Genomic DNA, 232,500 nt, shown 5'->3' with positions numbered 1-232,500 from the left:
CTCTCTCTCTCTCTCTCTCTCTCTCTCTCTCTCTCTCTCTCTCTCTCTCTCTCACACACACACACACACACACACACACAAACACTTACTCACTCATTAATATTTTTATTGAAAATTTCAATATAAAATGAAGTGAAATAAATTAAATACACATATATATGTATATATAAATACTTGTATATTAAATAACATATATAACATTTTTTTGTTGTATATATATATATATATTTCTATAATATTATTACTAGTAATACTACTGTTGCTGATGTGATGTGATGTGTGTGTGTGTGTGTGTGTGTGTGTGTGTGTGTGTGTGTATGTTGTGATACTACTACTACTACTATTACATTAGATGTTTACGTAATAACAATGCGAATAAAGGGCAACACCTACCACACGTGTTGAACAACTAACAACACTCTCTATCAAAATAAAAACTACATACTAGTGCACACACACACACACACACACACACACATACATACAGTACATACACATAGATACATAGACATACATACATATACAGGCATACATAGACATACATACATACGTACATATACATACATACACATACATACATACATACATACACATGCATACATACAAACACATGCATACAATGTGTGTATATATATATATTTTAATACAAAAATAGTGATAACAATTAAAAACTATTATAAACTATTTAGTTTTTTTTATTATTATTAATATTATTAAATATAAAAAAATTAATGGTACACTGATCTCACTGTAGTTTGTTTTTTGATAAAATAAAATAAACAATTATTGCTTACCTTTTTAAATTATTATTATATTATATATTATTTTTTGTTGTTTAAAATAACTATATAATTAACATAAATATGAATTAATTTTTTTACTTAAAAAAATAAAGTATACTATGTTATTGTTTTTTTTGAAATTATATTTAAATAAATACTAATAATACAAATATCTATTGAACTTATTATTAAATCTACAATTATTTAATATATTAAATAAATTTAATTTTTATATTTTTAATTAAATCAATTTGTTTTAAACTAAATTTGTTTTCCATATTTTTTATTAAATTTTTATTCTCATAATAAATGCATTTTATTAATATTATTTTTTTTAATAATTTATATATAAATATATTTCTAAAACAAATATATTCATATAATATATATATATAATTATGTACACAAAAAAACAATTTGAAATCAAATTAATAGTTAAATTAATTAAATTAATTAATTAAATAATTATATATATATATATATTCTCGATATAATGTCATATTATATAAATATAATAATAATAATAATAATTTCAATAATTATATTTTCAATTGTCGACAAACAAACAAAAAATAATTCATAAATTTTTTTTTAATCAACAATTTTAGTGGCCATTAGAGGACAGACACCACACACACACACACACCACCATCAGAGAGACAACTGTCCTTCAAAAATATATCTATTTTTTCTTAAATTTACAAATGTTTTCCCCGTTGGTGTTGGTGTTGTTGCTGATGGTGTTGGTGTCTCATCAATGGTGTCGATGATGACTGTATTTGACAGTGAAGTAGTGATTGTTGTTGACTGTGATGATGGTGTTGTTGGTGTTGTTGTTGTTGTGGTAATTGATTTTTATATATAAATTTTATCGGTTCCGATGACTTATGATCGCAATGGACAGTAACCTCGGCACTGATAACCGATTGATACTTGCCGTCCGGGCCATCGTAACCGGGTATCGGACAGACCAGATGCGTAGCATTCAGAAACTCTTTCATCGGTTGTACGACTTTACGCCAACAACCGGTTGTTTGTGCCGAACCACCCGAACCCCCCGAACCACCCGAAGTACCCGTAAATACCACTTTTGAATCTTTGTGAAAATTTTTGCCAATAATAAACAGGTCGTTACCGCCTTTGATGTCCGACTCGCTGGTCGACATCTTATAGATTTCGGGCGACCCGAGCGGTTGTGTACACAGAATCGGTTCGCTGATGGACTGTAGGATTTCGCCCGTATCGGGCAATTGGCACCGGAATACTAGTCGACAGTGTGTCGATCGGGCCTTATTTGTCGACCGTATGACTTTCGCTTCTTCCGATGCAGTCGTCATCAGCCGATTACTACCGCCGGCGGCGCCGATCCGTCGGCGCGATCTGAGAACCTTTCGCTCGACATCAACGTTCCGTTCCTTTAGTATACCCATACAGTCGAGGACCGACAGGTATTGATGTTTACCCGACAGTTCCAATTCGATGACATTGAAACCGTCAACTTTGGTCATCTTATACGGTGTTTTACCGCTGACTTCGCAGGCCTGATAAAACAGGTGCGGCTGACCGAGATTGGTGTCGTGACCGATAAAACATTGCATCTTAACCGCCGGCGGTGGCCCCGGCTTCGCATAGCCGAACAACTGGACGGCCGGATACGATCGACCCGTACGGTCTTTGATAGTACCGCGCGATCCTTCCGTCATATACCGGGCCCTGTGATGCGCTTCGGGTTGTTTAACAATACGTAGTTCGCGGGAACCGTCCGCTGATTTTGATGGATAATCGGAAAATAATTTAATTTCTTTGGCAGCAAACGATAGGCCGCCGCCGCCGCCACCAGTCGGTAGTATAGCATCCAGACTCCAGTTGGCCGAAGTGGCCACTCCTTGAAAACTCAATGGCGTATAATCGTCAAATGGCGAACCGTTGGCCGTACTGTCCATACGGGTATAGCTAGAGTTGCTTATCGGCGACAACTGTGGCGACGATTGCGCCGAATAGCATGTATTGAAACCGCTGTCCTCGCACTCGTTTACCACCAATCGGTCCTCAAGTTTTAATTGGTTTACCACCGCCGACGCCGTCAGTACCGGTGCCGTCTCCGTAGGGTTGGATGTATGCGTAAACCAATGGCTAAAACACTGGTCAATGTTGTCCGGATTGGTGTTAGTTGTGGACGACGACGACGAGTAGGTATTGTTGGCTGCGGTGTTGGTGTTGGCGGTAGTCGTCACGACATTTAATGGCAATTGATTTGCTGTCGAGTTGTTGTTGTTGTTGTTATCGGTTATATTGTGCGGTAAATTAGTGGTCAACAACTTTCTGGTCAACATTTGTTGCTGCAGTTGTTGTTGGTGCTGTTGTTGTAATTGTTGTCCCATTTTTGTTGTCGGCGTCGAAAAGTTTACCGAAAAGTTTTGCGGAAACAACATGTTATTTGCGGTATTAATCATTTTATTTTTTTTTTGAAAACTTTTAGTTTTTACACTTAATTTAATTTATATATTAATTATTTGGTTGCAAATAATATACACGTTTTTTTTTTGATCACAAAATTTTTTTTTTGTTGAATAAAATAGTTATTATAATATATAAATTATTTTATTTAGTTTTCAAATCAATTCAATGCACACCAAAAAAAAAAATTATATCCCAATTAAAAAAAATATCATTTGGTTTTTATACCAATTGTTTAGACAAAAGTGATTCAAATTTTTTTTTATTATTTAGCAAATTGTGAGATCAGATCACAATAATAGTACAGTCATTCAGACAGACACACTGTTTGATTGATATATAGATTGATAGACACATATAATAATAATAATAATAATAATAATAATAATAACTAACTATTACTTTAAACTCAAGTTTTATATATATAACTTAAAAATATAACTTTTAGAAAAGTTTAAAAATTTTATTGATGACTGTCTTATATATATATGTAATACTCAATGTATATGATATATACAGCGCATATACACTTATAATGTACTCTCTCTCTCTCTCTCTCTCTCTCTCTCTCTCTCTCTCTTTTACTTTTATATTTATATGTCTCACTATTTCAAATTTTCAATAGACATACAGTCACTCACACACATACACACACATGTGATACCTGAGCGCAAGTGGGATGAACTGAGAGTCTCTGTTAATACACTGAATATAAATGTAGTATAAATTAGCTCTGAAACAGAGCACATATATGTAGAGAGAGAAAGAAAGAGAGAGAGAGAGAGAGAGAGAGAGAGAGAGAGAGAGAGAGAGAGAGAGAGAGAGAGAGAATGTTATGAAAAGTCAGCCAACAATCCTCTCTCTCTCTCTCTCTTTCTCTCTCTCTCTCTCTCTCTCTCTCTCTCTCTCACACACACACACATACATACATACATACATACATACACACACATACATACACATACATACACTCAGTCACATAAAAATACGATTAGTTAGCTATAGTTATAGTTATCATTGAAAATATATAATGTATATACATGTATACTGTGTGTAGAAGTAGTACTAGATTTGTTGATAACAGTTAAATATACTGTAATAATAATAATTATTATTTTTTTTAATAACAAAAAATTTATATATACAGTATATATTGATAGTATATATACAGTATATATTGATARTATATATACAGTATATATTGATAGTATATGTATATTTAATAATAATAATGAGATAAATATCTATCTAATGAATAACAAATATTATATGACCAACAAAAATAAATAATCATCATATTTACTACTGTATAATAATAATAATAATAATAATAATAATAATAATAATAATAATAATAACTAATAATCTCATAAATAAATTATTAAATTTTTTTCATATACATTGAGAAAACAAAACTTTTTTTTTAAAAAAAAGTTTTATCAACTAAAATGAAAATCAACTAAAATAATAATAATAATTGTTGTTAACTATGCTATATATTGCTATACTGTATAATATACAGTGTATATCACAATAACCCTGATTAATTTCTATATAAATATATATATATATATATATCAGTAAGTGTACTAGATACAAAAACAACAACAAAAATAATAATAATAATTTTCCATAAAAATATTTATATATTAGTAAAAACTTTTTTTTATATATATATAAATAGTTTAATTTTGTTTTGTTTTATTTATTTTCAAATAATTTAATATCAGTATAATAAGTAAATCAATTGTAATAATAATACTATTAGTAATATATCTACTAATTACAAAATAATAGGATATCATATATATATTTGTTTATTGATAATTATAACTCAATTATTTTTTTAAAATTTATAACATCATATGAATCAATATTTTTTTGTTAGAATGATATATAATTATATTATATTTTATTTTTTTTAATAAAAAACAATGTATTGTAAATATATTGAATAATTCAATCAATAATTGAAACTAACAAACAAAACAACAACAAAAAATAAATAAAATAATTATATACTAAACAAGTTTAATGTCAATGACGGTATTGACGCTAATTTATAAAAATATAGATACAACTACAGTGTGTGTGTGTGTGTGTGTGTGTGTGTGTGTGTGTGTGTGTGTGTGTGTGTGTGTGTGTGTGTGTGTGTGTGTGTGTGTATGTATATATGTGTGTATGTGTGTAAATATGTAAGTTTGTTTGGGGGTAAACGTGTGTGTGTGTGTGTGTGTCTAGGTGTATGTGTATTTTATTGTCAAATTAACCTTGATCAATCACATAATCATCATCAACAACATCATCATCAACAACAACAACAACAAAATTATATTGCGTCCTCTCTATACCTGGGGGGCCCCCAAATCATCACTTAATAATATATTATTATTTATTTATATATTGAAAATAAATTATATAATTTATAAATGTTTATATCTATACAAAAAAAATTATACATATTTTGTCAAAACATTGTCAATAGTCTACAGTACTAATAATAGTATAATGATTTTTGTTGTTTGTTTAGTATTTTATTTTTTAAAAATAATTTTTTTCATATTTTTATTTAGTTTTATTTAATTAATTATCAATAACTTTCAGTTTATTCAAAAATATGTTGCTATGTAATAAAATTGTATATATATATAATAAATAGTTATTATTTAAATCTATAATTAATTAATAAAATTTATATATATATATAAAATTATATATATATATATATATATATTCATATACAGTATACTATAAATTGCTAATCAATAAATATATTAATAAATTTTTAAATATTTTCTATGTAGTAATTACATCAAAAAAAAACATTATAAATCACATTTTTTATTTTATTTTTTATTTAATTGAAATATATTTAAAATCAAAACATATTGTCGTAATCACATAACATAGCATAACATACCTTATATATKATAATAAAATTTTTATATATCATATATAAATAAATATAATTTATTTATTACTSTACTATYTATTAGTCTATGTTTTTTTTATTTAGTTTTAGTGTTTACAAACCCTACACGTGTCTATGGTTTTCCTTACCCTCCCATTTAAATGACCGCCCCTTTTATATATTCAAACATGTGTGTAGTTTATTGTACACAACCTGATAGAGAGAGAAAGAGAGAGAGAGAGAGAGAGAGAGAGAGAGAGAGAGAGAGAGAGAGAGAGAGAGAGAGAGAGAGAGAGAGAGAGAGCACTTGTAGTGTAGATGCTCTCTATATATATAATATATATACTGTATATCACTAATACCTATCCATGTGCTGAACATACTGTACTTTATTGAGTAATATAATAATAATATCATTGGGAGCTAAATGTCCTAGTTGATTTATAATTATTATTATAAATTGATAATTTATCTATAAAAAAAAATAATTTAGCTATGATAATTTTTATCATAATGATGATTATGATAACTTATTTGCTAAATTTTTTTTAACTTTAATAATTTAATTAATAAATAAAATATTAATATAAATGTTTTTTTAATTATAATTTCTTTATTTAATACAAATATATATATATATATTAATTAAAATTTTTTAATATATTTATATTTATAGAATAATAATATATTGATAAATATAAAAATATTTTTCAATTAATAAATTGTATAAATTATTACATATATGTTTAATTAATACTGTTTTTTAAAAATAATAATAATTTAACAAAAATTCCTATTTTAATAATTGAATAAAAAAAACAAATTGTATTTTTTTCTTTAAAAAAAGTAATTKAAWTAATTAATAAAAAAYAAATATAAAATAAATTAATTGAAAAAAATAATAATCAAATATTTGGCAGACAGGCTTAAAAAAATATGACTGTCCTAACACACACACACACACATACCGTATTCAAAGGGTTTGGAACGATTAGAGACGTCCAAATACAAGGGGGGGGGTGGTAAAACTTATGGAAAATGTGGAATATGGAAAACAGGGGGTGGGGGTTTTACATTTAAAACGGTACGGTATTTGCCAAATATTTTTGTCAATAAAAAAAATTGTATAAAAATAATTTTTTAAAAAAAATAAATAAATATTTTTAGCAAAAAGCCTATTAAGATATGATTTAAAAATTTAAAAAAAAAAAAATCTTATACTACGGTGTTTTAGCACTACATTTCGCAGGCCTGATAAAACCTGATGGGTATCACCCAGTTTGGTGTCGTGTCCTATAAAACATTGCATCCTAACCGGTCCCKGGGGTATGGAGTAGACGAACAACTGGACGGTTTGCGCGCATACAATCGACCCGTACGGTCGGTTTGATAGTACCGCGCGATCCTTCCGTCATATACCGGGCCCTATGATGCGCTTCGGGTTGTTTAACAATACGTAGTTCGCGGGAACCGTCCGACGGATTTTGACGGATAATCCGAAAAAACAATTTGATTTCTTTGGCAGCAAACGATAGGCCGCCGCCGCCGCCACCAGTCGGTAGTATAGCATCCAGACTCAGAAACCGTCAACTTTGGTCATCTTATGACTACATCTTCCGAGGCAGTAGTCATCAGCCGACTGTTTCCGCCGACGGCGGCGCCGATCCGTCGGCGCGATCTGAGAACCTTTTCGTTCGACATCAACGTTCCTCTCCTTCAGTATACCCATACAGTCGAGGACCGACAGGTATTGATGTTTAACCGACAGTTCCAATTCAATGACATTGAAACCGTCAACTTTGGTCATCTTATACGGTGTTTTACCGCTGACTTCGCAGGCCTGATAAAACAGGTGCGGCTGACCATAGATTGGTGTCGTGACCGATAAAACATTGCATCTTAACCGCCGGCGGTGGCCCCGGCTTCGCATAGCCGAACAACTGGACGGCCGGATACGATCGACCCGTACGGTCGGTTTGATAGTACCGCGCGATCCTTCCGTCATATACCGGGTCCTGTGATGCGCTTCGGGTTGTTTAACAATACGTAGTTCGCGGGAACCGTCCGCTGATTTTGATGGATAATCGGAAAATAATTTGATTTCTTTGGCAGCAAACGACAGGCCGCCACCACCGCCACCACTACCAGTCGGTAGTATAGCATCCAGACTCCAGTTGGCCGAAGTGGCCACTCCTTGAAAACTCAATGGCGTATAATATCGTCAAACGGTTCGAACCGTTGGCCGTACTGTCCATTCGGGTATAGCTAGAGTAGCTTATCGGCGACAACTATGGCGACGATTGCGTCGAATAGCATGTATTTTCGGCAAACTAGTGGTCAACAACTTTCTGGACATTTGTTTTGTTTTTTGTTAATTAATTATTAATTTTAAAACTCGTATTTGGATTATATCTATGGTATTGATTGACTGAATGAGTTAATACATTGTCTAGAATTGTGTCGATACTATTAAAAAAAAAATTATAAAATTATAAATAATAAATAAATAAATAATAAAAATTTATAATAAATATATATATCTTTATATAGTACTTTATAATCTAACTTATTTATAGAAAAAATAAAAAAAAATTTTAAACTTACCCTGATAGATCTATGTGTCTATTTTGTTGTTGAAATAAACGTAAATTAACTTGAAAAATTAAAACACAATTCAAAAATTTTTTCGATAACTTATTTTTTCCATTAATCGATGAAAGTATGCTTAAATAATTTGTTGATATAGTATTTGACAATTCTATTAGACTTTTCAATTGAGATAATATTCTATTTTAAAATAAATAAAAAATATTTTTTTGATAACATAATTTTTTTTCAATTTTATGAAAATTATTATTTTAAATAATTTTTGTTAAATGTTATTGAGTTTTTTTTATTTATGAATAGTGTCTTGATTTCCAACTAAAAAAATTATTTTGTCGGTTCAACGCTTATAACTGGGACTTAGTATGTCCACCGAAGTTGACCAGTGGACGCTATTTCCGATATTTTATTATAACTATAAATAACTATTTGTTGGGTTAGAAACTATAAAAACTTATAAATAATTATTTCATTGATTTTGAAAAATATAAGCATTAAATTGTAAAATATTGCACAATTATATGTAAAAACAAAAAGTAATAGTTATATAAATTATATAAAATATGTAAACTGTTATTAACTCATATTACTTTTTTAACAATAGAAATAATTAGTTCATTTATATAAATCATTTTTGTAAATATGCTGAAAACAAGTGAATTATATATATCAGTTGCAAATATTTATAAGAAAATAAATAACTATTTCAATAACTATTTGGCTTTTTTGGCAACTATATTCAACTATTTAATACAGTTTAAATAACTATTTTAACAACTATTTGACTTTTTTTAGCAACTATTATAACAACTATTTAATAGAGTATAAAAAATTATTAATCAATACACTATTTATGAATGTCATTATTAATTAAAAATAAGTAAAATAGTTAAAATCACATTAAAATTAATCTACTGTATATATATATATATATATATACTGTATATATATATATATATATACTGTATATATATATATACAGTAGATTAATTTTAATGTGATTTTAACTATTTTACTTATTTTTAACTACCCCTGTTACTTTCCCTGTTATTTTATACACTGACCCCCCCACCCATCATATACCACTAGATTAGCACCCTAGACACCCCCACCCACACCCTTAACATACAAAACATTGTTTAGCCATAATATAATTTTTTTTAAATTATTATTTTTTTTTTTTTTAAAACTCACTGTACTGTATGAAGATTTTGATTGAAATGATTGGCCAATGCTTGAGTTAAATCAGTACATCTAATATAAATTGGATCATTCATACTATAATAATAATAATTAATTAATTAATTTTTTTTAAAAAAAATCAAATTAAAATAATTCTTTTTTTAAAAAAATCAAATTAAAATAATTCTTTTTTTTTAAAAAAAAAATTACCCATTATTTTCATTGACGATACCATTGACACAATCATCAAACTGTTTGATATTATACTCAATTTTTATGTTATTATTATTATTATTAATTGATTGGTTATTCATTTTTTTTGTAAAAAAATTAATATTTACTAATAAAAAAAAAGTTTGAGTAATATATTAAAAATTTAGACAACAAAAACATACACATGTACATTTATATATTACAAAATGTGTTGCCAATGGTAACCCCCCAACAAGTAAACACAAACAATTTTGTTTGTATTATAATCATACATCAAACATATAAGCACCGATAGATTTCCCCTAACTTATACATGCAAATTGACTTTATATGTATAATAGTTGCAGCGCCTATTGCTATGACTTTACTGTATAACATTGCTAACTTCCACAGTGTTCGCCGAAGTGGCCACTCCTTGAAAACTCAATGGCGTATAATATCGTCAAACGGGTCGAACCATTGGCCGTACTGTCCATACGGGTTGATAGCTAGAGTTGCTTATCGGCGACAACTATGGCGACGATTGCGTCGAATAGCATGTATTTTCGGCAAACTAGTGGTCAACAACTTTCTGGACATTTGTGTCTTTTTTTTTGTTAATTAATTATTAATTTTAAAACTCGTATTTGGATTATATCTATGGTATTGATTGACTGAATGAGTTAATACATTGTCTAGAATTGTGTCGATACTATTAAAAAAAAATTATAAAATTATAAATAATAAATAAATAATAATAAAAATTTATAATAAATATATATCTTTATATAGTACTTTATAATCTAACTTATTTATAGAAAAAATAAAAAAAAATTTAAACTTACCCTGATAGATCTATGTGTCTATTTTGTTGTTGAAATAAACGTAAATTAACTTGAAAAATTAAAACACAATTCAAAAATTTTTTAGATAACTTATTTTTTCCATTAATCGATGAAAGTATGCTTAAATAATTTGTTGATATAGTATTTGACAATTCTATTAGACTTTTCAATTGAGATAATATCCTATTTTAAAATAAATAAAAAATATTTTTAATAACATAATTTTTTTCAATTTTATGAAAATTATTATTTTAAATAATTTTTGTTAAATGTTATTGAGTTATAATTTATATGAAATTAATTTGTTGATTGTATTCACCAACAAAAAAAATTTAAAAAGAGAGACAGAGAGAGAGAGAGAGAGAGAGAGAGARAAAAAGAGAGACAATAAAGAGTGAGTGAGAGAAAGAGAGACAGAGAGAGAGAGAGAGAGAGAGAGAGAGAAAAAGAGAGACAATAAAGAGTAGAGTGAGAGAGAGAGAGAGAGAGAGAGAGAGAGAGAGAGAGAGAGAGAGAGAGAGAGAGAGAGAGAGAGAGAGAGAGAGAGAGAGAGAGAGAGAGAGAGAGAGAGAGAGAGAGAGAGAGAGAGAGAGAGAGAGAGAGAGAGAGACAGAGATAAAATATATATCATATAAACTATTATCATATTATACTATAATAATAATAATAATTTGCAGTCGAAAAAAATGTGGGCCAAAAAATAAATAATTTAAATTAATCATGATATTTTTTTTATTTAAAAAAATATTATTATTATTATTATTTTACACTTACTCAGCATTTAGATCGATAGGATGGCTATCATTTGACGGCAATAATTCAATTAATAGACCGATAATAGACCGACAGTTACCGTACATTACATCACCCGTAGTAGTAGTAGTAGTAGTAGTTGAAGGACTGAAAAAACCAAACAAAAAAAATTTTTTTTTAAAAGTTATTTTAAATATTAAAAAAAATTATTTTAATTAAAAATATTAAATAATAATATACTTGTCATTGATATTCAATTCATTAATTTCTTGTTTAATATTAGTTAACGATTGATGTGAATATGTAGTCATATTTAGCGATAATATACTGTATATTGTGTTTTAATAAAAAATAATTAAAAAAAAAATATTTTTTTTATTTAAAAAAACAACTAAATAATTAAAATTAAATTTTTATATAAAAAAATTATTGATATTTTAATTATAAATTATATATTAATTATAAAATTAAAAACCAAAAAAAATATAAGTAAATGTCTTTTTTAAAAAAAATATTTATACAGTATTTAAATTGTTTTTGTCTATTGGTTGCCAATGGAAACCAATGTCAACAAAATAATATGTTATTATTATTATTTATTTATTATAGACTGATCAGCACTACAGGTGTCACCTGTATTTAATTTAATACATATATATATACCGGTATATAACAATAATAATAAGTATTTTTTTTAATACTATAATTATTTTAATAGAGAGATAATAATTAGTCTATTATTTAATATATTTTTTTAAAAAATAAAGATTTATATATATATATAGTAAAAAATATTATTTTTTTTATTTATTTATTTTAAAATATATTTAAAACACATTTTTAGTTAATTAGTAAATAAATAATTTTATTTTTAAATATAAAAAAATACAATTAAGTTTGTTTTTATTTTATTTTTGTTACATATATTACGATATTATTTTTAGTGTAAATAATGTTAAATAAAATATATATATAATTAAGAATTTTTTTTAACTATTTATTTTTGTATACATAAGCTATTAAGGCTTAAATCTATATTATAGACAGCCAGCAAAAAAAGTATTGTTTTTATGCAGTTATACATACATATTGTATATAAAATGTTTGTTTTATTACTTAATTATCATTTAGTTAGGTTAGTTTGGGGTGGGTGTGAGGTTAGGAAGTGGTTGGATGGGTGGGGGTGGGTTTGGGTCAAATAAATTTCTACTGGCTGTCTATAATATAGATTTGTTCCGCTATTAATTTATATTTATAACTAATTTTTTAATATTTATTTATTTTTACAGATAACCTAAACTAAAAATCGCATCTTAAAAAAAACTAAACGATACTCTAGTTTGGTGATAACATACACACACAAAAAAAACCCAACCCATCCCGTATACGTGTAAGATTGGCCGAGGCTTAGACAGATCGCCGGACACGGAGTCAACGGTATCGGTACACATACACACACATACACACACATACACACACATACACACACATACACACACATACACACACATACACACACATACACACACATACACACACATACACACACATACACACACATACACACACATACACACACATACACACACATACACACACATACACACACATACACACACATACACACACATACACACACATACACACACATACACACACATACACACACATACACACACATACACACACATACACACACATACACACACATACACACACATACACACACATACACACACATACACACACATACACACACATACACACACATACACACACATACACACACATACACACACATACACACACACACACACACACACATACACACACATACACACACATACACACACATACACACACATACACACACATACACACACATACACACACATACACACACATACACACACATACACACACATACACACACATACACACACATACACACACATACACACACATACACACACATACACACACATACACACACATACACACACATACACACACATACACACACATACACACACATACACACACATACACACACATACACACACATACACACACATACACACACATACACACACATACACACACATACACACACATACACACACATACACACACATACACACACATACACACACATACACACACATACACACACATACACACACATACACACACATACACACACATACACACACACACACACATACACACACATACACACACATACACACACATACACACACATACACACACATACACACACATACACACACATACACACACATACACACACATACACACACATACACACACATACACACACATACACACACATACACACACATACACACACATACACACACATACACACACATACACACACATACACACACATACACACACATACACACACATACACACACATACACACACATACACACACATACACACACATACACACACATACACACACATACACACACATACACACACATACACACACATACACACACATACACACACATACACACACATACACACACATACACACACATACACACACATACACACACATACACACACATACACACACATACACACACATACACACACATACACACACATACACACACATACACACACATGAGTTAACTATGAATACCACCATTTTTTATAGACTTGTTGACCTACTCCTCCTCCTCCTCCTCCACCTCCGGAGCCGACGACAATAGCAGTTCGTAAAGCACCCACTGGTTTACCGCGGATACCGATTCCTTCTCGACTACCGCTACCGGCGGCGGCGGCGGAACTGCTGGCAGTAGTAGTAGTTGTTGTGACCACAGTTTCGGCACCCAATTTCCAGTTCTAACTGTTTGTCCAAAAATCGCGTGATTGTTGGTATGAGTACTGCTGTTGCCGTCAAAATTATCCAATTTGGTGACCAATCGACTGGTTATCACTATTAGTATAGCGTTTTTTTTTGTATTTTGGCGGCCACTGCACTGATACGCACTGACAAATCGGTCAACATCGGGACATTAGGTCCGGGTTTGGCCCAACACACGGAGTAGTAGCCGCTGTGTCAAAATCTAGTGTCAAATAGTAGATTTGGACACACCGTTGGACATTAGATTTGGACACACCGTTGGACACACCGTTGGACACACCGTTGGACACACCGTTGGACATTAGATTTGGACACACCGTTGGACACACCGTTGGACACACCGTTGGACATTAGATTTGGACACACCGTTGTCTAGTGTCCAACGGTGTGTCCAAATCTAGTGTCCACTGTACTGATCCGCTCATATCGGTAAACATCGGTTAACTCACACCCGATGTCCTATGTGTTGCGGTTCCCATAATAATACATAAGTAGTAACTTTAGATATATATGACTAAAATTAGTGTTTTATTGAATGAAATATTTGCTTAAAAACATGAAAATATGTGATTATATTTACTTAAAATAGTAAAAATATGTGATTATATTTAATAACAATTTATAAATTAATATTTGTTTTTTCTTATTTATATTTAAATACATAAATTAAAATTATACAACTTTTATACTGTTAGTAGAAATTAAAATCTTTAACAAATAAATTTTTAAATCCTATTGTCTTTTAGTAGACATTAGAAATTAGTAGAATTTTAAAAAACATAAATATTATGTTACAGTATTTGTCTAAAATTAACAAATAGTAATAATCTATAATACATTGCATAAACATAAAATGCTTGTTATTTATTTTAAAATATTGAAAACAATAATACATATACTAGAAAAACATAAGAAAAAAATGTAATTTAGCTATTATTTTCCATTAAATTATATTTATATGTTAAATATGTGCTTATATTTGATAATATGTGACTATATTTCAAAATATGTTGTTATATGTGTTTATGTGACTAAAACTTTTGCTATAATTATTAGTTTTCAATCAATTGTTTATATATCTAATTATTTTGTTAATATCTTTAATCACTAAAAATATAAGTTATATGTGAAATAAATGCTCTATACATAAGTGATAACTATTGGCACTCTATTATAGCAACAACAAAAAAATAGATAACTTTTAAATATAAAATATATATTTATTAAAAAAAAATTTTTGATTAAAATAAATATTTTTTTTTATTAAATAAATTGATGTGAATTTTTTAAATTAAACATAACAATAAGTTAATAAAAAAATAAAATAATTTTATTGTTGAAATATAAAATATTTATTAAAAAAAAAGTTTCTATATTTACTTTGGCTTTTTTTTAACATATAAAACATACTTTTTTATTATTGTATTTAAAATGTTTAATAAAATAAACAAATTGATAATTTTAATTAAAAATTTTTATTATCAATGGTAACAATAATTTATATAACATTTATTATTAAAAAAATAATATTAAACAAAATACATATATAAGTTAAATACTTTTTATTAAAAATTACTATTAAACATATTTCATGTTTAATATCTAATAAAATAAATACATTACAGTTATAACATAATATTTTTTTTAATTAAATTGTTTTAAAACATTTATACTAGATATATATAGAAATTATAAAATATCTATTAATTATTTTATTAATTAAAAATTATTTTTTTAAAAACAATCAAAATTTAAATATGATTTATGAAAAGTTAATACTTAATAAGTTAATATCAATTATACCGTTTTATCCCATTACGACAAACAAACTAATTATATGTGACAATAGTTGTATAATTAAAGAAAATTTAACAATTTTAGTTAATACCGTAAGTACAGTTAAAACTTATATTTAAAATTTAATTAAAAATTAATTTTAATTATTATTTTTTTATTAAATAAAAAATAAATAGCCAATAATTATTGGATATGATTTACTAATCATTAGACACTTAGTATGCAATTTGTGTTTTTCGGTTAAATTGAACAAAGCCTATGATAATGTTAAACTAATTACAGTAATATAAAACATTTTTTTTTAAATTTTAATTACATTATAATTAAATTGTTATAAATATTTTATTTTTTATATAGAATAATACAATAGATTTACGTCCATCTACACAATCATTAGACAATTATAATAAGTATATTAATTATCCCATTGACGATATGTATGAGATTACTATAATAACTGGTATGCAATTAGTATACGATAACTCGTATTTATATTTTAGACATCTATTTGATATAAGTGTATGTATTTTTATAATAGTTGTTTTACTAAATACTAACAATATTTTTTTTATATAATAATTATTAAATATTTAATTTCTATTGTCTGTAATTTATCTATTATAATATTATAGATTTGGTTAACACTATTAACATGTTTTTTATTAAGCATTATATTTATAAAGTATTCTAATAATATTAATAATAATAATAATAATAATAATTTAAAATGGAAATTAATTAGGATGCTATTAAATCAAAGTTACATAACTAATGATGAAATCATAAAAGGAAAACATTATTATTATTATATAATTTTAATTATATGGATAATGGCATCATTTATTATAACTAAAGCTTTAACTTGTATTATATTAAATTCATATTTCAGGATACATCTAATCCCATCGTTTGAAACTATTGACGACATTAAAAAATCATCAAGTTATATTTTTATAGACAATTTTCAATTAAAACAATTATATAAATCAAATTTAATAGATAAAAATAATTTTGAAAATTTTTTATATAAAAAATCTAAATTTGATTCAAAAAATTTTACATTTAATTCAAAATTAAGTTCATTAATAAATAGTGAATCGGTTTGGATAACAGATTCAGATGATGCAAATGATTTTTATAATCTATATATAAATTATACACAAAATTTATTCACAATATCACCAATGACATATTTACCTAATATTTTAACATATTCACTAAATAAACATTTAAATAAATTCAAAAAAATAAAAATTATGTAAGTTATTATTTTTTTTGTAAACATTTATATTTAAATTTTTTAAATTATAATAAATGATTATATAAACTAACTTTTTTTTAATTATTTAATAGATATAAATTTGGATTGCAAAGTGGTTTATATTTACATGATAAACAGCTTAAAAATATTTTTTACAAAAAGCAAAAAATTCACATAGACACTTTTAACCATTTTAATAATTTAAATAAAATTAGTAATATAATTGATAATAAAAATATTAATATTGATGAATTTTATCGGAACAATATTATAGCTATTTTTTATGGTTTATTTTTTTCAGTTTTATGTTTAATTTGTGAGTTATTAACTGTATTTATTAAATTTATTAAATTGAATTACTTTTAAATATATTTTTTTTATTATATAAATGTATTAAATTATATGATAATTTTAAAGTTTTTTATTACTGAGAAATACATGTATATGTTTTTAATATATTTATAACAATAAAATTATTTTTTTTAAATTAAAAAATTATTATTATTATATATATATTTAATTAATACTGTTTTTAAAATAATCTAAATTTAACAAAAAAAAATACTGACTCTCTCTCTCTCTCTCTCTCTCTCTCTCTCTCTCTCTCTCTCTCTCTCTCTCTCTCTCTCTCTCTCTCTCTCTCTCTCTCTCTCTCTCTCTCTCTCTCTTATATTATATAAATGAAATAAATTTTTTTTCGGGAACCGTACGACAATTATTTGTGTTGTTTCCGGTTAACAGTCCGATCGGGTGGTAGTATAGCGTCAGCAGTTAGACTCGGCATCGGTCGGCCAATCATATGGCCAGTCGTTTAAAAACTCGTCGTCATCGGCGGTTGGTATTGTTGTGCTGAGAAACCTGTAGCCGAACCAAAAAATTGTTGGCCGTCGTTGTTGTCTTTGTACTGTTTATACTTACGGTGAGGGGGAGTGGGGTAGAGATCAGCACTGATGGATGTTACTAATGATCATCGGCCGCGACGACAGCTACCGACGGCGGGGGCGGAACTGCTGACAGCAGTAGTAGTAGTTGTGACCACAGTTTCGGCACCCAATTCCAGTTCTAACGGTGTGTCCAAATCGCGCGGTTGGTATGAGTACTGCTGTTGCCGTCAAAATTATCCAATTTGGTGACCAATCGACTGGTTATCCCAATTAGTACAGCGCTTTTTTTTTGGCGGCCACTGCACTGATACGCCCATATCGGTCAACATATCGGGACATTAGGTCCGGGTTTGGCCCAACACGCGGAGTAGTAGCCGCTTCAGCAGCGGTAGTGGTAGTAGTAGTACTTGTAATCATGTTATTAGGTGTATGTGTCCACCCGTAAATCCAACAGTGGTGGTAGTGGGTGGGGAAAGGGGGTTAGAGTTAGACTATATGTGCTTTTAATAAATGATGTTCCCATACATATACGGGGTGTAGGGGGTGGGGGGGCTTTAGATAATGTTTTTTTAGATTGCACCTGCTCTAAAAAAATATAACATATATTATAATATTTTTTTTTAAATAAATCAAGTTTTTTATTAAAAGTTTTTATTTTTTTTTATAAAAAAATTAGAAAACCAGGTATAATACACATAAGTATTTTAATATAAATATATATATATATATATATATATAGAGATAGAGAGAAAAAAAATCTTAATTATAATGAAATGTTTTGTTTCGGTTTTATTTATTTATTTTTTGGTAATAATTTGATGAATCGGCGGCTTTGACCAGCAATTGGTTCACACGTGTTCGGTAACACTCACCAAACAAACAAAAATATGAGATCCTATGTATTCTGTTTGGACGCGCGAAACACGTGTTTATTGTTGTCTTCTTCTCTGACAATAATCGTGTAGTTGACTGCACTCTCTTCTAATAGCATTAAACAAGTGATTAATCCTAAATATATTGATTGAAAAATTATTAACTAAAACAAAATATTAAAATTTAATAAATTAAATATTATTCAATATAACTAATATATTATATAATAAAAAAAATTGTAAAAAGTTGCATTATATGTATAAAAGTTAAGTAATTAATTAACTAAAAACTAAATCATTAACAAATCATCACTAAATATATATATATATATAAATGTGACCATAAATTAAATATATACAGTATTGCATGTATGGGTATATATCATGGTATTATAGAGTATGAAAAATAAGAGCAATCAAACTATATTATATTTAGAGTATAAAAAATTTTATATAAAATATTTAGAATAAATATAAATTTATCAATTATATAATATAAATTAAAATAATCATTAATATTAAAAAACCAAAAATTATTAAAAATAATATTAAAAAAAACTAATTTCCTAATTTTTTTTATATTTGTTGGGAACTATAGTTTTTTCACGAACTCCTGAAAGGAGTCCGTATATGAATTCTGTCGGTCTGTCTGTCCCACATAGGTCAGTGGTTCGAATCCAGGCTCTGCTACAAATTTTTTTTAAATTTTTTTCTTTTTTAAGTTAAGGAGTTCGTATGGAAATGCTTTTGAAGCATTCTCAACTGGTTTTCAATCTTAAACTGGTTTATTGAGCAAACAGTGATAGACCCGTATGTGTATTAAATGACTCTCACTGTACCTACAATTTTATCACTTACACTATTGGTGAAGACCAGTATCTATACCCAAACTATACAATACTGAATATAAATTTTAAAAAAAACAATAATGTGTTGCCAATGGAAACCTAATGTTAACAACAACATGTTAGTGTTTAAATAGACTGATCATCACTACAGATGCCGCCTGTATAATACATTTACAGTTAATATAATTAACTAAAATAATAATACAAATCATAAATTAATATTATATTTAATAAAAAAAAATTAAAACTTGGAAAAAATATTTAATGTAAAATATTTAAAAATAGTTACACTTTTTATTATATTTTTTAGAATATACATTATATGAAATAATTTATAATAAAAAATAAACCGTTTAATCGTTTTATGTAAATAAAAAAATTCGTATGCAACTTTTCGATTGAAATAATTTCAGCTAAAATTATATATATATTTTTGAAATATTAGTTAATTAAATTAAAAATTTTAATTACGTAAATTGTTTAAAATAGTGTAATTTTTATAAGTTTTACCTATATTAGATTTCACACCCGTACATACACACACGCACATACATACCCATACCCATACATACCCATACATACCCATACCCATACATACCCATACATACACATACAAACACATACATACATATAATTACATACATTTTGAATTTTCAAACAACTATTTAATGTAATGTAACATAAAATAAATGTCTATATTTTATTGTAGAGTTTAAAAAAAAATTGTAATTATAATATATTATAAAAGTTTATAAGTTTATTATAAAAACTAAAAGGTATTATAAGATAATTTTTATTATATTATTATAATTATTATTATTAAACATTATAATTAAGCTAATAATAATAATAATAATTACTGATTAATTGTTTTATTTATCATCATCAACAACAACAAAAATTAGGTTACAACAACATAATGATGATGAAGTTGATGGTGGCTATACTAGTGATGTTAACATCACTAATGTTGTTGTTGTTGTTGTCGTTATCATCTATATCACTGGCAAATGCTTATATAAGAGACGGTAATCATAATGGTTTTATAATGAGAGAGATAAATAATTGAAAGATCATGATGACTAACGAGTTTTTGTACCTAGTTCAAATTATTTTTAGTTATATATATATATATATATATATACAGTATATCGACCACTAAAATTGATTTATTTGTTGTAAAACTTATTATTATTAAACTTTTTTCTGTTTTAAAACTAATTATATTCAGATTATTAAGAAAAAAAATTTATATAAAATATCTTCTGATAACTATTTTGTAATAATAACTTAAAAATAATAAAGTTAAATTTATTTAAACTGTATTTAATTATTACAATTAATTAGTTTAATAAGTGTGCTATTATTATTATTATTATTATTATTTAAATTTAATGAAAATAATTAAAAAAAATAATATTATTAAAAAGTTTTAAGCACAATTTAATTGTTTTTAAATGGCGATTATATAATAGATTAAATTTAAATTAATTTGCTTTTTAAACGACATTATAAGTTCACAATATCAATATATATATATAATATTATAACCAGGGTTGCTAAAGGGGGGGTAGGGTAGGGTAAGAGCTCTTACCCCCCCTGAGATGGAGAAATTTTGGCTTTTACCCCCCTGGCCTGAAGCCAAAAAGTTAGGGGGCCCCCTACCAATTTTCGGCGCCGAAAATTTTTTTCAACTATGTAAAATTTTATATTAAACAAAAAAACAAATATTAAATTAGTTTTAATATAAATTTATAGCTTATGTATAGATAATAAATAGATAACAATACTTAATTACATCAATTTAACATTATTTACATTAGTAGGGGCACTCCACAAGCTAAAAAATAAATTCCCAACCAATTTTCAAAAAAATTAATGATAATATTTTATTTATTTTTTTAGCTGTTTATAAAGGATAATATATATTTTATTTCTTATTAATAGTCGAAAACTAAAATTTTTAGCATAAATTTTAAAATAATTATATTTTAATATTTTAAAACTTTATATTAAAATGTGTTAGTTATATGCTTTAAAAATAATAATTATGATATTAACTAAATATTACACAAATAGAGTTGGAGCATTCCACAAGGGAAAAAAGCTTCCTAATAAATTCCCATCATTTTTAGCATAAATTTTAAAATTATTATATTTTAATATTTTTAAACTTTATATTAAAATGTGTTAGTTATGGTTCAATATGATATACTATATGCAGATATATTTAGTGGGAATTTAGTGGGAATTTAGTGGGAATTTAGTGGGAATTTAGTGGGAATTTAATGGGAATTTAGTGGGAATTTAATGGGAATTTATTGGGAATTTACTCAAATTTGGCAAAAATTGTCGTTTAAAAATGCAATAAAAAATGTTCACCCCACCCTATACCCCCCTAGCTTTTTCGAGATTTTTGCCATTTTACCCTACCCTATACCCCCCCCTGAAATCGAAAACCTTTAGCAACCCTGATTATAACTATAGTATAACTTACACTAATTTTTATTTTTTTATTATAAATTATTAATAGACAAATTAATTTTATACATTATAATCCTATATAACTATATAAGTAAAATAAAATATTAAAAAACCATATTTTTCTAATTATTAAATTAAACAGAAATTTTTATACAATTAAAAAAAATGCTTACAAAACATATTTACAAATATTTATAATATCCGTTGAATAGTTATGTAATAATAACTATATTTTAATATATATTTTTTTTAAAAAAAACTACGTCAATAATAACTAATTGATTCAATTAAATACTACAATAATTATACTGAAAATATATAATTAATTATTTTATAAGAAATTTATATAAAAAAATTTATTTATTTCTAAATATTATATTTTAATTAAAAATCATTAATAATATAAATATTTTACTTCATTCAATACAATTTTGTTATTCATATAACAATTAAAAATTAATCATAATTAAATTATTATTAATTAATTATTAATAATTAAATTTATAATAAATACAATAATAAACATATAATAAATAATTTAATTTCTAAATAATCTATTCTCTCTCTCTCTCTTTCTTTATATTAAAAAAAATTAAAAAAAAACAATTGTTTATTTATTTTGATTAATAGATTTTTATAATTTTTTAAAATTTAATTAATTTTTTTTATTAAATAAATAATTAATTAAAATTAATTGATTGTTCCGTTTGTCGTCAATTGTTGGCCAATAATCGGTCGGACAATCGTTATGTTAAATGTCTGCTCTTTACTAATAAATAAATTAATAAAAATAAACTATAATTTTGATAAACAGCTCTCTCTCTCTCTCTCTCACACACACACACACACACACACACACACACACATCACTCAGTCATTAACTATGAATCCCATTTTTGTTGACCTCTTGACCTCCGGAGCGGCGACGACAGTCCGTAAATGGCGTGTCGGCAGTGGACAGAGCGCCTACTGATTCACACCTCGGATACCGATTCCTTCTCGACTTCCGCTACTGACGGCGGGGGCGGAACTGCTGACAGCAGTAGTAGTAGTTGTGACCACAGTTTCGGCACCCGATTCCAGTTCTAACGGTGTGTCCAAAAATCGCGCGATTGGTATGAGTACTGCTGTTGCCGTCAAAATTATCCAATTTGGTGACCAATCGACTGGTTATCCCTATTAGTACAGCGCTTTTTTTTGGCGGCCACTGCACTGATACGCCCATATCGGTCAACATATCGGGACATTAGGTCCGGGTTTGGCCCAACACACGGAGTAGTAGCCGCTGTAGTAGTAGTAGTAGTACTTGTAGTCATGTTATTGGGTGTGTGTGTGTGTGTGTGTCCACCGTAAGTCCAACAATGGTGGTAGTGGGTGGGGGGAAGGGGGGTTAGAGTTAGACTATATGTGCTTTTATTAAATGGTGTTCCCACATACACACGTGTAGGGGGTAGGGGTGGCTTTAGATAATGTTTTTTAGATTGCACCTGCTCTAAAAAAATATAACATATATTTTTTAAAAAATAAATCAAGTTTTTTATTAAAAGTTTTTATTTATTTTTTTAATAAAATAAGAAAACCTGTTTAATACATGATAACAGCTATAAGTATTTAAATATATATATATATAATTATTTTTATTTAGAGAGAGAGAGAGAGAGAGAGAGAGAGAGAGAGAGAGAGAYAGATAGAGAGAGAGAGAGAGAGAGAGAGAGAGAGAGAGAGAGAGAGAGAGAGAGAGAGAGAGAGAGAGAGAGAGAGAGAGAGAGAGAGAGAGAGATCAATAAGAATTTTAATCTAAATTATAATTATTTATTATTATTAACTATACAGACGACTAATCAACCAATTGTTGATCAAATCTATAACTTATGTATTGATATAAGAGATACATTAGAGAGAGAGAGAGAGAGAGAGAGAGAGAGAGAGAGAGAGAGAGAGAGAGAGAGAGAGAGATCATGTATTCTGTTGGACGCGCGGAACACGTGTTTGTTGTCTTCTCTGACAATAATCGTATAGTTGACTGCACTCTCTTCTAATAGCATTATACAAGTGATTAATCCTAAATATATTGACAAAAAATTTTTATTAAATTAAAATAAAAAATATAAAAAAATTTATACATATATTTTTTATATATATAATAAAAAACAAACCAATTTAACTCTTGTTCGGTAAAATCATTGGCCATTTTGGCAATATTTTCGGGTAATTTAATCAGCCATTCGTTTCGGAACTTATTGGCCGATGATCTCATCAATCGTTGGTCATTAGGATTATGTTTGGCTGAAAATATTGTCCAAAAATATTCGAGTGTTTTGCAAGCAATTATCATCAATTGTCCGATACTTGATTGGCGTCTAAACATAATATAATAGTTTATAACAAATATATATTTATATCAATAATTTATAAAATGTATAGAACTCTCTCTCTCTCTCTCTCTCTCTCTCTCTCTCTCTCTCTCTCTCTCTCTCTCTCTCTCTCTCTCTCTCTCTCTCTCTCTCTCTCTCTCTCTCTCTCTCTCTCTCTCTCTCTCTCTCTCTCTCTCTCTCTCTCTCTCTCTCTCTCTCTCTCTCTCTCTCTCTCTCTCTCTCTCTCTCTCTCTCTCTCTCTCTCTTTCTCTCTAATATCACATTTATAATACACTTACTTAGCATATAAATCATCGCCAACTGGTATTTTGACATTTATTGGATGCATCAAACTTGTGATGTAACCAATCAATTGGTTTATACCATGAATAATGATTTTGCCATTGATTTCCATTGATATATCATCGCTATTATAACAACAACAACAACAACAACAACAACATAATTAATTAATTAAATTAAAAATTAAATTATTATATTATTTATATATATATATATTATAATTACTTACTTAATAATATCAGTTGTATTGTCAATCAACTGATTACCAGTCAATGCAATACAACTACTATTTGATTGACTATTGATATCTAAATCACAAATTTCTTGTTTTATTTCACACAATGACTGTGAATATGAAGCCATAATATTTAGATTCAATGAAAAACAAACAAAAAAACTTATTTTATTTTAAATTGTATTATATATATAAAAGTTTAGTTAATTAATTAATTTACAAAAATTAAATCATTAAATATATATATATATATATATATATATAATAATAACAATAATGTATTGCCAAATGAAAACCTAATACCATTAAAAAAAAACATTAATAACAATAACAATGTTTTATATAAATAGACTGATCATCATTACAGGTGCCGCCTGTATAATACATATACAGTTATAATTTTTTTTACAAAAAAAAATACAATTAATAAATTTTTAAAACTTTTGAATAATTTATTAATACCGGTATATAATAATAATTAAAATAATTGCACTTTTTATTATATATATATATATATATATAAATTTAGTTTTTTTAATAAATTATTTGGTTTTTTTTTTTGATGGTCACTCTACTCTGTTTAATCAGTTAGAGTCTACTATCTTTACACATAATATACTGCACACTAGAGGTCGGAATCGGGCAATATTTAAGGAACCGAACCGAAACCGTAGTTACGTTACATAGTTTTTTTTTAAAAAATATCTAAATTTTATATTTTCACCGAAATAAAAAATATTCAGTCAATTAATTAGAATAACTATAAATTAATTTAGTAATAGTTTAAAAAAATTATTTTATTATAATATGTTTATATTATGTTTTTTTTTTAATAATTATAACCGAAATTTAAGAACCGAACCGAAACCGTTTAATAGGAACCGAAATATATATATATATAATATGTATAATAAAAGTAATAATAGAAATGATTTTTAAACTAATTTTATTTTAATTTTAATAATTTATAATCAATAATCAATAATAATAATAATTTTTAATAATTAATTTTAATATTAATTATTTTTTCATTATTTAATACAAAAATATATTTATATAATAATAATAATAATACTGTAATAATATAGTAATAAATAATTAATAATTTTAATTAATAATGTATAAAAAAAAGTAATTGAAATATTAGAAAATATATGAATATGTATATAATATATAAATATATAAATAGAAAAAATTTGGCAACAATTTAAATTTATGACTGTCCACTCACCCACACCCACACACACACACATGTAGTTTAATATTTTAATAAAAATTTAAATAATTTATATAGATTGAGATTTTTAAATAAATAATATCAATTAATAGGTAAATATATATATATATATATATATACAGTATAATAGTTAAGAGAAAAAAAAATTTGTAAATTTGTCGGTCATTTCGATACCCCTGTGTTTGCACTTATCGGGGATCCAAAAGCATACCGAAAGCACTGGTACCCATTTTGGCCAACTGTACCCCACAATAATACATTCGGATACACCTTTCAAATGGTCAACTTCGGCGGCTCGGATCAGTAGATCCGACATCCGTTGGAATAGTTAGGAGAAGTGGGTAAATATGATGGACTCGTCGGCGAATACGATGGACTTGTCGGACTGTATGTGGGACTGGACGGACCCACTCCGGGACACATCGGTGCATAGGCCGGTGACGACGGCGAATAGGATGGCGATAGCGGGCCGTGCGGTGACGGTATGTATGGCGATGATGGAGAGCCAGGCGAACCGGGCTGAGGTGACCAACCGGGCGAATAGCCGGGCGAAAAACCGCTTGCATCGGATGCGGCAGACGGCGAAAAACCGGCCGCATTGGGCGTCATTCCTAAACCGAGTCCCGGCGACCATGCCTGGCCGTAAGCTGGAGTGGCTCCCTGTCCCCATGGAATCATCTGGGGTGTCATACCGGCCATAGATGGCGAATCGGCACTACCGAAAAATATGCCGGCACCTGTTAAAATAGTTAAAATATAATAATTAATCGGTAAATATATAGTTACGGTAAAACAACATTAGACTACTACTAACCCATAGTTCCCATTCCGGGCAAATTTGTAGGTATTTCGATACCCTGTTTGCACTTATCGGGGATCCAAAAGCATACCGAACGGCACCGGTACCCATTTTGGCCAACTGACCAACAATAATACATTCGGATACACCTTTTAAATGGTCATCTTCGGCGTGTTTTGTGGCATCGATCAGTACAGTCGACTGTCTCCTCGAACGAACAGCGCATCAAACAGCCGACATCCTGTCTGTTGATACCGTGTCGACCGTAATGGCCATCTGAATGACCTTTAGCCGCGTCATTACGTCGCACAGTAAGGCCAAGTGTCGATAGTTGACATACGAACCATCGAAACTGATTACGTGATTCATCTCTTTTTCGACCGCTTTCAGGGACGGCTTCGATACTCAAAGTGGCAAATATTTCGCAAATATCATTAGAATAGGTGTTCGGCGCCAGAATCTCGACATCCCGTTCCGAAATCACCCGCATTATTGATCAGGCATTTCGTAGTAAACGTTAACAAACTCTTGGTCTTCGATAATGACACTGTTCAGTGGATCGGTATCGTAATAGATGGCCGTATTGGCGGTCACCTTACGTAGGGTTGTATGCTCGAGACGGCACAATCTTTGGCTTTTTCGGCATCCCTGGCGGCCGCACCCTTCAAGAAAACCGTCAGCGACGGTGTTTTCGGTTTCTTCGATATGTTAATAATTTCCTTAAGTCTGGGAACACCTAAGGTTACGTTTTTTTGCGGACACACCGGCGTAATGGAAAGTATTCAGTGTCATCTGAGTGGCCGGTTCGCCGAGCGATTGGGCGGCCAGCGCTTCGATCATTTCGCAAATATCAATTGAATAGGTGTCATACCGGCCATAGATGGCGAATCGGCACTACCGAAAAATATGCCGGCACCTGTTAAAATAGTTTAATATAAGATAATTAATCGGTAAATATATAGTTAAGACAACAATAGACTACTACTACTACTAACCCATAGTTCCCATTCCGGGCAAAGTTGTAGATATTTCGATACCTGTTTGCACTTATCAGGATCCAAAAGCATACCGAAAGCACTGGTACCCATTTTGGCCAACTGTCCAACAATAATACATTCGGATACACCTTTCAAACGGTCAACTTCGGCGTGTTTTGTGGCATCAATCAGTACATCGACAGTCTCCTCGAACGAACAGCGCATAAAACAGCCGACATCCTGTCTGTTGATACCGTGTCGAGTATTGGCCATCAGATCTATATCCCGTTCCGACAGTACACGCATCAGTGATGTACCATCAGTTTCCAGTAGCCATTCGGCAATGGCCTTATAGTCGCCGGTTTCGGTAACCATAATCTTCTTTTTATTATCAGTTGTCGGTAAATGCATATAAACTTTGGCAATGCTTGCGATTCCCTTTTTTTGAAAAAAATTAAAACAAATTATTAGTTTTAAAAAAAACTTACCGTAAGATAATTGTTGACCCAATTCGGTGATCACACACTAACATACCTGTAGTGTAATATCCGACAACATTGACGACTCAATACACCGGAGGAATACGTCGTCTTCCATTTTGTCCACTTATTCTTCTTCTTCTTCCATTATTTCGTCGCTATTCATAATACGTATACGAAGTATAAGTTTATCGTTGAATATACAGTTGAGATCGTCGCCAAAACCGGCACTAATTTTTTCGGCAATCGCTTCCATCGTTCAGCTTCTTGTCGGTCATAGGTTTGCGATCTAATTCTATACGCAAAAACCACAGACTGATGAGTGGAGACATCGAAATCAGGCATTTCGTAGTAAACATTAACAAACTCTTGATCTTCGGTGATAACACTGTTGAGTGGATCGGTATCGTAATAGATGGCCGTATTGGCGGTCACCTTACGTAGGGTTGTATGCTCGAGACGGCACAATACATCTTTGGCTTTTTCGGCATCTCTGGCGGCCGCACCCTTCAAGAAGACGGTCAGTGACGGTGTTTTCGGTTTTTTCGATATATTAATAATTTCTTTCAGTCGCGGAACACCTAGGGTTACGTTTTTGGCCGAAACACCGGCGTAATGGAAAGTATTCAGTGTCATCTGAGTGGCCGGTTCGCCGAGCGATTGGGCGGCCAACGCACCGACCATTTCGCCCGGCTGTACCTGCGATTGTTGAAATCGGGTTTAGATTTCGCCGATCAACCAGTCGAACGCTTCGGACGACAACCGATCGGATTCGGTAATCTTTTTCGAACAAAGTGTCGATCGGAGCAGTGCCCGAAACAGTAGGGTTGCATTTTTATTGGCCTGTACCGATAGGCGATCTTCGCCGGGTACTATTGTCAATCGGCTGACCAGTGCTTCGACACCGTCGATGACTTTCAGCGGCGACAGATCAGTTTGGCCGCGAAGATTTACGTGAAATATTTTCTGCGCATTCCATATCATACGATTCAGATTGCATGGCATCACTACCTTGGAGTCGCCGGTCGGAAATATGTCGCGCAATGTGTCCCGATCGGTACGTATGCGATCCCATTCCTGTTCGAGTTCCGACAGTGAGGACGAATTGCCGAGCAGTTCGCGGACAACGTCTTCGGTAAATATTCTGCCGATAAACAAAACAAACACAATAAATAAAAACCAAAACTAATAATTTGAATGAAAAAAAAAATCGCTTACTTTCGTAGATAGCGTTCGTTAGAGGCGTCAAACTTGAACTTATCTTTCAGTGCCTTATTGTTTGGCTTAAGTGTCGGTAAATTTTGAAACTCAACGGCACCGCCATCGAGGCCGTCCTCACCGTAACGCAACTGAATTACTTGGCCATTGGAATTACGTACGGTTCCGTCGTAGGTAACCATTACCGATTCCATAGCTTTGATCAGCCGTCGTTGAATATAACCGGTTTCGGCCGTTTTGACGGCGGTATCGATTTTTCGCCGCTATTCATAATACGTATACGAAGTATTAGTTTCTCGTCGTTGTTGTCGTTGAATATACAGTTCAGATCGTCGCCAAAATCGGCGCTAATTTTTTCGGCAATCGCTTCCATCGTTCAGCTTCTTGTCGGTCATAGGTTTGCGATCTAATTCTATACAACAAAAGCCACGGACTGATGAGTGGAGACATCGAAATCAGGCATTTCGTAGTAAACATTAACAAAATCTTGATCTCCGATCATAACACTGATCAGTGTATCGGTATCGTAATAGATGGCCGTATTAGCGGTCACCTTAAGTAGGGTTTCGGTTTAAATATGGTCGGCATCGGCATCTTTCCGTTCAAAATCGGCAAAAACATCAACAAAGTTATCATCTGTTCCTTATCGAGGAATACGTCACGTTTGGTCATTTTGCGTACGGCCGTCAGTGTGTCCTGGACGATACCCATTACGGGTTTATTACTTTGCGGGGTAATGATGTTACGCGGGACCATGGCCAGCTGTTCGATTTCGGCTTTAGTTTCCAGCGACTGGGGTACATGCATATTCATTTCGTCGCCATCGAAATCGGCATTGTAGGGCGTGGTTACCGATAGGTTCATCCGGAATGTTGACCACGGCAACACCCGTATCCTGTGGCCCATCATAGACATCTTATGTAGGGTTGGCTGCCGTTTGAAAACGATAACATCTCCGTTCCGAATGTGTCGTTCAACTTTGTAGCCGTACTGTAGATGCAAATCACTTGGTTTCGGATGAAATCGCAGATCAATACGTTCGCCATTGTCCCGAATGATGTATTTGGCTCCGGGATACTGGTTATGACCTATGCGTACCAGTTCGTACATCTGTTCGATGTTAAACGGTGTAACAATTTCCGGGAATGTCAGATTCTGGGCTATACTACGGGGTACACCGATTTCGTCGATACGCAAATTAGGATCGGGCGTAATGACCGTACGGGCGCTAAAGTCGACACGTTTGCCCATAAGATTACCGCGAATTCGACCTTCTTTCGACTTTAGTCGCTGTTTGATTGATTTCAGTGGTCGACCAGATTATTGTTGAGCTTTCGGTATACCGAGTATATCGTTGTCGACCAGTGTGTGTCCGCATAATACTGAAGCATTTTGACATTTTCGGCAATAATATGTGTGGCCGCACCCTACTAGTACTTCCTCGTCGGTAATGTGTTTGAATATTTCGTGCACTCGTTCGGCGGTCAAAAAGATTTTCTTCTCCTGAGAATCTTTGTTAAGGTGTTTCCATTCGGCGGTCAATTCGAGTCCTACTCGCCTAATACTAGACTGATATCGACCGCAACCTCCGTGACTGTTCAACTTTTTCATCTGATCGCCATTATTGTCATCGTTGCCGTCGTTTTTGTTGATATCCATGTCTTCGCCACCTAAATAACAACACAATAACAACAAAAATCAATTAGTTTTCGATACAGTGGTCATCGATGGTAACCCTCTATCTCTCTCATCTCTACATACCTTCGCAAATGTTTTTTCCTTTACAAAGATCGTAGACGTGAGCCAACCGTTTCCTGGGATTGCCTTTTGTTTCGTTGATAATCTCTTTGATCTTCGGATTGGTGGGCGATATCAACATTTTTGAACAATAAAAACAAACACAACGAAGTGTTTTGATAATCTTTGTCAAAAAGCCGATATGAAACACGGGTTTGGCCAGTTCGAGGTGACCAATGTGTGTGTGTGTGTGTGTGTGAGTGAGTGAATGGATGAATGTGAGTGAGAGAGAGAGAGAGAGAGAGAGAGAGAGAGAGAGAGAGAGAGAGAGAGAGAGAGAGAGAGAGAGAGAGAGAGAGAGAGAGAGAGAGAGAGAGAGAGAGAGAGAGAGAGAGAGAGAGAGAGAGAGAGAGAGAGAGAGAGAGAGAGAGAGAGAGAGAGAGAGTGATATTAAGCGATGTGATGTCGATAAAGATCAATGTATATTTGACGAATCCAATAGTCATATTGATTTATAAGATAAGTCAACCTATAATATAAATATATATTTTATAATTATAGTTATATATATAGTTATCTAGCATTCTCAACTGGTTATCAATTAATAAAAAAAAATAATTATAAAATACATACTCTTGAATTTCCTGTTGACTGAAATTTTGGACCAACTCATCAAAAGTTACATACATTTCTGCCATCAAAATGGTCACTAATTTTGTGGCACCTAATCTCTGGCGCCGATAGTTATTACCGTTTGTGTAAATAACCCAATATTGTTCATAGGATTTCCAAGCAGTTAACGTAAGCTTTCCAATAGCCAATTGTCTGCTAAATATATTAATAATAATAATAATAATAATAATAATAATAATAATAATAATTATATCAATTGTCTATTAAAAAAATAAAATAAAATTATTTATCAACTATTTTAGAGGCCATTAATTATTTAATTAGCCCGAACCCGAAGTACCCGTAAATACCACTTTTGAATCTTTGTGAAAATTTTTGCCAATAATAAACAAATCGTTACCGCCTTTGATGTCCGACTCGCTTCAGTATACACATACAGTCGAGAACCGTTAGGTATTGATGTTTACCCATCAGTTTCAACTCAATAACATTGAAACCGTCAACTTTGGTCATCTTATACGGTGTTTTACCGCTGACTTCGCAGGCCTGATAAAACAGGTGCGGCTGACCATAGATTGGTGTCGTGTCCGATAAAACATTGCATCTTACTTGGCCCGTCCTTGGCCGAGTAGCCAAACAACTGGACGGCCGGATACGATAGACCCGTACGGTCTTTGATAGTACCGCGCGATCCCTCCGTCATATACCGGGCCCTGTGATGACAATCGGGTTGCTTAACAATACGTAGTTCACGGAAACCGTCCGCTGATTTTGACGGATAATCCGAAAACAATTTGATTTCTTTGGCAGCAAACGACAGGCCATCACCAGTCGGTAGTATAGCATCCAGACTCCAGTTGGCCGAAGTGGCCACTCCTTGAAAACTCAATGGCGTATAATATCGTCAAATGGCGAACCGTTGGCCGTACTGTCCATTCGGGTATAGCTAGAGTGTTGCTTATCGGCGACAACTGTGGCGACGATTGCGTCGAATAGCATGTATTAAAACCGCTGTCCTTCGCCAGTCGTTAGACTACCAATCGGTTTGTTTGTGTTTGGACTGGCAGTGTCCACGGTATCGGCCAATTGGTAACCCCAGAAATTAAAAATATATATATATTAATTAACTTACCTTTTGTACTCCTGGCAATTCATATCACCATAGTGATTGATCAATCCAGAAAGATACTGGATCAATTTAATGATGCCATAGTATCCCTGATCAGCTACCGTTGGGTCCATTTCTCGCCAAATAGTACTACTACTACATCAACAAAAAAAAACAATTTAAATCAATATAAACTTTTTGTTTGTCAAACATTTTCGCAATTTTTTTTTCCATTCAATGAACTGATGGTCGGTTTAATTGCAAACACTATTAATGTTAGAAAACACTGAATTGATTTCAATTGCATTGCAATTCAAATTTTAAATGTTTTTATAAAATATTTATATATTTTTTTTTGTTTGTTTGATAACCGATTTTCGGGGACTTTTTTTTCGGTAAACTTTTTGTTGTTTGTCTATTATTATTACAAATTGTTTTTTTTAAACACAACAATTTATATGATATAATAATATTTAAGTTATATATATATATATATATATATACTGAGTGTATGGTATGTTATATCACAGTAAATACAGTTTTTTAAAAACAATTTTTGTGTTTTTTTTTACAAATGTATTGTAAATTGTATTAAAACTTTTAAAGTATTATAAATTTATGTAATAATAAATAATGTGTTTTTTATATAAATTATAATCAATATGTACTGTACCTGTATATAAAAGACACTACAAATTCTCACTAAATACAAGTAAACTGTTTTTGAAATTATATTTAAATATATATAAAAAAAAATATATTATTATTATTAATATATATTTAATAGACAACACACACCATAAACTAAATGATTGTACAGAAAAAAAATGTAATTATATTTTATAATAAGTATATATCATATATACTACTAATAATTATTATAATAATAATATGTATACAAATATATATATATATATATATTAAAAATTTTATTTAATAATATACTTACTTATGAATCAATTTTAAATCGATAAAATTATTATTATTATTATTATTATTATTATTATTATTATTATTATTTGATTCACTATTGATATTTAATTCAATAATTTCTTGTTTAACAACACTTAATGTGTGTGAATATGAACTGATATATTGTTTATCAGTCATATTGTGTGTTTGAATCAAAAAATTTTCAAAAAAAATTGTATTAAAGTTTAATATATATATATAAATAATAATAATTTAAAACTAATTAATTTTAAAAAATATTATTATTACTAAATGTTTATAAAAATTTTTAAAAATATATGACTAAAACATCTACAAAAAGTAAATACTAGTTGTCAATGGAAACCACTGTCAACAACAACAACAACAATATGTTATAACAACTAGTATTTATAATAGACTGATCAACAGTACAGGTGTTACCCTATAAATTTAATACATTTTAAAAAAATAATACAAATAATTAATTAATTAATATATTTTCAACAACAAAAAAATTAAATTTATAAATTATATAATAAATAAAAAACAAATTGTTAAATTTATTTATTTGTTTAGTAAATTATTCTATCAATATGTACTGTATATGTATATAAAAAAAATTAGTTTTTTTATTTTGTTTTTTGGTCACTCTATATATATATATATATACAGTCGATGACAAAATAGATGAACGAGGTTTTTTGTGTATATCTTTAGAATGGAAAAGAACTAGAATAAAAAAAAATTTTTGCTACTATTATTTATTGGGACGGTCAGTTTGGTATTGTCACTTTTTTTGTAATTGGGCACAGGTATGCAAGGACAGGGATGGTCAATATCTCGAAAACTATAATAGATATTAAAGTTTTATAAATTGATAATTATACTAAATTATAAAATATTAGACACGTGTTTTGACATTTTTAATTTTATTGCAAAGTATTCGAACAAAATTAATTTGTTTGTTGCAAAAATCAAAATTTAGGAGGTTATATCTTTTAAACGCATCGATTTATCATGATTTAGTAAATTGATTTAAATTCTATATTTTAGTACTTACAATTCATCTATACATTAAATTTAGTTAGCTTGTTTAGTTTTTAAAATATTTGTAAATTAATTTTTTTCTATTATAATTTTTTATAGATTTTGTTATCAATGTTATGTAATAGAAGACAATAATTAGTACTTAATTACAATAGAAAAAAGTTAATTTACAAATATTTTAAAAACTAAACAAGCTAACTAAATTTAATGTATAGATGAATTGTAAGTACTAAAATATAGAATTTAAATCAATTTACTAAATCATGATAAATCGATGCTTTTAAAAGATATGACCTCCTAAATTTTGATTTTTGCAACAAACAAATTAATTTTGTTCGAATACTTTGCAATAAAATTAAAAATGCCAAAACACGTGTCCAATATTTTTTGATTTAGTATAATTAGCAATTTATAAAACTTTAATATCTATTATAGTTTTCGAGATATTGACCATCCCTGTCCTTGCATACCTGTGCTCAATTACAAAAAAGTGACAATACCAAACTGACCGTCCCAGTAAATAATAGTAGCAAAAATTTTTTTTTGCTCTAGTTCCTTTCCATTCTCAAGATATATATATATATATATATATATACCAGTGATTAACATTAAGTGTTATAATGATAACTTTGTGATACATATATAACATAACTAATTTAACAGATATTTAATAGTAATTTTCATAATTTATAACAAACAATGAGTAAGTTAAACAAACACTTACTCATTTAATATGTACTAGCTTATTTGTACAATTTTGTTTTATAAAGTTTAATGTTAATCACTGATATATATACTGTACATATAATGTACATCCCATTCCTGTATATATTATTGTGTATAGTATTACTACAACTACTGTACTATTAATATACAGTACAGTATATTAATAGTTATGGCGCACACAATACCATTCAATAATAGCCATTAGTGTTGTGTTAGTGTTAGTGTATAGTAAGCGCATTGACTGCTATTATATATATATACGACACTATAACCACATTATTAACTGAATTTAATTGAATTTTTTGATTATTTATTATTTAGTTAATTGTAATTCAAAAACAACAACAATAACAACAATCAATCAATCAATCAGTCAATTGATTGATTGATTGGATTCAAACATCAAGTGTTTAAAGTATATATACCTATCAATAGTGTCCTAACAAACAGTCCTATTATAACCACAACAACATCGGGAGATAATAATAATAACACCAATTGGCCAGTAATCGGATCAAACACACATACACAACAACAACAACAATCGGGAGATAACAACACACCAATTGGCCAGTAATCGGATCAAACACACACACACACAACAACAACAACAATCGGGAGATAACAACACACCAATTGGCCAGTAATCGGATCAAACACACACACAACAACAACAATCGGGAGATAATAACACCAATTGGCCAGTAATCGGATCAAACACACACACACAACAACAACAATCGGGAGATAATAACACCAATTGGCCAGTAATCGGATCAAACACACACACAACAACAACAATCGGGAGATAACAACACACCAATTGGCCAGTAATCGGATCAAACACACACACACACACAACAACAATCGGGTGGTAAGCGGGTGTCCACCACTTTGGTTTGTCAAATATCAATCGGGTCAGCAGTACTACTACTACTACTACTAGTGGCCTACGATGTCCGGCATAATAACCAACGACTCTAAAGCGCCGGTACGCGACCCGCGACGTGTCCAGTTCGGTATACTTGGTCCGGACGAGATTCGCCGAATGTCCGTAACCGACGGCGGTGTCCAGTTTCCCGAGATATACGAAAATGGACGGCCAAAGTTGGGCGGCCTAATGGATCCGCGTCAGGGCGTAATCGATCGGATATCCCGATGTCAGACTTGCGCCGGCAATATGACCGAATGTTCCGGTCATTTTGGTCACCTCGAACTGGCCAAACCCGTGTTTCATATCGGCTTTTTGACAAAGATTATCAAAACACTTCGTTGCGTTTGTTTTTATTGTTCAAAAATGTTGATATCACCCACCAATCCGAAGATCAAAGAGATTATCAACGAAACGAAAGGCAATCCCAGGAAACGGTTGGCTCACGTCTACGATCTTTGTAAAGGAAAAAACATTTGCGAAGGTATGTAGGGATGAGAGAGATAGAGGGTTACCATCGATGACCACTGTATCGAAAACTAATTGATTTTTTTTGTTATTTAGGCGGCGAAGACATGGATATCAACAAAAACGACGGCAACGATGACAATAATGGCGATCAGATGAAAAAGTTGAACAGTCACGGAGGTTGCGGTCGATATCAGCCTAGTATTAGGCGAGTAGGACTCGAATTGACCGCCGAATGGAAACATCTCAATGAAGATTCTCAGGAGAAGAAAATCTTTTTGACCGCCGAACGAGTGCACGAAATATTCAAACACATTACCGACGAGGAAGTACTGGTGCTCGGTATGGATCCGAAGTATGCCCGACCCGACTGGATGTGCATTACAGTACTGCCGGTACCGCCGCTGTGCGTACGACCGGCAGTCGTAATGTTTGGTTCGGCTCGCAATCAGGACGATCTGACCCATAAGATATCCGATATTGTCAAATGCAATAACGAACTCATACGTAACGAACAGTCGGGTGCGGCCACACATATTATTGCCGAAAATGTCAAAATGCTTCAGTATCATGCGGCCACACTGGTCGACAACGATATACCCGGTATACCGAAAGCTCAACAAAAATCTGGTCGACCACTGAAATCAATCAAACAGCGACTAAAGTCGAAAGAGGGTCGTATTCGCGGTAATCTTATGGGCAAACGTGTCGACTTTAGCGCCCGTACGGTCATTACGCCCGATCCTAATTTACGTATCGACGAAATCGGTGTACCCCGTAGTATAGCCCAGAATCTTACATTTCCCGAAATTGTTACACCATTTAACATCGAACAGATGCACGAACTGGTACGCAAAGGTCATAACCAGTATCCCGGAGCCAAATACATCATTCGGGACAATGGCGAACGTATTGATCTGCGATTTCATCCGAAACCATCCGATCTGCATCTACAGTACGGCTACAAAGTTGAACGACACATACGTAATGGCGATGTTATCGTATTCAATCGGCAGCCAACCCTACACAAAATGTCTATGATGGGCCACAGGATACGGGTGTTGCCGTGGTCAACATTCCGGATGAACCTATCGGTAACCACGCCCTACAATGCCGATTTCGATGGCGACGAAATGAATATGCATGTACCCCAGTCGCTGGAAACTAAAGCCGAAATCGAACAGCTGGCCATGGTCCCGCGTAACATCATTACCCCGCAAAGTAATAAACCCGTAATGGGTATCGTCCAGGACACCTTGACGGCCGTACGCAAAATGACCAAACGTGACGTATTCCTCGATAAGGAACAGATGATGACTTTGTTGATGTTTTTGCCGATTTGGAACGGAAAGATGCCGATGCCGGCCATATTGAAACCGAAACCATTGTGGACAGGCAAGCAGCTGTTTTCGTTGATCATACCGGGACCCGTATCGCTGATTCGTACACATTCGACACATCCAGACGATGAAGATGACGGTCCCTATAAGTGGATATCGCCCGGCGATACCCGTATACTCATAGAACACGGCGAACTAATATCGGGTATTGTTTGTTCGAAAACTGTCGGTAAAGCGGCCGGCAGTCTATTGCATGTCGTATTCAACGAAATGGGACACGAAATTTGTGGTCTATTCTACGGTCACATTCAAACAGTTGTCAACAATTGGCTACTACTCGAAGGCCACAGTATCGGTATTGGCGATACGTTTGCCGATCCGCAGACCTATACGGAAATTCAGGAAACAATCAAAAAAGCCAAACAGGATGTGATCGAAGTGATCGAAAAGGCGCACAACGATGAACTGGATCCGACACCGGGTAATACACTGAGACAAACGTTTGAAAATCAAGTCAATCGTATACTGAACGACGCTCGCGACAAAACTGGTGCTTCGGCTCAGAAATCTCTGTCCGAAAACAACAATTTCAAATCGATGGTCGTTTCGGGTGCCAAAGGCTCGAAGATTAACATATCGCAGGTTATCGCTTGTGTCGGCCAACAGAACGTCGAAGGCAAACGAATACCGTTCGGGTTTCGTAAGCGAACTCTACCGCACTTTATTAAGGACGACTACGGACCCGAATCGCGCGGTTTTGTCGAAAACTCTTATCTGGCCGGTCTGACACCGTCCGAGTTTTTCTTTCATTCGATGGGCGGTCGCGAAGGTCTCATCGATACCGCCGTCAAAACGGCTGAAACCGGTTATATTCAACGACGGCTGATCAAAGCTATGGAATCGGTAATGGTTACCTACGACGGAACCGTACGAAATTCCAATGGCCAAGTAATTCAGTTGCGTTACGGTGAGGACGGACTCGATGGCGGTGCCGTTGAGTTTCAAAATTTACCGACACTTAAGCCAAACAATAAGGCACTGAAAGATAAGTTCAAGTTTGACGCCTCTAACGAACGATATCTACGAAAGTAAGCGATTTTTTTTTTCATTCAAATTATTAGTTTTGGTTTTTATTTATTGTGTTTTGTTTTACCGGCAGAATATTTACCGAAGACGTTGTCCGCGAACTGCTCGGCAATTCGTCCTCACTGTCGGAACTCGAACAGGAATGGGATCGCATACGTACCGATCGGGACACTTTGCGCGACATATTTCCGACCGGCGACTCCAAGGTAGTGATGCCATGCAATCTGAATCGTATGATATGGAATGCGCAGAAAATATTTCACGTAAATCTTCGCGGCCAAACTGATCTGTCGCCGCTGAAAGTCATCGACGGTGTCGAAGCACTGGTCAGCCGATTGACAATAGTACCCGGCGAAGATCGCCTATCGGTACAGGCCAATAAAAATGCAACCCTACTGTTTCGGGCACTGCTCCGATCGACACTTTGTTCGAAAAAGATTACCGAATCCGATCGGTTGTCGTCCGAAGCGTTCGACTGGTTGATCGGCGAAATCGAAACCCGATTTCAACAATCGCAGGTACAGCCGGGCGAAATGGTCGGTGCGTTGGCCGCCCAATCGCTCGGCGAACCGGCCACTCAGATGACACTGAATACTTTCCATTACGCCGGCGTATCGGCCAAAAACGTAACCCTAGGTGTTCCGCGGCTGAAAGAAATTATTAATATATCGAAAAAACCGAAAACACCGTCACTGACGGTCTTCTTGAAGGGTGCGGCCGCCAGGGATGCCGAAAAAGCCAAAGACGTATTGTGCCGTCTCGAGCATACAACCCTACGTAAGGTGACCGCCAATACGGCCATCTATTACGATCCCGATCCGCTAAACAGTGTCATCATCGAAGACCAAGAGTTTGTTAACGTTTACTACGAAATGCCTGATTTCGACGTTTCCCGTATCAGTCCGTGGCTTTTGCGTATCGAATTGGATCGCAAACGTATGACCGACAAGAAGCTAACGATGGAAGCGATTGCCGAAAAAATTAGTGCCGGTTTTGGCGACGATCTTAACTGTATATTCAACGACGACAACGCCGAGAAACTAATACTTCGTATTCGGATTATGAATAGCGACGAAAAAATGGAAGAAGAAGAACAAGTGGACAAAATGGAAGACGACGTATTCCTCCGGTGTATCGAGTCGTCAATGTTGTCTGATATTACACTACAGGTATGTTAGTGTGTGATCACCGAATCTGGTCAACAATTATCTTAAGTTTTTTTTAAAAAAAAAAACTAATAATTTGTTTTTTAAAAGGGAATCGAAAGCATTGCCAAAGTCTATATGCATTTACCGACAACTGATAATAAAAAGAAAATAATGGTTACCGAAACCGGCGACTATAAGGCCATTGCCGAATGGCTACTGGAAACTGATGGTACATCACTGATGCGTGTACTGTCGGAACGTGATGTAGATCCTGCTCGAACCTATTCCAATGATATTTGCGAAATATTTGCCACATTGGGTATCGAAGCCGTCCGGAAAGCGGTCGAAAAAGAGATGAATCACGTAATCAGTTTCGACGGTTCGTATGTCAACTATCGACACTTGGCCTTACTGTGCGACGTAATGACGGCCAAAGGTCATCTGATGGCCATTACTCGACACGGTATCAACAGACAGGATGTCGGCTGTTTGATGCGCTGTTCTTTCGAGGAGACTGTCGATGTGCTGATCGATGCCGCACAACACGCCGAAGTTGACCATTTGAAAGGTGTATCCGAATGTATTATTGTCGGACAGTTGGCCAAAATGGGTACCGGTGCGTTCGGTATGCTCTTGGATCCCGATAAGTGTAAACAGGGTATCGAAATACCTACAAATTTGCCCGGAATGGGAACTATGGGTTAGTAGTAGTAGTAGTAGTCTAATGTTGTTTTACCGTAACTATATATTTACCGATTAATTATTTTATATTAAACTATTTTAACAGGTGCCGGCATATTTTTCGGTAGTGCCGATTCGCCATCAATGGCGGGTATGACACCCCAGATGACTCCATGGGGACAGGGAGCCACTCCAGCTTACGGCCAGGCATGGTCGCCGGGACTCGGTTTAGGAATGACGCCCAATGCGGCCGGTTTTTCGCCGTCTGCCGCATCCGATGCCAGCGGCTTCTCGCCCGGCTATTCACCCGGTTGGTCACCGCAACCCGGTTCGCCTGGCTCTCCATCATCGCCATACATACCGTCACCGCACGGCCCGCTATCGCCATCCTATTCGCCGTCGTCACCGGCCTATGCACCGATGTCTCCCGGAGTGGGTCCGTCCAGTCCCACATACAGTCCGACAAGTCCATCGTATTCGCCGACGAGCCCATCATATTCACCCACTTCTCCAAACTATTCGCCAACCAGTCCCAACTACTCACCTACCAGTCCGTCATATTCGCCAACCAGTCCCTCATACTCGCCGACCTCACCATCCTATTCGCCAACATCGCCGTCATATTCACCTACTAGTCCTTCGTAAGTATATTTTTTTTATTATAAATATAATACAAAATTAATTATTTATTTTTATTTTATCAGTTACTCACCAACCAGTCCGTCATACTCTCCAACATCGCCCTCATATTCACCTACCAGTCCCTCCTATTCGCCAACCAGTCCGTCATATTCGCCAACAAGTCCATCATATTCTCCAACCAGTCCGTCATATTCGCCAACAAGTCCTTCATATTCTCCAACCAGTCCGTCATACTCTCCCAGCAGCCCCTCCTACGCACCCACCAGTCCATCCTATTCTCCAACATCGCCATCATATTCCCCTACATCGCCGTCCTATTCGCCGACTTCGCCATCATATAGCCCGTCGTCGCCGTCTTATTCACCCACCAGTCCATCCTATTCTCCCGGCTCACCCACCTATAGCCCGTCGTCGCCGAAATACTCGCCGGCCAGCCCGTCATATTCGCCGACGAGCCCATCGTATAGTCCGTCATCACCGCGCTATACGCCGGCGTCACCGAAATATTCGCCGACATCGCCGCGCTATTCCCCGACCAGTCCCTCGTATTCGCCTACCAGTCCCAACTATAGCGGTGCCAGTCCCGGCTATTCCCCTACATCGCCCAACTATTCGCCGTCGTCACCGAAATACACGCCGACCAGTCCATCGTATAGTCCGTCGTCGCCGAAATATTCGCCAACATCGCCCACATATTCGCCTACATCGCCGAACTATACGCCAACCAGTCCGACATATTCGCCGACCAGTCCGCGGGGCGGCTCTCAGTACTCGCCAACGAGTCCTACATACTCGCCGACCAGTCCGACCTATTCGCCTACCAGTCCTAACGATGACGACGATCAGCAATAATAACAACATTGCTATTGTTTTTAAAAAAATTAATTATTATTATTATTATTATTGTCATTAAATATAATGGGGTTTTTTATATATATATTTGAAAATATTAGTTAAATTTTAGTTATTATTATTATAATTATTATATATTTTTTAATTAATCATTATAATTACTATTAAATAATTAAAAAAAATAATTAATAATTATCGTAACGTTTTATAAAAAAACGTGTTTTTTTTAATTTGTTTGTTTGTTTTTTTTCTTAAAATTTATTATTATATATTTTTAAGCTAATAATCATATATATATATATACTGTATATTTAATTAATAATAATTGATATTATAGTTATTAGTTAAATGTTATATTATAATAATTATTTTAAAAAAATAATAATGGTTTATATTTATAAAAAAAAATCAATATATAATTACTGAAATAATAATAAATAAATATAAATACTATAATTAAAATATAAATGTAAAATCATAAATATGAAAAAAATATGCAAAAAAATTTGTGTTTAAATGCTTTATATGTAGAAACAATTGATTGTTATTTTTATTAAAAAATCAAACAAACATTTTTATAGCAATTTAGTTAAATTCAATTAAAATTAGCATTAATTATATATTTTAAAAAAAATCATTTTTTACTTATCTTGCTTTTCAATGTTATATCAATATATACTGTATATGCTTACAAAAAAATATATAATTGTAAAAATTAAATATTTTTTTATGTATAATCATCAATAAATATCATTAATAAATTTTTTGAAAAAATCAATAAAAAAAAATTTTAAAAATCATTTTAAAATTAACGACTAAAATTAATTTATACTAAATTTTTATTATAGAAAATAATTTTATAATCAATTCAATTATTTTGTTATAATAAATAATTTGTTATAAATTTGATTATAAATAAATTGATGACTATTAATGATTTAAAACATTTAATTAAGCTATATATTAATTTACCTGGCTTAAATTAAAAAAAAAAAATTTTAAAATAGATATAACGTTAATTGAATTTATTTTTTTGTTACTTAATATTCAATATATAGTTAATTATGAATTTATCAATTGTTTGCTTTATTAAAAAAATATATTAAATAAATATCTATCAATAAAATGATTATTTTTTTTATATTTATATATTAAAATCAAAAAATGTCATTTAAAAAAACGTGTGATCAGACATACCGGTGCCCATACATGTGTGTATGCGATGAGGAATGACAGTCCAAAAGTCATATTTTTTATATCTCTGGTAATGAGACTACTGGCCAATGATATCTAATTATTAGCTAAACATATCTAATAAAAAAAAATATTTTATATTAAATATTTTGTTTTATTAATTTCCAATTAGTTTTTTTTTAATTATATATATATATATATATATATCAATATATAACAATCTATTTCATTGAGAGAGTAATAAAAAAAACAAATATCATAAAAAAAATAAAACTGTTGAATATATTGTTGAATATATTGATTAATCAAATATTTAATCAATTTGTTTAAATGATAACATTTTGTTGTTTATCACTAATTTTATTTTATATATACTGTATATGTATAACCAATAATCAAAAAATATAAAAAAATAAAATTTGTTTTTCAATATCTATAGATGACATATACATACAGTTTAAATATATCAAATACATAACTTTCCGATTGAAACCCAATCGAAGGCCACTAATTAATTAATTAATAAGGGGGGGACAGTTAGCTCACACACACATACATACCAGTGCTAGCTAATCGACAAAATTTTTATTTTTTTATTAAATGATCATTAAATCATCAGATGATTATTAGTATTTTTTTTCATAGACTACTTTATCAATTTATACTTAATATATATTATTAGTTTAGTTTGTTTTACATACACATTAAACATAAAATTTAGTTAAATATTTTTTGTTTGTTTGTTTTTTTTGAATTGATTTAGTAATTGAATTGCACTCAAAAAAGTTTGAGGAAAATTAATTTTGTTGTTAGTTTTCAATTTTTTTTWWAAATTGTTGGTTTAGTTTTATATATATATATATMATTTAAATAATTAATTAACTAAAATATGTCACAAAATAACTATCGGCCGGTTAGTCATGTCATCTTTGATTTGGACGGTTTGCTAATCAACAGTGAGATTGTTTTTGCCAAATCAATAGCCATACTATTGAAACGATACGGTAATTATGGATTTAAATTGTAATTGTATTAATAAATGAACCGGTATTTACCAACAAAAAACTATAATACCCCTCAAAAAACAAAAAAAATAATTAATTACCTAAAATAACGGTTCAATTATTTTAATATAAGTTTTTTTACTAAAAAAACAAAACTAGTGTTTATGCAAAACAACTAAATATATAATTAATTTTTTTTAAAAATWTATTTTMTAAAAAAAATTTATTAGCAATTAAACTTTAAAAAAAATTATTATAATCTCTCTCTCTCTCTCTCTCTCTCTCTCTCTCTCTCTCTCTCTCTCTCTCTCTATTGTGTGTGTGTTTGTTTGTTGGGGTTTAAAGGTGTCAATGACTATAGCCGTGAACTACAGGAACGGGTGTTGGGTATGGAAGTTGAAAAAGGCATACAAGTAATCATCGATGAAACAGGTATACCGATAACCGTACAGGAGTTTAGACTATTGGAGAAAGACATCTACGAAGATGAGATGCGTCGGGTAGAGCTGATGCCGGGCGCCGAACGACTGGTCAAACATTTGCATCGACATCGGATACCGATGGCCATCGCTACGGGCAGTACGGTTATGTCGTTCGAGATAAAAACGGCCAGATATCGGGATTTTTTTCGTGTCGGCCATAACTTTCATCATATAGTCATGAGTCGGGACGATCCGGAAGTCGAACGGCCGAAACCGCACCCGGATATCTATTTGGCTGCGGCCCGACGTTTCCGACCGACTCCGGCCCAACCCGACGGTTGTCTGGTGTTCGAAGATTCGGGACTGGGTGTGGACGGCGCCCGTGCGGCCGGCATGCAGTGTGTTATGGTACCCGACTCGCGCTGGCCATGTCGCCAGCAAAACGCTACCCAAATATTGGCCACTTTGTTGGACTTTAGGCCCGAACTGTATGGTTTGCCGCCGTTTGACGATTAATATCACTAATTAATTAATTAAAATTAATTTTTAATAAATAAATTTATTATAAAATAATAAATAATTTTTTTACCACTATTTTTAATGAAACTTATAGTACAGTATATATAGTAATAAAATTATATAATATATTATTTTTTAATTGAATTAATTTTTTTTAATATACAATTTAATTATAAAACAAATAAATAAAATTAATTATTTTTTTTTGATTAATATAATAAATAATTAATATTATATTCTAATTAATTATTTTATTAAAAATAATAAATAATTTACAAACAACTTGTTATTGTTATTAATTATCAATTAAAATAACAAACTTAATAATAATCTATTTGTTTGTTTTATTAAATCTTAATTGATAATTGAATTATTTGACATTAAATTATTAATCAATTAAACAAAAAATTTATTAATATTTTATAAATTATCAATAATACTGTAGTTATGATAATAATTATGATAAAATACTGTACTTGTTTATATTAAAAAAAATTTTAAAAACTAAAGTTTAAATCAGTTAATATAATTTTTTAAAAAAAAAATAATATTTATTTAATAATCTAATAATATTTTTATATATTTACATTTATTTTTTGTATGTTTAATATGCGGTATAAATTTATTTTTATTTTTTTTAATTTCTAATATTTATAGTTATGCTAAAATATAATTTTTAAAAAACAACTAATTTGAATATTTTTTTGTTATTTAAAAAAACATGAATTATTTTTTACTAGTTATTTATTTTAATAAAATGCATATTTTATATACAGTATAAGTTTGCTATTGACTAATAAGTTATAAATAGTGTATCAAATATATATAAATATAAGCTAGGTAAAATTGATAAAAGTTTAAAACTTTAAGACACACACACACACGCATACATACATACATACATACATACATACATACATGCATAATCATATACATACACACACACACACACACACACACACACACACACACACACACACACACACACACACACACACACACACACATACATATACAGACACACACATACACACACACACACATACACACACACCACACACACATACACACACACACACATACATACACACACATACATACACACACATACATACACACACATACATACACACACATACATACATACATACATACATACACACACATACATACATACATACACACACACACACATACATACACACACACACACATACATACACACACACACACTAAGTTAGTGTTACTAACCACTATAAAATACAGTCACAAAATAACATATAATTTTTTTCAGTCAATATTAAACTTATTTAAAATTTTTATTTTTTTCAGTTTCAAAAAAACATGATTAGGTTTTGACTAAACCATTGATCCGATCCAATAGAGTGCTCCTCATATACAGTACTGTATATATATCGTAATATTTATAAAGTATAGTTAAAAATCCCATTGTATTGATGCGCCTAAAATACAAAGTGTTTGTATTGTGAACACCGACACCACCGCCACTGTGTATCTGCCACCGCCTGTCCTCTCTCTCTCTCTCACATACCATACCATACAAACATAAAGTGTATATCTAAAGGAAAACTGTTGGGCATTAAACTTTCCGATGCACTCCCAAAATCAATGAATTAAAACCTATTACTACTTTGAGTGTGTATGTGTGTGTGTGTGTATGTATGTAAGTGTGTGTATGTATGTATGTAAGTGTGTGTATGTATGTATGTAAGTGTGTGTATGTGTGTGTATGTATGTAAGTGTGTGTATGTGTATGTGTATGTGTATGTGTATGTGTATGTATGTATGTAATTGTATGTATGTAAGTGTGTGTATGTATGTGTCTATGTGTGTGTGTGTGTGTGTTTGATGAGGAGGGGAACTGGAGTTCACAGCGCTCAGTTATGTCGAGTGAGTGAGTGAGTGAGTGAGTGAGTGAGAGAGAGAGAGAAAGAAAGAGAGAGAGAGAGAGCTTTTAGATACGGCTCTGCACTGAATCCAGAGGTGTGGTGTTAGTAGTAGTAGTTGTTGTAGTAGTAGTGGTAGTGTCACTCACGCGAGTCAATAGCACTCTGGTGTTTGTTGGTTGGTGTTTGTGTTGTTGTGTCCGAATAGCATAGCACTGGTAGTACAGTATATAACCCCGGTGTCTATGTCTATGGTGTATATTATATATACAGTGTTACAGTGTCTCTCAAAGTGTCTGTGCTATGAAACAGATGTTGAATTGGATTTTTCTCTGTATGTGAGAGACATATACTATATATCATATATATATAAAACCTCTCTCTCTCTCTCTCTCTCTCTCTCTCTCTCTCTCTCTCTCTCTCTCTCTCTCTCTCTCTCTCTCTCATATATATATATATATATCTGATATATAAATACCGACAACTCCTGAGTGACTGTATCTCAAAGTCCAAGTGCTGTGTGTGTGTGAGGTTCGGTACTGTAAATACAAAATATATATATATATTTTTGTTGGTGTTATTGTTGTTGGATTCACACCATCATACCTGAGCTGCTGCTACTGCTCTCATATACTGTATATTTGTGGGGCCACTGACACACAACTATATAATATCCAAACCAACAAAAATAAAATTAAAAATAAAGTTTACTATTTTCTCACATAAATGTAAGTTTAGTTTTTTTGTGTTGAATTTTATGTTATTATTATTATTATTATTATTGTTATTATATGATAGATATTAATATCTATATATAATTTTCAATCTATTTATTATATAAGTATTAGTTGTTATATATATATATATATATATATATATATTTAAAACTTTTTTTCCTTGTATTTATTTATATATTTATTTTTTGTCAATTTTTTATTTTATTAGTTATAATATTGTTTTTTTTGTCAATTGTGTTTGAATTTCAATGTCAATTATTTATCATATTTTTATAGTTGTTAAAAATATGATAAAATTAGTTTTTTTATCACTTAATTATATTTATATATATAAAAAAGTTAACTTTAATGCTGTATATAATTTAATTTTTTAAATAATTTTATCTTAATTTTTTTATTTTAGTTAATTTACTATTTTGATTATCAATTTTTTATTTAATTTTAAATTATATTTTTTCTCAAATAGTTTTCAAAATAAAAACTTTAATTAATATTATTTATTATTAGTGTTTTATTATTATTATTATTATTGTTTATTTTTAATGTAAAATCATTTCATATTTTTCTTCCATATCATGCAATAAACAAATTAAATGTCAAAAAAAACAATTAAATATTTATTTATTTATATATTTTTAATACCATTTTTTTTAATGTCAAGTATACTGTAGTCAAGTTAGTAAATTGTAATTATTATTTTTAGTTTAAAATAATATAAAATTTAAAGTTTTTTTTAACAATTGATATGTTAGATACCCATTAAATATATATATATATATGACTATCCATTTTGAAGGGTCTATCCTATTGTTGTTGTTGTCTATTAAGAAGTTGGACAACATTTTTGTTGGTTAATATATATATATTTTTTTATTGTTATATTATTATATATATATATATTTTTTTATATACCGTATATAACTCCCCCTTTTTTTTGTATGAAATAAAACACTGGTTTTTTTTCTCATGTATTTTTATATTTTGGTGGTTAGGTTATAGCAAATTGTTATTTTGTATATACAGTATATGCCTATCAAATGTTGTTGTTGTTGAGATACCAGTGCCTGAAAAAAATGTATATTTTGAAACAAATAAAATAAAATTTTTAGTTCAAAATAATTTTGACATTTCTATATATATATATATATATATAGTATATATATTTATTTGTTAAACAATTTATATATAGTATTGTGTATATATATAAATAATATAAAAATCTTTAATTTTATTTTTCAAGGCTAACTAAATTGAGGCACTGGTAGGTCAAACAACTTGAGGGCTGTCATCCGCTAATTATATTATACTCACTGTATATATATATATACAGTACTATTCATATCTGACTTTATGCCAGATCTCTCTCTCTCTCTCTCTCTCTCTCTCTCTCTCTCTCTCTCTCTCTCTCTCTCTCTCTCTCTCTCTCTCTTTATTTTTATTCATTTTCATTGACATAACTTTCAAGTGAATGTCGGTTAAGATATATATATATATTTATAATAATTATTATATATTTGTTTTTTTAGCTAAAAATAATTGACACATAATAATCATAATCATAATAATAATGAAAGACTTAAGTCAATCATCGACATCAAGATATCATCAATTATCGGCTGACGGCTCATCATCAGCATCGGGCCAGACGGCCGCCGAATTGTGGCCAATCGGCGTCAAACTTGGTATCGTACGATTAGGACGGGTAGCCGGAAAGGTTGGTTATAATATGTTTTATTAATATTTTTTTATATATATATATATAAATAAAATCATATATTGTTTTGTTACTGTTGTATATAAGTTATATACCGTATATATATATATACTGTATATAAGTTATATACCGTATATATACTGTATATAAGTTATATACCTTATATATATATATACTGTATATAAGTTATATACCGTATATATACTGTCAAAAAAATACAGGTTCTATGTATTGGTAATGTAAAAATTAAATTATTTATTTTTATTATTATTATTATAATAAATTAAATTTGTTTGTAAAATTTAATTTATATGTATTGTACTATGTACTATGTAGTAAATTTTCTAAAATGATCATGCTCAATTTCATTATAACCCATCGACTTTCTCTCTCTCTCTCTCTCTCTCTCTCTCTCTCTCTCTCTCTCTCTCTCTCTCTCTCTCTCTCTMTGTCTCTCTCTCTYTATCTCCCTTTCCCTTTGCCTACCGTATCCTTGATATCGACTTCTACTATATAGTCGTGTCTGATGATGAGGTCATTCCTCCTCAATGACTGTATATATATATATATATATATATATATATACAGTATATGCTCTTGAAGTGTACGCCGCTCTCTCTCTCTCTCTCTCTCGGCTGATGATAGTAGGACTGACTGACTGACTGTACATTTTGTTAATATACAGTACATTATATAAGTACTGTATTTAGTATATAATTTAATGTATTTTTTATTAACTTATTTAACAACAACAACAATATCTGGTACTCTTAGGTTATAATGTATATTATACGGTATATATATTTTTTTGTTGGTTATATCATAGTTACTGTACATATATAATGGTCACTGACTTAACAGAAAATCATTGTTGAAACAATTGTTGTTGTTTTTTTATTATAACTTCAAATATCCAAATGATTTATTATATGCATTATTATTAATTACACACACASAGAGAGAGAGAGAGAGAGAGAGAGAGAGAGAGAGAGAGAGAGAGAGAGAGAGAGAGAGAGAGATTTGTTACTATTATTTTAAGTTATATTAAAAATTAGTTTATATCAATATATACAGTATATATATATATATATATATATATATATATATATATATATATATATGTATATATATATATATATGTATATGTATCTATGTGTATGTATGTGTATGTATGTGTATGTATGTGTGTGTATGTGTGTGTATGTGTGTGTGTATATGTGTGTGCATGTGTTTATGACAATTAATTAGTTTCAATGACAATTAAAATATCTAATATATTTTCTACATATATATATATATATAATAATCTAATAATTTATATATACTATAAATAAAAATTTAATATCGTTTTATTAAACTTTTATATTAATATTATAATAGAATATATATATATATATATATATTAATATATATGATAGTACAGTATAGTACAGTGTTATACTATATATATATATATATTTATACAGTAATATAAAAATTTTATATAATAAAAATGGTTTACAAAAATCAATTGCAGACAAAAAGTTTTTTGCCCTTTCGTTGATAATATATATATATATATGTTTTGAGAGACCAGACATCCAAATTGATCCATACATTTGGTGTCTCACTGTTTTGTTTGATAACCCAATATATATACTGTATATATATATATATATATATATATATATATATATATATATATTTATTTATTTATATGTTTTTAATGGTATTTTATTTCTATTTTATCAATGATTTTTTGATTTGATATTTTTTTGTTTTGCCTTTAAAATTTTTTTAAAAAAAAAATTTTTAAAGTTGATACCAATAAAATAAAATTTTTTGTAAAAAAATTTTTAATTCAAATAATTCAATACTATAAATATTAAAAATTTATTATCTATCAATTTGATATTACCGTATTATATATGATATTATTATTATTATGTTAATATAAATACATGATTATTTTCAATATATATATATATATATATATAAAAGTATACATAAAAAATTCAATATCATATAGTATTTGAATTTACTAAATACAAAATTATTATAAATGATAATTTTTAACTTTTAATATTTTAGCTAGTATAGTTAATACTAACAATAATAATAATAAATAATAATAGTTAATAATAATAATAATATAATTTAATCAACTATTGGTTTTTTTGGCATATATATATTGTATACTAGAATATATTGCTAACAAATAATATCCACACACAAAAAAAAACTAATTTATATTAATTTATTATAATAATAAAAATGAATTATTATTATTATTACTATAAAATAATAATATTCTGTGTATGTGTATCTACTATTGTATATATATGATTATAATAAATACTATACTAATAATAATATATTGATTGTATTGTATGTCTAAATAATTACTATTACATATATTCGAGATTATATAAGATTATTATTATATAAGACTTATTGGTATTTATTGATATTTTTTTTATATCTGATATTATTATTATTATTATTATATGGAAAGCAAATTAATGTCAATATTACAGTTGTTTGAGAGCTCTAATATACAGTATATTTATTATATATATATATATAAATATAAATAAATTTATATACAGTTTTATATCTCTTATGAATATTTATCATAATCACGATATACTATAATATAATATCTTTTGATATATATATATATATATATATATATATATCTCAATTGCTAATCGACTTTAAGGCTTCATCATTATTATTATTATTATTATTATCATTAGATGCCTTAATGTATGACCAAAAAAAATAACAAACTTTGAGAGCATATATATACTGTATATATAGCCATCACTTCAATAGATTAATATATATTATACAAGGGTTTGGTTTTTATATATAGCAAATAGAGTACAGATTATTCAATGATGGGATTCATCCATACATTTATTTATTTATTACTGGGTTTTTGCACATCCATTGCATGTCATATATATTATAGATATTTATGTGTTATATATATATATATACTGTATGTATATATATATGTGGCAAAAATATATATAGTGTATCTCTAGATTTTTTTCTAAGTTTATTTCCCATTATTTTTTTTATTATTATTATTTCAATGTATAAACCGTTAGTTTTTTACTTACTTTCACTATAAATATATGTATGATTGTATAGTGTAGTTACGGTACAAAAAATAATAATAATATACAGTATATATCGCAAAATTTAACCTAACATTAGATGGATTTTTTTTATGAGGAGGGGTATGAAAAAAGGCACTGTAATATACGGTATGCTATCTACTATTACTACTACTATATTATGTATTTGTTGGCACTGGTAGGTAGTCTTGGTGTTTGGGAAGAAACCCTAAACACTGGCAAATAATAATGTCTTATTGATCCAAAAAAAAAAATAAACGGTCGGATCAATTGCCATACCATTACATAGACATACACTTCAAATGCTAACCCATTTGTCATATGTTTTGAAGGCATCTCTCTCTCTCTCTCTCTCTCTCTCTCTCTCTCATCAAACGAGTGAGTGAGTGATTGAGAGAGAGTGAGAGAGARAGAGAGAGAGAGAGARAGAGAGARAGAGAGAGAGAGAGAGAGAGAGAGAGAGAGAGAGAGAGAGAGAGAGAGAGAGAGAGAGAGAGAGAGAGAGAGAGAAGAGAGARAAGAGAGAAAGAGAGAAAGAGAGAAAGAGAGAAAGAGAGAAAGAGAGAAAGAGAGAAAGAGAGAAGAGAGAGAGAGAGAGAGAGAAGAGAGAAAGAGAGAGAAGAGAGAAAGAGAGAAAGAGAGAGAGCTATTGATTAACTTATAAACACTAAACAAACATTAATATATTAGTACTGTTTATGATAATAATAATAATAATAATATATACAATATTATACAACAACAACAACAACAAAAAATTTTTTATTATTGATTATTTGATAGAAATTAAAATCCCGTTTTCAGATTTATATTTGGTGTTTATATATATTATATATATATATTTAAAAAATAATAATTAAAGATAAATAAATTAAATTAATAATAGAATAATTTTTTTTAATTTATTTTTCTCATATTGTTTATGAATTTTATGTTAAAAAAATTATTTTTATTAAATACGATATATTATTATTATTATTATTACTGTACTTTACATTAAGATAATTAAGTTATTTATATTGAATATATATACATAATTGTATAATTGAATGTATATAATTTATTTAATTACATTTAATAATAGTAATATTTATTTTTTTAATAAAAAATAATTAACATAAATTGATTTATCATAAAAATATTAATTATTATTTTAACTATTTTTTAGCTCAAATATACGCTATTAGATGAACGAGACATTGTGTTGGCCCGAGAGTATAGTTTTGAAGTAAGTTTTTATTTATTTATTTATTTTTAAAAAACATATATTATATATATATACATAAAATAATATTTATCAAAAAAAATGATTATATTTGTAGAAATAAATAATAAATAAAAAAATTTTGTTTGCATTATAATAAATTGTAGATTTTTTGTTGTTTACTATCATTGATTTGTTTTAATTTATATACATTTTTTTCAAATAATAGTAGAAAATAATAATAGATTTCTATTATATGGTATTATAATTATTGTTGTTGTATTAAATCGATTAACAATTTATTTAATATATATATATATAAATAAATATAATTCTAGGAATATATTTTGATTCATGCAATTATTGCCAAAACAATTAACTATTATTATTATTATTTATAAAATAAAATGCAAAATATAGGAAATAAAAATTTAATTTTACTATTATTAATAATATATCTAAATGTCATATTTTTGACATTAAATTTATATAAAAAAAATATTATTATTATTATATATAAAATATATAATTATTCAATCATATAAATTGAAATAATATTTATTTTTTTTAAATAAATTTTTCTAATATTTTATATTAAGAAAAAAATCAATTAATTTATTATTTATTTCAACAAATTTTCTAAATATCATTTTTAAAAATAAAATTAATTATCTAATTATCTTAAATATCATAATAATTAAGGCTCGCTTGGAGATCGACCGCAATGGTAACGGTGCCGTCATATATGCCGTAGCCTTTACCACCACCGCCGCCAATGGCCAACAGCGTCGGGGAGGCCGCCAATCGACGACTGCACGCTATCTCCAGGACCTGATCTGGGAGTCACACTACGGACCGATACCCCATCGGACACGTGTCGTCCATCGTAACTGTATATCGATGGACAACCGTCTGGACAATCTGTGTGTCGTTCCCATCGGCGACGGCTCTCATCTCTGGTATAACTGTCTATTGAGACAACACAACCACCACCACCAACAACAACAGTTAAACCATCAGCAGGAGAACCAACACCATCAACAACAACAACCACAACAACAATCAAATCCGCAAAACAAGTCATCACCAAATAATCATCAAATGACACTATACTGGGCAGCCATTCAACAGTTGCCGCCCGAACACATCCATACAGAGGTACGGGTAGTAGTAGTAGTAGTAATAGTCATACCCGGGTAGTAGTAATAGTAGTAATAGTCATACCCGGGTAGTAGTAATAGTAGTAATAGTCATACCCGGGTAGTAGTAATAGTAGTAATAGTCATACCCGGGTAGTAGTAGTAGTAATAGTCATACCCGGGTAGTAGTAGTAGTAATAGTCATACCCGGGTAGTAGTAATAGTAGTAATAGTCATACCCGGGTAGTAGTAGTAGTAATAGTCATACCGTACCATAAGCCTACCCCTCCTCCCCCTCCCCACCAATACATTATCACTTCAAACAATTTTTGTTTGTTATCAATTAATTATTTTTATTTTTTATATTAATTAATTAATAGTTACAATTAGACAACAGTACTATCAAATCAATGGATGTTAATGGAGATGTCATCGTTGAGGACGGTATGTATGAATGACTTACCGTTTAAAATTGTGTTTTCTCTATATCCATATGGAAATATGGAAAAGTCATGGGAAATAATGCGAGTTTTTTTCCCATAAGAAAAATATAGTTTTTTGAATAATAATTTCCCCTCCCCTCGTTTTTTATATATATTTTTTAATTTAGATATTTAATAACCCCGGTAATTAGTTATAACAATGTTTATTGTTAGAACATTGTTATTATAACTAATTACCGGGGTTATCTAAATATCTAAATATACCAGTAATTAATAGATCATACTGTTAAATAGATTGGTCATTACAGTTCCCTATATTAACCCCCGCTCCCCCCACCAAATTTTGCTTTTCCCCACATACTAGTTTAATTTACCAGGGAGGGGGAGGGAGGTAAAAAATGCGAGTTTTTTTGTTAAATTCCATATGGGAAATAAAACACGATTTTACGGTACCGATAGTTTTTTGGTAGTATTTTACTTAATTTTTTTTCCTAATCAGACGATATGGCCTATTATGAGTGTCATTACGGTCCGTGTTGTCGGCTTGAGAGTGAACCGAAACAATTTTCGATATGTGGCCGCTGCCAACTGACCCGATATTGCGGTACACAGTGTCAGCAGCGGGACTGGCCATCGCATAAACGATACTGTCGTGAAAAACCCAATAATAATAATCGGCAACAAAGAGTTGGACAACAATTATCATCGCAACAAACACTACAACAACAGCAGCCGATAATTGACCAAAATTTGGCCACAAATTCATTTATCATCGATAGATAAAAATAAAAAACGGATAATAAGTTTTTTTTTTAAATTAATTTCATTTAATTATGTTGTTATATATCTGTCGATAAGTTTTTTTTAAATATATATATAATAAAAATTTTCATAATTTATTATAAATATTAGAAATCATTGATTATTATTATTATTATTATTAATTGTAAACAATTGTGTGAATTGTGTTTAAATTATTATTATTTGTTAATTTATATGATATAATTGTTGTATCAAAAAAATAATAGTAAAAATAAATATCTTACTATTAAAATAAAATAATAAAATATTAATAAACGTTTTTTTAAACAAAAAAAAATTAATTAATATTGGTTAATTAAAAAATTGATTTAGTAGATAAAAATAACTTGATTAAATTAGTTTAAATTAATACAATACTGTATATATATTAATATTAACCAACAATAAAAATGTTGACAAAAATATATATTAAAGCAAATAAATGCTAAAATAAGTTATAATTATTTAAGCCAGGTAAGTGCTCAAAAATATTTAGTTAATTTAAATAAAACAATAGAAAATTTTAAATAAAATCAAATCAAAATTTATTATAAATTATATATATATATATATATATATATTGCAATCATATTTAGGATTTTTAAAAAATATAATAATTTAGAATTGAGTTAATTATCATTACATAAATTAAAAAGTTTAGATTTTCTAATTAATTAATTAATTAACGAAAATAATAATTATAATAATAATAGTATGATTTATTTTCATTTATTATAAGACTTTTTTTTAAATATATTTATATAATAATAATAATAATTGTAATTGAAATTTGAATTGAATTAAAAATTATTTTGTTGTTGTTTTGTTGTATCATTAAATCCTAATTATAATTTTTGTGAAATGTTTTGTTTAATAATAATAATAATAAATGAAAGAAAACAAATAATAATATCAATAATATAATTGTAATTTTATGAATGAAAATTAATTAAATAGTTTATTAATTAATTTTTGTTTGTTTTAATTAATTAATTTTTGTTTGTTTTAATTAATTAATTAATTAATTTAGTCGTCAATATAGGTATAGTTGTTGTCAAATGATGTAATCAATTGATTGATTAATTAATTTCCCGATTAAGAGACCAACAAAAAAAATTATCGGTAATTATAACCCATTGGCCGGACGGGCGTATTGTGTATCAAATGTATTGAAGTTAATGGAGATGTCATCGATGAGGAACGGTATGTATGACTTGAATTACTTGTAATGACTTTTTTAATGTAATATTTTAATTAATTTAAACGTCTTGATAGACTCGGGGGGTCGGTTCCGATTTGAACCCCCCTAACGGGTGGGTCCCTGAGTCGACGAACCTGCCGGGGCCTGAAAAGGAAATGCTTGGGCCTGAATAGGCGCACCATCGAGGGCCACATTTGCCGCTTGTGCCCCGGCCTGGGGGTGTGGGGGCGGGACTTGCCGGAAGGGTGGTCTTGGGGTGTGGGGGCGGGACTTGCCGGAAGGGTGGTCTTGGGGTGTGGGGGCGGGACTTGCCGGAAGGGTGGTCTTTTATTAATAAGACAGTACATTCTGTTTACACATTGATTTATGTGATGGATATGATAGTTAATACTAAAAAAAAAAAATGTTTATTATTTATGATTTTAAAAAAATTTAAAATTATTATTATTCAGTCAGTCCTATCAATATCCCGGTGAGCCGTACACTACAAGAGCGTACAGTTATTTTGAGGAGGAATGACCTCATCATCAGACACGACGACTATATAGTAGAAGTCGATATCAAGGATACGGTAGGCAAAGGGAAAGGGAGATAAAGAGAGAGACATAGAGAGAGAGAGAGAGAGAGAGAGAGAGAGAGAGAGAGAGAGACATAGAGAGAGACATAGAGAGAGACATAGAGAGAGACAGAGAGAGAGAGAGAGAGAGAGAGAGAGAGAGACATAGAGAGAGAGAGAGAGAGAGAGACAGAGAGAGAGAGAGAGAGAGAGAGAGAGAGAGAGAGAGACATAGAGAGAGAGAGAGAGAGACATAGAGAGAGAGAGAGAGAGAGAGAGAGAGAGAGAGAGAGAGAGAGAGAGAGAGAGAGAGAGAGAGAGAGAGAGAGAGAGAGAGAGAGAGAGAGAGAGAGAGAGAGAGAGAGAGAGAGAGAGAGAGAGAGAGAGAGAGAGAGAGAGAGAGAGAGAGAGACATAGAGAGAGAGAGAGAGAGAGACATAGAGAGAGAGAGAGAGAGACATAGAGAGAGAGAGAGAGAGACATAGAGAGAGAGAGAGAGACATAGAGAGAGAGAGAGACATAGAGAGAGAGAGAGAGAGAGAGAGAGAGAGAGAGAGAGAGAGAGAGAGAGAGAGAGAGAGACAGAGAGAGAGAGAGAGAGAGAGAGAGAGAGAGAGAGAGAGAGAGAGAGAGAGAGAGAGATAGAGAGAGAGAGAGAGAGAGAGAGAGACAGAGAGAGAGAGAGAGAGAGACAGAGAGAGAGAGAGAGAGACATAGAGAGAGAGAGAGAGAGACATAGAGAGAGAGAGAGAGAGAGAGAGAGAGAGAGAGAGAGAGAGAGAGAGAGAGAGAGAGAGACATAGAGAGAGAGAGAGACATAGAGAGAGAGAGAGAGACATAGAGAGAGAGAGAGAGAGAGACATAGAGAGAGAGAGAGAGAGAGAGAGAGAGAGAGAGAGAGAGAGAGAGAGAGAGAGAGAGAGAGAGACATAGAGAGAGAGAGAGAGAGAGAGAGAGAGAGAGAGAGAGAGAGAGAGAGAGAGAGAGAGAGAGAGAGAGAGAGAGAGAGAGAGAGAGAGAGAGAGAGAGAGAGAGAGAGAGAGAGAGAGAGAGAGAGAGAGAGAGACATAGAGAGAGAGAGAGAGAGAGAGAGAGAGAGAGAGAGAGAGAGAGAGAGAGAGAGAGAGAGAGAGAGAGACAKAGAGAGAGAGAGAGAGAGAGAGAGAGACATAGAGAGAGAGAGAGAGAGCACATACCGTTCATAATCTGTGTCGTTGGTCATTATGTTTTGAAAGTTTCCCCAATAAGTTGCTGAAAACTTAGTAAACATTCGTTTCAATTCTCCGGAAACTTTCTTAAGCCGATTATCATCATCGGTGGCCATTAAGTGCAAATATTTTGACCACAATTTTGTCAAATCAGTAATAATCAGCGAAACCTGATATCTCTGTCTATTAAAAAAAATAATGGGAAATAAATTTAGAAAAAAATAAATCTATATATATATATATATAATATAAAAAACTCTTATATAACACACACATAAATATCTATAATATATATATAAGACATGCAATGGATGTGCAAAAACCTAGTAATAAATAAATGAATGAATGTATGAATGTATGGATGAATCCCATCATTGAATACTCTGTACTCTATTTGCTATTATAAAAACCAAACCCTTGTATACTATTAATCTATTGAAGTGATGGCTATATATAATAAATATACTATATATTAGGTCTCAAAAAACTGTATATTGATGTTAATTTGCTTTCCATATAATAATAATAATAATAATAATAATATCAGATAAAAATAATATCAAACATATATATCAATAAATACCAATAAGTCTTATATAATAATATCTTATATAATCTCGAATGTATGTAATAGTAATTATTTAGATATACAATATAATCACTATATTATTATAATGATATATACAATAGTAGATACACACAGAATATTATTATTATTATTATTATAATATAGTAATAGTTATAATAATAATAATAGTTAATTAAATGGTTTACATACTTATGGCTATTGTATGGCAATCCGTTAAATATGTGCCACAATTCACGAAACAAACCGTCAATGTTGGTCACCATAGTGTTGACCAAATCTTGTGACAATAGGCCACTTGTCGACTGCGGCGGCCGATTCAATATATTAGTTTGGCTTTTAATTAAATAATAATAAATATTTTTATTACTTAACTAATTTTAATTAGAAAATTATATATATATATATATATATATATATATATGACTTACTATTGTGTATTATAATCATTAGATAGTGACAAATCATTGAATTCACTTTTAATACAACTTAATGTTAGATTAATATCAATTGAATTATTATTATTTGTCATATTTATTAAATATTTTTTTTTTGAAATTTAGTAATATTTATTAAAAAAATTTCAAAAATATTTATCATGCACAAAATATTTGTTATCAATAAGCTATTGTGTTTACTATATTATATTATACAGTCGATGACAAAATTGATGAACGAGGTTTTTTGTGTATATCTTTAGAATGGAAATGAACTAGAACAAAAAAAATTTTTTGCTACTATTATTTATTGGGACGGTCAGTTTGGTATTGCCACTTTTTTTGTAATTGGGCACAGGTATGCAAGGACAGGGATGGTCAATATCTCGAAAACTATAATAGATATTAAAGTTTTATAAATTGCTAATTATACTAAATCTGATAATATTGGACACGTGTTTTGGCATTTTTAATTTTATTGCAAAGTATTCAAACAAAATTAATTTTTTTGTTGCAAAAATCAAAATTTAAGAGACCATATCTTTTAAACGCATCATTATATCATGATTTAGTTAATTGATTTAAATTCTATATTTTAGTACTAACAATTCATCTATACATTAAATTTAGTTAGCTTGTTTAGTTTTTTAAATATTTGTAAATTAATTTTTTTCTATTGTAATTAAGTACTAATTATTGTCTTCTATTACATAACATTGATAACAAAATCTATAAATAATTACAATAGAAAAAAATTAATTTACAAATATTTAAAAAACTAAACAAGCTAACTAAATTTAATGTATAGATGAATTGTTAGTACTAAAATATAGAATTTAAATCAATTAACTAAATCATGATATAATGATGCGTTTAAAAGATATGGTCTCTTAAATTTTGATTTTTGCAACAAAAAAATTAATTTTGTTTGAATACTTTGCAATAAAATTAAAAATGCCAAAACACGTGTCCAATATTATCAGATTTAGTATAATTAGCAATTTATAAAACTTTAATATCTATTATAGTTTTCGAGATATTGACCATCCCTGTCCTTGCATACCTGTGCCCAATTACAAAAAAAGTGGCAATACCAAACTGACCGTCCCAATAAATAATAGTAGCAAAAATTTTTTTTTGTTCTAGTTCATTTCCATTCTAAAGATATACACAAAAAACCTCGTTCATCAATTTTGTCATCGACTGTATATATATATATACCGTAATTTGTTTTTTGAATTTGTTTTGTATTATATAATATATTTTATCATTTTTATATTTTATTAAAATTATATTAATCCTAAATTGTAATTAAATTAATATATATATATTCTACTGTATATATATATATTTAAAAATATAAATATTTAAAAATAAATATAATTTCAAATATATATATATATGCACATGTAAGATATGTATGGCAATTGATGGTACAAAATAAATTTTCCCCAACAATACTGACTGAAATTATTAATTAACTTTTAGTATGTAAATTAAAACTTGACCTGGCTATCTAATATTAGTAAAAAAAATAACCTTGAATAATTTTACAACTATTTAAATATATAATAATAACTAATCAAATATAATATACTAATATATAACAAAATTTTTGACCCTGTATAATTTCATAATTGATTAATTAATTGAGTAATAAAATCTATTAATATATTATAAACTTATTTAATATTTTGAAATTTTTTATTTAAATTTATTTATTTATTTTTAAGAAAGTTTTATAATTTAGAATTAAGTTTATTATCATTACATAAATTAAAAGTTTAGATTTTCTAATTAATTAACGAAAATAATAATAATAATAATAATAATAGTAACAAATGAATGATTTTATTTTCTCATTTATTATAAGACCTTTTTTTTAATATATTTATATAATATATAGATTATATAATTGATAATATACTGTATATATATATATATATATAACTATAAATTATTATTTTTTATTAGTGATATTTATATAATAATAATAGTAATAATAATTGTAATGGAAATGTGAATTGAATTAAAAATTATTTTTTTTTGTTTTTGTTTTGTTGTATCACTAAATCCTAATTATAATTTGTTTTTGTTGTGAAATGTTTTTAGTTTTAATAATAATAATAAATCAAATCAAAAAAAATTAAATCAAATAATAATAATATCAATAATATAAGAGTAATTTTTTTTATAATTGAAATTAATTAATGGTTTATTTATTTATTTATTTTTTTTGTTTGTTTTAATTAATTAATTTAGTCGTCAATATAGGTATAGTCTGTATAGTTGTCGTCAAATGATATAATCAATTGATTGGTTGATTGATTGATTAATTTCCCGATAAGAGACCAACAAAACAACAACAAAATTATCGGTAAGTGTTGTTTTTTTTTGATGGTTTAGTTTCGTTTGCCATTATTATAGCCCAGTGGCCGGACGGGCGTCTTGAACGAGTTGGCCGCCTGTTGTTGCAGTTGATAGGCCAGCGGATGAACCTTAAAGCCGTAGAGACGCGGATAGAATTGATTGACCGGACGTTTCGGCCGATATTCCGGATGAACCATAAACAACATATGGGGAAAACCGCTACCAAAATAGGCGCCGTCGGTATGATGATGGCGCGAACTTTTCGGATTATATATGTCCATACATTTTGGACAATATAGTTTGACCATTGCTTCGCCGGGTAAATCGGATAGTCCTATCGGTAGCATCGGTTGATTTTCGCAATACACACGGGGACAGTAACCAAAATCGCCGTTCTGATACTTGTCAATCATGGCGGCAATACCGCGATTGGTCAGTATGAATCGGGCGTGTATTAGGCCGTACAACATTTCGGCCGCCTGTTCAATGAGTTCCGACTGTTTCGGGGGAGACAAACAATTAATAATTAGTATTACTATTACATAATTTTTTTTTTGATAGACTATTGGCCGCCAATTTGACCGATCAAACTGTGTGTTTAAAAAAAACAATACCGACCGCTAATTACAGATATACGGTAGTGATTGTTGGACAACAAATTTTGTCGGTAAACTAATTAGAATCGGTATTTGACCCGCTATTTGCTATTTAGCTAATCAATTGGGTGACAATCAATTGGGTGACAATCAATTGGGTGACAATCAATTGGGTGACAATCAATTGGGTGACAATCAATTGGGTGACAATCAATAGGTGACGGCACCGATCAAAACACACACAGACACACAGTTTGTTCGGCCATTTGATGGCCATTTTTAATCAATCAATCAATCAATCAATCAGACAATCAATAACCTGATTGGGATTTTCCTCGAGTTCTTCATCCGGTTCTAAATCCAAAATCATGTCCAACGCCTGACGATAGTGCGGTACAGACTCCGATAGACCGGTCAGATTGAACTTGTCGTGTATGTAGTCTTCGTCGACTTCGCAATAGTATTCATTGCCACGGAGTCCGCAAAACCAGGAAATCCATGAAACCTCTTCCGATGACGACATCTCTTCAGAGGCCACTACTAGTGCTGCTGTCGCTGTCGTCGCCGCCGCCGCCGAGCTTAACGCCAGTACTCTATCTATGTGTGGACACGAGAGATAAGTAAACAACATATTAGTGGTCAGTGAAAGAAATATCGGGTGAGAAGTGGTCAGTAAAACGGGTGTTGAGACTATACATACCCTTAATATTTAGCGACACTTACAGGTGCTCTCTCTCTCTCTCTCAACACTCCTAACACACACCTAATCTCTGGCCAACAATCGGGTGTCCAATCAATACATATACAAAACACACAGTTTTTTCGCGGTGGGAGAGAAACACGTGTTTTAATTGATTGATTGATATGTTATTATAATTGAATTTAAATACAATTTTTTTATATTATTATTGTTGACAACAAACACACAAACAATTTGTGACACAATTAACTGGTATTTAGTACTACTGTCTGTCTATGTGTTTGGTTGAGCTATATATGTATGTATGAGTGGTATATAATATATACTATATATATATATGTATTGAGTGCCGATTGAGAGTCTCTATCTCTATGTGTGTGTTGACTCAAATGTATGCCTAACTACTAGAGCTGTCATATTTGTTAGGTTGGATAGAGAGAGAGAGAGAGAGGGGGGACTGGTATGTAATAACATGTAAGCATATACAGTACACACACACACACATACATATACACACACACTATAACATACATACTCACACACTCACACACACACACACACACACACACAAACACACACATACATACATACATACATACACACACACATACACACACACATACATACATACATACATACATACACACACACATACATACATACACACATACATACATACATACATACATACACACACACATACATACATACACACACACATACATACATACATACATACATACATACACACACACACACATACATACATACACACACATACATAAATACATACATACACACATACATACATACACACACACATACATAAATACATACATACACACATACATACATACACACACACATACATAAATACATACACTTACACACACTATCCCTATCCTAAAATACTAGACTTACCAAAAAAATATATAATAAATTATTTATTTATTTTTATACTAGGAATATTTTTTTAATTTTTTAAAATTTTTTTGTATTAAACTTTTTTTTCTAGTAATTTTAATTTTATTTAATTAATTTTTTCTAGTTTATTGAATTGATCTATTTACTAATAATTTTTAATAATATTTCTAATATTTTTTTAAGTCATAAAATTAAAGCAAATTATTTTTAGACATTTAAGACAGTTAACAAAAAAAAAAAAAATACAGTTATTTTATTTATAAAATGTTTATACAATATTTGTACACGTATATAAATATTATATTATATAGACATTGTCAATAATTTAAATTTCCTAAAAGTATAGGTATTTATTAAAATTAAAAAAAAAAATATTGATATTTGTTTGATAAAATACAATGGACAAAACAAATAAATGTCCAGGTACAATAATATATATATAAATAAAAATTAATTTGTTTGGTCATCATCACTCTCACAGTCTACAATTAGAGTACAATCCCTTATGTTATTTAATTTTTAAATGTACATTGTATATAGTATATATTGGAAAAAATAGCGTATATTATAATTATTATACAGTGTACTACTACTACTATGTATGTATTATTAATTTTATATTTGTGTATCATGCTTATAATTTATATATAAATTTTTTTTATTAATTTATTAATTTTAATAATTGTTAAAAATTTAATTGAAATAATTATTAATTAATTAATAGTTTATATCAGTTATTACTGCCAATTGATTTTGTATAATAAACACGCGCTATACTCCCCCGCATATACGGTCAGCACCCGGCGCCGGGTTATTACACATACACACCACACACACACACACACTAAAAGTTACCGATTATAGTCTACGGGGTGTCCACCACTTGCCACACACACACACACACACACACACACAGGTGCTATTGGTTACTACCCGCACGTGTCCATCACCACCACTACTACTACTACTACTAATACTATCTACTAAATGGCAGCCGCTATGATAGCATTAGCACCGACGGCAGCAGCGGCCGCGGCATCGGCTGCTGCGGCGGACATGTCGTCATCGGAAGAGGAGGTTTCGTGGATTGCCTGGTTTTGCGGACTTCGTGGCAACGAATACTATTGCGAAGTCGACGAAGACTATATTAACGATAAGTTCAACCTAACCGGCCTATCGGATGCCGTTCCCCACTATCGACAGGCGCTCGACATTATCTTAGACCTGGAACCGGATGAAGAACACGAAGACGATGTCAATCAGGTTTGTGCCGCCAATTGATTGATTGATTGATTCCCATATATATATGAGATAACTGACCCCAAAACTACCTGTTTTGGCCTAAACTTTATTATGATCTAAAAAAAATTAGTATTTTTCAAAAAAATTATATTGATTTTTAGATTTAATTATAATTTTTATAATAAATATTTAATATAACATTTAATTAGATTTAAAAAAAATATTATTTCTATTATTGTTACTTATAAGTAATATGAAAGTTAAAATTATATAATAATAATAATAATACAAATAATATTATTTTTTTTAAACTAATTAAATATAGTTATATTAAATATTTAATAAAATATTTATTATTATAACATATAGTTTTAAAATAATTTATTTTTTAAGCAATTATTTAATTATAAATTTTCATTTATTGATTTATTTTTGTTGTTGTAATTAGTAAATCCATATATATTTTGTTAATTTTTAATTATTATTTATAATAAATTATTTTTAATTTTTTAAAAACACACACAGAATCTAATCGAGTCGTCCGCCGAAATGCTTTACGGCCTAATACACGCCCGATTCATACTAACCAATCGGGGCATCGATGCTATGGCCGCCAAATACCAGAACGGCGATTTCGGTTACTGTCCCCGTGTTTACTGCGAAAATCAACCGATGCTACCCATAGGACTATCCGATCTATCCGGCGAATCAATGGTCAAACTATTTTGTCCGAAATGTATGGACATCTATAACCCGCAAAGTTCACGACACTATCGTACCGACGGTGCCCACTTTGGTACCGGTTTTCCGCATATGTTGTTTATGGTTCATCCAGAATATCGGCCACCGCAGCCAAAATCGGAGTTTCATCCGCGACTCTATGGCTTCAAAATACATCCCAAGGCTTATTAGTTATGCACTTATTATTAGTTTAATTGATTTTTTGATTATTATTATTATTATTATTATTATTATGTATTAATATATATATATATATACACACAAATTATGTATTAATTTATATAAGTAATTAATAATTATTTTATTATTATTTATTATTATATAAATCATTGATATTATATACAGTATATATATATATATATCAATATATTTTATCATTTGTATTACACACACACGATATAATAATAATTATTATTATGATTATAAAAATTATTATTAATTTAGTTATTTTATTATTATTATTGATTATATTATTTTTTTAAAAATGTTACTAAAAAAATAATATTGAACTGAAAAAGTCCTATTTTATTGTTGCTGTTGTTGTTGTTATTTAGTTAACAATAATTACAATTTTATTTTATTATTATTATTATTATTAAAGTGCTATTTATTATAGTTATGTAATGATACAAATTGATACAAATATTTATATATATAAAAAATAATAATTTCATTCATTCATTCAAAAAAAAAAAATTTATTCGTGTAATTAAATTGTGTGAAAACATATTAGAGTTTAAAAAACTTTATTTTTAAAAAATAATATTATTATTTTCAATGCATTTACTAAATATTTTATTTTTTAAAAATAGCTATTTTCATGAATTAAATTTTAAATTAATAATAAGTTTGATTAACAAACAAACAAACAAAATTGAACATGATCATTTTGTTTGGTCAATCTAATTGTACGGTTTAAACATCAAATCAAACATTTTGTTTAAAGTTTTTTTTTTTAAATTATAAAATAATATACAATAATATTTAAATATTGTTTTTTTTTAAACATATCATCAAAAAAATTTTACTAATATTAAACGACTATTTTATTTTTTTTACTATAATATATACTGTATATAACTATTATGATTATAAAATTTTATTATATTTTCAGTATATTTTTCAAAATATAATTTAATTTGATTGCCACTCATTGAAAAAGTTTTGCCACAATTTTTTTTAATAGACTATTGAATAGTATATAATAAATACATTATAAAATTTTTTTATTTATATATATATATATACAGCATATATATAGTTATGTTGAAAATAAATTTCAATACTCTCTATAAGTTTTTATTTATTTAGTTTTTTTTTCAAACATAAAGTTTGCGGAATAACTTAATAGCCAAACAAATGGATAGATTATTATCTAAATTTTATTTGACTCTCTCTCTCTCTCTCTCTCTCTCTCTCTCTCTCTCTCTCTCTCTCTCTCTCTCTCTAGACTTTAAAATATTTTTACTCTACTTATAGTAAAAAAAAATCTCTACTTAATAATAATAATCGTAAAACTTTTTTTTACGCCAATTTCAATGTTGTTCATAAAGTATTTTTATTTGATTTTAATTGAAACTACAAAATAAAAAGTTTATATTAAAAAAAAATACTATTCAGACTATAGTAAAGTATTTTATTTTCATTAGTCAATGAAATTTTTATTTATGTTTTTATTTTTGGTTAGTGTCTACTTTGTATAGACAATATATACAGTATATTTGACAAATAAATAACTATTATATATATATATATACTGTATATATTTGAAAAAAACATAGTCAGCTCATTATACTGTATATAATATATACTATATATATAAACGGATCTGAATTTTTTGGTTTGTATTTTAAGATTTTTATATTACGGATATTTCTCATTCATTTAAATTGGTATTATTTTTATTTTGTTTGTTAAAAACTAATAATATTAAATAAAATTTAATTGCATTAAACTTATATACTGTGTATTATTAATACTACAATATATATATATATGTATATAGTATTGTCATTATTAGTATTATTGAAATTTTTTTTTCAAAAATTTATAATTCAAAAATCTTTATTATTATTTATTTATTTAGTTAGATATTCATTTCATAAAAATTTATATCTATTTTTTTTGCACAGTGTGTATATACAGTACAAAATAAATTAAAATAAAAATATAATTACATTTTATCTTAGCTATTAGATTAAAAAATATATAAAATGAAATCAAGAATAATTTTATTATTATTATTATTATTATTTATTTTAAATAAAGTTTATAATGTTTTTAATATTAGTGAAAATATTATTATATATTTTAATAATACAATAAAATTGAAGTGTTTGACACACCTTTCAAAAATATACAGTATATATATATATATTATTCAATAATAAAATTATATTAAATTTTTTTGTGTGGTTTTTATGATTTTCTCTCTCTCTCTCTCTCTCTCTCTCTCTCTCTCTCTCTCTCTCTCTCTCTCTCTCTCTCTCTCTGAACCAACAATTTGTTTGTATATATTATTATTTTTTTTGTTTTGTTTTGTTTGTCATAAAATAATTATATTATTATGACTTTAAGTATATATATATAATAAAAAACAAACCGTCCTTTTTTTCCTTTAAATAAATAAATAAAATTTATTATATTTTTTTCAAGAAAAAAAAAACTAAAAATAAATAGATATTAAAATCGATATAAAAATCGGTAATTATAATCACATACACAATAATATTAAGCACTGATTACAACAAACAAACAAATAAACAAATAGTTTTATTTTACACCAAATTCATTATAAATGTATCTATTAGTTGAATCATACAAAAAAAATATTTTTTTTATTATAATTAAATTATTACTTATTACTGGGTATTACTATATAGTATATTACCTGCACCCACCTATTAGATGCCAACCAACCTATTATTGGCTTTCATATACTGTATATTATTATTATATATAGTGTTGGTAATTTTTTGCAATTCAATTTTCGATTGCCGCAATTGCTGAAAATTGCTTGAAATTGCTTGAAATTGCGCGCATGAGGGAATGTATAAAAATTAACTTTGACAACGTTAAAAATTTGATTTACTATAGATTAAGATAATTTACTAATTTATTATTATTTTTAACATGGTTTTAGATGGCAACATTTTATGATAAAATGATTAAAATTTATATAATTAATTTATGTTTTTATTCATATTGCTTTACCATTTAAATTTTGTTAATTTTTAAAAAATTATAAATTGTTCTATGTTACAATTGCGATTTTCGCAATCGAGCTTTTTGCAATTGCGGCAATTTCACGCAATTTCCGACCAATGCAATTGCGCATTTTGCAATCGGTACATCACTAATTATATATGATATAAAATTTTTAAAACTTTTATTTTTAAGTACTATACCTGTACTATACATTGCTATAGACAATATATATATGACTAAATATTTTTGTTTGTCTATAAAATGCTTATATACCGGTACTGTATATAACTATATATATTGATATTATTATTTTTTTTTTAAGGTGACACCTTAATGTCAATGATGGACAGCCCTAACTATCATATACTGTAAGATCATAGGACCAAATAATTATTTAAAAAAAAAGTTTTTATCAATCAAAAAAACAATACCTATTTTTTAAAAGCAAAAATAAATTTATATGCATTTATAGGTGTATAGGTATACCTGTATATAAAATCATAATTTTTAGGTAAAAAAGATTTAAACCATATATTTATATTTAGCAAATAACTAGTAATTGTTTTAAAAAACAATTTTTGCAACTTTTTTTTCCACCAAAAGTAATATACTAATGATTTTTTGGAGACAATTGCCAAAATATAGATATATATATACAAAAAATTTAAATAATTTATTGATTAGTTTATATATTAGTTTATCAATTTTAGTTTATATTATAATAATCATTATATATATAATTAATATCTAAATATTTTTTTTTTATAAAAAAAAACTACTGTTTTAAAGATAATCTTATATAATATATATATTATATAAGATCTATATATATATAAGTTTATCATCACTTAATTATTTGGGCAATCAATTTGATAATCAATTGATAAGTTTCAAGATTTTAAATAATAATAATACTAATAATAATTTTTTTGAGGACAATGAATAAAATGGAAATATCATTATCACCCGAACCATCATTTGGTCCACAGATACCGCTAACTATTGTCCATCAATCGCCACCACCACCACCACCATCAGCCATCACTCCAGTATCATTGCAGCAAACAATTAACGCCAGTCATCATCATCATCAGCATCAGCACCATCACCAGCACCAACACATAAACCATTCATCATCATCGATGGTGGTATCGTTAGGCCAGACATCGACAACCATTGCAGCCCATACTGGCTTCACCACCAGCGACAGCGACAGCATTGAACACCGCGAGTGCTATAACTGTCGGACCACTTGTACGCCATTGTGGCGCCGATTCGGTGTCGACCAGTTTCTGTGCAACGCCTGCGGACTCTATCAGCGCGTTAACGGTGCCCATCGGCCACTGGTACGCAACGTCCGACGGCTGTCCAGTACGTCCCGACGGGTCGGGCTGACCTGTGCCAATTGCGGTACAAAGACGACGTCGATGTGGCGCCGAAACGCTGTCGGCGATTCCGTGTGCAACGCCTGCGGTCTCTACTATCGGCTGAACGGTGTCAATAGGCCGGCGGCTATGCGTAAAGAGTCGATACGGACACGTCGTCGTCGGACTATTAAACTGATGGCACCGATGATGATGACAACGACTGGAGCGGCGGCGGTCACCGGGTTTAGCCACCATCACCACCACTACAGTAGTCAATCGGCATCAAATGGCATTGCCGTTGGCCATCATCACCAGCTAATGATCGGCGACTCAATGGATGACCACACTGTTGTCGGCAACGGTGACCATTGCGGTGGTGGTAGTGGCGGTGGCGGCGGCGGTGCCCGAAGTGTTTCACCGAATCAACGATCACTTATCCCATATCAGTCTACTTATCCAACACTATCTGCCGGTATGTCAACCGATTTGTTTTGAGTTATAATTATAATTAGTTTTTATTTATTTTATTTTATTTTGTTTTTAATTATAATTTTAATTAGAAATAATTTATGTATTTATTTAATCTGATATTTAGATTTTTAGTTAATTAACTTTATTGTTAGTAATTTATAATTATTTTTTAGTATAACAATAGTTAGTAATAATAATAATAATAATGAGATTTAAAAAATATTTTTATATACTTATATAACATATATTCAATAATTGTAAAAAAATTTATTACATTTAAAATAATTATTTTCAAAAAAATAGTTTATTTATTAATCAATAATAATAATAATAACTTAATAAATATCAAAACAATTTATTTAATCATAAATATTTTACTGTAAATAATATGATTAAATAATTATGATATATATATATATATTTAGATTTTTTAAAAAATTAAATACCAATAAAAAAATACTAAACAGTATACTATTAATATAACTAAATATTAATATTACAGGATATAATGTATAATAAATAGAAACAAAACAAAAATTACAAATAAAATGTGGTTAAAAAATATTGAATATGATATTTCAACAAAACAAACAAAATCATAAAATCTATAAACTTATATATTTTTATAGGTATTATATATCTATAATATATAGAATCTATATATTATAGATTATAATTTAGTAGTTTTAAAGAAATAAATAAATTAATAATTTAATAAATTTGATTTTATAATTGTTATATTAATATATTATTATTTTGTTTTAATTAAAAGTTTTAATGATTAGATTTTGTAGAAAATTATTATTTATTATACAATAATCAATTAAATCATTATATTTATTTGTATATTATTATTATAATATTTTACAAAAAATTATTAATATTATTATATTTTAGATTATCCTAGAATAGGAAATTGAATATATTTTGAATATTTATTTTAAAAATAATATTTAAATGTAATAATATATATATATATAAACGTTTCAAACAAATCATTGTTTGTATAGTAGATCATAATATTGAATTATATCTCATATTTAAATTAATATATACTATACATTAATTTTTTTTCATTTAAATATTAATTGCTATTTGTTATATTTAAATATTAAATATACAATATATTATGTTTTATAACATGCATATATATTAAAAATTTATCTATAATATTAGTATAAACTTATTTAATTTTTGCTAATTATTGTTACTTTTAATCAATTATTTAGACAATTTTTTTTAGCTCAACTATAACTTATCAAACAATTATCATACATTTAATTTAAATTTACTTTACTAATATTGAATAACATTAGTTAGAAAAATATTAATTAATAATAATGTATTATGTATGTATGTATCTAAAATAACCCTGACGAAACTATTTAGTTTAAATAATTAATTAATCAAAAAAAAATTATGATATCAATATCAATATCTATCATCGATAAATTTTTATCTCAATGTAAATTAGTATGTTTTAAAATTATTACATTAAGTGTGATTACATTAATCATTATTATTTGATTAATAATAATAAATTTACTATAAAATGATAATAAAACTATACTATAAGTTATAATCATGTATTTGATATATTTAAATACAAGATTATGAATTAATTTATTTATACAATAATTATCATACAAATAACATATGATTAAAACTATTTATTAAAATAATAGTTTATTTCAAAATTTACTAAATTATTTTTTAAAACAATATAGTAATTAAGCATTTAATCTAAAAATATCAATTTTCATTGATATTTTTTTAAATATATATTTAATTAATATTTTCAATAATTTTTTGTTTGTTTGTGCAAAATCAACTAAATTTTATATTACACATATTTATTAACTAATATAACTTATTAAAATATTTATTATCAATTAAAAATAAAGATTAATTTTTTTTTGCTAAAAACTTACTTATTTTTTTGTCTATAACTAAAAATAATAATTTTTTAGACTATTTATGCATTGCACACAAAAAAAACTTATAATTCAATTGATAAACTATATTATTGAATTTATCAATGAATAATTAGTAATCAAATTAGTAATCAAATTAGTAATCAAATTATTATCAAATAATGTATTTTTTGCTAAAATTTAAAATAACTATAAAAAAAATAAATTATCACTAAATAACTAGTAGACAATTTTTTTTCAATTTGCTTATTTATTTATATGATATGTGTGAATTAGTTAGATTTTTTTTTAATGATAATCAATAAATTATTTGTCAATTTAGTTTTTGACATTTAGTTGATTTTGCACAAACAAACAAACAAAAAAATTATGAAAATATTAATTAAATATATTTATAAATATCAATGAAAATTGATATTTTTTAGATTAAATGCTTAATTAGTAAAATATTATGTTGTCTTAAAATAATTTTTAATTTTTAAATAAACTTAATTTAATAAATAGTTTTAATCATATGTTATTAATATGATAATTATTGTATAAATAATTGACAATCAATATATTTTACTACTAACTAATCAATATTATAGATAGATATAGATATATATATATAAGAAAAAACAGTTTACTTTTGCTCCTATAGTCTATAGCCTTGCCCTTTGAACGAACCGGATATTATGCCGGGTATGCTATGAAAAAAACATATACAGTATATACGGTATATACTGTATATATATATATATATAAAAACAAAATTTATTTTAATGATAAAATAAAATTTAATCATCATATTTAACTGTTAAACTATATATATTATTTTGATTAAAATTTTTTTGTTTCAAGTAATATGATAATAATAATAATAATAATAATAATAATAATAATAATTACAATTAATATTGTATTTATACTGCAATAATTCAATATTGATTTTCAACAGTATTGCTAATAATAATAATATTTATAAAGAAAATTATTATTAATAATATTATTATTATAAATTGATTTTTTTGAAAAATATGATATATTGAAATATTATCAATATTTGTAATTTTAATAAAAATTATTAAATTAATTATATCAATATATATATTTATATTGAAATATTATATTACTATTACTTATATTAAATATTATATACAAATACTGTATTATTCAACATATAATAATAATAGATTAAATTCAGATATATTACACTTTAATTATTTATTTTATTTTTTTTAAAAAATAATTTAATCCCAGAGTTTGCCGCCTATCGCCACCACCATCACCACCACCATCACAATCATCGGCGACCAGCGGTAGTATCGGCACCCGAACCGCAAGAATACGCCACCACCACCAGTCCGTACCCACAGTTAGTATCGCCGCATCAATATTTACCGCCGGAATACCCGTTCCAGTATTGGACACCCCAACAGGTAATCCCACACCCATCCACACACACACACCCCTCCCCACCCCCAAAAAACTTAATTAAACTTTTTTTTTAAAAAAAATAGCAACAACAGCTCTACCATCATCAACAACAACAACAACTACACGGCCAACATATGGGCCAACAATTGTCGGCAGCGGCAGCAGCAGCGGCGGCCGCGGCCACTGCCGCAGCCGCACAGTACGGACAACAGCCTACTAATCATTATCAACATATTAATCAATAGGTGTCTCTCTCTCTCTCTCTCTTACTTTCTCTCTCTCTCTCTCTCTCTCTCTTTATATAAAAAAATAAAATAATTATTAATAATTAAAAACTTATTTTTTATATATATATATATATATATMTATATATATACAGTAAAGTATATTTCTCATTGTACTGTACTGTAGTATACTGTATACAGTGTACAGTAATTATTATTATTATTATTTTATTGTTTTAATTAATTAATTGTAATAATAATAATAATCATCAATGTCATACGATCTAGCTCAATTACATTGCAATTTTATTTTAATATATATATATTGTCATTAATACTGTGTACTAAAGTATACGATAGGTATACAAAAAAAGTATATAAAAAACTACATAAAAAATGATTTGTTGTAAAAGTTTTTTTAATATTTAAAATAATAATAATTAATAATAACTTATTAATAAAAACAACAACAAACTATTTATATTGTAGAATATATATATATATATATCAATAATTTATGATAATTTTATGGTGATTTATAGACAACATTAATAATAATAATAATTTATTTTATTTTTTTTGGTAGATTAGAAAATTATTACGTATTATTAATCAATTATTTTTTATATATATATAACTGTATCAACAACAACATCAACAACAACAAAATTAACAGATAATTTTAACGTAATAGTTATTTTTTTTAATAAAAAAAATATTTTTTAAAAATCTACCCTTGAATATTTAATATTAAAAATATTATATATATTATATATATATAAGTTAAAATTTATTATTCAATTATATGATTGCGAAATTTATTTTTATAATAAAAAAACTTAACTATTTTTTAATAAATTTTATAAATTTTTTTTATTACACACACACACTTTATACTGAAAAATCATTAATAAAAATTATATTTGAATAAACAATTTTTATTTATTTTATTTTCAAAACAAAATATCAATAATAAAAAATCATGTGATTGTATACTAATTTATATATAATTAGATAATAATTAGATTTTAAATAACAAAATATTTTTTTTGTTGGTTATATTAATCGATTTACTGCTATATAATCACACAAAAAAACTAATTTATAATAAAATAATTGTTAATTAATTGTTTAAATAATTTATTATTATTATTTTTTTGTGTGTTTTATTGGCGCCGACTTAACCATTATAATAGACGTCAATTGAAGGGTTTAATTAAATTATTATTATTATTAATAATATATTGTATAATACCGTATGTTATATACCTTTACTTAACAATTATTATTATAATATAAATAATTGTATTATTTTAAAAAAATAAAATACTATACAGTAATAATATAGATATGTTTTTGTAATATATTTATAATATATATTCAATGACATCCTCATCACCTGAAAAATAATGTTTGTTTAGTCTACTACTACTACTGTACTACCAGTGCTTACCATTTAATATAGTTATATACTATACTATTATATAAATATTAATAGTTTAGGTCTTTCCCCGAAAACACACCATACATGTGACGATAATTTTAATTTAAAAAAAATAAATATAATATATATATATATAAATATAATAGACATCTAATTATTATTATTAGTAGTATTTAAATATTATTCAAGTATTTCTTAATACAATTAAAATAAATTTTTTTAAAAAAATTTAATACATCAGAAAACAGTAAACAATAATTAATTTTTTATTATAATTATATTTTAAATTACAATTTATATATGTTTTTGAAAAAAATGTTTACTTATTTTTTTTGGTGGATATATAGAAAACTTTTGTAAAATTTAAAAACAAATATATTTATTGAGTAATTTAATATTATTTTTTTAAAAAATATAATAATAATAATTATAGTATTAAATTAATTGATAAACAATAATAATAATAAGCAAGCTGCTAAATTTATAAAATAAAAATCAAATTTAATTATTTATTAATTTTAATTGTACACCCCTTCCCCGACCCCCGTCCACCCACCCCATCACCCGTACTAAAAATCAAATACATTGTAACGTTATATATGAATGGCGGGTGATTTTAAATTTTAAATTTTACTCTCAATTTTATTTTATTTTTTTTTTGGTTAAAAAAAATCAGATGACGTTTACATTTGTTTTTTAAGATATACTGTAGTATTAAACAGTATTAAGAAAGAGAGAGAGAGAGAGAGAGAGAGAAAGAGAGAGAGAGAGAGAGAGAGAGAGAGAGAGAGAGAGAGAGAGAGAGAGAGAGAGAGAGAGAGAGAGAGAGAGAGAGAGAGAGAGAGAGAGAGAAAGAGAGAGAGAAAGAGAGAGAGAAAGAGAGAGAGAAAGAGAGAGAGAAAGAGAGAGAGTAAACTACTGTACAGTATATGTTGTAAAAAAATGTGTGTATTTTTTCACATTACTAGTAGTGGGTATTACTAGTAAACAGTGTAATCGCTCTCTCTCTCTCTCTTTAAGATACCCTATGTTTGTGTGTGTGTGTGTAGTGCATTGCACAGGTAGCTAATAATTTATGGGGTGTTCCCAGTTCCTACCCCCTCTCCCTCCCTCCCTATCCAACTTGTATAGACTTTAATATAGTAGTGTACTATTAGATGTACGACTAGTGACTTAAAAGTGCAACAGTCATACATAAACACCGTTTGATTTGTATAGTTAGTGCTAACGTGTAGTTTAGTATATCTGTCTGTTTGGCAATACATGTAATGGTGTGACGTATGACTTACCAGATATATACTGTATATGTGGTGTGATTCTGGTTTTACTTATCTATTATTACTGTTTATATATATATATATCGTATGAGTTGTTTGTTTGTAATATGTATGCAATAATCTATAGTTAACAGATGTCCACTATTATCAATCATAGGACACACACATTATATATATATATGTATAACTTTTATTTTTCTATCAAAAATAATACATAAAATAATACATAAAACAAATGAAAAAATTATTGAATAAAATTAGAAAACTTTTTACTTTTATTAAAACAACACAACATTAATAAAAAAAAAAAAAGATTATTCCCTAAAAAAAACAATAATACATAAAACAAAACAAAAATCAAAAAAAAACTATTGCATAAAATTTTTACTATTATAATATATTTTTTTAAAAATATATATTTCTAAATTAGAATCATATTTTTTTTTTTAAAATTTTAACAACAAAATTATTCCTTTAAAAAAACAAAAAATTGTTTATTTAAAAATATCCTTCAAAAAAATCTTTATTTTTTTAAATCTGGCAACTCCTATATAGTATGAGTAATCAAACATGTTATATTTAAAAAAAAAAAATCGTACGCATGCGTACAAAATGGCCAAAAACTGCACATCGTACGATCAATTGAATGGACCAATCAAATAGCCTAACAAATATGCTATGATTTTTTTTTCAATGTTTTTAATACACAGTAGAAAAAAAAACTGTACACTCATACTATAAATTATTATTATTATTATTATTATTATTATTATTACTACATTATTGCTATACTCATACACACACATTGATAACTCATTTTTTTTATATATATAAAAATTTTTTTATTTTTTAATTTTAGTATTTTATACATATATTTATATTGATTATATGTATGTATAAGTGCCGCACACAGTTAACATCATATCAGCAATGATTTTAAATTGTTGTTTATTTATTTAATATATATATTTAGTGTGTGTTTGTTAACTATCATCTAATCGCAAGACACAAACATATGAACTTCAAATAGCGGCTAAAATTTTTAAAAAAATTTTTTTACATTTTTTTCGGGTGTCAAATTAATATTATTAATAATTAATTATTATTAGTGTGAATACAGTTTTGTATTGAATTGTTTTGGTGGTTATCCTAATTTTATTGTATAATCGATTAATATTCTATCGATTGATTTGGATTTACTATTATTACTACTACTGCTAATAGTGTGGCCAACAATGCGGTCCTAACCGGGAATTGAATTGCCATCAAAAAAAAAATGTTGTTAAGGACTTTTTTGATGTTAATAAATACACGTACATAAAAAATAATTTTTTTTTATTAACTATTATTAACTAAATTATTAATTGTTAATATACATATTTTATATTATATATATATATATTTGTATACATATTATAATAATTATTAGTAGTATATATATATCCTTATTATATAAAATATAATTACATTTTTTTTTCTGTACAATCATTTAGTTTATGGTGTGTTTGTCTATTGAATATATTAATAATAATAATATATATTTTTTATATATATATTTAAATATCATTTAAAACATTTTAGTATATAAAACAATTTTATATAAAAAATTTAATCATATATTTTTTTGATAATATAATAATTAGTGAAAATTTGTATTGTTTTTTTATATACATATTTAATATTACATATTGTTGATTATAATTTATAATCAAAAAAAAACACATTATTTATTAACTACATATATTTATAATACTTTAAAAAAGTTTTAATACAATTTACAATACATTTAAAAAACACAAAAATTTTGTTTTTAAAAAAAACTGTATTTATTGTGATATAACATACCATACACTCAGTATATATATATATATAACTTAAATATTAATTATTATTGTTGTTGTGTTTTATATAAAAAAAAAAACAATTTGTAATAATAATAGACAAACAAAACAACATCAAAAAAAAAAAGTTTACCGAAAAAAAAGTCCCCGAAAATCGGTTATCAAACAAAACAAATATTTTTTTATAAACAGTTAAAATTGAATTGCAATGCAATTGAAGTCAATTCAGTGTTTTCTAACATTAATAGTGTTTGCAATGAAACCGACCATCAGTTCATTGAATGGAAAAAAATTGCGAAAATGTTTGACAAACAAAAAGTTTATAACCGGCGCCGTCGGCCTAACACTACTCATACTGTCCATTGCCTTACATTTATCGTTCAGACCGCTACTCAAGACACTGATCCAGTCGAAGATGAATTTGCACGAGTCGTCGGAATTTTTCCGTTTTTGGGTCAACCCGTCGGTGCCGACCGAAGTCGGTATCTATTTTTTTCATATACTCAACCCCTACGATGTACAAAACGGTGGTAAGACCATCAAAGTCAAAGAAATGGGCAAATATATGTTCAAGTATGTAGTAGTCATGTTTTTTTTTTTTAGCTAACTGTCCTCTAAATTGTAAAAATTGTTTTATTAATTTGTTTGTTTGAAACTTTTTTTAGACAACATTACGAGCGTCAAGTAATCGGCTTCTCCGACAATTTGGAAACAGTTACGTTTTACGAGCGCCGGTACTATGTATTCGACGATGAATTGACTACCGGTTCACTCGACGATAATATTACTGTTGTTAACGCACCGTTTGCTGTAAGCTATACTACTATACCATCCCTTGAATGATTGATATACTAATTAGATTGTTTCCCTCCCCCCTAGGCTTTGGGCTCGATAGTACCGAAAGTGATCGACGGTCTACCCATACCTCCCATATTCTCGTCACTGCCATACCGGGCCGTCAACTCATTCCTCGACAGCCACCAACAAACATTGTTCATCAATACGACTGTCCGCGACCTATTGTTCGGCTATAAACTGGATATTCTGGACACTGCCGAAGGTTTTGCCAATACACTGTCCAGATTCGGTGTAAGCGACTTTATGCCCAAAGAGTTTTTCCCGAATAACTCGTTCGGTGTACTCAATGGCCGCAACGGTACACTTGACGGCCCGTTCGAGGTCTACACTGGTCTGTCGGATACCGAAGATATGTTCGGCTATTTCAAGTCATGGAAAAGTCAAACAAAACTCGACTATTGGAAAGCCGACAGTTGTAATCAAATCAATGGTACCGACGGTACTATTTGGCCGCCGTTTGTCGATAAGACTAAACGATTGTATTTCTATGTGCCCGATGTTTGCCGGTATGTATTAGTTATATCTATCTGTCTGTCTGTTACCCATAGCTACCGATTTTCGCTATCTATACGGTATAAGCTATAGTTGTAAATAACTTATTAAATTATTTATTATATATATCCCTAATTATTAGCTCACTTTACGTAACATTTCAAGAGGAGGCCATTCACAAGGGTATCAAAACGTACATATATTCGGCACCCGACGATGTGATGGCCGGTAAGGATACGAATCCGGAAAACGAGTGTTTCTGTATGAACGACAACAACGACTATCACTGTCGACTGGACGGCGTCTACGATATGAGCCAATGCCAGCACGATATACCCATTATTGTCAGTTTGCCGCACTTTATTGGCGGCGATCGACGAATTACTGACCGTATCGAAGGTCTGAAACCCGATCCTAAACTGCATCGGCCAGTCATACACGTGGAGCCGGTAAGTGTCTATCTAATCTAATCATTTGATCGGTTACTTTATATACCGGTAATCGCTTAGCAATAGATTAATTAGTTAATAAAAAATTTTATTGTTATTATTATTAATTGCTTTTATATTAATCTTATCTCTCTTTCTTTGAAATTATTTTTTGTTTTTCATAGACGTTGGGTGCCGTCATTCACGGCGATAGTAAACTACAAATGTCTATACGTGTGCCTAAAAATGATTATATTAGGTATTGAATTTGGACTTAAAAAAAAATTATTAATATATTATTATTATATATAATTAAGAAATTATTTATTTTTATTTTTTTAATTGTTATTAATAATAGGGGTTTTGAAAATCTCGCTGACGATCTCTATGTACCACTGTTTTGGGGTTATAAGGTATATGTCTATAATATGTTTTTATGTTTTTAATAATTATTTTTAATTATACCGTAATATTTTCGTAACACATATATGTCTATAATTTTTTTTATTAATTTTTTTATTTATTTATTTATTTATTTTATTGTTTGTTTGGCCAGAAATTGGGTATTTCAGATGACTTTGCATCAGAGCTCAAGTCAAGACTATTCACACCGATAATTGTTGTCAAATACATAATCATTATGGGAATGATAACCGGGTTTTCTATGCTATTCATCGCACTATTGTTGGCCTTTTTATGCCAAACTCAGGTATGTTTGTGTATTGCGACAAACAAAATGTGTGATTTTATTTTAGTAATTAGTATTTCATTCATAAATATTTTTATTTTTTTTAAATAATCTAAATATCTGTCTGTCTATGTGGGAGTGGGTTGACTGAGTTTAGTTAGTTAGTTAGTTAGTTTGGGTAAGCCTTGAATTTATTAATAAAGTTATGCATTTATTTTATGGGTAGGAGGACAGTACCCCCCCCCCTGACAGCTATGTTATGGTAGGGGTGGGTGGGTGGGGGGTCTAGTTATGAAATAGTATAGTCGTATCTATCTATCAATGTATGTATCAATTAGTGATGAACCAACCGATACATTGACCTACTATTCCGACACCTATTTATAGAGATAACACTGTTTTCAATAAGTTAATGATACGCCTATAATATATTATTATAGTTAAAAAGTTTTATAAACTTATAAGGGGGTGTACTGTACTTTTAAATAAAAAAATAAAAATTAAATCTAAATTAAAACTAACAATAAAATATAAAACAACAACAAAAATTGTTTGGTTTAATAATAAATTAAACGCTTGAAGGATATTGTCCTTAACTTTTTGTATGCGTGTGTGTGTGTGTATGTATATATATATATATGTATGTATGTATGTATGTATGTGTATGTATGTGTATGTATGTGTATGTATGTGTATGTATGTGTATGTATGTATGTATGTATGTGTGTGTGTGTGTGTGTGTGTGTGTATGTATGTATGTGTGTGTGCATGAAATACATTGTTTTATTATACTGTAGTTTAGTAAACGGGAAAACAATTTGATTAAATTAAAACAAAAACAAAAAGATTAAATGATATTTGCCTAACAATTATTAATAGGTATCTACTGTACAATAATTGAATTCAATGCTAATTTTTTTGTGTGTTTTATCTATAATTTTTTAGTAATTTTCCTTTTAATTTTAACTTTAATTGTTTTTTTATTTAACATTTTTTTGTCGCTCTCACCTCCCAATAGGTATTGTCTATATCGTTGATCGACGACGAGTTTAGTCGGGTGCCGACCGGCGACTATTCATCATCGGACGGCACCACTACCGACACCATCGACACGCATAAGCTGTGCTCCAATAGGTCTTCATATCAGGAGTTGGAACTACTGATGAAGACTAGTCCCGAAACTATAATTTAGTGATTATTTTAATTTAATTAAATTAATTTTGATTTTATGAAAATAGATATAATTAATTAGTCTGTTGTATATATTTATATATAAGAAATAATTTAATTGATTATTAATTTTTTTTTAGTTGTTATTTGTCTCTGAAAAAAACATAAGATTTAATTTTAATGTAATTATTATATCGCCAAATGTCTAGTTTTTTTTGAGACATACTTATATTTTATATATATATATACAGTATATATATATACCTTAGGTTTCAAATTGTTTTATAGTTTTTTTTATAAATATATAATTTAAGCTAATTATTCACTAATTGCTGTAATTAATATCATATAATATGTCTATTAGTTTTTATTATTATTATTATTATTTATCAATTGGTTTAGTTTTTTTCCCAATTGTTTCCCTAATTTATTGTAATATAGTCTCCAGAAAAAAAACAAACACTTATATAATATAACAGATTTTTTTTTTAGTGTAAATCCATTATAAATGGTCCATAAAATCATTAATTGATTGTTTGATTGATTGATTGATAGATTGAAAAGAAAAAGTCTATAAAAATGCTAATAATAGCTATAAAAATGTTTTTTATATTTGTTTTTCTATTTGCTATTTAAAAAAAACATTTGAGTTTATAATTGAAAAAACAAAACCAAACATGAAATCAAATGTTTAGTTTATTTTTATATATTTTTTCAATTGTTGTTTCAATTGTATATACAGTATATAACTTATATATATATTTTTATATTACTACTATATTTGTATGGCTTTTTTGTATCAATTTTTTTATTATATATATATATAATATCATCAATCAAAACAAAAATCATTAATTGTGTCAATCATTTATATATATATATACAGTATTATACATATATGTGTATACTATACCACATTGCATAACACATATACTGTAATACTTTATGTATAATAACTTATATATACACACAGTTTAAACACTTGGAGTTTAAATGTGAGGCCAAACACGTGTAATATGTATATTAAAAAACACATGTATTTCCACACATGTGTGGACAGTAAAGCCCAGGGAGGTGTCGGGTGTCTACCGATAACCACTGGACGCCTCCTCCCATGTGTTTAGAGATAGTTATATACATTTGAATCTCATTTTTATTATAATTTGTAGGAATATTGTATAAAAAATAGGTAATAATAATAATAAAGTTTTTTTTATAAATATTTATAAAAATATCTTTGAATGTCATTAATTATATGACAATTAAGTAAAAAAAATCACTTTTTTTAATATTAATATATTTTGTCAGTTGATTATAAAAATTATTATTAATTAATTAAAATATATTTTTTCAATTTTATTATTATTATTATTATTATAGTAATGTAATATTTAAGTAGTACTTTGTAATGTAAATAATTTCATACATAAAACTTTTCAAACAAATAAAATAATAATAAAAAATAATAAAAAATTGTTTAATGCAATGAAATTTTGTTGAATTTATTAGAATTTAAAAAAAATGTTAATCAATGGTATGTATTGTTTTAATTAAATAAAAATTAGACAAATTATGGTTAGTTTGGAAGGGGTAGGTTGGGTGGGGGTGTGGAGGGGGTAATGTTTTTCGGTGAATAGCCACCCAAACCAAACCAACCCAACCTAAACATGTATACAATCCTAAAGTATGTATGAATTTTTCGTGTCTCCAGAATAGCGGTAAAAATTATTATTAGTCAATAGTATTCCTCATCATCGGTGGTCACTAGACTCGGTGGTGGCGGCGACGGCAATGTCAAAGACAACGGATCGCTTCCAGACGAGACGTCTGCTTCGTAATCATCCTCTTTAGGGCTTTGCCGACGACTCGGCCGCTGTCCAGGACTCGGTTGCTGTCCAGGACTCGGTTGCTGTCCAGGACTCGGTTGCTGTCCAGGACTCGGTTGCTGTCCAGGACTCGGTTGCTGTCCAGGACTCGGTTGCTGTCCAGGACTCGGTTGCTGTCCAGGACTCGGTTGCTGTCCAGGACTCGGTTGCTGTCCAGGAAAGTGTCGGCCACACACTTGACGCTAACCTCAACAGTACGGCCATATAGTTTCAGCCCATCAGTTTGAGCACTGGTTAAAAAGCATCGATTGTTTCGGTAAGTGTCTGGAAACCGACAAATGCGGTAATCATTTGGTCACGAATTCTTAGCTCTAATCCGATAGTTTTGGCAAATTTTTTGACGGCCGAGCCTACAGTCGATTGTATGGAAAATATATTGTAGTCGTCGTCGGGTACTATGCCATCAATTTTCAATATATTACGCATATTTACCGATAAAACCTTATTTTTATATAAAAAAAACAAAAATAAAATATAGATAAATAATAAATTTTAATAAAAAATTAGTATTTATTTTCAATTTTGTTTCTTTTTATTAATTAAATTAATTACATAATTACTATTTGTATGGCTTTTATTCAGGACTTTTTTTAAGCAAATTGGTCGCAACTTTTTTCCTCCTCCGAGTCCTTGGAGATAACTGTTCAGACATTGTTATGATAATACTATTTATATATTATTAATCAACACGTGTTTGTGTTAGTCTATAATAATAACAACTAATGGTTGTCTTACTATTGTTATTAACAAGTTATAAATAGAGCATTTATTTCACATATAACTTATATTTTTAGTGATTAAAGATATTAACAAAATAATTAGATATATATACAATTGATTGAAAACTAATAATTATGGCAAAAGTTTTAGTCACATAAACACATATAACAACATATTTTGAAATGTAGTCACATATTATCAAATATAAGCACATATTTTGCATATAACTATAATATAATGGAAAATAATAGTTAAAATACATTTTTCTTATGTTTATTTAGTATATGTATTATTGTTTTCAATATTTTAAAATAAATAAGCATTTTATGTTTATGCGATGTATTATACATTATTACTATTTCATAATTTCAGACAAATACTGTATCATAATATTTATGTTTTATAAAATTCTACTAATTTCTAATGTCTACAAAAAGACAATAAGATTTAAAGATTTATTTGTATTGATTTTAATTTATACTAAGAGTTTAAAAGTTGTATAATTTTAATTTATGAGAATTTAAGTATTGATAAGAAAAAAAATATTAATTTATCATTAATTGTAACTCAATTTTTAAATTGTTATTAAATATAACCACATATTTTGACTATTTTAACAAAATATAATCACATATTTTCGTGCTTTTAAGCAAATATTTCATTCAATAAAACACTAATTTTAGTCACATATATCTAAAGTTACTAGTTATAAATAATCATTAACTATATATATATATATATAGGAATTTTTTGTTTAGTTAGTTAAAAATTTATTAAAAAAAAGTACCAAGATAAAACTAAATCACACATTATAGTCTAGTATAAAATTAAATAAATTGTTAAAATCTTAGTCATAGTTTAATATTTATTGTAATGTATTTTTTTAAAAACTATTAAACTAACAATAAAAATTATTATGTTATCTAATGAATAATTATTCATATATATATATATATAATAATTTTCAACATCAATAATGTTATAATATTTATCCCCATAAAAAAAAGTTATCATGATCAATTCATCAACTTATATTTAACTTGATAAGTTTAAGTAAATTAATAAAGTTAATACATTGTATTATAAATTGTTAATTACTGGCTAACTTTATAAACATTTATTTTTTAAAAAAAATAAATTATATAAAATTTAAACTACATTATTATCTAATATTAAAAATATAGCTAAATATATATATATATATAGATATATAGTTTATTAATAATTAAAAAAAATTGTCACTAGCTTTCACTTTTATCATTAATTTTTTTTATATATAAATAATTTTTATTTTAGACAATAGATAATAAAAAATAACAAAAACAAACAAATCAATTGATACAATTAAAATGAAAGTATCACTTATAGTTAGTTAACTATTTTACTATAAATATATTTTTTATATTTAATTTTTATTTTTATTTATAAATAACTTTTTAAAAAAAAAACAATTATGATATTTAATGGTTATAGACAATAATTTTTTTTTAATTTTTCAACTATAACAAAAAAAAACTATAAATATTAGGTTCAAAACTAAATTATTATTATTTTTTAAAGTTTATTTGATGGGATAGGTTTAGACATTTTTTTTGTTGTTGAGAGCACCTGTATGTGTGACCAAATGGTTTACTAGTGTTTTATTACAGTATATATATATATATATATAATACCCAGGAGTTAAAAAAAATATTATATTATCTATTTATTGTAAAATTATTTTTTTTTTTAAAATAAAAAAATAATTATTATTATGAAAAGTTTTTTGGCAATTGTGGTAACGGTATCCGTACTAACAGTGCTTACTGATGCCGGCGGCGGTGGACTATTAAAAAAAATGTTCAAGGTAATTAATAATATAATAATTATAATAGCAATAATAGTAGAAAAAAAAATCTGTTAATATTTTTTTAAATAATTTATTATTATTGTTTTTTAGTTATATATATATATGTATATATAACTATAAATATTAGCATTAATATTAGAAATTTAATAATAATAATAATAATAATTAAGTTATAATTATATATAAAACTAACTAACTTTATCTATTGCTATTAAAATTGAATTTTATCTAGGTTATTTTTGTCAAAAAAATATTATTGTTATATTTATATTTATTACTATAGCTATTTATATTAGTATATATTTTAGAAATTTAATAATAATATTAATAACAAAGTTATAATTATATATAAAACTAACTAACTTTATCTATTGCTATTGAATTTTATCTAGGTTATTTTTATCCAAAAAAATAAATAAATAATTTTTAGTTATCATAATCTTTTTATTTGTTTTTTTTTATTTTTGAACAAAATTATATTTAAATTATTTTTTTTAATTTCTATTTTCTTCTAAATTAATTAATTATGAATTATCCCAAAACTAATATTTATGTTAAAACTATGTTTAAAAAATTATTTAATTAAAAAAAAATTTGTGGTGCGTATAGAAAGGTGGTCTATTGATGTTAGGCCATCGGGTACTACCGATGCCGCTACCGTTCCCGTTGCCAATGCCTATGGTCCGTGATGAACATCATCACGTTCCCTGTCCAACAGCACCCCCACCACAACTGTAAGTAATAAACTATATATAATATTAGATATAATTATAATAATATAATTAAAATTAGGGGGAAAATAATATATATATATATATATTATAAATTATTAATTGATAATAAAATTATTACTAATCAACGTAATAAAGTTATTATATTAAAAGTTAAATAAATTATTTTTTTAATGTACATTTTATTACGTAGATTACTTAAGTTATAAAATTTTTTTATTAATTATTTTATTATTATTATTTTTACATTTTAACAGCACATATAGTCATAGTTTTGCTGACGGTTCACATGATAGTTGGCGGCGCCGATGATTATTATTCAACATTTAGTTTATTAATTATTATTATTAATTTTATTTAATTATATATATATATATATATATATATATATATATAATATTATATTTAGTTTATATAGATTATAAAAATTGTTTTAACTTATAATAATAATAATTTAATTTTAAAATTCTAGCTAGTTAATTGAAATATTTTTTGTAAAATTAAAATGTAATTGTCTATCATTGACACTATTTTATTTTTATTTTTTAAAATTTAGCTGATTAATTTTACTTATTGAAAATTTTAGATATTTTCTATAATAAATTTATCATTTATTATTTATATATATGTTTTTATATTTAAAATGTTTTCAACTTAAAATTAATATATAATTATTAGGCTAAAAAAATTATACAGTTTTTAATACTTAGCTATTTTTAAATAAAATAAAACAATATTAACTATCAATTTATAAAATAAAATTTACCAAAATATACAAATATTTAATACAATTAATAGATTATAATTAGAAATAAATAAACAATTTTTTTTTATAAATCTATAAAAACTATTTTTAATATTATTTTGTTTGTTTGTTTGTTTAATTGTATTATTCAATCAGTTAATTGTTTTTTTTTTAATTATTTTTTATGTGTGTATATATTATATAATTGATTTTGATTGATATGTTTGTAAAAAAAAAAAAAAAATTTTGTTTACAATAATTTAAAAAATCTCAACAAATTTATGGATACAATAATAAATTAATTATAATATTAATTTTCTAATTATTTAATTTGTATTTTTTTTAATTATATATTATAATAGTTATATAATAATAATAATAATAATAATAATTGTTAATATTAAATTAATTAAATAATCAATAATCAAGCTAACAGTAATAATAATAATTTAATGTAATATCATTTTTTTTATAATTAATTAATTGAAATAATTTGTTTTTATGTACTGTAATAAAAAATATAATTAATAATAATAATAATAAATTTACTAAAAATGTCACTAGTACAGTCAACTAATATATATATATATAAATAAATAAATTAATTATAACACGTTTTAATTATGGAATTTTTTATCAAGGTTATTATTTTGAATTTTTTTCTCAACATTGTTAAGTAATTGTACTAGGATATATGAATTACGATTTTTTTTTTTAAATAAGAAAAACGTACCAATGTACAATTGTATTATTTTTCAAAATATGATTTGTACGTCTATGATTGGCTAAATAATTCAGTATACAGTAAACACACATTATGCTGTACTAGTATAGTTTGGTACTTGTTTAAAATTTGGGTATTGCTAAAATGCTAAGGGATGATTCACATATTAAGTTCGCACTTGAAGGGGAAGGGGGGTCGGTCTAAGCGAATTTTTGCAAACGAGGGGTAAAGAAAGGGTAGAGATCTTAAGGACGTTTCCATTTAGATATTTTATTTTGTAGTGGTGGTGGACGGGGGGGGGGGTTAGCGGTTAGGGATATGTGAACGTAATTTTTTTTTAAAAAATGACTACATTCAAACATAGGAGGAGGGAAGGGATCTAGATTTCTTAAAATGTACGAACGTATTATGTGAACAACACCACCCCCTCCCCTAATGTATTAGTCATAGAGGCTATACTGTAATAATACACTGTATAGTATGACGCAGTGCTTATGCTCTCTCTCTTTAAATACAGTATAATATCAGTTGTGTAGTAATGTATGGCTCACTAGTAATATAAATCACTATTTAAAAAAAAAAAAAAATGTTTGCATCACTCGATAGTATTGGACTTGTATTATACTAACAGTAATTATATGGTAAACACTTTAGTATTACTGTATTTAAAAAAGCTATTGGCCTTCAAAATAAATGTTTGCCTAAAAACGTTTCAATCAGTTTATATGTATGTATTAATCAATTAGTGATTATTATTCAATATATAACTGTTATTATGATTATTAGCAGTGATTCATATAAAACACTAAACGTGTAAATAATTTTTTTTCCCAATAATTTAATGTTTTATTTTATTTTTATTTTTTAAATAAATAAAAGTAAATAACATTACAATCGATACATACGTTTAGTTGAAATATAATAATAATAATTATTTTTTAAAAATATTTAAATGTTGTTTACATTTATTGATTTGATTTGAAGTAATCGTTAGTTTTATTGACTGATTGGGTATTTTTGTTGTGATTTTTGTTGTTGTTTTGGCCACTAATTCAATGACTGACTTCGGCCGCCAATTGTTTGTCATTAGTAGTAATAATAATAATAATAATAATAATAATTGTTTCGGCGATGACTACAAAAAACAATTATTTGTGGTCAACGCATAACTTGCGGACACTATTAGTAGTACTATTGTTGGTTACCGTCGGTGTTGTTACCGATTGTCAACAACAACAATGGACATCGGCATCGGTGGACACCATCAGCAGCAACAACAACAATGTCAATGATAGCGGCGGTGATGGCCAACAACAACAGTCATCATCGACAGTAACAGCGGAAACATTACCGCCGATAGACTCGACAACGTCCAACACTGGCGGCGGCGGTGTCGATGACAACACAAACACGACCACTAACACCGATAACGATGGCAAAAGTGATGTTCAAAAATTAGCCGCCGATAATAATACCGCGGCGGCGTCGGCGACCAACGAGTCGACAATCAACCGAACATTATATGTGGAACCGTTGGTCATCATCCAGGACGACGATCTGCCGTCGGTGCCGACTCCGGCCACGCCAAACGAAATGCTGTCATTCGAGGAGTGGCGCAAAAAGATTGCCGAAAAGGCTGTCCAACAACAACAACAACAAAGTGGACAACAAATGAGTGGCCACCATCTGAATAACGGTGGCGGCAATGGCCGACAGCAGCCAATCGTTGGTGGACACCACCAATCGTCGGGCCCGCAATTGGCACCACAACAGCAGCAGCAGCCACAACAGCAACAACAACAAGCGGCACAGTTTGCCGATCCGGTGGTGGCCAATCAGAAGCCTACGACATTGTTGGCCAGAAAACGGACCCGAAATTTTGCGTCCAACGAATGCGGCGCCAAAATAGTGGACAGCAATCCCGAGTCCGAGTCGGTCATGAGGTTTGTACTTACGATTTGTTAATTTATTATTTTTTTAAATTAATTAATTAATTTTTTTAATTTACATACAATTTTCCCACATTTATTTCAATGAGTAATTAATTAATTATAATTATTAATAGATTGTTGTGTAATATACTGTATAATTGTTGATGTTTTTAAAAAAAAAGAAAATTTAGTTAATTATAGCTAATAATTATTATACAATTTATTATTAGATTTAATTAGAAAAGTTGGGAAAAAATAGTTATATAATTGTTATTTTAATTATTTGTTATTTTTTTTGCTTAATAATAATAATTAAATAATAATTACTGATATTTTTCATACAATAGTGTCGTCAATATGTCGCTAAATGTGTGATATATTTTTGTTAGATAATAATATCAATTAATTTTATTTTTAGCCTAAAATATATGTGTTATTGTTTTTTTTTGTGTTGCAAACAATTTTTCATATATTTATTTATTTTTATTTTTTAATTGTAGTGTTATTTTAACGGATCACTGACTTGTATTTAATTTTTTTTCAATTTTTTAGTTAAACTAAACAATCAATGGCATTGACTTTTTTGTTGGTTGCCTAACATTAAATATTAGTTTATGTTATCTGATAAATACATTTTAACCATAATTATGGTTTATTTTACATATATGTATATAATTGATATTAATATATATATATAATTTGAATCAATTAATTATATTATTATTATTAATGATAAGATATTTTCATACTTTTGATTTAGACTTTTAAACTTTGATTTTTGCTTTTTTCAACAAAAAAAATCCAATTTAACTAATCATTTTTGCTTATTATATATTTTTTTGCTTATATTTTAATTTTTTGAAATATAATATTTTTAAAAAATTAAAATTAATACAATAGATAATTAAGATTTATATATATAATTAATATGACAAGTAATTCATAATTTTTTTTTGTTGATTACTTTATATTTCCGTTTTAATGATAATTTAATGTTTAATGTATTGAATATTGTTTTACCCCAACATAACCATGAAATATGATTTTTAAAAAAAAATAATATTAAATTGATAATTAGATAATTAAGTTTAATGATTAAAAATGATAGTTAATATTAGTTAATTATAAATATTTTATTATATATAATTTACAATACATATTATAAAATTAAATATAAATATTTGAAACAATTATTTAAATTAAAATCTTTAATTATAATTTTGTTTTAATTTTTTGATTAATTAATTTAGGATTTTAAACGAACAAACAGATGAATATATGTTGAATCCATGCAAAGCCAAGATCTGGTTTGTGGTAGAGCTGTGCGAAACAATACAACCGAAACACATTGAATTAGCTAACTTTGAATTATACTCATCGGTTCCCAAAGAGTTTAACATACAGGCCAGCGATCACTATCCGACCCGCGACTGGTCATCATTAGGTAATTATTATATACCGGTAGTTGTTGTTGATGTTGTTGGATGTAATCGGAACCAAACCGTTTTGAGCTAAAAAAATAAATCCCGGTTTTAACGGTTTAACCGTTTAAATCCCGGTTTTAAAGGTTTAACCGAATAAATCCTAGTTTTAACGGTTTCACCGAATAAATCCCGGTTTTAACAGCTTAACCGAACAAATCCCGGTTTTAACAGTTTCACCGAACAAATCCTGGTTTTAACGGTTTAACCGAACTCTTAGTTTGAATTTCTTCGACAAAGTTTCTAATCTTATCGTTTGTTTGTTTGTTTTTTTTTTTCAATTTTCAGGCACTTTTCAAGCACTAGACGAACGATCAGTTCAACGTTTTTCCCTCCAGAATACGGGTTTCGTTAAGTTTATCAAAATTGAATTGTTGTCCCATTACGGTACCGAACATTTTTGTCCGCTAAGCGTTGTCCGTACGTTCGGTACATCACTGTTCGAAGAGGTCGAACGTATCGATACCATTGACGGAGCCGACGCCAATATACACGGTGTGGTCATCAATGAGGACGAATCAGAGTCGGCATTGGCCGAAGAGTTGGTCGGTGGCCAACAGGAAGATAGTACTAACTTGTTTGGCACAGCCAGAGACGCCGTATTCAATATTGTCCGAAAAGCGGCGCAAGTTATCAATGGTATTGTTGTTGTTGTAGTTTAAAGTGATTTTTAAAATTTAATTTTTTATTTAGGAAACACTGACGACAACATTGTTATCGATAGCAAAGCCGACGAGTCGTTAAACAATAATAGTCAACGAATGGCCACTGATTCGTCGTCGTCGTCGTCGGCAACGATGAAGACTAATTGCCAACAGTTTTCATCGGCCGCCTATCGTCTGTATCCGAAAGTCGATAGATATCTCGCTATGTGTTTAGCAATTGGTGGCAATTACTCAACTGGTTGTCTGTATTTGAAATCAATATTCGGCGATCATTTATTCGAGATTATGGTCGACCAGTATCGGTCGCTACACAATGTGATGCAATTGAGTGATAGCAACGGCGGCACTGGTAGTGGTCGACCGTTTGAGTGCAATACGAACAGTGATAAAGAAAAGTCTAGCCGTGCCTTCATTAACAACGAATCGATTAAAGTCGAGTCAAGTTTTTTACCGGAAAACATTGCCTACGCGTCGTCGATAGCGCCGACCAGACCATTGGATCAGATGACACCACAGGCCGCTGTCGAGTCAATGGGCGGCAGCAGTACTACCACTATCTCATTGGACAGTCGTAGTAGTATTGTTGGTATTATCGATACGGATAATACGTTTGCAAAGACAATGCCGTCGTCTACGTCGACAATTATGGTCACACATAGCAGCGACTCGATGTCGATAAACGACGACAAATCTCAGCCTATTGTCCAGCAAAATGACGACTCGCCTGCTGTTGTTTCAGTGAATAATGTTTCCAAAGATGATGTCGTCGGCAGCGGTGGTGATATCTCATCGGAAGTATTAACAAATACTAACAATAATAATAATAATGAAGAATTTCCGCCAACTCTACCGGTTGTTGATATTCAAAACGAATCAATTATTGCTACAAAACCTGAATTACCGCAACAACAACAACGGGTTCTTAATGTGACTCCCGCTGACGCAAATTTTGGCCACCAACAGCAGTACAATGGTTATCCAAATGGCCAGATTGTCGGCAATATTAATGGAGCAAACAATGGCCAATATATTGGCGGCGGACAATCGAAAGAGTCGGTAATCATTCGATTGTCGAATCGAATCAAATCACTGGAAGTGAATCTGTCGTTGAGTTCGCAATATTTGGAACAACTGTCGCAACGGTATCGCAAACAGATGGAAGAAATGCAGAAAGCATTCAACCATACTATCAGTAAACTCAACGACACTAACATTAGGGCTACTGAACGGGTATTTAATAAATATATTAAACCGATAATTAGTTTTTTCATAATTTTTTATACATTTAAAAATAAAGGATTTAAAACAACAAGAGATGATCGCAATGTTAGACATGAAACTGAATACCATTTCGACGGAGATGTCGGTACTGTTGAAGGAACGGGAAGATCTCAACTGGCATTACATTGAAATACATATCGCACTGATGATGATAGAGTTGATTGTAGTCATAATGTTTGTCATTATTTTGGGCCATCGGCTGTCCAAACGTAATGCCGGAGGGTTGGGATTAACACCATCACCACCACCACAACAGTTGGATGCAATGACATCAAATGATAGTAGTAATAGTATAATACCGGTGCTGCTTACGACACAGTCAACAACAACAACAAACAAGCGCTCGCATCCCAATCCTAATCCCAGTCCATCGACATCTCCAGTGCCACCGAAAGCACTCAAATTTGATGGTTTGTTAACAATATATGTCAAACAAAAATGTCGTATTTAAGAATGATATTCAATTAAGAAACGGTAGTTTAAAAATTTTGGTTTTAAATTATTGAACTAATTTAAACAATTGTTGACAATTTTGGATGTCATTGATGACATGTGATTGGATCCATAAGGATCGGGTCATAAGGATGTCATCAAATGACATCAAAAATGTCAACAATTGTTTAAATTAGTTAATAATTTAAAACCAAAATTTTTAAACTACTGTTTCTTTATTGAATATCATTCCTAAAACATGACATTTACTCTATACTTATATTTAACAAAATTATTATTATATTTTTATATAAATTAGTCGATAATAATGTCACCGAATTAGTATCAAATACTACTACGACTACTACTACTACTAAATTAGAGTCCAATCAGCAGCGGAAGGTATGTATTATTTTTTTTAAAAATATATATAATTTTAAATTTTTTCGATTTATTTATTGTTTTTATTGTTTGTTTAGATAAAGAAAAAGAAGAAAAAGTCGAAAGCATTGTCCGGTCAAAATCCGGTCGACTCAAAGTCGTTGCCGGTATTGTTTACCGCCGGCATCAGCACCGGTAGCTCTGTTGTTGCTGAACAACAACAACAACCGTTCAATTGTCAGCTCATACAAGATATTACTAATAATCTAATTGATAGCAAATTTGATGTTTTGAAATCTCACTCGACATCTGCACTGACAGATAATATCACTACTACTACTACTACTACTACTACTATGTCTAGTCATAAACCTAATGACCAGTTATTATCGGAAAATAGTAGTAATCTATTACTGAACGGAAAGTCTAGTTCCTGTCGATCGTCGACAACGTCGGGTGTGTCGTCTAATTCGTCGACAAATCAAGCGATGAAAGCAAATACCGATTATTATTCTAATAATAATGAGATTACTATTAAAAGTCATTTTCTAAACCGAAACAGTAGTACCAATGGTAGCAAAAAGTCTATATTATCTCGAAGTAAGAGCTCATCAGATACTAGTAGTAGTAGTAGTAATAAATCGTTGACTTCGAGTATAAAAAAATTACTTAAATTTGATCGAAAGTTAACCACTAATACTACTACTAATAGTAATAATAATAATACTAAAGATACTAATAATTAGGAGCTTTTTTTATATTTTGTTTTAATTAATTATCACTAATTTTTTTTAAGGACCACTGTTTTTAATGTTTATTTTATTTTTTAAACCCCCCCCCCTAAATATCGAATTATTTTTTATTTATTTATTTATTATCATTATATGTATATTATAAGATCTAAACTATTATTATTATTATTATTATTATTTAAATCAAAATGTTTTACTATTGATTAAAAACAAATAAATAAATGTGATTTTTAAAAAGTGATCGATTGAATTGATTTTTTTCATTTAATACTAAATATTTTTTAAAAAACTAAAAATATAACAATTGTTATTACAATTGAGTTTTATATATTATATATATATATATAGCAAATTATATGGCAAATTGCAAGCATCATATTTATTATTATTATTATTACAAAATTCAACACAAAAAATAAATTAATTGCATTTTGATTGGCATATATGATATACAGTATAATATATGCATTTAAATACAATAATAATTAATAATAATTATTATATAAAAACTAATAAAATATTTTAAATCAAAATTTATCATTTTTTTAACACTAAAAAACAACTATTCATTTTAAAACAATTATCTCTCTCTCTCTCTTTCAATAATTAATTTTCAATTTATACAAATTGTTTAATAATAATATTATTATTAAAAAGTAATATTATATTTTAACAAATACCGGTGCCGGTGGTGTCAATCAATCAAATCGGGAAACTAACCAATTGTTAACCAATTTGTGGTTAGCGTTGTGGTCATAAGTTCGGCCACTAATTGTTGATAACTGATGACACTATTACTGGTCGCCGTCGCCGCCGCTGCTGCGGCCGTCGCCGATTGCGGTACTAAACCTAAAATAAATGCTAATTTCACATTAATATCGGTTGATGACCTTTTTGTCGGATCAGTTGGCTCACGATTATCATCGGGCATTATCTATAATAATAATAATGGTATAATAATAATAATATTAATAAAAATTTCAATTTTAAATATTATTTTTATATGAATTTATAATTATTTTTTTTTATATAATTACTTTTTCGATAATATGTTTATCAATTTTACCGTCGCTGCCGACATGAAATATGGAGAAGCCATCCGTCCATCTGTACAACAAACAAACAGTTGGGATCAGATTAAGTGATAATAATATAATAACAATTGATTTTATACGGTATATAAATCACATGAAAACACATAGATCTCTGTATTAATCATTACTAAACTATATAAGCAGCACTTGAATCATCATGATAAATTTTTATATAAACTATTATTCAAGATCAATTTTATAAAATATACTGTACTTTAATCATGCACACTTTATTAAACTTTTAGTAATCAATTATTATTACTATTTTATTTGAACCTCGTATTTGAAATTAAATCAATTAAAAATCAAATCAAAAAAAAATAATTTCTAGTTTTTGTAAATTAAAATTTACTAATAATTACTATAACGTAATTAAAGAGGATTTTTTTTAAAAAAAACAAACAAAAAACTATTAATTTTATCTATATCTAATTCCCAACACTCACCCTCTCAGGGCAGTGGTGGGGGAGGGGGGTATGGGCAGGAATTTTCATGAAAACATAGAAAACATTTTTTTAGGGAATTATGAACTAAAAAAATGCGGGAAATTTTTGTCAAAGAGTTTTGTAATATACGGTAATAATAATAATAATAATACTAACATTAGATGAAAGAAAAACTAGACAATCAATTAGTAAATCAAATCAAATCAATCACTTACTCGGATCTATCTTTTGCTGTACTCTTCTTCACATTGAAACTGTAGCGCCAAAACATAAAAATAATGCCCAAACCGGGTGTACCGACTACTCGCCACCGGACTCTGACTGTCTGATCTTCGGGATGTTCGGTAATCTTGAGTACGTCCAGCCGTTTATGCGAATACTTTAGATGAGCTAATAGTTTAACCATCGATAGCTGTTTGATATAGTTAGTCAAACCCAGGGTTTTTATATTTCGTAGATTATCTTCGAAGATCAAGTTCGGCGAATACAGATGATAGCAATGTGTACTGACAAAGAAGTTTGGCAACTGATTTGCGGTGACAAAACAATTGATTGTTACAATAGTTATAATCACTTAAAACAAAAACAAATTACGGTAATTACCGATTCAGACAATTGTTGGTAAATTTGACGCAAGTGTTGCCGATTTTGCTAAACAATTATAAATAAGAGGTTTTAGTGAAATAAAAAAAACTTTCGATGACTGTGTGTATGTGTGTCCGTCCTCTCCCTATCGTGACATACCTGTCCATCACTGTTGGTATCGGTAGTCTTGTTGCTGTTGTCGGCAATGGTTTTGTCGATACTGTTGGGCAACTAATAGATAGATAGAAAATAAATCAATTGATTTCATTACAATAGTTATAATCACATCATAACAACAACAAAAATAATTACCGATTGAGACAATTGTTGGTAAATTTGACGCAAGTGTTGCCGATTTTGCTAAACAATTAGTAATAATTATAAAATAAGAGGTTTTTAGTGAAATAAAAAAAAACTTTCGATGACTGTGTGTCCGTCCTCTCCCTATCGTGACATACCTGTCCATCACTGTTGGTATCGGTAGTCTTGTTGCCGGCAACGGTGCTGTCGATATTGTTGGGCAACTAATAGATAGATAGATACAAAATAAATCAATTGATTTTATTACAATAGTTATAATCACATATCAGATCATAACAACAATAAAAAAATAATTACCGATTGAGACAATTGTTGGTAAACTTGTCCAGTGTTTTGCTATTATATAAAAAAAAACATTGTGTTTAATGACATGACTGACTGTCCCTTCAAAATCACATACCTGTCCATCAATGCTAATGGTGTCGGCGTTGCTATTGTTATCGATGACCGCGTGTTGTTGTGTTTGTAGTAATCGTTTTGCTGAACACGTGTTGTTTGTGGCCAACGATTGCCAAATAAATTGTTTGCCAAATAATAGCCGTTTAGTTATTATTGTTGTTGTTTTAGTTATTGTTGTTTGCATTGAATAATATCTAGTTTTTAAAACAATTAGCGATACAAATGTTTTTGTGGCAAACATTTTATAAAACAATTATTCAATTTTAGTAATCAATCAATAAGTTTTAAAACAATTAAACGATTAAAACATTTTTTTTATTGAAGAAAATCAACAAATTATTTAATGTTTTATTATTTTTTTCTCTCTATTTATTTATTGATATAATATTATTAGTGTTTTATTATTATTATTAAACCAAAAATTTTTTTAAAATGCAATTCATGTAATTTATTACACTATTTGTTAGTTTTTTGTTTTGTTTGTTTTATTTAATTAATAATTTTTTTTTTATTCAATTGAAAAATGTTTTTAATTTGTGTTTACATTTGAAAATATTTTTGATTGACTAGAGGTCTCTGTGTTTAGAAAGTATTTAATACATGTTAAAAAAACTCTAGAGTAGAGTTGTTTACGTTATCAATAATAGAGAATATTCTGTAATAAATAATAATAATAATTAAACTAAAACTTTAAAACTAAAAAAATTAATTAAAAATTAGTATTTGTTTTGTTAATAACTAAATAATAATAATAATAATAATAATTAAACTAAAACTTTAAAACTAAAAAAATTAATTAAAAAATTAGTATTTGTTTTATTAATAACTAAATAATAATAATTATTATTATATTTAAAATTATTTATTTAGTTTATAACTAAAGTAATACACAACAACAAAAAATTATTTTATATCAATATTTATTTATTTTTTATTAACAATGAATTATAAGTAATTTTTTTTAATTATTATTATTATTAAATTTTACAAAATTGTTAAATTTTTTAAACTAATATTTTTTTAAATAACAAAGAATAACATTAGTAAATTATTATTATTATTAATAATTTAATTTAATTAATTATTTAAAAAGGTTTCAAGGTAGTTTTGTTGTTGTTGTTGTTGTAATAGAAAATAATTATATAATTCTATACAGGGTAATTTATTTATTTTTTATATATATATAAAAACAATTATTAGATTAATTAAAACATTAATATAAATTTTAATTGTTTAATAATAATATACTTTTTTATATAATATACTTATAATATAACTTATTTACATATATTTATATATATATATATATAATATAAATAAATTATATATCAATACATTTACTGTATAAAGAACTGATTATATATATATATAATATAATATTTTAATAATTAATTATTTAATAAAATTATTTAATATAAAATTTATGTGTAAGTGTATCCAACAAATATAAAGAGTTTATTTATTTATTTATTTTATAATAATAATAATGATATTATTATTTAATAATAATAATAATAATGTGATATTAAAATTATGATAATAAATATTTTTTAAATCACTATTTGATTGTATTTATCAACAAAAACATAATAATAATAATAATAACGGGATTGAAACCAATTGTATTGTATTGTAATTATGTTATTAATAAATATATTCTATATATTATGTTATCAATTAAATAACAACAAAAAAAATTAAAAATTTAATTAAATTGTTTATAAATAGATATAAATATATCGGGGGTTAACACCAATCGGTGTCGTCTTCGTCATCGGTATCGATACGCTGGACATCGGTCAGCGTGTCGGCCGTCATACTGGAGTTAGGTCTGTGCTGCGATGGATGGGCCGGATGTCGTTCGCGTCCGCCGCCGGAAGCGCTCTGACACCTGACGCGGTCAACATTGGCCAACAGCGGACTGTCTGTTGTGTGTTTGACCGCCGATCGCAAGTGTTTGAATGCATTGGTCATCGATGGCAATGCACGGCCACCGCTAGTATTCGGTGCAATAATGGCCAGTACGGGAGCGTTGGGTACCGCCTCGAAACTGTGCGGCGCCTCCTCTCGCCACGTATGCAGCGACGTGGGAGCGGCGGCCATAGCGGCTACGGCTGCCGCCGTAACCCCAGTACCGGCTATACCACTATTATTATTATTATTATTATAAGGCATTGTAAGGTTCGGTGGCATAACAACTACAGGCAGCTGAGGTAGTTCACGAAAACCGGCGACTCCTCCTCCACCTCCTGCTGTTCCTCCACCTCCCCGTTGTTTGTTGTCGAAAACGTTGGCCAAACAGCTGCTACTATTGGCCCGACCGATGGCCCTTAACGGTGCTAATAGTGTCGACAATCCATTACCGGCTGCTGTTGTCCAGCTTTGGTGTTGTTGTTGTTGCTGCTGCTGCTGATGGTGTTGTTGTTTGTTGTTGTGATGGGTGGGCGATGCGTTCAATTTGGGAAAATTGATATTACCGGGCGATCTGTTCGGTATAGTAGGCGAGTGCGACACTAATGGAAAGTTAATATTTTCAACCGATTGTATCGGCAATCGTAGTAGTGATGGCTTTTGTGGCGTATTCGGTAGCAAACGGCGTTTCCCTTTCCTACCGAACCCCTTACCGGTGGTGGTCGGTCTCTGGTGTTGGTGGTGCTGCTGATGCTGTACAGGCAACGAATGAGCTGAACAGGGACTCGGACTGCGCGACCTCTGTTCCAGTTTAGTCGTCCCGTAGTAGTCGGTATTCTGGCCGTTCAGCACCGGCGGATACGGCGACGGACTGCGCGACCTAATCGCCAGACAGGCACTTCGAAAATCAGGAGAAGCGCTACGACTGCGCTCCTGGTGTTGGCCGCCGGCGCCGGCGCCACCACTTCCCCGCGATGACGAATCGCCGCCGCCGCCGCCGCCTGGCCATAGCTTTCGGTGATGATTATTATGATGTTTTTTGCCGCTACCGCCGCGACTGGGACTACGGGCACCCCATTCATCGCCTCTTAGTTTGGCTAAAAAAATTTTTGTATGTATGGAAATGGAAATTGGACGGACACGAAAAAAAACATAGTCGAACCAAACAACGACAACAACAAAAAAAACTATATATATATATAAAAAACAAACCGTGCGATCGGTTGACAAAATACATACCCCGTGCCCGTCCCTTGCGTGACGTTTCGTATTTGACAAAATCCACGACATCGTGAACTGTTTCGGCAAACCCGAGCTCCGGACGTTGCGGTGAACCAGATCCTCCTCCACCTCCACCTCCTGCTCCTCGTTCACCTGACCTGCCAATAGGTGTCGGCGATCTGGCCCGTGCACCGCCGCCGCCGCCGCCGCCACCACCGCTAGTTGTTCCGCCCGATGTCGTACCGCCATTTGTACCGCTATTATTATGGCCACTTTTTTCGTTGGCATCGTATCTACCGCCTCCTCCACCGCCTCCGCCGGTTGATATCATCGACGGTCGCCTTTCCATCGACTCCCTGATCAGGGCTACCGACGGTGACCGGCTTCTTGATCGCGATCGGCGCCTAAACGATCCGCCCCGTGTATGAACATCGGGATGTAAATGTGTGGACAGGTGTGCCAATGCACTCACAACCGGTTGATCCTAAATTTTTTTGTTGATTGATTGATTGATTTTTTGATAGATATAAATAAGATATAAATTAATAATTAAATAATTTAAAAAAAAAATCTAATTAACTATTTTTTTAAAATTTAAAAATCTATTATATCTAATATTACAAAATAATAATAATATCTTAACTAAAAAAGTGATTTAAATAATATATGATATATAGGTAATAAATATATGATTAAAAAAAATATATAAATATTATAGCATTACAATTTTCAACACTACATTTTTGATAGCAGTGTATGTGTGTGTGCGTATGTATGGTTGCGCGTGTAGTGCATAACACGTGTTTGTTTTTTTATAAAGTTTATATAACATGAGTTGCATTTAGTGACTATTTAATACTATATATAAAAAAAATTATGTTGCAATTAGCCATTTTTGTAGCAATGCATTCATACATACATTGAAGGGGGCACAGGTAGGATGGTGGGGTGGGTAGGTGGGTGACGGTAAAACATATAAATATATACTGTATATATATATAAATTTTGTTTAGACATACATATACAACTATACATACAGTTTTTATACAACTAAATGATATACACCCCCAACTACTACAGGGTTATATTATCATAACATATGATTTAACATTTGTTTTTTTTTTAACTAAATTTAGTTAAAAAAAATTAGTTTAACAATAGGTTGATGAGAGAAACGGTAGATGCAAATACACTACTACAACAACAACAACACCGGTAGTTTGTGGACATAAACAACAACATCATCATATCCCGACACACAGACTGGCGGGTCAGTTAGTTTTTTTTTTATAGTTAGTTATGACAACTTATTTAATAGTTTTGAATACATTTGGATTGATTGGTGTGTTGTATGTTTTTTTTGATTATTTTTTTTTGATTATATAAATAATTACATCCATTATATATATATATAACACTCACATCATTGCTTCTAATAGCATGTTTAACAACACTTGACTGAGCACTAGTAGCCTGAGCTCTAGTATGGACTGGTCTTCTAGTAAGTGCCACTAATTCATAATCCTTTAACAAATTATATAAATTGAAATTATATGTCAAATTAAACTAAAAAAAAATAAACTAAAACAAACAAACAAATAAAAATACATTAAACAATACTCTAATGTTATGGATAACAATCATCAATAATATTAATGTACAATCAATTAATACTCTATTGTATACTACATTATATAAGTTATTATATTTACAGTATATATCATATATATTCAATGAATACATATATAAATGTTTTTGGTATAACTTAGATATAACTGTTTTTTAAATAACAATTACATTTAGTTAGATATTTTAAAATAATAAATTTAAAAAAAACATGTATAACAATTTAATAATAATAATTATAATCTATAATAATTACATCTAAATTAAGTCTCTATTAGCTAAATCAGTCAAAAATAGTCTATATATCTATGAAATTTGTATTGTATTTATAAAAAATAAATAAATAAATGTTATTGTATTATTAAAATGTGCAAAAATATATAAATATATTTATATATTTATATATAGTTATATAATTCACAATTTAACAGTATATTTATCACTAACTAACTAACTAACTATAACTATAACACTATACATTCAATTAAAAATATTTTTAAGAGACTATTTAGACATTTTAGACACACTATTATCTATTTATATTATTACAAACTATTATTACAGTAATAATAATCACAATATATTTTTTTTTGTTTACTAATAATAGAAAAATAGCAATTAAATTGTTTCGAGACACTGACTCTGGACGGACCACTACTTTACTTATGTTTTTTTTTATTAATTATTTTACTGGACATGCATTTCAATATTATTGAAAAAACAACACACAACTGATGGTGGTGTCTACTTTCAAAAAAAAAACAGGTACAGTACAGGTATACAGTACTACACGACACAATTAGTTTTTTTTTAAAAAACAAAAAAATTGGACAGCATTTTAGTGTCAGACCTGAGAGGTCCGCCGGTCAGCGGTAGTGGTGGTGCCGGTGGTCGTGTTGTTGCCGGTGGCCGACGATCGGCTAAATATTGATTGTCTACGTCGGCGCCGTCGACTGCTTCCGCGTCTCATAAAACTCATACTCCGATCCCGGAGCCGCTCCCTGTCCGAGTCGCTGTCATAACACAATGAAAATAAGAAAATAAAATAAATAAGTAATTAACTAAAAAAATTATTATTAATTATTAATCCAATATTTTGTTGTTTTCATATTTAAAAACACAACTTTATGGGCAAAATAAACTATAGATAAAACCTTCCAGACTATATCCCATTCCCACCTAACTAACCCTACCCACCCCCCATAAAATCTAGCTATTGTTAAACTACTTAAACAAACTTTTTATTTATTTATTTGTGGACGCCCTATCAGGATGTAGGATCTATTTAAATAGTTATGGAAGTTATGTGATTTTAAAAAATAAAATAAATAAGTAATTAACTAAAAAAATATTAATTATTAATCAATATTTTTTCCTATTTAAAAACACAACTTTATGGGCAAAATAAACCATAGATAAAACCGTCCAAACTATCTCACATTCCCACCCAACTACCCCTACCTACCCCCCCATAAAATCTAGCTATTTTTTAAGCTACTTAAACAAACTTTCTTATTTTTTTTGTGGACGCCCTATCAGGATGTAGCTATGGAAATTATGTGATTTAATTTTGATTACCTATTTATTGAATTGTTGAGCGACTCTTTGCGTGCAGCGGTCGCCAAAACGCTGGCCATATCGGCAAAATTTTGCTCATCGGCCGGCTTATTGGGATTTCTAACGGCGCCCATTAGTCGGGCCAATAGTGATGGTTGCTATTTCATATAATGTCAGTGTCAATAGTGGAGTACAATTGCATTTATAGATATATATTAGTTATTTATATATTATATATTTTTTTACTTTTTATTATTATTATTATTATTATTAGTAGTAGTAGTAGTAGTAGTAGTATTAGTGTATAACTTAGCAAAAAAATATTATACTCCACATTATCATCGACACAACTATCATCTACAAGTGATATATATATTTTTAATATATATATATATATATTAATTATCTCTATCTATATTGCATTTTTTAACACTACAAATGCAAACAAACAAAAAATTAACTTGGTTAATTTTGTACACAATTTTTTTAGAGTATTGTTTAAAAAAAATTTTCAAACTTAAGTGTTATAATAAATTTTTAAACAAATTTTTAAGAGTGTATTTATTTGTGGAGTAAATACTGTTTATATATATTTATATATTTATATATATATATTAATTAAAGTTAATAATAATTATCTAATCTAAACAATATAATTATTAATATAAACTAAAACTACTAATTTAATTATATAATAGACTACTATAAATTACTAATATAGACAAAATTATAAATTTAAACAAATATATTAAATATTATATACTGGTATAAATATATTTATCAATATAAAATTATTTATATATATATATATAGTAAATTTGCCTAGATAAATAAGCTACTACTAAATTATCAACTACTACGATACTAAATAAATAAAAATAATAAAATATATTAATTTAGCCAGATCAATTTTTCTAATGGACAAATTTACGCCACAACTAATACACAAATAATACAGCAATTATATATTTTTTAGTGTAATATTTTACAATAATAATAATAATTACAAATACATAGTTAAATACAATATATTACAATATATATATATATATAAGTGTGTTTATAATTTAAAAAAAAACTAATATTTACAATTTTTCAAAAAATTGTTAATTATACAATTAATACAACATGCAATTTACATTGAAATTTTCACTAATTTGAAATATTGAAATGCAAAACATTAACAATTATAATAATTACTAAATTATTAAAAAATTGTTAATTAATTTTTTTTATAACTAACACATAAATTGGCACTTTTTAAAATATAAATTATACAATATTTTTTTACTCATATATATATATGGATAATAATGCTGGTTTTTTATGTAATGGACATAATTACGTAATAGTCAATACACTACTATTTACACTATAATTTCAAATTATTATATACATTCAAATCTATTGTATTTTAATACTAATTTTTTTTAAAAAATACATATTTTGTGTGTGTTTTAGTTCAAATTTATACACAGTGTATGTACAGTATTACACACAGGTATTATTATTAGACACAACACAATTACAAATATAAGCATAAACATAATCATCAGGTATTATATAACACATATCACTAAAATATAAAAGCATAATTAGCTACTAAATGTTTATACAGTATAACATACGGTTTAATAAATTTACCCAAAAAATTATTTACACATTTATCAGTAGTGGTTTACAACAAATTCATACATATTATAACAATATAGCTATGTGTGTAAAAAAACATTTATATATAGATATTTTCAATACAATACATATAGCATGCATATCCATCATCATTACACAAGCATTTATCAAACACATAGATATATCGACACAATTAAATAAAAGCACAATTATGTGGTATACAAATCATTATCAACTATTAAAAAATTAATTAATAATTAATTTTATGTATAATAATAAATATATAATATATATATAGGATTAAAATTAAATATAAAATTAATTAGAGAGAAAAAAAATACCCAATACCAATAATAATAAAAAAAATTATATTAAAATTTTTTTTTCAAAAATAAATGTAGCATGTAAATTTTTCAAACACACGTGTATTCAATAAAATTGATGGATTCATATAAATATATTTGCAAAAAAAATTTGCTGGATCATTTTTTTTGTTTGTTTGGTGGGAGATTGGAAAATTGTGTTCAATTGTTTAATTTTTTTGGTGCAATTTTAGTTTCCAAATAATATATTTTTAAAATATTTTTAAAGGAATAATTTTGATTTTTTTTAGGTAAAAATTAAATCATCATTTTTCACACACATATATATATAATAAATTTCATTTATAATTTAAATTGATTGAATTAGTTTCAATGATAATTTTAAATTAATTAATTATAAAAAACACTTGCAGTCCAAGGGTATGGTTTCAATTGCTTGTGTGTGTGTATGTGAGGGATAATAATAATAATATATTAGTAACAATTTAGAAATAAAATTTATCATTATCATTTGGTGATTAATTATTGTTTTTTTAAATAGGTTAAAAGTGCATTTAAATTTATAATTTAATTATAAAAAAATAATGGGGAAAATTTTAGCAAAACTTTTTTGATTGATTGAAGGTTAGGTTTATGGTTTAAATTTAGCAAAACTTTTTTTTTTTTTTTTTGATTTAGGGAAATGGTTTTGAAATTGATTATTATTATAATAATTATGATAATATTAGATTTAGTTATTTATATATATATATATAATTTTTATATATGTATATCTATACACTACCGCTTGATTATTAGGCAGAATTTTGATATGATTTTCCTGTAAAAATAAACATTGAATACATATAAAAATTTAAGACAACAATTTTTGTTTTGTTTTTTTTAAAAAAATGACACAATTTTTATGATTCACACAAACGATTGATTATTATTAGCATTTTTTTGTGAGATGTTTTTAAGGAGAAGATTTTTAGTGAAAAAAATAGAGAAAATTGTTATTATTATTATTATTATTATATATAAAAATAACTATAATAATTATTATTAAAATCTATAATTATTGATATAATTTAATAATTATATTTATAAATAAATAAATACATTAACTATATAAATATATAAATCTATTTTAGGTTATATTTATTTATCAAATATATAAATATAAATAAATAAAATTAAATTGCTTAATTAAATTGTTTAGTTTAGCTAATAATTTTGCAAAAATAATAAATAATATTATATATATATATATAAAAATAATATACGTATAGCTCCAAAATAGTTATTAATTTTTTAAATATAGGATTTAAAATAAATAAATAAATAAATAAATATATATTAATATTATAATTATAATAATAATAATAAAAACTAAATAGATTAATTTTATTATAAGACTATCATAAATAACAAATACTAAATAAATAAATAATTAATTAATTGTTATGATTGTAATTACTATTATTATGTAATTATATATATAAGATATATAAGATATGTATAGCTATTGTATAAATATTGATTATAAAATAAGGTATATATAAGTTATATAATTTTAGTTTTTTTGTTGCCAACAATGCATTTGTTTGTTTGTTTTTTTTTTGTTGTTTGATTGGCATATATTTTTTTTAATAACAAACTTACAGATAGGCCGACCCCTTGAATTTGGCCAAATCGGGTGGTCTTCCAGTTTTCCAATACTAAAAATCCGGCATATATTTTGCCCACCGTCAATTTACCATTACGTAACTCTAATATAGGTTAATGAGGGAGGCGTGAGGACATTGGGGGGCATGGGAGGGCACACAATTATTTATTAGAGTAACTAAATTATTTATATATATATATATTTATCAGAGATATTTAAATTTACTTTATATGCAAGTTATTGACTATTAATATATATATATATATATGTGATTAATATATGATTAATTTATAATGAAATTATTGAACAAATTATATTATAATAGATTAAGTAAAATATTGTTTTTAAATAAAACAATTATAGAAAAAAATTTAATTAAATTCAAAAAGTTTCAATTTCAAATATCAATCTATATTATATCTATATATATTAATATATTTATCATTATTAGTCTATTTTTAAAAAATTAGCTTAATTTTAATTAAAATGTTAAATAGTTTCTTAATTATAATATATATAATGAATTATATGAACAAATTATAACAGATTATATAAAATATTGTTTTTAAATAAAACAATATAGAAAAAAAATTTAATTAAATTCAAAAAGTTAATTTCTAATGTCATATCTATATTATATTTATATATATATATATCATTATTAGTATATTTAAAAAAAATTAGCTTAATTTTAATTAAAATGTTAAATAGTATCATAATTATAATATATATATATATAATGAATTATATGAACAAATTATAACAGATTATATAAAATATTGTTTTTAAATAAAACAATATAGAAAAAAATTTAATTAAATTCAAAAAGTTAATTTCAAATATCATATATACTGTATCATTATTAGCCTATTAAAAAAATTATCTTAAATATTAAAATTTAAAAAAATCAAAATGTTAAATACTATCTTAATTATAATATAAAATTTATATATTAAAAAAATATTAACTATCATATATATACACATATTTTTGTGGATAACATACCGTCATGGGTTGGTATTAGTTTATCGATAATCTTTTTTGCCTGCAATGGCCACAGTTTGTTCAGGGTATGTCTGAGCTCCCTGTCCGCTTGATCCATTTCCTCGGCCGGTCGCATTTTAATACTCAAATTTTCCCTGATCAATGCAAACAATGTGGTCGTAAAGTTGACCTTACCCTCATCGGTAATCGGCATATTCATGCGAATCAATTTCTATAAAATATATATATATATATATATATGCTAAACACTGGTGGTTGGGGTAGGGTGGATGAACCGGGAGTTTTTTTTTAAATACCTTATAGGCCAACCTATACGGACACTTATTACCGAAACCCAGCGGCGGATCCATATTCCTCAACATGTCGTACATTTCCGAATAGTGTATATAACCGGTAGCATTGGGATCATATTCGGCCCAAACACGTATATACTCGTCCAAGTGATGGGCGCCCAGTATAGACGAGTCGCGGGTCAGATAGTCAAAGTTGTCCATAATTACGGCCACAAACAAATTTAACATCTATTATTATTATTATTATTATTAGTATGAAAACAAATGAGAGAAACAAAATTTTTTGATATTATTAATTTTTTTTTGGATATAACATATTGTATATAAATATATAATATAATTGAAGAAAAAAATCAATTGAATGTCATATTTTTTTTATATCAATTTAAAAAAATAATGTCACTAAAAAATTTTAGCTATCAAACAAAACTTATTATACTTAAACACCCCGCCCCCCCTCCCGTATTTTTTTATTTGTTTTAAATAGATGACATTTAAAACTTTAATTTATATATTTATTTTTGTATCAATTAAAAAAAAATAGATAAAATTAATGTCATTAAAAACTTAGCTAGCAAACAAAACTTATTATACCTAAACACCCCCGCCCACCCCCCGTATTTTTTTTATTTGTTTCAAATGGATGACATTTAAAACTTTTAAAAATTTATATATTTATTATATTATTTTGCTTTTTAGAAAAAAATCAATCTAAACATTCAATTGATTTTTTTTAAATAAAAACTGTTTATATTTAATATCTATTATATTTATATTTAAAAAGAAAAATATGGTGTAATCCATAAAATACAGACCAAAAATGAGCAAAAAAATATGAACGTCACAAAGTAACTGTAGGCCAGATCCGAACCGCACGTATACTTTTCTTCCTCCATTTTGTTGGTCTTCGGGTCGCAAGCTTTGCCCGAAACGCACGACAACATTATCGACTGCCAGGCCTCGCCAGTAGCACATCTATACCATATATATGGTAACATACAGGTGCCCGATGTTGTTGAAGTAGTAGTTGGTATGTATGAGATATGGGATAATGGATAGGATAAGTCATACATTATATAGAGAGAGGGGAAAAATATACAAAATTAGTTATTTTTTTGGATAAAAATAATTAATTAATTAAAAATTATATATTTTTTTCTTCCAATTATATTAATATATAGTCAATATCGTAGAGATATGTGATTTGATTTTTTTTTTTTTTTGAAATAATAATAAGTATACACATATTTAAATGCATTTTGTGTTATATAATCGGACAATTGATTAGTGAGTTGCACTTAGCGTGTGTGGGTGTATGTGTGCCTTAAAATTTTTTTTGTTGATACATATATATAGTTTGCCACAAAAAAAACAAAATTATAAATTAAATTAAAATAAAAATTTGGTTTTTTTCCAGAAAAAGTATTAATTAAATATACTTTTTTATATACAGTATATAAATATATTAAAATTTGTTTCCAAGCTCTGAGACAATTGACAACATTTACACCACATTTGATAAATAATTTTTTTTTTTTGATTTACCGATAAATATAAAAACTAAATCTATTACATGTTGACATTAAAATTTAAAATTAAAAAAAACAAATACATATCACTAAATTCAAATAATAATAATAATTAAGAAATGCATTCAACTAAAATATATTAATTTGGCTTTTTTTTGTTTATTAACTGGGTGAAATTGGTTATTTTTATTATTAATGGTGAGATTATATTATTATTATTTATCATTAACTAATATAATGCATTTTTAAAAAAAAGGTATACACACAGGTTTACATATGGAGGTTCAGATATTTATAAAATAAATGGTGACTATAGTGTAGGGGGGTGGTGGGATGGGTGGTTTGAGGTGGGGGTGGGGGTAAACAGTAGCATATTATTATCTATAGTATTCTAGTACAACTAGTAATACTGTACTTTCCTAAATAAATGTCAATTTAATATGATGTCTATAATCAATATTTATTGTATTATATATACATGTATATATATATAGAAAACATATCCTGATAATAAATATTAATATTATATACACCCTAATTAAATTGACAGTTTATTTTCAACAACAACAAAAATAATAAAATTTACAGTAATTTATAGGGGGGGGAGGGGAGGGGTCTAAAAAAATTGCATTAGCACACAAAGATATGCGGAGGTATCATGATGATGGTGTGATCGGATCGGGTGGGGTTGGACATTGATGGGTGGATTGTCGGGTGGATTGATGGGCACATGGAGGTGGTGGTGGTGGGTAGGGTGGGGTTGGGTAGGGGTAGGGGACTGCCAGTAATGATGCTCTACTTGCCTGAACAGTAGCATTAATCCTTGTATGAATGTTCTAAAATTGTTATGTCGGTCGAGGGAGGTACTGATTTCGGGATTAATTGATATATTGCCAAACACCTACAGATACAGATATATAGACAAGCAATACCAAACATTACTACTACTACTACTACTACTACCACTACCTACTACTACTACTAATAATTACTACTATTTCACTACTACTACTACCAGTACTAGTAGTAATACACTATTACTAAATTTTAAAAAATAATTTCTAATAAATACTAAATACTATAATATAGTAACTAAACATTTAATAATAAATTAAAGCGCATTATCAAATTCACCATGATCATATTATGTAATACACAATAACAATTGTATCATAGCCAGCAATGGCACAAATAATATTGTATGTGTAATATATATAAATATTTTCACACCATTATAGCTATTAATATAAATTTTATACATCATAATCATCATTATCATACAGTTTATATATAAATTTATATATATATTTAAAAAGCAAATTAGACCACCACAAAAAATACATTAGTTAATACACATTGAATATACACAATATTTAACGATCATATATAAATATACGGTACAATACATTGTTTACACCTAATACACGTATAAATAGCAATATTAGACAAACAATAGTTATATAATAGTTATTATAATAATTATATAAAGTTTTTTTGTTGTCTACAAACGCAAGCTTATAATAATGAAAATAATTAAACAGCACATAATTTTTGTTGTTGTAATATACATATATGTATATATATATATATATATATATATATATGGGATAAAAAAATAACATAGATGCATTTTTGTTGATATCATATCATATATCAAAACAACAATAAAAAAATATTTCAATAATTTTTGTTTTAAAAGTCATATATATATAATTAAATTCAAATAGTTGGCTACTCTAGTATATATAAATTTGTGGGCTATACTAACTTATTGGGGGGACTAACTACTAGTTTTTTTTTGGTTTGTTTTATTTGTATGACTCACCGAAACAATAGTATTAATGATTGCATGAATGTACGAAAGTTTACGTGTCGGGTGACCTCCGATTCGGGCGTAAACTCCATATCACCGAAAACCTGATAATAATTATCCGTTTTGATTGATTGATTGATTGATTGATTTGATTGATTTGATTGATTTGATTTGATTTTGACGGTACATAATAATCGAAAGGAGTTGTCATATATTAATTTTAAGAGATATGCCATCAAATATATATATAAATCAATTGTTTGTTTTGTAAGAAGGGGGTGGTCTAAATACCTCCCCCCATAGAAACTATTATATAAGGAAGGTTATTTTTTTTTAAAAAAAAGTCTAATGCCTACTACCGTACATGAACCACATTGATAAACAGCCAGCAACTTATTGTTGTACAGTATAGACACAATCAACTAAATATTGATGGATAATATTTCAAAGCCACCTAAATTATCATCATCTATGGGTGCCAACAATAACAACAACATTAACAACAACAACAACAAAAAATCTAGGATATCATCTATAATAACAACACATAAGTGCAATGATTGGTGAAAAACAATTTTTTTAGAAAAAAGTACCAGGATACTAATTTTTTAAATTGATAATAATAATTTTTTTTTATTATTTTTATTATTACCATTACTATTGCTAATACAGTATTAGACTACTACTACCAAATGTAAATCACTTTAAGCAATCATTAATTATTATTATAATAATAATAATTTTTTTTCAGTGATTTTTACTCAAAATTTTTTTGTTTGATTGATTAAGTGCAATTGGAAATAATGATAACAATATACAATACTAATTTACTATAATATAACCACTAATAAACAGTATACTACTAATAGGATGACTACTTAGTTAAAAATAAAACTATTATTAATTACAATATAGATTACACACTATTAATCTACTGTATAATTAAATAAATTTTACTAAAACAAACAATTACCAAAATTTTACTAAATATTTATATGAATTAGATTTGAAATTATATATTAGATATATAGGTAAAAATAAACAAATTTAAAATTTAGTATTATAATATATATATAAATAAATATAAATCTAATAATTAAACTATTGATTTAACTTTAATAAACTACTATATGAGGTCCCTTAATTAATAGATGTGCATATTTGATTAAATAATAATATTAATCAATATAATTACTAAATAAATATTAGCAATTATATTTGTCCCAAATAAATAATATGCTTGCTTAATTAAGTAAATAATTGATCAATAATAATGCACACCTAATAATTAATATATAGACATCATAATCAGTAACACTATCATTGATAATAATAATAATAATACTACTACTACTAAATAATAATAAACTATTAAATCTAAATTAATTTAAATTAAAAAAAAAATATTTATACACTAAAATCATGAAATTTGGACCACTTTTTTATGATCACAAAAAAATAAATTACTAAAATATTTATACATAAAACTAATATATATATATATATATTAGCAAACAAAACTAATTAATTAATTAAACTAATTTTAATAATTAATAATAATAAATATAATTATAATAAACAATTACCTGCATTCCTATGATGGCATATATAAAGAAAAGCATTGCAATCAACAAACATACGTATGGCAGAGCCTATCATCAAATAAATAATTTTTGTTATTATTAATAATAATATTGTTTTTTTTTAAAATAAATGAAAAAATATGATAATATATATAATAAAATCTCACTTTAAACGACTGTATGAATGTCCACAATAGTATACGTATAGTATATCCCTGGCGTAACAGTTTGATGAGTCGGGCGGCTCTGAACAGCCGTAAAAAGCCGACTGATATAAAATTAAACTCCTATTTTGTATATATATATATAGATGAAAATAATAATAATAATTATTATTTGTGTTTTTTTTTGTTGTTTCAAAATTGTTATCAATAAGCAAAAAAAAAATAAAATTATTACTAAACATGCATAATATATATCTATTAATTAATTAATTATAATATCAATAAATATCAATATCAATAACTAATAACTAATAAGATTTTATGATTCAAAATAAAAAAAATAATACTAAATAAGAAAAATTCCTAAAAAACACATTATATATTTAAATAAGTTTTTATGTTTTAAATTAAAATTTAAATAATTATTATATTTGTTTGTTTGTTATCAATAAAAAAAATAATAATGATTACTAAACATGAATAATAAATATCAATTAATTAATAATTATATTCTTTCAAATCAATAACAAATAACAAATAAGATTTTATGATTCAAAATAAAAAAATAATACTAAATAAAAAAAATTCCTAAAAAACACATTATATATTTAAATAAGTTTTTATGTTTTAAATTAAAATTTAAATAATTGTATATTTGTTTGTTTGTTATCAATAAAAAAAAATAATAATGATTACTAAACATGAATAATAAATATCAATTAATTAATTAATTATATTCTTAAATAAATATCAATATTAATACCTAATAAGATTTTTTTGATTAAAAAAATAATACTAAATAAAACAAAAATTTTCTAAAAAACACATTATATATTTACATAAGTTTTTATGTTTTAATAAAAATTTAAATAATTATTATATTAGTTTGTTTGTTACCAATAAAAAAATAATGATTACTAAACATGAATAATAAATATCAATTAATTAATTAATTATATTCTTAAATAAATATCAATATTAATACCTAATAAGATTTTTTTGATTAAAAAAATAATACTAAATAAAACAAAAATTTTCTAAAAAACACATTATATATTTACATAAGTTTTTATGTTTTAATAAAAATTTAAATAATTATTATATTAGTTTGTTTGTTACCAATAAAAAAATAATGATTACTAAACATAAATAATAAATATCAATAACAAATAGCTAATAAGATTTTATGTTTCAAAAAATAAAAATAAATAATACTAAATAAATACTAAATAAATACTAAATAAAAAAATTCCTAAAAAACACATTATATATTTAAATAAGTTTTTATGTTTTAAATTAAAATTTAAATAATTATTATATTTGTTTAATTGTTATCAAAAAAAATATTAATGATTACTAAACATCAATAATAAATATCAATAACAAATAACTAATAAGATTTTATGTTTCAAAATTTCAAAATGAAAACAGAAAAAATTTCCTAAAATTTCCTAAAAACATAATATATTTAATAAAATTTATTTTTAATCAAAAATTTAAATAATTATTTATATATAAAAAAAAATAATTTGTATTTTTCACATACTTTACTACTGAGTGTTATTTCCATAACCAGAGCGTCGATAACACTCCCGACAACTGTTATAAAGTCAAACGTATTCCACGAGTCTTTGAAAAAATTCTTTATATATTTTTTTTTTTGATTTTTTTTTTAGTTTGTTTTGTTTGTTTGTTTCGATCCAACAACAAATTTATAATACATATAATCATAAAATATAATAATAATATTAATAATTAATATTAACAATTAATATAGAGAAAGAAAGAGAGAGAGAGAGAGAAAGAGAGAAAGAGAGAGAGAAAGAGAGAGAGAGAGAGAGAGAAATAATTGAAAGCTAATAGTGAAGAGAAACAATCTTTAAGATTATTAGCTAATAATTACTAATTTTTTTGTTGTTGTTGAATATACTGACTATAAGTATTGTATTATTGATATTATAATAATAATAATAATATATTTCTATTGAATAATAAATAAAAATTATGAGATTTTTAAAAAAATTTGCTGCATATGCTGTATGTATGTGTAAAAAGCTATATTTATTTATTTATTTTTTAAAAAATAATCATTAATTGTTAATATTATTAGTAGTAATAATAATAATTACTAATTAAAAATTTTGTTAAAAAAATAAAATGAATTACATTGTAATTCAATTTAATTAAAACTTTTTTTTGAAGTTTATAAAAATTTAATTTTAATCTTATTTATTTTTTTATAAAATTCATTGATAATTATGGTTTAGTTGTATTGCAAAAAAAATTGTAATGTTTATAAAATTGAAAAAAATTTAATCATAAATGATTGTATCTAGATAGATTTATGTATTTAATGCTATAGTATAGTGATAGACAATAATAATAAGTTAGTGATGATAATGATGATGATGATGAAACTAGATATACATTAGTTAGTTATTACATTAGACATGGAAATATAGATTATATAAATATATATATATATACAGTATATACTTTAGTCTATCCGATCCTATTTACCCCAAAAAAAATAATAATAATGATAATTATTTATACAAATTACACTATAGATAGAAAATTAAATAATCAAAAAAAATTATTATCATACAATACAGATATCTATCAAATATAGTCAAAATTAATTATTAATTTTAAAAAATTAAATATTAAAAAATATTAATATATCATATATTAAATTTGTAAATTTCATTCAAACAAAAATAAATAAATAAAATTCCTATTTAAAATAAAAATCATTATATATATATATATATATATATAGAATTAATATGATTTGTAATTTTAAATAGGAATTTTATTTATTTATTTTTGTTTGAATGAAATTTACAGATTTAATATATGATATATTTAAAAAAAATTATTTAAAATTAATTTTAGACAATATTTGATAGATATATCTGTATTGTATGATATATATATATATGTGTGGATAATTATATATATATATTTATCCAATCCTAGTTTCCATGTCTAGTGCAGCTGCACTAATGTGTGTGTGTGTATGTATGTGTGTGTTTTAGTGTGTTAATAATATAATAGTGATTATGATGATGATGATGATTTAGTGTATTATTATTATTATTATTATTTAAAAATTATATATATTATATATATATATATCGGTTCGGGTACCTTGCATCCTAAAGCGGTCAGTTTGAGTATACACTCTAATAGGAATAGCGCTGTAAACAGTTCATTCATGTAGGATAACACGTCTAAATAAACGATATCTGCATCGTAGTACTAGTAGTAGTAGTAGTAGTTTTTTTTAATTAATTTATCATGGTTATTTTTGTTTGATTGATTTTTTTTGTGTATATAAATTGATGGACACACACAGTGGGCGTGGTGGCATTCACAAAAATAAATCACACATGTAAAAAAATTAATTAAATTTTAATTAATTGTGTATCGGTAATTTTTAAATTTTTTTTTTTTTAATTATGTTAGTCCATGTTTTAATCCAATTTACGTAATTATATAAAAAAATAATTATTATTATTATAATTATAAAAATTATGTTAATTAGTTATATATTATTATTGTTATTTTATTTATTTATTATTATTTTGCTAAATATAAATATTTAATTGGAATAATGCAACAAGTTGCAACAAGTATTATGTATTATGTACTAGGTTATTAATATAATTATTATTATTATCTAGCTTATCTAGATGCATTAAACCTATACTAATTGTAATAAATTTTATCTAATAACTATTAATCTATATTAATAAAAAATAGTTTTAAAAATTTTTTTTTAAATGCATTATAAATATTTTTAGTATATTAATAATTTTTTTTTTAAAAAAATCCCTTTAGTTTTTATATCTAAAATTAATTACATATTAATATTTTTTGTTTGTATTTATAATTAAACAAATATAACAAAATATACAAATTATTATATAAGGTGATTATTAAATGATAATAATAAAATTAAAAAAATAAATAAAATTGCAGGTGCAATTTAATAATAATAAAAATTTAATCGTTCCAATTAAATATTTTTATTTTTTTTAATCATATAAAAAATTAAAAATTATTAATGCATTATTAATATATATATATAATATTACTATACTAATATATATATATATTACAAATCAAATCAAATAATTAGTGAAATAAATAAATCAAATAATAATTGGGTTAATAACAATAAAATAAAAAACAAACAAAAAAAATAAAATATACTAATAACTAAAAACAGTTAACTATAAATATATATATATATATTACAAATCTACTATAATACTATTTATGTTTGTTAATAAATTTTGAATAATAAATTTAAATAAGCAATCACAAATAGCATAACATTATTAGATAAATATTATTTTAATTAAATTATTAAAATGCAGCCAAATTTTTTTTCTCTCAAAAAATACACATTCAATCAATCAATCAGTCAATTATTATAAATATATTTGTATGTTATTTTTTTAACAAAAAATAATCATATATTATATTTTTCAATCATTGTTATTTAAAAATTATAAATCATGCTATGCAAACTTTATAATTATATTATAATTACAAGCAATATATTTTGATTTTTTTAAATAAAAATTTAGTAATGCACTGTTTCCCATACAATGTATATATATAATCACAAAATTCAATTACCAATCAATCAATCAATCAATTTGAACAACAAATATCAATTAATTTAAAAGGGGTTTTCATTAATCTCCGGCACGCGGTTTTTGCTATAATTCTTAAACGGAGTGAGATATATTAATTTTGTAAAAAGTGTTTTAAAAAGTGATTTACGCGTGATAATATAAAATTAAAAATTTTTAATTTTGATCATGTGATCATATTTATTCTTGGATGTTTGCAAACCACTATGTCAGAATCTAACCTATAAATGTTAGAATAAATTTTCAATAGCATATTTGTAAAGCTTAAATTGAAAATTTATGGGAAGAAAAAATTTTTGAAATTGGTCGGAAAATAAATTTTTTATGGCTTTTCAAACATGTGGAAAAACACATTATAAGAAAAAGTAAAAAATAATATGACGTTATTTATGGACAGTAGACTCTTATTAGATAAAGATTTTAATACTATAACTTATTCTAAAAACAAAATTTTTTTATGTCGAATATTTTTTTAGATAATCAAATTTAATTAAAAATTATATTATCGAATTACAATGTTGTGTTTTTTATTTTAATTTGATTATCTAAAAAAATATTTGACATAAAAAAATTTTTTTATTAGAATAAGTAATAGTATTAAAATCTTTATCTAATAAGTGTCTACTGTCCATAAATAACGTCATATTATTTTTTACTTTTTCTTATAATGTGTTTTTCCACATGTTTGAAAAGCCATAAAAAATTTATTTTCCGACCAATTTCAAAAATTTTTTCTTCCCATAAATTTTCAATTTAAGCTTTACAAATATGCTATTGAAAATTTATTCTAACATTTATAGGTTAGATTCTGACATAGTGGTTTGCAAACATCCAAGAATAAATATGATCACATGATCAAAATTAAAAATTTTTAATTTTATATTATCACGCGTAAATCACTTTTTAAAACACTTTTTACAAAATTAATATATCTCACTCCGTTTAAGAATTATAGCAAAAACCGCGTGCCGGAGATTAATGAAAACCCCTTTTATATAAGCAAACATTTATGTAGCAAACAATGTGTTGTTAGTTTTTTTTTAAAAAAATAGATAACATTATGCAACATTGGTTTAAATAGTAAACAATAATTAATATCAATATATTATCATATATTTTCATTTATTAAAAAAAATTGTCTAATTTATCTTAATTAATTAGTTTATTTTATCTAACATTATATATATTAAAAAATATTATTTTAATAAAATCTAACTAACAATTTTTAAGATAGTATTGAAATATCATTGTTTTATTATTATTATTATTATTATTATTATTAATTAAATAATTGTTTTAATTTTTAATAATTAATTTATTACATTAATATGTATATACAATCCTATAAATAATTTGTTTGGTAACACATGCAGCAAATTTGATGACACAAATAATTGACATTTATTTTTTATTTGCTAATTATCTCAATAATAATAATAATAATTCTAACCTCATTAGCTATCATCTACTATGAAATAATAAAGTTAAATATAATACTAATATTTTTTTTATACATAAAAATGTATAAAATTATTATTTTTTTTTTTGATTCCTTCCCTTCAGTTATTTGCTTACATTTAAGGGGGATATATATAGACATAAATATATATATAGAAAGAGAGAGAGAGAGAGAGAGAGAGAGAGAGAGAGCAATTTTAGCTTATTTTCAAAATATTAATACCAATAATATATTGATATAAATTATTTTTAAATTATACAGTATTTTACTTTTTAAAAAAAAAGTTTTTTAAATTTCATAAAATTAAAAAAAAATATTATTAAATTTAAGGACTATATTATTAATTAATAAATATATTTTTTTATAATAGTATAACTTAGTAATAAATATATACTATAACTATATCTATCAATTAAATAAAAAAATTAATAATTTATTTTTATCAACAACAAAAAATAAATATTTTAACTAGCACGTTTTTTTTAATTATTTAAAAAAAAATCTCAATTTCTAAGTTGCTCTCTATCTCCCTCTCATCGGGGGCGGGAGCGGGCGGGTAATGGGGTAAGTTATAAACAGTTGGTTTGTTTGGGGTAGGGGRGGGGACAGGTATATAGATGTTTTTTTTGGGGGGGGGTGGTTAGGTGGTTTGTTAGTATAGTAGGCCTTACCCGGCATCCGAAAGCGGTAATCTTGAGCAAACATTCAAGAGTAAACAGTGCAGTAAAGGTTGCATTTGTATATTGAAGAGTCATTTTGTAATCATCGCTCTGCTGGTAGTACTATATATGTACGGTATATATATATATATTGATATATATGTATAGTATACACACAAATATATAGATATAGATATATGTATATAAAATTATATAATAATAATTAACAGATATTTTAATTTAAAAAAAAATATAATTAGATTTTTTTTTATAAAAAAAAATATTTTGAATATCCCATTTATATTTTATTTTTTATTTAGAATATATTTAATTTAGACTAAAAATCATGAAATTAATTATTATTTTTTTTTATAGAAATTTTCTATTTGATTATCTATTTGTTTGGTAATAATTGTTTCATAGATTTTGTTTTTATACAGATTAGTTAGTAATCTTAAATCATTTTATTTTCATTATATTTTTATATTATATTTAAAAAAAAATTAATAGATTGTACTTTTAAATAAATTAGATTAAATTAGCTTGTTTATTATAAAAATTTCTATGTAAACAATTATTTTGTTTATTTTTCAATAAATTCAAACATTATAATATTATATATATCCCAGATAAATATTCACCATATGAATAATATTTGTATTATTATTATTATTAAAATTACTAGTCTAAAATAAATAATTAATTAATTAAAAATATTATGATAAAAATTATCAAAAAAAAAATAATTTAAAAACCTTGTTTATAATTTTATAGAAAAAATAATAATTAGATGATGATATAATCAATTAATTATAAACTGATATATTTACTAATATATAGATAAATAGTTATTTAATAAGATAATTCATCATTGTGCTTTTTTAAATGTTAAATATTATATCATATATATACTTTTATCATAAAACAATTTGCACAAAATTTCATTTAATAATTATTATGTATTCAATATTTTATACGATAATTCATGCAATACTATATATATATATATTGGTATTTTATTGGTAATTAATTATATTTAATAAAAATATTATGTTAAATGTCATTAAATTACTTATTATATTTTATTTTTTTAAATATTATTTTTTTGAAAATATTTGTTTTTTTTTCAATTGCATGCAATCCAATAAGCACAATGAGCACCAAATGCAACAAAATTACCCTAGATATATTATCTTTTAATTATATATATATATACTGTAATTTATAGGTTTATATATATATATATATATATGTATTTAATTATAATAAAAATTAATTTTAGTTTTAATAAATTAATAATAAATATTAATGTAAAGATAACTGTATTAAAAAAAATGTTTAAAATAACAAAAAAATTAAGGGGGATAAAATTATAAAAAATAAAAACTCAAAAAAAATTAAATATAAATAAATATTAATTATAATTATCTATTTATTATTTGTTACTAATTTATGTTATTTTATTATTAATTAGTATTTAAATTTTATAATTAATATAAATAAATTAAAACATATATCTCTTACTTTCATCATCAGTAGTATAGTGTTTAGTACAATCAAAACCATTATAAAGTACTCGAAAGCCGTAGAGACGACAACCCTCCAGATCTTATACTTCATACTGTCCTTATCTTTAGGCATATATCGTTGCAATGGTCGGGCTTGGATGGCAAAGTCGATACAGGATTTCTGATTTTTATCCAACTCTCCTTCCTCCAGTTCCTTTTCGCCCTGTTCCTGGAAAGTGATGATAATCAGGGCGACGAAAATGTTGACAAAAAAGAAGGGAAAGACGATGAAAAAGATGACATAGAATAAGGACATTTCGATCCGAAACCGTGGAAGCGGTCCGTGATCTTCAAATACAGAGTCCATCGAGTTTTGCAGTACTCTAGTGTTGTTGATGGTGATGATGGTAGATAGGGGTAGAAGTAATAGTTAGTTAGTTATCTTTAATTTGTGTGTGTGTGTGTGTGTGTGTGTGTGTGTGTGTGTGTGTTAGGTATGGGTGGGATGGTTGGTTTGGTAGGTGATGATAGTGATAGGGTGGTAGGGTAGATAGGGGTAGAAGTAATAGTTAGTTAGTTATTATCTTTAATTTGTGTGTGTGTGTGTGTGATAGGTATGGGTGGGATGGTTGGTTTGGTAGGTGATGATAGTGATAGGGTGGTAGGGTAGATAGGGGTACAAATAATAGTTAGTTAGTTATTATCTTTAATTTATGTGTGTGTGTGTGTGTGTGTGTGTGTGTATGTGATAGGTATGGTTGGGATGGTTGGTTTGGTAGGTGATGATAGTGATAGGGTGGTAGGGTAGATAGAGGTAGAAGTAATAGTTAGTTAGTATCTTTAATTAGATTTCTGTGTGTGTGTGTATGTGGTAGGTATGGGTGGGATGGTTGGTTTGGTAGGTGATGATAGTGATAGGGTGGTAGGGTAGATAAGAGTACAAGTAATAGTAACCAATTAAATATTAGTTTTAATTATTATAATAATTAATTAGATAGTTTGATAAGTATGGGGTAAGTGGTATTAATTGATGGGAAATGTAATGTACAGTAATTATTAGATGATAGATATTGGATGGATGTGTAGGTATTATGTGATGGCAGTACATACTGTGGCCAACCCTCGCTGGTCTGTACGGTAAACAGTGTCAGTATAGCTGCAATAACATTGTCGTAATGAAACGGATGTCTTTCCCAACTCCTTTTCTTGACCACTGGCGGTGCGTGTAGTTGTTTGAACTCAAAATATTCGCCACTAAACAAAATAATTAAATTTTTTTTTTAAATAATTAGGATTATATACTAATATTATATAATTAATTTGGTGGGGACAGGTATTCATTTAACGTACGCGCACTCCTCCTGAAACAGTTTCGACTCATCCGTACAGTAGTTAAACCGTCCATTGAATAACTGTACGGCGATTACGGCAAATATAAATTGAAATAACATATAGACTATCAATATGTTGAACACGTTTTTCAATGATGTCACCACACAATCAAATACAGCCTAATAATTATATTTAAAAAATATAAATTTAGTAAATATTTAACATTATAATCAATTAAATGTTGATACTATAAATATAACTTAGGTGATAATTGTTTGATAAATTAATAATAAAAAATATATATTGTTTATTATTAATTTATAATTTTAACATTTCTATTTAAACAAATTAAAATTATCTATTGTTTAAATTATTTTATTTTTTTTAAAATTTGATAGTAATATACCTTTAATTTAGGCACACGTTTAATGGTTTTCAATGGTCGTAATACACGCAAAACTCTAACATATTTTTATACGTTAAAAAATTAATTATTAATTAATTATTAAATTATTTTTTTTAATTAAGATTATATAGTTTACATACCTAAGCGACTTAATGACGCTTAGACTAGAGGCGGCGCCCTTTGTACCGGGACTGGAGTCACCACTGGTGTAATAATTTTAATTAAATAAAAAAAAATAGTTAAACAATTTAGTAGATTTTAACATTTAATTGGAGAGAGAGAGAGAGAGAGAGAGAGAGAGAGAGAGAGAGTTAGGGCAATGTCTTAAAAGTATCTGTAATTTAACTGCAAATTAGATTCACATTGTTTTTTAATTGTATGAATATTTCAAACTAAAAAACTTAACATTTTAAAAATGTAACAAATTTTAAATTTAATACTAATAATACTAAATATTAATGACTCTCAAAAATTAATACAGTTATAGATTATCGGGGACATTTAAATATACCCAATGGGCTATTGGCTAAATCGATACCCATGATATTTAATAATATATGCCCTTATCCTACCCAACACCCCCCTCCAACCATCCCATCCCAACCTCCCGGAGCTATAGACAGTATATACTGTATATTGAATACATACAAAATGGAGAAAGCGATGGCACAGAGGGCACAGATGACAACAATGGCGTCCAATATGTTCCATAAGTCTCGACAATAGGAACCGGGATGCAAAAAGACACCTTGGTCGATTACTTTGAGTAGCATTTCGATGGTAAAGACGCCGGTAAAGGCATAATCAAAATAAATGAGTATACTATTGATGTCGGAGCTCTCGTCTACTGGATCTTCGGCAGCCAAGGCAATAGAGCTCAGGGTTATTATAATCATAATGAAAGCGTCAAAGTAGCGCATATTGGTTATGAAATGTGCGCCCCGACGGACGGGATTGCTAGAGGACAGTACAAACATCGACGAATAGGGCAACATTGGTTTCGGACCACTGGGTTCTTCATCATCGCCTCCATCGTCATCGGCTGGCGGTTCGGCGCGACCACCGCCGCCGCCGCCACCTGAGCGGGCAGTTGGCGTCTGTTTGGATTTCGGTATCTTAACCAACTCGAACTCAATTTTACTGATTTCGGGTATATCTGTTGCGCCGCCAGCGCTACCCGATCGGGTCTTTGCGTTGCCCAACGGCGACGGCGGCATAATATTGATATCAATCGGAAACAAATCCAGATCGTCGTCGTCGGTCATATCCAACAGTTTCATATCGGCTGCTGCGGCCGCCGCCGCCGCCGCACCTTTAGTTCCCTGATGTGGTACACCGTCCAACTCTTTCCGCATTTCTTCCTTATTCCGCTCTCTGTCGACTTCGGCTTCTTCTTCTTCGGCAGCCGTCAACTCTTGAGCATTGGCCAGATTGTCGACAGCAATGGCCAAGAATACGTTCAGCAGGGTATAGTTACCGAACAGGACAAGTATGATAAAGTAGACACTGTAGATCATACCGCCCTCGTGTATACCGCCCTGCGATTTGATGGCCCTATACATCACTTCGTTCCAGTCTTCGCCGGTTAGTATCTGAAATACTGTCAACAATGCGATGGCAAATGAATTGAAATTAGCCGGCGGTGTTTCCTCTTCAAAGTTGAACCTACCCGGGGGGGATCAGTTTGGTGATCACATTGTTAATAATAATAATAATAATAATAGTTAGCATATATATAGAAAAATATATTAACTAAATTAATTTTTTTATCATTAATTATCATTACAGTAGTTAATAGTGTTTACTCTAACCAATAAATTTCAATTATGTATATAAAAACAATTTTAGTGATTTTTTTGTTGACTACTATTATTTTCTCTATTTATTTGTTTTCAATTTGTTTTTTTTAAACACTATTGAACTACTAATTGAATTTAGTTAATATATATATATATATTATATACTGTATATATAATTGTTTTGTATGGATAATACATACGCTCCTCCAAACAATTGCATTCCCAATAAGGCAAATATTAGTATAAACAAAAATAATAGGAATAATAGACTAATAATCGATCGCATGGAAGCCAATAGTGATATAACTAAATTTCTAAGTGATGACCAATATCTAAATATTAAAAAAATTAATTTAAAAAATATATATTAATTATTTAATTAATTAATTATGTTTAAGTTAGTATTATTGGATATTTTTAATTGCTTAATATAGTTAGCATAAAAAACAAACATTTAAATATATATATATACAGAAATTTTGTTTGTATAATAAAAATAAGGGGTGTAAAAAACTAAAGTATATTTAAATTTTTGTTGTTATTGATAATAATAATTAAAAAAAAACCGTACTTGGTCACTTTGAATATCCTTAACAATCGTAACGCCCGGAGCACCGAAAAGCCAAATGAGCCGCCCTTTACTTCAGACCAGATTACCTCAAAAATGCTCCCAAATATAACCTTTTATTTTATTTTTTTTTTTGGTGAAAATAAAAATAAATTTGTTTATTTAGGAAAATATTGTTTGTGATATATTAGTAGCAAAAAATTTTTGTTAAACATATATATGAAAAAATTGTTTTAATAATAATACTTACCATACAATCAAATCTATTGAATGCCGACTCGAAATAGCATTTGATACCCAATGCATACAATTTGATACACATTTCGCATATAAATAGACCCAAAAAGACAAATTCGGCGATATCTGCGAATATATAATAATAATAATAATTATTATTATTATTTTAATTAATTAATTAATAAAATAGTTTTAAAAAAATATATTTTACACTATAATATACTAATAATACTAATAAATAATTATTTAGATTAATTAATTAATAATATAGTTTTTAAAAAAATATATTTTACACTATAATAATAATAAATAATAATTATTTAGATTAATTAATTAATAAAATAATTCCTTTTAAAAATATATTTTACAATATACTAATAATAATAATAAATAAATATTTAGATTAATTAATTAATAATATAGTTTTTAAAAAATATATATTTTACGCTATACTACTACTAATAATAAATAATTATTTTAATTAATTAATTAATAAAATATTTTTAAAATATATTTTACAATATATTAATAATAATAAATAATACATAAATATTTAGATTAATTAATTAATAATATAATTTTTTTAAAAATAAATATATTTTACACAATAATAATAATTATAATAATTAATAATTACATAAAAAATTTGTGAGCCATTGTTCCTGTCCTTTATGCTCGACAGCTACACAGGCCGTATTGAGGAAGACCAACAAAATGACAAACCAGTAAAAGGCTTGGGTTTTGATGGCGTGTCGGACACTGATTCTGTATATATATATATATATATATGGATAATATACATATATATATATACGGTATATACGGGGTAAGGTATCATCCGTATGAATTTGGTAGGGGACCACACCCCATAGATAGGATATCCAATTGTAATCAATGATAGGGAATAGGGATCAGGTGCAGGTGCAGGGTGGTTAGTTGAAAATAAATTTTTAATTTAAAAAAATTGTTTTAATTATTTTTTTTCAATTAGAATTTTATATTTTATTATATAAAATAGTATAGTAAAGTAGTATTTTACGTTTTTTTAAATTTTTTAATAAATTTTTTTATCTAGCTCATGTAGCTTTTTCAAAAATAAATAGATATACATGCCTAAAACGTTTTTCAGCTTTCCAAAACGCTTTGCATGCTCCTTTATTTTTAATTTTTGAATGTATATACGATGCTCTAGCAAATCCTAGATAGTTATTTTTTGTTTATTTATTTGTCCATGGTAATTTTTTCCATAATAATTGTTGATGATGATTATTAAAATAAAGTAAACAAAAAAAACAAATATTACTATATACAATATATGAAAATAAATAATTATTATTTATTTTAAAAATTAAATAATAAATATTTAAAATTTATAATTATTAATAAATATAGTTAATTTTTACCAATTGTTTTTAATTTTAATTTGGTTTCGATAAACAAGCAATAATGACCATGCTTAGTTTTATTTTTGCATATATATACATGCTAGTTGTTTGTTTGGTTTGTTATGTTTTTTGTTGTTTTGCAGGATAATTTAGCAATAAATCTACAGTTTATTTTTTATTTTTGCTTTACATTTCAACATTCAATAGAAATTATATGCAATTAAAACTATAAATGTAATAAACAATATAATAATTGTTTTTTGTTAGTAATTTATAAAACTTATAAATAATATATTTTATAATTAGTGGATTGAATTGAATATATATATATATATATATATATATATATATATAAAACAATCAATAGGTTGATTAATGCAATATTTTCAAAATAATACTAATTTACTAATAGAGTTGATAAAAAATAATTATAAGTTATGTTAAAAAAGTTTTTTTTTATAAATTATATTATTATAATATACAAAATGCCTTACAATTATTGTAATCTAATTTAGATAATGGATTTTTTTAAAAAAATAATAGTTAAGCAAATGAGATAATAATAATAATAATGCTAGGTCATATTAGATTAATTTAGTTTGTTTTTTTTGGTGTATGTATAATATATAAGTGCATCTAAATATAATTGTAGGAAATTTTCAACAAAAAATATAAATAAGTTTTAATCTAATAATACCAAACAAACAAAAATAAAAAATTAACACTAACTTAATAATAATAATAATTGTATTAAAGCATTTCGGCTAAATTATCTATATCATCAACTAATCTATTGCTATTAATAATTTTCAAAAAAACCAATAATAGTATATCAATATTTTAAATATTATTATTTTTTAAAAATTTAAGTTAATTATATTTAATATAATAAAAATTTATATTATATATTAAAATAATTATATTAATCTATTTAAAAATAAACTATATCAACTACTGTACTAATAGTTACACTAGATTGGGAAGCTAATAATAATAATTAATTTTTTTTATCTAGATGCTTTAACTAATTAACTATACACAAACAATTCTAGTATTTATATATATAGAAGCACTACTTAACTAAGATACTAATAATTAAAATAAATAACTAACTATTAGCAAGCTCATCTATTAAAAAAAATCATCTAATAATTTCAATTGAATTGATTAACATTAAGATTATAATAATAATTATTATTATATTTTTTGATTTTTTGTAAATACCTTTTAAAACTTTTCGTGAAGTTTCTATTTCATTCCAATCAATATTAATATTAATTTTTTCAGCAATTAATTAATTGTGAAAAATTATTATTAATGTTTTGTTTTTAATTTGTGAGAGATTTATTGCATCGATTATATTTCAAATATAATAATTGTGAATAAACAACGTGTGTGTGTGAATAAATAAATAAAAAAATAAATAAATATATATAAAAAACATGATAATAATAATATTATTAATAATATTATCGAAAAAAAATAATTCTAATAGAAATACAAATTATTAATTAAATTTATTATTTAATAATAATAATTATATGATAATTAAGTGACAAACAAGTGCACAATTTGGTGGTTATAAAGTTGATAGTGAATAATATTATTATTATTGTTTTAAAAAGTGATTTTTTGATATTTTATAATATCATTCAAAAAAAAAAAAGAAAACACATATAGTATTTGATGATCAGGTTAGGTATCACACGTGTAATAAAATTTATAATAATAATAATATTTATCATTCAATTTATAATATTAAATATTATAAGCACACAAACAAACACACAAACATCTATATAAATATTATAATTATATATCTAATAATAAATTATACTATATTATCACTCTATTATTATTATTATTATTATTATTATTATTATCAAAATCTAATATGCAATTATTATTATAATTTATTTTTATGACTTTTTTTGTTACTATAAATTTGTCATAAATAATAAGTGATTCAATAAATTTTATAATTTATTAATAGCAAATAAAACTAATAAAACTATTAAAGTAATATTATAATGTTTTGTAATATATATCTATAATTAATATATTGATAATACTGTATTATATTCATTGAATTTATTGGATAATTTTTAAATTAAATTTTTTAAAAATATAAATCTGTAATTATTTGTTAATCTATATTATTATTATTATCATAAATAAGTTATACAAAAAAATATCTATTAAAAAATAAATTAAACTACTATATATTTAGTTATATTTTATATAAACTAATTAGACTAAATAGTTTTTAAAATAATAATATCTATTAATAATCTATTAATAAATATTTTTTAAAAAATTAATATATTTTTTCTGCTAATCAAAACACACACACACACACATACATACATACAGTATATACTGTTTGTATATGTGTCACATACACACATACATAATTTTACATAGACACACACACACAGACACACACACATACATACACACATACACATACACATACACATACACATACACATACACATACACATACACATACACATACACATACACATACACATACACATACATACATACATACATACAGTATATACTGTTTGTATATGTGTCACATACACACATACATACATAGACACACACACACACATACACACACACACACATACATACATACACACATACATACACATACACACACACACACACAAACATACATACATACAGTATATACTGTTTGTATATGTGTTACACACACACACACACCTTAAGTTGTGCACCTGTAATGAGGATTCAACTGAATATACAGTTTATATATATATATATATATATATATATATATATATATATATATCAAATGTAAAAAATTTTGATTCAAAAACAAAACTGTTTGATACCTTCGTCTTCCTCTTCTTCTTCTTCGTCGTCCTCATCGGTACTCTTCGAGTGCATAGTCTTCAGTTTTTTTCGTTTGGCTGCGGCTCTCTTGCGAGCTATTGATTAGCCATTTGATTAAAATTATTATTATTTTTAAATCAATTAATTTTTTGTTTATTAAAGACTCAGATTTTTAAAAAACAAAAAAAAACAAACAAACCTTCGATGATATGCATCTTTTCTTCCTCAGTGGTCCTTTCCTCGGCTAATATCACTTCCTCGGCCTTACAGATCCACTCGACATAGCCGTTGAGCTCCCTTTCCAGCTGTTGCTGTCGTCTAAGCTTCAGAAAGGCCTGTCTGTTCTCAACTCTTTCTCTTTCTTTAGCAAATTCACTATAGATTTGTTTAAAAAAAATTAGTTTTCTTGTTGTATATGGAAATGGATGCTCTATATATGGACTTACCCGCTGAGTACACCCAACACTAGGTTGAGCATAAAAAATGAGCCCAATATTATTAATGGCACAAAATATATCCAATTATATGAACTGCCCATCGCATCGTTAGTCTAAAGTAAATTATCATTTAATAATAATACTAATAATATTAATAATAAATATATTAATTAATTAATTTAATTTAATAATATAATAATTTTTAATTTGCTAATATACAGTAAAGCTGATAATATACAACACTAGCAATAATCTTGATAAACTCAATTGATCCAGATAGTCTAATAAATATTATCTAATATATACAGTTTATTTTGTTATCTAATTTTTAGAAAAAAATAATTTAATAAAATAAAAATCTTCAAAATTATATATATATAAATAAATATGAATTTTTTAAAAAATATCATATGAAACAGTGACAGTGTTTATAGTTGCAATTTTTAGACCCCCCTATCAACTAACTCCTATTACCTAATCATTTACACACCCACCCACTTACTTACCCAGTATAATATGGCAGTCCATCCCTCCATAGTAATGCACTGAAATACGGTTAACATAGCAAAGAAAATATTATCGAAACTAGTGATGCCATAGTTGGGTCCTTCCCATCCCTCGTCACATACGGTACCGTTTGGACACATATAGGCACCTTTGGGTGCTTTATCGCCCTTAGCTAACGTACAGGGAGTTTCCATTGCATCGCCCTCTCTATATATTTCAGCTATAAAATAATAATAATAAATTAAATTATATAAGTTTTTTTTTAAAAAAATAAAACAATTTAATTAATTGTTTTCTAGTTAGTTAAAAAAATTTTGTTTATTAATTAATTAATCTAATATTTGTTTTTTATATTTCTAGATTCAACAACATAGCAACTAATTAATTACCAAAAAAAAAATAATTTTAATATTACTAAAAAAATTATTAATAAAATCAAAATACATACTCCTATATGGTAATGTAAAAAATTTAATTTTAATATTACTAAAAAAATAGATGATTTTTTTAATTAATAAAATAAAATTTAAAAAATACATACTCCTATCTGGTAATGTAAAACATGTTTTATGAAGTGCTCCCTCATAGAAGTCTAGGCCAATGATGGCAAATATAACAATTGCAAACAACACTAATAAACCGATTTGAAGTAACGGTGCCATTGCTTTGATGATAGACTTCAATACAACTTGAAGACCTATAGTTGATAGTAGTAGTAGTGGTGATAATGGGTTATCAAAAAAACAAACATAAATATTAATCAATGGGTTAGTCAATCATCAATTGGTTTTTTTTTTGAATTCAAATTTTAGAAAAAATTGAATAACAAAAATGTTTTTATTTTTATTTTTGTTGGTTTTGTGATATTGATTTCATGATATAAATTAACAAAATAATAATAAACATGTAATCACTTTATTTAGTATTTTAGTTAATTAACTAAATGATCTGTCCCTATATTATTTATAATATTATGATGGCATTTATATAATTGCTATGATTTAATATACAGCAAAATGATTCAATAATAATAAACATAATTTACATTAAACAATTGACCTAGAGTTTAAAAAATTAGACAATTTTTTTGGGTTGAATCAACAGTGTCACTTTTGTTTAGCAATATAATTATTTTTTAATATTATATAAGTTGAAATTAATTTTTAATTAGTAATAATTAGCAATAGTTTATATATTTTAAACTATCTATTATTGTTTAACAAGCATACCAACAACAACAACAATCAAAACTATCAATATTTTTTATATAGATAATTAATGCATTTTTTCTATATAATATTATATATTTCTATACATGATAACAAACAAACTAGTTTAATTAATTAGTATCTAATTAACTAATATTTATATATATACTTTATATCTAAACTAGATCAATTTGATAAACTCTATTACATATAACTGTATAAATTATAATAATAATGATAATGATAGCATACAAACAAGCAACAAATAATAAATGAGTTATGTTATTATTATTATTAATAATAGTAATGATGATGATAAAAATAATAATAATAATATTTTTTTGTTTGAAAAAATTATAAAAAAATAAAATATTTTTTTTTTGTAATTTTTTAATTATCACTTACTTGGAACACCTGAGACCAACTTCAATGGTCTTAACACTCTAATGGCTCGTAATGTTTTTAAATCTACCCCACCTAACATTTGTTTTTCACTGGGAGCTAATAAGGTTATAAACCTGCATATAAAACAGGGGGGGTTAGGGTGTGGGGTGTATGATGATGGTGGTGGTGGATAGGGAGGAGGAGGAGGTAAACAAATTTTTACAAACAAATTGTCAAAAATCTAATATAATATGACTAATATATTTAAATTAAAAAATTAAATACAATATGCAATCAAAAAAAAATATATTATTTATACTAAAATGCAATTACATATATATAATTAATTATGTAATTTATATAATAATTATTTTATACTATTACTAATAAATTTTATTTATATATATAATAAACATGCAACATAGGTAATATATTTTTATTTAAAATTTTAAACTAAATATAAAATTAATATTTATTATTGTAAATTATCTTTATTAATAGATTAGCTAGATTACTTATAGGAAAATTGTTAAGTTATCGCTGTTTAATAAAACTAAAAATTTACTTTTTTTTAATTATATATATATATATAAAAAAAATTATTATAAAATTATATTAACGATTAAAATTTATATTATTTAATAAAACAATAATTCTAATAATTTAATTATTTTATATAATATTTGTAATTTTTAAATAAATAATTTTATATAATATAATAATAATTCTTTTGCTGTAGTTTTTAAACCCATTAATTCAAAAATTTTTGTTATATTATACAAAAATAATAATAATGATGAATATATATATAATCCTATATATATGATCATTATATTTGCTAATAATTATTTTTGAAATTTTTTCAAAAAGCAATATACTGTATATGTATTTATTATGTGACTATCCTATCAAATAAAATAACTATATTTTTGTTAATATCAAAGTTTATTTAAACAAAAATATATATTTGTTTTTCTAAAAAAAAACACTTTTATATACAAAAGAAAATCCTTTTTATTTGTTGTAGTATTTATTTAGACGACTATTTAATTTGATTTAATTTTTATTATTATTATTATAATAATACTGGTATATACCGTATATATAATGTGTTGCAATAAATAAATAAATACTGTATTATTAAATAATATAATCGTGTTTTTGAAATAGTTATTATTACTGTATTATTATAATATGATAATAAAGATTGATCAACAACAAAAAATAATAATAATATTATAGTTTATACAATATATTTATAATTATATTATGTTTTATGGTTGTGATGACATTTAGATATATTTATTTATTAAGTAGTAGTTTTATTTAAGTACAGTATTAGTACAGTAGTAGATAGTAGTAGTAGTAGTAGTAGTAGTAGTAGTAGTAGTAGTGGTTGACACTTACTTGGCGTACGGGACACAAGTTTTAGTGGCCGTAAAACCCGAAACGACCGGAGCATACGGAAGTCTACATTTTTAAATGAGGACTGACTGCCCTCGATGGCTGTGTTGGCCAGACTATTATAATTGTTTTTATTTTAATTTTTAAAAAATTATTATTTTTAAAAAATTGTTTTAGCTTATAGTTTAGATTATTAGATATGATAACTAAGCTAACTTGATATTTCTATCTAATACAACAAAAAAAAAAAGATAGCTAAAAAAATTCTAGTTTTTACTAAAAAATTTTAATCTAGTTTTTACTAAAAAATTTTTATTATTTTAGTATCTAAATTAATTATTTTTTAAAAATTTAGTAACAACTATGCTAATTGAAAATAATGCTCTAGCTAAAATAAAACAATCTAACTATCACTAAAGCAGTCAAATTATAATTTTATTTATTTATATTTATTTATTTTTTTTTTGGTTACGTCTAGTAGGAGGCCCACACATAGATGAAAATTATTATTTAGATACACACACATACTGTATATATATGATATACATATTGATTAAAACAATGTTAATTGAAAAATAATTGAAATAATATTTTTTTTTTAGTAAAGTTATCTATTATATTTTCTATAATTTTATTAAAAATGCAAACTATTATTTTTTTTTAAAAATGCATAAATCTATTAAATATTTAGTAGTATATATACTAAAATTAATAGTTACTAAAAAAATAATTAATTAATTTTACAAAACAATTGCATTACTATAAATTAATTATCATTATTTTTATTATTTAGAAACACCAAAAACTATATATATTTTTTCAAAAAATCTAAACCTATAATGTATACGACATTATATATATATACATATAATAGTATACTACTTGTGATGAGATAGTGGTTAGAAAAAAAAGGTTAGCGTTTGTATTCAAATAACAACATTACACACACACACAACAAAAATTATTTGAACGACTATAACCTTTGACCTCTATTCAACACTAAGCATATACTGTATATATATATATATATATAAATAACAATTCAATTAAACTACAGCATCAGAATCTATTAATCTAAAAATAATACATTACTAAATCTAATAACTACTGTATATTATAAATTAGCATTTAAATTTTAAATTAAAACTATATAGGTTATTTATAGGCTAAAAATAAAAAAAACTAAATTAAATCTATTTATAAATAACTATATTATACTATAATTAGATTAAAATACTACTAATATAATTCTAGTAAATTAAAAATAAATAAATATATCGTATATATAATTATTTAAATACTAATTTAAATTTTCTAATAATAATAATAATAGCAAAAACAAAACTAAAAAATTAGAAATGTTGTTTAAATTAAAAAATAATAATCATAATCATAACATATCATATATTAAAACTAAATAAATAATAATTAATTAAAAAATCAATTGCAATTAAACTTACCCTGTTAAGACAACAATAAAATCAAGCATATTCCAAACATTACGTAGATATGATCCCTTATGTAATATAAATCCTAGTGCTAAAATTTTAAGTGTGGCTTCAAAACAAAATATTCCTAAAAAATAAGGCTCAGAGGTTTCCTAGTGGGGGTGGGGTTAGGATGGGGGTGAGTAAGTGTGGATTACAAATACAAATAAAAAATAAGTTATAAATTTTATTTTTTTAAAAATAGATAATTATTTAATTGAATATATAATTACCAATTGTAGTGACAATGGTGTCCTATCCTTTTTTGGCAGGTGTTCCTCCAGTGCTAAGACAACACAGTTGGCAATAATGGTTAATAGGACTGCATATTCAAACACAGTGTTATCGCCAATCAATCAGTCAATCAATCAATCAATCAATCAAATAATTATAATAAGTTAAGGAAAATATATGTTTGTTTTTTTTGCATCATATTTTTTTATACAAGAAAAATAAATATTTTTAAGCAAATTATCAATTTTTTGTGTTTGTAATTATATTATTATTATTATGTAAATAAAAAAATTATATAAAATCTTTCTTTTTTTATATAAATAAATTTGTTTAAATAAATAAAATTATAATAAATTATATTGAAGAATTATAAGATAAATATAAAAATGATATATACTGTATATATACTGTATATACACAGTATATAATGATTTTTAATACATATTATATAATCTATTATATAATATTTTTGAAAAAAAATTAAAACCTATGATACAGAATAAATAAATACTAAATAAATAAATAATAATAATAGTTGTATATAATAATAATAATGGTAAATATATATATATATATTACATAATAAAATTGCATTTAATATATGTATTTATATACTGCATATATATATATCTTGTAAATGTCAACACCTAATAAACAGTTAGATTATATTCACTGCATTACATAACTATGCTAATGGATAGTATAATTTACAGAGATAATTAAATACTAAAAAAACAAATATATATTCTGGTATACTATTTAAAGATAAAATATTCAAAAAAATTAATTAAAATTAGTAAAAATTATCAAAAATTATCAAGGTATATTATTTAAAAAAAGGATATGGCCATTCGATGATGAATCGGGTGTGCCGTCGTATAAAATTGTCATCGCTAAATATAAACAATGACGATGGACCTTTAGGCGGGGCCCCGGCACCCATACTGGCCGACTTCGGGTCCAGTAGTTTGGACATAGCTGCTGATGGTGGTGGTGGTGGTGGTGGTGCACACCTATCCTACTATACTGAGTCGTCGACTTTTTAATTGAAATATAAATTACTTATTTATTAATTATTATTTTTGTTGTAATTTTCAAGCCATAATCACTTAATAATCACATATATATCGACGACATTAGTCACATCCATCAGTAGCAGCGGTCACTCATATATTATTATTTTAGTTAAATAGTTTTGCATTAATTTGTTTCAGTTCAAAACGGGTATATATATATAAAAAAAAAACCTATTGACCGCTGTTAAGATGGCTCACACATATACTAACTAACTGACACACATATACTGTATATATACACATACAGTGTATGTATAATATTATTTTTACTCAATATTATTATTATTATTACGGTACTACTACTATCAGTTGTACTACTGATTGTTATTATTTTTATAATAAAATACAATCCAAACGAGAAATAAAATTAATAATATATTGTTTAGATATTAACAAAGATGTCGCTAAAAAAAGGTGTGATTACAGAATATTCTGTAATATATTTTTTTGTAGTTTACAAGAATATTCTGCGAAATATATATAACTGCTATTTACGCAAACACTTACTTCACTCTCACTCTCTCTCTCTCTCTCTCTCTCTCTCTCTCACATAGTATCGATCGATCCATCGATTGCTTAAAACGTTTGACATCCTCTATATATATATATATATATATATATACTGACTGTACATAAATAATAGCTAACAAAAAATTATATTAACGGTAAATATATTATGTAATATAATATATATATGTAAAAAGTATAGCAAAATTCTAGGAAATAATAAGTATAGATAAAAAAAATTTTTTTAAAAAACATCATTTAATTTATTATTATAATTAAATTATTATATAAAGGTAAATTATTAAATGAATTAATTAAATTAAAATATATTTATATATATATATATATATTTTGTTTAAATAAAATGATTTCATTTTGAAAACTTTGTTGTCTCTCATGTAAAAAGTGCCAAAAAACAAACTAATGATGAGTATAAATATTATTATTATAATTTTTTTTGTTTCGTCAATAAAATTGCAGAAAATAATATAATGATTGAATAATAATAATAATAATTATTGGTTATGATTATGATTATTATTATTAGTAGTAGTATTATTATTATTAAAACGGCTTTCCGTAAGCACGGGTACCGTAGCATTGGTAGTGGTCACCACTGCCGCTGACATCGACAGCTGTTCCTCGCGAAGTCGTTTATAATAGTTTTCAATAGTCGTATGAATGGTATCCTTATTATACTTGCAGTCGGTTTCGCCGCAACCGCACGTAAACGCCTTATACTTAATGACCCAAAATTTTTCTCCGTAATCAAAGCTATTATAAAATATATACAAAAATAAATTATTATAATTTAATTGAAAAGTTATGTTAAAGGGAGAGGAGAGGAGAGGGGAGGGGCTATACATACCTTAGCTCTTCGTAAGCCTTAATATCTCGTGAACTAAATAATGCGATTCTCGGAAACGACAGATCCTGATGGTCGACAAACACCTTAACCGGAGTCAGATTTGAATTACACGAATGATTAATAAAGCGACAGATATTGCCGTAGAAGCGGGCGTCCAGACAGTAGGTCTCCCCGTCCTTACAATTGATATAATTTATTCAAAAAAAAAACAATTAGTATTTTGCAAACAAAAAAATTGTTAGACAATTGTTAGTATAATTTACTTTGTTATCCAAATCAAACAAATACGAGTCATCTTCACGCCGGTCGGCCTCCGAGTCGCTAATAATTTCGCCGACATATTCGCAAACAAACGTTCCTTTAGGTATATCCCTGAGAGCCCGGACACCCCATCCCTTACTTTTAGTACGAAATACTTGCAATCGACAACTAAAAGAGTTAAAGAAAAAAAAGTTAAATAATGAACAAAAAAAATTAATTAACAATTTTTTAAGGGAATGGCATACCGGACACCATATTGGACGACCCTATTGTTGCAGGTTTTCCAGCAACTGCACGCACGGTTGCACTCGAATATCATGGGTGCGTCCATCAGATTAAACTCTGGCAATAGTTTGCCCTCTTTGTCGTACCAGCACTTGAAACTGATGGCACCGCACACACACTTTTGTGACGTACAGTCATCCTCGCACTGACAGCTCTACGAATGTGTGGAAAAAAAATTAGTTTAAAAAACTGTTTTTTTAAAAATATTTATAACCAAATGATTAGTTACGGGTATACCTGAAGTGAGGTAATGGTGCGATCGATGTTAATATGAGAAGCCTCACAATTTTCCGTAACATACATAAAATCAATCGGATAGGGCTCGTTGTCGACACCATTAACCACTTGTATCTGATAATACTCTTTGCCTTTTGACAGATCTCTGTGCAACAGTTTTTCGCTGTTCATCTGACGCCTGACGGAGAAGCGTTTCAATTCTTGATTAACTTTTAGGGCCATCTCTGACTCGCTATTATTAGGTGCGCACTGATTGATTGATGGATGGGATGGGGTGTGCAAAAATAAAAATATGATAAGCGATTAAATATATTTCAGTAATATTAAAAATTATAAGTAATAATTACTTGAAGAGGAGATTCAGTGTTTTTATTCATAATCGTGATGTCGGCCCCTCTTGACAGTAGAAGTCTATAATAATATATAAAATTACCGTAAATTATATTATTTTCGGTTAAATATTAAGGGGGGTAATAAATCTGGTAACTTACACAACGCATTCATAATTGTCACGGCGGGCAGCAATATGCAAGGGTGTGTCGCCGTGAATGTTGGTCTGATTGATAACATGGGCGCCCATATCGAGAAACAGTAGCGCTATATTGGTTTCGCCGGAAAAGGCGGCCCAATGTAGGCCAACATTTTCCTCGTCGTCTTCAATGTTAGGATCGGCTCCTTTATTGACCAACAGTTTGACAATATTGTAGTACTTGTGTTCAGTGGCCCAGACTATCAATTGGAGGACATATATAGAGATGAAGAAAGTGTATTAGATTTTAATAGCCGATATCCCCCACCACACCGGATATGATGATCATTACCTAACGGTGACCAACCGCCGTCGTCCTGCAAATTCACGTTCATCTTTCCCGAATCCAGTATATAGTGTACGGCTTCGATGTTACCGCATTTGGCCGAAATATGCAACGATGTCATACCGTCTTCGCCGCGAATGTCCAACGATGCGCCCGAATTGATCAGATATTTGATAACAACGTTGTGTTTGTGTTCAATCGATTGCATCAACGGTGTAATCATATTTTTGTTGAGTACGTTCGGGTTGGCGCCCGACTGTATCAACAGGTGGACAATTAGCAGGTGTCCGCATTTGGCCGCCGCGTGTAACGGTGTCTCGTTGTCGTTGTCTTCGAATGCAAAGTTCGGATCAAATCCTTGAGCTTTTTTTTAAAGATAAAATGTTAGGACAGTTGGTTATCAATCACATATATGTGGGGAACACATTGATATACTGTATATCTTATACCTAATATGCTGAGCACTTTGTCCACTTCGCCGCTTTTGGCGACGGCGTAAAAGTTTTTATTGTGCTGTATTGTCAACCGTATAGACTGTTTGTCGCCCGACAGGGCCGACAATAGCTCTTCCAGTTGTTTACGTTGCGGACCAAATGGCAGTCCAGCTAAATGATCCAAAAATATTTGTATCAAAAAAAACAAAACAAAATTATAACAATAACTTAAATTATAATCAAAAAAAATTTTTTTTATTATATACCTAAAGATAGTATTTTATTAGTGGCCGGAATTGTGTACTCAATACCGGCTTCAAGTAGTTTGTCATCGGATAACGGCTGAGCCTTATGACGGCCTTTCCTTTTAGTTACACCTATACGGGCCTTAGGTCTGCGAAAGATATTTTTTGAGTAAAATAATTGTCTAATCAATTGATAGTCGATTTAAAAAAAAAAAATTAGGAACTCATACGTCTTCAGTATAGATGTCTGCTGAAGATAATAGGTATTATTAGTTAGCGGTCCGTTCATCTCGAGCCGTACGGTCCGGGTTTGGGACAACATATCGCAGTGCAAACAGTGTTGGCTTTTCGGATCCTGGGGCCGATCGATCTGACATTTGCTGTGAAACAAGTGGATCTGTTTCTTAATACTGAAACATTCGTTGAACTCGCCCTGAGTGCAGAACAGTCCACAGCCGGGACAACAGTGATGGCGTCTGAGTCGTGCCAAATGAACTTCGCAGAAGATCCTATAGGGAACCCGTTTCGATGACCGAAATAGTGATGTCAGCCGAACCTGATTACAGCAGCCGATTAACTGATCCACACACAGAAGTGATAGAAAAAATGTTAAAAAAACCAATTGTTTAGTTAGGGTTTTGTCTTAGTATATGATGGGATGGTATGGTATTTGATTGCCTGACAAACCTTTTCATCAAAACAGTCGATCGCCTGACAAAACAGTGGCTTTCCTTTCGATATATCCTTTTGTGAACTGTCTATCAATGGTTTGGCCGAACACATACACACCGATGTCTGAGCCATGGATTTGTCACTCTATATATATGATAATAATTAAAGACATTAGTTAACAATATTAATAATAAAATACATATAACTTTTTTATTTGTAATTTTTTATACATTGGATCTCATCATTTGAATTACTGATTTCAAAAAAAAAAACTAATTATTAATTAAACACAAATTTCATTTCAAATCAGTTTCTCAATACACACACACACACACAAATTAGACACTAATTTTGAAAAAGCATTCATTAAGTTTTTAAAAAAAGTAAAAATACAGGAAAGCAATGACATTACAAAATTAGTTATTTTTGTTTTTTAGTAAACTTTATACAGTTTTTTTTTGGAGAGTATAATAGTTTTACGAGGGATTGATAGACTAATAAACCTATTTTCTAATCAATCACAGTAACAGAGAGAGAGAGAGAGAGAGAGAGAGAGAGAGAGAGAGAGAGAGAGAGAGAGAGAGAGAGAGAGAGAGAGAGATAATTGAAAGGTAATAGTTAAGAGAAACAATCTTTAAGATTATTAGCTAATAATTACTGTATTTAAATACTGACTATTAGTATTGTATTATTGATATTATAATAATATTTTTATATTGAATCTTATTATAAAATCTATTTTTTTAAATGTTTTAAATTTAATGTGAGAGCAAACGGTAAATTTATTAATTAATTAAACGCTTAAATACTGACCACAATCACAAACTTTGACTGTTCGGCGCCCATCTGTGTTCCGCCGCCGCCGCCTCCGCCGTTGGCAGTGATAGTATCGTTGGACACTACAGTACCGGTTGTCGATATCTTCAGCAAAGTCTTTCGTGTGTTACTCTGAACGACAGTGGGATTGACATTATTGCTAACCAATTGAAACACTTGTTTGTCGCCATTATTATTATTATTAGTATTAATCGGATCGCCATTAGATGGACCGCCACCGGTCTCAGGGATGGTTGTCTTATCGTTAGTCAAACCATTTTTATTAGGCGACTGCACCGCATTGGCGACCACATTGGCGGCGGCGGCCATTATCTTCGGGCGTCGTCCTCTACGTTTGGGGCCTTCCGTGACAACAATGGGAGCGGTAGTGGTGATGGCAACAGTGGTTGTGGCGATGGGAACGGTGTTCAGCGTCGGTGGTGTCTTGTTGTGGACATCTGCTGTGTCTACTTTATGTTGCTGTTGATGATGTTCGTCGAGATGCGACACATCCGATGACTGGCCATCGAGTTCGCCGTCCGATTCGGAATTAACGGCAAACGATTGCGAACTTTCTTCTCCGTCAGCATTCATCAGATTCATCGACTTCTGCGAAGTTGTGTCGCTCTTGTCGGTCGTCGACTTTTTTGTCGCCGCCGCTGCCGCCGACTGTTCCTTCAGTTTTCGTCTCTTCTTCGACAAATACAGTCCATACGTACCGCCCTTATAGTGACGCCGTCGGCGTTTGTTTGGCGTTCCCGGTGTTGTTGTTGTGGCCGTCGAATGAGTAGATGATTCGTCTTGAGAAACAAACGGTTAGTTTTTTTTGTTTGTTTTGTTTTTAATGGTTGGTTAGCATCGGTAGGCGAAAAAAATAGTTCATTCAAAACATACCTCCTGTTCTATCACCTATTGATTCATTTAGGGTCGACCTCTTTGACGACTGTCCGCCTGTCGTTGCCGATCCTCCTCCTCCACCTCTAGTCAGTGAACTATTAGACGGTGTTAAAGACGTACCGCCGCCGCCGCCAGCACCGCGTGTATTGGCCCGAACTGTATTCAAAAACGATCGCTGCTTTTCGTGCTGTTCGCTGACCGCCGGCGACGCTCCGACCGTTGCCCGCGTAAACGTTTTTCGGGCACTAACTTTAGCCGACCTTTCCTTTAATAATAATAATAACAAAAATTAATTTCAACGGTAAAGAAAACGGTGAAAAAGTTTAGCACAAAAAAAAAGTTCAAAACAAACATTCGTGCTATCGTTGGCCGAAGTTTCGGCAATTGTCTCGCCGCCGGCCGTAATGACCTCAATGTCACTACTATTAGCGGTCAATGATCTTCTCGATGCCTCGCCATTGGACGACAGGCGCCGTTCGGATGTCCTCTTTGTCGGCGACGATCGCAACGACGACGATTGGCTGCCCGACGTCCGTCGGGTCTCAATCGAATGCGGTACTACTATAGAGCCGCCGCCGTCCGATTGGCTGTCAACCACCGTTGTATTACTGGCCACTCGTGTGCCGCTGCCTTTGGTCGACGACATCAGTGCAATCCTCCTATAACTATGGTATGGCTTAGAGTATGGAGACTCCTCTTGTTGTGATGTCCTCCGGACGGCTACCGTTGCCGCCGTCGATGTATTTGTAAAGTACTGTCGAAAATGACGACTATTACTACCGCCGCCGCCGCCGCCTCCTCCGTTGCGGTTAGTATTGTTGGTCACTAGTAATGGCCGTACACTTGAATGCCTTTGCCTAATGATGCCGTCGGTTAATATATCATATAATAATACAGTAATTCATTGTTTAAATATAACATATCATATATCCTATGATAATGACTACTAATAACAGCAAACTTTTTTTGGACCAAAAAAAATAAATGATTTAATCAATTGATTGATACTTTATTTTTTTCTATCTGTAAATAATTTTGTCAAAAAAAATAAATAATTGAAATGTAATAATAATAATAAATAAATAAAATGTAAATTTTTAGTTAAATAATAATAATAATAAGTATTGTGATGCAAATAATAATAATAAAGTTAGCATGTTAATACAGTATTGTATTATAAATAAATAAATATGTGCTAATTATTAATAATTTTAATAATATATGCATGTGTATTAAATAAGCTAGGTTAATTACCATAATATTATTTAAAAATTTTAATCCCCTGAGGGGTCAATCACATGTAGTGTGTCAAGTCAAAATTTTTATTGACTACTTAATAAAGTGATAATAAACAGGGTGACCAAAATAATAATAATATCATAATATCAATGATAATAAAAATAAACTAAATAGGGAGGAGCAAAATTGGTTAAGCATAAATGTACATTGTATGTACTACAAGTGTGTACACTGTATACACACAATGTACAATGATAGATTTACGATATAGATAAAGTGTACATGTTAATTTTTTTTGTTGTTGTTGAAAGAGTCACTTACATTGATGATGATGATGATGGTTGAATGATTAAATTGACATTGATGACACACAATATATAATGACAACTAGATGATTTTAATATGGACAATAATAGTCTAGGTCAATTTTGACGATAAATTTAGTATGGTAGTTTTATATTATTATGATTTTTATTAGGAACTGTTATGGTTCTAATACAGTACAGTAACAATACATAGACACACACACAAAATGTATATATATATTTAGCTGCAGTTACTATACTGTACTGTATGTGTGTATGCACTTATTGTTTAGCTGGTATGGTATGGCATACTGTGTGTGTGTGTGTGTGTGTGTGTGTGTGTGTGTGTGTGTGTGTGTGTGTGTGTGTGTGTGTGTGTGTGTGTACAGCCATAGCACTGTATTAATACACTCAATGCCACACAAATCGATGTCCAAAATGGCTGAATATCCTCTCCAGCAGCACTAGTAGTTATAGTTAGTTATACATTGCATTCAATGCACACAGTTGTCTATACAGTGTGTGTGTGTACTGTATGTGTTGTTGTAGTAGTAGTAGTAGTAGAGTGACTGAACCCTCTCCCTCCATCCCCCCATTAGCCAATGTAATGGTGACATAAATCAAACATGCACATTCAACAAACAAAATTTATTTTTGAATATATTAGCATCAGGATAATTAAAAATAATTAAAATATTTTTAAAAAAAATTTAACAGGTTATTTATTTTTAGCAAGTTCAAAACAATTTTGTTGTTGTCAAATTAACTATCCTAGTTATTAATAGTTAGTTAGCCACATAACTAGTTGGCCGGTTAGTTGTTACGGTTAGTTAGCTAGTTGTCATTTTTTTTTAATTCAAGTCACGTATAATGGGATCCCATTTTTTTAATGGATAGTCGGTTATGTTTAAAAAATATGTTTTTTTTAATGTACCGTAAGTTTAGACTTAACAACAAATTTTAATTTATTTTAATGAAAACTAATTAAATTATAATTTTTTTTAACTATAAGTTTGGTTTAGTTTTTGAAAAAACTAAAAAAAATGAATTAAATAATGATATTTATATATTCACCGCTTTATTCACATAAATAAATATTTGTTAAAAATTTTGTTTAAAAATTGTTTGTGTGAAAAAAATGTGTATAAAATTTAAAAAATTAAATAATTATACAGGTAATATTATTAATATATAGGTAATTTTTAAAAAAAATTGAAAAATTTATTACAAATATTTAAGATAAATAATGACTTTTATTATTTATTTTTTTTGTGCCAACTTTTATCTAATATTATTAATACATTATTTAAATTTTTTTTTAATATGTAATAATTATTATAAATATATTAAATTTTACAATTTAAATACATTATACATTAAAAGCTTACAAATAATAATAATAATGTAAAACAATTTATAACTATAAATAATAATATTAAATAATTAAAATATTTTATTATTTATATATCATCTAATATAATGATAAAATGAGATTTTTTAAAAAACAATAATATTAAACTAGATTATTTAATAAACATTTGATCTCTGGGTAATAATAATAATAATAATATAAATGATATCAAAAAACATAAATTAACTAAAAAAAAACAATAATAATAAAAATTATTTGATAAATAAAAAAAGTTTTGTTGCATTTGTTGTTGTGATTGTTGTTGTTGTTGTTGTATATAATTATTTGGTCTCACGATTTGAGTCTACCAAGTGATCCCTGACTTGACGATTGATTATTCAATGGATGAAAATAACTGTATATTTCAAAATGCATAGAAGAGTAGTAGTACAGTAGGTTTCACACACATGTATGTTATTTATATGAGACAATTATATAAGCAAATTATTAGTTATTAATTTTTAATAATAAAGATCTGATAATTTTGTTTGTTTGTAATTTAATCGACATATTATTTGTATTTATGTATATATATAGACAAAGTGCTCCTACTTTGAGGCAACCGGTTTGCCGATCAATAGTGATGCCGGTGTCTACATATATATGTTAGAAAGGAAAAAAATAGAGAGAAAAATATATGTTAGTCAACAGTTTTTTTAAAAAAGACATTTAGTTAATAAAAAAATTTTTAAATATTAAAATTAAACTAAATTTATAGTTAAAACATTCAATCTATATATAATTACGGGTAATATATTACTATATATACCCTAAACAATATATTCAACATTAATTGGTAATATACAGTAAACTATACGGTAAGTAATGATAATCAAGAAAATTAAAATTAAAATTTTTTTTACGGTAAATAACATATATTTATAATTATCATACATTAGCCACGGGAGGTGTGCCGCCAGTTAACTGCGAGACAGTCAGATGGACTTTGGTAATGATGTCGAGCACCTCACCGGTCAGTTTGCTGGCACCGACTTCGCTGTTACCGTTGCTAATCATAACCACACGATTACACTGGGCTAATGGTGCGGCTATTTCGGCAGCAATCTATATGTATGTAAAAAATATATACGAATAGTGTCCACAAAGTATAACATTATTTTTTGTTTTTTTCTTAATAAAACAATTTCTTTCAGCAAACCTTTGGCAACATATCCAAAACCATATCGACTTTGGCAGCCATTTCGTACTCTTTGAATGCATTAGCCTTTTTGGCCATTTGTTCGGCTTCGGCCTTTGCCTTGGCCTCGATGGCAAACGCTTCGGCTTCGCCCCTCAGACGCATAGCTTCGGCCTCACCGTCAGCTTCCATAATGACTTTGTTACGATGAGCTTCGGCCAACTTTTCCAGTTTATACTTTTCGGCTTCGGCCGGCTTTCGGACAGTGGCCTCCAGTTCCTTCTCTTTGCGTACAATTTCCTGTTCCTGTACTTGAATTTCTTGGGTTCGTTCAATTACTTTGACCTATTCAATAGATAGAGAGAGAGAGAGAGAGAGAGAGAGAGAGAGAGAGAGAGAGAGAGAGAGAGAGAGAGGTGTCAACATGAGAACCGATAGGTGTATATAACCCAATGAATTACAAATAATACCTGCATCTGTTCGTCTTTAATACGTTGTCTTGTCTTAGCGGCCGATAAATTATAGGACAGATCCGATTCGGCTTTCTTGGTAAACACTTCGACATCGTAGGCCGCCTTCTTCAGCTCAAAATCTCGCTGAGCTTTGGCTATCTCGGCATCGTTGACATACCGGGCAGCCATCCTCTCCTCTTCGGCCAACGCCTCCTTAATCAGTGCATCCCGTTTGGCCTCTGCTTCGCCAATACGGGCATCGCGTTTGACTTCGGCAGTACGGGCCAAACCCAATGCCTTGAGATAGCCTTCCTCATCACTGATATCTTTGATCGTATACGAGACAACCGTAAAACCCATATCAACCAAATCACTTGAGGCCACTTCGAAAACCTTTTTCGAAAATTTCTTCCTATTCTTATAGATCTCTTCGACGGTCATCGATGCCATTATTGCCCGCTGATGACCTTCGAGTGTCTCTCTGGCCACTGACATAATTTCTTGTTCACTTTTGCCGAGAAACTGTTCGCAGGCCGCCCGCAACATATCGAGATTCTGGCCCTGTATCTTGACCTGGGCTATACCAGTTACCGATATCGGTACACCTTGTTGTGTGTAGACCCGCGGCGACTCGATGGTCAGTGTCATCGTATTCAATGTTATCCTATAGTATAGTGAATAAGTGGTGATACAATTAGTCATTATGTTGTTGTTAAACGATTTTGTCGGATCAGATGACCACTGAAGTGAATATCATATACGATACTAACCTCTGAACCTTTTGGACAACTGGCCAAACGAACACTCGACCGCCGGGAACCATAAGTGGCCGCCGATGACAGCATCCTATATATCATATATGATATCAAACAAACAGAGAGATGGGTTGGGATGTGATTAATAAATAACAGGACTTCCCGTCAAATGTTTAAACAGACAATACCTGAGACTACGAGAGCTTCGTTGGGACCGCAGGTCACGAAACCCGACATTTTTTATTTGTAATTTACCGACCGATCGATGATATTAATTGATATTTTATTTTAATCGCTTGATTTAATTCAATGAATGAATCAATTATTTTAGTAAACAATTTAATTGTTTGTTATTATTATTAGTTAATGCAATAAAACAGTTATTATTTTTTTTACTATAATATTATATGTATTGTTAAGTTTGCTTCACTGTTAAACTCATCGATGATTTATATATATTTATACAGACAGTGTATAACACAAGTGGGTGTGACTACCGATACTTATAGTATTGTATAGACAATAGACTAGTTTGTCAAACATTAACATTACAAGTAAACCAAACCGAAATAATATACACAAATCAAAAATAAAACTTTATAATAAATATAAAACCTAATCGTTTGTAAGTCTATTTGTAATTTGTATTTTTTAATAATTATTTTTTGACTTTGTTAAATATATATATATGGCTTAAACCCCTCCCCCCCCGTTTTCCCCGATGTTTGTTGAGTATTATCAATTTCTACCAATACCCGGAACCAAACCGGTTCAATTACAGTTAAGTACTGGGCCTATCACTCTCTATTGTAGTCTATTTTTACTGTTAAGCACAGGTATGTAAGCAAATGACGTCAATATATATATACAATATAATGTCACTAATGTATTGTTTATAAGTGAAAAAAAGTTTAAATTTACATAAACTACTATTGCATGTATTGCTAGATAATCATGCAATACATACGTACATAACATAGTATAAGTGGGTTATATATATATATATATATGTAACGGTTGATTCTGCTACGGGTGTCACCAACTGGCACACCCTCAGCTGTAGCAGTGCGGTTGCAATTCACGGGTTGCGGGGCTTAGCTATGAGACCCGTGAATTATGCTCTCCCGTTAAATAGGTAGGCTTATAGCTGCAGACGAGCTACCACTTATAGGCAATGCGGTAAAGGTGTGGCCTATACAATGACCAGCTTTGGACCCGAGCTTAGAGACAATTGTTGCGGCGGCTTAGCTATCATACACTATTGTTGCAACAACTATAATCACCCATAAGCTAAACGATTACTGTAGGCACAACACAGTGTATAATATAATACTTAAAATACAGTTTAATAATAATTAATTAATAAAGAGTTACATATAATTAAAGTAATATAATTGTAGGCATTATTGTCCGGTATCTCCGGATTAGCTAAACTTAGGACAACTGTCCTATTCCAGCGATGGTAAAGCTTAACAAAACTGAGACAACTGTCCCATACAAGTGCTACTATAGTTCTGCCTGTAAACCATGTGTTTTAGGCAGCCATTACTATACTGGCGCATATAGTTGCGCACCGATAGCTAAATAATTGATTAAACATTAATATCGATAATACAAAAATAATTCAAATACAAAAAATAACTAAAGCTTAGTAATAGAAAATGATTATATAATTATAGCTTATAAATGCATATCAAAATTGTGATTATATAAAATGTAATAATATTTAGTAACAAAATAATAAGCGTAGAAATGTATTCATTTCATTCCCCACTACTTGGGTGGCCGTCCTCGCGCCTACTGTTCCTCTTCATTGATGATGATATTCGTCGGCTGTTTCGGTGGTATTTCGGCTCATTATCGGCGATGTTATTGAGTCGACTATATGGCGATGTATTGCTTTTCTCCAATCCTTTAGAAGTGGTAATAATAGCTGCGTCTCCATATCGGTAATAGTTTCCTCCGACACTACGGTCATCATTAGCTATACCGACATTTTCAACACTTCGGTGAGTTCTTGGTTTGCAGTCTTCATGTCCTCATATTGTTTTTGCTTAAGCTTTTCGTCTTCCAATTGTCGATCCAATAGTTGGTTCTTCACTTTGAGGACATTGATGTCAGCTTTTAGTTGATTCTCATTGTTTTTAGCGATTATTGTTAAGTTATTCATATCTAACTCATGTCTTAGTATTAGCTCATCCATATTGATCTGTAGTATTCTCAGCTTTGAGTTGGCTCTGTCCGCACGAGCATCGGCTCTTCGGGCGTCATTACGGGCGGCTTCCATCTGTCCCGTTCTAGTGCCGGCTCTTTCCTGATAATTCATACGTTCCCACTCTTTGTTGTCCAACTCTAGGCCTTTGCGGATCAGCTTTGCCTCCTGCTCTTCAATTATCTGAGTTTTAACGGCCAGTTGTTCGTCTTTGTATGTCATCTGAGCGTCAAATCTAAGCGACAAGTCTTGAATTACGGCGTAAATAGCGGTGACGTCGGTTGTCGGCTGTTTGGTGTCGGCTCTGATCACCCGTTTCTTCGGCTTGACGTCGGCTTCATTTGGCATAGCGTTGGTAATAATGTTAAGCTCATCTTCGGCTTCATGATGTGCGTCCACACCATTACCGTTGAGTAGTTTAACAACATTATCTATCAAAGTGTCCACTGTCTGTGATACTGACACTAATAGCTGATCCCTAGCTCTGGGATTCACTTCAATGTCGATCATCGGTTCTAATCCGTTGGTTTCGGCCAAACTGGTCGATGTGATAACCGGTAATCCTTCTGACATTGTATTAGGCTTTCAATACTTCTAGCGATGACTTCTTAAGCTTGATTTGATGACACTTAACGCTGTAGTTCTTGACAAAGACTGACGGCTTTTGACACAAACTTTTTCTCACAAAACAATAGAAAACATTAAACAATGACTCAATGTTTTAGCGCTTAAATTATGCGATTATTATGAGTGTAATAATAGGCTGCACTCTATCGGCTTTAACGTAATATAACTGCAAATTTCCGATACTTGACCACTATTTTCGGCTATTTTCGGTAAATATCATCGACGCGAGGTTACGGCTAAGCTTTTAATGGCGTGATCTCTTTGAGGTTCCGCTAATTGTCGGTTGATCCTCAACTTCAATATTGGCGGTCGGCTGAGCGTTCTCTGGGTTTGGTTGTGTTAGCTGTTGTGTCGGTACGACAACTGTACCAACTCTAGGCTGTCGTTCCTCCAATACATCGTCTGTTACATTCCTGTATCCATAAGATCTGAATTCCCCATTCAGATGAGTGCGACAGCGATCACACCTCCCGACATGTGCTGGTACTTCCGCTCTGTCCCTCACTAAACCGCATCTCAATCTGAATCTATGAGCTGAAAGTGGTTGCGCAACCAAATCCCATATTCTTATCACATATTCTTCGGATCTGTGGCTTCTCATAGACTCTCTGGACGGCTCAGTGATTAATACTTGACTCAAATTAATCGGTGGATCCGCGGTATCGTCGTTCAAATCTAAAGCTCCTGAGAATGTCGTCCCAGCATTTAGTGGTATTGGTTGGGCGTTAATTTCCCACAACGAGACGGTATATAATTGACAAACTAGACATTCCCAATAATGATGAGCTATCTTAACAGGAGTATCCCAAGCACCACAAGGAGCTCCGATACGTGTTATCATATTCACGGCCATAGCTTTTAATTTTCGGTAATATTTTGAGTATAGCTTTTAACTGATTTTGATAGCAATCACAATGTGAATGACTTCACTTTAGGTAAGCGTTTGGCATTTATACCAAAAGTCAAAACTTTTTCAAACTATTATAAGCTATATAACAGTTCCCGTTTTAACGGCAATTAAAATATACAAAAAATAACAAAAAATATCAAATATCACAAAATTTTCGTCAGCTTTAAGTTAATAATATTCCCCCACTTCTTCGCTTTTTCCATCCCCTGATGAAAAATAACGGATAAAATAGCTTTTGTGGGCAATTAAAAAACAGCAATAAAAATTGCAACCCTAGCACCTGCAGTACTGCCCTGTACTATAGGCCTATCCAACACATAACAAAAAATTTTACTGAACATAATCTTTAAGATACTCAGGTCTACGCTTAACACGTGTTGACCTTCGCACCCTTTGACCTTCGTATAGCTGTTGATCGCTCTCCTCTTCTACGTTATTGCTCTCTAACAGCTCGATGTCATCGATTATGTGGTTTATCGGCTCTGTTGCCAATAAATTGTCGTACGGTTCTCCTAACAACTCTCTCTCTAGCTCTGCGACCTCTTCATCGCTATTTATGACATTATTTTCTAGAGTTAGGGGTAAATCTTCAGCTGTGAACTCTTCCCTGATGTGATATGGCTTAAGCTTATTGACATGAACTATGTTGAACTTTGGCATTCCCGGCGATGTTTGCACAATCATGTAGTTAAGTGGACCTACTTTTCTCAGTATACGATAAGGTCCTACATATCTGGGCAACAGTTTGCTGTGGGCCTGGATTTCCAAATGTGGTCTTCGGACTAAAACCAGGTCTCCGATTGCAAACTCATAGTCCATACGGTTAGCGTCTACTCTGTCTTTGTTTCTCAGTTGGCTTTCTGTGAGAGCTTTTTTTGCCAACTCTAGAGTTTCTCTCCATTTCTTAATAGCTTCTTCTCGAGTAACTTCTGTTGCGCTAAGCTTTTCTCTACCTATCTTCAGGTCAAGAATGTCTACCCCTTCGCGTCCAAAACAAAGGTAAAATGGCGTCCGTTGTGTTGATTCGTGTACAGCTGTATTGTAAGCGTAGATAACATGCGGTACGAACTGATCCCAATCACCTTTCAAACCGCTGAGGATAGCTAAGGCCACCCCCACTACTTTGTTGTAACACTCGGTTTGACCGTTTGCTTGCGGGTTATAGCTTGTTGTGCGGATATGTCTTATCCCGTATTTGTGGTAAAATTTAGTAATATTTTTGCTTAAAAAACATTGGCCTCTATCTGTAATCAGCTCTTTAGGTACGCTAAAAATACTGAATACATAAGTCGCTAAAATTTTCATTATTTCCTTATCTCTGGCTCTCCTGAGCGGAAAAGCTAAGGCAAACTTCGTTAAGCGGTCATTGATTGTCAAAATATAGTTGAATCCACTCTTAGATTTCAGAAGCGGACCCACGATATCCATCGACAGCGACTCAAACGGCTCTCTCGCTATATGCATAGGTAATGACAAACCTCTTTGAGCTGTTGTTTCATATTTTCTTAGTTGGCATTCATGGCATGTCTTGACGTGAGTGATGATATCCCTCGTCATTGATGGCCAATAATAGCGTTCTTTGATTCGCTTTAATGTCTTCGAGCGGCCTAAATGTATAGCGCCTTCATGTGATGCGGTCATCACTGTCTTAATGAGCGAATCCGGTACACAAAGTAACCATTTTTCTTCGTTTAAGTCCTGATATCGATAGTATAGCACATCCCTTACGATTAAATACTTTTGTTTAATTCGTCGTCTTTCGTAACGACGTCCAAGCTTTTCACCGTTTAATATCAATTTAATTTCATTTAGCTTAGGATCAGCTTCTTGTGCACCAATTGTGTCAATCATTGAGATATCTTCAATATTCAGTCCTTTTTTCTGATCGCTATTAATTGCACACAATTTGTTGATATTAAGTCTTGTGTCTAATAAGCTAACATCTACTTCGTCTTCGATGTATTCATCGTTTAGCGGACAACAAGATCTGCTTAAATAATCGGCGTCGACATGTCTTACACCTGATATGTGTTTTATCTCCAATTCATAGCTCTGTAACGTTAAGCTCCAAAACGATAGGTGTCCGTTAGGATCCTTGAACTTCAGCAGATGGCATAGAGCGTGACAATCGGTCATAACCTCGACTTTCCTCATGTGGACGTAATGTCGAAGCTTTCTAAGTGCGTAAACAATTGACAGACATTCCAGTTCTGTCGCACAATACTTTCGTTTTTCGACATCAGTGGTCGCACGGCTAACACAAGCTAATAGTTTTTCTCCGTCGGGTTCCCGTTGTAGCAGATGTGCGGCTATTCCTTCTTTACAAGCGTCTGATCTCAACACTAAATCATACTTTGGGTTATAAAAGGCTAGGATTGGCTCTTCGATTATCTTAGCCTTCAATGTCTCGTAAGCTGTTTGCTGTTCATCAGTCCAGTTGAAAGGCGCGTCTTTTTTAAGCAGTCGAGTCAATGGTTCGGCGATTTTGGCAAAATTGCGGATAAATCTTCTGAAGAATCCAACGTAACCGAGGAATCCTCTGAGCTCTTTGACAGTCTTCGGCACTGCAATTCCTATCCATGCTTTGACTCGTTCTTCATCGGGTTGTATGCCTTTCCCTGATATAGTGTGTCCTAAAAATTTCACTTTAGATAAGGCTATCTTGCATTTCGATGGCTTCAGCTTTAGATCATATTCTCGCATCCGTTGTAAAGCTTCTTGTAATCGTTCCAACTGTTGATCCAATCCTTTCGAGAAGATCAATATGTCGTCGACATAATAGTAAAGCTTTTCGCGATTCATTTCGCCTAAAATTTCTTCCATAACTCGCGAACACACGGCTGGACTTAGATGTAAACCAAACGGTAAATAATTGAATTCAAATAATCCTTTGTACGTAACAAAAGCGGTAACTTCTTTGGTTTCCGGGTCAAGAGGTATTTGCCAGAAAAAAGAAGCGCAATCCAGAGTACTATACATGTCTGTATCAGCTAAACAAACCATAAACTGGTCTAACTCTGGAAATGGATAGCTGTCCCGTCGGATGAGTTGATTAACTTTCTTGTAGTTCACACATAACCTGATTTTCCCGTCCCGCTTATCTACCAGAACCACTGGTGATCCCCAAGGACTCTTGCTTTTGCTGATTATGTTGCGCTTAAACATGTCTGACAACATCTCATCCAATATCTTCTTCTCGTATTCGGATGTCTTGTACGGCTGTTGAAAGACTGGTTTTGCGTCTCCGACATCTATCTTGTGTGGTAAGCGTTCAATACGTCCCAATTCATCTTCACCTATAGCGAAGCGATCCCTAAATCTGATTAAAAGCTTTTCAATTCTTTTGCGATCGCTTTCCGACAGCTTATCTCCGATTTCAAATTGTTTCAGAAAGTCTTCTTTGTCTTTAGCGGACATTATTTGCTTGACTTTCGGCACACGATTGCTAATAGCTTTAAAATTATTCGTTGATTTGTCTTCAAGCTCTTCCGGTGTTATTACTCGATGGTCTTCTGTTAGCTTTGAGATATAACCAATTCTTGTGTTTCTCTGTAGTGTCACGGCTTCACTGTTGCTATTTCTGACCACTACTTCGCACAGTTCACTATTGGTTTCAACTAATCCCGTTCCGAGTAATACTCCTTTTAAGCTTAAGCGTCGGCATTCATTTGGTTCAACCAGCACTTCCTTGTCATCACATACAATGCCAGTACATGTGACTATTGTTTCACTTCTCGGTGGCAAAACTTTTCCAACGGCTACTCTTAAGTACTGATCTCTAATAAGCATTGATTTCATGTGAAGTGGCTTATAATCGTCAGCTTTATGTACCACTTCTTTCGGGCGAAAACTAGCTTTAATATCGATTGCAAATCGAGGCAATAAACTTCTGCAATTGTAATGATTAGCTGCTCGTCTATTGTAGACATCAGAAATGTAGGCTTCTGTCGGCGCGTTTCCCGACTCATAAACACTTCTCATATATGAACCTAACATGTCGTCCGTGTCTTTCGGATCAATTTTAATACGCTTTACTGGTTCACAAACTGTATCGGTGTTGTCAACAACAAGATCTTGAGGCCAGCATCCGACCTCTTTGGCTGCCAATTGATTGTAAAGCTGTGACTCCGATGTCTTGGCATTCTTGTATTCATAAGGCGTTGCGACAGCTATTCGTTGCTTTAATTTGTTAGACATCAGCGTGTCTTCTCTGAAGGTAACTTCCATGGCGTACATATCAATGTTTATGTGCATCGATCGCATGACATCAGCTCCGACAAGCATTGGCGGTTCATTAGTTCCCAATACCGCTGCGTTAATAACGACGACTCTATTGGCGATCACTAAGCGGATACCAAGAGCTACTCCAAATGGTTTGACGACTTCACCGTCGGCTAAATTTAATCCTTGTCTCGTCCATTCAACGATCGGTGCTTTTAATACTTTAGCTAAATCTTCAGATATGACGCTGACACAAGCGCCTGAATCCATAAGAGCTTCTACGGGTAAACCGTCTACTATTACTGGAATCACTGGAACTAATCCTAGATTAATATGAGCGATCGGATCCGTTTCAAAAATCGGTTGAATGCAAGTTATTGAACTTAAATAAGCTCTCGATTTCCATGAGACCTGTCTATCGCTGTCCCTTTTGCTGACCAACGATAATAAGCTATTCGCAGGTGTTCTCCAATCTTTACGATTGTCGGCCTCTTCTTTAGGCTTCGGCTGTGGCTGTTGTTGTTGAGACTGATACTGCTGTTGTTGCTGTTGCTGTTGAGGTAGCTGAGGCGTCCATTGCGGTTGCGGTTGTTGTTGTTGTTGATGCGGCCAATACGGTTGCGGTTGCTGTTGTGGTGGCCACTGCTGTTGTTGCTGTCTCCACTGCGATTGCGGTCGCGTATCTGGACGTCTTCCAGGATAATGAGGTCTTTGATCCCTATTATCATATCTACCACCGCTTCCTCCTTCTCTGCGTTGATCGTAGCTTTTCCTGTGCTCTTCTCTATTGGCGTTAATGCGGTTAAAGTCTTTAGGAGATCTGCACTCCCGCGTTAAATGTCCCTTTCTTTCGCAGTTATAACACGTGTTGTAAAGGTCACGGTTATCTGCTCCCGCTTTAAGCTGTGGACAACTGGATTTGAAGTGATCCCCTTTGCAATGATAGCACTCCCGCTTCTTCTGAGTACTAGCTTTAATGGCTGGAGTTGGACCACTCTTTGCTTTGTCCGTCGGCGTACTAATCGCTTGATCTACGGATGGTTTCCATTCTCTTGACATCTCGTGCTCAACTAATGCGAGTACAGCTTTTTCTGGGTCTTTGATTGTTTCAATCGCTATTCGGTACTCTTGATTATTAAGGTTAGCTTTAATGACCCCCATAACGACTTTATTGTCTCTCATGCCAGCGTTTTTTCCGAGAGTTATGATCCTATTGGCGAAATTAGACGGTGCTTCATCTGATCTACGCTTTGCTTGCGTAAACAATAGGATATCTGTGGTATCACCTAAATTATACCGCTCTCTGAAGGCTTCATTAAATTGATCCCAAGTCTTAATGTTGTCGTTGTCTTTTACTTTCCCGACATACCAATCAATAGCTGCTTCGGTCATACACTCGCCAACTCCTTTTAATCTTATCTCCTCTGAGAAACCTCTACTGTCAGCTTTCAGTCCAAAAGAGTTTAACCATTTGTGAGCATTAACTTGTAAACCATCAAACTTTGGCATATCTGTCATTAAAGACTTGTGATGGTTGACCCTCTCTTGAGCTTTTGCCAGACTCTTCAAAGCTTCAGCTGCTTCTGAATTATCAGAACTGTTGGGCATTGCATTCATATTTAAGATCATTCTCTGCATCTCTTCCTTAAGTTCTCTAATATCTCTTTCATGGCTTAATCTCTGGTCCTCCAAAGCTTTGGTTAATTCTTCTATTTTTGCTTTTTCTGCCATTTCGTTAAGCGACGAATTCTCTTCGTCTTTGACTGAGATTTCTGCGTCAAATAATAAGCTTAAATCCAAATCAATTAAATTTTCTTCAACAAAATCAATCGATTCTTCAGCACTTTCTACGACTTGTTCGGCAATTACTTCAGCTTTTTCTATGTCTTGTTCAGCGATTGCTTCAGTATACTCTTCAGCGCTGTCTTCACTTTCAGATTCTTCACTAGAGCTCGGTATCAGTGTCTCTGAAAATGGGTTAACTTCTGCTTCAGCTATAGCTCTGCGTTTGTTTTTCTCTTCTTCACGGCGTTTCTTGCGTTCTTCAGATATGCGATGTCTCTCTTCGAGGTCCGGCTTATTGCGTAAGTTTCTACTCATACGATGGCCACTGCAGTCCACGAAACAGGGAGAACAGGCGCCTCCACCAGCTTATGTAACGGTTGATTCTGCTACGGGTGTCACCAACTGGCACACCCTCAGCTGTAGCAGTGCGGTTGCAATTCACGGGTTGCGGGGCTTAGCTATGAGACCCGTGAATTATGCTCTCCCGTTAAATAGGTAGGCTTATAGCTGCAGACGAGCTACCACTTATAGGCAATGCGGTAAAGGTGTGGCCTATACAATGACCAGCTTTGGACCCGAGCTTAGAGACAATTGTTGCGGCGGCTTAGCTATCATACACTATTGTTGCAACAACTATAATCACCCATAAGCTAAACGATTACTGTAGGCACAACACAGTGTATAATATAATACTTAAAATACAGTTTAATAATAATTAATTAATAAAGAGTTACATATAATTAAAGTAATATAATTGTAGGCATTATTGTCCGGTATCTCCGGATTAGCTAAACTTAGGACAACTGTCCTATTCCAGCGATGGTAAAGCTTAACAAAACTGAGACAACTGTCCCATACAAGTGCTACTATAGTTCTGCCTGTAAACCATGTGTTTTAGGCAGCCATTACTATACTGGCGCATATAGTTGCGCACCGATAGCTAAATAATTGATTAAACATTAATATCGATAATACAAAAATAATTCAAATACAAAAAATAACTAAAGCTTAGTAATAGAAAATGATTATATAATTATAGCTTATAAATGCATATCAAAATTGTGATTATATAAAATGTAATAATATTTAGTAACAAAATAATAAGCGTAGAAATGTATTCATTTCATATATATATATATATATATATATATATATATATATATATATATATATATATATATGTAAATAACCATGGTAAAATTAACAATTATTATTTAAGTAGAACAACATAATCGATCTAGTTAATTGTTTGATATTTTTTGTTTTATTACACCTACACTATTAATATACACTTTTAATATAAACTATTGTTTTATTAATAAAAAAATGTCACTAAATTTATATGAATGAAACTTTTGTTTATAAACTTTATATATTATATAAATTTATATATAAAACATATAACATTATATTTTTAAAAAAGTATCATGGTAGATTTCAATAGATTTATTGAAATTATTCTATATTATATTTATATAGATATAATTATATCTATTAATATAATATCTATAATATCTATAGTATTTATATTAGTAATAGTAATATTATTTTATATTTACAAAATATTTATATATTAAAGTAAATTTATTTATTAATCATTTTTAGTTATATATAAAATATCATACTGTACTATACGTATAATTAATTAAACATACATGCTAACTTATAATTATTGATAAACATAACTTATTATAAATTTTTTTTTGGATTATTTTTTAAACTATGATTTATATTATAGATTTATATTTGATGTAATATCAATTAACATTTATGCCAAATATAATATCAATAATAATAAATATTATATTTATGTTCAATTTTTTTTGTTAGTATATTATTTAATATTGCAAATAATATATTATATAAATTTTAGAAATAAATGATCTAGCTAAAAACACTACTATTAAAATTAATGTTTTATGCGCATGCATTTGTTTGTTAAATTATTTGGGTTTTAATATAATTATTTTAATGATATTTTAAGCTAATAAAAAAATTAATGGTTAGTTTATATATATAATATAACTATTTATATAAAACAATATATTCTGTAAATTTACAGTATATTACAGTATTTACAGGTATATACTGTACTTACTGTAGATATTTAACTAATAATCAACATTTTATATATACAGTATATATAAGTTAATTATTGCTCAATAATTTTATATAAGTGTTTAGTAGTCAATAGTATTAAGTAAAACAGTAATCATAGTAATAATTATAATTATAATTATCATTGAATTTAATTAGCAATTTTAGCAAAATGTTTGTTTATTTTTTTGTATTTTTATAAAGTTATATATATATATATATTTTAAAAAACTATAAAACTTTTTAAACTTGATAAACTTTTATTTATAAAAAAAATCTATAATATTATTGTTATGTTTTAATAGTTTGGCTAATTTTTTTTGGATATTAATTTAAATGAATTATTCTATAATACAAACATTTTAATGGATTATCAAAATAAAACTAAATTTCCTACCGATACTGTCATCAATATAACAGGTGAAAGTAAGTAATATATATCATATGATTATTGATATCATTTTTTTGTTTATTTGTTTTGTCACATTGTTAATATTTATGTTTAAATAATAAAAATAATAATAAAATAAAATTAGTTACACAAATCAATCAATTTTGTGACAATAATATTATATATAATATTGAAATTAAGCTTTTTGATTTGTTTTATTAATTAAACTAAATTTTATTTTATTTTTTGATCACATATTAAGTATTAGCTAATCTACTAATAAATATGTATTTATATATATATTAGCATTATTCTATAATTAATTATTATGAGTTATTTCAATTGTTATAATGATAAAAATAATACTGTATTATTAGTTATAATAATAAATTATTTTTAAAAAAGTTTTACATCTAATAAATCTATATTTAAATCAATTAAAACCGTTTCTTAATATTATACTATAGTTTAATAAATTGTAATTTAATTTTTTATTATTAAAGTATTTAATTTATTAAATTAGGTGTTAAGTATTTTATTATAGATGTTTATATATTTTATTTAGTTATGCTTGTTTATTTATTAAACAAAAATGTGTATAATGTTAATGAATAAATTATTTATCAATAATAATTATTTTCTATTTTATATTGGATTTGAACTTGATGATTGTCGAAACTAATATCAACATGCTAAATTATAATATACTGTTTCATTATATAGAAAAATTATTGATATTTATTAATAAAAATAAAAACTTTATACCAAATATTCTGTATGCAAAACAAATTATTAGTTACTATATTATTTATATTAGATTTTAATAATAAGTTAATTTCTAAAACCCTTAAATTGATGATAAATAATTATTAATAATCAATTTAAACATTTATTAAAAGCTAATTAAAAAAAATTCATTTAAATTCTAGTATAATATTCATGAATACAATAATTAATAAAAATAGACACAAATTTTCCTTACAGTTAATAAAAAACATAATAATATATTTTTTTTCGTATAACATAAAAGTTGTTAAACAATTTTGTTTCTAAGTTTAATATTGAATATATAAATAAAATTTAAATATATTGTAATATATTAATTTAGAGGCATTACTAAAATATATTAATTTAAATATTTGAGTATTTAAAACAAAACTATTAAAATTGTCAATTAAGATAATTATACTTAAAAAAGCTGATAATTGTTAATTATTATTTTACATACTGAGAAACTAAATAAAAATAAACTAATAAATAAATACAATGTTAATATTTAATTAAAAAAACAAATTTAAATAACGTATAGATATATACTATCTATTATAATCTATTATATCATAAAAAAGTGTATATTTATAATATAAATTTAATATTTATATGCAATATATATATAATAAGTTAAATAATCGATAATACTTCTCATAATAATAATAATAATAATAATAATAATAATAGTATAAAAATAATCATTAAGAGAAATAAATAAACATATTTTTATTGAATGTTATATTATTATTATTATTATATATATATATATTAAAATAATGACAATTATAATGAAATAGTGTCAACTAAATAAAATAAAAATAACAAATTTTTAATATACAATAATATATTGTTATAATAATAATAATTCTTTATAAAAATATTATATATATATGACATTAATAATATGACATTAGATTATAAAAAATAGTAATTTTAAATACCAATTGTATTATATATTTATTTTTATTTATACTGTATTTACACTATAAATAATTGTTAGTAATAAAATATATAGACTAATATACAGTACTAATATATATATTATATTGAATTTATATACGTTTACCTTATATACTGTATTATATTAGTTATAAATTTATAGTTTATTTATTATATAAAAGTGTATATTTTATTTATATTTTTATATATTTGATTAATTATTATTATAGTACTTAATTTTTTCATTAATTATATGACATTTTAAATGTCAACCAAAAAAAACTTAGATATATATTGTATATGATGTTTATTTAAAAGTACAGTATATTAAATGTTAACTTTTTGTATATTATGCACAATAAACACAATACTATTTGATTAAATAATTATTAATAAGATATTATTATTATTATAACCTTTTTTTATTGTAGATAAATATTTTAAAGTTATAATTGTTTTTTTAAACAATATTAAAATCTATTGAGTTTAAATATACAAAAAAATAAGTTGAACTTTACTTAAGAAACTAATATAATAATATAATACCTGTATAATAATAATAATTATTATTATTTTATAAATTACATATACTGTATACATAAATCATTTTTATTATATTCTAAACATAAAATATAAATTATATTCATATACAATATATTCAATAATTTATTATGTTATTATTTAGCTAATCTATCGATCATTATAAATTTTTATCTCATTAATTATTGCTAAATTATTAAGACATTTTTATATTAGTTATTTTTTATGTTAAAAAAAATATTACGATTTTTATTGTGAATTCTATATGTTTGTATAAGTTTGTGTGTATATGTGTATGTATGTGTGTATGTATGTGTGTATGTGTGTATGTATGTGTGTATGTATGTATGTATGTATGTGTGTATGTATGTGTGTATGTGTGTGTGTATGTGTGTATGTATGTATGTATGTATGTATGTGTGTGTGTCAATGTATGTATTTGTGATGTATAGCTAGAAAATACATTTCTAGTATCCATAGAAACAAAAAAATTCAATGTTTTGTATATCGGATTCAGTGTATTTTGCGTATGTTTTTTGATATATTCAGTGACATTATATATATATATCTATATTTTAATATTAGATATTTATTTCTTTAGATAATTTTGAATCAATAATTAAACTTAAATTTATATAAGATTTTATAGTGATTTTCTACTAATTATTTTTCATAGTTAATATATATATATATATATATATTTTTACAAAAAACAGGGGTAAATATTTAGATATTTAATTATTTATTTACTTATCTAATTAATTAATAGATTCTACGATCTAATTCTGTTATTATTTATTTATTTTTTAAATATAACTATTTGTTTATTTGTTATATATATTAAATATAATAACTAACCTAGATAAATTAATAATTTAAATAAACAGTTATTATTATTATTATTATTATCTATCAATATATAAATATATAGTGAATCAACATATCAGTGAACACAACAATTAAAAAAAACTAAAAAATAATATAATAATCTATTTTAATGTCAAGTTTTTACTAAATGTTAAAAACATTATAAATAAATAAATATATATATATACTGTATATTTAATTAAATTAAAACATTCAAGCATAAAGATATATATATCTTAATTTGGCAAAAATGAACCAGGAAGATTCTATGAATAATAAAATTAACTTTGCTGAAGGTGAGATACTTTAATAATAAAAAAATTATTAAACTATTATTATATATTTATTTAATATTATAAATTTTTTGAAACTATTTGATAATAATAAATAATATTAAAAAACTATTTTAATAATATATAATTTTTTATAATCTAGTTTTTTAAATTAGTATTTATTAACTAAAATTATTTATTTTTTTAATAATTAGTTAGTAGTTCAATATTATAAAATAATATATGATAATAATATAAAAATTTGTTTAGTAAAATTGTAGTTATTTAATTTTAATTTATATCATAATAAATAATAGTATTATAAATTAGTAATTATTTCTATTTTAAATATACTGTACAAATATACTATATTAATATTTATAAAACTTTTTTCAAATAACTTTTATTTTTATTCATAAAATATGTTAATTGTTTTGTGCTTTATATATAAAACTATTAATTTGATTTTATTGAATTTATTTAAATGCATTTTGATATATATATATATATAGTTTATATAGTTGTAATTATCCTAATAATTAATAATATTTTAATTAGTACACTATACAATATAACATAAATTTTAAAAAATGATTTTAATGAAATGTAAATTTAAGTTAGTTAAAATGTCAATTTGCTTGTTTACAAAAAATTATTATTATTATTATTATCATTGTTATTATATTATTATTAAACAAAATATTTAAATTTTTATTGCATATACTGTAAAAAATATTATAAGCGATAAATGATATGTTAGCGTAATATTATTGATTATTTTATAATTTAGTATATAATTTTATATATGTATAAAATATTATTACTGATAATAATAATAATATCAATGATTATATCATATAAAAATGTATTGATATGAATTGAAACACTCCCATTAATTCCACACATAAAATAATAAATTATAATTTAAATTATTAATAAAATTTTATATAAGTAACAATTATTACTATTATTATTAGTATTTATTAATATGATTATAATGTAATGTATTTCAAAATATTTCTTTTATTAAATTATAGATTTTTAAAAAATAATAATATAATAATATTTAAATTTTAAAAATCTATATTATTATTAATAATATAATATATTATATCAATAAGTTGCACCTATCTGTGTTAGTGTCTATACATATATTGTATCTGTACATATATATATACTAAAAAATTACACATAAATCCTATATATTTATATATATACACTAATATTTATGATAAATTAATATAATTTATTTAAAAAATATATATATTTATATAGGCGTTATATGATACTATAATAATAATCTAAATTAAACTACTTACTATATTATTTGTATAGACTAATAAATAAATAAAAATTGATTAATTTAGTAATAAATATTTTCTCCCCCATATATATCCTGAATAATCTAAATATATCTAAAAAAATACCTGTTTATTGGTTTTTACTATTATTAAAACAAAACACTAAATCCCACTAAAAAAATTAAACCTCATGTGAAGTGAGAAGAGCGACAGTTACCGACGTTTATATAATGCAAAAACAAAATAGTCTAATCTATGCAGGTATACCTGTATATTATATATATTAATTATACATTATATTATTATATATATATGACATGATAGTATTTATAATATTATTTTTATCATAAATATTATTATCATAATTATTGTTGTTGTTGTTTCAAAAACACTAAAATAGACTGAAATGCACTAAAAAAAATTAACAAATAAAATGCTAATTACATATTTTTAAAACAAATAAAAAAATTATATACAATCAGATAATTTTGCTATTTTTTTATCTTTAATTTATTTTAAACAAAATTTTTTTTATTACATTTAATTTTTTCTATATATATAAATATATACTTATTTATCAATTTTTAAAAGTACATATTTTTTATTGAAATTAATTTATATCTATAAAAAAAATCTATGCAAACTATATAAACCATTATTATTATTATTATTATTACATAAAGGAAGCGAATCGACCGATAGTGGACAGGGAGTATGCGGTGCCATATTGACCCTGTTATCATTGGCAGTGGCAGCATGCACATTTCCGTTTTCGCTATTTTTTTGCATCAAAGTTGTCCAGGAGTATGAAAGGGCAGTCATATTTAGATTGGTTAGTATTAGTATATACTGTATATACATATATATATATAATATTTATTAATTTGATAATTATTTATATCTGTAGCTAAATAGTTGTAAAAATTATTTGGGTTTCATCAATTATTTTTGTTTATATTAATCAATATAAAAAAACAACTAATTATAATTTATTTTATTAGAAAAAAATATATTAAACTTAAATAATTAGAGATGATAATAAAATATTTAGGCTAATTATTTTTATTATTATTTTTTGAATTAATTAGCTTAATTGGTAATACTTAATAAAATTGATATATTAATTTTATGATGAATTTTTTTGTTTTTATTTACATAATTAAAGTTAGAAATTAGTAAAAATAGTCCATAAATTGAATTAAAAAATTATTTTCAATGTAATTAATTTTTTTTAAATATTTAACTGGTTTGTCCACTCCCCTCCCCCCCTTTAAAAAATTATATAGGGTCGTCTACTGCATGGTGGTGCCAAAGGGCCTGGTATATTCTTTATACTGCCCTGTATCGAGCACTATACAAAAGTCGACCTGAGAACCCTGACATTTGATGTACCGCCGCAGGAGGTCCTGACCAAAGATTCGGTAACCGTATCGGTCGATGCTGTTGTCTACTATCGTGTCCATAATGCTACCGTATCGGTGGCCAATGTCGAGAATGCCCATCACTCGACTCGTTTGCTGGCCCAGACTACTCTGAGAAATATGTTGGGAACTCATAATCTACATGAAATACTATCCGATCGGGAAAGCATATCAAACTCTATGCAGGTATTACAAGTAATATGAAACAACATTTTTTAATTAAATCAATCAATTAGATATATATATAGTTAGATATACAATATTATTATCAATAAATGGATTATAAGGTATTACCCAATTGGATGTGTCTCTCCTCCTCCCCTCCCCCATCATTTGGCTCCTATTTCCTATTTGGTTGTATACCTACTCTTTATTTTATATATTATAAAAATAGAAATAAATTTTATTACTATTTTTAAAAGTAGGATAGTGTGTGTGTTTATAAAAATAACCTACCTGGACAATACCAATAGTATACAATAGTATAAATATTTGTTTTATGAATCATTGTGTGTGTGTGTGTGTGTGTGTATGTATGTATGTATGTATGTATGTATGTATGTATGTATGTATGTATGTATGTATGTATGTATGTATGTATGTATGTATGTATGTATGTATGTATGTATGTATGTATGTATGTATGTATGTATGTATGTATGTATGTATGTATGTATGTATGTATGTATGTATGTATGTATGTATGTATGTATGTATGTATGTATGTATGTATGTATGTATGTATGTATGTATGTATGTATGTATGTATGTATGTGTTTTTTATATCTATGTGTGTATGTATGTTTGTTTTGTTGTCAATATTAATAGTAATATACATTATATCATTTATATAATAAATTATAGCTTACAGCTAATGTACAGTACATTAATACTAATGTTAATATAAATTTTATAGTAATTTATAAAGTTTATATTAGCAAAAAAACAATATTTTGTTATATTTATTTATTTAATTATTGATTAAATTATTAAATTATTTTAATTATCTATCATAGTTAATACAATATAGTAAATGTATATTTATATATATATATATTTTTGTGTGTTATTACAAATATAGACTGTCCTAGATGAATGTACCGGTGCCTGGGGTATCAAAGTGGAACGGGTAGAAATGTAAGTGTGTTTGTGTTTACTATACAATGTGTTTATTAACAAATAATATATTTTTTTAAATACAATTTTAATAAAAAATATAATTAATAAACAAAAATTTTAATTAATTTTTTCCACCCCCGAAATAAATGTAATAATAATAATAATAATAATAATAATAAACAGTAAAGATGTTCGCCTACCCGTGCAATTGCAACGGGCTATGGCTGCCGAAGCCGAAGCCGCCCGCGAAGCCAGAGCTAAGGTATGGTTGGGTTTTTGAAAATCTAATTTTGTTTGTGTATTAACTCTTAAAAAACTTTTTTTGTTTAAATTTTTTTCTTTCAGGTCATCGCCGCCGAAGGCGAGCAAAAGTCTGCCCGAGCTCTCAAAGAGGCGGCCGAAGTGATAGCCCAAAGTCCGGCCGCTCTTCAGCTCCGATATCTTCAAACATTGAACACAATATCGGCCGAAAAGAATTCAACCATAATATTCCCGCTTCCCATCGATTTTCTCAGTCATTTCATTAGAAAATAATTTATAGGTTTTATAGAGTATAGGTAACAGTTAGTTATTTTGATGGGACGGTTAGATTAAATTTGTTGGGACTCTGAAACACATACACACCACTACTACTTAATGTCTATCCGTTTTATCTCTGAACCACCTATTGTTTTACTTTACTCAGGTGTCTGTCTCTCACTATTATTATTATACATCACTACTACTCAACAAAAAAAAATGATAAATGATATCTCAAATTTCAATTATCTCTCACAAAATAATGTAGTTTTTTGTGTGTGTGCATAATTATACAGTATATATCATGTATTTATATATATTAAAAAATGTTTGTTTAATCAAAAATCTGATACTGAATTTCTAATTTTAAAAATAATTATTATTGGTTAATTGATTGGAAATTTATTATATATATATTATTATATTTATTATATATATTATATATATATATATAATTTAACTAATCAATTAATTATTTAATTATATTTATTTATTTTTTTGAAAGTTAGCTATAATAGCTAAAAAAATGTTTTTACAGTAATTCATAATATTGTTTGATATAATTTAAAATTTAAATCAATTTTTCTAACAAATCAAAAATATTTATTAATATATATAATAATTTAATTAAAACTATTATTTGATTTTGATTTCTAACATTCTGATCTACTATATWTATATATATATATATATATATATATACATATATGTATTGTATAATTGCTATTTGTTTTTTATTTAAATTTTGGTTTGCAATTGTTTGCCACCAAATTTGTATTCCTTAATAATTATATATATAATTGATTATTTTATTGATAACAATAATACTAATCAATTTTGCATTAAATTTTAATATATTAAGTATATACTAATATACTCTATATTAAAATAAGTATTAATAATAAAGGTATATTTGTATTTTTCAACAAACTATTATATTTCTATATATATATATATATAATTAATGATTATTATATTTGTTATTGTCCAATAAAAGTAACTTATATATTTATAAATTATCAATAATACAAAGTAACAATAATATATATATTGACTCTTGATCTCAATTTTATTTGATCTCATTAATTACTTTTTACAAAATTGACACTGATAAGTTATAATATTTTTTTAAAAAATAATTATGATTGTTAATTGTTATTATTTATTATTTAAATAAAATTGTATTGTATAAATTAAATAAATTTTTAACAAAATAATGATCACTTTATTATTATTATTATTTGTATATAAATGTTATTTTAAGTTAAAAATATATTGTTATGTAAATGTTATATCATAAATATAGTTATGTAAACAAAAAAAATTAAATATATATATATTACAGATTATGTTAAATCAGTTAATAATATAATTTTTTTGAAAATTAAATAAAAAAATCTATTACTATTATTTAAATGACTTATTAATTGAATAAATTATTTTTGTATATTATATTTTAGTTACATATTATATTAATAATAACTCAAATATTAAAAATTGACAATATAATTAAAAATATATATTAAACAAAATTGAATTATATAAAAAAATATTAACATTAAAATTGATAAAAAACACTATTTAATTATTGTTAAAAATAATTAAATTGTTTTTAAATTATTACTTTAATTAAAGTATTGTCAATATAATGTTATCCAAAATAGTTGCCTAATAATTGACTAATTTCTATATAATTATTTTTTAGATAATTACTAGTAATTACTTGTATAATAATATGTATACATATAAATAATCTTTTTTAATTAATTTATACAGTATTTTATTTACGGTAATATAAATACTGTAATTAAATATCTATAACAATTAATATTAAACAAATAAAAAAATATAATATAATCCATTATATAGACATTATTCAACTCAACAAATATCATCTACCGTTTCCAATCGCGCACCTGTTTTTCGGTTACCGATTTGACTGTCTCCATATCGGTAGACGTACGGTCCAGTGTTTGCCTAACACGGGCTAACCTATTGTAGGCCTGGCTTCTACCGTACGATGTATACGATGTGGTACTTAAGCCGCCAGTGGTAGGTATAGTAGGCAATGCCAGACTTAGAGCATCGATATCTGGCGAATAGGGCCGACTACTACTATCTGGTGACCAATAGTCGACCAGCGGCGGCGGCGGCGATGCTACGGACGACGATACCGGTGACAATAGTGTTCTGGTCAGATATGGGTGCGAAATACGGGGTATACGTGTCGGCATATGTATGCCCGATGATCGGTAACGAAACGAATCGGTTCGGGCAAACGTAACGTCCTCTTCGGTAAGTGACCGGACTTCGACTATCGATCCCGTGTGGGATGTTCGCCGTGACCTTTGACATAGAAAGAGAAAGAGAGAGAGAGAGAGAGAGAGAGAGAGAAAGAGAGATAGAGAGAGAGATTATTGAGTAATAATAATGATAACTATAAATAGTTAGATATTAGTCATTCATTGTTTGAATGATTTGTAAATGTATGTCAATTAGTAGCTCATACCTAATAAAGTCAAATGGTATATCATCCGATATGATAGATGGCCTTGGCCTCGATGTCGGCAGTTTTGGCACATATTCAACAACAGTTACTGTCGACAACACCTCAATAATGGTAATCCAAGTCTCCGATTCAAATATCGACTCGTATTGTGTCATACGACTTATGGATGTATATTCCTCAACGGTATTGCTTTCGACTATCAATGTCCGGAACTCGTCATCTGTTTCCACGAGTGTACGGAACCGTTGCCTAACATCCGGTGTTAGTCTCTGTCTATCAGTTTGTGGCGATAGACTGGGCGGTGGATTGTCCAGCGCTTCATATATGGCTGTAATCTTGGTTTCCTCATAACTGGTATAATCATCGCGAGTTGTCATTGTTGTCGTTGTGGTGGTAGTAGTCGTTGGCTGTGGCTGTTGTGGTTGTGACGGTGGCGACGACGGCGGTTGTGTTGGTTGAGGTCCAGTCAATTCCCTCAATGATTTGGTTATTTCCAGTTCCCAATCTTCTACCGATTGTTTCGATGTTTGCTTGTGATGTCTGGTCGATGTCGACTCGATCTGAGGTATGTCCGGCCGTTGCTGTTGTTTCGGCGGTAACAGCGATGGTAACGGTGGCGGCAGTGGTGGCTCCTGACGATCGTTGGCAGTAATGTGTTCAATGGTTTCGGTTTCCGAGATGTTCGTTATGAACGTATCATCTGTAGTGTGGATCAGGTATTTAGGTATCGGATATTTGACAAGTTTTCTGGTAGATGTGTCATCCGTTACTTCAGTTGTTTCGCTAACATCAACATATCGGTCATCGATGTCCTGTTGAGTATATGTTGGCCCCCGACTAGTCGGCTCCGGCATAACAATACGTTGTCGGGTAGTTGTGTCGTCAATCAGTTCAGTTGTCTGTCGATCAGTAGTCCTATAATAGTCGTCTGTTGTCTGTGCGGTAACTACTGGTTTCGGATAAGTTAATCGCCGATGAGTTGTCACATCTTCGGTAATATCGGTTACGTCTTCGGGATTGATAAACAAGTCGTCAGTTGTTTTCGATGTAATCTTCGGTTTAGTCGGCGTTATTGAGGTATATCTAGTAATGTCTTCGTTGATATCGGTTTCGTCTCCTTCAGTCAAATACAGATCATCAGTATTTTTTGTCGTAATCATCGGTGGTCTGGCGGCCAGTCTATCGTTTCGAACAACATTTTCGTCTACGTCGGTAATATATTGAGTGGTCAGATAATAGTCGTCAATATTTTTGACGCTAAGTTTTGGCGGCCGAACGTATGGCCGCTGTACGGGCAGATCTTCCAGTTCACTGTGCGACCACATATCGTTGTCGGGAATACTGCCGTAAATGGACGAAGCCATCGGTGTCGGCGGCTTTTCAAACAACTGTGTCGTAGTTCTCAGATGTCTGGTATTGTAGACATCCGTATCGGTCAGATGTTCGGTATCGTAAAAAGTCGACAACAAATCCAGTTTCGTAATATTTGGTTTGGCCATCATCGGTACCGGCAACGATGCAATCGACTCATCCCTGTCCACATCCATCGGATAGGGTTCGGGAATAAATGCCTGATTCTCGTAGCTATAGTGATCCCGTCGGATACTCGACGTATCACTGATAACACTGATTTCCTCTGACGAGGGATACTCTGAACTACTTGTGCTGACAGCTACCCGGGGTATGTGAACCGGTTCGATGGTCAGCTCAGTAGGCGGACTGCTAATGAATTTACGTTTCCGGACAACTTTGATGTTACGCCGTTTCAGGCAATAGTAGGCCATACCTATACCCAGCAACAGTAGAGTCAGAAACAGCAGTGCACTGATAATCAACAACAGTTCAACTTCGGATAGTTTGGCCGCTATGGGTACCGGCGGTGGCGGCGGTATTTCAAGTATCGGTGCCGATATACTGGGCGGCGGCGGTGCCAACGGTGGCGGATAGCGGCAAACAATTGTCTTAATTTCGTCCTCTTCGAGCTCCAGTGTCCGATGAAATCGCAATATTATATTATTGATGAACAGTCGCGGGGCCTCCTGTTTCGTACCGCACCCTTTCAACGGCAACCGCATCTCATAGTAACGGTTACCGTCACCGTAGAACTTGCACGGACTGGTCCGGTCGTAATCCGAATAACCGATACCGCGAAATGGTTCGGAAAAATTAATTTTGACAATCATTTCGCCCGATTCGCACGATAGATAGGCCCGACTACGGTTGGTCACAATTTCCGAATTCAATTGATCAGTGGCCGCAAGTTTGACCACATTCTGAGTAATCCGACGTTCAAGTTCTTCGGCTAACTGTTCCTCAGTTAGCTCAGGGCTAACATTCCCAGCACTTTGACTCAACACTACTTGTATTGATGTTAATAATTGTGTTAATAACAAAAGTGTCGTCAATATCACAATATTTCCATACATTGTGTCTATATTTATATTTAAATCATATATAGATTAATATTTTCTTATATTAATTAATTAATCATAAATATAATAGTGAAATATTTTTTATATATTTTTTCAATATATATTATATTAATATTATTATTATTTTTTAAATATTTTAAACTTTTATTAATAATTATTATTATTTAATCATTTTATGTGACTAAAGCAAAGTCGACTAAATAAATATTTATTTTTAATTTATTATTATTATTAAAAAAATAATAATTTTACTAACTAAAACTAAACATTTTACTAATAATATCAAATTTTTAAATATCAAATTTTTAAAGTAATATATTTTTTTCAATTGTGTTGATTATTATTATTATGAGTTTAAAAACTTATAACTGTTTATTAGTTGTTGTTTATTAGCAATCATTAAATGAAATAAAAATATTTTTTTAAAACTGAAAATTTCCAAATTTAAAAAATAATTAATAAAAAAATAAATAAATATAGAAATGAAGATTATATTATTATTATTATTATTATTATTATTATTATTATTATAATTACTATTATGAAAATTGAGGTTTATTTTGGACACACATATATAGATAGAGACGACACAAATAGCTAAATATGATGAAAATAAAATTAATTTATTATATTATATATGAGTGTATATATAAATTTATATATATATAAGTACACACTGTATATATATATATAATAATATTAATATATAAGTGTGACACACATATATCTGAGAAAGTTTTTTTTGAAACAATATAAAAATTTATTATAATATAAATAATAATAATTATTATTAATAATATAAAGAGTGAGAGTCTCTCCTGTTTGCAAATTAGTGTATAAAACAACTCTCATTTAGGGGATAGTTGTCTGTAATAATAATAATACTGTATTATGTCCTTAAACATGACGTATATGGTATGGGTTCAGCTATATGTTTAAGTCAAGTGTTTGTGTTGTTGTTATATAGCTTATGTAGGTATTGTTTAGGTAGGTGGTTTGGTATTGTAGGGTATGGTATGGACACACAACAGGTGTAAGCTGTAAACTTTCGTTAGTAGTTTTTTATTATTTATTTTTTACTTTACTTTATTTTTTGTATATACCATTATTGAGGTCGACATGTATAGTATCATATATATACAGTATATATAAGACATTGTAAATCAATGATTGTTTGGTTGCACAGGTATCTCACTATGCTGTTTGTCTGATTGAATGAATGAATGAATGACAAGAGAGAGAGAGAGAGAGAGAGAGAGAGAGAGAGAGAGAGAGAGAGAGAGAGAGAGAGAGAGAGAGAGAGAGAGAGAGAGAGAGAGAGAGAGGAACCGGTTTTTTGTCCTCATTTTTTTGCATAATTACTATTACACGCCAACAACAACATTACATTACATATACAATACCTGTAAAAATATATATAACAACAACTAACTAACTCAACATAGATTTTTCTGCCAAAATATCCAACATTTTTGCTAAAATAATTTATATATATATATACCTGTATTTTTAACATTGATTATATATTTGGTGTGTGTGAGTGTGTATGCAATTTCAATGATCCTTGATAAAAATTTTGAAATCCATATAAAATAAATTAATTAGTTTTTTAAGTGTGATTTTTATTGGGGAAAAAAATATAAGTTGGTGTATATATATATAGATATATTAATTTTTTTTTGTAAAGCTATTACTGTATTTGTATATATATTTATATAAATGCATATCAATAGGCTGTTGTTTGCCATATTAATTGTATGGTTGATATGTATTAAGCGTGTAGTCCGGGCCCGAGTCAAGCGCTGTTATGTTTGCCGATCCCGTGGACCGTTGGGTGATTGTATGTAACAAAAATTGTGTTTTTTAAATATTATTATTATTATTATAATTAAAATATTTATAATAAACAATATATTTATTGTTTGTTTTTTTATTTGTGATCTGATTTTTATTTTTATTTTTTTAGGTAAAGACCCGTTTGAGTACAACACGACAACACCAACTGTAGACCGAATGGCTGTCGAGACACAACCCTGTGCTAGTGGTATGTGAGCTCTGTATAGACATATATACTGTATATACAGTGAATACTGTATTTAATTGTTCAGAAAATTAATAAATTAATTAATTATACAATTAATAATAATAATGAATATATAAATAATTTATAAGGGATTGTAAGATATATAATAGTTGTATTTGTATTGTTAATTATGATAATATTTATAAATATAAATTTCATAACCTCTTTTATTGATATATTATACCATTGCCATTGAATTGAAGTTAGTTATTGTTATGATTATATATATAATTTATTTGGATAAAATTTAATTGTTAAAAAATTCATTATTATTTATTTATTATTTTATATTATAAATTAGTAATTTAGAAATTATAATACTTTATCATTTAGTTTTACACAAATAATATCAATATTATAATGTTTATAATAGTTAACTATATAATTATTGTTTTGTTTTTTTATTAATCAATTAATTAAAATAAAAAGGTTGGTGCGGAAAGTCAGTCGAGGGTCAATCGGATGGCCAGCACGTGTTGGCCACTGAACGTATGTGTCTTCAACGGCCACCCAGTGATCATAAGGAGCGGTGCGGAGACACCATCTATGGTCACACTAGAAAGTCATTCTTCATGTGCTTCTGTAGAGGAGATCTATGCAATCAATCGACCACTGGATTAGCATATCATTTGCCAACACAACTATCAATCATATTAATTGCCATTTTGTTTATATAAAAATTAATTTATAATATTAAATATATAAAAAAAAATTTTGTAAATTATGATTTACTTATTTATTTTTTTAGTATTTTTGTAAATTTATTTATTTATATATATTTTTTGGTAAATGTCAATAAATTTTAAGATATTTATTTTTTACTGTTTGTTTTAATTTGTTATAATAATTCTTTAATTTTTTTAAAAGTTTTATATTATTTATTAATATATCTGTATATAAATAATACAAACGAATATTTTCTTAATCACTGTTAAATGTTTATACAGTATTTTACATATTATTTTTTTTAAAAAAATAATTATTTAATTTAACATCTATTTAGTTAATATAGTTGTAAATTATATATAATTTATTTTTAAAACTAAAATTACATTTTAATAATGTTAGACAAGATTAAGATTTAATTTGTAATTATTTAAAAGTTATATTATTTAAATATACAATTAATAGATGGCGACTTGTTTGTAAATGATAAAATATTTTTTTTAAATAATTTGAACTGGTACAATTTTTCTAAACTTTTACTTATAAAATATTAATATTTAACAAGCTCAAATTTGCTAATTTTAAATCCAATTATTTAGATTTTATAAATATTTTTTAATATTGATTTTTTCAAAATATTTTTTTTAAAATAACATTTTTTTTATAAGTTTGTATCAATATATGTGTTTTGTATATATACTAAAATTATAAATAAAAATATTATTTATAAACTAACTTATTTTTTAATAAATGAATGAAATTTTATTATTTTTTTATTAATAAAAAATTTATTTTATAACCACAATGATTTTAATTATAATTATTAGATAAAAACAATTTGTTGTTTCAATGTAAATGATTATCTATAATTTAATATTAATATTTATTATATATATACTTGTATGTACAGCAATGTAATTAAATTGCAAATTGAATATAATTTTCATTTAATAAAACAAAAAAAAAACAAACAAATATTTATAATTTGTTTAATAATAAAAAACATTGTTTTCCTAACTATACTGTATATAATTAACATAATTACGTTTGTGTTTTAACTTATGTTTACATTGAGAAAAAAAATTAAAGTTATAATTCAATTACTTGATAAAATAAGTATAATATTATTAACTTTTAAAAAAATAAATTACTGTATATAATAAATATGTTTTAACAAAACAATAGATATGTTTCTATAAGATACTGTATATATAAAAATATAAATAAATATTTGTATATATATTATATTATATATATATAAAATTTATATTTAATTTTATATATATATACTGTATATATATAATACTATTTATATATCTTATATATAGGTATATACTGTATATTATATTTCATATTAAGCTCGTTTCAGTTTGTTATTACAATTATTTTTTTTGACTATACAATTGAGATAATAATAAAAAATAATAATAATAGTAAAAATAAATATAATAATATTTCATTTTTGTTTTGTTTGTTTTGTCTAATACATTGTGTTTATTAGTTTAATAAGATGTTATCAAATAATTAAATATAAAAAAACAACTAAATATAAACATTAATTTAATAATATCAAAATGACAATAGATTTTCATCGTATACATACATTGTTTTTTGTTTGTTTGTTACAATAGTATTAAATATAAATTAACATTAACTTATTGTATAATATTATTTAATATTGCATTTTGTTGTGTTTGTTTTACACATAGAAATGTAATTTTTTAAAAATAATAATTTATATAATGATTTAATTTTTATAAATAAAAACTTTGTTCAACATTTAAATCAATTATTTTTGGCAGTAATATGATGTACAGTATATAATATAATAAATAATTGATTTAAATTACCTGTATTTTATTTAATAATCATTTTACTATACAAACAAGTATGTATTGTATTATTATTAACTTATTGAAATTTTTTAAAAACTTTTTGTTGTCTATTATTATTAATTAAGTTACTTAAAATTTATAACTTTTATATTATTTTTTTTAAAAAAATTATTATATTAAATAAAAAATTATTAATCAAATAATAATACAAATACAGTAAACACATGAATTTACAACAACAAAAAAATATTTATTATTTGTATATTGAGTCAAGTATTTCTATTAATTAAGCTTTTGTTAGATTAAAGTTTTTTTTAAAAAAAATCTATAATTTATATGTAAACTAATCACAGTTATTTCGTATACTAAAGTTATTGCTTAAATATTTGCAGTTTATTTAAAAATTAATTAATATAATAAAAACTATTGTTTATTTATTTATTATTTTTTTAATAACTAACATAACAAATGTACAATAATTGTACAATATTGTTATTATTTTAATTATATTTTTTAAAAAGAGGTAATTGCTATACATACTGTACTATTGTAATAATTAATATATTATAATATTACCATGGTATAATTATTGTTATATTATTATTATTATTATAACTATTACCCGTCAAATATATCATTAATGAAATTTAAATAACAAAATAGAAAATTTATTATATTTGATCGCTGATCATTGTATACTATTGTTATTATAATTGTATATTAATTAATTAAGCTAGATAATTTATATTCTAATTTATAATAATAATAAAACCGTAGTAGTTTTGAAATTATTATATTGTACTGTAGTGTTTTTAATTTAAGCTATTGCTGTATATATACCCTAATATTGTATTTTATATTTTTTGTGTGAATATTTATATTTAATATATAACCTTGTTTATATAGTATATTTTTAAAAAAATGTCAAAAATTTCAATTTGCAAAATGTTTTGCTAAATAATTTATAATAGTTGCCTAATAATAATAAAAATGTTGTATCAATAAATAATGAGTATTGTAATATAAAGTATTATTATTATTATTATTATCATAAGTAATGATAACTGATCTTAAATAATAATACTAATAATAAAAACCTTAAATTAAATAATTACAATTTGCTATGTAATTATAACAACAAGTTTTTTTCATTTGAGATAATACAACTACAAAATTAAATAATTATTAAAATAAAAATTACCCAAATTTACTAATTAATTATTAATTTTTTTTTTGATGAAATATTATGATGAAAATGAAACCATAAAATATTGATTTTATTTGTTTGTTTGTCAATTATTTTGGCGATGAAATACTGTCCCGATTTGATGGTACCACCACCGCTGACCATTGACTATGATTGTGATTATGATTATTATTATTATTATGATTGACACCAACAACATTGTGGTTAACAAAATGATTGGCAGCTGATATAGGATCGACAATCGGATGATCACCGCCGGCTAAACCGTGTCTTAACATTAGGTGTGATCTGGTAGTCATCTCATCATCCGTTGATGACATATCTCTGTCATTGATATCGTTGTTGTTGTTGTTGTGTTTTGTTGTCTCACTTTTACAATGATTATGATGCTGATGATGATGATTGCCAGCATCTGTATATTATTTTAGATAATAACCATCAAAATAAATATAAATATTTATATAATTAATTATATAACTGCTTTTAATTCAATTTTTTGGTTTTTGTTTTTTAAAAATAAGTTGCAATTTGTGTGATTAAAATGTGTGATTTGTCATTAATTTTTTTCTATGTGCTCTCTCTCTCTCTCTCTCTCTCTCTCTCTCTCTCTATCTATCTATCTATCTATCTATCTATCTATCTCTCTATCTCTCTCTCTCTCTCTCTCTCTCTCTATCTATCTATCTATCTATCTATCTATCTATCTATCTATCTATCTATCTATCTATCTATCTATCTATCTATCTATCTATCTATCTATCTATCTATCTATCTATCTATCTATCTATCTATCTATCTTACCGATAAATCTAAAATTGTAAAACTATTTAAATTAATAAATAAAATAAATAATATTAAATTTTAAAACTATTTTTTCTAATGGCAATTAGCAATATTTTGTTTCCAATTAAATTAGTAAACAAATATATACCTGTATATAATCTTATATATATGATATATATATAAACTAATAAATAATATATATGTTTTTCTGTGAAACATTATTTATTATGTCATTTATTAAAAAACTATATAATTATTTAAAAAGTTATATTCTTATAATAATAATAATAATAATTTTTATTATTATAGTAATAAAAATAGTATTTCTCACTTAATTTCGATGATGATTGAGGTATTGAATCGTTGTTTAAATGTTTATTATTAGTATTATTATTATTATTATTTAGATTATTATGATTATGTGAACTGATTTGTGAGCTATTATTTTGTTTAGGCTTTCGTTTGCGTGTTTGTATGCCTTCCTTACGCATAGCAAGCGGACGGTTCACCTGAATGTCAAAAAATATAAAATTCAACCAAAAAAAAGTCAGTAAATTGTTTCAGCAATTTTTTATTATATATATATATATAAACACAAATAGTCTATATATGTGTTTAGCTATACTAATGAAAAGCAAAGACAATGTGTCGACACAATGTAGGTATAGTACAGTAAACTTTAGTTATATTATAATATAGTAGTAATAGTAATAATAATAATAATAATAATAGTAGTAATATCAATGACAAAAACGTAAACGAAGTAATAAATATCTTTTTTGTGTATTTATTTTAAAAGCTAAAAGAAAATAGTGATGTAATGATAGATAAGGTATAGGTATAGGTATAGTCTAGTAAGGGAATGGTGTGTATATGTTGTTTACGTTATGGAGCTTATAGTATAGGCCACAGGCGTTACAGACAGGTTCGCCCTCATTATTCCTGCGCCACAGTGTTGTCGTTGTTGTGCCACAGTTTGAACAGCACAGACCTAATCGACGACTGGCTGCCTATTATTTATTTTTATTCAATTGAAAAGACAAATTGTATTAGCAATTAATAAATTTTAAGTAATAGTAATAATAATTATATTAGATTTTATAATCAGTATCGATAGATATTTTTGTTATATTGCATATACAGTATAAAGTGTTAATTGAATTTTATAATAAAAACTATGCTATAAAATTTATTCTGTTTATTTCAGTATATAGTTTTTTAAATATATATATATTATATATATGTTTTATATATATGTTATTTTGTATTTCAATATTTATATATGAAAGTATACATTAATTTCTCATTATACATGACTATATATATATTTATATATTTGATATGAATCTTCAATTATATATATAATATACTATATAACTACATAGTTGAGTAATGTTTGATATACTGATATATAAATGAAAAAATATTTCAAATATTTATATCAAACATTCATATTCACTATTTTTTACAATATAATTGAAAATTTTTCAATATTTTTATTTATCTATTTTTTATTTATCTATAATTGTATCTGTATTACTTCTAAGAGATTATTATTTTAAAATTTATATTGAAATATTAGATATTTCAAAAATTATTGTCAATAATAGAAATATTAAAATAATAATAATTATTATTATTATCAAAATTGATTGATATATATATATAAACGATTGGCTACTGACTAGTCTTCTCTGAGGTTTGATGAGAGGCCTACGCGCGCCGTTCATCTTATGATACAATCCGCAAGCATTGCACAGGTAGTGTCCGGTGCCATCCCTGCGCCACAACGGTGTCGATATAGCGCCACAGTTGACACACTCGCGGCCTTCGCTAAAGTGAGCGGCATATGAGGGCGGAGCCATTGACGATGGCGGATGCGGCGACAGGCCGTGACTGCCAACACCAACAACACCACCACCACCGGTGACAACCATCGATGATGGAGTCGAGTCTATATTGGTTTTAACAGCAAATAAATGTCATATTTTTGTTGTTGTTGGGTTCTGGGTATGACTGTCCATCAATACATTGACTGTATTATTATATAGTGTGTGTGTCATTGCATTGCGTGACTTAATCGCATTAATTGCAAATGCATTTGAACTAAAAAATAATTTTTTCATTTGACTCAACCAAAAAAAAATTTATATATATATATATATATAAATTATTAAATTGCTATACATTTATACAATTTGACAGTATTTCCATAGAGACACTCCAACACTGACACTGTCAGCTCAGTTATTAGCAAAATAAAAAAAACAGACAGACATACACACAAACTATATATATATATATAGTAATTAAACGTCAAATGAATAATAATAAAAAATTAGTTTTTATTTAGTATTAAGTAGTGATAGAAGTTTACACAACAAACCTGATCTACGGAAAGCTGATTGACTGGCAGTAAGTCCGGCCTGAAAGCCGGCAGTGGCCGCGTCCAGGCGTTGCAGTCCGGCTGCGGCAACAGCGGCAGCACTGCCAGCCCAGGCACAGACAGCTTCATACGAGTAGGGATGAAGACCATTGATGGCCGCATTCCTGAAGTAGGCAGTAGTATCAGATCCGCTGCTGTTGCGACCGCCACAGGTCGGTGCCATACTTGTGGTGACGATCCCTCCGCCACCGCCAGTTGAACCGCCGCCACATAATGGGGACGACGCCGACGAGCCGGCATTGACTGACACAACGGCACCGACACCTGTTACTGGCGACTGCATCGGTTGTATAGATAGATATGTGTGTGTATTAGTAATGTAGTAAAGATTGTAATATAAGATAACTAAGCATTTGGAAAGTTTTATTGATATATACAGTCAGTCATACAGTATATAGTCTCAGTTCAGGTATTATTATTAGTAGTACAGTAGTAGTACTGATAGTAAAAGCATACCATCACTCGTTAATATCATAATATCAGTAATATGTGTTTATAATAAAAATAATAATAAATATTTGTCTAATTAATGATAATTAATGATCAAATCTATATCAATAATCTTGTTTATATAATAATTATTTTCGATATTATATATCAGTAAAATTATCAAATATTATATAATAATAATATAATATGATATAATATAATGAATTTTAGTACCCAGGTTTATCTTATATAAAATTTATATAAAAATATATCACATAATAATAACACCTAATACAGTGTCAGTGTTAGTAGACTATCAAATAATATTGTTAACAATAATAGATATACTAAATAAATCAAATTTAAATTATAATAATGTATTTAAAACAAACATTAAAATTATAGGAAAATGTAACTCATATTTGTTAAAATTACAGTAAAAATTTATTATTATTATTATATGTTAACTATAAAAATGTTTACTTGTTATTTATTGTATACGGTAATAAATATAAATTTTATATATACCAATTAAATAGCATATTAACAATATGTATTGTATATAAAATATTTCAATTCTACATTTTAGTTTAAAAAAAATTATTTTTTAACTTTATTTATTTATTATTATTATCTCTAGCCAATATTACCTAATAAAATTTTCCAGTAAATTTGTTATTAGAAAAAATATGCCATTTATTTAACACCTAATAGATTCATATTATTATTTATTTTTTTTTGAAATTATTTGAGATTATAGGACTTTTTTTTTGAATGCTTATACATTACAATATACAGATCGTATGTATTGCAAAATTGCAACAACAAAAAATAAAAAGCTTTTCTCATACCATAGATTTTCAATTGACAGTGTATTTTAATATATATATAGGGTGTATATATATATTAAACAGGTATATATATACAGACAGGTATATATATATATATAGAGTGAGAGAGAGAGAGAGAGAGAGAGAGAGAGGTTTTAGTAAATAGCTTTTAAGTCGAGTCACACGAGAGTTATGACAGGCATGAGAGGCAACTGTAATGAGTCTCTGAGTCTAATTGTTTGAGTGATAAAGATATAGATTTGAGACAAAACACATTAAATGACATAAAAAGTTGCATTTAGAGAGAGAGAGAGAGAGAGAGAGAGAGAGAGAGAGAGAGAGGCGGTGAGAGAGATAATTACCTGAAATGGAAAACGTGATGAAAATGGAGATGGAGTTTGATTTGATGCTAATGTATGACTGGTATCGTTAGCTGTCTGGCCTATCGGTGCCACTGTCCATGAAGGCGATGACCGAACCGAGCCGTTCTGGTGATCACTACATGAGCCATCAATTAGCGACGAGGCACCACCGCCGCCGCCATACTGGCCATGCATTACTGCCCCTCCCTGTCCTCTATAGATAGACTGCATATACGGCGTGTCCTGGTTTGCCATACAGTACTGCCCGGACATCAGATTTTGTAACATTACTACTACAGTATATATAGAGAGATATGAATAATAATTTTCTTTATTTTCTATAGTATTTAATCATAAATATTGATAATAAAAGTGTAATTATAAAATAATTATTTAAGTTATTAAAAGCATATATTTAGATATATTAATATATAAATTTATATTATTTAATAATTTGCATTAATATTGAATTAAAAAATAAATATAATTTTATTTAATAATTTAATAATATCAATAATTTTGTTACCCAAATATTAAATTAATTCAATAATTCAATTTTTTATTCACATTTTTATGTTTTAGTTATTATAAATCATATTCATATACAGTTTAACATTTTATTAATAATTAAGTTTATAATTTTATTTAATAATATCAAACTTAATTATTAATAAAGTGTTAAAATGTATATAAATATGATTTATAATAACTAAAATTTAAAAAAATCTGAATAAAAATTGAATTATTGAATTTATTTAATATTTGGGTAACAAAATAGTTTATTGTATTATAACTTATATTTCTATAATTATGTAAAACATGTTGTGGTTATATATAATAATAATCTTGTAATTTAATATATTTAGTAATTATATGTTTAGTAATTCTGTAATATTATAATTTGAGTTTAATTTAAATAGCATTAAAACAAAATAATAATAAAATTGAATAAACAAAATACTGTAAATTAAACATTAGTTAGTATAGTTTAAAACAACTGTAATACTAGTTTTTAATTAAACATTACATTTGTTTATATGTTATAATTAAGTTATTTGTTAGTTTTTATTATAAATTTAACAAAAGTTTTTCAATTGAGATTAATTATTATAATAACATTTAAATATTAGTTGTATAGTATAGTTTAAATACTAGACTAATACATTATATGATGCTAATACTATAATATCATATTAACTAACCTATGTCAATTTGTTAAGAATATATCAATAAATCTTTATTATATGTTTAAAAAATGTCAAATCATTTTTATCAATAATTGTATTGACACATAAATGATTAAATAACTAAAAAAATGTTTGTTTTTCATATACATAATTTGCTAGATATTGTTTGTTGAATAAATTATTTATTAAATCTTATTTTTTTGTCTACAATTATATCATATATTAATATAATTTAATTAAAATTGAGGACAACATTTCTCTCTCCCCTCCCCTCCTCTAAAAAAACCTAAACCCAAAAATTTCTTCCTCTAAGATAAACATATTGTGTTTCAAGAGGTCAGACCCTAATCGTTAAGAGAGAGAAATAAAAATTATGTCTAAACAGACAAACCATTAATAAATCAGAATATTTATTGATAAATAAAATTTTTATAAACACTAACATTTTTTAAAAAAAACTATAGTTTTCAAATACTTGTACCTATATCTAAATAGTATATATATATATATATATACAGTTTCATATTTAATATATTTATTCTAGTTGTTCAAGTTTTTATAGATTTATTATCTTTATTTTTATAGTTTGTGTGTGTGCAAATACAATTAATTTATTAATTGTAATTTAAGTAAAAATAATAATTTGAATATTTGTTTTTATTTATTTAATATGAATAAAGATTAATAAAGTAATTGTTATAATTTTTGATATATATATATTTGAATGAACAATTTAAATTTAAATTAGAATTATTATATGTTATCTAATTATTTATTTGAAAACATTAATTTGTTTCTATTATATAATAGTCATTAATCAAATAAACTTTAAATGTTTGTAATGCAATGTTAAATTATTAAATAATCTAATTTGTTAATTTTAATACATTAAAAGTTTAAATGCAATCAAATTGATTGTGTGTAAGTATTTTATTAATAACTATAAGGTATCAGAGAGTTATCATTAAATTATATATTTAAAAAAATAATTATTCCATAACATTATGATAAATATGAAATAATTATGTAATTTTTACAAATGAGTTTAGAGAGCTGTATATGCGATAAAATTGTTGTTTTTTTTGAAAAATATTATCAATAATTTATTTTGAAAAATTAATATAAAATCATTTGTTTACATACCATGTGAATGTTAAAACTTTTCACTGAAATCAAAATGTTTTTATTTTGAAAAAAATATAATTTTATATTAGATATCCAGTTAAAAGATAATACCCATTGAACACACACTGCACAGCACAGACACACACACACTATTTTAATCCATAGGCTGTATATATAATATCATAGGTATATAATACTAGTCACACACACCTATTATTACTATAGGTTATTATATTGCATACAACAAGAGTACAGTAGTAGTAATATTAGTAGTGAATTGCAAAACACGCTTCTCATATACTGTATATCTCTATATGACTGACTGTCAGTGCCTTTTTGGTCTCACTTTTCATTTACAAATATATGTATATATATAAAAAAAAGGCCTGACTTTTGTGTGTATGTGTATTGAAGTTTTTAAGGTACTGACTGACTGACTGTCGTTATTACAGGTATATCGTTATAATGCATTCAACCATACCTGGCGTTCAAACACATAATATTGTCGGTTGAAACACATATACTGTGAATGGGAAAGGGAGGAGCTCTATACATATAATGGGGTTTTACGTCAATAAAAATTATAATTTTTCTAAATATTAGATATTATATTTAAAATACTCTATACATAACATTGATATATAATATATAGTTGAAAATTTATATATTAGATAATCAACTATACAATTATTTATATAAAAATATATTATATCATATTATTATATTTTGAAACAATGATAGATATGTACCGTATATTACATATATATATCATGTTTTTTTAAAAAATAAAACAAATATTATACAAAATATAACATCAATTTTTAAAATATAAGCTTGTTTATTTATTTATTGTTTAATAATGAGTTAATCATAAAATCATTTAGTAAATTAATAAAATTTTCAATATATTTAAAATAAAAAAGACCCATTGTCTATAATAGATTTAACTAAATTTAATAACACATATTATATATATATGATATTTGTATTTAAATTGTTTTTTATATTAGTGTCATGTATATTCTGTATATATATATCATAACACATATTATTAATAATATAATATAAATTTATACTTTGGCTTAATTATCAAACATTTGATAAAAATGTAATACAAAATCTTAATTTTTTTGGTAACTTAAAATATATACAATATTTTTTGATTTAAAAATAGTCTTTAAAATAAATTTATATAATAAAAAAACATTATTTATATAAAATTGTTTTTCAATTATGATATACTGTATGTAATAAACATATCTAAAAAAAAATATTATAATTGATATATCATAATTGTTTTTTTAATCAATCGATTATATTTCAATTTATATCATAATTGATTTCAATTGTAATTGATATTTTAAAAAAATATATATTACTTATGGCAATAGCATGCATTAAATATTTGAATCAAACATATTTTTCCTATTTATATAAAAAAATAGTTTTAAAGAAACCAAATTAGTAATAATAGTAGTTTTAAAAAACTAATAAAAATAATCAATAATTAACCACCAAAAAAATATGGCAAAAATTAATTATATTGATGGCAATATTAGTGTATTATAAAATTTCTGGAAAAAATTAAATTCATAATTATTTTTTATATGTATATATTTAACTTATTATCATTTATATATGTATATATATATTGTTGGTATATCACTGGTATTTATTTTTTATGGCAATTAATTGGCATTATTTGCGGCACTGTTATGGTGTTGTTGTTGTTGGTGTTGGAGGTGGTTGTGGTGATCGTTATTTTGGCTATCATTTGCTGTCATATGGTGGTGGTGTCCATTGTTGGCAATAGCGGACGTATGTACCAACAGTTTGCTAACATTGGGCTCATGTATAACACTGGTATGAGTTAGTCCGCCGTGCAATACCTGTGCAATAGTACTGTTATTGTTGTTGCCATGATGTCCGGCCAGAGTAGCAGTTGCGTGGCTCAAGTTGATAGTATTGGCACCGGTACTACTATTGATAAACGGACTGTTAGTACTGTACTGGAAGCCGTCTAACGGGACAAATCCGTGTAGATGTCTGGTCAGTGCGGCACTGGACGGAGTAATTGGCGACGATATCGGCCTCGACGACGGCGACGAGTCGTGTGCAGCGGTGGTGCCGCTCAGGTCGCTATCGCTGCGCTGCAGTGTTGACACCGTTGCCGATGATGATGACTGGCCCGAGTATAACATGGCTCCGGTAGATCCTGTCAGCTGAGCCTTCTCTATGATTGTTGTAGTTGTTGTTTGTAATTGATTAGTGAAAATCGTAAATAAGAATAAAAATTATTATTATTAACAATATTTTGGTTATATATTAATATGATTTTGTATTTCAATATATTTTTAGTTTTTTTTGTCTAACAATTCATTTTACTTAACATTTTTACACTAATACTGTAATAAAAATAAAAAAAAATAATAATAATAATTGTTATTAAATTTATAATACTGCAATCAAAAATACGTAAATAATAATAAAGTTTTACTATTAAATATTTGTTATTTCTATTATCATTGATTGACATATGTAACTAGAAATGATTGTAAACCTAATCATACATGTAATATAGTATACTATATATATACAGTATATATATATAAATTTATATTAATTTTACAAACATTACTATTTTAGATAATTATGGACTGACTGACCTAATCTTTATATACTGTATACGTGTATATAGATATAGATAATTAAAGATTTCATTTTTTTCAATATTATATCATTATATTTATATATTTATTATATTATCACAATCAGGCAAACTATCGTAAGATAATTGTGATGATAATATAGTATTATAATATACCACTGTTTATATCAGTGATTAAAGTGCCAGAAAAAAACATAATTACAAATTCTTTATTATTAGTTATGATAAATACAAACATACACACATATAAAGTATATATACAGCACACATAAACATACATACATACATACACATAGACATACATACACACCACATGTATCAGATACACAACACATAGTGATAATAGTATCGATAAATAACTGTTAAACACCGGTATCTATTAGATAATATATATATCATACTATATATATATATAGTGATGTCAATAAAGATAACTGGGCTTATAATATATGTATATATATATATATATAAGATATGCTTATATTTTTGTATGTGTGTGTGTGTTAATGATAAAAACTTGCATTGATATGATAATATAATGTTGTTTTTTAATTATGAAAAAATAAAAACAACAACAATAATAATAATAATATGTAATACTTTATAATATCTATATATAGTATATATACAGTATCTTTATTGTATTTATCAGAATATTTGTAGTTTTAAATCAGATAATAACAACAACAACAAAATAAATATACATATATAATGAATATATCATATGATATCTATGATAAATGTAAGTTTATATACGTTTTGACAAACAAGTGATAAAATAATGAATAATAAATGTCAAGATTTGTGATGAAATGATTAATGATATAATATTAAATGACTATTACTATTATGTTGTTGTTGTTGTTGTTGGTGTTGATGCTGTTGTTGTTGTTGGTGTTGTGGTTTTTGTATGGACAGTGCGGACGAAGGAGACTCCTGCGGTGTCGCCGCCTTTGGCTTACGTTTACGCGTTTGAATGCCTTCTTTCTTCATCGCCAACGGTCTGTTTACCTGCCGGTGCCATACAATGATATTGTATATATATATATATGAGAGAGAGAGAGAGGAGTAAATTATAAAATCATTTTTTTGCAAAAATCAAAATATAAAAGCAATGCAAATGCAGTAATAATAATAATAATAATAATAATATGCACTTTTCATAGATCAGACATCATTAGTTGGGATCATTGATGATGAGACAGATTTATTAGCTATATATTTATAAATAGTGAGAGAGAGGGAGAGAGAGAGAGAGATTGCAAAATAAAACATTAAAATAACTTTTGATGTGAACCTATACCTGTATATACAGCATATGTTAGTAATATATTTATATATATAAAGAAATACCGCTGAACACAGTAATTCGTTGATACATTAATTTGTTGATCATAGCACCTTGATAACATAGTTTTATATACTAGATACTATATATATATATACTGAATATACATTATAACTTTTTTTGCCAAACATTAACTAAAAGAGAGAGAGAGAGAGAGAGAGAGAGAGAGAAACCAGAATTTTAATTGATATTTGTCTCTAAAAAAATAAATGTCAATTTTGTAGGCAACCATTTATTTTGGAAATAAAATTTTTTAAAAATCACATTACAAATGATGACTACCAATGAATATATATATATATTTGCATTTAATGTGAAAAATATTCATAATCTGTTTTTTTTCGCAGCCATATATTCAATACTGGAATATAAAAGTAATGTATAAACAAAAATATTATATACTGTCTACACTGTAGTACTTTTATATTAATGTTAAACATTAAAAAAAAATTGTTTCTCATTTATTTTAATTGATTTGACTAAAATTAATTGAGAGTCAATATTATTAATTAATTATATTTTTCAAAATTATAATATTCAATATTTGTCTATATAATTTTATATGATTAATAGTATTGTTATATAGATAGAAAAAATGCTAAAATTATTTTAAAATTATATTAATGAATGATTTTATGGGTATATATAGTAAAAGATTTTATCATTTATAAATTGATTGTCAAAATTGTTAGTCCCACACAAATATTTGTTTATTTTAATTTAATTTAAATGTCAAAAATTATATTCATATAAATAAATATATTTTATATATAAACAAAAATTATTATTTTATATAAATATTTTATAAACAGTGATTAGTTATCGCTATTAAAAACAATTGATAAATTAGTACCTAATTATATATTTATATAAATAATTTATATTGCGGTATCAATAATAATCCAATACATATAGATAACTTAAAAATTTAATCTAATATATATATATATATATATATTTCTAATTGATACTATCTAACATTTATACGGTACTATTGATATATTTATCTTAAAAAACAACAACAAATAGAATATAATATAATTTATTTATATTTTACTGTATATTTTACATGTAATGATTAGATTTATTGTTATTATACATGTATATATATATATGTGTGTGTGTGTGTATTTGTGTCTATTGTTGGTCATACCTAAATATAAGTCAACACTAGACACACATATAGTGATTGTTTTTATTGATAATTATTGTAAATSTCTCTCTCTCTCTCTCTCTCTCTCTCTCTCTCTCTCTCTCTCTCTCTCTCTCTCTCTATCTATCTATCTATCTATCTATCTATCTCTCGTGAAGTTCACATAAATGAAAGATAAGTATCTATAATATTATTATTGAAAAGCCAATACACTGTCGTCACAAACTAAACACTATAATATATATATATATATATACATTGTATACTGTATTATATTATACAGTATATACATATTAAAAGTGAGTTATATACTGTATAAATATATATTCTCAATATAATTTATATGTCGTGTTTGTCTCATAGAGTAAATGTTTTAAAAAATAGTTTTTAAAAGACACGACATATAGTTTTTTTTGCAAAATATACAGTATATAAATATATATATATATATAGTATACATGATGTGATATGTGATGACAGTATTTGGTTAGTCTCTCTCTCTCTCTCTCTCTCTCTCTCTCTCTCTCTCTCTCTCTCTCTCTCTCTCTCTCTCTCTCTCTCTCTCTCTCTCTCTCTCTCTCTCTCTCTCTCTCTCTCTCTCTCTCTCTCTCTCTCTCTCATATGGAGCCTAGAGTTTCCAAATAATTTTTTTAATTCCTGTATTTCACTTCTATACATAATAATTTTGACATTTTATTTATAATATTAATTTTATAATGTCATAAAATATCCTAATATTTCAATATATCCTATGTATAATAATTTATAAATGTATATCATGTATAAATTCTATGTATAAAATTGTTTTTTTAAATAACCAGTATAGTGGTGAGTCAGTCTAATAGTCAATTTATATTTTGGTATATATTTATATTTTTGTTAAATGCATTAAAATTTGAGTTAAAATCAACTACTATTTGATATTGTATTATTGAGTTGAGATGCAATGAAATTGAATAGTATTGGATAAAATTTGTTTCCAAAAAATTTAGATTTGGATAACATCTATAATAGTTTTAGTATCAGAATAACTATTGAAAAAATATATAAATATTTTTTACCCTTAATTTAAAATACAGTATAACATTATATATATATATGTATGTTATAAGAAAAATAGTTTGTGTGCTAATACTAAATATTAATTAATGTATATGTCTATTATCAAGATATATACAGTATATATAAATATATATATATAATAGGACTGGATTAAACCTATTTAATATTCATAATACACTTTATATTATACTGTATATACTGTCTGTAGTATATCTAAGTTACTAAAAGAGGAAAAACATTATATATATAAGTTATTATAGAAAATTAATATAAAGCATAATATAACATTACTCAATAGATTTGCCACTTACTGTATATATATATATATATATAAACTTTATGTATATACATGTATATCTATTTATTGTGTACTTACGCCATGCAATTTGAAGTATAGTCCGCACGCATTGCAAACAGGTTCGCCCTGATTGTTGCGCCGCCATAGGGTAGTGGTACTGGTGTGACAATTAGAACAGGTAAGTCCGGCCCTCCTATTATTTGGCATCTTTTTGTGTGGACGGATAGGCGGCCGATGCATACCATTCATCTTTGAATACAATCCGCAAGCATTGCACAGGTAGTGTCCGGTGCCATCCCTGCGCCACAACGGTGTCGATATAGCGCCACAGTTGACACATTCACGCGCCTCACCAGCAAAATAATCTGAACCTATATTAATAATAATATTTGATATACATTTAAAATATTTTATATTAATAAATATATGATATAAATTAGATATGTGTATATATGATATAATAAGCTATATCAATGTTGTAAAATAATATTTCTGTATATAATATTATAAATACATTACAGTATAATAAGTATTTTTTAAGTAATTTTATATCATACATATAGATTGCATAATAATTACAACAATAATAATAAGTTAATAAAATATTATTATCATTATCTATAACTGAATACATAATTTTAACGTCAAAATCTATTATCTTATAATATATTGATACAATAAAAGATTAGATTAATGTCAAACAAAAATTATATTTTTACTGTATATAATTTTATTAATGACCTAATTTATATTTTGATTGGATATTTTAATTTTCAAATATGTTCATTTATATATACTGTATATATATATATATATATATATATATATATATATATATATGTCTATTGTGATTATAACAAAAATAAAATTTATAAATAATTCAAATGGGAAATATTTTTTTTAAAAAAATTATATGATTAGTTAGTTTAATGTACTAAATGTTAAATGTAATAAAAATATATAATAAATTTAATATTAATAATGATTACTACTGTATATAATAAAGTAACTAAAGTATTAATTAATATCTAATACTGCAACAACTTAACACAACATATTGTAATATTTTTAATCAAATTAACAATATCTAAATTTGTATATTTTATCTATAATTGTTAATAAAACTATTTTTTTAGATAAAACCAACAAATTAATACCCAAAGCCGATAGTTGCATTGCACTGGGATTACGATCGGGACTGAGACGCTGCCGATGATCGGCAACAGTGACCGCATAATTGCCAGCAGAGTTGTGACCGTCATATAAGGCAGGCGATGGCCAATCAGTTCTCAGATAGTGTGCGCCAGCAGTAGAGCCGCCAAATGGATTGGTATTGAATCCATTAACCACTGAGCCCGGGGTCGTTGTATTAGAGCCGCCGCCGCCGCCGCCGCCGGCACCGGTGCGCGAGCCAAGTGTCCCCAGATCTGAGTGACCGGCACTGGTATTGGCGTCACTTACGGCAGCCAATTGTTGTAAAGAGGACGGAGAGAGTGTACCTAATTATTTAGAAATAATACAAAAAAAATATTATTATTATATTAATTTTCTATTATTTATTTTCAATAAACTTTTTTAAAAAGTTTGTTATCTGAAATGTGAAAACTGTGTGTCTGTCTGTCTATCTATCTATCTATCTGTCTGTCTGTCTGTTTTTCTGTTAAATCAATATTTTTGCTAATTTAAAAATTCTGACTATAGAATCGGCCAGAATATCAAAATAAAATATTTTATAGTGAATAAGTATTATCAATTATTTATCATTTATAAATATTTTCAAATTTTTAAATAAAACAATTTAAAATCTTTAAATCTAAAATTTTTAAAGTGTTGAATAAAATAGATATATTTCAAGATATATATTTGTTTAAATAGATCATAAGTACTGTATATAGAAAATATGACTATTTATAGATAATGTATCATAATTTTTTTTGACTAAATTAATAGGTAAAATTAATTACACTTTTAATTTAAAAAAATAATTAATTTAAACTAAGTTAATTGATATATAGCGTAATTATATATTGTAATATCAATATATAAATAACTATAATAATTATTATTATAAATATTTGTTATATTTATGATATAAATATTATTTTGATAAATTAAATATTGTTGTATATAATCTATATATTTACAGTATATTTATATAAAATATAATATATATATATATATATAATTATATGATTATTATTATTGCATAAACTGATAGCAAACCCGATAAATTATATGCCATAGTATGAGCAGCCAAGCCATCTGTTGTCCAAAGTTGAGGACTAGGAGTTTGATTGGAGTGATGATGGGCTGAACCCGGACTTTGGCCCAAATGAACGCCCTATACATTGTTTGTAAGAGAGAGAGAGAGAGAGAGAGAGAGAGAGAGAGAGAGAGAAGAAAGAGAGATAATATAGAAAAAATTCAAATAAAATACGATATATAAATATAATAATAAATGAAATAACAACCATGATAAAATGGCACAGTTATGTATGATTATGGCAGTGCTTATATAGATATATATATATATATTTATATGATATTAATATTTATATAGTATATGATTGAAATGGCGGACGTGGCGTTTTTTCTAAATATTATTATCAAATAATTTTTAGATATACTGTATATATATATAGTTATTTAGATTTAGATTTTATTTTTTCATAATCAATTTATACGTATCATAGTTTATATATATATGGTATCGCACCGTTATATATATATATATATATTTAATACTACTATAATATTAAAGATTAAATAATAAATATATATATATATATATATAATATTATACGAAAATAAAGTTTCCTGGTCTCTAAATTCATAATCATTTTATATAAGATACTAGAGTTTATCATCAAAATAATTTTCGTATAGATATATATAATATAATCGGTGGTAAAAAAGATAACTGCGATACCAAATATCAATTATATTTATATATATTTATATTTTTCATGATATGCCATTCATTTCCACAATAATAAACATATTATAAATTAAATAACTGTTTATAAAAACAATAAAACTACTACTAATAATAATATAATATAAAACAAGATTTTATAAAATATAAATTATTGCTAACAAATAAAGTATAATTAATATTTAGTATTTTATATTAAATTAAATATATTGTATTTGTATATTAACTGGTAGTTTAATAATAATAATAATTAAGAAAAATAAAATAAAAAGTAACCTGAAATGGGAATCGGGATGAAAAGGGTGATCCTGTATGATTGGTGCCAAATGAATGTATTGTATCGCCGCCCGATGTTTGCGGCATCGATGTCACTGTCCACGATGGCGACGACCGCACCGAACCGTTATTTTGATGATCGCTGCCACCGCTATCGACACCGGCCACCGCTGCCGACGATGTACTACCGTATTGGCCATTATTCGTTCCGTGCGTTCTGTACAATGATTGCATGTACGGTGAATCCTGATTGGCAAACTGTGCCGATCCGACATTGGTATACAGGTGGGCATGGAGTCCATTACCGGCATCGGCCGAGTGATGACCGAGTAGTGACGGCTTGGTGTCGTTGTGCAAAAAATGTTGGCCACCCGACTGTATCAAAACAGGCGATCCGTGCTGTACCGAGTGGTGCTGCTGTTCGATAATAGTATTGGACGGACTGTGGAGTTCCCGGTGCTGCTGCTGTTGCTCATGGATTTCCCGTTTGAGGCCATATGTGTGCGGCGATTGTTTTGTGTCGTGCGTTACTATATGGGTGTGCGGCGCTTCGGTAATCACATTGATGTGACCATCGATTATGACGTGTCGACTCTGTTGCTGTTGTTGCTGCTGGTGATGGTGTTGTTGTTGTTGATGATGATGGCCACCACCGGCCAGCTCTGATTCCTGGCTAGTCGGAGGTTCATTATTATTATTATCGTTGATATGTAAAGACGTTGTCGTAGTTGTCGTAGTAGTTGTCGTTCCTCCGGTCTGTGCTTCCGACATATGTTCGCCGACCGCCGTTCCCGGCGATGACCTGCTATGAGCGCCGACACTACCAGTGCTTTGTTGTTGCGCTGACTCATTGATATCTTTGGCGATATCTTGTGCACCAGTTTGCTGGTGCTGTTCATCTGATAACGCCATTGTTATATAGATATATATTTATATATTATGTGTGTGTATATATATATAGTCAGCAATTAGTTTATAAGATATATAAGTTTTATAAGATATAGTGAAAGATATCAATTACAGTGTATATATAACATACACACACACTGGTAATATACACACAAATTTTTATTAATATATTACACTATATTATAATAAGTTGCTATGTGTCGTCGACAATCTATGTTTAATTTCATATATTCATATATAGATATATTTAGTTGAAAAATATACCACAATTATAATGTTTTAACAAATATAAAGCTCTCTCTCTCTCTCTCTCTCTGTCTCTCTCTCTCTCTCTCTCTCTCTCTCTCTCTCTCTCTCTCTCTCTCTCTCTCTCTTTCTCCTCACAATCAAAACCCTCGATAAGATTGTAGTCATGGATAGCAAAAGCAAATAACTGTAATATCGCAAAGTTCACCAAAAAAAAATAAATTTATATATACTGTATATACTCTTTATTGAATATACAATACTTATCAATTGATAGATATTGTGAATAAATATATACAAACCATTTAGTCAATGATATCACTTATGTCTTATAAATTTTTATATATGAATATACAGTTATCTTTGTTAGATACTTTTATATATTATGTTATATATATATGTATAGTATAAAAATCAAACATTACGCTGGAATGTACTGTATTTACAAATACATTACAATACTTGTAAACTTAATATAGAATATATTATTATATATAATTAAAAAAAATAAAATTAAAATACTATATACCAAAGCTATTAGTGATATTTAATGTAATCAATCTAATGTAAAAAATTATATTACCCTTGTCAATATAATATCAAGCTTAAATATTATTTTTTAGAAACTACAATAATTATATATTTATAGTTAATAATAATAAGTACAATAGTATCCAGGTTGTATAGCGCCACATAGTTGTAAATTCATAATACTGTATATAAATATTTTATTTAAAAAAAAACATTTTAATCTAGTGCTTAGAAATTTTGTTTGTAGTCTAATTAACTAAATCTACATAGTTAAATTATAATAAAATAATTAAAATTTAGACAAATTTATTTTAATATTTAATTTATATAAATATTATATAATATAATACAAGAACATTATACATAATTTACATAATAAAAACACTTTTAAAAAACTAGAATCATTGAAGAATTAAATAAAACCAGTTGAGAATGCTTTAAAAGCATTTCCACACGAATTCCTTAACTTAAAAAAGGAAAAAATTTAAAAAAAATATAAAAAACAGTTGAGAATGCTTTAAAAGCATTTCCACACGAATTCCTTAACTTAAAAAAGGAAAAAATTTAAAAAAAATATAAAAAACAGTTGAGAATGCTTCAAAAGCATTCCCATACGATCTCCTTAACTTAAAAAAGAAAAAAAACCAAAAAAAAAAATCAAAAAAAAATTTTGTAGCGGAGCCTGGATTCGAACCTATGTCCTCGTGGGACAGACAGACAGACGGACAGACTTTTAGAATGCATATACGTATTCCTTTCAGGAATTCGTGAAAATATTATTGTTGTAATGCATGCAATTAGACAAATAAAACTATAATTAAAATTCAGTTATAATTTTTAGTATTCTCTAAATATGAAAAATTAAATTTTATAATTTTTAAATTTTTATGTAATAATTATTAACATCATATTTTAATATTTAATATATCAATGATTTTTTATTTGTAATTGAAATCATTGACTAGTATTTACAGTGTTATTACTATGCCATTGATTTCAATGAATGAGATAATGATTTCGATTTAAGTGATAATCAATTGGATTACGAGATAAACAATTGGATGACTTATATATTGAATTGGATTATTGAATAAATACAATAAATATATTTATCGAATTCAATATATTAGTCATCCAATTGTTTATCTCGTAATCCAATTGATTATCACTTAAATCGAAATCATTATCTCATTCATCGAAATCAATGTTATGACAGTTAGTTGTATTGAATTTAGTTATTATATTATAATTACTATTATTTGCTATATTAATTGGTTTTGCATTATTAATTAGATAACATTTTAGTAAAAAAAATGCAACGAATCATCTCATCATATATTTTCAATAAACAGTTAGCTCTTTATAAAAATGTTTTTATTACAAGTATTCAAATACTGATTGTATGTTTTAATTATTACTTTTTTATTAATCAATTTAAAAAAAAGGACTTCACTGTTATTGTTGTCAACGATTGCTGTTAATCATCATTGGTATCGCCAACACCAACACCAACAACAACAGTGTCAGATGAGACAGACATTATCACAATTAGCGATTGAGACGTGTCTTAGATTTAGATGTCCATCAGCGGCGGCGATGATGACTATAAGATTTGCTCAATTGTTGACCAATGATGACGATGACAATCAATGGATAAACAATGTTTACGATAAATGTATTGATAGTATGGTAAAAGTTATGAGACTCGATAAAACTAAAGATGGCTGTGCATATATGGGCACCGGTTGGATAGTTGATGCAACTAATGGTCTAATTGTTACCAATTATCATAACGTTCGTGACTATCATTATGTTATCCTAAGGCTGGCCTATAGTTTTACAGTACGAGACTTCTTGACTGACCTACACTATAAGGATCCAGTTATAAGAGATAATAGTTTAATAGAATACTGGTGGGCACAGGTAGTCTATGTTGAACCCCATCTGGATCTGGCACTAGTGTCATTGCCTGCGATTAGCTCCAGACGCTTGACTCAGCTTAAGATTGCCAACAAAGACATCACATTTGGCGATCAAGTTATGGCCATTGGATTTCCCGATTTGGACAAATCAGTGATAACCGGTATAATAAAATACGAACACTATTTTGATAGTATGACACAGGGATGGTTTTACTATCAGGACCTCCTGTGGCCCACAAACCAGTTATATATGTTTGCATCGACTACTGCTTCAAAAGGCTGTTCCGGCGGAGCAGTGGTCAACACGGATGGTCAAGTGGTGGGAGTATTATTTAGTACTAGTTTTAGACTATTGACTATTACTAGAAGACAGGATCTGTTAGGTATTGTACTATCAATTTACATACAAAAGTGTTATACTATTTTCAATAACTTTGTTTTTTCTATTTTATCTCTCTCTCTCTCTCTCTCTCTCTCTCTCTCTCTCTCTCTCTCTCTCTCTCTCTCTCTCTCTCTCTCTCTCTCTCTCTCTCTCTCTCTCTCTCTCTCTCTCTCTCTCTTTCTTTCTCTCTCTCTCTCTCTCTCTCTCTCTCACACACACACACACACACACACACACACACACATTGTCTAACCATTCAATTGATTGAAGATTTTATGGACAGGGCTAATGGCAAAGGACAAGAAATTAGACAAAAATTAGTTAATGAAAGAAAACAGTTGTATTCCTCAGGCAAACCATTTATCGGTGTTGTCGTCAAATACTTCACTAATAGCCAAACTTATTGTATCGATAAATATATTCCGTACGCCATGAATGTCAGGTATTTAAAGTTAATTACAGTATATATATATATATAATCTAAGTAATAATATCTATATAACAATAATAAAACTAATTTAGTAATGTTTAATCATTATTAACAACAAAAAATTGCAATCTATTAGAGAAAACTTTGAAATTGGAGATCAAATTATAGCAATCGATAAAAAATCAGTTAATAATTTTGATGACTTAATGACAGCTATTAATCGGTTATCTATTGGACAGTCAACTGAATTAGTGGTTAAAAAACTTAATACACAACAAGTGATTACTATTAACATTAATCCACAAAATATTCAAAACTCTTGTTTTATTTAATATGTAATTAATCTTTTAACGATAATAAAAAACAATTTAATTAATTAGTTTAGTTATATAACAAAAAAAATAAAGATTTAGTTGTAGATTTAATATTCGTAAATTTTATTAATAAAAATATTTAATTACAGATATAATGATACTATTATAATAAAATAAACTATTTTTTTAACAAACATTTAAAATATAATACATGTACATAAAACAGATAATAGCAAAAATATATGAATTAACTTTAAACTAATGTTAAATAAAAAAAAATACAAATTATTAAATTAAAAATTGATATAATATTTTATACAAAATACTGTACAGATTGTAATTTAGATAAATACATGTTATTAAAATGATTAATTAATTTGATGGTTCAATTGAATCAAACAATTGCTATAATTACTAATTAAACTAATATTATACTGTATTTTATCAACAATAACGTGATTTAAAGTTAAATATATAACAATTATTATTGTGTGAATATATTATTTAAAACGAAATATTAATTACAATCAATTTTTAAAAAATAGCTAACAATAACAAGAAATTATTTTTTTTTTAAAAATAATTACCGGTAATCGCAAAAAAATAATTGGGTTTTTATCGCAAAATATACGTTAGTTTATTAATACACTTTAATATAGTAATAAACTTTGAGACGGACTTAAGAGGAATGACCACCAAATATATGAATCAAAAAAGATGCCGTCAATTGATTTCGATGGCAATGATTATTATTATCACCAAAATGGTGCCATCGGTCAGGTATTATAATAAAATGCATTTTACATTTTAGATAATATTACAAAATTATTGCTTAAAAAATTAGTTATAATTAAAAAGCAAAAAAAAACCTGAAAACCAATAAATTTAATCACTAATGACTAAATCAAATGCAATGTTTGTCTTATAATAATTGTTTGTTTGCTTATGAGGACAGTTGTGCTATATATGTGGGATCTGGTGTTATCGATATTATAGTCTTATCGGTTATACTATGCGTTTGTTGTGGTTGTTGTGGTGTCTGTCTATGGCTAATATGTCGCGGTTTAACTAAACGTAGACGAGATTCAAGTGGTAGTCATTATCAATCACAACCACAACCTGTCATTGTATTTACCGGACAACAGACAGTGCCGATACAACAACAGCAACAACAGCCACACCAACTACCAGTTCAATCAACTGGTGGTCAGTTACCGGTGTCGCCGAGTGGCCAGACAGTAGTCTATGTACCACAAATACAACAACAATCACCTGTCAATGCAGGACAACAACAGCAGTCATCACCAGTAGTTGTGAGACAATCGGTTGACGGAAAACCAATTGATAAACAAAAGTCATAAAAAAAGGTTAACCAATTAAATGCATTTAAATGTTTCAATATTTTTGTTGTGTATTAATATTAATCAAATTTATTGTAAATATCTCTACATATTATTATTATATACCTATTAGTACTGTATATCTGTACTATAAATAGTATTAATCAAATGATTTATACAGTAATTATTAATATAAGAAATTAATAAATAATACGTTATTGATATTCACATAAATTACAAGTCTATTATTGTATTGTATTTAATGTATAACTTGTTTTGAGTGACAAACAAGTTATTGATGTTTAATAGTGTTTTACAGAATATTATTATACAATGTATTGAATAACAAATAATAATAATAAACATTGTATTGACATTTGTTTTATAAACACATATCATAATTGATTCAGTAATTGATTTAATTAATAGTTTTTTTTATATATTAATAATAATTAATTTATTAAATATTTATATATACTGTATATCATATATAAATAGATTGAACTTGAAATGTCCATACATTGTGTTTGCTATTGAATTGACACTATTTATATCATATATCATATGATATATATTAGGCAATCAATTGTCAATAATATGTCAACAATTTTGTGATTACAATAAATGTATTAATTGTTGTTATTTTATTTATTTCATCAAAGTTGTGATATATATATATATATATATATGACAAACAATAGGATTAATGTGATCTAAATAATAATAAATTGTTATTATATCATATGATATATAGACAATGACTGATACGGCCATCGGCGGCGGCGGCGGCGGCGGCTTTGCAATGGTAGTCGGACCCCGATTTGCACCGCTGGCCAAACCAGTGTGTCTGCAACGACTCGAACGGGCACTACGTTTGGACGGTTTAGTAGCACAGGTCGAGAGGACACTCAACGATAAGAGGTATGTATGAATGACCAGCCGTTTTATGGTCACAATTATCATATGTTTATGAATATCGATATTAATATCAAAATTTGATTATTTATTTTGATTGTAAAGTTTGGACGAAGAGCTGAACACAACGGTCTCTAAACAGCAATCGAAAGCAGTGAAGACACGAATCTATAATTTGTCGAAAGTCAAGAAAAACAAGAAATGGCTTAAAAATATACTTTTGGATAAAACAGACGACGAAGACGACGACTCGTCCGCTAATTCGGACATTGAATCCGAACTGAAAGCCGACGATTGTATTCGCGAAATGCTTCGCTTTCATAGACTCGATAAGAAAGTTCGCAAAGAGTGTAGACTTCAAACTGATCCGCAACAACAACTCATGCAATATCAACACTACAGTACAAGTCTATTGAATCCAATTCAAGAACAGTTTATGGTATCAACCAATACTAATAAGACTCCAAACAGTCGATCAAAATCAGCCAAAGTTTCTGTCTCTAAGTCTAAGAAATCTAAAACAACAACAACAACAATAACAACACCAGCAATTGCTGTCATCTCAAACGTTACCACTAATAATGCGGCGATAGAAGTGAAAACCGAGGACACAAACAACACTAATTTACCCACAATTACTGATCCGCTGGCACTGCTCGACAAACCGATAAAAGTGGAAAAGATTGGATTGGATGACATCACATATGATACACAATTGCCAAAAGAAATACTTCAAACGGAAAGTTCAAATACATCACCATTTGTGGAACTATCGGTCACTTCTAGCTTTACTCAGTCATCGAATGTGACGAATCTGTTGCCCGACGATATCTTTGACACTGAAGAGTCGTGCGGTTCAGTACTATCTCAAACATTATCACAGCCAACACCCACACACCCGACGATGACTAACTTTTCGATGCCAAAGTGCGCAACAGCTCCGACAACACCGACTTGTTTAAGTCCATCGACATCACCTGTATTGCCATCGCGAGCGTCGAAACGATCGACAAAGAAAAAATCGACGACAACTTCACTGATCAGTGACGAGTCCACTATGAATGCCCGCCGAAAACGTTTATGGATTACGATTGCCCGCAAAGAGATACCCAAACTTTACAAACAAAAACAAATGTTGCGAAAGGAAGCGTTGAACAACTGCAAGAAGATTGCCAATTGGTGTCAACGCCAACAACGAAAGCGAACGCTTATCCATCAGAAACAGTTATGTCGTGACCAATACCCCAGAGCTCGACGGCTAACCAAAGAGATGTTACTCTATTGGAAACATTTTGATAAAGTGGAGAAAGATTATAGAAAAAGGGCTGAAAAGGAGGCACAGGAACAGATGAAGTTCGATATTGAGCTTCTGGAGGCTAAACGACAACAACGTAAACTCAATTTTCTTATTACACAAACAGAATTGTATTCACATTTTCTGTGCCGTAAGATATTGAGATCAGCTGAAAGCCAATCATTAGATAAACAACAATCAATTGTTGAACAGTTAGATGAAATACCGTTAACATTGTCCAGCGGTTTAGTAGATAACTATGATTCGGATGAACAAAAACGCGATGCTATTAGCAAAGCCCAGACAGCACTGTTAGCTCATCGTCACCGGACAACTGTTTTCGATACTAAAATAACTGACAAATTATCGACAGATGTTTGCGTATTAGATCCGCAAAACATGGCCGAAGAAGAAGAAGACTTATCGCAACCCAATCTGTTTTGCGGTTTTCTCAAATCCTATCAACTGAAAGGTGTGAATTGGTTATACAATTTGTATGTCAACGGAATTAACGGTATTCTGGCTGACGAAATGGGTTTGGGAAAGACTGTCCAAACGATTGCCTTTTTGGCCACTTTAACCGAAAGATTGAAAATTTGGGGTCCATTTCTTATAATAGCTCCTACATCGACACTACACAACTGGCAACAAGAGTTGACCCGATTTGTGCCAAAGTTTCGTGTATTGCCTTATTGGGGAAATCCTAACGACCGGAAAGCATTGCGGAAGCTGTGGAACAAATATCTTCATTGCGAAGAATCGCCATTTCATGTACTAATTACTAGCTATCAGATTGTCATACAAGATGCCAAATATTTTCAACCACTCAATTGGCTTTATATGGTGTTAGACGAGGCACAGGCTATCAAAAGCTCATGCAGTCAGCGCTGGAAGCATTTGCTATCGTTTCAGTGCCGTAACCGACTACTCCTAACCGGAACACCCGTACAGAACAGTATGGGTGAACTGTGGGCACTGTTGCACTTCATAATGCCTACAATGTTTGACAGTCATCAAGAATTTGCCGATTGGTTTTCAAAAGACATCGAAAGTCACGCCGAAAACAAATCAGCCATCGATGAGAAACATTTGTCGCGATTGCATATGATTTTGAAGCCATTTCTATTGAGACGTTTTAAAAAAGATGTCGAAAACGAATTGTCCGACAAGATTGAGATGAAATTGTTGTGTCCACTGACCACACGTCAGCGTCAACTGTATTGCGCTCTTCAGCATAAGCTATCTCTCGACGAACTGGTGGCCACTAACGTACAAACGACTACAACTAGTCTCATGAATCTTGTGATGCAATTTCGTAAAGTCTGTAATCATCCGAATTTGTTTGAAAGACGCCAAATGGTGTCGCCGTATGCCATGAAATTACAGACATATATTCTTCCGAGTCTTATCTATGAATCGGGTCTTTGTTTTGATTCATTTGAATTTAATTCATTGAGACATCAATTATTGTATAAAGTTTTCAACATTTTTAACTGTGATTACATTAATGAATCATTACTCAAAAATGACGACCCGTTTAAATGTTTTTCATTTATGCCATTAATTGGCTTAACTGGTAGTCAACTGTTTAGACAATTTGTTTGTACAAATCTACTGATTAATTGTTGGCAAAACATTTTACATGAAATATCTTTGAGATCTAATTTCTACAACAATATTCAATGGTCTGAATCTGAGAACAGTACTAAACAATTACTATTAATACCATTGAAAACAACTTATTTTTCACACAATTACCACAATAGACAACAAACAGAATCCTCTAATCTATGGACTCATATGTTGTTTACTTGGTCTCAAAGTAGTTACATCTATACGTTTACTCGACAATCGCTTCGCTATATATCTGATTCACTAAAAGATCGTGAGATGCGATTGAAAGAAACAAAGATAAGCAAAGATGAACTGAACAATAAATGTGATAATTATAACAGCGATAGTGAGACACAAACATCGCCAACGATTAGCCGATACCTCGACTCCATTCAGAAGGTTCTGTGTCCACGTATTTACGATTGCGAACCCACATCCATACCATTGTTTTTATCCATGAATTGCTTGAATCAGACAAATGGTCTAAAAGTTATTAGCCAACCGATGCCTATGTTTTCTCGCAGTAGACGTGCAATGAATCGTTATTTTATAGAAATAAAAGGAGGAAATGTTGATATAAAACAATTACTGATTACCGGTAATGTCCTGACCGATGGTCTGTACTTACATTCACATGAAATAATTGAAAAACAAAAGACACAATTTTATCCCCAACCACTTAACGGCATACTAGGTCTACGTAAGCTGAATGGTTGGTCTCCTATTGAAGTACCCGATCGAGAGTCTATAGTTACAGATTCGGGAAAAATGAAAATATTAGACGATTTGTTGAAAAAATTGAAGAACGAAGGACATCGGGTATTGATATATTGTCAGATGACTCGTATGATTGATCTGCTAGAAGAATATATGTGTCTACGAAAGCACAGTTATATTCGTTTGGACGGCTCGTCAAAGATTAGCGACCGACGAGATATGGTCGAAGATTTTCAGAACAAATCCGATATATTTGTGTTTCTGTTGAGCACAAGAGCTGGCGGATTGGGTATCAATTTGACCGCTGCCGACACTGTTATCTTCTATGACAGCGACTGGAATCCAACTGTTGATCAGCAGGCAATGGACAGAGCACACCGATTGGGCCAAACAAAACAGGTGACAGTTTACCGATTGATTTGTAAGGCAACTATCGAAGAACGCATTCTTCAGAGAGCTGAAGAAAAATCACAAATACATCGTATGGTTATCAGTGTCGACACATTCAAACCAGATTTGCTTAAACCAACCGAAATGGTCTCATTGTTGCTCAACGATGAAGATCTTGAACGACGTTTTTGCCAACAACTCGAAGAACGACGGCTACAAATAAAAGAAAGCACTGCAACCACAACAACAGCAACAACACCTGTCAAACAACAAACCAAACGTAAACTAAAAGCCAAACAATCGTCGCCACAATCAGCAAAAGTATTGGCAAATTGACTAACACTTTGTCTTGAATTTTATTTAACTAAAAGTTATAAATATTAAGTGAAATTTATTTATTTATTTATTAGAAAAAATGTTCGAAACGTTTTAATCCGGAAAATAATGAAATTTTTAAAGATATATCCCATTATTCTGTGGATGATATTGAGTCATATAATGACAACGAATCTGAATCTAACAGTCCTTATAGCGAAGTTAGTCATTGAATCAATTGATTAAAATAAAATTCATTATTAAGTTATCGTAAAATTAATTTTTAATTCAATTTTTTTTATAGCAAATGCTTAGCATTACAACTGAAGGCGACTGTAATAATGATGAGTTGTATGTCGACGACCACAACAGTCTCTCATCAATGTCTAGCCCTATGTCCGGTTCGAGTGGCAGAAAAAAGTGTGGCGGAAGAGGTAGAGGTAGACCTCGAGGTTCAAAGACAAGGGCGACAGTAACCACCAGATCTTCATTAACATCGGCAGCATTGGCAGCGGCCGAGTTGGCCGGCGCTCAAGCAGGCAAATCGGCTGCTTTAGCCGTCTATCCGTTTCTGAGTAGTTCACACCAGAGTAGTGGTGGTAATACACAAAATAATAATAATAATAATAACAGTATTGTCGCTAATTTAAATCAACGAAGAAATAGAGGCGCCAGAAGTGGTCGATCTAAGAATTGGACAACAATTGATAATTAATGTAAATTTTTAATGTATTAATTTAATTAGTAATTAAATTGTTATTTGATTTGTTTGTTGAAATAAATATTAATCATTAAAATAATAATTTCTATTAATTTTACTTAAATAATAATAATTATAAATAAATGTTATTTTTAAATAATAAATTTGTATAAAATTTTATTAATAGAAAATCTTAATAAAATATATGAAATTTTTAATATCATATTTAAACAACTTATTATTTTTGTCCAAATGACTTAATATGTCATGGATTGCATATTTATGTATTAAATAATTTTGTAATTATTATTATAGTTTTGATATAAAAGTTAAAGTATGGTTTCAATTTAATGTTTGATGAAAACAATTTTTATGTTTTATTGTACAAAATTTAGTATATTGTAAGTCATTTATAATAGCTATTAAATTTAAAAAAAAAATCAATTTCAATTTTAATAATTATAATAATTTAATATATCTAATTTTTAAAAAATAATAAAATAAATTTAAGTAATATTTATTATAAAATTTTTAAATTAATATAATAAATTAGTTTTAAAAAATAATAAATAAAATAATAAATTAAATTATAAATTTTGTTTTATCATACTTTTGTATTAGTGTAAATAAAATCTTACTAAATCATGATATTTTTTAGTAATAAATTTTGTTTAAAATTTCCATTACACAATATAAAAAATAAAATATCATCTCATTTCTTAATATTAAAAGTAAAATTGCTTAGAGTAATTTAATTTATTTTCTAATATATTTATGAAATTAAAAAAGTATAAAAAGAAACATTAAATAAAATTAATTTTAGTTTTAAATCAGTAAAATTTGAATTATAATTTTATTATTTTTAATTTATAATGTTGTTCAATAATTTAATAATATTTTATTTATTATTAATTTCATATCGTAAGTAACAATTATTAATATATTGTTTTGTAACATTAGTTTTAAATATATGTAAATTATATAAATTTGTTTTAATAGCAAAAAGATATTCTTCAGATGAAGCTAAAGACATCACAACTGATGAATTTGAAAATACCTGTGTGAATCAAATCAACATTTATCGAGAACTACATAATGCTAAACCTTTAACTTTAAACAGAGAAGTAGTCATAATTTTAAACAACTTAAATTAAAATTTATAATTTTATTTCTGAAATATATTTAGCTGGAAGAATATGCTAAAAATAGATGCCTCAAACTCTCGGATATTAAATATTACAATGAAAGTTTTGTTGCTTTGGATAACGATATAGGAGAACTAAGATTTGTGAATAAATGGGCTGAAACCAAGGACTACACATGTCGTAGAGTTGTTAACGAATGGTTAGTTATTAGTTTAAACAAATAATTTATAAACAAAATAAATTTTTAAAAAATCAAATTTAATAAATATATATTTCAAATAATAAATAGGTACAAACTTAATCGCTTTTTTAACTATACGTCTTCAACACCGCTTGCTCCGTTTAAAACAAAGAATAAATACACATTTAATGGTTTGCAATCATTTGCACAATTGGTATGGAAAAAAACAACTAGTATTGGCTGTGCTAAATGCACTATACATATATCTGTAACTCGCTATGATGCCACAACTTATGTATGCGAATTTAAACCCAGAGGTAATATTGCCGGAGAGTATGGTTATGTTGGAAGACCCCATTAATTTAACTGATTATTTTTTATATTATTTTCAACTGTTTTTTTTTTATTAATTATTAATAAAATAATTTAATTGTTATTAAATAAAAAATTACTGAAAAAATTTGACAATTCTAAATCTCTTCAATTTACTACAAAAAATACCTTTATTTTTGTTATTAATTTGTTAAATAAAAAACAAAAAATACAGTATCATAAGTACTTTTATAAAATATATTTATAATTTTATCCAAAATGATACAATTATATAAATGATTTAATTATTGTAATAATTAGCATTTTTTCTTTTTTATCAAATTTTATAAATTATAATATATTATTAACAATCGCATGGTTCACATTCTTTGGTAAATTTTTTGTATCGGTTCCCAATCTTTTCCATTTCAATTTTACAATATGTGATCTATAATTGAAAATTAAAAGATTATTTAATAATAATATAAATTATTATAAAAAACAATACATTAATTATTCACATTAATAAAAGCATATGTTTAGTATTGCGCAATAAATAAAATTAAAATATTTAAACAAGGTTGTATTTAAGAAATTTTGAGCCATTTATGAAAATTGACTCGTTTTTACATTGATTAGTCTACACTAAATTGACCATGGTCAGCACCTAAATGATATTAATTTTTAGCTTTTTACACTTTATAAACAGCAAAATGCAGTTACTATTATGAGTCTTCTCACGGTTTACTTAATTTTATAATTATTTAAATGTAATTTTTGTCTATTGATAACTAAGTTATTATTATATGAATTATACATTACTTGTTGGCATTTGTTGTCATAAAACTTAAGATATTGTGATTCAGATTCATTTGGTTGACATTCTCTAACATATCTAATAAAATAATAAAATCCACAGACAGTACCCACATATCGACTTTTATGTATAAATGTTTTCTCCAAATCTATTTCGCCTTTTCTATCATTATATAGTAATAACTCATTATATGCTTGTATTAGCTCAGGTGTCCAATTGGATATTAATTTGTATGTTAAACCAGATCTAAAATATCCTCCATTAGTAAACATTGGTATCATTATGACTGATAGCGACAATATTAATATTATCGGTTCAAACAATTTTACTTTTAAACACATAATTAATTATTACATATAAATATATTTAAACAAAAAAGTATTATTTAAATTGTTTAAAAATCAATTAATAAATGGCGAAAAATTAATTTCCTTTCTTTACAAAAAAATCTGTATTTTTCTTAAATACTATAATTATATATTTTTATCATTATATACAGTAGTTTTTTAATTATTTTTTATTAGGAAATAAAATATGTTAATTTAGTATTAAAACATTTAAGTAAACATTTTAATTAATTTTAATAAATTATTAGTAAAACTAATATTTTTTATAAAAATCACAAATACATCGTATGGTTATCAGTGTCGACACATTCAAACCAGATTTGCTTAAACCAACCGAAATGGTCTCATTGTTGCTCAACGATGAAGATCTTGAACGACGTTTTTGCCAACAACTCGAAGAACGACGGCTACAAATAAAAGAAAGCACTGCAACCACAACAACAGCAACAACACCTGTCAAACAACAAACCAAACGTAAACTAAAAGCCAAACAATCGTCGCCACAATCAGCAAAAGTATTGGCAAATTGACTAACACTTTGTCTTGAATTTTATTTAACTAAAAGTTATAAATATTAAGTGAAATTTATTTATTTATTTATTAGAAAAAATGTTCGAAACGTTTTAATCCGGAAAATAATGAAATTTTTAAAGATATATCCCATTATTCTGTGGATGATATTGAGTCATATAATGACAACGAATCTGAATCTAACAGTCCTTATAGCGAAGTTAGTCATTGAATCAATTGATTAAAATAAAATTCATTATTAAGTTATCGTAAAATTAATTTTTAATTCAATTTTTTTTATAGCAAATGCTTAGCATTACAACTGAAGGCGACTGTAATAATGATGAGTTGTATGTCGACGACCACAACAGTCTCTCATCAATGTCTAGCCCTATGTCCGGTTCGAGTGGCAGAAAAAAGTGTGGCGGAAGAGGTAGAGGTAGACCTCGAGGTTCAAAGACAAGGGCGACAGTAACCACCAGATCTTCATTAACATCGGCAGCATTGGCAGCGGCCGAGTTGGCCGGCGCTCAAGCAGGCAAATCGGCTGCTTTAGCCGTCTATCCGTTTCTGAGTAGTTCACACCAGAGTAGTGGTGGTAATACACAAAATAATAATAATAATAATAACAGTATTGTCGCTAATTTAAATCAACGAAGAAATAGAGGCGCCAGAAGTGGTCGATCTAAGAATTGGACAACAATTGATAATTAATGTAAATTTTTAATGTATTAATTTAATTAGTAATTAAATTGTTATTTGATTTGTTTGTTGAAATAAATATTAATCATTAAAATAATAATTTCTATTAATTTTACTTAAATAATAATAATAATTGTAAATAAATTTTATTTTTAAATAATAAATTTGTATAAAATTTTATTAATAGAAAATCTTAACAAAATATATGCAATTTTTAATATCATATACAAAACATTTTTAAAATTCGTAATCTCTAAAAAAAAATTAAAAAATACATTTTTTGTCAGATCATTGACTTGATGTCCGACCACTTATAAACAACTGTATAAACAAACTTCTAAATTACTTCAATTTATTACAAAAATATCTATATTTTTATTATTAATACACTATCATAACTAATTTTTAAAAATATATTTATAATTTTATTGAAAATTATTGTTTTAATTATTGTAATAATTTGCATGTTTCTTATTATCAAATTATTATAAATTATAAAATATTATTAACAATCGCATGGTTCACATTCTTTGGTAAATGTTTTGTATCGGTTCCCAATCTTTTTCATTTCAATTTTACAATATGTGATCTATAATTGAAAATTAAAAGATTTTTAAATAATAATATAAATTATTATAAAAAAAAACAATACATTAATTATTCACATTAATAAAAGTATCGGTTACGTATTGAGCAATAAATAAAATTACAGTATATAACAAGCATTAAGTTTGAGTGAAAATTTTGACGTCATAGAGTATTGTTTGAATTCAAAATAATGTAATATATATATACAGGGGTCCTCAAAACTTTTTCTCCAAAATTAGATAAATTTAATATAAATACATATATTTTATTTTTACGTAAAAATTTTATATAAATAAATAAATAATCTTAAAAAAAAAATCTGGAAAAAATTAATTAAAAAAATTAATTAATTTTGTTAATTATGTATTTTATTTATGATATATCATTGCTATTTTATTAACACGATTAATAATTAAAATATTTTATTTTATTTTATAACATTTAATTAAACATTTTTATTTATTTATATAAAACTTTTACATTAAATAAAATATATGTATTTATATTAAATTTATCTAATTTTGGAGAAAAAGTTTTGAGGACCCCAGTATATATATATATTATTATTTTAAATTCAAACAATACTCTATGACATCAAAATTTTCACTCAAACTTAATGCTTGGTATATAAACAAAGTTGTATTTAAGAAATTTTTGAGCCATTTATGAAAATTGACTCGTTTTTACATTGATTAGTTTACACTAAATTGACCATGGTCAGCACCTAAATGATATTAATTTTTAGTTTTGTTTCACTTCATAAACAGCTACATGCAGTTACTATTATTAGTTTACTTAATTTAATAATAATTGAAAATTATTTATTAAAAATTATTTTAAAAAGTAATTATTGTTAGAAAACTCAAAAGTTCTATTGATAACTAAGTTATTATTAAATGAATTATACATTACTTGATGGCATTTGTTGTCATAAAAATTAAGATATTGTGATTCAGTTTCATTTGGTTGACATTGTCTGACATATCTAATAAAATATGAAAATGCATAGACAGTACCCACATATCGACTTTTATGTATAAATGTTTTCTCCAAATCTATTTCGCCTTTTCTATCATTATATAGTAATACCTCCTCATATGCTTGTCTTAGCTCAGGTGTCCAATTGGAGAAATCATATGTTAAACCAGATTTAAAATCTCCTCCATTAGTTAACATTGGTATCATTATGACTGATAGCGATAATATTAATATTATCGGTTCAAACAATTTTACTTTTAAACACATAATTAATTATTACATATAAATATATTTAAACAAATCCAAAGTATTATTTAAATTGTTTAAAAATCAATTAATAAATGGAGAAAAATTAATTTCCTTTCTTTACAAAAAAAACTGTATTTTTCTTAAATACTATAATTATATATTTTTATCATTATATACAGTAGTTTTTTAATTATTTTTTATTAGGAAATAAAATATGTTAATTTAGTAATCAAACATTTAAGTAAACATTTTAATTAATTTTAATAAATTATTAGTAAAACTGATTTTTTATAAAAATTTTGAAAATTATTTACTAATTATTTTTAGAAAAATTACAATCAAATACAAGTAAAAATAAATTATTAAATTAACTGTAGTCTAACTTTGATAACAATTTGTTTTAACTTTTTTAATAGCTGTCTATTGTTAGACTGACTTATTTTTATTAAATATTTGTTTATTTAATTAAGATATTCTATAATAGTAATATTTAAAATATAAATTTCTAATTAGTCAATTAGTCAATTAAATTAGCGGGGATATCCAACATTATAATAATACTCTCCGGGAATATTACCGCGAGGTTTAAACTCGCATACATAAGTCGTTGAGCTAGCGGGCTATAATACACGCTCGCGCTATAATACACGCTCGCGCTATAATACACGCTCGCGCTATAATACACGCTCGCGCTATAATACACGCTCGCGCTATAATACACGCTCGCGCTATAATACACGCTCGCGCTATAATACACGCTCGCGCTATAATACACGCTCGCGCTATAATACACGCTCGCGCTATAATACACGCTCGCGCTATAATACACGCTCGCGCTATAATACACGCTCGCGCTATAATACACGCTCGCGCTATAATACACGCTCGCGCTATAATACACGCTCGCGCTATAATACACGCTCGCGCTATAATACACTACCGCGCTATAATACACGCTCGCGCTATAATACACTACCGCGCTATAATACACGCTCGCGCTATAATACACGCTCGCGCTATAATACACGCTCGCGCTATAATACACGCTCGCGCTATAATACACGCTCGCGCTATAATACACGCTCGCGCTATAATACACGCTCGCGCTATAATACACGCTCGCGCTATAATACACGCTCGCGCTATAATACACGCTCGCGCTATAATACACGCTCGCGCTATAATACACGCTCGCGCTATAATACACCACGCTCGCGCTATAATACACCACGCTCGCGCTATAATACACGCTCGCGCTATAATACACGCTCGCGCTATAATACACGCTCGCGCTATAATACACGCTCGCGCTATAATACACGCTCGCGCTATAATACACGCTCGCGCTATAATACACGCTCGCGCTATAATACACCACGCTCGCGCTATAATACACGCTCGCGCTATAATACACGCTCGCGCTATAATACACGCTCGCGCTATAATACACGCTCGCGCTATAATACACGCTCGCGCTATAATACACGCTCGCGCTATAATACACGCTCGCGCTATAATACACGCTCGCGCTATAATACACGCTCGCGCTATAATACACGCTCGCGCTATAATACACGCTCGCGCTATAATACACGCTCGCGCTATAATACACGCTCGCGCTATAATACACCACGCTCGCGCTATAATACACGCTCGCGCTATAATACACGCTCGCGCTATAATACACGCTCGCGCTATAATACACCACGCTCGCGCTATAATACACCACGCTCGCGCTATAATACACCACGCTCGCGCTATAATACACCACGCTCGCGCTATAATACACGCTCGCGCTATAATACACGCTCGCGCTATAATACACGCTCGCGCTCACGCTCGCGCTATAATACACGCTCGCGCTATAATACACGCTCGCGCTATAATACACCACGCTCGCGCTATAATACACCGCGCTATAATACACGCTATATAATACACCACGCTCGCGCTATAATACACGCTCGCGCTATAATACACGCTCGCGCTATAATATAATACACGCTCGCGCTATAATACACGCTCGCGCTATAATACACGCTCGCGCTATAATACACGCTCGCGCTATAATACACGCTCGCGCTATAATACACGCTCGCGCTATAATACACGCTCGCGCTATAATACACGCTCGCGCTATAATACACCCCGCTCGCGCTATAATACACGCTCGCGCTATAATACACGCTCGCGCTATAATACACGCTCGCGCTATAATACACGCTCGCGCTATAATACACGCTCGCGCTATAATACACGCTCGCGCTATAATACACGCTCGCGCTATAATACACGCTCGCGCTATAATACACGCTCGCGCTATAATACACGCTCGCGCTATAATACACGCTCGCGCTATAATACACGCTCGCGCTATAATACACGCTCGCGCTATAATACACGCTCGCGCTATAATACACGCTCGCGCTATAATACACGCTCGCGCTATAATACACGCTCGCGCTATAATACACCTCGCGCTATAATACACGCTCGCGCTATAATACACGCTCGCGCTATAATACACGCTCGCGCTATAATACACGCTCGCGCTATAATACACGCTCGCGCTATAATACACGCTCGCGCTATAATACACGCTCGCGCTATAATACACGCTCGCGCTATAATACACGCTCGCGCTATAATACACGCTCGCGCTATAATACACGCTCGCGCTATAATACACGCTCGCGCTATAATACACGCTCGCGCTATAATACACGCTCGCGCTATAATACACGCTCGCGCTATAATACACGCTCGCTATAATACACGCTCGCGCTATAATACACGCTCGCGCTATAATACACGCTCGCGCTATAATACACGCTCGCGCTATAATACACGCTCGCGCTATAATACACGCTCGCGCTATAATACACCACGCTCGCGCTATAATACACGCTCGCGCTATAATACACGCTCGCGCTATAATACACGCTCGCGCTATAATACACGCTCGCGCTATAATACACGCTCGCGCTATAATACACGCTCGCGCTATAATACACCTCGCGCTATAATACACGCTCGCGCTATAATACACGCTCGCGCTATAATACACCACGCTCGCGCTATAATACACGCTCGCGCTATAATACACGCTCGCGCTATAATACACGCTCGCGCTATAATACACGCTCGCGCTATAATACACGCTCGCGCTATAATACACGCTCGCGCTATAATACACGCTCGCGCTATAATACACGCTCGCGCTATAATACACGCTCGCGCTATAATACACGCTCGCGCTATAATACACGCTCGCGCTATAATACACGCTCGCGCTATAATACACGCTCGCGCTATAATACACGCTCGCGCTATAATACACGCTCGCGCTATAATACACGCTCGCGCTATAATACACGCTCGCGCTATAATACACGCTCGCGCTATAATACACGCTCGCGCTATAATACACGCTCGCGCTATAATACACGCTCGCGCTATAATACACGCTCGCGCTATAATACACGCTCGCGCTATAATACACGCTCGCGCTATAATACACGCTCGCGCTATAATACACGCTCGCGCTATAATACACCACGCTCGCGCTATAATACACGCTCGCGCTATAATACACGCTCGCGCTATAATACACGCTCGCGCTATAATACACGCTCGCGCTATAATACACGCTCGCGCTATAATACACCATAATACACGCTCGCGCTATAATACACGCTCGCGCTATAATACACGCTCGCGCTATAATACACGCTCGCGCTATAATACACGCTCGCGCTATAATACACGCTCGCGCTATAATACACCACGCTCGCGCTATAATACACGCTCGCGCTATAATACACGCTCGCGCTATAATACACCACGCTCGCGCTATAATACACGCTCGCGCTATAATACACGCTCGCGCTATAATACACGCTCGCGCTATAATACACGCTCGCGCTATAATACACGCTCGCGCTATAATACACGCTCGCGCTATAATACACGCTCGCGCTATAATACACGCTCGCGCTATAATACACGCTCGCGCTATAATACACGCTCGCGCTATAATACACGCTCGCGCTATAATACACGCTCGCGCTATAATACACCACGCTCGCGCTATAATACACCACGCTCGCGCTATAATACACGCTCGCGCTATAATACACGCTCGCGCTATAATACACGCTCGCGCTATAATACACCACGCTCGCGCTATAATACACCTCGCGCTATAATACACGCTCGCGCTATAATACACGCTCGCGCTATAATACACGCTCGCGCTATAATACACGCTCGCGCTATAATACACGCTCGCGCTATAATACACGCTCGCGCTATAATACACGCTCGCGCTATAATACACGCTCGCGCTATAATACACCACGCTCGCGCTATAATACACGCTCGCGCTATAATACACCACGCTCGCGCTATAATACACGCTCGCGCTATAATACACGCTCGCGCTATAATACACGCTCGCGCTATAATACACGCTCGCGCTATAATACACGCTCGCGCTATAATACACGCTCGCGCTATAATACACCACGCTCGCGCTATAATACACGCTCGCGCTATAATACGCTCGCGCTATAATACACGCTCGCGCTATAATACACGCTCGCGCTATAATACACCACGCTCGCGCTATAATACACGCTCGCGCTATAATACACGCTCGCGCTATAATACACGCTCGCGCTATAATACACGCTCGCGCTATAATACACCACGCTCGCGCTATAATACACGCTCGCGCTATAATACACGCTCGCGCTATAATACACGCTCGCGCTATAATACACGCTCGCGCTATAATACACCACGCTCGCGCTATAATACACGCTCGCGCTATAATACACGCTCGCGCTATAATACACCACGCTCGCGCTATAATACACCACGCTCGCGCTATAATACACGCTCGCGCTATAATACACGCTCGCGCTATAATACACCACGCTCGCACTATAATACACGCTCGCGCTATAATACACGCTCGCGCTATAATACACGCTCGCGCTATAATACACGCTCGCGCTATAATACACGCTCGCGCTATAATACATCACGCTCGCGCTATAATACACGCTCGTGCTATAATACACGCTCGCGCTATAATACACGCTCGCGCTATAATACACGCTCGCGCTATAATACACCACGCTCGCGCTATAATACACCACGCTCGCGCTATAATACACGCTCGCGCTATAATACACCACGCTCGCGCTATAATACACCACGCTCGCGCTATAATACACGCTCGCGCTATAATACACCACGCTCGCGCTATAATACACGCTCGCGCTATAATACACGCTCGCGCTATAATACACGCTCGCGCTATAATACACCACGCTCGCGCTATAATACACGCTCGCGCTATAATACACGCTCGCGCTATAATACACGCTCGCGCTATAATACACGCTCGCGCTATAATACACCACGCTCGCGCTATAATACACCACGCTCGCGCTATAATACACCACGCTCGCGCTATAATACACCACGCTCGCGCTATAATACACCACGCTCGCGCTATAATACACCACGCTCGCGCTATAATACACCACGCTCGCGCTATAATACACCACGCTCGCGCTATAATACACCACGCTCGCGCTATAATACACCACGCTCGCGCTATAATACACGCTCGCGCTATAATACACCACGCTCGCGCTATAATACACGCTCGCGCTATAATACACGCTCGCGCTATAATACACGCTCGCGCTATAATACACGCTCGCGCTATAATACACGCTCGTGCTATAATACACCACGCTCGCGCTATAATACACCACGCTCGCGCTATAATACACGCTCGCGCTATAATACACGCTCGCGCTATAATACACCACGCTCGCGCTATAATACACGCTCGCGCTATAATACACGCTCGCGCTATAATACACGCTCGCGCTATAATACACGCTCGCGCTATAATACACCACGCTCGCGCTATAATACACGCTCGCGCTATAATACACGCTCGCGCTATAATACACGCTCGCGCTATAATACACGCTCGCGCTATAATACACCACGCTCGCGCTATAATACACGCTCGCGCTATAATACACGCTCGCGCTATAATACACCACGCTCGCGCTATAATACACCACGCTCGCGCTATAATACACGCTCGCGCTATAATACACGCTCGCGCTATAATACACCACGCTCGCACTATAATACACGCTCGCGCTATAATACACGCTCGCGCTATAATACACGCTCGCGCTATAATACATCACGCTCGCGCTATAATACACGCTCGTGCTATAATACACGCTCGCGCTATAATACACGCTCGCGCTATAATACACGCTCGCGCTATAATACACCACGCTCGCGCTATAATACACCACGCTCGCGCTATAATACACGCTCGCGCTATAATACACCACGCTCGCGCTATAATACACCACGCTCGCGCTATAATACACGCTCGCGCTATAATACACCACGCTCGCGCTATAATACACGCTCGCGCTATAATACACGCTCGCGCTATAATACACGCTCGCGCTATAATACACCACGCTCGCGCTATAATACACGCTCGCGCTATAATACACGCTCGCGCTATAATACACGCTCGCGCTATAATACACGCTCGCGCTATAATACACCACGCTCGCGCTATAATACACCACGCTCGCGCTATAATACACCACGCTCGCGCTATAATACACCACGCTCGCGCTATAATACACCACGCTCGCGCTATAATACACCACGCTCGCGCTATAATACACCACGCTCGCGCTATAATACACCACGCTCGCGCTATAATACACCACGCTCGCGCTATAATACACGCTCGCGCTATAATACACGCTCGCGCTATAATACACCACGCTCGCGCTATAATACACCACGCTCGCGCTATAATACACCACGCTCGCGCTATAATACACCACGCTCGCGCTATAATACACGCTCGCGCTATAATACACCACGCTCGCGCTATAATACACCACGCTCGCGCTATAATACACCACGCTCGCGCTATAATACACCACGCTCGCGCTATAATACACCACGCTCGCGCTATAATACACCACGCTCGCGCTATAATACACCACGCTCGCGCTATAATACACCACGCTCGCGCTATAATACACCACGCTCGCGCTATAATACACGCTCGCGCTATAATACACGCTCGCGCTATAATACACGCTCGCGCTATAATACACGCTCGCGCTATAATACACCACGCTCGCGCTATAATACACCACGCTCGCGCTATAATACACGCTCGCGCTATAATACACGCTCGCGCTATAATACACGCTCGCGCTATAATACACGCTCGCGCTATAATACACCACGCTCGCGCTATAATACACGCTCGCGCTATAATACACGCTCGCGCTATAATACACGCTCGCGCTATAATACACGCTCGCGCTATAATACACCAAGCTCGCGCTATAATACACGCTCGCGCTATAATACACGCTCGCGCTATAATACACGCTCGCGCTATAATACACGCTCGCGCTATAATACACCACGCTCGCGCTATAATACACGCTCGCGCTATAATACACGCTCGCGCTATAATACACGCTCGCGCTATAATACACCACGCTCGCGCTATAATACACGCTCGCGCTATAATACACGCTCGCGCTATAATACACGCTCGCGCTATAATACACGCTCGCGCTATAATACACCACGCTCGCGCTATAATACACGCTCGCGCTATAATACACGCTCGCGCTATAATACACGCTCGCGCTATAATACACGCTCGCGCTATAATACACGCTCGCGCTATAATACACGCTCGCGCTATAATACACCACGCTCGCGCTATAATACACGCTCGCGCTATAATACACGCTCGCGCTATAATACACGCTCGCGCTATAATACACGCTCGCGCTATAATACACCACGCTCGCGCTATAATACACGCTCGCGCTATAATACACGCTCGCGCTATAATACACGCTCGCGCTATAATACACGCTCGCGCTATAATACACGCTCGCGCTATAATACAGGCATGTAAAGTATCAAATGATTCAAAAAAAAAATAAACCCAATTATAAGTATGTGAGGTATCAAATAATTGAGAATAAAAAACTCAACCCTACTATAAACATGTGATGTTTGAAACGATTTAGTATAAAAAAACCCAACTTTAAGCATGTGAGGTATCAAATGATTGATAATAAAAAACTCAACCCAACTATAAACATGTGAGATATGTAACGATTTAGTATAAAAATTTTTTAAAGTTTATTAAAGTTTTTTATTCTTAATCATTTGATACCTCACATGTCTATAGTTGGGTTTAGTTTTTTATTCTCAATCATTTGATACCTCACATGCTTATAGTTGGCTTTAGTTTTTTATTCTCAATCATTTGATACCTCACATGCTTATAGTTGGGTTTAGTTTTTTATACTAAATTTTCATACCTCACATGCTAATAGTTTGGTTTAGTTTTTTATTCTAAATCATTTGATACCTCACATGCCTATAGTTGGGTTTAGTTTTTTATTCTTAATCATTTGATACCTCACATGTCTATAGTTGGGTTTAGTTTTTTATACTAAATCGTTTCATACCTCACATGCTATAGTTTGGTTTAGTTTTTTATTCTAAATCATTTGATACCTCACATGCCTATAGTTGGGTTTAGTTTTTTATTCTTAATCATTTGATACCTCACATGTCTATAGTTGGGTTTAGTTTTTTATACTAAATCATTTGATACCTCACATGCTTATAGTTGGCTTTAGTTTTTTATTCTCAATCTATTGATACCTCACATGCTTAAAGTTGGGTTTTTTTTATACTAAATCGTTTCATACCTCACATGAYTATAGTTGGGTTTAGTTTTTTATACTAAATCGTTACATACCTCACATGTCTATAGTTGGGTTTAGTTTTTTTATACTAAATCGTTACATACCTCACATGCTTATAGTTGGGTTTAGTTTTTTATACTAAATCGTTACATACCTCTCATGTCTATAGTTGGGTTTAGTTTTTTATACTAAATCGTTACATATCWCACATGTTTATAGTTGGGTTGAGTTTTTTATTCTCAATCATTTGATACTTCACATGCTTATAGTTGGGTTTAGTTTTTTATTTTGAATCATTTGATACTTTACATGCCTATAGTTGGGTTTAGTTTTTTATACTGAATAGTTTCATATCTCACAAGCATATAGTTGGGTTTAGTTTTTTATACTAAATCGTTTCATACCTCACATGCTTATAGTTGGGTTTAGTTTTTTATTCTTAATCATTTGATACCTCACATGTCTATAGTTGGGTTTAGTTTTTTATTCTTAATCATTTGATACCTCACACGCTTATAGTTGGGTTTAGTTTTTTATACTAAATCGTTTCATACCTCACATGCTTATAGTTGGGTTTAGTTTTTTATTCTCAATCATTTGATACCTCKCAWGCTTATAGTTGGGTTTAGTTTTTTATTTTGAATCATTTGATACCTCACATGTCTATAGTTGGGTTTAGTTTTTTATACTAAATCGTTTCAAAYCTCACATRCTAATAGTTTGGTTTAGTTTTTTATTCTAAATCATTTGATACCTCACATGCCTATAGTTGGGTTTAGTTTTTTATTCTTAATCATTTGATACCTCACATGTCTATAGTTGGGTTTAGTTTTTTATACTAAATCATTTGATACCTCACATGCTTATAGTTGGCTTTAGTTTTTTATTCTCAATCTATTGATACCTCACATGCTTAAAGTTGGGTTTTTTTTATACTAAATCGTTTCATACCTCACAGGATTATAGTTAGGTTTAGTTTTTTATACTAAATCGTTACATACCTCACATGTCTATAGTTGGGTTTAGTTTTTTTATACTAAATCGTTACATACCTCACATGTCTATAGTTGGGTTAGGTTAGGTTAGGTTAGGTTAGGTTAGGTTAGGTTAGGTTAGGTTAGGTTAGGTTAGGTTAGGTTAGGTTAGGTTAGGTTAGGTTAGGTTAGGTTAGGTTAGGTTAGGTTAGGTTAGGTTAGGTTAGGTTAGGTTAGGTTAGGTTAGGTTAGGTTAGGTTAGGTTAGGTTAGGTTAGGTTAGGTTAGGTTAGGTTAGGTTAGGTTAGGTTAGGTTAGGTTAGGTTAGGTTAGGTTAGGTTAGGTTAGGTTAGGTTAGGTTAGGTTAGGTTAGGTTAGGTTAGGTTAGGTTAGGTTAGGTTAGGTTAGGTTAGGTTAGGTTAGGTTAGGTTAGGTTAGGTTAGGTTAGGTTAGGTTAGGTTAGGTTAGGTTAGGTTAGGTTAGGTTAGGTTAGGTTAGGTTAGGTTAGGTTAGGTTAGGTTAGGTTAGGTTAGGTTAGGTTAGGTTAGGTTAGGTTAGGTTAGGTTAGGTTAGGTTAGGTTAGGTTAGGTTAGGTTAGGTTAGGTTAGGTTAGGTTAGGTTAGGTTAGGTTAGGTTAGGTTAGGTTAGGTTAGGTTAGGTTAGGTTAGGTTAGGTTAGGTTAGGTTAGGTTAGGTTAGGTTAGGTTAGGTTAGGTTAGGTTAGGTTAGGTTAGGTTAGGTTAGGTTAGGTTAGGTTAGGTTAGGTTAGGTTAGGTTAGGTTAGGTTAGGTTAGGTTAGGTTAGGTTAGGTTAGGTTAGGTTAGGTTAGGTTAGGTTAGGTTAGGTTAGGTTAGGTTAGGTTAGGTTAGGTTAGGTTAGGTTAGGTTAGGTTAGGTTAGGTTAGGTTAGGTTAGGTTAGGTTAGGTTAGGTTAGGTTAGGTTAGGTTAGGTTAGGTTAGGTTAGGTTAGGTTAGGTTAGGTTAGGTTAGGTTAGGTTAGGTTAGGTTAGGTTAGGTTAGGTTAGGTTAGGTTAGGTTAGGTTAGGTTAGGTTAGGTTAGGTTAGGTTAGGTTAGGTTAGGTTAGGTTAGGTTAGGTTAGGTTAGGTTAGGTTAGGTTAGGTTAGGTTAGGTTAGGTTAGGTTAGGTTAGGTTAGGTTAGGTTAGGTTAGGTTAGGTTAGGTTAGGTTAGGTTAGGTTAGGTTAGGTTAGGTTAGGTTAGGTTAGGTTAGGTTAGGTTAGGTTAGGTTAGGTTAGGTTAGGTTAGGTTAGGTTAGGTTAGGTTAGGTTAGGTTAGGTTAGGTTAGGTTAGGTTAGGTTAGGTTAGGTTAGGTTAGGTTAGGTTAGGTTAGGTTAGGTTAGGTTAGGTTAGGTTAGGTTAGGTTAGGTTAGGTTAGGTTAGGTTAGGTTAGGTTAGGTTAGGTTAGGTTAGGTTAGGTTAGGTTAGGTTAGGTTAGGTTAGGTTAGGTTAGGTTAGGTTAGGTTAGGTTAGGTTAGGTTAGGTTAGGTTAGGTTAGGTTAGGTTAGGTTAGGTTAGGTTAGGTTAGGTTAGGTTAGGTTAGGTTAGGTTAGGTTAGGTTAGGTTAGGTTAGGTTAGGTTAGGTTAGGTTAGGTTAGGTTAGGTTAGGTTAGGTTAGGTTAGGTTAGGTTAGGTTAGGTTAGGTTAGGTTAGGTTAGGTTAGGTTAGGTTAGGTTAGGTTAGGTTAGGTTAGGTTAGGTTAGGTTAGGTTAGGTTAGGTTAGGTTAGGTTAGGTTAGGTTAGGTTAGGTTAGGTTAGGTTAGGTTAGGTTAGGTTAGGTTAGGTTAGGTTAGGTTAGGTTAGGTTAGGTTAGGTTAGGTTAGGTTAGGTTAGGTTAGGTTAGGTTAGGTTAGGTTAGGTTAGGTTAGGTTAGGTTAGGTTAGGTTAGGTTAGGTTAGGTTAGGTTAGGTTAGGTTAGGTTAGGTTAGGTTAGGTTAGGTTAGGTTAGGTTAGGTTAGGTTAGGTTAGGTTAGGTTAGGTTAGGTTAGGTTAGGTTAGGTTAGGTTAGGTTAGGTTAGGTTAGGTTAGGTTAGGTTAGGTTAGGTTAGGTTAGGTTAGGTTAGGTTAGGTTAGGTTAGGTTAGGTTAGGTTAGGTTAGGTTAGGTTAGGTTAGGTTAGGTTAGGTTAGGTTAGGTTAGGTTAGGTTAGGTTAGGTTAGGTTAGGTTAGGTTAGGTTAGGTTAGGTTAGGTTAGGTTAGGTTAGGTTAGGTTAGGTTAGGTTAGGTTAGGTTAGGTTAGGTTAGGTTAGGTTAGGTTAGGTTAGGTTAGGTTAGGTTAGGTTAGGTTAGGTTAGGTTAGGTTAGGTTAGGTTAGGTTAGGTTAGGTTAGGTTAGGTTAGGTTAGGTTAGGTTAGGTTAGGTTAGGTTAGGTTAGGTTAGGTTAGGTTAGGTTAGGTTAGGTTAGGTTAGGTTAGGTTAGGTTAGGTTAGGTTAGGTTAGGTTAGGTTAGGTTAGGTTAGGTTAGGTTAGGTTAGGTTAGGTTAGGTTAGGTTAGGTTAGGTTAGGTTAGGTTAGGTTAGGTTAGGTTAGGTTAGGTTAGGTTAGGTTAGGTTAGGTTAGGTTAGGTTAGGTTAGGTTAGGTTAGGTTAGGTTAGGTTAGGTTAGGTTAGGTTAGGTTAGGTTAGGTTAGGTTAGGTTAGGTTAGGTTAGGTTAGGTTAGGTTAGGTTAGGTTAGGTTAGGTTAGGTTAGGTTAGGTTAGGTTAGGTTAGGTTAGGTTAGGTTAGGTTAGGTTAGGTTAGGTTAGGTTAGGTTAGGTTAGGTTAGGTTAGGTTAGGTTAGGTTAGGTTAGGTTAGGTTAGGTTAGGTTAGGTTAGGTTAGGTTAGGTTAGGTTAGGTTAGGTTAGGTTAGGTTAGGTTAGGTTAGGTTAGGTTAGGTTAGGTTAGGTTAGGTTAGGTTAGGTTAGGTTAGGTTAGGTTAGGTTAGGTTAGGTTAGGTTAGGTTAGGTTAGGTTAGGTTAGGTTAGGTTAGGTTAGGTTAGGTTAGGTTAGGTTAGGTTAGGTTAGGTTAGGTTAGGTTAGGTTAGGTTAGGTTAGGTTAGGTTAGGTTAGGTTAGGTTAGGTTAGGTTAGGTTAGGTTAGGTTAGGTTAGGTTAGGTTAGGTTAGGTTAGGTTAGGTTAGGTTAGGTTAGGTTAGGTTAGGTTAGGTTAGGTTAGGTTAGGTTAGGTTAGGTTAGGTTAGGTTAGGTTAGGTTAGGTTAGGTTAGGTTAGGTTAGGTTAGGTTAGGTTAGGTTAGGTTAGGTTAGGTTAGGTTAGGTTAGGTTAGGTTAGGTTAGGTTAGGTTAGGTTAGGTTAGGTTAGGTTAGGTTAGGTTAGGTTAGGTTAGGTTAGGTTAGGTTAGGTTAGGTTAGGTTAGGTTAGGTTAGGTTAGGTTAGGTTAGGTTAGGTTAGGTTAGGTTAGGTTAGGTTAGGTTAGGTTAGGTTAGGTTAGGTTAGGTTAGGTTAGGTTAGGTTAGGTTAGGTTAGGTTAGGTTAGGTTAGGTTAGGTTAGGTTAGGTTAGGTTAGGTTAGGTTAGGTTAGGTTAGGTTAGGTTAGGTTAGGTTAGGTTAGGTTAGGTTAGGTTAGGTTAGGTTAGGTTAGGTTAGGTTAGGTTAGGTTAGGTTAGGTTAGGTTAGGTTAGGTTAGGTTAGGTTAGGTTAGGTTAGGTTAGGTTAGGTTAGGTTAGGTTAGGTTAGGTTAGGTTAGGTTAGGTTAGGTTAGGTTAGGTTAGGTTAGGTTAGGTTAGGTTAGGTTAGGTTAGGTTAGGTTAGGTTAGGTTAGGTTAGGTTAGGTTAGGTTAGGTTAGGTTAGGTTAGGTTAGGTTAGGTTAGGTTAGGTTAGGTTAGGTTAGGTTAGGTTAGGTTAGGTTAGGTTAGGTTAGGTTAGGTTAGGTTAGGTTAGGTTAGGTTAGGTTAGGTTAGGTTAGGTTAGGTTAGGTTAGGTTAGGTTAGGTTAGGTTAGGTTAGGTTAGGTTAGGTTAGGTTAGGTTAGGTTAGGTTAGGTTAGGTTAGGTTAGGTTAGGTTAGGTTAGGTTAGGTTAGGTTAGGTTAGGTTAGGTTAGGTTAGGTTAGGTTAGGTTAGGTTAGGTTAGGTTAGGTTAGGTTAGGTTAGGTTAGGTTAGGTTAGGTTAGGTTAGGTTAGGTTAGGTTAGGTTAGGTTAGGTTAGGTTAGGTTAGGTTAGGTTAGGTTAGGTTAGGTTAGGTTAGGTTAGGTTAGGTTAGGTTGGGTTAGGTTAGGTT

General features: G+C 28.5%; 26 protein-coding genes and 1 pseudogene across 36 annotated transcripts; 13 read left to right on the top strand and 14 right to left on the bottom strand.

Moving 5' to 3' along the window:
• Positions 1 to 1,389: 1,389 nt before the first annotated feature.
• On the bottom strand, positions 1,390 to 3,284 carry LOC128957192 (nuclear factor of activated T-cells, cytoplasmic 3-like). The gene has a single exon (XM_054302914.1). It carries the CDS (start codon positions 3,233 to 3,235, stop codon positions 1,481 to 1,483), a length of 1,755 nt encoding a protein of 584 aa, XP_054158889.1. The 5' UTR covers positions 3,236 to 3,284; the 3' UTR covers positions 1,390 to 1,480.
• A 21,409-nt stretch (positions 3,285 to 24,693) lies between these two features.
• On the bottom strand, positions 24,694 to 25,800 carry LOC128957210 (uncharacterized). The gene is made up of 4 exons (XM_054302940.1): positions 25,664 to 25,800; positions 25,431 to 25,559; positions 24,934 to 25,137; positions 24,694 to 24,839 (listed from the first exon to the last, which is right to left on the bottom strand). Exons 1-4 carry the CDS (start codon positions 25,795 to 25,797, stop codon positions 24,734 to 24,736), a joined length of 573 nt encoding a protein of 190 aa, XP_054158915.1. The 5' UTR covers positions 25,798 to 25,800; the 3' UTR covers positions 24,694 to 24,733.
• A 1,242-nt stretch (positions 25,801 to 27,042) lies between these two features.
• On the bottom strand, positions 27,043 to 32,396 carry LOC128957174 (DNA-directed RNA polymerase II subunit RPB1-like; annotated as a pseudogene).
• Positions 32,397 to 32,566: 170 nt separating this feature from the next.
• On the bottom strand, positions 32,567 to 34,820 carry LOC128957173 (uncharacterized). Its single transcript, XM_054302895.1, has 4 exons — positions 34,807 to 34,820; positions 33,882 to 34,013; positions 32,750 to 32,944; positions 32,567 to 32,645 (listed from the first exon to the last, which is right to left on the bottom strand). The coding sequence occupies exons 2-4, from the start codon at positions 33,989 to 33,991 to the stop codon at positions 32,567 to 32,569; spliced, it is 384 nt and encodes a 127-aa protein (XP_054158870.1). The 5' UTR covers positions 33,992 to 34,013; positions 34,807 to 34,820.
• A 1,913-nt stretch (positions 34,821 to 36,733) lies between these two features.
• Positions 36,734 to 43,779, top strand: LOC128957209 (DNA-directed RNA polymerase II subunit RPB1-like). Its single transcript, XM_054302939.1, has 6 exons — positions 36,734 to 37,978; positions 38,059 to 40,390; positions 40,462 to 41,557; positions 41,645 to 42,236; positions 42,324 to 42,858; positions 42,922 to 43,779. Exons 1-6 carry the CDS (start codon positions 37,519 to 37,521, stop codon positions 43,709 to 43,711), a joined length of 5,805 nt encoding a protein of 1,934 aa, XP_054158914.1. The 5' UTR covers positions 36,734 to 37,518; the 3' UTR covers positions 43,712 to 43,779.
• A 1,848-nt stretch (positions 43,780 to 45,627) lies between these two features.
• On the top strand, positions 45,628 to 46,943 carry LOC128957198 (probable pseudouridine-5'-phosphatase). The gene is made up of 2 exons (XM_054302920.1): positions 45,628 to 45,909; positions 46,255 to 46,943. Exons 1-2 carry the CDS (start codon positions 45,795 to 45,797, stop codon positions 46,845 to 46,847), a joined length of 708 nt encoding a protein of 235 aa, XP_054158895.1. The 5' UTR covers positions 45,628 to 45,794; the 3' UTR covers positions 46,848 to 46,943.
• Positions 46,944 to 49,410: 2,467 nt separating this feature from the next.
• Positions 49,411 to 57,905, top strand: LOC128957171 (zinc finger MYND domain-containing protein 19-like). The gene is made up of 6 exons (XM_054302894.1): positions 49,411 to 49,485; positions 51,021 to 51,208; positions 55,505 to 55,564; positions 56,243 to 56,698; positions 57,060 to 57,123; positions 57,622 to 57,905. Exons 2-6 carry the CDS (start codon positions 51,062 to 51,064, stop codon positions 57,903 to 57,905), a joined length of 1,011 nt encoding a protein of 336 aa, XP_054158869.1. The 5' UTR covers positions 49,411 to 49,485; positions 51,021 to 51,061.
• Positions 57,906 to 59,229: 1,324 nt separating this feature from the next.
• On the bottom strand, positions 59,230 to 61,950 carry LOC128957170 (uncharacterized). The gene is made up of 5 exons (XM_054302893.1): positions 61,906 to 61,950; positions 61,667 to 61,810; positions 60,877 to 61,071; positions 59,400 to 59,514; positions 59,230 to 59,337 (listed from the first exon to the last, which is right to left on the bottom strand). Exons 2-5 carry the CDS (start codon positions 61,738 to 61,740, stop codon positions 59,230 to 59,232), a joined length of 492 nt encoding a protein of 163 aa, XP_054158868.1. The 5' UTR covers positions 61,741 to 61,810; positions 61,906 to 61,950.
• Positions 61,951 to 64,130: 2,180 nt separating this feature from the next.
• LOC128957217 (casein kinase II subunit beta) lies at positions 64,131 to 65,910 on the bottom strand. Its single transcript, XM_054302948.1, has 3 exons — positions 65,578 to 65,910; positions 65,197 to 65,474; positions 64,131 to 64,778 (listed from the first exon to the last, which is right to left on the bottom strand). The coding sequence occupies exons 2-3, from the start codon at positions 65,398 to 65,400 to the stop codon at positions 64,314 to 64,316; spliced, it is 669 nt and encodes a 222-aa protein (XP_054158923.1). The 5' UTR covers positions 65,401 to 65,474; positions 65,578 to 65,910; the 3' UTR covers positions 64,131 to 64,313.
• A 1,178-nt stretch (positions 65,911 to 67,088) lies between these two features.
• On the top strand, positions 67,089 to 68,704 carry LOC128957218 (casein kinase II subunit beta-like). The gene is made up of 3 exons (XM_054302949.1): positions 67,089 to 67,100; positions 67,226 to 67,764; positions 68,269 to 68,704. Exons 2-3 carry the CDS (start codon positions 67,489 to 67,491, stop codon positions 68,653 to 68,655), a joined length of 663 nt encoding a protein of 220 aa, XP_054158924.1. The 5' UTR covers positions 67,089 to 67,100; positions 67,226 to 67,488; the 3' UTR covers positions 68,656 to 68,704.
• Positions 68,705 to 72,638: 3,934 nt separating this feature from the next.
• On the top strand, positions 72,639 to 77,127 carry LOC128957169 (GATA-binding factor A-like). Its single transcript, XM_054302892.1, has 3 exons — positions 72,639 to 73,530; positions 76,706 to 76,884; positions 76,966 to 77,127. The coding sequence occupies exons 1-3, from the start codon at positions 72,639 to 72,641 to the stop codon at positions 77,125 to 77,127; spliced, it is 1,233 nt and encodes a 410-aa protein (XP_054158867.1).
• A 4,622-nt stretch (positions 77,128 to 81,749) lies between these two features.
• LOC128957207 (lysosome membrane protein 2-like) lies at positions 81,750 to 85,548 on the top strand. Its single transcript, XM_054302938.1, has 8 exons — positions 81,750 to 82,241; positions 82,334 to 82,478; positions 82,548 to 83,032; positions 83,161 to 83,467; positions 83,632 to 83,705; positions 83,805 to 83,859; positions 84,003 to 84,155; positions 85,153 to 85,548. The coding sequence occupies exons 1-8, from the start codon at positions 81,877 to 81,879 to the stop codon at positions 85,324 to 85,326; spliced, it is 1,758 nt and encodes a 585-aa protein (XP_054158913.1). The 5' UTR covers positions 81,750 to 81,876; the 3' UTR covers positions 85,327 to 85,548.
• A 1,399-nt stretch (positions 85,549 to 86,947) lies between these two features.
• On the bottom strand, positions 86,948 to 87,616 carry LOC128957168 (uncharacterized). Its single transcript, XM_054302891.1, has 2 exons — positions 87,467 to 87,616; positions 86,948 to 87,372 (listed from the first exon to the last, which is right to left on the bottom strand). Exons 1-2 carry the CDS (start codon positions 87,614 to 87,616, stop codon positions 87,040 to 87,042), a joined length of 483 nt encoding a protein of 160 aa, XP_054158866.1. The 3' UTR covers positions 86,948 to 87,039.
• Positions 87,617 to 92,918: 5,302 nt separating this feature from the next.
• Positions 92,919 to 98,941, top strand: LOC128957222 (SUN domain-containing ossification factor-like). The gene is made up of 7 exons (XM_054302953.1): positions 92,919 to 93,902; positions 95,141 to 95,334; positions 95,660 to 96,010; positions 96,065 to 97,266; positions 97,334 to 97,727; positions 98,069 to 98,151; positions 98,229 to 98,941. The coding sequence occupies exons 1-7, from the start codon at positions 93,091 to 93,093 to the stop codon at positions 98,874 to 98,876; spliced, it is 3,684 nt and encodes a 1,227-aa protein (XP_054158928.1). The 5' UTR covers positions 92,919 to 93,090; the 3' UTR covers positions 98,877 to 98,941.
• Positions 98,942 to 99,511: 570 nt separating this feature from the next.
• Positions 99,512 to 101,948, bottom strand: LOC128957202 (uncharacterized). 3 transcript variants are annotated; one of them, XM_054302931.1, is made up of 10 exons: positions 101,729 to 101,948; positions 101,626 to 101,664; positions 101,466 to 101,531; positions 101,320 to 101,367; positions 101,167 to 101,238; positions 101,026 to 101,073; positions 100,638 to 100,948; positions 99,920 to 99,989; positions 99,798 to 99,816; positions 99,512 to 99,743 (listed from the first exon to the last, which is right to left on the bottom strand). In XM_054302931.1, exons 1-10 carry the CDS (start codon positions 101,909 to 101,911, stop codon positions 99,598 to 99,600), a joined length of 1,002 nt encoding a protein of 333 aa, XP_054158906.1. In that variant the 5' UTR covers positions 101,912 to 101,948; the 3' UTR covers positions 99,512 to 99,597. The 3 variants fall into 3 exon arrangements, with proteins under 3 accessions (XP_054158906.1, XP_054158908.1, XP_054158905.1); XM_054302933.1 differs by having other exon boundaries at positions 99,512 to 99,731; XM_054302930.1 differs by having other exon boundaries at positions 99,512 to 99,816.
• A 1,523-nt stretch (positions 101,949 to 103,471) lies between these two features.
• On the bottom strand, positions 103,472 to 140,414 carry LOC128957200 (voltage-dependent calcium channel type A subunit alpha-1-like). 8 transcript variants are annotated; one of them, XM_054302926.1, is made up of 34 exons: positions 140,324 to 140,414; positions 137,481 to 137,593; positions 136,409 to 136,564; positions 135,867 to 136,087; positions 135,370 to 135,473; positions 135,123 to 135,298; positions 134,923 to 135,018; positions 133,280 to 133,303; positions 131,784 to 131,868; positions 131,308 to 131,435; positions 130,684 to 130,796; positions 130,437 to 130,546; positions 130,066 to 130,197; positions 128,715 to 129,731; positions 128,207 to 128,269; positions 128,067 to 128,121; positions 127,679 to 127,839; positions 127,439 to 127,582; positions 126,345 to 126,711; positions 124,833 to 124,943; positions 119,579 to 119,674; positions 118,036 to 118,155; positions 117,872 to 117,937; positions 115,276 to 115,373; positions 113,759 to 113,918; positions 112,947 to 113,171; positions 112,651 to 112,861; positions 111,642 to 111,748; positions 108,064 to 108,200; positions 107,336 to 107,498; positions 106,282 to 106,383; positions 104,878 to 105,343; positions 104,352 to 104,735; positions 103,472 to 104,240 (listed from the first exon to the last, which is right to left on the bottom strand). In XM_054302926.1, the coding sequence occupies exons 1-34, from the start codon at positions 140,350 to 140,352 to the stop codon at positions 103,474 to 103,476; spliced, it is 6,507 nt and encodes a 2,168-aa protein (XP_054158901.1). In that variant the 5' UTR covers positions 140,353 to 140,414; the 3' UTR covers positions 103,472 to 103,473. The 8 variants fall into 8 exon arrangements, with proteins under 8 accessions (XP_054158901.1, XP_054158898.1, XP_054158897.1 ...); XM_054302923.1 differs by lacking the exons at positions 115,276 to 115,373; positions 124,833 to 124,943 and adding exons at positions 116,298 to 116,389; positions 121,186 to 121,296 and having other exon boundaries at positions 103,472 to 104,735; XM_054302922.1 differs by lacking the exon at positions 124,833 to 124,943 and adding an exon at positions 121,186 to 121,296 and having other exon boundaries at positions 103,472 to 104,735.
• A 2,258-nt stretch (positions 140,415 to 142,672) lies between these two features.
• Positions 142,673 to 149,517, bottom strand: LOC128957220 (histone-lysine N-methyltransferase EHMT2-like). Its single transcript, XM_054302950.1, has 16 exons — positions 149,258 to 149,517; positions 148,050 to 148,554; positions 147,695 to 147,962; positions 146,798 to 147,600; positions 146,000 to 146,128; positions 145,543 to 145,889; positions 145,334 to 145,461; positions 145,083 to 145,238; positions 144,640 to 144,996; positions 144,310 to 144,547; positions 144,166 to 144,229; positions 143,819 to 144,067; positions 143,542 to 143,735; positions 143,299 to 143,464; positions 143,036 to 143,211; positions 142,673 to 142,941 (listed from the first exon to the last, which is right to left on the bottom strand). Coding segments are annotated over exons 1-16 (4,041 nt in total). The 5' UTR covers positions 149,260 to 149,517; the 3' UTR covers positions 142,673 to 142,682.
• A 1,272-nt stretch (positions 149,518 to 150,789) lies between these two features.
• Positions 150,790 to 153,412, bottom strand: LOC128957221 (flotillin-1-like). 2 transcript variants are annotated; one of them, XM_054302951.1, is made up of 7 exons: positions 153,186 to 153,412; positions 153,013 to 153,088; positions 152,261 to 152,906; positions 151,812 to 152,135; positions 151,547 to 151,717; positions 151,205 to 151,245; positions 150,790 to 151,007 (listed from the first exon to the last, which is right to left on the bottom strand). In XM_054302951.1, the coding sequence occupies exons 1-7, from the start codon at positions 153,232 to 153,234 to the stop codon at positions 150,944 to 150,946; spliced, it is 1,371 nt and encodes a 456-aa protein (XP_054158926.1). In that variant the 5' UTR covers positions 153,235 to 153,412; the 3' UTR covers positions 150,790 to 150,943. The 2 variants fall into 2 exon arrangements, with proteins under 2 accessions (XP_054158926.1, XP_054158927.1); XM_054302952.1 differs by lacking the exon at positions 151,205 to 151,245.
• A 15,194-nt stretch (positions 153,413 to 168,606) lies between these two features.
• On the top strand, positions 168,607 to 173,188 carry LOC128957211 (band 7 protein AGAP004871-like). The gene is made up of 6 exons (XM_054302941.1): positions 168,607 to 168,653; positions 170,614 to 170,762; positions 171,217 to 171,537; positions 172,433 to 172,488; positions 172,654 to 172,732; positions 172,816 to 173,188. Exons 1-6 carry the CDS (start codon positions 168,608 to 168,610, stop codon positions 173,002 to 173,004), a joined length of 840 nt encoding a protein of 279 aa, XP_054158916.1. The 5' UTR covers position 168,607; the 3' UTR covers positions 173,005 to 173,188.
• A 1,684-nt stretch (positions 173,189 to 174,872) lies between these two features.
• Positions 174,873 to 177,924, bottom strand: LOC128957163 (mucin-2-like). The gene is made up of 2 exons (XM_054302885.1): positions 175,499 to 177,924; positions 174,873 to 175,335 (listed from the first exon to the last, which is right to left on the bottom strand). Exons 1-2 carry the CDS (start codon positions 177,922 to 177,924, stop codon positions 174,885 to 174,887), a joined length of 2,877 nt encoding a protein of 958 aa, XP_054158860.1. The 3' UTR covers positions 174,873 to 174,884.
• Positions 177,925 to 179,649: 1,725 nt separating this feature from the next.
• On the top strand, positions 179,650 to 180,690 carry LOC128957167 (uncharacterized). Its single transcript, XM_054302890.1, has 3 exons — positions 179,650 to 179,770; positions 179,897 to 179,974; positions 180,443 to 180,690. The coding sequence occupies exons 1-3, from the start codon at positions 179,650 to 179,652 to the stop codon at positions 180,688 to 180,690; spliced, it is 447 nt and encodes a 148-aa protein (XP_054158865.1).
• Positions 180,691 to 183,810: 3,120 nt separating this feature from the next.
• LOC128957166 (transcription factor GATA-4-like) lies at positions 183,811 to 186,421 on the bottom strand. Its single transcript, XM_054302889.1, has 4 exons — positions 186,190 to 186,421; positions 185,389 to 185,514; positions 184,932 to 185,013; positions 183,811 to 184,133 (listed from the first exon to the last, which is right to left on the bottom strand). Exons 1-4 carry the CDS (start codon positions 186,367 to 186,369, stop codon positions 183,811 to 183,813), a joined length of 711 nt encoding a protein of 236 aa, XP_054158864.1. The 5' UTR covers positions 186,370 to 186,421.
• A 6,119-nt stretch (positions 186,422 to 192,540) lies between these two features.
• LOC128957223 (box A-binding factor-like) lies at positions 192,541 to 201,637 on the bottom strand. Its single transcript, XM_054302955.1, has 6 exons — positions 200,624 to 201,637; positions 199,636 to 199,753; positions 198,570 to 198,911; positions 197,491 to 197,783; positions 194,397 to 194,562; positions 192,541 to 193,116 (listed from the first exon to the last, which is right to left on the bottom strand). Exons 1-6 carry the CDS (start codon positions 201,533 to 201,535, stop codon positions 192,572 to 192,574), a joined length of 2,376 nt encoding a protein of 791 aa, XP_054158930.1. The 5' UTR covers positions 201,536 to 201,637; the 3' UTR covers positions 192,541 to 192,571.
• Positions 201,638 to 203,618: 1,981 nt separating this feature from the next.
• On the top strand, positions 203,619 to 206,718 carry LOC128957165 (serine protease HTRA1-like). The gene is made up of 5 exons (XM_054302888.1): positions 203,619 to 203,660; positions 203,755 to 204,614; positions 204,884 to 205,055; positions 205,180 to 205,364; positions 206,354 to 206,718. Exons 1-5 carry the CDS (start codon positions 203,623 to 203,625, stop codon positions 206,716 to 206,718), a joined length of 1,620 nt encoding a protein of 539 aa, XP_054158863.1. The 5' UTR covers positions 203,619 to 203,622.
• On the top strand, positions 205,950 to 212,657 carry LOC128957164 (chromatin-remodeling ATPase INO80-like). The gene is made up of 6 exons (XM_054302886.1): positions 205,950 to 206,137; positions 206,313 to 206,724; positions 207,452 to 207,618; positions 207,718 to 211,948; positions 212,038 to 212,163; positions 212,247 to 212,657. The coding sequence occupies exons 3-6, from the start codon at positions 207,455 to 207,457 to the stop codon at positions 212,655 to 212,657; spliced, it is 4,932 nt and encodes a 1,643-aa protein (XP_054158861.1). The 5' UTR covers positions 205,950 to 206,137; positions 206,313 to 206,724; positions 207,452 to 207,454.
• Positions 212,658 to 213,469: 812 nt separating this feature from the next.
• LOC128957206 (uncharacterized) lies at positions 213,470 to 214,397 on the top strand. Its single transcript, XM_054302937.1, has 4 exons — positions 213,470 to 213,563; positions 213,642 to 213,766; positions 213,829 to 213,986; positions 214,077 to 214,397. The coding sequence occupies exons 1-4, from the start codon at positions 213,515 to 213,517 to the stop codon at positions 214,327 to 214,329; spliced, it is 585 nt and encodes a 194-aa protein (XP_054158912.1). The 5' UTR covers positions 213,470 to 213,514; the 3' UTR covers positions 214,330 to 214,397.
• A 1,320-nt stretch (positions 214,398 to 215,717) lies between these two features.
• LOC128957212 (chromatin-remodeling ATPase INO80-like) lies at positions 215,718 to 216,668 on the top strand. The gene is made up of 3 exons (XM_054302943.1): positions 215,718 to 215,959; positions 216,049 to 216,174; positions 216,258 to 216,668. Exons 1-3 carry the CDS (start codon positions 215,732 to 215,734, stop codon positions 216,666 to 216,668), a joined length of 765 nt encoding a protein of 254 aa, XP_054158918.1. The 5' UTR covers positions 215,718 to 215,731.
• The last annotated feature ends 15,832 nt before the right edge of the window (positions 216,669 to 232,500 follow it).

The sequence above is a fragment of the Oppia nitens genome, unplaced genomic scaffold, assembly GCF_028296485.1.
Source record: "Oppia nitens isolate AA-2021 unplaced genomic scaffold, nextdenovo-longstitch-racon4-pilon3 scaffold38_pilon_pilon_pilon, whole genome shotgun sequence".
Classification (NCBI taxonomy): domain Eukaryota; kingdom Metazoa; phylum Arthropoda; class Arachnida; order Sarcoptiformes; family Oppiidae; genus Oppia; species Oppia nitens.
This window is presented reverse-complemented; position numbering and strand designations above follow the sequence as displayed.

What these genes read in the sequence shown, in the direction of transcription:
- LOC128957200 (XM_054302922.1), bottom strand. Translation starts at nt 140,352, where the DNA reads ATGCTTGATTTTATTGTTGTCTTAACAGG. An exon ending in GTGTTGGGTGTACTCAGCGG is followed by an intron (nt 135,299 to 135,369) that starts GTAAGTCCATAT and finishes ACAAATCTATAG; the next exon opens with TGAATTTGCTAAAGAAAGAG. An exon ending in CGTATAGGTTGGCCTATAAG is followed by an intron (nt 112,862 to 112,946) that starts GTATTTAAAAAA and finishes TATATTTTATAG; the next exon opens with AAATTGATTCGCATGAATAT.
- LOC128957168 (XM_054302891.1), bottom strand. Translation starts at nt 87,616, where the DNA reads ATGCGTAATATATTGAAAATTGATGGCATAGTACCCGACGACGACTAC. An exon ending in ACCAAATGATTACCGCATTT is followed by an intron (nt 87,373 to 87,466) that starts GTCGGTTTCCAG and finishes TGTTGAGGTTAG; the next exon opens with CGTCAAGTGTGTGGCCGACA.
- LOC128957173 (XM_054302895.1), bottom strand. Translation starts at nt 33,991, where the DNA reads ATGGACCCAACGGTAGCTGATCAGGGATACTATGGCATCATTAAATTG. An exon ending in AATTGCCAGGAGTACAAAAG is followed by an intron (nt 32,945 to 33,881) that starts GTAAGTTAATTA and finishes TAATATATTTAG; the next exon opens with CAGACAATTGGCTATTGGAA. An exon ending in AGTCAACAGGAAATTCAAGA is followed by an intron (nt 32,646 to 32,749) that starts GTATGTATTTTA and finishes TTTATATTATAG; the next exon opens with GTTGACTTATCTTATAAATC.
- LOC128957211 (XM_054302941.1), top strand. Translation starts at nt 168,608, where the DNA reads ATGAACCAGGAAGATTCTATGAATAATAAAATTAACTTTGCTGAAG. An exon ending in GGGCAGTCATATTTAGATTG is followed by an intron (nt 170,763 to 171,216) that starts GTTAGTATTAGT and finishes AAAATTATATAG; the next exon opens with GGTCGTCTACTGCATGGTGG. An exon ending in GCATATCAAACTCTATGCAG is followed by an intron (nt 171,538 to 172,432) that starts GTATTACAAGTA and finishes TTACAAATATAG; the next exon opens with ACTGTCCTAGATGAATGTAC.
- LOC128957166 (XM_054302889.1), bottom strand. Translation starts at nt 186,369, where the DNA reads ATGGCTCCGCCCTCATATGCCGCTCACTTTAGCGAAGGCCGCGAGTGT. An exon ending in TATACTATAAGCTCCATAAC is followed by an intron (nt 185,014 to 185,388) that starts GTAAACAACATA and finishes TTTGACATTCAG; the next exon opens with GTGAACCGTCCGCTTGCTAT. An exon ending in AAATAATAGCTCACAAATCA is followed by an intron (nt 184,134 to 184,931) that starts GTTCACATAATC and finishes AATAATATACAG; the next exon opens with ATGCTGGCAATCATCATCAT.
- LOC128957220 (XM_054302950.1), bottom strand. An exon ending in GACAATTATGAATGCGTTGT is followed by an intron (nt 144,230 to 144,309) that starts GTAAGTTACCAG and finishes ATATTATTATAG; the next exon opens with ACTTCTACTGTCAAGAGGGG. An exon ending in TGTTTGATTTGGATAACAAA is followed by an intron (nt 143,212 to 143,298) that starts GTAAATTATACT and finishes ATCAATTGTAAG; the next exon opens with GACGGGGAGACCTACTGTCT.
- LOC128957217 (XM_054302948.1), bottom strand. Translation starts at nt 65,400, where the DNA reads ATGTCGTCATCGGAAGAGGTTTCATGGATTTCCTGGTTTTGCGGACTC. An exon ending in TCGAGGAAAATCCCAATCAG is followed by an intron (nt 64,779 to 65,196) that starts GTTATTGATTGT and finishes CCCCCGAAACAG; the next exon opens with TCGGAACTCATTGAACAGGC.
- LOC128957169 (XM_054302892.1), top strand. Translation starts at nt 72,639, where the DNA reads ATGGAAATATCATTATCACCCGAACCATCATTTGGTCCACAGATACCG. An exon ending in TTATCCAACACTATCTGCCG is followed by an intron (nt 73,531 to 76,705) that starts GTATGTCAACCG and finishes ATTTAATCCCAG; the next exon opens with AGTTTGCCGCCTATCGCCAC. An exon ending in AGTATTGGACACCCCAACAG is followed by an intron (nt 76,885 to 76,965) that starts GTAATCCCACAC and finishes TAAAAAAAATAG; the next exon opens with CAACAACAGCTCTACCATCA.
- LOC128957165 (XM_054302888.1), top strand. Translation starts at nt 203,623, where the DNA reads ATGCAACGAATCATCTCATCATATATTTTCAATAAACA. An exon ending in TCATATATTTTCAATAAACA is followed by an intron (nt 203,661 to 203,754) that starts GTTAGCTCTTTA and finishes TTTAAAAAAAAG; the next exon opens with GACTTCACTGTTATTGTTGT. An exon ending in TAGAAGACAGGATCTGTTAG is followed by an intron (nt 204,615 to 204,883) that starts GTATTGTACTAT and finishes AATTGATTGAAG; the next exon opens with ATTTTATGGACAGGGCTAAT.
- LOC128957170 (XM_054302893.1), bottom strand. Translation starts at nt 61,740, where the DNA reads ATGGTGACCAACATTGACGGTTTGTTTCGTGAATTGTGGCACATATTT. An exon ending in TTGCCATACAATAGCCATAA is followed by an intron (nt 61,072 to 61,666) that starts GTATGTAAACCA and finishes TTTTTTTAATAG; the next exon opens with ACAGAGATATCAGGTTTCGC. An exon ending in ACCCCAAGACCACCCTTCCG is followed by an intron (nt 59,338 to 59,399) that starts GCAAGTCCCGCC and finishes CCACACCCCCAG; the next exon opens with GCCGGGGCACAAGCGGCAAA.
- LOC128957198 (XM_054302920.1), top strand. Translation starts at nt 45,795, where the DNA reads ATGTCACAAAATAACTATCGGCCGGTTAGTCATGTCATCTTTGATTTG. An exon ending in CATACTATTGAAACGATACG is followed by an intron (nt 45,910 to 46,254) that starts GTAATTATGGAT and finishes TGGGGTTTAAAG; the next exon opens with GTGTCAATGACTATAGCCGT.
- LOC128957223 (XM_054302955.1), bottom strand. Translation starts at nt 201,535, where the DNA reads ATGGCGTTATCAGATGAACAGCACCAGCAAACTGGTGCACAAGATATC. An exon ending in AATGCAACTATCGGCTTTGG is followed by an intron (nt 197,784 to 198,569) that starts GTATTAATTTGT and finishes TTATTAATATAG; the next exon opens with GTTCAGATTATTTTGCTGGT. An exon ending in ACAACAACAACAACATAATA is followed by an intron (nt 193,117 to 194,396) that starts GTAATAGTCATT and finishes CAACAATCATAG; the next exon opens with AGAAGGCTCAGCTGACAGGA.
- LOC128957210 (XM_054302940.1), bottom strand. Translation starts at nt 25,797, where the DNA reads ATGGCTTCATATTCACAGTCATTGTGTGAAATAAAACAAGAAATTTGT. An exon ending in AATACAACTGATATTATTAA is followed by an intron (nt 25,560 to 25,663) that starts GTAAGTAATTAT and finishes TTGTTATAATAG; the next exon opens with CGATGATATATCAATGGAAA. An exon ending in ACCGAACAAGAGTTAAATTG is followed by an intron (nt 24,840 to 24,933) that starts GTTTGTTTTTTA and finishes CAATATATTTAG; the next exon opens with GATTAATCACTTGTATAATG.
- LOC128957192 (XM_054302914.1), bottom strand. Translation starts at nt 3,235, where the DNA reads ATGATTAATACCGCAAATAACATGTTGTTTCCGCAAAACTTTTCGGTA.
- LOC128957218 (XM_054302949.1), top strand. Translation starts at nt 67,489, where the DNA reads ATGGCAGCCGCTATGATAGCATTAGCACCGACGGCAGCAGCGGCCGCG. An exon ending in ACGAAGACGATGTCAATCAG is followed by an intron (nt 67,765 to 68,268) that starts GTTTGTGCCGCC and finishes AAACACACACAG; the next exon opens with AATCTAATCGAGTCGTCCGC.
- LOC128957209 (XM_054302939.1), top strand. Translation starts at nt 37,519, where the DNA reads ATGTCCGGCATAATAACCAACGACTCTAAAGCGCCGGTACGCGACCCG. An exon ending in AACGAACGATATCTACGAAA is followed by an intron (nt 40,391 to 40,461) that starts GTAAGCGATTTT and finishes TTTTACCGGCAG; the next exon opens with AATATTTACCGAAGACGTTG. An exon ending in GCCCGGAATGGGAACTATGG is followed by an intron (nt 42,237 to 42,323) that starts GTTAGTAGTAGT and finishes CTATTTTAACAG; the next exon opens with GTGCCGGCATATTTTTCGGT.
- LOC128957222 (XM_054302953.1), top strand. Translation starts at nt 93,091, where the DNA reads ATGACTACAAAAAACAATTATTTGTGGTCAACGCATAACTTGCGGACA. An exon ending in AGCGGCGCAAGTTATCAATG is followed by an intron (nt 96,011 to 96,064) that starts GTATTGTTGTTG and finishes TTTTTTATTTAG; the next exon opens with GAAACACTGACGACAACATT. An exon ending in ACATTAGGGCTACTGAACGG is followed by an intron (nt 97,267 to 97,333) that starts GTATTTAATAAA and finishes TTAAAAATAAAG; the next exon opens with GATTTAAAACAACAAGAGAT.
- LOC128957171 (XM_054302894.1), top strand. Translation starts at nt 51,062, where the DNA reads ATGAAAGACTTAAGTCAATCATCGACATCAAGATATCATCAATTATCG. An exon ending in CCCGAGAGTATAGTTTTGAA is followed by an intron (nt 55,565 to 56,242) that starts GTAAGTTTTTAT and finishes ATAATAATTAAG; the next exon opens with GCTCGCTTGGAGATCGACCG. An exon ending in AGATGTCATCGTTGAGGACG is followed by an intron (nt 57,124 to 57,621) that starts GTATGTATGAAT and finishes TTTCCTAATCAG; the next exon opens with ACGATATGGCCTATTATGAG.
- LOC128957167 (XM_054302890.1), top strand. Translation starts at nt 179,650, where the DNA reads ATGCATATCAATAGGCTGTTGTTTGCCATATTAATTGTATGGTTGATA. An exon ending in CCGTGGACCGTTGGGTGATT is followed by an intron (nt 179,771 to 179,896) that starts GTATGTAACAAA and finishes TTATTTTTTTAG; the next exon opens with GTAAAGACCCGTTTGAGTAC. An exon ending in GACACAACCCTGTGCTAGTG is followed by an intron (nt 179,975 to 180,442) that starts GTATGTGAGCTC and finishes TAAAATAAAAAG; the next exon opens with GTTGGTGCGGAAAGTCAGTC.
- LOC128957221 (XM_054302951.1), bottom strand. Translation starts at nt 153,234, where the DNA reads ATGTCGGGTTTCGTGACCTGCGGTCCCAACGAAGCTCTCGTAGTCTCA. An exon ending in GTTGTCCAAAAGGTTCAGAG is followed by an intron (nt 152,907 to 153,012) that starts GTTAGTATCGTA and finishes ACTATACTATAG; the next exon opens with GATAACATTGAATACGATGA. An exon ending in TTTTGGATATGTTGCCAAAG is followed by an intron (nt 151,718 to 151,811) that starts GTTTGCTGAAAG and finishes ACATACATATAG; the next exon opens with ATTGCTGCCGAAATAGCCGC.
- LOC128957212 (XM_054302943.1), top strand. Translation starts at nt 215,732, where the DNA reads ATGGTTATCAGTGTCGACACATTCAAACCAGATTTGCTTAAACCAACC. An exon ending in CGTCGCCACAATCAGCAAAA is followed by an intron (nt 215,960 to 216,048) that starts GTATTGGCAAAT and finishes TTTATTTATTAG; the next exon opens with AAAAAATGTTCGAAACGTTT. An exon ending in CTAACAGTCCTTATAGCGAA is followed by an intron (nt 216,175 to 216,257) that starts GTTAGTCATTGA and finishes TTTTTTTTATAG; the next exon opens with CAAATGCTTAGCATTACAAC.
- LOC128957163 (XM_054302885.1), bottom strand. Translation starts at nt 177,924, where the DNA reads ATGTATGGAAATATTGTGATATTGACGACACTTTTGTTATTAACACAA. An exon ending in ATACCATTTGACTTTATTAG is followed by an intron (nt 175,336 to 175,498) that starts GTATGAGCTACT and finishes TCTATGTCAAAG; the next exon opens with GTCACGGCGAACATCCCACA.
- LOC128957164 (XM_054302886.1), top strand. Translation starts at nt 207,455, where the DNA reads ATGACTGATACGGCCATCGGCGGCGGCGGCGGCGGCGGCTTTGCAATG. An exon ending in AGGACACTCAACGATAAGAG is followed by an intron (nt 207,619 to 207,717) that starts GTATGTATGAAT and finishes TTGATTGTAAAG; the next exon opens with TTTGGACGAAGAGCTGAACA. An exon ending in CGTCGCCACAATCAGCAAAA is followed by an intron (nt 211,949 to 212,037) that starts GTATTGGCAAAT and finishes TTTATTTATTAG; the next exon opens with AAAAAATGTTCGAAACGTTT.
- LOC128957207 (XM_054302938.1), top strand. Translation starts at nt 81,877, where the DNA reads ATGCAATTGAAGTCAATTCAGTGTTTTCTAACATTAATAGTGTTTGCA. An exon ending in CAGTCATACACGTGGAGCCG is followed by an intron (nt 83,468 to 83,631) that starts GTAAGTGTCTAT and finishes TGTTTTTCATAG; the next exon opens with ACGTTGGGTGCCGTCATTCA. An exon ending in CCTTTTTATGCCAAACTCAG is followed by an intron (nt 84,156 to 85,152) that starts GTATGTTTGTGT and finishes ACCTCCCAATAG; the next exon opens with GTATTGTCTATATCGTTGAT.
- LOC128957202 (XM_054302930.1), bottom strand. Translation starts at nt 101,911, where the DNA reads ATGCAAACAACAATAACTAAAACAACAACAATAATAACTAAACGGCTA. An exon ending in ACCAACAATTGTCTCAATCG is followed by an intron (nt 101,532 to 101,625) that starts GTAATTATTTTT and finishes TCTATCTATTAG; the next exon opens with TTGCCCAACAATATCGACAG. An exon ending in ACCAACAATTGTCTCAATCG is followed by an intron (nt 101,239 to 101,319) that starts GTAATTATTTTT and finishes TCTATCTATTAG; the next exon opens with TTGCCCAACAGTATCGACAA.
- LOC128957206 (XM_054302937.1), top strand. Translation starts at nt 213,515, where the DNA reads ATGTTGTTCAATAATTTAATAATATTTTATTTATTATTAATTTCATAT. An exon ending in CTTTAACTTTAAACAGAGAA is followed by an intron (nt 213,767 to 213,828) that starts GTAGTCATAATT and finishes AAATATATTTAG; the next exon opens with CTGGAAGAATATGCTAAAAA. An exon ending in CGTAGAGTTGTTAACGAATG is followed by an intron (nt 213,987 to 214,076) that starts GTTAGTTATTAG and finishes AATAATAAATAG; the next exon opens with GTACAAACTTAATCGCTTTT.